The 270,616-nt window shown below is 60.3% G+C and overlaps 15 protein-coding genes across 36 annotated transcripts in view; 6 read left to right on the top strand and 9 right to left on the bottom strand.

Annotated features, from left to right (window-relative positions):
• The window catches only part of EEF1A2 (eukaryotic translation elongation factor 1 alpha 2), a 7,424-nt gene extending 6,282 nt beyond the window's left edge, over positions 1-1,142 (bottom strand). The window contains exon 1 of the mRNA XM_047069811.1: positions 999-1,142. Coding sequence (XP_046925767.1) covers positions 999-1,142 — 144 coding nt within the window. The remainder of the gene's footprint in view (positions 1-998) is intronic.
• A 19,140-nt stretch (positions 1,143-20,282) lies between these two features.
• On the top strand, positions 20,283-21,848 carry PPDPF (pancreatic progenitor cell differentiation and proliferation factor). The gene is made up of 5 exons (XM_047068192.1): positions 20,283-20,409; positions 20,828-20,909; positions 21,078-21,155; positions 21,254-21,350; positions 21,427-21,848. Exons 2-5 carry the CDS (start codon positions 20,855-20,857, stop codon positions 21,551-21,553), a joined length of 357 nt encoding a protein of 118 aa, XP_046924148.1. The 5' UTR covers positions 20,283-20,409; positions 20,828-20,854; the 3' UTR covers positions 21,554-21,848.
• On the bottom strand, positions 21,717-30,904 carry PTK6 (protein tyrosine kinase 6). Of its 3 annotated transcripts, none has more exons than XM_047068188.1 (8): positions 30,522-30,899; positions 28,949-29,070; positions 28,479-28,639; positions 27,854-28,007; positions 26,638-26,799; positions 25,353-25,534; positions 23,944-24,097; positions 21,717-23,709 (listed from the first exon to the last, which is right to left on the bottom strand). In XM_047068188.1, the coding sequence occupies exons 1-8, from the start codon at positions 30,749-30,751 to the stop codon at positions 23,522-23,524; spliced, it is 1,353 nt and encodes a 450-aa protein (XP_046924144.1). In that variant the 5' UTR covers positions 30,752-30,899; the 3' UTR covers positions 21,717-23,521. The 3 variants fall into 3 exon arrangements, with proteins under 3 accessions (XP_046924144.1, XP_046924146.1, XP_046924145.1); XM_047068189.1 differs by having other exon boundaries at positions 23,527-23,709; positions 25,228-25,534; positions 30,522-30,904; XM_047068190.1 differs by lacking the exon at positions 26,638-26,799 and having other exon boundaries at positions 30,522-30,901.
• Positions 30,905-32,499: 1,595 nt separating this feature from the next.
• SRMS (src-related kinase lacking C-terminal regulatory tyrosine and N-terminal myristylation sites) lies at positions 32,500-40,993 on the bottom strand. 3 transcript variants are annotated; one of them, XM_047068185.1, is made up of 8 exons: positions 40,409-40,993; positions 37,030-37,151; positions 36,398-36,561; positions 35,577-35,760; positions 35,311-35,469; positions 34,669-34,850; positions 34,422-34,578; positions 32,500-34,297 (listed from the first exon to the last, which is right to left on the bottom strand). In XM_047068185.1, the coding sequence occupies exons 1-8, from the start codon at positions 40,768-40,770 to the stop codon at positions 34,104-34,106; spliced, it is 1,524 nt and encodes a 507-aa protein (XP_046924141.1). In that variant the 5' UTR covers positions 40,771-40,993; the 3' UTR covers positions 32,500-34,103. The 3 variants fall into 3 exon arrangements, with proteins under 3 accessions (XP_046924141.1, XP_046924142.1, XP_046924143.1); XM_047068186.1 differs by having other exon boundaries at positions 34,227-34,297; positions 34,453-34,578; XM_047068187.1 differs by having other exon boundaries at positions 34,227-34,297; positions 34,453-34,555.
• A 4,057-nt stretch (positions 40,994-45,050) lies between these two features.
• Positions 45,051-47,570, top strand: FNDC11 (fibronectin type III domain containing 11). The gene is made up of 2 exons (XM_047068532.1): positions 45,051-45,152; positions 46,566-47,570. The coding sequence occupies exons 1-2, from the start codon at positions 45,051-45,053 to the stop codon at positions 47,568-47,570; spliced, it is 1,107 nt and encodes a 368-aa protein (XP_046924488.1).
• A 3,876-nt stretch (positions 47,571-51,446) lies between these two features.
• HELZ2 (helicase with zinc finger 2) lies at positions 51,447-65,789 on the bottom strand. The gene is given in 21 exon segments (XM_047068375.1): positions 51,447-52,116; positions 52,478-52,645; positions 52,761-52,917; positions 53,057-53,275; positions 53,480-53,614; positions 53,782-53,974; positions 54,080-54,196; positions 54,304-54,451; positions 54,533-54,694; positions 54,780-54,911; positions 55,000-55,106; positions 55,265-56,836; positions 56,838-59,052; positions 59,143-59,218; positions 59,510-60,293; positions 61,326-61,967; positions 62,058-62,578; positions 62,946-63,053; positions 63,130-63,313; positions 63,595-64,696; positions 65,728-65,789. Coding segments are annotated over 20 exon segments (8,784 nt in total). The 5' UTR covers positions 64,614-64,696; positions 65,728-65,789; the 3' UTR covers positions 51,447-51,991.
• Positions 65,790-79,726: 13,937 nt separating this feature from the next.
• Positions 79,727-103,363, bottom strand: GMEB2 (glucocorticoid modulatory element binding protein 2). 3 transcript variants are annotated; one of them, XM_047068496.1, is made up of 10 exons: positions 103,324-103,363; positions 97,164-97,350; positions 93,636-93,733; positions 93,012-93,142; positions 88,447-88,550; positions 85,945-86,102; positions 83,731-83,802; positions 83,348-83,485; positions 83,004-83,126; positions 79,727-82,391 (listed from the first exon to the last, which is right to left on the bottom strand). In XM_047068496.1, exons 2-10 carry the CDS (start codon positions 97,292-97,294, stop codon positions 81,733-81,735), a joined length of 1,614 nt encoding a protein of 537 aa, XP_046924452.1. In that variant the 5' UTR covers positions 97,295-97,350; positions 103,324-103,363; the 3' UTR covers positions 79,727-81,732. The 3 variants fall into 3 exon arrangements, with proteins under 3 accessions (XP_046924452.1, XP_046924455.1, XP_046924453.1); XM_047068499.1 differs by having other exon boundaries at positions 93,012-93,139; XM_047068497.1 differs by lacking the exon at positions 103,324-103,363 and having other exon boundaries at positions 97,164-97,470.
• A 10,005-nt stretch (positions 103,364-113,368) lies between these two features.
• Positions 113,369-125,403, bottom strand: STMN3 (stathmin 3). Its single transcript, XM_047068110.1, has 9 exons — positions 125,334-125,403; positions 122,576-122,674; positions 122,289-122,463; positions 121,604-121,706; positions 120,632-120,737; positions 116,458-116,553; positions 116,007-116,182; positions 114,517-114,708; positions 113,369-113,758 (listed from the first exon to the last, which is right to left on the bottom strand). The coding sequence occupies exons 1-9, from the start codon at positions 125,401-125,403 to the stop codon at positions 113,699-113,701; spliced, it is 1,077 nt and encodes a 358-aa protein (XP_046924066.1). The 3' UTR covers positions 113,369-113,698.
• Positions 124,873-159,538, top strand: RTEL1 (regulator of telomere elongation helicase 1). Of its 10 annotated transcripts, none has more exons than XM_047067850.1 (36): positions 124,873-125,232; positions 125,922-126,171; positions 127,076-127,268; positions 127,540-127,633; positions 128,210-128,291; positions 128,474-128,534; positions 132,214-132,289; positions 133,144-133,228; positions 133,778-133,843; positions 134,896-135,049; positions 142,631-142,669; positions 142,737-142,815; positions 143,413-143,510; positions 144,099-144,154; positions 147,243-147,317; positions 147,390-147,471; positions 149,469-149,601; positions 149,705-149,818; positions 149,905-149,945; positions 150,083-150,186; positions 150,363-150,440; positions 150,792-150,869; positions 151,301-151,447; positions 151,522-151,637; positions 151,775-151,898; positions 151,989-152,136; positions 152,346-152,503; positions 153,103-153,198; positions 154,464-154,665; positions 154,860-155,000; positions 155,562-155,678; positions 155,860-156,096; positions 156,182-156,343; positions 156,468-156,602; positions 158,491-158,694; positions 159,099-159,538. In XM_047067850.1, the coding sequence occupies exons 2-36, from the start codon at positions 126,070-126,072 to the stop codon at positions 159,380-159,382; spliced, it is 4,161 nt and encodes a 1,386-aa protein (XP_046923806.1). In that variant the 5' UTR covers positions 124,873-125,232; positions 125,922-126,069; the 3' UTR covers positions 159,383-159,538. The 10 variants fall into 10 exon arrangements, with proteins under 10 accessions (XP_046923806.1, XP_046923805.1, XP_046923804.1 ...); XM_047067849.1 differs by having other exon boundaries at positions 124,873-125,242; XM_047067848.1 differs by having other exon boundaries at positions 124,873-125,323.
• On the bottom strand, positions 144,005-148,660 carry LOC124503082 (uncharacterized). 3 transcript variants are annotated; one of them, XR_006960105.1, is made up of 5 exons: positions 146,629-147,353; positions 146,214-146,378; positions 145,842-146,079; positions 144,808-145,048; positions 144,005-144,480 (listed from the first exon to the last, which is right to left on the bottom strand). XR_006960105.1 is itself a non-coding variant. In XM_047067860.1 (5 exons), the coding sequence occupies exons 2-5, from the start codon at positions 146,667-146,669 to the stop codon at positions 144,902-144,904; spliced, it is 591 nt and encodes a 196-aa protein (XP_046923816.1). In that variant the 5' UTR covers positions 146,670-146,845; positions 147,902-148,660; the 3' UTR covers positions 144,589-144,901. The 3 variants fall into 3 exon arrangements, 2 of the variants coding, with proteins under 2 accessions (XP_046923816.1, XP_046923815.1); XM_047067860.1 differs by lacking the exon at positions 144,005-144,480 and adding an exon at positions 147,902-148,660 and having other exon boundaries at positions 144,589-145,048; positions 146,629-146,845; XM_047067859.1 differs by lacking the exons at positions 144,005-144,480; positions 146,629-147,353 and having other exon boundaries at positions 144,589-145,048; positions 146,214-146,611.
• Positions 159,479-167,101, bottom strand: ARFRP1 (ADP ribosylation factor related protein 1). Its single transcript, XM_047067861.1, has 8 exons — positions 167,045-167,101; positions 166,431-166,529; positions 166,121-166,208; positions 165,811-165,893; positions 162,496-162,577; positions 162,211-162,281; positions 161,556-161,656; positions 159,479-161,485 (listed from the first exon to the last, which is right to left on the bottom strand). The coding sequence occupies exons 2-8, from the start codon at positions 166,521-166,523 to the stop codon at positions 161,398-161,400; spliced, it is 606 nt and encodes a 201-aa protein (XP_046923817.1). The 5' UTR covers positions 166,524-166,529; positions 167,045-167,101; the 3' UTR covers positions 159,479-161,397.
• Positions 167,102-167,230: 129 nt separating this feature from the next.
• Positions 167,231-182,987, top strand: ZGPAT (zinc finger CCCH-type and G-patch domain containing). Of its 3 annotated transcripts, none has more exons than XM_047068484.1 (7): positions 167,231-167,296; positions 167,732-168,365; positions 180,399-180,532; positions 180,686-180,901; positions 181,750-181,869; positions 181,956-182,355; positions 182,569-182,987. In XM_047068484.1, exons 2-7 carry the CDS (start codon positions 167,776-167,778, stop codon positions 182,705-182,707), a joined length of 1,599 nt encoding a protein of 532 aa, XP_046924440.1. In that variant the 5' UTR covers positions 167,231-167,296; positions 167,732-167,775; the 3' UTR covers positions 182,708-182,987. The 3 variants fall into 3 exon arrangements, with proteins under 3 accessions (XP_046924440.1, XP_046924441.1, XP_046924439.1); XM_047068485.1 differs by lacking the exon at positions 167,231-167,296 and adding an exon at positions 167,327-167,405 and having other exon boundaries at positions 180,746-180,901; XM_047068483.1 differs by lacking the exon at positions 167,231-167,296 and adding an exon at positions 167,327-167,405.
• Positions 182,988-183,336: 349 nt separating this feature from the next.
• On the top strand, positions 183,337-186,128 carry LIME1 (Lck interacting transmembrane adaptor 1). 3 transcript variants are annotated; one of them, XM_047068487.1, is made up of 6 exons: positions 183,590-183,678; positions 184,569-184,687; positions 184,838-184,895; positions 184,966-185,053; positions 185,182-185,522; positions 185,605-186,128. In XM_047068487.1, the coding sequence occupies exons 2-6, from the start codon at positions 184,590-184,592 to the stop codon at positions 185,839-185,841; spliced, it is 822 nt and encodes a 273-aa protein (XP_046924443.1). In that variant the 5' UTR covers positions 183,590-183,678; positions 184,569-184,589; the 3' UTR covers positions 185,842-186,128. The 3 variants fall into 3 exon arrangements, with proteins under 3 accessions (XP_046924442.1, XP_046924443.1, XP_046924444.1); XM_047068488.1 differs by lacking the exon at positions 184,569-184,687 and adding an exon at positions 184,086-184,208 and having other exon boundaries at positions 183,600-183,678; XM_047068486.1 differs by lacking the exon at positions 184,838-184,895 and having other exon boundaries at positions 183,337-183,678.
• An 802-nt stretch (positions 186,129-186,930) lies between these two features.
• On the top strand, positions 186,931-190,826 carry SLC2A4RG (SLC2A4 regulator). The gene is given in 10 exon segments (XM_047069740.1): positions 186,931-187,037; positions 187,039-187,077; positions 187,401-187,561; positions 188,488-188,597; positions 189,028-189,206; positions 189,279-189,379; positions 189,475-189,739; positions 189,824-189,886; positions 189,888-189,916; positions 190,003-190,826. Coding segments are annotated over 10 exon segments (1,131 nt in total). The 5' UTR covers positions 186,931-186,965; the 3' UTR covers positions 190,115-190,826.
• A 1,839-nt stretch (positions 190,827-192,665) lies between these two features.
• On the bottom strand, positions 192,666-228,374 carry ZBTB46 (zinc finger and BTB domain containing 46). The gene is made up of 4 exons (XM_047069490.1): positions 227,432-228,374; positions 216,642-216,926; positions 197,239-197,414; positions 192,666-194,546 (listed from the first exon to the last, which is right to left on the bottom strand). The coding sequence occupies exons 1-4, from the start codon at positions 228,366-228,368 to the stop codon at positions 194,175-194,177; spliced, it is 1,770 nt and encodes a 589-aa protein (XP_046925446.1). The 5' UTR covers positions 228,369-228,374; the 3' UTR covers positions 192,666-194,174.
• Between the last annotated feature and the right edge of the window lie 42,242 nt (positions 228,375-270,616).

The following is a 270,616-nucleotide window of genomic DNA, read 5'->3' as shown; positions in this document are numbered from 1 at the left end:
GGGCTGATGTGAGGCTGCCCGGCCAGGAGGGCCGCCCTGCCAGGACCCAGATGGGACCCAGCTAGACCTGAATCAGACATCCTGCAAACACCCACGGCCTCCCCCCAGCGCCAAACCCGCAGGGAAGGAGGGAGTGACGCAGCGTTTGGGCCCAGGCGCGGAGGGAGGCGGCCCAGCACCCCCCCACACACACACACTCCGAGCGAGGTCACCCCAGGCCAGCAACTGACTCCTCCTGGGCCCTGGCCCCCACCCCTCTGTCATCCAGGAGAGGACCCTTACAGCCCCCCACACGGGGGCTTCTCCCAGAGCCCAGGGGTGGGGGCAGGGGTCGCAAAGAGCAGACCCCCACACTCCGTGACCACTTCCCACTCGGGGGTCTCTGCCACTTGAGAGAAAGCTCAGTCACCGGGGCCCCTCTCATCCTCACCAAGCAACCAGGACCCCCCCCCCCCCCGCAAAGAGTGCCGCCCTGGACAAGCAGCCCTCCCCAGCCCAGCCCAGCATGAGAAAGTGGAGCTGACGGGCCGGGGCCGGGTGCCCATCAGTGAGCTATTAATAGCCACCCTGAGTCGTGGCCCAGCCCCGGGACAAGTGAGGGCAGCAGTGCCTGCAGCCCCAGCACTCGGCCGTGGGGACACGGGAACCCGTTCCAGGTTCTCAAGTCCAGTGTGGCAGAGAGTTCCGGAGCCTGCTGTGGCGGGGGGCAGCAGAAATGCTGCGTCCAGGCCACCTCCCCTGCCCCAGGGGCAGAGCCAGCGGGCCACCCCTCCCCCGCCAACACCAAGCACATCCTCAGAGGGAGGCAACCCCCCCCCCTGCCACTCCACCTGGACTCTCTCAGATATTTGTCCCCCACGCGGCTTCCTTTAGGGCTCACGCCCTCGTGCCCTGGAGGAGATCAGCTGTGCCTGGAGTCAGGGACGCGCCAGCCCGGCCTCCAAGGCGGGAAGCTGTCCCCTCAGTGTGGCGAAAAAGACAGGGGCCCCCAGGCTCACCTCCGCCGCCTCCTTCTCAAACTTCTCGATGGTCCTCTTGTCGATGCCTCCGCACTTGTAGATGAGGTGGCCCGTCGTGGTGGACTTGCCGGAGTCCACGTGGCCTATGACCACGATGTTGATGTGGGTCTTCTCCTTGCCCATTCTGCCCGGGGTGGGGGGAGGGGCCGGACCGAGCTGGAGCGCTGTGGCTCAGGATGAGGGGGCTGTCGGGCAGTGATTCTGTGGGGTGGGGTGGGGGACAGGCCACAGAGAGCCTCAGACGGAGGCCAGCAGAGACACTGCCCTGCACAGGTTGCCAGCACACCCCCACCCCTGCCCACACACCTGGCCCCGAGGCAGGGGCCGCATTCCCACATTTAGTAGGGAGGGAAGACCACCCCCCAGCCTGGGCCTGGCCCTTTCGGGTCAGGTGGCAAGCCCCAGCAGTCCAATCTGCAGTAAATATCGGGGTGCTGTGCCCACAGGGCACCCCCATGAAGGAGGCTAACCCCCCCTGAAGGCGGGGGAGGAGCGCCAAGCTGGGCGAGCCCCATGACCAGCCAGGAGCCCGGTGATGAGTCACCCTGCCCCGCTCTCCTCTCCGGGGCTCTGTCCCTGATGCTTCTCGCCTCCCAGGAGTCCCAGGCCCACTGCTGTGCCCCACCCCCACCAGCGTAGCTGTCGCCTGGTGGAGAGACGGTCAGTGCTCCCCACTCCTCTCCTCCAGCAGAGAGGGAGCCATCTTCCCCTCATCCCTGCCAGGCAGGCTGGCACCAGGGGAGACAGGCTGGGCCAGAGCTCCGGCAAGGCGGTGGTGCCCAGACAGGGGGCCTAGAATAGCTTGGGCCCTCCCCGGACCCGGGCAGGGGGCAGACGGTAGGGCAAGGGAGTGGGGTGCCGGCTTTGAAAGAGGAGAGAAGAATCTGGCCCCGCAGCCAAGCTCAGCAAGAGCCAGACAGCGGTGCCTGCAGCCTGGTGGGGGCAGGGGGGCACCCCCTCCCCCTCTCCCTCTGGTCAGAACCCAGGTCACAGCCCCTGCCCCATCCTGGAGGTCAGTGAAGAAATCCGGGCAGCCCGGGAGGGGACAGGTGCCTGGGGGAGGGAAACAGTGCGCCCTAGGGTGCAGACACCAAGCGGACACCCCTAGGCCCACCCGGTGGGGGCAGGGTGGCGAGTGCCTCCGGGCTCTCACGGCCTCCCCCTCCGCGGGCATCTCCAGCAGCCCCCAGCGAGGACGACCCTGCCCCAACCCCGCAGGGCCCCAGCCGGTTCCAAGGTCGCGGCAGCAGGGCGATCGCCGCCGCCCAGAAGACCGCTCCCCCGCCGCCGCCACCGCATAAACAAGCGCCACCGCGGTGCCCCCACCCCAGCCCCTGTCGCCCGCGGGGACCGAACCCTGGTGCCGGTCCGGGCGCGTGGGATGGCTGGCCGAAGCCCGGGGCGAGCAGCGCAGCCTGGCCAGGCGCCTCCCTGGCCCCTCTCTGCCTCCAGGTCCGGTGCCCCGAGAGAGGGCCCTCTGCGGAAAGCTGGGGATGGAGCCGGAGACCCGGAGGCCGAGCGTCCTTACCCAGAGCCGAGATCTCAGCCAGAGGGACTAGCGGCGCCGGCGCGGCGGTTTTATCTCTCCGGGAGGGGGTCCACCTATTGACGGAGCGGGCGCAATGCACCGCGCCCCTGCAGTACGGCAATGCGGTACCGGCGGGGGAGGGGGGCGGGCGGGGCCGGGGCGGGGACGCGAGGGATGCGGGGATGCGGGGACGGCGGACGCGCGCGGGCGCGGCAGGGACGCGACAGAAAGATGCGGCGAGGGAGCGAGCGACAAAGGCGCGGACGCACCGGAGGGAGTGCAGGCAGGGAGGCGCGGAGAGAAGAGAGGGGGGCGGGGGGAGGGAGCCGGAGAGGAGGGAGGCGACGGGCGAGAAACCGCCAGAGATGGAGGGCAGATGAGGCAGAGCCGGAGTGGCCAGGCTCAGGCGCTCCTGGAGAGAGCGAGAGGGCACTGCAGATGCCGAGGGAGGTCTCAGGCCAGGGGTCAGCCCCAGGTAGCGGAAAACACAGGTGGGGCCAGGGTAGCAGCAGGTAAGGCCTCGGCCAGGAGGGGGCAGGGACTGAGGTCAGGGGACTGAGGTCAGGGACTGAGCCCTGGCCTGGCCCTCCACGTGGTTGGTGCCCGACGCACTAACAAGCCTCTGTTCTGCCTCCTCAGTGTGGCCTCTGCGGAATGGGTCCTTTCCCCGAGACCCTGGAATCTGCTTGCTTCCTGTGCCTGGGTGCCTGCCACGTGGCCTCACCCTGGCGTGCCCCCAGTCCGGCCCCGTGGGACAGACTGAAAATGGTGTGTCCAGGGTCCCCTCGGTCCGGCAGAGTGACCTGAGGCCTGAGGCGATCCACCTCCACCACCGTCCCTCCGAGGCTTCTGGAAAGGACTGTTTTCACCCTGGGCCTCTCTCCATGCAGGGAGCACCCAGGTCTGTTCCCAGAGCCCACTGGTGCCTCCTGGGCTGCCCTGGTGTGCACGACGGGCAGGAGCCCCCAGGGAAGCAGAGTCCCAGGCCACAGATGGGGGACCTCTGAGGGTCCTGGGCAGACCAGGGCAATGGCCAAAATGGGTTTTCAGGGGAGGGACGGGGAAGCGCTGTGTTGTGTGAAAACCAAGTCTACAGGCCTCTCCGCCGTTGGCACCTCTCCCCGTGGCCTCATCTGCCATCGTCCGGCCACCGCTCCTGTCTTATTCTTCTTAGTGACTGCAGGGTCTTCAGAAATGTGTGTTCAGTGGGTGAGAGCAGAGGCCTAGTGCCCAGCTCCTTGCACGGGGGCAGTGGCTGAGAGAGCCCTCAGAGATGGGACCCTCAGAGGTCAGGGGGGAAAGGGGCCCAGCACAGTGGGGGTGGGGGGGGGGCAAGCAGGTCTCCCCTGCTCAGGGAGAGGTCTCTGAGGGAGGGACAGGCTGTCCCATTGGGCTGTGAGGACAGGGGACCTGCCCCACAGGACCAAGGTCTGCACCCACAGACAGACGGACTCCTGGCCCTTTCAGGCAGGGAGGGGCTCACAGATGACTCCGGGCACCTCCAAGTGCTGCTGATACTATCACGCAGGAGCCAGGAATTAAAAATAAACTCCTGGCAAGAAACGGAGACCCACCCCACCCCGCCCCCCTGCCCAGCTGCCCTCTATATTTAATGCGTCCCTCCCGCCTGAAGGTTAGCAGGGGTCTGGGAGACATCGGGATTGGCTGAAGCTGGGATGGGCCAAACCAAGGCTGAGGGAGGCCCAGGTCCCTGGAGACGCCCACCCCCATTTCCCCAGAGGGACCCCCAGCGCCCAGGACCCCGGGCTGCCTGCAGACCGCTCCCCGTCAACAGGTCTGGACTGCGCACCTACTCTGGGCTTACCCACGGCCGTCAGCCTGGTGGGGACCGAATCACGTTTGACACCCCTGCCAGGGGCAGGCCGGTGGGATGCAGCATCCTCCCTGAAGGCCCTACACGCTGACCCCGAGGGGTCTCAGGTGGTTTCTCCAAGGTGCCTCTGTGTCCCCAGGAGGCGCCCCGTGCACCTGCAGCGGGGCAGCCTGCAGGGCCCTGGGAGGCTGGGTGAGGTGGCGACACTCAAGCTCTCTTGGACGGTGAGACTGCATAATAAGACACCGACAGTGCTGAACAAGCCCGTACGACTGCAGAGTCCCCAAACTAACTAACACCTCCTCACCATTGCACAGCATTTAATAACTACAGGTCACTGAACAGAACCAAACACCAAATACTAAATAACCCGTCTCCAGGCCTTGTGAGTTCATCAAGTGCTGGGTGGGCCTACCAGGCGGCGGGGCACCCACTGACCGAGAGTCAGCTGGGCACAGACAGACAAGCCACAGTGCCCAAGGTCACACAGCAAGGAGAGCGGAACCTGCCGGCAGCTTGGAAGGCCTGAGTCCGGCCAGTGTCACTCCTGGACAGAGGCCAACCGGTTCCCGCCTGCGCTCCTCCCCTCCTCCCAGGTCAGGCTTGCCACGCCTCCCCCTCCAACTCCCCCCAACCCCCCCCTCCCAAATCCGAGCCTCTAGTCACAACGGCCCCCAGAGCAGCCAAGGGGGTGGTTAGGGCGGGGGAGGGGGAGCAAAGAAGGGGCCACCGCCTCACGGCACACCTTCTGTCCCCTCCGGTGGCCCCCAGCTACCCCCAGCGGGGAGCTGTTTGGGGAGACACAGGCAGCCCCCACTTTGACGGGCTGAGGTTTCATGAGCCTGTGGAAAGAAGACCCAGCTAAAATTAACCGTTATCAAGCTGTCAGCCTGGAAATAAACCCTCCTCCTATTGGCTGCTGGTGATGTCACTGCTGGGTTAATAATAACCTGCGAATGCATAACTGACCAGCCGGGCATGTGCCTTCCTGCGGGGCCAAGGCCAGTGGTCACCCTGGGAGCTGCTGCCCGGGCAGTGACTTGGGGGCAGGATGGGGGGCAGGGCTGAGCACACCCTCCAGCCTTGGGGTGTCTCAGAATGACCTCAACTCCTGGCCTTGGGCCACAGGCTCCTGTCTGTCCCCAGGACTTCCGGTGTTCACCCTCACGTGCGGGGTCAGTCACATCTCATCTCCCAGCCTACCTGGGCAGCAGGACCCTGGACGGCCTTGGGGTCAAGGTCCTCCCTCCCCCAGCTCCCCAGGCTGGACAACCAGGGAACTGAGCTGCCCATGAGTCCGCACATTAGGTGGTGTCCACGGAGGAGGAACTGTCGGCTGCTGCACTCCCCTCGGAAAAGTGAGATCGTGGCCCCAAATCAGAGAAGTAGGGGCCAGAGGGGGCGGTGGGCGGGGCCTGGGGGCCGCGGCCTGGTGGCAGGGCCGGGGCGGGGCTGGGGGGGGGGTGGCGGGCCGGCCGCTTGCGCCCCAACTAGACCCCAAGGCTAGGCAGGGGCCCCACCGAACGTCCAGCCCTGGGCTCGGTCCCTGGGCCGAGTGGAACGGGGTGCAGGGCGTGACTTACTAGACAATCTAGGCCCCCAAACGGCCCACCTTAAGAAACCCAGCGTGCCTGGAGGGTGGGAGGCCCCGAAGAGGGGGACGCAGCCCCTCAGGGAAGGGAAGGTCAGCCGGGCCTGCCCTACCAGCCACCAGCACTTGGGGCCGCCGATCCCCCAGCAACACAGCGGGGCGCTGTTGCCATGGCGAAGGAGCAGAGCTCCACCCAGAGCCCGGGTTAGTGTCACCAGTGCTTGGGAGGGCAGCTTCCTGCCGCCACCAGAGCTCCACCCCTGCCCTGCCTAAGCCCAGCGCCAGCACCGGGGAAGGGGTCTGGCGAGCTTTGCCCTTTGCCCTCCGAGCCCCCCAGAGTCCAGGGCTCCGGCCCAGCCCCCCCCCCATGTGGTCCATGGCAGGCTGGGGGGCCACTGGAGAGCCCAGGGGCTGGGTCAGCCGCTCTGGCCAAGAAGGGGCAGCCCCTATGGTGGGGCCCGGAGACGGGGGGAGCCCCTGGGGAGGGTCTACAGGCCCACTGCCCACTCCTCAGGTGCTGCAGGGAGAGGCCTCAGTGCTCAGTTCAAGGAGGCGTGGGGATCCTGAGGCTCCTTAGCAACCCGGGCCCATGTTTTCACCTCGTAGGTAGAGCGAACCCTCGGCAGGCCAATTGGGAATAACCTGCCTCCGGAGCAGGAGGCCTCGTGGGTGTCTTAGGGTGACGGGCGCAGGAGGCTGTTGGCGGCATCCACCAATGGTGGAGGTCCAGAGCCTGCCCTGCCCCAGGGGAGACCCCCTCCCTGCTGGCAAGACTGAGGAAGCTGGTCCTTGGCTAGAGAAAAGGTTGGGGGGGGGTGCGGGGACTGTCCTTGGAAATGCTTAGAGAGAAGTGCACAAATGACAAAGGTACCTGGCCACCCAGATCAAGAAACACTCCCTCGTGCCCTCAGAGGTGACCACTGTCCTGACTTCTTAGACCGTGCATCATGTTGTCTACTCTCAGACTTCACATACACAGCCTACACGGTAGTTGTTTCTTCTCACTGCCGTACGGGGTTCCGCGTTCAGTGTCGCTCTACGATAAGGTTGCCGTGTGCCGCTGTGTGTGAACTTGTGCGAGGACGCCACGGGGCTGGGGTTCGGAGCCACAGGTGTGCACCGTCATCTGTTCACCGCCTCTTGGCTCGAAACTCCCGCTTCAAGACCTGCTCTGTGATGACGGACAGACTTACCCGAAGCATTTCTGCTTTACGGTGAGCAGATCATTCCATAGGGCAGGCACTGAAGGATAAATTCACCGCTGAGAGAAAATTAATTGATCGCTGGCTTTTTTCCTTGCTGGTATGAGGAAATTCTCCTATTTCTTTGCACATCTAGTAATTTTTGGCTGAATGCTGAACGTTCTGTGAAGACTCTGGATTCTGTTATCTTCCTCTGGAGACTGTGGGTTCTTATTTTAGTGGCCATTCAATCGCTGGGCCTGTAGGGGCTTGTTCTCATGCTTTTTGGTGTTGATTTGTGGAACACCCAACATAACTTCCCTCAGATGGATAAGATTCAACTTTCAGTCTTGGTCCCCCAGCCTTTCATGAGGCTCAGCTTTAACTTTTCTTAGATTGGTCCTAGAGTAGAATTACTGTAGGTGGTACTCTTCTCTCTCTTTTCATGTTTATTTATTTGGGAGAGAGAAAGACAGAGTGTGAGTGGGGGAGGGGCAGAGAGAGAGGGAGACACGGAATCCAAAGCAGGCTCCGGGCTCTGAGCTCTCAGCACAGAGCCCGACACGGGGCCCGAACCCACAAACCGTGAGATCATGACCTGAGCCAAAGTTGACTGAGCCACCCAGGCACCCCATCTCTCTCTCTTTTTTTTTTAATTTTATTTATTTAAGTACTCTCTACCCCCAACGTAGGGCCCAAACTCATGACCATGAGATCAAGAGTTGTGTGCTCCTCCGACTGAGCCAGCCTGGTGCCCCTGTAGTCTTATCTCTTAAAGAAACAAGTCAGAAGGTCTCTCCACCCCAGCCAGGTCCAGATACCAGTGGTGCCCAGCATGGGATGTCTGCTGACATTCTGGCTCTGATCTCAACTCACCCCCCCTCCCCAGGATTCATGCCCTGGAGTAACTTCTTCCCCCTGAGGGCAGAAAGAGCCTGTGGCTTGCATCCAGCCAACAGAACATGACAGAGGGGGTGAGCTATAACTCCCTTACTTGGCCTACGTTATTTAAGACCTTGTCTCGGCAGACAGACCGGAACGAGGGATTCTCCTCTTGGCCTTGAAGAAGAGAACTACCAAGATGCGAGAAGGCCTGTAAGGGGCCACAGGTCAAGGAACCCCTAAGACCTGTGAGTGGCCTCCAGCTGTCCAGCCAAAGAAAGCAGCCATGTGACCTTAGAAGAGGACCGCGAGCTTCGTAAGGAAACTGATGGCTTGGTGGCACCCGTCTGAAGCCCTGAGCAGAGGACCCAGTAAGCCGTGCCTGGACCCCTGACCCAGGGAGCTGGGTGTGCACAATAAACGCATGTTTTGTAAAGCCACTAACCTGCGATCATTTGTTATGCAGCAATAGATAACTAGTACACGAGGACACAGACCGTGGTGTCTGCTCTCCGTGACCCCCCAGGCTCCCCCAGCCAGAAGGCACAGACCTGAGCCGCTCCCCGCGCTTCAGCCGGCCTGCGCCCCAGCCTCAGCCTGAGCCCACTTGGGTGACCCTGCGAGTGTAGGTCCGCTGAACCCACCTCCCTCCACCCGCAGCCCTACTCCCTGGGCCCCCCACCGCCTGGGGCGGCTGCCGCAACGGGGTCTAGCTCCACGCTTCCTCGTGGACACAGGGCTGGCCTGCCACCTGCCACTTCACCGTGGCCGGAGGCAGTAGATTCCACACATGTACATTTTTTTATTCTGAAATCATTGCAAACTTAGAGAAATGTTGCAAGAGTAGGTGCCCCCAGCGCCGGGCGCCCTTCGCCGGCACCCTATTGTCAATGCCTGCCCATCGGCGTTCTCGTTCTCTGTGTGTGTCCATGCAATTCTGTGTGTGTGTCCATGCAATCCTCTCTGTGTGCGTCTATGCAACTCTCCGTGTGTGTGTCTACGCATATTCTTTTTTCCAAGCCACTTGCGAAAGGGCTGCGTAAATCATTGCCCTCAGCACTCGACTGCGTCCTTCCGACTGACACAACACTTCGGTCTACAAGCCCTGTTCCCATGGCGCCAGCCGCCCCGGCAGCTTTTCCCGGTCTGGGACCGAGCGCTGGCTTCCCAAGTCACATGTCCCGATCTCGTCTAATTGGAAATAGTTCCTCTGCCACTTGTGTCTTTTATGACACTGACGTTTTTTAAGAGTTGAGGCCAGTTGCTTTGAAGAGTTCCGTCTTCTGGAGCTTCTGATGTTTCTGCACGAATGAGTTCAAGTTTTATTTTCCTGGTGGGAATCCCCACCGAGCAACACGTATTCCCCTCAACGCATCCGAAGGGGAGGTGCCTCGTGCCTCACGTCGGTTAGTTCCCTGACGGGGACGTCACCCCCGACGACCCAGTGACGGTGGTGGCCGCTAGCTTTTCCTGTAGCAAAGTTTTATTTTCCCCTCGTAAGTATGAGCTAATTAATGAGGATGCACCTTGGATTCTGTAGATACCCTGTTCCTCATCGAAACCCTCTTTCAACCCAACACTCACTGATGATTCTTACCTGAATCCATTTTTACTATGGTGGCTGTACTTTTTGAATTATTTTTTGTTTTTATCTTTTTAAGCTGTCACACAGAAAAGGGACTCTCTGGGGAATACACAGTCGGATGAATGTTAACACACGCACAGATGACTGTAGCCACGTTGATCAGGACACAGACTGTCCCATCCCCCAAAACTCTCCTCCACGCTCTCGCTTTATGCTTAGATGGTCCTCTTGCCCCGGCGGCCGCTGAGCTGTTCTCCATTACTGTGGCGTCGTCTTGAGAGCATCGTGTGAACGGAAGCCTACACCATGTCCCTTTTGGGGCGGGTTTCTTTCCCTTAGCATAACACCTTGGAGGTTCATCCAGGTCGCTGTGTCGCAACCCTCTGTTCCTTTTTATCGATGGATAAAATTCCATATACAGCGAGAACACAGGTTATCTACCCGCTTCTCCCCTGAATCACATTTGAGTTGTCTCCAGTTCGGGCAGTCATGAATGCATCAACATTTGCACGCAAGTTTTTGTGTGAACACATTTGGGTTTCTCTCGGGCAAATGCCAGGAGTAGGGGCTGCTGGGTCGTGTGACAGGTGTGTGTTTAGCCTGTTAAGAAACTGCCAAACTAGGGGCGCCTGGGGGGCTCAGTCGGTTAAGTGTCCGACTTCGGCTCAGGTCGTGATCTCACGGTGTGTGGGTTCGAGCCCCATTACAGGATCTGAGCTGTCAGCCCAGAGCCCAGAGTCTGCTTCGGATTCAGTGTCTCCCTCTCTCTGCCCCTCCCCAGAGCTCATGCTCTGTCGCTCAGCAATAAATAAATGTTAAAAAAATGTTTTTAAATCTTTGTTAGATATTTGATTTGCAAATATTTCCTCCCCACCGGTGGCTTCTCTTTTTGTACTTGTATCCACAGCACAAAATTTTCCATTTTGATAAAGTCCATTCATCAATATTTTTCTTATACGGATCATGCTTTTCATGCTTTTGACATTGGCTAACCCCAGATCACAAAGATTTTCTCCCATACTTTCCTCCAAAGCCGTGAAGTTCTATGTGCCCCACCTGGAGACATTACCCATTTTTGAGTTAATTTTTATAGAAGGTGTGGGATTTAGGTCAAGTGTTACTTTTCTTGCATAAGGATGTACAGTTCTCCCAGTACCGCCTATTGAAAAAATTATACTTTCTCTGTCGAATTGCTTTCACATCTTCTCAAAACACCGTCGGGCATGTGTGTGGGAGGGCTGTTTCCGGACGCTCTTCTGTCACAGTGATTTATGTCCGTGTCTTTGCCAAGGCCATGCTGACCTGATTACTATAGTCTTATAGCAACTGTCAGACTCAGGCAGCGTGTGGAAAGCATGGTCTCTTCAACAAGTAGCGCTGTGATAACTGGATAAACACACACGAAAGAATGAATTTGGACCCCTACCTCGTGCCATATACAAAAATTAATTCAAAATGGATCAAAAGCCCGATAAAACTGTAAAACTGTTAGAAGAAAACACAGGTGTAAATCTTCATGACCTTGGATTTGGCAGTGGTTTCTAAGATGTGGCACCAAATACATGGGCAACAAAAGAAACAATAAGTAAACCGGACTTGAAAATGTTTAGCTTCTGTGCAAAAAAGGACACTATGAAGACGGTGAAAATGCAACCTACAGAATGGGAGAAAATATTTACAGATCATGTTGGGTAAGGGTCCAGTGTCCGGAATATATAAGGAACTCTTACAACTCAATTTAAAAATGGGTGGCAGGGGGAGGGGCACCTGGGTGGCTCAGTCGGTCAAGTGTCCCTCTTCAGCTCAGGTCACGATCTCGTGGTTGTTGAGTCCGAGCCCCGCATCGGGCTCCGTGCTGACAGCTCAGAGCCTCGAGCCTGCTTCGGATTCCGTGTCTCCCTCTCTCTCTGCCCCTCCCCTGCTCACATTCTGTCTCTCTCTCTCTCCCTCTGTCTCAAAAATAAATAAATAAACTTTAAAAAAATGGGCAAGGTATATGAATATACATTTATCCAAAGGAGATCTGCAGATGGTCGATGGGCACACGAAAAGATACTGAACATTATTAGGCACTGTGAACCTATATAACAGATCATCAAAATACATGAACCCGGGGGCGCCTGGGTGGCTCAGTCGGTTGAGCGGACGAACTTCGGCTCAGGTCATGATCTCGCGGTCCGTGAGTTCGAGCCCCGAGTCGGGCTCTGTGCTGACAGCTCAGAGCCTGGAGCCTGTTTCAGATTCTGTGTCTCCCCCTCTCTGACCCTCCCCCATTCATGCTCTGTCTCTCTCTGTCTCAAAAATAAATAAACGTTAAAAAAAAAAAAGATCTTGTACTTAAAAAAAAAAATACATGAACACAAACTGACATAACTGAAGGGAGAAACAGGCATTCCTACAACAATTGTTGGAGACTTCAGTACCCCACTGTCCATAACGAGCAAACAATCAGATGGAAGGTAAGGAAACAGGACTTAACATGATGAACCAAGCAGGTCTAAGACACACACACAGAGCACGCATCAGCAAGACAGTCTCCAGCAGCACGGTCTCCAGCGGAGAGCCGACGACAGGCCCCAGGCTGCATCTTGCTGGATTTTAAAAGATAGATCCACAAAATAGCTCCTTGAACCACAATAGGATGAAGTAGAAAATCTACAGGTTTGTAGAAACTAAACAACACACTCTGGAAGAAGAAACCACTAGGAAACTCCAAAGATACTCGGAGAGGAGAGAAAAGGAAAACATAAGGTATCAGAACACAAGAGACTCGCTAAAATACCGGAAGGAAGACATTTATGGCGATAAACACACGTGAAAACACAAGAAAGGTCTCGTGTCAACAATGTAACGTTCAGACTTAGGGAACTAGGAGGAGGAGAACAAGTTAAACCAGAGGAAATAAAGACGGGAGGGAGCCCCCGTCACAGCCAGACAGGAGATGCCGACGCCAAAGTCCCGGGGACAAAGGGCCGGGAGGTGGGCGCCGGGAGACAGGTCACGGGACGGGGGTCAGTGGGGACAGAGTCGCAGCTTCAGCGGATGAATCCACCGCGATGCAGGTGGCTCTGAGGCCGCACAACATTGGGAGTACATTTAACGCCACTGAACCGCACACTGAAAACGGCTGAGGTGGTAAATGTTGTTACGCGTATTTTACCACAATAGACGTTGTTTTGAGGAAAGAAAGTACTGATCCGTGCTGCAGTGTGGATGAACCTGGACAGCACTAGGCTGAGGGAAAGAAGCCAGACACTGATTGCACGGAGACAGACACAGATTGGTGGTTCCCGGGGCTGGGGGAGGGACTGCTTGGTGGGCACAAGGTTTCCTTTTGGGGAGATGAAAATGCTTTGGAACTAGACAGAGGTGATGGCTGCACAACATTGCGAATGTGCGAAAATGCGCGCTCTAAAACGGTGACGTCCATGTTCTGGGAACTTAGAACTTACCCTCCATGAAAGGATCTGGGTACCGCGATCGTTCCTTGTTCTTAGGCTTCAAACATGTTTCGGTTAGTGTAGCTTATTTGTCTTTTCACACCAATTCTAGGACCTGCTTGTCTGTTTTCACTGATCTCGCAGGGACTTGGCTTGCATTGCCCTAGGTCTGTGTATCAGTTTGGAGGAAGCTGGTCTTCGCTGTGTTGAGTCTCCGTTTACTAGGTCTGGCTTGACATCTTCCTTTGGCATTTCGCTTTGGGCACACACGTCTTGCTAGGTTTATACCTAAGTGCTTCACGGACAGAGGGTAACTATGAAAAATGGTATGTTTTGGGGGCGCCTGGATGGCTCAGTCGTTTGAGTGTCAGGCTCCTGATTTTGGCCCAGGTCATGATCCTAGGGTCATGGGATTGAGCCCCGCATCAGGCTCTGCCCTGAGAGCGTGGAGCCTGCTTGGGATTCTCTCTCCCTCTCTCTGCCCCTCCGCCACTCACACACACGCGCTCTCTCTCTCTCTCTCAAAATGGGTTAATAAACTTTAAAAAAATAAAAATAAAAAAATGTCTGCTTCCAGTTGTAAATTGCTAGTGTGTCACAATATGGCTGACCCCGCCTCGTGCCGGTCACGTTTGCTCTATCTGCTTGGCGTATTTTCCGTGACCACAGAGCATCATGTTGTCGGTGAGCAGGGATAGTTGTATCTCTCAGTCTCAACCCATAGGGTTTGTGTTTCTTTTCCTTGCCTTATCGTACCGGCCAAGACTCCCAGGAGGTGTGGAGGAGTTGTAGCGAGAGTGGACGTCCTTGCCTCATCCCAGTCCTGGACGGGGGGTGCAGACCTTCTCCAACGTGCACAATGCTGAACGTACTTGGCATGAGTTCTTCGCCAGTGCTCTGTATTGGATTGAAAACCTTTCTGATCCTCGTTTCCGAGCTGTCGTCACGGACGGATGCTGGGTCCCCAGCACACGGTATGAGTGCTCCCAGTTGCTGGTAACAGGTGCTTTCGAGCCTGAGTCCGATCATCCAACATCTGGGCCTCCCAGGCCTGTTTATTGTCTTCCACACCAGTTGAGATTTTCCTGGGGCTTTTATGCCAAGTAATTTTGGGTTTTGTCCTGAAACTCAGAATTCTTGATGAATGAACTCTTTTCAGTTTGTTGTGTGCCTTGAGCACTAAAACGGTTGTTTCTGACAGTTTTTTCCAGGTGTATAGTCGCATTCTGGGGAGAACGTTTGTTGACCTCCTCACTCCTTCACGCCCGAAATCTGTAATGTCTTTCATTACTCAATTCATCCTTTCATCAGCTGTATTTACTGAATGTCTACTACATGGCCGATTCTTTCTTAGCCGTTGGGCGCACGACGGACACAAACTCTCTTCCTGTAGATTTTGTTTAACCAACAAGTAAACAAATTGGGCTATTCCCAGCAGTGAAAAGCACTGTTAATAAAGATCATGTCTAACTTTCACCACTACGTGCTCAGTGCTGGTCTAAGCGTTTACATCTTACAGGTAGGAAAACGGGAACAGCGGTGGGGCTTGCGGCCCCCGAGGACATCGTCCGGCCACACAAAGTGCCCCCACATCGTTCACCAAATATCAGTCAGCTGTTTTATTTTCTTCTGCAAATGGTGACTCCATCTACAGAGGTGCCAGTGCGTGTGCTGGAGAAGCCTGCAGAAGCTGCTGCCTGGGGCACCAGGGGCTGGGGCTTGGCTGCTGTGCTCCCGGGGGGACCCTCATTCCCCAGGAGTAGGCTGAGCCCTGAGGGCCCCAGCCCTGGCCTCTGGCTTCAGCACAGGTCTCACCTCAGGGCAAACACCTGCGGCCAGGGTGACAATCCACACGCTCGCACAGCCACAGTGCCCGGCTGTGAGGGGCTGCTGTGAGCCTTGCCTCTCCCAGCCCGTCTCCACGGAACACCTGTTAGGACCGCACGGTCGTTACCCTGACCTCTCATCTCCCCAGAAGGGAGTGGAGGCTCCAGATGTCACGCGGCTGTGACACAGTTGGGACTCGAGCCCCAGTCCCAGCAACCCCTGGGGCCTGAGCCTTTCCCTGCCACCCTGCGGGAGCCTGTGGCCGCGAGAGGGACGGCCACTTGGTGTTCAGCAGAGATGTCCGCCCACCTTGTGCGACCAGCCCGAGGCAGCACGCACGTCTCTGCCCCACTGAGTGATTATTCTGTCACCGTTTCCCCAGTGGCTGGAAGCTCGGGTGTTTCCCGACACAGAACCCAGCCCTGTGCACCCTGAGCACGCGATCACCCTCCAGGCACATGGCCACACTCCCCGCAGAGCCAGCGGAAGGGAAGGGCTGACCTGTCCAAGCTCCGACCGCCCGGCCCGGATACTGAGCGGCTGGCTGGGTGGGGGTCCTGCTGCCAGCAGCAGGTGGAGGCAGATTCTACCCCAGGCCTCATGGCCCCAGAGCTGGGGACGCCCCCCCCCGCCATGTCGGAGCCACACCTGGGGGCCGGCCGGCAGGACAGCGGCCCTGACTCCTCCTCTCGGTGCCTCGGTGGACACCAGACAGGAGCATCGCCCACCTCAGGCCATGCCACGCAGTCCGCACACGGGCTGGGGATGCACCAGTGGCGATGGGTCCCCACTGTAACCAGGTTGTCCCACAAGCCCCCTTCTGGGTCCCTGACACTTAGTAAGTGGGGGGACTGGCAGAGCCTCCACCCTCCTGGCTCAGTAAATGTAGCTTTTCTGTTTACACTTTAAAGAAAAAAAAAAAACCGCCTCCTTTCAGATTTTCTGTTCTTGAAGATGCCGGTGAGGCTGGGGATGTGTCAGCTGGCCCAGCGGACAGCTGGAGGGTGGCCTGGGGAGACGGGAGACGCACTCCTCCAGGGAAGGCCTCGCTGCGCGGCTGGGGTGGTCAGCACACAGTCCCTGCTGACAGCTCCCGCAGGGCTGGCCTCGGTCACAGGCCACAGAGCTGCCTCGCCTCAGGACTCCTCCCCAGGCTGGTCTGAGTGGGGTGGGGGCCGATGCAGGTTACCCCTGACTGTCCCTTCTCACGCCAAGGACCCCCACTGGTCCCGCGGCCCCCCACCCAACATGCGCCCTGCCTCTCAGTCTCCATCTCACTTCTGTTCCCGAGAGCCTGGCCTATGACACTTCTACAAGGGGGGGGCCCCAGAGGGGAGGTGACCACAGCCAGGTGGCGGCCAAGTGCCCCGCCTGCCCGGGCCCCCAGACAGGGTCCCCGACCCTGAGGTAAGTGACTCTTGGGCATGGCTGGCTTTGCCCTCAGCCCTAGAGGGGGGCTCACAGGCTCTGCCTGGCATCCACACCCAGCACATGTCTGCACCCAGCCAGGGTGGGGCGTCATGTGGCCTGAGGAAGGGCCTGGCTGGCTGGAGCTAGAGGGTCAGTGTGAACGGAAGCAAATCTAGTCAAATTGAAGTGAAAAGCACCACGTCATAGAAAAGTCATAGAACCAGTGCTCACATGTGAAAGAGGGACAAAATGTCAAGAAGTCACAGCTCCAAGCCACAGAGGCCGGCCTGACCACTCCGGGTCTCTCCTGTGAGAGTCTGAAGCTTCTGTCCATGCGATGGAGGCAGCCGTGCCTGGGGTTGGAGGTTCTGCAGGAGGGGGGTCAGGACCCCAACTGCCTGGCCCCTCTACACTTCTCCCAGAACCCTCTGCCCCAGATGCCCGGGCCTAAGAAGGCCCGAGAAGCCCCCAAGAGGCACAGGCCTGGGTCCCTGGGGAGCAGCTGCGTCAGGGCCCTCACTGTTGTGAGCACAGCTGAAGGAGGAGCTTTGAGGCCTCAGGGCAGGACTGCCCAGCCTGCAGGGCCGTGCCTGGTGTGCCCACTTGGGGGGAGGCAGAAGGACGCCTCGCCCGCTGCTCCCCACCAGGAGGTAGGACATAGCTTCAACCTCCACGCACCTTGAGCCCAGTGTGCGAGGGGTTCTGGGTCCAGGGCCTGTGTACCTCCCTGCCCTGGGGGCTGTGACAGCACGTTCTCAAGCTCTGGGGACTGAGCCTGGGACTGAGCCCTGGGAGAGCAGGGGCTCCCACTCATCCAGCTCTGCACACACAGGCCTTGCACTGCCAGGCACACAGTAGGCTTCCAGTACTCTCTGGAAGAACAGACAGACGAGCCTCAGCCGGGAAAGCAACGTCAACACCGGCCTCCAGCACCAAGCCCCTCCCAGCAGAGGCTGGGCAGCCCTTCTGTCCCTGGGAGCCCCAAGCTGGCCCCATCCTTCCAGGTGGCCCCTAATCCCAGCTGTCTCCGCTCAGACCCCCCCCCCCCCCCACAGGATGGGTCTGCCCCAGGGATCCCAGCCTGTCCTCCTCCTGCTCACACTGGTGTCTCCCCACCCCCAGGACACTCTCTTTGACCCACCCAGGCCCCCCCGAGTAGCATCAGCCTTTGCCACCCCACCAACCCCAGCTGCGCCCCTTTTGAGTGACCACCATGCCCAGGATTCAGAGCAGACACCCCACTGCTTCAGAGACTGTGGCCTGACCTCCAAGCCCTGACCCCATTTTCTGGCCATAAGCGCTGTCCAAGGTCCTCAAGCCCTGAAACCACAGTCCTGTTGGAGGCGTGTGTGAGACATACCACAAGACAGTCACACACTCAGCCACAGACCACAGGTCTGTGGGTCTTACTAGAACGTTGCTCCCTCCTGGTCAGTACATTGACCAATCTGCCTTACGAGTGACCCTCGGTGGCCCCAGTGGGCCGGCCTGGCCCCTCCCCATCCCAGGGTCTACCAGCCTCCCTGCTCTTGCCCGGCAGCACTGAGAGCTGGGTCTCAGGGTGTCCCTGCCGGTCCCTGCCCCCATCTCCACCTTCCTCAGATCTCAGCTTAAACCTGACACCCCCTCTGCTGTCTTGCCTCACCGCATTGGGTCCCCCTGCACTCTGGACTGGCCTTTCCACTCCTGTCCGGCTCAGCCATTTGCTCATAGTAGATATTCAACAAACCCACGTACTGATACCAGAACGCTGCAAGGTCTGAGTCAGGCCCATCTCTGTGTTCTTGGGGGCATGAGAAACCCCTCCCCAGCATCCCTGCCTCGCTCTCTGTGTCTTTACTGTGCAGTGAGTGCAGGTGCTATTGGCCTCGGTTTCCCCCACAGCACCCAGCACAGAGCTGGCACCCAGCCACCCCAGCCGCCTTTGTGGACCACAAAACACCAAATCCAGTCATGCTCCAAGCCTCCTAGGAGCTGCCCCTAGCTTGGGAGGGGGGTCCGGTGCTTCTCAGGGGAGGAAGAGTCAGGCAAAGGCACAGGCACCCCGTGAGTTGAGGGGGGGGGTGCACACGGGCCTGGCCCATTCCAGGCCAGCATCAGGGGCTGGCACTGAAGCCCATGGCGGCACCCCAGCACAGACCCCAGACAGCCACTGACCCACTAACCTGACGGAGGGGCTCGAGGTGTGGTGAGTGTGAGGGTGAGGTAGAGGATGACAAATGTCCTTTAACAATTAAATGTGATTCGCACCAAGTCACACCTAGTTTATGATCCAGAATCAGCCTGACGCAGGGACAGGAAACTGGAGACAGTGGGAGTCGACGAGAGGGGAAGGTCGTCGGCTGTGAAGGCGGCTTGGGGTTGTGGTGAAATGAGAGCAAGCTGGCGGGGGCCAGGCCGTCTCCTCCATGCGTGTGGCCTGGTTGACGCCCTGCGTGAGAGCCCCCCGGAACTGCCAGCAGGGGACTCGCCCACGGGGAAGAGAGGGTGAAGGTGGAGAAGGAGTGGGCATTACCCAGACTGAGCTCCTCTTACAGTGCCCTGGGCCACACCGCTGCCCAAGCCAGGTCCTGGTCAGAATGTCCGAAGCCTCGACCCCCCACCCAGCCAGATAAAGGGTCACATCCAGGGGCTGCCAGGTCCCTCCCCTCCTGAGGCCTTGACTTCCTGTCTGCTGGGTGAGAAGTTGGACTGAGGTCCAGGAATCCTGGAGGGGTCCTTGCCGGGGTCTGAAGATGGGGAGGGCCTGGCAGAAGGCATTATGAGATTTCCCTGGCTTCTCCCTGATGCCCGCAGGGACTTCTCAAGACCCTCCCAACCATCAGGGAAGAGACACCCAGCCAGGGCCTAGAATGCAAAAAGCCAAGTTTGCCTCTCCCTGCAGAGGGAGGTTGGGGCTCGGGGGCCTTTGACAAGGAGCTGAGGGGCTGGGGGGAGGGCTGATTTCCACAACAGAAGAGGAAGTTGTCGTCCTGGTTGACCAACCGGGGTGTGGCAAGGCCCCAGACACTTCAGGGAACATTCTGTGGTTGCCCCAAACAGGGGGCCTCTGTTTCCCGCTGGGGGAGACATCCCCAGATGGCAGTTCTTTACCTCCCCTCATTCAAATGAGGCCCCCTCCCTGGCCCGCTGCCCTCCCACCCCCACCCTCCCCTGCAAGCTGTGCTCACAAGCAGGGGGATGCTGGCTGAAGCTGGAGGCCTGGGGTGTGGGTCCCAGAGCCACCAGAACTGGGAGAGGGACACCCTGGAAGGGCCTCGTCTGCCACAGCCCAGCTGGAGGGCTCCAGGCACCACCCCGAGCCCACGGAGGCAGAGAAGGGAGCCGCTGGGGACCCACATCTGGTTGGAGGGCTGGGCACGCAGAGCAGAGGCCCCAGTCTGTCCTGGGTGACAGTGGGACTGGCTCTGTCCCCAGTGGAGAAGGCTGAAGGAGAAAGGCACCGCAGGGGCTGGGCCTGCGTGGCCACGTCCAGCGCCCCCACCGCCTCTGAAGGGCTGGAGAGGTCGAGACAGGTTGGACCACCTGGGGTCCCGGGGCTTCAGGAAGGGTGGACAAGCCTTGCTCTGGGACAGGAGAGAGGGTCTCTTTAGGACAGGGGAGGTGGCCGGACAGGCACTGCTCCGGGACGGGGTAGGGAGGTCATTTAACCATCCCAATCCCAGGCCAGGCCGAGACGGGCTTCCCAGGTGGCCCCAGACCGGACCGATGCCGCAGGTCGGCACTTGCACCCTGGCCAGCCTGCGGGAGCCAGGCCACTAAGGGCGGGGTTCGGACGGACCCAGGGGCGGGGCCCAATGGGACTGGAGCGGCCCGGGGCCGGGCTCGGGGCGGGGCCTCGCAGAGGCGGCGGTCGGGAGTGGGGGTGTGTCTTGGACTAGCGGGGCGGGGCCAGTCTCGGGGCGGGGCCTCGCCTGGCCTCGCCCCCGTGACGCGAGCGCGGAGCCGCTATATAGGCGGGCGCGGCCGCGCGTGCGCACTCCGCGCGCGCTTCGGTCGTGGAGCGGCCTTAGGCGGTCTCGTCTGCAAATGGGCTCCGTGGCCTAGCGTCCCCGTCCCCGTCCCCGCCACCCGTGATCGCGCGCCGAGGCCCGCGAGGGGTCGCCGCCTAGGTGAGGACCCGGGCGGCGCGTGAGTGGGGTCGAGCGATCCGAAGGGGCGCCCCCGTGCGCCACGGCTGGCGGGACAGACAGACTGGCGGACGGAAGGCCGGACGGCCGGGGGCGCGGGCTGGGCTAGGGCCGGACGGGCCGGGCGGGCTGGGCAGGTGCCCGGAGCCCCGGGCCCGCGGCCCCGCGCACAGAGCGCCTTTGTTGCTCCCGCGCGGCCGGTTCGGGCCGGTTGGAGCCGCCCGCGCCCTGCGCGATGAAGGCGGCGGGGAGTTCCGGGCTCGGGCTCCGCCTCCGCTCGGGAAATAAACTCAGCGTGGCGGACTCCGGAGTCTGGGTGGGGGCGGGTACCCGAGTGGGGAACGCCCCTCCCGAGGGCCGGCGGGTGACCAGGGGGGCTCCCCGACCCCTGTGTGCGCAGGCTTCCACCGGCCATAGAAGCGACAGCATGGCAGCCATCCCCTCCAGCGGCTCGCTCGTGGCCACCCACGACTATTACCGGCGTAAGTCAGCCCCCTCGTCCTCTGCCCTACAGGTCCCGTCGGGGCGGGGGGTGGGCCGCTAGAAGCGCTGGCTCTGCCGCTGTGCTGCCAGCAAAGCCAGCGCTTGGCCTGGTGGACAGGGCAGGGGACTCGGTGCCCTGCAGAGCTGACCAGGCCTCTCTTCTCCAGGCCGCCTGGGTTCCACTTCCAGTAACAGCTCCTGCGGAAGTGCGGAGTATCCTGGGGAAGCCATCCCTCACCACCCCGGTGAGCGCAGGGCCACTCCCCTTCGGTGGGCGGCGCTATGTGGAGGGATCCCACCGGGAGTAGGCAGGGGCACCACCACCCTACTTTGCCTGTCTCAGGTCTCCCCAAGGCTGACCCAGGTCACTGGTGGGCAAGCTTCTTTTTCGGGAAGTCCACTCTCCCGTTCATGGCTACAGTGTTGGAGTCCCCAGAGCGGTGAGTCCACATTCCTGGGGGCCAGCACGGGAGGTGGGGGCAGGTGGAACCCCCCTGACCCCAAGCTCTCCCCCAGCTCGGAACCTCCCCGGGCGTCCAGCGGCTCCATCGCCTGCGACCTGGCTCTGGAAGCCATGAGGAAGCAGCCTGGTGGCCAGCCTGGTGGCCAGCCTGGCAAAGCCAACACCAGGCCCCAGTCCTGAGCAGCCTGTGCCAGGCTGCAGGAGGCGCTAGGCTCATCAGAGCCCGTCCCCTGCCCTCCCCCCCTTCCCCTCTCTCCTCCCCTCCCCTCTTCCCCTCCCTCCTCCCCTCCCCCCCCCCCATAGACTAGGCGGGCTGCGGCAGAAGCACTTGGGTTCTTTTATATCAAAATAACAAAACACCAAAAAGGAAGTCGAGAGAACCCCACTCTTTACTATCCAAGCCACACGCAAGCCTTCCCGACACCCTGTAACCGTGTGCCTTGCACCAAGTGGAAAATAAACCGAGCAGCCGGTAGCCCTGATGGTGTGTGTGACCATGTGCCCCCGGGGCCCGTGGTAGAAGCTGATGTTCTCAACCTCACTTCCTGGCAGAGGTGGAGAGTTGGCCCTGTTCCCTGGGCCTTCCTGGGTTCCCTCACTGGGGAGCCACCTCCTGGGTCTGGCCCAGGTTCACAGCGGCAAGCCACCGCAGAGAGTGTGGAGCCTTGGCACCTGAGGAGGGGTGGGGGGCCTGGAAGAGCAGGCAGTTCAGAGGTTGGACAAGAAGCTCCAGGGCAGCCACTGGGGTCCTGGGCCTCTGCCTGTGGGTTTAGGGGCCATCGGCTGGAGGGACCTGGTGCCCCTGGAAGGACCTTGGCAAGGGCCCCTGCCCTTGACACCCTGGAGGGCAGTGAGGGGCCGGTACCAGAGCTGTCCCAACTGGTGTGCAGCTCACGGGGCCGGACTATCTCCCGGAGCCTTCCTGTGAGGGTGTCGTCTCTTCTAGCCTGTTGCAGGACGCGCTCTGGGTAGGGTCCCCCAACTCTGGGGGCGGGGGCCCAAAATTAAGACTGAGTCGTAAGTGGTACGGGGGGCGTTCCCAAGGGACCTTCCCACCACTGGTGACCCGGCTCTGGACGAACTCCAGCCTTGGGAGGGTGTGGCTGTGTCATCCTCCGCCAGCCTCCACGGGCGGGCGTGATTGGTGGACTGTGTGTCCACACACCTTCAGTGGCCAGCAGAGATTGGCCCGGGTCTGTTGGGCAGGAGGGGGCAGCTTAGGGAGGGCGTGGATGGGGGCTTGGTATGAAGTTAGGGGCCCCACGGGCCACTGAGGGAGCCCAGCCTCCTCTTTGGCCACTCCGCCCCCACTCTGTGCTAGAAACGGTTCAGTCCGATCCAGGGCATCCCGTGTAGCTGATGGCCCTCAAGGGCCTCTGTCGTGTCTGCCCTCATCGTGTCAAGGCAGGCTGCAGGGTCGGTGCAGTCTTACCCAGGCCCCCTGTGCTCCCAAAGCCAGTAGTCCGTGCTGAGGCCTGTAGGGGAGGCCTTCATTCCCACCTCACACGGACCCAGGGTGGGGGCAGGTGCCCAGTCTCCTGGCTACAGCGTCCAGATGAGGCCCTCAGGACTCCTGGTGGCGGCTGCTGATGGCCACGGCCCTGGGTAGCAGACCGCAGTGCCCCACCAGCAAATAGCCCGTTTTCACAGAGTACTGAGAAGGCCATGTCGCCCCATATCAGGAGCTGCGCACAGGCCAGGTGACCCAGGGTGAGCCCGCCCAAAATCCAGGCCCCTCCCCATGCCCCACCTGGGGGAGCTGCGCCCTGGTCCTGACAGCTGATGGGCTTTGAGTCAGGACCAGGGACAGGTCCACTCCCTTTGGAAAGAAGAGTGGCCAGGCTCCTGGAGGGCTAGAGCTGGCTGTGGAGAGTCCCGGCACTTCCCAGGAGCTGGTGTCTTTGAAGGAGCAGACAGGAGGAATGGGCAGCCTCAGCCCCCCGACTTCAAGGGGACTGCTTCCCCCAGCCCCGGGGCAGGGTGGGCCCCTGGCTGGAGGATCTCCGTCCCCCAAGCGTTCAGCCCGGTCCTGCGAACTTGTCCACACCTTCGTCTGCCCGTACCCTTGATCTGAGGTCCAGGGCGGCACCCGGGCCCCCCTTCACAGGGCCTCGTGGCCTCAGAGGCAGCACCAGAGGGGTGTCCCTTTCAGAGCGGGTTCTCGTACCTGCTGACACTGGAGAGCTTCTCCCGCAGGGCTTTGAAGCAGGGTCTCTGCTCCGGGTCCCTGTTCCAGCACGACAGCATCAGCTTGTACGCAGCGGGTGGGCTCTCCGGGGGACAGGGCATTCGGTAGCCCGAGTCCACCCTCAGGAAGGCCTCGTGGTTGGACATGCCTGTGGCGGGCCGGTAGCAGGGGCTGCAGGGGCTGTCCCCTCACCACCGTCTTCCACCCTCCCGGGGAACCCTGGGCCGCTCTCCTGCCCTCTGCATCCCCTGCACCCTCCCGACGCCGTCTGGAGGCCGCCCCAGGGAGGCAGCCTGGCGCTCTGTGTGGCGCACGCCCCGAGTCCAGGTGGCGGCACCCTCCCACCCTGCCCACAGCTGGGGACGTTGTTGGGGGCCAGTACCTGCATAGGGCATCTGACCCCTGCTGAGAATCTCGTGGAGGAGAATCCCGAAGGACCAGACGTCCGACTTGATGGAGTAAAGCCCTCTTGACAGGGCCTCCGGAGCGGTCCACTTGTAGGGGATGTTGCGGCCGTGGGAAAGGTAGATGTCCTCCTGCGAGCGGAGACGTGCTGGGGCAGGCCACGGGGCAGCCTGCAGGCTCTGGCCCCGCAGCACGGACGCACGTGGGGACGCACGTGGGGAGCTAGGGTTCGCGGTGGGCCAGAGCAGACTGGGCACTGATGGACGGTTGCCACTAGAGGGAGGTGGTGCTGGCACTGGGAGACAGGCCCTGGGCCACCAGATTCAGGGGCTGGGGACGGGGGGTGCGCAGGAAGCACTGGGATACACGTGGCCCTCCCAGGTGGTATCCGTGTCCCAGAGGTCGGCCAGCGTGAGCACGAGCAGGGACAGTGCCTGCCACGCTGGAGCCTGCCGGTGTGTTCAAACCATGGGCTCATAGAGACAGCCCGGATGGGCTGGCCACCAAGCGAATGAGGGAAATGCCTTTCTAGAAGTACCCAGCCTACAGTCAAGGACTACAGCATCAGGATGTCAGCCCCTGAGTGGAGGGCCCTGGACTCTGGCCATCAGTGCCCCACCATGCCAGGGGAACTGAGGCAGAACCCACTCGCCCACTGACAGACCCCACCCTGAGTGGAAGGCCCTGCCGCAAGGGGGGTTTCTGGGAAGAGGGAGCCAGAGAGCCAGGCCCAGCACCGAAGGAGCCACAGGGGAGCACAGACTGAAGGGGTCAGGCAGTGGGAGCAAACAAATGAATTCTTGGCTCTCGGGAATTTGGAAACGTAGCTCCGAGGGGGCATGTGATGACCTTAAGGAGTCCCATTAATTGTCAGAAATGTGTCTGTGTCTGTTTCTGTCTGGAGTCTCAGTGTGCACGTGTCGACCTGGGTCTAACCGTGGAAGGAGGGGACACCGGATGGGGCTGGGGAGGGGGCTTGTTACACCGTTTTGTCCACGTTTGTCTTCAGAACCCTCCACGATAAAAGTGTCTTCTGTGGGGGGGACGTTTGCCCTAAGCTCACAAGCCACTCCCACCCTCTCCCCTCGCTGAGCGCTGAATGCAAGACACCATGAAAGAGTGAGCACGTGCCCCACCCGCCCAGGAGCGCCCCACCGGCCCCCGTGTGGCTTCTCTCTCCTCCGGGGGTCCCCCTGCCCCTCCAGCTCTCAGTCCCCGGAGAGGCCTGCCCACCCCATCAGGGCTGCGCCCTGGGCCTCACCTGGGAGCTGCCGCTACTGGACGCTGGACGCTACTCCGGCGTCCCGCCCCGTGGCTGCTCAGCCGGCCTCCCTTGAGCCCCAGCTCCATGCGCAGAGGGAGTCCTGCGTGCTCCCCGGGCCCTACCTTGATGAGCCTGGCTAGCCCAAAGTCCCCGACTTTGCAGATGTTGTTTTCCCCCACAAGGATGTTCCTGGCCGCCAGGTCCCGGTGGATGTAATTCTGCGATTCCAGGTAGCACATGCCCTCGGCTACCTGTGATGCGAGGTCCACCAGCTCCGAGACGGGCAGGGTTTTCTCGTCAGAGCCTGCAGAGGCCAGGGGAGGCCACGGTCAGAGGGGCAGGGGGCCATGTCCTCCCCTCCACCGGCCCTGTGTGCCGCTGGGACAGAGGGTGGCTGCCTGACTTGAACAGTGCACCTGTCATGGCCCTTCTGGAAGGCCAGATGCGGTCACGCGTGTGCCCTTTGCCCCACTCCCCGGTTCCCTTCCTGGGAATCCACACGGAAGTGTCGGTGCAGAGAAGCTCATCACAACGTTATTCACGTGACTAAAGACCTCAGAAAGCTTCAACGAGAGGGGACTCGCCAAACAGGCACAGCTCGTGGGTGCGGTAGCGTGCCGTCGGTGGGGCCGCCTTCTGGAGAAGGGCTCTTAGCAACGGCGCCCCAGCTAATGGGCAGTGGCCGCGTTCGCTTTGGGCGTTCGATGAGGTACAGATGACGAGGTCTGTGAGTCCGCGCGTGTTGAAGTGTGTGCGTGTCTGTGTGTGTCTGTAGCACATGAGGGTGTCTGTGCACATGCGTGTGCAAGTGTACGTGCACATTCGGACACCAGAAGAAGGTCAGCACCTTCTAGAAAGAAAAGCCGTAAGAACCAGGCCGGCGTGTCCCCCAGGCTAAGAGGTGGGCCGGCCACGCCTGGCATTTGAACACAATGGTCTCAGTTAATGGGGATGGAGGGCTGGTTGTCTAGTCTTATCTCACTTGACCTCCATAGATGAACGGATGGTGCATTTACCACAGGATATTTGAAATATCATTTCTTAAGCAGGCAAGGCTGTCAAGGAGCCCCCGGGCTGTCCTGTCCCTGGTACGGGCGCAATTTGGGTTTTCTCTTTCTTTTTTTATTAAAAATTTGTAAATGTTTATTCCTGAGAGAGACAGAGAGTTGAGCAGGGCAGGGGCAGAGAGAGAGAGGGAGACGCAGAATCCGAGCTGTCAGCACAAAGCCCGACGCGGGGCTCGAACCCACGAACCGCGAGATCGTGACCGGGGCCGAAGTCGGACGCTCAACCGACTGAGCCCACGTGGATTTCCTCTTTCTTTGTGCAAGTTGCCCACGCCCTCAAGCACACGTCACTTTTATCCCCAGGAAAGGAGCCCCGAGTGCGGCCCCGCGGCCAGCTCACCCCGCAGCAGCTCCAGCAGGGCTCCCCTTGGCATGAGCTCTGTGATGATGTACACGGGGTCCCCCACGGACACCACGGCATACAGCGGCAGAATGTGTTTGTGCCGAAGCTTCTTCATGGCCTGAATCTCCGCCTGGAAGGTGTGCTGGTGCGGGAGGTCATCTGCGGGGGCAGGCGGCCTCCGTGGGTGCGGCCCAGTCCCGGCCTCCTCCCGCCCGCCCGCTCGCGGCAGCGGCTCGGGACACGTGGGCGCCCTCCCCGGGGCGCCCCGGCACCGCCCCACAGCGTCCGCGTGAAGGCTGTGCCGAACCCACCACCCGCTGGCCACACACCGGGCTCCGCATTGGTGCCCTGTCCCCAGCCTGATGTGGAGTGGCTCACCCCCCGGGTGTGTCCCCACGTGCCCCGCCCCAATTCCTGAAGCGGGGGGTCCAAACCTCTAGTGGGTTCACAGGAGACTTTAGACGAACCCTTTCAGATGTCTAGTGGTCTATTTATTTTAATAGCTTTCCATGTACGTTATGAATTTAAAATTGCCTGGGTGCCCGGGGGGCTCAGTCGGTTAAGTGTCCAACTCTTGATTTTGGCTCAGGCCATGATCTTAGGGTTCATGAGTTCGAGCCCCGCATCGGGCTCAGTGCCGACAGCATGGAGCCTGCTTGGGATTCTCTCTCTCTCTCTCTCTCTCTCTCTCTCTCTCTGCGCCCCTCCCCACTCGTGCTTGCTGTCTATATCTCTATCAAAATAAATAAAACTAAACTTAAAAAGAAAAGAATTTAAAATTCCCTTTTAAAACAAATGCCTTTAAGGATGCCTGGGTGGCTCGGTCGGTTAAGCGACTGACTTCGGCTCAGGTCAGGATGTCCCGGTTCACGAGTTCGAGCCCCAAGTCGGGCTCTGTGCTGACAGCTCGGAGCCTGGAGCCTGCTTCCGATTCTGTGTCTCTCTCTGCCCCTCCCCTGCTCATGCACGCTCTCGCTCTCTCTCAAAAATTAATATACATAAAGATTTTTTTTTCATAAAATAAACGCATTTTCGGTAAAAACATGCTCATTGAAAGGAAGACGCCACGTGGACACTGTTGGAGACGACGCATGCGATGCACACACAGCCGCAGGTGGAGCGGGGGATGCCGGGGACGCTTGGCCACCCCGCCCGTCCCCAGGGAGCAAGGCCCGAAGTCCCTGCTGGGGCGCCTGGCCTGGGGCCCACTCACCTCGAGCAATCACCTTAATAGCCACTCGGACCTGGTCTTTCCAGAGCCCTTCAAAGACCTCCCCGAAGCAGCCGGACCCCAGCTTCCTGCAGAGTGTGAACTCCTCCCGTGGCATCTCCCAGTCGTCGCAGTGGGGCAGGGGCTGGGGCTCATGCTGGAGGGACAGGCAGGGTGCCGTGCCCATCACCCAGCCCACCCACTCTGACCCCAGGATGGGAGCCCCTGATCTATCCTCGGATTCAGGGCAACGCCCCAGAGCCCAGCACGCAGCCAGGCTTTCCCAGGAACTGCCCTGGTGACCCCAGCCATGTGCTGCAGACACCCTCACCTGCCCACTCTAGGCCAGTGACATCCACCTGAGTGCCAGTCCCACAGAGCTCTTGTCCCCAGGCTCCCACTGCCCCAGAGAGACTCGGGACTGGCAGGAGCACAGGCCTCTCCCTGGCCCAGGGGCAAGGGTGACCCAGCAAAGGAAGGCACGGCCCTGCCCCCACGCCCCGCTCTGGGGAACATGGCTGGAGACGGCCAGAGTCCCTGCGGCCAGGTGTCCCCGTGCCCCCTCCACCCACGTCAGGAGAGAGGGAGGCGGGCGACGAGTGGGGGCAGCAGGTGCAGGCGACCCTACCTTCCAGCAGGGCACAGTGAGCCGCAGGCCCTGGGACAGGCTCTGGGCTTTGTGGTGGTCCACGAGCTCGGACAGGCTGGGGAAGGACACGGCCTCGCTGAGGTGCAGCCGGCCAGCACGCCTCCAGATCCTGTAGTGTCGCACGGCCTGGCCGTCACGCACTGGGGTGCGGGGAGGGTGGGCTGAGGCCGGGACGCGCGTTGACACGCGCCCACCATCACAGTCCCCTCTCGAGAAGCGCTCGCGGGCCCCGCGTCCCGCCCCCGGCACGCCCAGCGGCGATGGGAGAAAACCCAGACCCAGGACCAATGGGACGAGCCGCCCTGGACGGCCGAGTGTCCGCCCGCCGGAGGGAGGTCCTGGCTGTGGCAGAGAGGCATAGGCCAGCGGGGCTGGGTTTGGGGGCAAGCGGCCCCAGGGTCAACTGCACGGGGGACACAGAGGGGGGAGAAGGGCCAGGGAGGCTGTACCTGAGAGAACATAGTCGGCGCCCGGCTTTTCGCTGACCCTGACCAGGAAGGCCCCGGCCGTGTTGCCCTCTGCCTGCAGCCTGTGCAGCGCTTCGGAGCGGGAGATGCGGCCAAAAAACCACCTGCAGGGCAGGTTGCGGGGGGGGGGGGGGCAGTCCTGAGCCCACACTGACCTTCGTCCCCTGCCCCTCTCTGCCCCCGCTTCCTCCCACCCTGCCCACGCTGAATCCCAGCCCCCAAATGGCCCGTCCGGACACCAAGGAAAGGCCTGCCCGGGGAGTCCCCTGTCTGTGGGCTCAGAGCCACTCCTGTCCCAGAGATGTGCCATCTTGTCCCGTGAGAGGGACCACGTTGTTCCGTGACCCTGGCCACAGACGCTCTGCTGTGGGACTGTGGGGCCTGGGGTCGGTGTCTGAGCGGCAAGGCTCTGCACGCGTGCCCTCACACACGCATACCACACTCACGCCTGCTCATACACACCGGTGCCCAGGCACGGGCGAGCCCCGGACTCTGGGCTGCAGAGTGGGGTCTGCAGAATTACCTAGGTGACTTCTGCTGCCGGCTGCTCGGCCCTCAGCTCCCCCTTTTCCTGCAGGGGTCCCTGGAACAGGAAGCCCCCGCGGGGAGCCCCGTGAGGGCCACGCCCCACCCTGAGCCTGGCCGAGGTAGCACCTCTGGAGTCTCTCTCGTTGGCTCGCCCCTGCAACCACCCTGCTTCCTTCCTGCTTTACAAATGCACTAGGTTCTCAGGACCTCGGGGCCTTAGCACCAATCACGCCCACCTCCGCACGATCCCCGTGGCCGGACCCTGCCTTCTGAAGCTGTGCGGTTTACGACCCTGTTGCTCGTCCCTCTTCAGCAGGAGGAAACCCCCACGCCCGTTCACCGTGCAACAGCACCGGCTCGCAGCAGCTCCTGGGGCCTCTCACGCTGGACCGTCCTGGCCCAGAGCTCGGGGGGCTGTGCGGACGCCCGCCCCAGGCTGCCCTTGTGGCCCAAGTTTCCTGGGCAGCCCCTTGGGACCAACCACCACCTCCGGGAGCCTCCCTGCCGGTGATGGGAAAGCCCGCGGCCCACGCCCAGACCCGGCATGTCGCAATTACCTTCCTGCTCCCTCTAACTAGGTCATGCATCTGGTTTGGGTTGTTTGGAGGGTGAGCGAAGCTTTGCTCCCCAAAAGGCTCAGTCCCTGCCTCGGATGCCTACGCAGACCACATCCCTGTCGGCTGGCCCGGAAGCTCACCGTGGACCCTTCTGTCCTGTTTGGGTCCTGGCACCTCCAAGTGACCGTGGGGGAGCCCAGGGAAGGGGCCGCCTGCCTCTGAGGCTCTGTATCCCCAGATGTGGCACAGAGAAAGCCTCGTCAGCTCTCCCGGGACCAGCGTGGTGGGGTCTGGCCCCGACTAGGGAAATGGAGTCCCATGTCCCCTATCCTCACCGGCCTCCCCAGATCCCAGCTGCAGCAGTGCAGAGCTCTGTCCTGAGGGCTGCCCTACCCTGAGCTCCCGAGGGGCCACAGGGCCCAGAGTGGGGGGGGCCTTGGGTGACCCACGAGGGCCATGGGGACACTCACGGTTCAGACTCCACCGTCTCCTTCTCGGCCAGGTAGCTGTGGGGCACGTAGCCCTCAGCCAGGGCCCTGCCCGCCTCGTCCAGCCGCACAGCCCAGCACCACTCCTCCCCCTTCCTGGCCACGTGGAGCAGGTCCCCGGCCCGGAAGCTCAGCTCTTTGTCCGTCCGGGCCTCGAAGTCCCACAGGCCCACGTACCGGGGGCCCGGGTGAGGCTGGTCCCGGGACACCATGGCGGGTCAGCCGCAGGACTGGCTTCCTGGCCTCAACACCTGTCACCGGGCTGGTGGCGGCACCACCTGTGGCTAGGAACGGCGGGTGGGGCCCGCCCTGCCAGGCCACCTCCACCCGGCCGAGAAGCCAGCCCACTTCCTGGTGCCGAGGCGGCTAAGCCAGGCGGGCCGCACCCGCAGCCCGGATGGGCCTCTGCCCTGGGCTCCACCTGTCCTCCTGCCCACTGAGGCCAAGTCAGTCTGGGTACTGCTCCCGCCCACCTGCCCTGGAAAGCGTGCCCACCACATGGTCGCGTGGCTGGACCTGAGCCCCCGCCCTCCCGGGTGGGGGGGACGAGTAACGGGTCAGACAGGGTCTCCCTGGGGTCCGGTTTAGCAACCGGGGCTCCGGTGTGAGTGGAACCTAGGTGGGAGTGAGCGAGAGGGGGGTTGGAGACCCGTGGGCACATCAGCGCTGCCCGACCCCCGGGGCCGCTGGGGCTGAGCTCTCCAGAGTCACCCCTGGAGCCCCGGTGGGTGTGGCCTTCCATCCCCTCCCTGAAGGCTGACCCCTGGGGGCCCACCACACACTCCCTTCCCCAGACGTCCGACCACCCAGGGGAGCTGCGCTGGCCTCCAAGACACAGGACAGGGTGGGCAGGCGCCGGAAAGAGGGAGAGGCACCGAGGCCTCGGGGTGGGGGCAGGCGGGGCCCAGCCCCCAAGGGGAGCCGGCAGCCAGGGCGCGGGGAGGGCTCCGGGTGCGCCGTCCATCCGTGGTCGGCCTGCCCCAGCCTGCCCCCTTGATGGGAGGTCCGGGAGGACAACGACCAGGGAAAACCAGATACTAAGCCTGATTTCTTGGCACTTCCCTCTTTCGGAAAGGGAAGGGTCAAGAACAGGAGTGTGGTCACTCAGTAAGGTCACAGTCCTACTGGCAGTGCAGGGTGGGGAGGGGGCCCGGCTGGGCGGGGCCTGCGAGGCATCTCCCGCGCCCAGGGCTCCAAGGCAGGCCCCCCCCCCAACCAGCCACGAGGCCTCCCTCATTGTGGGGCCATTTGCTCCAGTCGGCTCCTGGGCACGGACGTCCCGGTTCTGCCCGGGCCACACCTGGAAGCCCCTGAGCACCAAACCCGTCCAGCTTGTGGCTGATGACACACGCCAGGCACGCACCGGTGACCCCCACGCACACCTGCGTCTGGTCCAAGCCCAGCTGTTCCCTCCCTTCCTTCCCTCAGAGGCCACGGCCCGGCCCCACGCCACACTCACCTGCTCCTCCGTCTGTCGCGGGCAGGACCGGGGGGTGGGGGGTGGGGGAACCTGGGGCTGCCGCCAAGCCCACCCATTCCTCCCGCCCCCCCTCCCCCCCCCCCCCCCGTGAGGGCTGGCCCACTCCCAGCACCCAATGTAAGGAGCCCCCGTCCTCTCCCCGCTCAGCCCTGACTCACACCCGGGCCCTGCCGTGTCCTCCCTCCTCCCTCTGTGCGGCCCTCCCCTTGGTGACCTCAGGACCCTCCCCTCTGGGAAGCCCCCCACCATCCAGCCCTGCGCAGCCTCCTGCCAGCCCGAGGGCAGGGCCTGTCATCAGTGGTGATGTGGGAAACAAAGGCCAGCTGAGGGCTGAGCACAAGCTACACCCTCCCCCGCCTCGGGCCCCTCCCCCATGGGATGTGTGTGACTCTCTTCACGCTCTCCTGGCCCCCAGAACAAAGGAAAAGGGGCAAACAAACAGATAACTGGTAGAGATCACGGTCACGCAGGACACGAGTCTGTCAGTCTACAACCGTCTTAATGATTTACAAGGAAAAAAGCCATTTTATCAACAGCCAAACTCCCAGGAACCTACGGATTCAATTTCCTGAAGCCCTAACGTCACGTTCCCCTCCATAGGATAGAACATTTTATATAACCCATCACCCCCCACAACCCCAGTGCGGCTCTTGCTGCCCACAGGTCCTGTCCTCACGCTTTAATAAAACCACCTTTTGCACAAAAAAACATCTCAAGAGTTCTTTCTTAGCCGTCGGCTCCAAACCCCAACACTTCACGTCAAGCGGGGTGGGGCTAATTGGCCTCAGCAGGCGCACCCCTGCCTCGAACTGTGCACATGGGCGGTTCTCTCCAGGGGACGGTAAGCAGACTCAGCCGCCTCTGTCCTTCCGTCCCACAGGCCTTCGGGGCGCAGCTGTCATCATGGGGGGCACAGGAGTGGAGGGTAAAGACCCTGAGCGTAGATCTCCCCTGCCCGGCCCCCGGCCCTCCGTCTGTCCGTCTCTTAGTGACCAGAGCTGGGCAGGATGATTGAGAAGCAATGCTGTTCATCCCCCCTCCCCTCCCAGCACCCAGCTCCTCATTCAGTGACATCAACAGTGGCTTGAAATCAGCCGCTGGGGGAGCAGTCACACGCTGGAAACCGCCCGTTTCCTTTTCCCCAGAGACCTGGTTGTGACCCAGTTGCCTGAACACCGTGGCATCCAACCCCACCCCTGCCTGACCCTGCACGGGCAGGCCAGCACCCGGGACCCTGAGCCGCTGAGGCCCAGACTCTGCCTCCCTGACCTTTGCCCCGTCCCCAGAAAGAGCCAGCCAGCCGGACCTTCCCAAGGCCTGACCCAGTCCCTCCCTCTGCCCCTTCAATCCTGGCCCCAGGGAGATGGAAGGGGCTATCACACAGCTCCCGCGGCCGGCACAGAGTCCTGCCAGTGGCCCAGAAGTCATGCTTCCTCTGGGTCCCCGGTCTGGGCGCTAGGGTCCTGGGCCGGGGGCCTGGGCCTCATGGGGCCAGCTGTCTGTCTGCCACGATGAACCAGCTGGTGGGCCATGACAGCTCCGGGTCTGTTCCGGGGCTGGGGCTGCGGCCTGTGGGTGACGCGTGTCTGTGAGTGTGTCTGAGTCAGCTCGGTGTGCATTTATCGCGTGCCCGCTGCCTTCCTGTGTGTCCGGGGGTCTGTTCCTGGGCCGTGTGTGCCCAGCGCCTGGGGTCTGCCCGCCAGCCCGACATCGGCCACAGGGGGGCCCTGCAGAACCCTGGGAAGTCCGGCCTCTGGCTCTCGACCCGGGAGGGGGTGGAGGGCGTCCAGGGCGGCAGGCCCAGCGCATCCCCCCACCTGGACTTCTATGCCGAGTTCTTCCCTCGGCAGGGACACCGGGTCACGCAGGGCAAAGGCCATCATGCCCTCCTGTGTCAGCGGGTGTCTGCGTGTGTCAGCCGTCCACACGCACAGTGTGGGTCAGTGTGTGTGTCAGGGCCCTCGGCCCTCGGTCAGAGTCGGTTCCAGGCCGCCGGCACCCGTGTGTGTTGGCGGCCAGTGCTGTCCTGCGGGGACACGCGGGCGGGGAGGAGTGGCCCCAGCCCCTGCGTCCAGCGCCCCAGGTCACGTGAGGGCGGGGTGGAGGCGCCTGCGGGCTGCGTCCAGCATCTCCTGCAGCGCAGCGAAGGCGGGCCTCTCCTCGGGGCTGCTCCGCCAGCACTCCAGCATGAGCGCATAGACCTCGGCCGGGCAGGACGCCGGGCGCGGCAGCCGGTACCCCCAGGTGACCTGCTGCAGGGTCTCGTGGTTGCTCAGTCCTGGCGAGGGGCAACGAGAGGGCTGGGGGGGGGCTCTCTTCTGCTGAGGGCTCAGCGTGGGCGCCTCCCCCCAGCTCTCGGCCAGACCCTGCCCGGCCGGCATCAGGCCCCCCCTGCGGCCCACCTTCATAGGGACACTGGCCGTAGGTAAAGACCTCATAGAGCAGGACTCCGAAGGACCAGACGTCCGACTTCTGGGAGTAGACGCGGTAGTTGGCTGCCTCGGGCGCCGTCCATTTGACGGGGATCTTGGAGCCGCTGCTTGGGGAGTAGATGTCCTCCTGGGTGAGGGGACACCGGTGGTGGGCGGGGCAGAGCGGCCCCCTCGCCTCCCAGCCACGGCGGGGTCGGTGGTCTCAAGCTGAACTGACCTTGAGCAGCCGGGCCAGGCCAAAGTCGGCCACCTTGCACCCCAGGTCATCACCCACAAGCACGTTCCTGGCGGCCAGGTCGCGGTGCACGATGCGCCTCTCCTCCAGGTAGCTCATGCCCTCGGCCACGTGGCAGGCAAAACCCAGCAGGAGGGACGGGCCCAGGGCCCGTCCCTCGGGGCCTGTGGGACGGGGCGGGATGGGCCATCAGGGGGGGCGGGCGTCTTCACCGGTCACTTCCGCCTGTGCCTCAGCCTCCTCACCCTGAAGAGGGGCTGAGGGCAGGGCTACCCATCAAGGCTGCAGGGTCACTGTGCTGTGCAGGGACCGCTCAGTGAGGCAACCCACCCGGGCCCCCGGGAGAGACCAGACACAGAGGGGGGCCAAGGCAGGGAAGGCGCGCAGGGCTGGTGACACGGGCGGGCCCCACCCCTTGTGCACCCGCTCAGCCTGGAACCTCGACGCTCCGAGTGCCCCCACAAGGCACAGCACGGGCCCGGGGCCCGAACCCGCTGTGGGCCAGAGCCCTGACAGTCGAGCCTGGCACGCCGTGAAAGGCCCAAGCCGAGAAGGGGGCCGACGGTCGTGGCTGCGCAGGGAGACCTGGGTCACCCGCGGCCCCTGGTCGGGGGCGGAACTCACTGCCCAGGAAGGCCTGCAGATTGCCCTTGCGCATGAGCTCGGTGACGATGTACACGGGCTCGCCGGCAGAGCACACGGCATGCAGCCGGATGAGACGCTCGTGCCTCAGGCTCTTGAGAGTCTGGATCTCCTTGGCGAGGTCTGCCAGCTTCACGTAGGCTGCAGGAGAGGCACCGCTCCAGGCCCCGCCCGTGCCACCCTGCCGCTGCCCCGGGGCGAGAGGGGTCAGAGGGCGGGGCGGACAGGGGCGGGCAGGCCTCACCCACCTGACTTGATGACCTTGACTGCCACCGGTGTGGAGTCGAGCCACAGACCTTCCCACACCTCCCCGAAGTAGCCTTCACCCAGCTTCCTCCGCAAGGCAAACTCGGAGCGAGGCCGCTCCCACCCGTCCCGCAGGAGAGGCTGCTGAGGGGGTGGGGGGCACTCGGGGCCTCCGCCTGCTGCGCCCTGGACAGAGGGGACAGTTCCCCCTGGAGCGCCGGCCTCCAGCACCTGTGCCGCGGTGCTCGCCCTACGCCGGCCTGGTGGAGGCCTGGGGAGCCAGGTGCTGAGCTCCAGGAGTCTAGCCCCGGTGGCTCCGGGCTCTAAGTGGCCCCTTTGCCGGAGGTGGACGCCCACCCACGCGCACTCATTACTGTGCCTGGCCAGACTGTCATTAGAAACCAGAGCAACTGGATGGCTGCCTGGCCCCTGGCAGGACGGCTGGTGCGTGGTGGCCCGGGGGCCCCAGCTCTGGCACGGGTGTGCAGCCGGTCCCGGCGTCTCCTCCTACAGCTTCCTCCTGGGGCGCACAGCTGCTGTGGGCACCTGCCCCAGACGCCTCCCCACACTTGTCCCGGCCCTCACCTGCCCCCCACAGAACTGGGGATGGGGGGGGGGCGGGCACCAGAAGTCCTCGGAGATAGAGACGCAGTACCTGTGAGAGCAAACCCGACCCCAGGCAGGGCCCCCAGTGCTCCGGGCCGTGTCAGACCCCTGCAGCCGCGCTCGGAGACTGGCCTGGGCCTGCTGCCTGGCTCGCACCCCCCTCTGCCCCTCCCCACGTGTGCTGGGCAGGGGGCGGGGGCGGGACTGGCCCACCCACCTGGGGCACACAGGGCTGCAGCAGCGGGCTGTGGGTCAGCTTCCAGTTGGCCTTGTAGTAGGCGAGCAGCTCCTCCAGGCTGGGGAAGAGCCGGCCCTTCTGCAGGTAGAGGCCGTTAGCCGCCGTGCAGATGCGGTAGTGGCGAACGCTGGCCTGGGCCCGGACTGTGAGCGCACAGAGATGGAGGCCTCCTCCGGCTGCTGCCTGCCCCAGACCCTCCCGCCAGCCCAACCAGATGGCCACCACAACCTTCCACGGGCCGGGCTCGGAGCCCGCCTCAGGGGCCTCACGGAAAAGGAGGGAGCGTGGACAGCCGCAAGCCAGAGGCGCAGTAAGAGGGGCACTGGGGGCTCCTGGCCACAGGGCACAGAGCCCAGGGCACGTGGAGAGTCCGAGAATGAGCGGAAGAAGGGAGGGAGGGTGAGTGATGGCCGGGCGGCCGTGCAGGCCGGGCAGCTCAGAGGCACAGGAGGGAAGGTAACCAGCAGGTTGGTGAGCTGAGAGGTGACCAGCTGCAGGTGCCTTCGAGCTCGACGTGCGGCCAGCGAGGCCTGGGGAGCACCTGCCCCAAGGTCAGGGGCGTTCTGGCGCAGGCTCAGCCCGGGGACAGGCGCAAGCGGCCGCCACGTTACCTGACAGTGAGTAGTGGCCGCGGCTGCTCTCGCTGGGTCGGATGAGGAAGGCCCCAGGCCCGTTGGCCGGAGACAGGAGCATCTGCTGGGCCTGGGCACGGCTGATGCCGCTGAAGTACCAGCTGCGAAGGGCAGGTGGGTGGTCACCAGCAGGCCCAGACCTGAGTGACCCCTGTCCCCACACCGGTCAGAGGCCCCGATGCCCGGCTCCCACCGTCTTCCCAGGCACAAGGTGCACCCAGGGCCCAGTGCAGGGTCCCGGCCCAAGGTCTGCATCTGTCCCAGCCCTTGGTGCCCAGCCTCTGGAGCCGTCGGGGAGGGGACAGGGGGACCACTTGGGCCGGCCACCAGCAGGGACCTGAGTCGGGAGACACTGTCCACACTCCTCGGCCTCAGGTTCTCCACTAGCCCTGCTCGTAAAATGACCACCGGCCCGGGCCCCGGCCCAACCTGCCCGGGGGAGGGGGGCACCAGGAACCAGGGCCCCCGGGGAGCGGTCCCAGCCGGGCTGCAGGGGTGTATGGAGGACCACGAGCAGCCGGGCCAGGCAGAGCCCACCCGCCCAAGGGGAGGACGGCGCGGCTGACGGTAGCTTGGCCGGGAAGGCCCTGGAGGAGGCCGCTGAGCCAGGCTGGGCAGGCCTGCAGAGGCGGGAGGGGCTCAAAACACCTCTGCCTCTGAGGGGCCCCAGCCCCCGGCCCTCCACACGCTGAGATGCTCCGAGCACCGGGTGCCCAGATACCAGGAGCCTACGCACCCGAGTGTGGAGCGGGGCAGGGGGTGAGGGCTTGCCCGGGGCTCCCCCATCTGACACCCGTTTGGGCCGTAACCCACCTGGGCCACACCAGGTGCAGCTCCCTGCTCCACATCCTTGGAAGGAAAATGGAAAGGCACCAGGCCCCACCCCATTGCCTGTGTCTGCCTCCCAAGGCCCAGGTCGGGGAGCCCTATGCCTGAGTCAGGTTCCCACCCTGAAGGCTGCTGCTTCCCGGAGATTCTGGGGACCCCGTGGCAGGAGGCCTGCCTCCTGTAAGGGGGAGGCACAGCCACTAGGCGACTAGCCCTGTGAGCATGGCTCTCATCCCCTCTGACGGGGGGAAACTCAGGGTTCTGGGGGCTGGAGGGTGGGCTCTGACCCCCACCTGGGCGTGTGGGACTGGCAGTTATCCCAGGGGACCCCAGGCATGACTCGAAGTGAGTCGACACAAAGCGGGGGTGCCCTGAAAAGAGGGGACTGGGTGGTCAAACCTGTGCCATCCCAGGCAGGCGGATGCTGCCGGAGGCTGGGGTGAGGCCAGTGCCTGGCAGGAGGGAGACGGAGGGAGGCTGGCACTGGCACAGAGGCCTCTGGGCACCTGGGGAGCTATGGGGGGGGGGTAGCTAGGAACTACGCAGCCAGACCCCGCCTTCCGCAGCCCGCCAGCCAGGAGGGCATCAGAAGGGCTACAGAGGCCCCTCCCAGGACAGCAGGGCGGGGGGTGGGGGGGGAGAGGAGGGGCAGAAGTGTCCCCAGCCCCACAGCAAAGGCCGATCGATGGCAGGCCAAGACCCTGCACACGCCGAGCTTCAGGCACCTTCTCGGGAGTCTCTCCCCGGGGTGGGGCAGTGGCTGAGCCAAGATTGGAGGAGCCTCGTTCTCAGGTCAACCCTCAACCTTGAGAACGAGGCTCCTCCCCTGCCCAGCCAGTCTGGCCCTGAGGACAGACAGCCAGGTGTCTGGGGCTAATGACACCGTGAGTGTGGTCGGCCCTTTCATCCCAGGCCCAGGCAAACACTCATTACTGCTTCCTCCCGGCACCGCCCCCTCTGACGCTCCCAGCCCTGCCAGCCACCTCTAAGAGTGGCTCATGGGATCTGCCCTCCACACCTGGAGTGACTGTGGGCCCCCTCCCCATCAGGACGGCTGCTTGGTCCCTCCCATCACTCCCAGCAGGCTGGTCACTGGGTGGGAGTCCCCTCGGGAGGCGCCTTCCTAGGACTCAGGCTTTCCAGGCCACATGCAAAACCCCCAGGGGACTGGAGATGGCTTGAGTGAAGTTGAGACCCAGTGCTGGTCTGCAGAGGACATGTCTAGGGCTCAGTCCTAGCCTAGCCGGGCACAGGATAAGAAACCAGTGTCAGCCTGGGCAGGTCTGACAGGGCAGGGGTCTGGGCAGCTGGGCCTGGCTTTGCTGAGCCTGGTCACCGACCAGCTTCTGGCCTGTTCTCACCCAGCACATCACCTCCATGCATGCCGGGGCTGGGGGGGTGGCGTCTCTGCCGCCCCCGGAGGTCCTCCTAGCCAGTGCCGCATCTGTCTGGACGTCAGGCACTGCGACGGCCATGACATCCAGGCTGACCCACTGCATTAAGGGGAAAGACAGGTGGGGCCACAACCAGAGTTTGGATCGAATGGTTGAGGCCCGTGCACGATGTCTACGAAGACGGGGCCGGGTGGACCCACGGCTACCCTGTCGTTCAGACCCTAAGCCTGGGCTGAGAGGTCATCTCCCTCTCCAAGCCCTGCAGCGGAGCCTCCACTGTCTGTCTTCCTCCCTCCACGATTGCAGCCGGGCGTGCGACCCCGCCAGGTGTCCGTGCCGGCCAATCCCTGCCTGTGGAATGCCCCGGCCCTGGGGGCCTCGGGCATGCTGGAGGGGGGGGAGGGCGGGATGGGTGAGCCCCCCTCTCCACCCGTGTCCCCCTCTCAAAACAAGCTTCTTTGGGAGCAGTTCCAAAGGCCGGGGTCATGTCTGCCCCGCACCTCGCCCAGGGCAGCAAGGAGAGTTCTGGGTGAATGTGGACCGGTGAGGGGCAGGTGAATGCAGCCCTCCGACTCAGCATGGCACCCCCTCACCCCCTCACCCCCTCACTGCATCTGGAGGGCCCCTCTGGTCACTTACGTCCTGATCAGGAGCGCAGGGAGGACAGGCCGTGTCGTGTCTCACCTGGAACTACACTCAGGACCCTGGCCCCTGCCCTCCAAGCGATGGCCACTCGGCTTAATGTTGTGGAGACCCCCAGAGTGCTCGGCTCCCCAGGCTGAATCCCTGTGTGAGAGCAGGAGGGCCCGGCTGGCGGGACCGGGCCCCAGAGCGACCACCGTGCCGGGGGCCCGGCCAGTGGCGTGTGTACGCGCCGTGCGGCTTATTCGGCACCGGACCCGACCGCGCCTGCAGGAGCCACTACCCTCCTCCCTTTTGGCAGGACCAGGAGACAGTCACCGGTGTGTGTGCGCCGCCCCGTGTGCTCACTCACCGCCGCATGGCAAGGCCTCGTGGGTCCAGGCCTGGGAGGGAGGGCGTGAGGGACAGGAGGGAGGAAGGGTGGGTCGGGACATGTGCTCCCAGGACTCACTTGTGTCCTCACTCCTGACGCTGCAGAGCAGGCTGATACTCACGGTTGGTCCAAGAGCGTCTCCGGGGTGGCCTTGGCCAGGTGGGTGATGGGCACCAGCCCGGCCCTGGGCGGACCGGAGAGCCTGCGGGCAAGGATGTAGCCGCCCTCCTCCTTGAGGCCATAGAGCCGGTCCCCGCGGCTGACACTCAGCTCGTCGGCGCACCGCGCGGTGAAGTCGTACAGCGCCCTGAAGAGCTGCGCGGGCGCCGGGGAGCTGCGGGGCTCTGCGGCGGGGGGCTCTGGCTCCGCGCCGGCCTCAGGGTCGGGGAGCCCCAGGACGCCGTCGTCCGGCGCGCCCACCGGCCAGATCTTGTCCCAGAAGAAGGACAGGAAGGCCAGGCGCTTTCTGAGGAAGGGCTCCATGCTCCGGGGCGTCCCGGGCCAAAACCGGGGCCCTCAGCGGAGGGGCCGCGGCCGCAGGGGTCAGCGGGTGGCGCGGAGCGTGGGCCACAGGTCACTGCAGAGCCCTCCAACAAGGCGCCCGCCTCCCGGGCTGGGGTTGAGACCAGGGAGGGGCGCAGGGTGGCCACGCCACGGCTGCTCCCCAGCTGCTCGTGCCCAGGGGCTCACAGGCGCTCTCCCTGGCCCGGGCGGACGCGGCCCCAGGACCTGCCGGGGGGCGGGGCCTCTGGGGGCGGGGGCTCTGGGGGGCGGGGGCTCTGGGGGCGGGCCACGGGGCGGGGCCTAGGGGACGGGGCCTCGGGGCGGGGCCGCGGGTGCAGGTGGGACGACGGAGGTGGGGGCGCGCGCAAGAGGTCACGCTCAAGTGAACCACACGCCCGCCCTTGACCCGAGCCTTGCCCTCAGAGAAGGAGGCACCGCTGCGCAGCGCCTGGCCGTGACCCGGATTTGCTAGAAAACGGTCTGGTTCTTTACGTGTTGGCCAAATCTCTCAACACAAAACCCTGCGCAGGACAGGCTCACATGCTTGGCCAGGAACGTCTGCAGCCGTTCTGAGTCCGGCTGGGGACAGCCTGGGACCTCGCGCAAGGCGGGCAGGCTCCCTGCGCTCTGGTTTTCCCCTCATAAGGTGGGAGTTGGTGACCGCCAGGGCTCGGTGAGCACCAGAGTGGGTGCTGCACGGACGATGGGGCGATGTATCTTCTGGGCCCCTGGGGGTCGGGAGACCCCCCAACAGCCACCACCGGGAGGGGGAAGCTCTGATGTCTGACCCCCACCTCAGGGATGTGAACTGGCGGAGAGGCCGGGCGAGCCCTGCCTCTGTCTCTGGGCAGGGTGGGGAGACCAAACCCTGAGCGGCCTGGGGCAGGGTGGGGGAAGGGTGGGGGCAGGTGGGTCCGGGCCCAGGCCGCGCATGCTCCCCCCCACCCCCCAACCCCACGCTGGCCTCCCCCAGCTCATCCACGTTAGCGCTCGGAGCCCACACCCCTCTTGTGACAGCCGCAAACCCCCTCCCCAATCCTGCCCTGGAACCACGGCTGGATGTTCACGTGGCTGAGCAGAGCCAACAGACGGGTGTGACCGCTGGCCACTGAGAGGCCGCACAGCCACCTACCCGGGCCAGACCCGCGGCAGACACTCCTCTGTGGAGCCCACCCACTGAAGGGGCCTGGAGCTTCCACTCCACCAGCCGCTTGGCGACCCCGCCGCCACACCCACGACCTGCTCCTCCCATCCCTGGGCGAGTCTGCCTTTCGCACACGGGTCCCCTCAAGTCCTTTATGCCTGCGCCGCTCTCCTCCTGGGAAGCCATGCTTCCTGTCTTTGACCCACCTGGCGCAGGGAGGCCTCTTCGGGTCCTGGAAGGGTCCTGCTTGTGCTGACCGTGCTTGGGGTCAAGCGCTCAGGGCACTGGACACAGATTCCTTCTGGACACTCCCAGTCCCTCCGAGCCCCAGAGCCCCAGGCTCTCGGATCAGCACGTTCATTTGGTGGCCAGAGCAGGCAGGGAAGGTTCCTCCTCATCCTCTGGCCTGGCCCCAGGCCTGGTGCCCAAAGGAAAGAGCCCAGTGGGCTGCCCACCCTCTCCCCGCTACAAAGACCTCCAGGACATCCTACAGGTGAGGAAGCAAGGTTCGGTCCACCTCGTCAAGGTCAGAGCAGGGACATTTTCTAGCAGGAACCTGTGCTGGGCGGTGGGGACCCGGCTCACAAAGAATGCCTGCCCCACCTCCCGGTGACCAGGACGGGTCCTCCTCCTCGTCTGCCCCGCGCAGCGGGCTCTGCAGGGAGCACCCCGCGCCTGGCAACCCCTGCCCAGGCCCTCTCCCGTCCCCTCACCCCACAAACCCCCACACGGCCTGCCGCCCCGGCACCACACACACCCGGCATCAGGCAGCCGGCAGCGAGAGCCACCTGTGTCCGTGTTGTCGTTGGCGGCTCTCAGGGCTCCCTGCCCGCCCTCCGGCCTCCAGGTTCTGGGACCCGCCATTCCCTTTCTCACCTCACCCACCTGACACAGCAGCGTCCAGGCCCCCAGGACGGTCCCTGCCCTGACTCTGCCACTCACGCCCTCCGTCGGCCCTGACCGCAGAGACAGTGCTGGATGGGGCGGGGGGTGTAGAGGTGTGTGAAGGGGGGAGAGGACCCCCAACCCTGGACGGGGCCAGATGATGGCGTTCTAGCCCTGCTGTCAGGCTCACTAGCCGTATGGCCTTGGGTAAGGTGCTAGACCTCTCTGCCTCTGCGTCCCCGTCTCTAAGAGCATTGGGCTTGCAGGGGCCGAGTGAGGGTTCAGACCAGATCTGCCAGGATGAGGAGGGGGCCCCCTGGGTATCCGGGCCGAGGCTGGCAGCCCAGAGTACCACACCGCGGGTTCGGTTCATCTTCCGGAGGACACATAATGGGGGCCTGCAGTGGAGGTGAACCCTCCCCCCGTGATCTCACTACCACCGGGCTCCCCACCCTCGCGGCTCCTAGGACCAAGTGGCGGCACACAGCGCTGGGCAGACTGGTGCATCCATGCCAGGCACGGTCGCTCAGCGATGAAGGGAAATATGCCCAGCGAAGGAGCCAGTCCCCAAAAGCATCTAGCTCTCTTACACAGCATTCTGGAAAGGACACGGCTGCAGAAATGGAGATGACGTTAGTGGTTGCTGGGGAAAGGAGGGCTTGGGGTGGTGGCAGAAGGCCATGTGAGGGTCCCTGCGGGATGGACCAGTCCTGCTCTTGCCGGGTCACCGTCACTGTCCTGGGTGGCCCTTTGTGACAAGATGTTCTGAACGGGACAAGAGTATGTGGACTGTGTTATACTGCATGGGAATCTGCAACTCTCTCAAAACTGAGTTTAATTTTTCACTAGAACTTAAATCGAAATTTGAAAAGAAAAAGAAGAGGCTAATTTTTTAAAGTTAAACAGAAAAAAGGGGGTGGGACCAAGGAGATGGCAGAAGTCCCAGACATGCCCAGAACAGGGTGGGGGCAGGGGCGTCTCTGTCCCCTCTGCGGGGGCCGGGCATCTCCCTCCCCCGCCCCCCTTCCGGTGCCAGCCTCCCCCTCAACCTTCAGACAGCACCCCCCTTTCCAAATAATCCAAATAATCCTCAGACCCCTGAATAACAACACCAACAGCTAGCATTTACTGAAAGCCCAGAACAGAGAGAGGAGGGCAGAAACGCACCCACCGGCCCCCCTCCAGGTCTGACCTCCTGGGGGCGCCATACCCAGGCCTGGGCCTGAGGGTAAACTGATCGACGCCCAGCCAGGGGAACCTCCTCGCAAGAGTGGGGCCAGCCGTAGGGGAGGGGTGCAGTGGAGGGAGGCTCTGGACCCACCTCTGTCGTCCCCGGAGGACAGAGACCCGGGGAGCATCCCTCCCTCCCCCGCCTCCCTCCCTCCCCCGCCTCCCTCCCTCCCGCCTCTCCCAAAGGGGCACAACTAGTGTCTTGGGTATCTGAGACTGATTACTGCCTGAGGGAGGCCCCAGGCTTGCTGAGAGAGCCCAGAGGTCCTGAGTCCAGCTGGGGGCTACAGATGGGGTCACGGAGGGGGCTGAGAACCCCTCTGACAGGCTCCCTGGAACTGTGGAGACCCCGTTCGTCCAGACCCAGGTAGATGAGCAGCGCCAGCACCCCCGCACTGTCAGAGGTGGGAGAGGAAGCCTGCTGTCGCAGGAAAGGCTGCTCTGATCCCTGCGCTGTTCCCTGCGGTGACAGGTGTTCACTCCGAGGTCACTGCTGCTCCCCCCAGGTCCTCCCAGGGCTTCCTGGAGCAGGTCTCAGGCTGGGACACGAGCAGGAGCCCTCTTCCCCACTAGCACTCGCCCCCCTCCCCCCCCCCCGCGCCCCGGCTCTGGCAGCCCCACGTGAGCACTGTGTCCACAGGACTCTGGGACAGGGGCACTCGCAGAGGGACGGCCAGCCTCAGTTACTCCTCTCCGGGAACCCTACTTTAGGCTTGGCTTTTGGAATAGCCACTCGAGGTGGTTCCCAAGTCAGGGCGCAGGGCGCGTTGCCCCAGGTTCCTCGGGGAGGGAACGAAGCCCCCAGATAGTTCCTGGCACCTGAGACCAGGGTGGGGGGCGGGACCGGAGGCTGACACCAGTGGCTCCTGTCTGGGTGTTGCGACCAGAGAGCGCCCCGCCCCCGCCCCCGCCCCCCGGCGACGTCTCCCCGCACCCCTGGGCCCTGGGCTCCCGCTCCACCCTGGAGACGGGCGGGGCGTCACAAAGGCCCGCGGTCCCCATGGCAACCCGCGGGCCTCGGAGGTGCGCGCTGGGCGCACAGTCAGCCGCGTGGTTCTCTCCGCTCCGGGAGGCAGGGCAAGTGGGCGCGCCAAGAGGCTGGGCGCGGGCCGGGGAGGCGGGCAGGCTGCTGGGGGAGGCGACGGGGGAGGTGTCTGGGGCTTCTGGAAGGCCCGGGAGGGTGTAGGTCCGGGCGCCCGGCCCCGGGCGCAGAGCGGCCCCTTCCCCACAACTCACAAGCAGCCCCGCGGCGCTTTTCCGACTGACAGCCTGGGAGGCATCCCTGAACCGGTGGTCAGACCCAGGGGCCAACAGGACTCGGGCTGGGATTGCTAGAGGCACGCTTCACTGCATCCCAGTACCTTTATGGTGGTGCCCAGGGCCTGCTCTCGCCGAAGGTGGCCTCTGGGGAGGGAGGCAGACTTGGGTCCCGACCTCACTGTCACTTAGCGCGTGTGGCCTTGGGCAGGTCACTCAACCTGTGAGCTTTCTTCATAGTTCGTCCAACCCTCGGGACAACCTGAGGTCTCCCACGTGGTGCTGACCCAGCGGCTGTCTCACCGCCCTGGGGGTGGCCGGGACCCGGGACGCCAGCCAGATTGCTGGCACCTTCTCCAAAGAGCCCCAGCTTGCAGGGCCAGTCCTTGTGTCCCGGTCCTGGAAGGACAGCTGCACCGGCCCCTCCACGGCCCCCCAGAGCTGGGAACCCAGGCGGGAGTAGCACAGAAGGAGACTCAGGCTCTGGAGTTGACGGCTGGGGCCAAACTCCGAACTGAGAGCAAACTCCGCAGCGTGTCAGCTCAGGCGCCCCATCTGTGAGATGAGGTCAGGGGGCCTTGCCACTCGGAGGGGTTTCGTGTGCAGTGAGCTCGTGAAAGGTAGAGAGCGTGGACCCGGTGACCGGGAGCCGGCGCGATCATCCCTCCGAGCTGAGGCTGGGGCCACCCTGCCGCCCTCGCTGGCTCCAGCCACCGACCGGCCTTGTCTCCGGGTGAGCCCTGGCACTCCGCTCTGCACCTGCAGCCAGGCATGGAAGGTCTACGGGGCAGTGGTGTCCCCAAGGGGGAGTCTGGTGCAGCACACACAGGGTCACACCGAATCCTCTCGGCTGTCCCGAGGGCGCACCTTCACCCCACTCAGACGAGGAACTGAGACCTTGGCCAGGCCACGCAGCTGGTCAGTGGGCTGGGGTTTCTGCCCCAGAGCTCATTGTATCAGCTCCTCCCTGTGCCATCGCGCTTGACCGTCAGTGGAGTGCTGGCCCCTCGGTGTCCAACTTTATGCACGTCTGCAGCCTGCCGGCCTGGCCCTCCATCGGGCTCTTTGCAGAGGGCCGTGCTCTCCCCGCAAGCTCCCCCCCCCCCACCGGCCCAGGGGAGGACAGAGGGACCCGTAGGGAGGGCAGTGGGCCCGAAGTCACCCCCACACACAAAGCCTGCCCTGAGGGAGCCCCTGGGCGGGTGGCGGAGGCCAACTGACGTTCAGCTCACACCCCGCCCTCCGCCCCTGCTCCCAGACAATGAGCTTCCAGGTGACGGGCCTGGGCCTGAACAAGATGAAGCTGGACGGTCCCCCGTCCTTCCCGGACCAGGAGGAGGCGGAGGAGGCTGACGATCCGCAGCTGCTGGAACCGGAGGCCTGGAGGACCTACATGGAGCGCCGCACCGCCCTGCGCGGCTTCCTGACCTCCGACCTGAGCCCCCGCCTGCTCCGGCGCCACCACGCCCGCACGGAGCTGCTCAAGAAATGCTCCTACTACATCGAGATCCTCCCCAAGCACCTGGCCCTGGGCGACCAGAACCCGCTGCTGCTGCCCACCGCCACGTTCCAGCTCATCGACCCCTGGAAGTTCCAGCGCATGAAGAAGGTGGGCGCGGCCCAGACCAAGATCCAGCTCCTCCTGCTCACGGACCTGCTGGAGCAGCTGGACCGCGGCCGCGCCGAGCTGGGCGCTCTGCTGGGGTCACCCGACCCGCGGCCCTTCCTGGCGGGCTGGGGGCTGGTGGAGCGCAGGCTGGCGGACCTGGCGGCTGTCATGGACAGCTTCCTGGCCATGACGGTACCTGGGCGCCTGCACATGAAGCACCGCCTGGTGTCCGACGTCGGTGCCACCAAGATCCCGCACATCCGGCTCATGCTAAGCACCAAGATGCCCGTCATGTTCGACCGAAAGGAGTCGGTGGCCCACCAGGACTGGGTCAGCCTGCGGTGGTTTGCCACCATCCAGCCGGTGGCGCCGGAGCAGTTTGAGCTCCGCTTCAAGCTGCTGGACCCGCGGACACAGCAGGAGTGCACGCAGTGTGGCATCATCCCCGTGGCCGCCTGCACCTTCGACATCCACAACCTGATGCCCAACCGCTCCTACAAGTTCACCGTCAAGAGAGCCGACAGCTACACGCTGGTGTACGAGCCCTGGCGGGACAGCCTCACGCTGCAGACCAGGCCGGGGCCCCCCAAAGGGCCCACCCCCAGTCGGCCGGGCAAGCCAGGCCCGTCCCTGACCACGCTTTCCGAGAGATGATTTTCTAATATTTATCCACTAGTGAAGAGGAGTATAAACACACACACACACACACACACACACACACCATTAAAGAAGCAAACCTGCTTACGTTTTAGAGGCAGCGGCAGCCGTGTGAGTGCTTCTTCGGACTCCGGCCAGCCTCCCCTCCAGCCCCAGGCCCCTCAGGCTCCAGCCCCCTTTCCCGGGTCGGGCCCGGGCTGGACCTTCCAGGAGAGCTGACCCCTGGAGAAAGGAGCATCGCCCCGGCGACTGGCTACCCCCGCCAGTGAAGGAGAGCTTCTCCGGGGCTTTGCCGCGTGGGCCCAGCCGCTCCCACATCTCTCCTTCCCGCTCCGTCACAACAGCCCGGCTCTGCCCGTCCTTTCCTGTGTCCTTGGCCCGTCTCCAGGGGGTACAGTAATCTCGATGGGGGCAGCCATGCCCCATACTACTGCTCCCAGCTTCACTGGAGTTGGCACCAAGGCCAAGAGGACATTTTATTGTCTTTTATTTTATTGTAAAATATATGTGAAGTTTTATTTATTTTGAGAGCGGGGAGGCAGAGAGAGAGGGAAGGAGAATCCCAAGTAGGCTCCACACTGTCAGCACGGAGCCCAGTGTGGGGCTGGAAATCACGAACCGTGAGGTCGTTGCCTCGATGGGCTGTCCTCGCCCTCCGGTGTGGTCATGACCACCAGTGTGGCCAGCAGCTCGCTCCCTCCCGGTCACCGCTTGGGGCGGGCGAATGCGCCTGGCTCCTGCCGCAGCTTGGCTGGGTCTGGGGCCAGGGTGACCAGCGCCACGAGTCACGGCCGAGGGGGACTGTCGGGACGCTGACATCTCATGAGCTGCCCGCCCGCGTACCGTGGTGGTCACTAGGACAGTGGGCCCTCTGAGAACATGGGGCAGGGTGACCAGGAGGAGGGACTCTCTCCTCCACTGGCAGAGAAGTGCTTTGGACAGAGGCAGGTTTGGACAGAGCAGGCCCCCAACTGGGTCGGAAAGGCCCCAGGACCTGCCCCCCAGCCATAGGCCGTGCTCTCTGAGAGGGGGGGTGGGTCCTCCCAGGCGTCCGCAGTTGCTGACCCACCGCGTGCTGCTGCGGCATGGGTGTGCTGGCCCACATCATCCAGGGGCTCGAGTCAGACTGTCACACACTCTGTGACATCATGTGGCTATGGGGCGGACACTCCTGGACGTTCCTCAGGGTCTGGTCATCCCAAGGCTTCCGGGGGTGGGGGGCTGGAGAGTGTTCCGGGCAGAGCCAGGGTGCTCCTAGCAAATGGCGGGTGGTGAGGCAGGGCACAGGGTAGAGCGGACGGGGCAGGGATCAGAGATCAGGGTTTGTGTGGGGTCACACCGTCCCACCGAGGAGGAGGCGGGCTGGGGTGGGGGGTGCCTCCAGCCCTCACCAAGGAAGGCAGCTACACAGAGGGCGGCCGCACTCGGGTCCCCGCTCTGAGACGACCGCACCGCGCCGGCCTGGGTTTCCCGAGTCTGTGATTGAACGGCCGCACACAGGGCCAGGCGCTTTTTCTCAGCTCGGGCTCTCTGGGTTCGCTGCCTCGAACAAGATCGCCCCAACTCGAAACTGCGACTCTTCTTGGGACGAGGCTGACCCTCCACCAGCCACCAGGCTCGCGAGCGCTGTCTCTGGGCGCAGCTGCCCGTGCCCTCGGGTCGTCAACGCCCCCTCCTCTGTGAAGCCCTCCCCAACTCCAGGCTGAGATGAGAGGTTCTGACTTCCTGCCTCGGGGCCCCTGTCCGTCCTCCTTTCAACTGCTTTTCACCAGCCAGGAAAACTTCTCCGAGCCTGGAGGGCTGCTCTTCCAGGTCGGGCCGCGTGGCCCCTCTGCAGTCCCACAGTGAACACACGGGCTTTAGAGACTCCTCTTCTCTTTGATTCTCTGTGACTTCCAATCCCTGCCGAGACCCATGCTGGCATCTAGGGAGGCCAGGGCCCTGGCGTGCCTTCCTCCGCACAGCCGGTGCTGTGGCTCTGGGGGCTCGGCCACAAGCATGCCGAGTCCTGAGTAGCCCAAGTTGGCCTGGAGGGGGTGGGCGTTGGTCCAGGGTCAGAGCCTGGACCCTGCAGGACTCCAGCAGGACTGGCGGCCGCGGGGACTCTGGACTTGGACTGTGAAGCCAGCCCTGCTTGGGGTCAGAGTTCAGTGGGCAGGCCCTGCCCAAATTCCCCGGACACAGCTTGGGGCTATAGCCCACCCTCACCAAGTCAGCCGCCCCCCGCCCCAGCCTCCTCCGTTCTGGCACAGACGCCACCCCCCCCACCCCACCCCCACCCCCCACCCTCCCGGCAGGCCGAGAGCTGTGACGTGGCGACGCCAGCCTCTCCGAGCTCGCTTGTCCGGCATCTGGCTGTAATGGGCTCCTGACTCTTGACAGACTGGGTAGCCACCCTGTGACCCAAGAGGAGGGGCCACCCCTCCTAGCCCCCCAGTAAAACCTCAAACACCCAGAAGGGAGTACTTTCAGAGTGGTCTTTGTAATAAAATTATTATTCAATCATATAACACAGAGCCAAAGAAAAGATATAAAAATTGGAATGTAGACATTGGATTTGCAGAAAGCGCCGAATGCATAGACACATCCTCCCCCCGCCCCTCCCCCGCCAGCAGAGGGTTCAGTAAGGCCACAGAGAGGGCACACCCCTCCTAGAGTAAGCGGCTTGTTTGCAGCAAACCCTCAGGCCGTGGGGACCGTGGAAGTGGGGCGGGGGGTGCTGGGGTCTGGGGTGGCCTGAGGTGAGGGCTGATATTGAGGCGAGAGGTTTCCAGAAAAAGCAGGATATAAATACACCCTGAGAGGCAGGTGAAGGTCCTCAACCTTGCAAAGACAGACTCGCAGCACAGGTTGTCCTGAAGGCCCTGAACCAGGAGCAGGCTTGAGGTTGTAAAGGGGAGGGAAGCTCAGGGTGAAGGCACAAGGCTGCCCATCCAGGGGGCGCTCAGTCCCAGCCCCCACCCACACACCACAGGGGTGCCGCCCGGTATAGGCGGGGCTGTGCGGGCATCTGGTTCTGCTCTGCCCTTCCTCCTGAGAGGACACAGGGCTGTGGGCCCCAGTCAGGTAGGGCAGTGATGACAGAGAAAAGGCCCTCTCTTCCAGGGAGGCCTCCTTGCCCTAAGTTTGGGCGAAGGACCTTGTTCCAGTCATAAAGACACTGGATTTTGGTTTATTTAAAAATAGAAAATAGGGGCACCTGGCTGACTCGGTAGAACAGGCAACTCTTACTCTCAGGGTCATGAGTTCAAGCCCCACATTAGGCTCAGGGTCATGAGTTCAAGCCCCACATTAGGCATGGAGCTTACTTTAAAGAAAAAGAGAGAGAGAGAAAGAAGGAAAGGAAGGATGGAAGGAAGGAAGGAAGGAAGGAAGGAAGGAAGGGAAAGAAAGAAAGAAAGAAAGAAAGAAAGAAAGAAGAAAAAGAAGAAAGAATAAAGAAAAGAAAGAAAGAAAGGAAGGAAGAAAAAGAAAGAAAGAAAGAAAGAAAGAGAAAGAAAGGAAAGAAAGAAAAAAGAAAGAGAAAGAAAGAAGAAAGGAAAGAAAAGGAAGGAAGGAAGGAAGGAAGGAAGGAAGGAAGGAAGGAAAGAAAGGAAAGAAAGAAGAGGGGCGCCTGGGTGGCGCAGTCGGTTGAGCGTCCGACTTCAGCCAGGTCACGATCTCGCGGTCCGTGAGTTCGAGCCCCGCGTCGGGCTCTGGGCTGATGGCTCGGAGCCTGGAGCCTGTTTCCGGTTCTGTGTCTCCCTCTCTCTCTGCCCCTCCCCCGTTCATGCTCTGTCTCTCTCTGTCCCAAAAATAAATAAACGTTGAAAAAAAAAAATTAAAAAAAAAAGAAAGGAAAGAAAGAAGAAAGAAAGGAAAGAAAGAAAAAAAGAAAGAGAAAGAAAGAAGAAAGAAAGGAAGGAAGGAAGGAAGAAAAGAAAGAAGTGAGAAAGGGAAAAAAGGAAACGCTGAGCTCCACAGCCAGCGCCCAGTGTCTCAGGGATGGTGTTCAAAGACCAAAAAGTAGCCCCAGCAGGATTTCCTTCTGACCCCAAGCCTTCCTAGTAACGCCAGAAGGTCCAGAGGACCTCCCCGAGCCCCTGACCCCTGAGACGTCCCCTGTCACCAGATTTCCAGACGAAAGGCTCAGCAGGGAGAGAGGGATTCTTCCTCCCCAGTGCAGGCGCACAGCACATCGGTATGGTGGGGCCTGGCCTGCTCTCTGCCCTGGGGAGAGGCCAAGACTCCAGAAGGAGATTATTGCTCAGAAGTTGGCCTCAGAAACCCAGTCCGATAGGCGGGGTGGCCACAGTGCCCACCGAAGGCACACGGGATGCTCCTGAGTGGTGCCTGACTAGGGAGCCCTCAGAAGAGGGCACGGTCTTTTCCTCCAAGTCCTGGCAGCTTGAGAGCGGTGGGCAGGTGGAGAGGGCTCTTCAGGGAGACACGGCTGGCCTCTTCCGAACTCGCACCTGGTTGGCGGGCACAAGGCTCTGCTGGGCCTCGCAGAAGTCCAGGAATCTACGCCAGAGAGGGCAACAACGCAGGAGGCGGTGGTCTCCTGCAGGGGTGGGGAGAGGGGAGACGAGTCCATGGTAGACCCCGGTCCCGCCCCAGTCCTCCCCTCCCCCAGCCAAGCAGCCACCCCGCCCCAACCCAGGGAGGAGCCCCGCCCCCCACCTCACCCAAGAAGCCACGCCCCCAGGAGGAGCCCCGCCCCAGCCCTCCCCATCCCCAGCCAAGCAGCCACTCCCGCAGGGAGGAGCCCCCCCCCCCCCCCCCCCCCCGCAGCCCTCTCACCTCGGCCAAGCAGCCACGCCCCCAGGGAGGAGCCCCGCCCCCGCCCTCCCCACCCCCAGCCAAGCAGCCGCACCCCCAGGGGGGAGCCCCGCCCCAGCCCTCCGCCAGCCAAGCTGTCCCACCGATGAGGCAGAGCCCCTCTTGGGCCCGGGTGATGGCCACGTTCACTTGGTTGGGGTCCACAACAAAGCCCAGGAACTTCTTAAGCCAGCTCTTAGTCGGCCGCTGGTCCAGGTCACTTTCCTGGCACGTGCGGACCGTGCTCACCAGCACGTAGCGCCACTCGCTTCCTGCGCAGTTGGGCGGGCATGCTGAGGCCCCTGTCAGCTGCCGCTGACCATGCTGCTTGCATCCTCCCTCGTGACCCGCTGGCCCACGTGCCCCCTGCCCCAGAGCCACCCTCACCCTGGCTCTTGGAGATGGAGCACACAGTCACTCCAGCGACACCCTCCCGCAGGAGGCTCTTGCCGATCTCCGCAGCCTGAGCGTTGTAGGGAGTGAGAACTGCGATGTCCTTGGGGTCCACTGTCCTGCCCAGGGTCATCTGTTTGGCAATGCGGACCTGAGGGACCAAGAGGGTGTTGTCGAAGCTAACCCTGGGCACCGGAGCCTCACCTGTTCCCTCGGTTCCTCTGCCGCCTCCTCCTCCAGGAAGCCCTCCGTGAGCAAGGGGCAGCAGGAAAGGCCTCACCGACACTCACCACCTCTGTTACCTCCTCCAGGTTGGCCTTGGAGTTTTCATTCCCTTCATCTGTGGACACCAGTAGGCTCTGTTCACGGCCCTGCACGTGGCCAAAAATGACAGGGCAGCTCTCCTTGTCGATGTGGCCGAGGACGCTGGGTGGCCGCCTCAGGCCCGGCCAGGTCTTCAGCTTCCCATTGTAGAACTCCATGGACGGGAAGGTACAGATGCCCTCGTGCTGCAAGGCAGGGCATAAGCCAGAGCAGGTCTCCTGTCCACCTGTCCTGGGGCCGAGGGCCGGGGTCTCGGGGGGGGCCTGCTGTGGCCCCAGGACAAGGCCAGGGTGGACACAGGAGGTAGGGGTGTGGGCAGCAGCACCTGTGGCACCCCTGGCCTCGGGTCACACCTTGGGCGGGAGGGGCAGAGGCTGGGACGGGCTTACCATGCGGTACTGTATGTCCAACATGTAGGCCTCCGTGTGGTACCTCTCGAAGAGAGACCGGTCCAGCCCCAGATTTTGCAGCTGCTCGTTCTTGACCACAGGCCGCAGCTGCTTGTGGTCCCCGAGAAGAACCACCTGGAGGGACAGGCAGGTGTGGTCCTGACACCCCCCCAGACCCAGAGGTACCCGGCCCCGTGGCCGCTGCCGCTCGGCCCTGCCTGCGGTGCTGCCCTCTTAGGCGAAAGACCACGCCGGGGACGCCTGCCTGGGGCTCCCGGCTCCCCCCCGCCCACCCCACTCACCTTCTCAGCCTTCGAGAACTTCACCAGCGGGATGAGGGTCTCAGGCTCCGTGGCCATGCCGGCCTCATCGATAAGGATCTGCCGGACGTCGAGCTTCTTGAGGCTGGCCAGGGCCGCGCATGAGCACGTGCACAGGACGACTGTGTGCCGGTCCAGCTCGAACTTCCGCGCCTTCCCCAGGACATTCCTGTACCTGCGTGCGGTCACCGTGTGGCCATCCGGGGACACCGTTTCCCCCTCCCCCCTCCCTCTGCCACCTCCACGGCAGAGGACAGACCCCACGCCCCTAACCGCTTACCAGCTGAGATCCTCCCGGGAAAAGATCTCCCCTTTCTGCAGCCGGGCGTCAAGCGCCCTGATGTCTGGCGCATAGGGGTTGGAAGCCTGCCGGATCCTGTGGTGCAGGGTGATGCTCCTGGGGTGCGGGGGGGACATCCGTGAAGCCCCGCGTTAACCCCCGTCCGAGACAGGACGGTGGGGCCTTTTGCCTCCACCCACAGGCAGACGGTGGAGAGACCGCACCTGAGCGTCTGGTTGGGACTGCCCTCCCGAGGGCTCTTCTTGGGCAGACCCCTGCCGCCCACACCCGGCATCGGGAAGTCCGCAGCCTCCGCCTGCTCACTGTACACTCGAAGGGGCTTCAGCTCCGTTCTCCTGCTCAGGAGCAGTCCTGGGGGCAGCGGGGCATGAGGGACCGTCCCCCGGGGCCAGCACCCCCAGGCAGAGCCCCCACACCACCAGCCCAGCGCACCTGCCAGGACGTCCACCGACTTGTTAGAGGGGCCGCAGTACAAGATGCAGGGGCCCCCCGGCTGCTTCTCCTCCCTGGGGGGGGCACAGGCCCCCACCTGCTGCTCGTTTGACTTGTGAAACCAGAACACGATGTGGAAGCCCACCACCGTCTTCCCTGCGCCTGCGGGCAGAGGGCACCATGAACAGGGTCCCCCGGGCCCGCCCCGGGCGGCCGGAAGCAGCACCTCCACCAGCGTGAGCCCCACCTGGAGGGCCCTGGATCACAGTGAACTGCTTCTTCAGAGCCTCCCTGATGGCCCCATTCTGGCTGGGGTTCAGCGTGTGGCGGCCTCCGGGGAGGTCGAACGTCTGTTTCTCCAGGAGCCTGCCGTAGGTCCCTAAAGAAGGGCCAGGCCTCCCTGAGCAGGGGCCCAGGGCAGGGCTCAGGCACGACGAAGGGACATGGGGGAAGCCGGGGGGACCTACCCCGGCAGAGGGTCTGCTGGCAGTGCGGAGGGATGGGCTGGCCCAGGGCAATGCTGACGACCAGCGGGGACGCGTCCTTCAGCCCACACACGGCTTCTTCCTTGCGGCTGGGGGCAGGTGGCAACGAGGGTGGACGCCAGAACCTCCACGGGACTCCCCCTGGGGAGGGGCCGCAGCCCCAGCAGCTACGCCCTACCAGCCGAGGGAACCCAGAGTGTTCTCCACCCGCCCCACCCACCGGCCCCTCCCCGTGGAGGCCACTCACATGTCAGGAAGCTGCTTGGGCAGCACCTCGACGGTGAATGGGGTGCCAGGCCTCAGCACCTCTTCTGGAACCTTCTCCATGGCCATGTGCTGGACGGAGAAGCGCACCTGCTTGGGGATCTCCTGCCGGTCCGCCTGGCTCTCTCTCGGGTCCCGGTCTTCTGTCAGCCCGTGGGCCACCCACGTGTACGTGTCGGGGTCGATGCTCAGGAAGGGCCCGAGGCTGCTGGGCCTGGAGGACGGGTCGGCCGGGGGAGGCTGGCCGGGTCCGGCACCGGGCCCGGCCGGCAGCCCCTCGAGCCGGACGCACAGGTAGCAGTGCCTGAAGCTGAGGTCGGTACAGTGCTCGCCGAGGAAGGAGGTTTCCAGGCAGAAGGCGCCCCGCAGCCGCCCCTGCGCCGTGCGCTCCCAGGATATGCGCACGTGCTGCAGCGTGACGGAGTCATTCTCCGAGACCGCGCTGGTGGCCGCCTCCAGGGAGCAGAAGGGCCCCCACACGCGGCAGTGCTCGCCCACGTCCGAACACCGGTCCCGCCCCGCCTGGGGCATCTGGCCCGAGAAGCAGTCGCCTGGCCTCTCCACGTGCTCCAGGCAGAGGGTGAGGCCAGGGGCCACAGTCCACAGCTGCAGGGTCGGTGCCAGGAACCCGCGCTGCAGGGTGGCGCTGAGCTGCACCTGCAGCGTGTCCCCCGCGCCCAGCTCCCGGGCCACCTCCACAAAGTGGCCACAGTGGCTCCGCCGCACCCGCCCCAGCTCCCGCCGCTGGGGCTCCGCCGCACCTCGCTCCTGCACCAGGGCGGCCGCCTGGGGCCACCGCTGCTCCTCCACCAGCCGCAGCAGCCGTCGCCACAGGTCGGCGTCCACAGGCCGGGTGTGCGGGTCCAGCAGGGCGCCGGGCGGCGGGGAGCACGGCCTGCCCTCCTGCACCGAGTAGACGCGGCGCCGCCACGAAAGCCGCAGGCCCGGCCGCCTCGCCAGGCAGCAGGGGTGCTCGGCCAGCTGCAGGGCGCGGTAGAAGATAGGGCAGGGGTCGGGCAGGGTCTCGCGGTTGGCCGGGAAGAGCAGCTTGAAGCAGCGGGCGCCCGCCTCCACGTCCACCACGAAGCCCAGCTTGCTGCGCGACTGGGTCTTGAGCTGTACCGCCAGGTGCAGGCTCCGGGCCCGGCGCTGGTAGCTCTGGGCGCGCCCGTGCTGGTAGCTGAACTCGTGGCACAGCCCGCCGATGTCCCGGGCGGAGTAGGCGGAGCCGCCGTGGCCCAGCGCCAGCAGGATCAGCCGCTGCAGCACCACGTCCAGGTACCTGCGGATGGGGGAGGTGGCCCACGTGTAGCAGTCCACCCGCAGCGCGTAGTGGCCGGCCACCGGCCGTCCGCCCTCGCGGGAGCGGCCGAACGCGGAGCGGCCCAGGGCCTTGCGGAGGTCGAGGCCCACGGGCGCCAGAGGCGGGTGCACGTCGTCCGTGGTGACGAGGTCCGCCAGGCGGTCACCGTCGTGGGCGCGGGCTGCGAGCTGGACGTGCCTCCACAGGGAGGCCAGGAGGTAGAGCCGCGGCGGGGGGGGGGCCGCAGCCCCCCAGGTGGTGGCGGAGGTGCAGCGACAGGGGCACCAGCTGCCCGTGCTTCTCGCGCAGCGCCGCGAGCTGGCGGTCGCTGGGCGCGGGCTGCCAGCGCAGCGGCGTGACCGTCCGCGTGCGCTCGCTGCTCACCAGGAGCTCGGCCACCAGGCTGTTGAACTGGATCATGTACTCTTTGACCATGACGTGGGCCGCGCGGAAGCCCAGCGCGCAGTCCTCGGTCGGCTGCTCGTAGTGGGAGTCCGTCTGCAGGCGGTGCCGGCGCAGCACCCGGGACAAGTGGCACGCGGCCGCGACGCAGGCGTCCACGGAGTCCAGCTGGGCCGGCAGCTCCCGGCCCGCACCCGGGTGCCTCTTGATGGCGCGCTCGGCCTCCTCGTACGACAGCTGGCGGTCGGAGCGGATCACGGAGGGCGCGAAGCGCAGGCTTTCGAGCTGGTCGCTGCCCTTCTCGACGGTGAGGAAGAGGGAGATGGCCAAGCGGTCCTGGCCCGGCAGGAGGCTGAGCACATCCTGGCAGAGGCTGTCGGGCAGCATGGGCACCGGCTCCCGGTCGGGGGCGTAGAACGCGGTGCCCCGCCTGCGGGCCTCCACGTCCAGAGCCCCGTCCCTGGGGACAGAGCTGGCCACGTCAGCGATGTGCACGGCCACTTCGTACCTGGGGCCCAGATCTCGGACGCTGAGGGCGTCATCCAGGTAGCGGGCGCCCTGGGGGTCCACGGTGAAGGTCAGGAAGCCGCGGCAGTCCTCCCGGCGGCCGGGTGCCCGGTGCTTCTTCGAGGCCCTGCAGGTGGAGGCCGGCTCTGGCGAGGGCTCCCCCAGGCCGTGCTCCAGGTCCAGGACGCGGAGGCCCTGCTCCCAGGTGCTGGCCTCGGGCAGCACCTCCAGGACGATGCCCAGCGGGTAATAGAAACGCTGCCGCCACAGCACGATGCGCACGCGGAAGAGCCGGCTGCCCCGCGCCTCGGCGGTGAGCCGCTCGTGCCCCACGCGCTGCACGCGGCCCTGCAGGACGCGGTGGATGGGCACCCGCAGGGGGTCTTTCAGCTCGGCCACGAAGATCTTCGTCACGGAGCCGTCGATGGGGGTCATGATGCGGGGGTCCCACTCGTCCATGCGGCACACGAACACCAGCTCCCGGTGCTTCCTCTTCAGCACGCCCACCACGCGGCCCTGCAGCCTCCCCGAGGCGCCTCCGTCTCCGCCCAGGACCTCCACCAGCACCTCGTCCCCGCTGAAGGCCATCCCACAGCGCAAGCGGCCCCTGACCTGGATGGGGCCGGGGTCCACGCCGTCCAGCGGGACGGCCGTCGCCCGCTCAAAGGTCTCCTGCACGAAGGCACAGTGGCGGTACAGCTCGGGCTGCGAGCGGAGAAGCTTCCGCAGCTTGGCCCGCGGCAGGTTCGTGTACCCCCAGGCCTGGTGCGGGGACTCGGACCCGGCCACGGTGTCCAGAAGCCCATCTTCCCGGACGGTCACCATCACGTTCCGGCCTTCGTCCAGGAGCTCCCGCAGGATGGAGTCATCGGCGTTGAGCTCGCTGTCAGGCCAGAAGTCGGACTCGGAGTCCTCAGGGTCCTCGGGGTCCCTGCCTTCCGTGGCCATCAGCCCTGCTCCCGCATCCCCGGGGGCCACGTCGCCCCTCGCTGAGCTCTCTGCTGATGTCGTGCCCTCCACCTCCGCGTCCCCCGCTGCCGGGCGCCCCCCGGCCGCAGACCCCGACGCTGTATCCCCAGCCTCTGCCGCCTGTGTGGCCGTGTCTCCCGCCGCCGTGGTCCCGGGCAGGAAGGTACCGCCTTGGGCCACCGCCCCCGGCTCCACCTTTCCCATGGCTGTGCGCGCTGTAGCTGGGCCCTCGGCTGCCCCCTCCTGGGGGACGGTGCCCTGCGCCACACCTGCCAGCACTGGCTCTGCTCCGAGGGCCCAGTGCCGCCTGCGGACCACGGCCTGCTCGATGTGCCCCAGCGACAGGCCCTCGGGGCAGACGCTGTGATGCTTCACACACTCACAGATGAAGCTCTTCCACAACTTGCTGCAGGCCCCGAAGGAGCAGAGGGCCACGGCGTCACCCACAGCCACCAGCTGGGACTGGGCGCGGGTCATGACGGTGTTGAGCACGCGGGCGTCCGTGAAGAAGCCCAGGGCAGGGGCCTCGGGGCTCCGCAGGCTGTGCGGGCTGTGCACGGTGCTCAGCACCACCACCCGGAACTCGCGCCCTGCGGGGGGGTGCCGTCAGGCCGGGCCGGGCTCGAGGGGGGCCCCCGCCCTGCCCGCCCCGCCCCCAGCACCCAGCACCCAGCACCCACCTGGCAGGACCTCGAAGCTGCCCACGGACACCTGGCCCAAGTCCCTCTTCCTCAGCTCCTGCCTTAGCGCGCTCACCTGGAGACACACGGCCGGAGCAGCAGGCCCGGGTGAGCGCTCTGTGTGCAGTGAGGGTCCCCGGCAAGGGTGGGACACTGGCCCCCGCACCCTGGTGCCCTCGAGCCGCCCGGCCCTGGCACCAATCACATGGTGTCTGGAGGATAAGTCCACGGCCACCCTCGCAGAGGCTGAGAAGGCCCACCGGGGCGGGGGCACGCGGGTCCCCGAGACCACACAGGGACCCCCCCCTCCTCTGAGCTGCTCTGACGGGAGTGGGGAAGGGGGGCTGTCCCGGAGGCCGGGGCTTACCTGGGCGCCGTGGGACACCACACAGATGTGCCTCTGCTCCCGGCGGCCCCAGCAGTGGGGCCAGGAGGCATAGATCTCCTGCACCTTGGCGACGACCTGGGCAATCTCGGCTGTGTTGAGCCAGGACGTCCTTGACGCGTCACGCTCAGGGTTGCCCGCCACGTGGCAGAACGCGAGCGGGTAGTGCTGGGGGTGGCGAGGAACCTTGCCACTGGCGTGGATAGGGCTGCCCTTGGCCACGTAGAAGTGACGCGAGACGAAGCTGAGGATGGCCTCGGTGCTGCGGTAGTTCTGGTGGAAGATGATGCGGCTGCGCCGGGCCACCTCGTGCGCCTCCTGCTGGTAGTGCTGGAAGAGGCGGTACAGCAGCGTGTGCCCGGCCGCCTGGCCCGGGGCCACGCTGAAGAGCTTGGGCGCGACCTGCATGTGGTCGCCGGCCAGCACCACGCGGGTGCGGGCCGTGGCGTAGCGCAGCGGGGTGAGGGCCTCGCACTCCAGCATCTGGGCGGCCTCGTCGATGAGGATGTGCGAGAAGAAGCCGGCAGGCACCCTGAGCTCGCGGGCCTGGGAGGTGGTGGTGATGACGATGCGGTGCCTCTCCAGCTCCGCCCGCGTCGGGAGGCGGAAGGCCCGGCCGTCCTCCGTCAGGCAGCAGTACCGCAGCGTGGCCGCGTCCGTCTGGCTGGGCGGGCGGTCCGTGTACATCACCCGCAGCGGGGTGGCCTCAGGGTGGCCGCTGCTGACGTGGCCATGGAAATGCTCCTCGATGTAGATGTCGGCCGCACTGAGGGGAGAAGGGCCCACGGGGCCTCAGCCGCCGTCCGCTAAGACGCCTACAGTGAGCCCAGCCCAGCCCGGATGCCAGGAATTCAAGAGAGGCAGACAGACCTGTGTCCTGCCCCCACGGAGCGTAAACGTCAGTGGAGGGGACAGACAGAGAGACAGGGAAGGTCAGAGCCGCGCGAGGGGAGACGGCAACGGCACAGAGGGTCTAGGTGGTCGGGGAGGGCTTCCTGGGGGGGGGGGTGAAAGAGCTGGCCGTGCAGGGAGGCAGAGAAGGGAACAGCCGGGCCACTGGCCGAGGCAGCCCAGGGGCCCAGTTGGCTGTCAGTGGGTGGGCAGTAAGGTTGGGCGTGGCTGCAAGGGGCCCTGAGGCCAGCGCGTCCTGGGGACGCGTCACAGCCCTGGGGCATCTCAGAGACCCAGGGACCCCCAGGCCCACCCCGGGAGGAGTGGTGGGGGGAAGGGCTCTGCCCAAGCAGCAGGAAGTGTGGGGAGCTAAGAAAACCATACTGACCGCGGGAGACCATCACAGCTGAGACAAGAGTCTGTGTTTCTCTGAAAGACCACAGCAGAGCCCCCCTCTCCCCGGGGAAGTGCCAGAGGGGCCATGCCGGCCCCCCTACCCGCTGCTCTCTCTGGCTCGGGGCCTCTGTGGAGGCACCCGCTCCTCCCCCAAACAGCGGACCCTGACCCCTGGGGCACCCTGTGCTGGGCCTGAAGCACAAACGTCCCCTGTCCCTTTCGGCCCAGGACCAGTCAGCTATCAGGGAGAGTCCCAGGGATCAGAGTGACCCTGACGCGGCGCAAGGGCTGCACCGTGCTCCCCCCCGCCCCCAGCACGCGCCAAGCAGCCAGAGGAGGAAGTTCCGCCAGGCAATCCCGGCAGGTCTCCTCTGGAACCAGCTGCCCAGACCTCCAGGGAACCTGAGAACCCGGGCTCCCCTTCTCCTGCAGCGACGCCCCCACGGCGGTGCCCTCGCCCCAGCCCAGGAAGCAGGTGGCGGGCAGGTCCCAGGGGTGGCTCCGGGCTCACCTGTTGGTGTGCGTGCAGATGAGCACCTTGGTGTGCGGCTGCCGGATGACCTCCAGGGAGGCCGCGGCCAGCGTGTAGGTCTTGCCGGTGCCGAAAGGGCCGTAGAGCAGCAGCGGGGCGACGGGCCGCTCGCCGCTGGGGCTGCTGCCCGCAATGAACGCCACCGCCGACTTCTGCTTCTGGTTGCCGCGCAGCACGGGCAGGGCGGGCAGCGGGCGCGGCAGCTCACAGGCCGGCAGGTGGGGCACCACCAGGCGCTCCTCGGGCAGCGCGTCCACCGCCTGGTGCCAGAAGCGGAAGGTCAGCGGGTCGACCTGGAACTGCACCTCCAGGACGGGGCTGCTGTCGGGCCGCAGACCCAGGGCCGCGCAGCAGCGGGCCGGCAGCAGCAGCCACAGCGCCCTCTCCGAGCCGGCCTGGGCCTCCAGCCGCGCTTCGAACACCGTGTCGTCGGGGGCGGGCGCGGGGGCCACCAGGGCGGTGCGGACCGCCCGGCTCAGCAGAAAGCCCCGGTCTGTGTCCGGCGTCAGAGGGAAGGGCGTGGGCACCTCGGCGTAGAGGGCCCCCGGCGGCGGGAAGACCATGCCCCGGGCCGGCGTCTCCAGCACTGTCCTCAGGGGCACCGGGCCCCGGAAGTTCAGCCTGGAGGGCAGGACAGGGGTCAGCCGGCCGGGGCCGCGGCTCTGCGGCCGACGCCCCGGCGCCACCGCCCGCCCGCCGGCCCGCACTCACTCGGCCACCAGCTCTTGCCGAACGGCTTCCTCCTCGTAGAGAAACTGGTGCATCCTCTGCCGGTAGTTGGCGCAGGAGATGGGACCCGGGGCCAGGCCGCCGGGGCTGAAGTCGAGGGCCAGGTCAGGCACCTTGTACTTGGCCAGCAGGGCCACCTGCTCGGCGGTCCGCTCCACGCCAGGCACCACGTGGCGGCTGCCGCCGTGCCAGCGCTGCAGCTCCTCGGGGCGGCCGCGGGCCGGCTCCCCCCGGAGCCCCGGGCCCTGCGCCGGGCCCAGCTGCAGCACCAGCTTCCGCAGCAGCGCCGGCCTGCGGCCAAAGTCGAAGACCACCCACTGCTCGAAGGAGCCGAAGGAGGTGCTCTGCACGCGCACCTCCACCTGGAACCTGGCCGGCGAGGTCGCCGGCACGCGGAAGCGCTCGCCCCGTGCGTAGAGCCGGCCCGGCGGGAGGCAGGGCGCCACCAGCGAGAAGTCTGCTCCCAGCTCCTGCTTGAGCAGCGCCACGTGCAGCAGGGGCTCCTGGGGGAGGGACTCGATGGCAAGGTGGCCCCTGGACCCCACCCAGCGGTCAGAGACCAGAGTCCACCCTGCGGTGCTCCCAGAGGGGTGCTCGGCCCGTCCGAACCTCGGGGTTCCCCTCTGCAAGCGGGTCACCGAGCTGGCCCAGGCGGCACCCCCCCCCCCCACGGACGCCGAGCAAGGTAATGGTGCAGCACAGGATGCTCAGGCGCAGGTGGGAACCGGCCTGGTCCTCGTTCTCTGTGCCGGACACCCCACCAAAAACCCTCACGGGGCTCGGCCCAAGCGGCTGAGGCTCGTGTCCAGATCACAGACACGGGCGAGATCTCCGAGGCGGCAGCTCAGACCCCAAACCCCGGCCCCTCACCTCAGAGCAGACGTCGAACATCCAGCCATGCCGCGTTTTCTTCTCGTGGGCCCGATGCACCAAGGGCTGGCTGCAGGTGATGGACACGCCGTCCACGGTCCCGGCCAGCTGCACGGAGAAGCCCGGCTGTGGGCAGGTCGTTCTGGCCCCAGCGAGCCCCACCCGCTCACGAGGCCCCACCTACCACGAGGACCTCACTGCTGCTGTGCTGGTACTCGGCTAGCAGCCGCGCCTGGTAAGGCACCAGCCCCTCCTGCCACGCGGCCTGCTCCCGCAGCTCCACGTTCCGTGCCCGCCGGATCCACTCCTGCAGCTCCTGGTCTGAATGCGCCTTGGTGCAGATGTCCCCGTACTCACAGAGGCCGGATCTGGGAAAGGGGAGGTCAGCAAGCAGAGGGCGGGGGGGGGGGGGGTGAGCCCTGGCCGCCAGATCCCGGCCTGGAGGTGGGGGAGGGGCACCTGGGGGGCAGGGCTGGGGGAGGAACGGGGACCTCCTCCATCCCGTGCCCACGAGAAGAGGCCCGAATGGGCCCGCCTTCGCCACGCCTCAGAGGCCGGGGTGGGGGTCAGCCGGGAGGGAACACAGAGGGGACAGGAACCCCCTGGTTTCGGTCGAAGGCGGGTTCATCCCCTACCGCACGGTCCTTACTTCGGGCAGAGCTCAAACTCGGAGAGCCCGGCAGGCGGGCTGCGGTGTTTCCAGGGCACGGCCGGGTCCGAGGCCACCATCCACGCGTGCTCCAGGGATGAGCAGTGGTTCTCAAAGGCCTCCTGGGAGCAGCAGGTGACCAGGCAGGCGCGGCAGTACAGCTTGGCTCCGGGGGGCTGGTGGTGGGGAGCCGCGTGCTCCTCCCCGCCGGGGCCGGGGGTCGAGAGCAGGTCCCGCCTCTGGAGCCCGTCCAGCTGCTCTGCCTCCCACACGGCCATCTCCACGGCGCTGTGTGCGTACTGGCAGCGGGCCGCCCCGTGCCGGCAGGGCCGCCCGCGCCCCACGAACCTGCAGTAGGCCAGGGGCTGGCCGTACTGGGGCTGCGGCCGCACCTCCACCACCTGCTGCCTGCGGCGGCCCTCGGCGCTCGCGTGGGTCAGGAGCGACGGGCAGGCTCCGTGCTGGGGGCACCGCCCCTGGGGGTCCACGGGGCAGAGGCGTGGCGGGCAGCCTTGGAAGCAGTGGGCACAGAGCAGCTGGAAGCGGCCGCCGTACTCGGCACGGATGGCGTCGGCCGGGCTGCGCGGGTCGCCCTGGGCCCCGCTGCCCTGCACCTCGCACTTGAGCCACAGACGCCGGACGTCGTGCTCGCGCTCGAAGGTCCAGACCAGCGCCTCCTCCGGGCTCCGGGCAAACGTGCACTGGTGGCGGTGGCGCCGGCAGCCCAGCCCCGGGCTGTAGTAGCGGCACACTTCGTAGCGGGCAGGCCGCGGGAAGCTGGGCCGGCGGTCCACCTTGCGCCAGACGTGCTTCTTGGTGGCTCGCTTGAAGCGGGCCAGCAGGATCTCGTGGCGACAGCTGTGCTCTACCCGGCGCAGGAGGTAGGTGCTCTCGTTGAGCCGCTGAGTGCACTGGGAGCAGCCCAGACACAGGTCCAGTTGGGCGCACAGCCTGGCCAGGGACAGCTCCTTGGCGGCCGCCGAGCTGCTGGGTGGTGGGCCAGACCCCGGGGACGCCATCTCTGGCCTGGCTCTGTGGAGTGGCGTCCGAGGCTCACGGGTTCAGCCGGCGGTCTGGGGCTGTTTCGCTCATGAGGAGGAGTCTGGAATGGGAGCAGCAGGGAGCAAGGTCGGGTCCCGAGGCCAGGAGGTCCACATGGGCCCAGGTGGGGGCTCAGACACACTCTGCCTCTCCGTCAGGCAGGGGCAGAGGAAACAGAAGCAGGGAGAACCCCGTCCCCCAGATGGGAGGAGAGGGTTGGTAGGTCCAAGGAGCTGGGCCCCATTGACCTTGACCCAACCAAGACCCCTCCCCTTCTGAAAGGTCTCTGGGCCCTGCTCAAAAGGAGCCAGCTGGCCGGCGCGTGGGAGGGAGGTTGCCCCGGCGACAGGAGCCCTGCAGGCTGGCAGAGGCTCTGGAGGCCCCTGGAGGCTTGGGGCTCCCCGGCAGCCTCCCGCTAGGGCCCTTGTATTGAAACGCTCGCTCCTGGAGCACTGACTCATCCGAACACAGCACCTCCCTGTTCTGTGAGATGGTGCACCCTGCACCTGCCTACAAGGGGAGACTGGGCTCCTCCCCGTGGGGGCAGGGGCGGAGGCAGGCAGAACCTTTCAGAGGCCGGCCCTGCCAGACAGGACAGGACAGGACGGCACATTTTCCTCCCAGAGGAGACAGGGATGCCCAGGATCTAGAACTTTCACAGGAAACTTTGAGGACAACACAAAGACGTTTTAAAAGGAAACGATTGCAGCCCCGGCCTTGAGCGGGAGAACCCACCCCACTCCAAAGTGAGTCTTGAGTCCACCTCCAGAGGGACCAGGGTGAGAACCCAGAACCAGGTGGATATTCAGAAATAGGAGGACCTAAAGGGGTCCGGAGATCACGGCCCCTCCCCAGGCGGCCAGTGTCGCGGCTTCTCGGGGCTGGGGGCTCAGAGGTAGCTTCTGGGTCCCCCCACCACCTCACCACCCCAGCACCCCCTCGGGCGGGGTGCGGCCTCCCCTCCTCTCCCTCTCGCACGGGGATCCCACAAAAGCAGGAGCCTGGAGGGCACTGGGCAGTCGCCACCTGGCGGGGGAAACCCCAGGCCCGGCCCCCAGCCCCCCCCCCTCACCTTCCCGGCCCCCCGCTCACCCTCCGCGATCCTGTCTTCCCCGCAGCCCGGTGCACCGTCCCGCCCCGCCAAGCGATCACTTTCGATTCTGCCCCCAGGGTGACTCAAAGCGCTGACGCCCCATCGCGGAAATTACCTCACCGCCCCCCACCCCGCCCCCGGCACCGCCCTCAAGTGACAGCTCGTCTCCCCGCCCCCGGTGAGGCCCCGGAGCGGCTGCGACCCCCGCCTCGCCTCCCGGTGGCCGGAGCGCACAGACCCGCCCACCCGCGCTGCGCCTGGGCCTCCGGGAGGATGGGATCCTCCGAGGTTGGCAAGCCGTCCCCTGGGGCGGGGAGCGGGAGGGCGGGTGGAGAAAACCAGAAAACGAGAAATCAGAGCAAAGGGGGAAGGTGGTCCCAAGAACCCCGGGTGGGTGGCCGCTGACTGACCCCGGCAGCAGAGACCTGAGCCACAGCGCACCTGCAGGGAGAGGGCTGAGGGCTGGGGCAGTGACACTTTCCTAAAAGGCTCCGTCCAGTCTAGGTTAGAGGAGACCTGCCTTCTTACCTGGCGATGACTCTGGAGTTCTCTCCAGCCCCTTAAAATACTCAGGACATGTTTGGCCCATGCCAGCACCAGGACCGAGGGAGAACTTCCCCCTTCTAGACGCAGGAAGCATCAGGAGAATTTTGCAGCTTAATCGCATTTGACCCCCCAACTTTCCCTTGAGGGAAACAGGTCTCCCTTGAGGAAACAGGCACCATGGTCACTGGCTGAGGTTCAGCAGCTAGCAGCTAGCAAAGCACCCGATCCCCCCACCATTACCTGACGTGACCCCAAGGACCCTTGCTTCCTAGATTCATATCCCTGTAGAGTCTCCTTGAACAATGAAGAGAGCTAAACCATGGCAGCAGCGTGACGACTGAGGCCGCGTCACAGTACACGGTGCTTCCTCCCTGCTCTCAGGCCGACCGTGGGGGAAGCCAGCCTCCACGGTGTGGGGGCACTCAAGCAGCGGCCTGTGGAGAGTCCCATGCCAAGAAGGACGGAGGCCTCCCGCCCAACCCGGACCGGTAGTTGGGAACGTGTGTGAGTCACCCCGCGAGGAGACCCTCCAGGTGAGTGCAGCCTCGTGAGAGCCCCCACGCGTGAGCCACCAGCTAAGCCGCTTCCAGCCACGAGCTAACCGACGTTTAATGTTGTTTTAGGTCACAAAGTCTGGGGGTGATCCCTCACACAGCAATGGAGACCTGATACAGCAATATTGTTCCTCAGTGAAACCCACCTCTGTGGAGCCAAGGTCAGCTCCATAGAGCTGTGTTGGGAGCGGCCAGTCAGGAAGTCGGCCGGCTGCACCGTTAGCAATCACACCAGAAGACTTGAGATACACAAGCGTCAAGTCAGAGGACAAAATAGAGGAGATATTCCATAAGCAATGGCAACAAAAGGCCCAGGGATGAGCTTAACAAGAAACATGCAGGAAAACTGAAACGTTCCCAACAGACACCGTAGAAACTGGACCAGAATACCACATTCTTGGATGAGGGACTTGACATTGCATAAAGACATTAATCCTTCCTAAACTTATGTATGCATTTAATACCATCTCAGTAAACATACGAGGAAGAATCAGGGGTAGACGTGCTCGTTTTAACTCATTAAGGAAGGCATAACACAAACAAGCAAGAAGAGGAGGGAGAATTACGCCAAAGAAGGAGTCATAAAAACCGGAGAAGGGAAACAGTCCCAAACTCATGTTACAAGCCCACACTCGCCCTGGTACCAAAGCCGGATGGATACCACAATGAAAGAAAATTAAAGACCAATTGTCCTGATGAACATAGATGCAGACATTCTCGCCAAAATATTAGCAAACCAAACTCAACAGCACATTAAAAGGATCATCCACCATGACCAAGCGGGATTTATCCCTGGGACGCAAGATAGTTCAACATCAGCAAATCAACAAAAGTGATACATCACATTCACGGAAGGAAGGATAAAAATCGTATGGTCGTCTCAGTAGATGCTTCTCTGCATGTGACCCAACACTGCATCCTTTCATGATAAAAATGCTCAACAAACCGGGAATGGGAGGAATGTTCCTGGCATAATGAACACCATATGTGACAAGCCCACAGCTAACATCCTACTCAATGGTGAAAAGTTAAAAGCCTTTTTTCTAAGATCAGGACCAAGACGGGGATGCCTTCTGTCACCGTTTCTAGCCAACATAGCACTGGAAGTCCTAGGCGCAGCAATTAGAGAAGAAAGAGAGATAAAAGGCATCCGTATCAGAAAGGAAGAAGTAAAATCATATGTTTGCAGATGACATGATATTATATATAAAAAATCCCAAAGACTCCACTAAAAAAAACTGCTAGCACTAATAAATTAATGCAGTGAAGTTGCAGGATACAAAATCAACATACAGAAATCAGTTGTATGTCTGTACACTAACAACAAACTATCTGAACAAGAAATAAAGCAATCTCATTTACAATAGCATCAAATATAACCAAATATTTAGGAATACATTTCACGAAGGAGGTGAAAGGCCTGTACGCTGAAAACAGTAAGACATAGATAAAGAAATTGAAGAAGACACACACAAAAAATGGAAAGATATTCCATGCTCGTGGATTCGAAGAAATGATGTCCTGAAAATGTCCATACCACCCAAACCGATCTACAGATCCAATGCAATCCCAATCAAAATTTCAATGGCATTTTTCATAGAAATAGAAAAAAACTATCCTACAATTTATTTGGGACCACAGAAGACCCCAAATAGCCAAAGTAACCCTGGGAAAAAAGAGTAAAGCTGGAAGCATCACACTTCTTGATTTCAAGCTCTACATACAAAGCTATAGTAATCAAAACAGTATGGTACTGGCAGAAATAAGGCACACGGGCCAGAGAAACAGAACAGAGAGCCCACACGTAAACCCACACAGATACGGTCAACTAACTTTTTATAAGCGTTCCAAGAACACGCAATGGGGATAGGCGCAGTCTCTTCAATGGATGGTGCTGGGAAAACCAGGTGTCCACACGCAAAAGAATGACACTGGTGCCCTATCTTACACCACTCGCAAAAATTAACTCAAAGTGGATCAAAGACTTAAATGTAAGACCTAAAACCACAAAATTACTAGAAAAAGAAAACAGGGAGAGAGATCCTTGATATCTGTCTTGACAACGATTTCTTGGATATGACCCTGAAAGCACGGGCAGGGAGCACTAAGCAAACAAGTGGGGTCACATCAGACTAAAGAGCTTCTGTTCTGTGAAGGCGCTATCAGCACATTGAAAAGGCAACGTACAGAATGCAAAAAATATCCACAAACCATACATCCGATGAGCGGCTAATATCCAAAATTTGTAAGCAGCACATACAACTCAATAGCAAAAATAAAGAAATAATCAAATTTAAAAATGGGCAGAGGACCTGAATAGACATTTTTGCAAAGATGACATACGAATGAGCACCAGACACATGAAAAGATGCTCAGCATCACTCACCATCAGGGAAAACTCAGATCAAAAGCACCAGGAGACACCTCACACCTGTTGGGATGGCGAATACCAAAAAGACAAGAGATAACAGGTGTCGGTCAGTGAGCATGTGGAGAGAAGGGAACCCTGTGCACTGTTGGTGGGAATGTAAATCGGTGCAGCCACGATGGAAAACAGTATGGAGGTTCCTCAAAAAATTAAAAATAGAACTACCGTCTGATCCGGTGATTTCTGGGTATAAATCTGGAGGAAATGAAATCAGGGTCTCCGAGAGCCATGTGCACTCGCGTGCTCCCTGCAGCACTACTCACAATGGCCAAGACGCGGAAACAACCTCAGTGTCTGTAATCAGATAAATGGGTGGAGAAGACATTAATTTGAAACGAGTAAGAGGATACTAGCCCTACCAGATATGAAAACATGCTGTAAAGCCACTAGGAGTGTATTCCGGGAGTGCAAGCAGACAAGCGGCTCAAGGCAGCAGAACAGAGTCGAGAAAACGGCTGACTTGCGCACAGGGTTCCATACACGACGGAAGGCGGTGTGTCGGGTCCCCAGGAAAGGAGGTTCCCCTCCACCCAGGTTCTGTTAGAACTGCTGGATTTCTAACCATTCTGTTAGGACAACTGCTTAGCATCTTGAAACAAAAATAGGGCAGGGGGATTCTCTACCCAAGACCTTACACCAAAAATAAAACGGCAAATGGACCAAAGATTTAAACAGGAAAAACAAAAACAAAAACAAACAAAAAAAAAACAGCCATAAAGTCACTAGAAGAAGCCGAGGAAGAATGTGTTTATTTGTTAGTAGTCTTGTGGTGGGAAGGCCTTTCTCAGGAAAACCAACCCAAGCAGCCGGTGCTCCCATCTCCTCCCACGTGGTTCACTGACTTCTAGTTGATGGTTTGAAATCAGCCACGGAGGGGCGCCTGGGTGGCTCAGTAGGTTAAGCGTCTGACTTCAGCTCAGGTCACGATGTCACGGTCCGTGAGTTCGAGCCCCGCGTCGGGCTCTGGGCTGATGATGGCCCAGAGCCTGGAGCCTGCTTCCGATTCTGTGTCTCCCTCTCTCTCTGCCCCTCGCCCGTTCATGCTCTGCCTCTCTCTGTCTCAAAAATAAATAAACATTAAAAAAGAAAAAATTTTAAAGGAAATCGGCCATGGAAATCAGCAAATGCTTTTTTTTTCCTTCTCAGAGAACCAGTAGTTAACCATCTACCAGCACACCATTAACACATTCAACCACACACACACACACACACAAAAAGGAAAACAAGAGTCAAATTCCAAACACAAACTGACAAAGAATTATACTTCATATCACAGCTAAAAGCCCTAAATGTAACGAAACCTCCTTTTGAGGAAATGCAAGTTCCAACTATATAATATTTTCCACCTCTCCATCAGCAAGGTCCCCAGACATTGCACTGGTGGGGAGGGGGTGTCAGAACTGGAACCACAGTGGCAATCGGGCAGCACCGGGCCAGAAGCGCCGGGACACATCCGTCCAAAGGCTGACGGACGCACGTATGCAGAACCAAGTCTACACATGGCGTCTGTGGCAGCCTCCTGTCTGATCACAGTGGCCGAGGGCGCCCCGGTGCACGTCATCACCAGCATCCCGTCCCTTGTGCCACCAACTACTCTGACGCCATAAAAGAGGAGGCATCTCAAATGTCGTGAAATGCAGTTTCTTCCAAGATACTTTGTTAGAGAAGAAAATTGAGGTGTACCACAATGCACCTTGAGTTTTTTTTGTTTTTTTTAAATTTTTTTTTTCAACGTTTATTTATTTTTGGGACAGAGAGAGACAGAGCATGAACGGGGGAGGGGCAGAGAGAGAGGGAGACACAGAATTGAAACAGGCTCCAGGCTCTGAGCCATCAGCCCAGAGCCCGACGCGGGGCTCGAACTCACGGACTGCGAGATCGTGACCTGGCTGAAGTCGGACGCTTAACCGACTGCGCCACCCAGGCGCCCCGCACCTTGAGTTTTTAAGAAAAGAACTAAAAACTATACAAAGTTCAAAAGTCAGTTACAGAAATCAGAAGTAAACTGCATGGCCAGGAGAGGACGGAGACTTACGTTTTTCCTTTACTTTTTTGGACATTGGAGTTTGGATTCAGTGCGCATATTCCTTAAGCAAATACAAAGGCAGAGTGTGAAAGGCACCACATTGGGTACTGAATCGTGGGCTCTTGCGAAGTAACCATCCTGTCTGGTCACTCACATGCCGGGATGACAGCCTCTCCCCTTCTGGCCCTGCAGACCATCCAGATGTCGATGGTGCCAATTTCACCTCCAAAACCCAGACCCACACAGCCCCAGCCTCTTCCCCTGCACGTCAGGCAGGCCTGTCACGCTGCACTGGGCCCACACTTTCCCCTGCTCCTCCAAAAGCCTCCCGGGTTTAAGAAATGAGCACCCCATCCTCCCAGGTGCCCGGGCGCCCTGGACCCCTCCTCCCACTCCACCTCCAGCCATCAGCAAATGCTGCAGCTCCAAACCCAAGCCGCCCCAGAAAGCGTCGACGCCTACAGCAGCCTCCTGGCTCCCAGGTCCCTGCTACCATCATAGCATACCTTCCGACACTCTGCTCCGCTCCGCCAACCAGTAAATGCAGTGGGACGAGTTCGGAAACGGATGATGTTTGCAACATTGACAGTGACAACCTAAACAGATATTCATATCGTCTCCAAGTGTCTCCCCTGGGATGCCTTAGAGTTACAGTGGAGAGCCCTCTCCTGGCCTTGGGACCAGGCACAGCAGGCGCCGGGCGCCACACAGGAAGGGACACCGCCCCTTCCTGTGGTTCCAGCCCCAAACGCAAAACCTCACGCCAATCACAAGGAAACGTCGCAGACAAAATGCCTCCTCAGAAGCGTCCAGGCCGTGAGAGACCACGAAGAGCTGGCCGTTCGAAGAACCCATATCCGTACCTATGGAATTATGAGACAGTTAACAAAATGTGAATGTGGGCTGAGAACCAGCGATGTGTAAGTTTCCTGGTTTAATGATTGACAAAGTACGTGTTCTTAGGAAACAGGTGCTAAGGGGCGGGGGTAAAGGGCATGATGTCTGCAACTCGCCTGCAGACGGCTCAGAAATCACCGTGTATTTATGTAGTAAACCAAATGGGACAGGATGTCAGAAACTGGTGAATCTAGACGAAGAGTGTATACAAGTCCTTTGCACTATGTTTGCAACTTGAGTGTAAGTTTGTTTGAAATTATATCAAAGTAGGGGCGCCTGGGTGGCGCAGTCGGTTAAGCGTCCGACTTCAGCCAGGTCACGATCTCGCGGTCCATGAGTTCGAGCCCCGCATCGGGCTCTGGGCTGATGGCTCGGAGCCTGGAGCCTGTTTCCGATTCTGTGTCTCCCTCTCTCTCTGCCCCTCCCCCGTTCATGCTCTGTCTCTCTCTGTCCCAAAAATAAATAAACGTTGAAAAAAAATTTTTGAAATTAAACAAAGCCTCCACCCAACACCTCCCCCCGTTAAGCAGCCGTCCCTCATCCAGCATGTTTCCTGGTGGACGTAGCCTGGCCCTCGCCTCCTGTGGCCCTCCTCCATCACCAGAGCCGCTGGGAAAGCCCCCAGATAACCCTGCCGGCGTCACTTGGGAGTGAGGGGCTCGCAGGCCTCGGGGCCAGGCCTCAGTTCACCTGCCTGGTCCTCAGCTACCCCTAGCAGTCTCCGTTTAAGAGCCACCCAGAGAGAAATTTAATACCCAGGTACAGTCCCCCAAGGACCCTCCCAGGGACTCACCCAGGGGTCCCACCCAGAAGGTCACACCCTGGCCTGGGAGCAAGAAGGCGATTGAGTCTCCGAACTGGAGGGTCCCAGTTTACCCCGGGGGTGGGGAGGGGACAGCCTGGAGGGCCTCCTAGCACCATCCTTCCCTGGGGAGCCTTGGGACGAAGGCCTCTGGGGGCTGCATCCCACCAGACCCAAGGGCCGGTTGTCCCAGCTGCACTCCCCACCCCGACCTACAACGGCTCTGCACCACTGTCTGTGCACCCCCACCCCACACTCAGAACCCTTCCTGGAGCCCCCCAGGCCAGGCCTCGAGCCCCAGGAGAGCGAGCATTGTGGAGCTGATGAGATGGTCACTGTGAATATTTAGGACCATCTCACCAGGAAGATTGAGGACAATCCCCAAATCTCCCTTTTGTGCCCCCAGGAAAGCGGAGGCCTCGCTGGGGGTGGAGCCACCCTATCCTCTAAGGTGACACGCTGGGGGCAGGTGGAGGATGCGTCTGCACTCCCAACAAAGGGAGGAGCTGCCCCTGATGGGAACTGGTGCCCTGGAGGCTGCAGACCCAGCGCAGACCCCAAGCCTCCCACCTGCGCCTGACCTCTCCCCCCACCCCAGGGGCTGGAAGCCTGGTGTGCTCTGTCGGGTGGGCTGTACCCGCCTTGACCCCCAACCCACTGGGGGAAGAGAGGGAAGCTGAGGCTCCGTGCACCGGCCACAGCCGAGCAGGCTGCAGGATGGGAGCAAGGTCCTCGGAGGCCAGAGCCCCGGGTCTCCTCTGAGGAAACACAGACGTGGCCAGAGACTCGAGTTCACACTCCCGACCTCTGGGCGTCATTCCTCAGCATGCAGCCGGCCTGCCCTGTCGCCTCCCAGGCGAGGTCCAGTCCCCAGCTACCCCATTGCCTGCAGGACCTGGGGTGGTCACAGGGGCTGGTCGAGTAAAGAGAAAGTTCATGACGATGAACGCACACTGCGTGGCAGGCACCGGGCAGGCGGGGGCGACAGGGGAATCTCCCCTGCAATCCAGAACAGGCGGGATGCTGGCCACGTGGCTGTAAGTGTCCGGAGAGCCACATGGGTGCAGCCGGCAGGCATCCAGGACTGACCCGCACCCCGTCTTCTCAAAAGGGCACCGAAGCAGGGAAAGGGTGGCTTTCCAGCCACTGGTGCTGGGACGACAGAGCAGACAGGTGAGGAAGGAATGGACCCCAGCCCTACCTCACATCACACAAACTAAGAGCATGGGCCATCTAAATGTCAAGGCTAACGTGTGAGGCTTCTGTAAGAAAACAGAACAAATCATCACAGCCTTGGGGTAGGCAAATAATCCTTTCAAAGGACATGAGAAGCACTCACATAGAAGAGAAGGTTGATAAACTGAATTTCATAAATATCAAAAATTTCTGTTCTTCAAAAGATACCAATGAGAAAAATAAAAAGGCAAGCCATTGACTGAAAGAAGATATTCAAAATGCACGTATCAGATGAAAAGATGCGCATAGACTATTTTTTATCCTTAAAACTCAATATTTTTAAAGCACGGTTTTAAAAAAATGAACAAACTAGGGGCCCCTCGGTGGCTCAGATGGTCGAGCATCCAACTCTTGGCCTCGGCTCAGGTCATGATCCCACGGTTGTGGGATTGGAGCCCCATGTCAGGCTCTGCACTGACAGCCTGGAGCCTGCTTGGGATTCTCTCTCTCCCTCTCTCTACCCCTCCCCTGCTGGCTCACATTCTCCCTCCCTCCCTCCCTCACACGCACACGAACAGAATCTTTGAACGCACACGTCACATAGGAAGATAGACAAATGACTGCAAGCACGTTAAAAATGTACCCAACATCTCTGGTCACCAGGGAAATGCAAACCAAGTGAGATGCCACGCGGAACACAGGAGAATGGCTGAGTTTGAAAAGACTGGAAGCACATGGCACCGTCACACAGCACTCAGACGTCACCGGAGGGTAAAATGGAGCAGCCGCCTTGGAAGACAGTTCGCTGGGTTCTGATAAAGGGAAACAAACATCTACCTGTGAGCCAGCAATTCTCCCCGGCCTACTACCCAAGAGAAGAACAGCATCTCCGTTCTCATTCTTGGGGGGAGCTCCCCCTGCTGGTTGCATGGGGTGGTGTCAGTCCGTCCTCGAATTGTGCCCGTGGGTTCCTGGGGGCTTTATTCATTGCTGTCCCAAACTGTAAACAACGCGGGTGTTCTTGGTGAGACTACCAGATAAGCAAATTCTGGTGGGTGTGTGTTTTTTTAAGTTTATTTATTTATTTTGAGAGAGAAACATGGGAGGGGCAGAGAGAGAGGGACAGAGAATCCCAAGCAGGCATCCACACTGTCAGCACAGAGCCCGGCGTGGGGCTCGATCCCACGAACCGTGAGATCATGACCTGAGCCAAAGTCGGGCGCTTATGCGACTGAGCCCCCAGGCGCCTCCACAAATTCTGGTGTGTTTGTATAATGGGATGCTACTCAGGAAACCACAGCATGGCAAGCAAGCTCACAAGAGCACGAACGAAACCCAACTACGTTCTGCTGAGCGAAAGCCGTCAGGCCCAAAAGAATATGTATGTATGTATGTATGTGTGTATGCATGTATTTACCTTTTTTTTTTTTTTAAGGTTTTATTTATTTTTGAGAGAGAGAGAGAGCATGAGCAGTGGAGGGGCAGGGAGAGAGGGAGACACAGAACCGGAAGCAGGCTCCAGGCTCCGAGCTGTCAGCACAGAGCCCGACGCGGGGCTCAAACTCACGAACCGCGAGATCACGACCTGAGCCGAAGTCAGACGCTTAACCGACTGAGCCACCCAGGTGCTCCTCAAAAGAGTATTTAGTATATGCTTCCATGTAGATGACGTTCAAGAACAGAGAAATTATTACGACACCAGGGCAGTGGCACACAAATTCATCATACTCTCCTGGTGCAGGTACCCTAAGAAGAGAAAAGTTGCTCGAATCTGATCTGGAAATCCGTGGGTCCTGGCCGAGGCCACGGCAAAACTGTCTTACGGAATCCTGGTCTCTTGCAGAAGAGCCATTCCAACGGAAAGGAAACCATCGGATGACCCCTTCCCTAGGTCTTGGCCCCAAACAGAGAGTAGGGCCCGGTGTGGCCCCGATGGAGAGAAGCTGATGACGGCACAGTACGTCCCGGTTAACGTGGCTGCCTAACAAACACCCCAGAGCTCGCTGAAATCAAACGGCCATCCATCATGCTCGGGGGGTTTGCAGGCCAGTGATTAGAAGAGACCCGGGTCCACGGTGTCCAGAGCCTCAGCCAGAAGGGGCCTCGGAGCGATGCTCCCCACTCTGTGTCTGGGACCTGGGCTGCAACCGGCATTCCTGAGGGCTCTGTCTGTCTCTACGTGGCCACCTGCTCCAGGGCAGGCGTGTTCTGAGAGGATGGAGCAGGTGGAGGTACTGTTGCCTTTTCCCGGCCCAGCCGCATGCAGCATGTGTTCTGCCAGCGTCAGAAGTGAGCCGCTAAGGCCAGCCCACGGCGCGGGGAGGGAAGTCCGACTCCAGCTTTTGTAGGAGGAGTGTCACAGAATGTGTGGACACGTCCTAAAGCCACCACACAGAAGAGAGCCGAGTTGTCCACACAGTCGGAAAAGAGCGAGGAAGGAAAAGGCAGAGCCAACCCAGAAGAAAGCCCACAACAGCTCCTCACAAACACCCAGCCTCTAAGACAACCTGGTAAGAGACAGGATGCAAACGCATCAGTAATTACAATAAACATAAAGGACTACGTTCTATCAAAGGATTGAGAATCTGAGATTGGCGTTTGAAAGAAGGAAAGGAACACAGCCATTTGGTACTTATCAGAGATGCACCAAAACACAAAAACGCAGTATGGTCGAAAGTAAAAAAGGAGGGGCCCCGGGCGGCTCAGTCAGTTGACCATCCGACCTCAGCTCAGGTCACAATCTGGTGGTTCACGAGTTCGAGCCCCGCGTCGGGCTCCGTGCTGACAGCTCAGAGCCTGGAGCCTGCTTCGGATTCTGTGTCTCCCTCTCACCCTGCTCCTCCCCCTGTTCTCAAAAATAAAATAAAAACATAAAAAATAATAAAATAAAAAGGGAAAAAGATACTCCGGGCATCTACCAACAAAAAATAAATGCTGACATAGCAATATTGATTTCGGACAATCTAGAATTTAGGGCAAAGATTAAAAACACCGCCAACCTAGAAATAGGAAGGCACGCTGCTTAACGAGAGAGGGAATCATCCACAAAGAGTGTTCCTCAAGCTTTTTGACTCAGATCTGCAACCAGAGTTTCCAAAGTGCTGCTTTTACCACGCAGGCTGCAAGGCCTGTGGTCCCTGGTGGGGGGCCAGGGGGCCCGAACTGCAGGTGGAGCTCAGAGGGTCTCAGGGCAGTGGAAACGCCCAGCGAGACACTGCGATGGAGGGTGCCTTTATACGTCCGTCCAAGTGCACCGAAGCCACAACACGGAGAGCGACCCCACCGTGAACCATGGACTCAGGCAAGGACCTGTCAGTGCAGGTTCATTGGCTGGGTGGGGGCAGGGGGCGTGTACGAAATCTCTGCACTTTCACTCAATTTTGCTGTGAACCTAAAACCGCTCTGAAAATAAATATTAATAATAAATATTTTAAGTGTGTCAAACAAGTTCACCGTTTAAAAGCGGGATTGCCGGGGCGCCTGGGTGGCGCAGTCGGTTAAGCGTCCGACTTCAGCCAGGTCACGATCTCGCGGTCCGGGAGTTCAAGCCCCGCGTCGGGCTCTGGGCTGATGGCTCAGAGCCTGGAGCCTGTTTCCGATTCTGTGTCTCCCTCTCTCTCTGCCCCTCCCCCGTTCATGCTCTGTCTCTCTCTGTCCCCCAAAAAATAAATAAATAAACGTTGAAAAAAAAATTTTTTTTTTAAATAAAAAATAAAAAAATAAAAGCGGGATTGTAACTCACCTCTCTAAGAAGGGGACAAATCAAGCGGACAGAAAAATAAATAAAAGGACAGCAATGCTCCACAACACAATGAATGAAGTTGATCCAATAGATAAACACATTTGGCCAAGAGAAAATACACATTTTGTCCTCAAGCACACATGGCCATTTTCAAGAATGGATGGGTTCCAGAGCAGAGATCCAGAGAGTCGAGGGTTCAGGCCTCTGGTCCCCGTGGAGAGGCAAGATAGAGGTAGAGGGCCTGGGGAGCGAGGCTCGTCTGATTTAGGTCTCACTCAGGGCTGTAGCTTAGACAGGTAGAGCACGAGGCCAGTCAGAGGGTGGCCTTAGCAACCTGTGACAACACTGTGCCTGCCAGGCAGGGTGCCCCGCGAGCAGGGAAGAGGAGGGGCTCTCTGGAGGGAGAGCCCAGGGCCCGGCAGGCTCATTTCCAGCCCCTGGAGGAGTGCGGTGCCCCGCCTGACAGGAAGCCCGGGGAGGAGGCCTGGGGGACATTTGGGAGAGGATGGCCGCAGGAGAGCGGAGGCCCAGGTTCTCGAGCCACGGGGCAGGCCCTGGACGCAGGATGGGAGGCCCAGCCCAGCGGCCCTGCTCCCTGAAGGACACTTGGCACCTGGATATCCAACACTCATTTGGAGAGCGCCTACTGCCCACACATCACTCTTCCCGGTCCCCGAGTTCTTCTGCCGGCTACCCCTGATGTGTAACTCGGGGCTCGAGGCCCAGAAGACGCTTAGCAAATACACGTGGAGGCACGCGCGTGCCGGCGGCGCCCTCTCCGGTCCGGGTCGGAGGCGGCACTACCTTCCCAGTGGACCCTCAGCCAGCCCCCAGGAAGGGAGGAGGGGGCCCTCTGTCCGCCCCACTGGCTGTGCCAAGAGGCTGCACTCGTGCCCTCTGACCCTCTTCAATATGCTTGCAGGGATCACAGAACGGAGGGCGCCCCGCGACCCCGGGAGGGTACAAGCTGAGTCAGAAGGGCCAGCCTTGAGCCTGCAGTGGGAGCCGCCCTCAGCTCCACAGACCCCTGTCGCCCAAGTCCCACCCTCTCTGGCCGCGACCCCCCCCCCCCCAGGGCCCAGCTCCGGGTCCTGCTCCCTGGCAGCCCTCCCTCCTCCCCTCCTCCCGGGGCGCGGGGAGCCAGTGCACGTGCGTGGTGGGCCTCCCACACCCACACTGAGCCAGAGAAGCCAAGTGGGGCTCGTTCCGTGCGACCCCCCAGTACATGCGGGAACTCTGGAGGCAGAAACTGGGACCCCTAGGAAGGGCGGTGGAGGGCAAGAAACCAAGGACAGCAGACCCCACAGACAACTGCGGAGAACGCCTCGCTCCTGGGGAGCCCGCACGGGCCCTCCCTCTCCCAGCAAACCTCCCCAGCTGCCCGGCCGGAGCGCCCGACCAGGGCCAGGGAGCTCGGTCCACACCCCGGCCCTGCCACCCTCTCCTGGCTCCACCTTCCCCCACGTGAAAGCAGGGGTCAGGCGGGTCCACTTCAGCGTGGTGGCCCTGCACTCTCACCTCGGGAACCCCTCCCATGCAGGACCCTGAGGCTCGGGCAGGGGGGCTGCCGCTCGGGGCAGCGACGCCATGAGGTGAACCTGACCGCCTTTGGGCGTGTGGATGTGCGCCACTGTCCGCGGCCCACCCACCGCTCAAGGACATCATCACGCCCCTTGGCCTCCAGTAAACTGCACGGGGAGGGTGGGGCGACGGGGAAGGCCCCCAGACCACCCTCTCAAAAGCAGGTGGCAGGCCGTGTGCGCCGTCTGCAGTGGGTGGGCACACGCCTGCGCGAACTTGACCCGCATCGTAAGAGTCGGACACAAATTACGAAAAATGTTTTTACTTTAAATCAAAGTACCAAGCAGATACTTGCAAAACAACGTACAAAGTAGAACCCGGATGCTTCCCTGCCCCAGGCACCGACCCTGCCCCCCAGAAGCAGCCTGCGGTTCTGGCCCCAGGGGACTGGAAGGGGCGCTCGCACACTCCCGGGGTGGCACAGGTGCCAGGCAGGGGGAGGGGCTGCGGTCATTTCTGAAGCTCTGGTGTGAACTTCCCTCCAGTGCCCTGTGGTCTGAGAGCAGGGGTGGCAGCTTCAAAGGGGGCGGGTGCGCCCGACTTTGACAAAGGCTCCAAGAGCAAACCGTGGTCTTATCAGCCACATAGTTTCCTGTACGGTCTGAGCTGGTGCAGACGGGCAGGACTAGCTGGGCTGTGCCCACGCCCGCGGGGTCACACTGCCGAAGGCGTCAGGACTCAGTGGAGAGGAGTGTAGACACCAGCTGACCCATGACAACAACAAACTAGTTCGCAACAGAAAGAAAACGGAAAAAGACCACCCCAGTGGCTTGACTCGGGGGCCAAGACCCACCCGCTCAGGTAGTTCTGGGGCACCTGACAGATGGAAGGACGGACAAACAACCCAGTTCCCTTCAAAGCACAAAGTGGGGCAGTGGCTTGTCTCTGGAGTTCCCCCCTGCCTTCCCCTAGAGAAGGAAGGGTCTTCAGCAGGCAAAAGATCTGGAGGATTGGGGGGCGGGGGGGCACGGGAACCTGCCACTTGAAGGCTCGGGCCTGCCGTGGGGCCCTGATGGAGAGGGCGCCAGGCCTCCAGGGGACCCCTGCCTGGTCCTCCTCCTGGGTCTCAAACAGACCTGCTGACAGCCCATGGCGGCCGTGGCCGTGCCCCGTGGGCAGTCTGGGCCTCCCAAGTGCCCTCAGGCACCAGTGTCAGCCAGCAGGGGGCCAGGGGAGTCCCAGGGAGCCCAGGGGCCAAGCTGTCACAGTGGCCCCACCAGCGGACTGAGCACAGGGGTCGACACTAAGCCCCCAAAAATCTTCCTCCGCCCCTGACTTATTCTGTTTGCACCCTACCACCACCACCCCCCCCCCGGGGACCAAAGCCCCAGGGGCACAGCCACCGTCACACTCCCCTGGGGGGGGGGCCTGCTGGTGCTGACAGCTCACAGCAGGAACCACCAGCACAGTCGCCCGCGGGCCATCCCTATGGTCCTGTACAAAACACTCTGGAACCCAGAGCGAACTCGGGAAGCCTAGGCACTCAGCATTGTTTAGTTTGAAAATGCTATAAATTTGACTCTTGCAAGAAGCCTACTAAACAATTCACTTAAAAACACCCACAGTGCGTGTGCAACGGCCCCTGGTGCTGAGCACCTGCCGGGCAGAGGGAGGTGGGGGTACTGCCCCGTTCTCGCCCCAAGGCAGATGGCAAACTCAAGCTGTCAGGGCCCTGGGTCCACACTCCAGTCCCAGCCCCCCCACCCCGAGACCGGGGCCACGCGCAGACCCGCAGCAGCACCCACGCTGTCCCGGAGACAGGGGAACAGGGTGCCAGGCCACACTAAACCTACAGAAAACTGTGGGAAGAAACCAAATCCATAGGATCCATGGGTTTCCACACTTGGGGACGGTTCCCAAGACATGTGTTAGCGACACCCCCTCCCCCAGCCGGCTCCGGCCCACCCAGGGGCCCCTCGCACCCACAGAGTCCGCACCCCACTCCCCGGCTCTGCCTCCTCATCCTCTCTGTCCGGCTCCTCATCAGGCCTGACGTGTAAACAGTATCAACAAGCAACAGATGGAAACATGTATTTCCCAAGAAAGAAGGGGGAGGAGGCTCCGAGTGGAGGGCTGACCGCACAGGTCTGTTGTGTTCGATCCCTTTTTCTCGCCGTCTGTTTTGGTGTTTCCTCTCTTTGGTTCAGCCCAACGTGGCCCGCAGGGCGCCGGCACCGTGCTCCCGCCCGGCCGCGGCCGGAGGAGAGGCGGCCGGCCCTGTGCCCACGGCGGGCCTCGTCCTCCACCCACGTCTACTTGTGCTCTCGGCCTTCCGCCATGGCGGCCACCTCGATGGTGGCAGTGTGCTCCTCGGGGCCCGAGGCGGCCACGGCGCTCTCGACGGCCCCTGTGGGCACTGTCACGATGGTGCTGCCCCCGGGCGACACCTGAGCCACGTTCTGCAGGGTGGGGCCCAGGCCGGGCAGGGTGAGCAGCTGTAGGGGGCTCACCACCTTGACCACAGTGCTGCCGTCCTGCATGGCGGCCGTGCTCAGGACCGTGAGGCTGGACGCGTCCGGGTGGATCTCCACCGTGCTGGGGAAGGTGGCACCCGACGAGGCCAGCACCGTGTAGCCCCCGAGCAGCGGCGAGGCTGGCGAGCCGGCGGGAGCAGCCTGCGTGGGCCCCTTGCCCAGCGCAGGGGAGGGCAGGGCGGACACTACTTTGCCGAGCGGCACGCCGGTCAGCTGGGAGACTGGCACGCCGGGGCTGAGGGCGATCTGGGCAGACTGGGTGAGCACCTGCGAGGCGATGGCGGCCGGCCCGGACGTGGCCCTCGCGAGCCGCGGCCGCTTCGCGGGGGGCGGCAGGGAGACGGGCGTGAGTGTCATAAGCACGTTGCTGAGGTGCTGAGACTTGTGCTTGAGTTCCTTGGCTCGACGTCGGTGCTCATCACACTGCTGTTCCAGGGCTGCGGGAGGACAGGGACAGAGCGTCACCGTGGGGATGGGGGGGGGTGGCAAGCCTAACGGGGGGATGGGAGCATCACTGCAGGGACACGGCACGCAGAGCAGGGACAGGGAGGGAACAGAGTGTCAGACCACACACACCCTGACCGGGGGCCTGTGCTGACACCACAGTGATGCTCTGTCCCTACCCCGCCCCACCCCGCCTCCCACAGTGACATTCTCTGTGGGGCCTGCACTGACTGCCCCTCCGAGCTGCCGGACGAGGGGACAGACCTTCCCCATCCTAACCCTCCAAACTCTGTAATCTCTGCGCGAAAGGTCTTGTGACATGGCAGGATAAAAAGCAGGTCAACACCCACACATAAGCTCCCCAAGTGTAGACGCCGAGGGAGACCCGGAAAGACAGGCACAAATGTCAGAGGTGACTCTTAATCACCGCCCCCCTGCCTAGTTCTCCCCGTAAATAGCCGTGTGTTGAATTCCACACGCTCCGGCCCCGCGTCACGGCTTCCCTGCATGACAGCGCGAGGCTCTGCTGGTCTTTCCCGACTCCCCGGCTCTGCCTCAGGCTCTCGGCCTCTCCCACAGTCCCTATCTGGGGCCACCGGACGCACCTGCCAGGTCCCGGGCGTACTGCTCCCGGGAGCGGTCCATCTGGCACTTGTGGCTGGCCAGCACCTTCTTCACCAGGTCCAGCATGCCGAAGTTCTGCACGATGTTGTTGAGGAGGACGGCATCTTAAAGGGCAGGGCGAGCACACGCTGAGAATGGGGCCCGGCCTGACAGAGGAGTCCCAGGGACACACGGCGTCCCACACACGGCCCTCTTCCGCCACCAGACGCCCAACCACGGCGAAGCGGGGGCAGGCTGCATATCTGGCACCCTGAGGCCACCAAGCACTGCCCTCCCCCCACCCCCGCACAGAGTGGAAGATGCCAGGCAGACACAAGCCCCTCACCTCGGAGCTGCAGGGGAGGGTCCTGGACCCGCTGCTGCAGGCCCTTCATGGTCTCCATCAGCTCCTGGTGGAACTCATGGATGACCTCGTCCAGCAGACCAGCATCCTTGAGCCCTCGCCAGAAGGAAAATGTGTCATCTGTGGGGGGCGGATGGGCTCAGGAGAATGCACAGAGCAGCCCCTGCAGGCCTCTAACCCCAGGCAGGGGCAGAGAGCTGTGGATCAGGGGCCGAGGCCCTGCAGGCAGTGCTCTGCGCTCCACACCGGCACCTCCTCCGGGAGGCCCTCCGGCCCGCCTGCACCCCTTCCAGGGCTGCCCTGCATGCGCCGCCGCCCCCACACTGCCACCCACCAGGAGCCCGCCTGCCCGGCGGGACCCATACCTGCGATGGCCGTGGTCCAGTCACCGGGGTCCTCACAGGTCTCTATGGTGATGGTAGCGGGAGAGCCGTTCACTGCAACCCAGACGGAGCCACAGTGAGCCTTGCCTGACAACGAGAGGCCTCCCAACCCGCCACCGAAACGCCAGCTCTGAATCTCCCCCTCGCACCAATTTTCACAGAATCCGCAAACACGTGTACCTGCCTCTGTCAAACTTCTTAATCGCAGATGTCTCCAGACGCACACGACCAAGAAAGAGCTAAGGAAGCCTCCCCGACCCCATCGCCAGCTTCCGCGACTGCCCACATCCTGCTCTTCTGGCGGCATTTACGCCCTTGCCAGCACCCCCAAGGCCTCGACGCGGCCCTGCACCTCCCCGGGTCAGGAGACGTGGGACTTTGAGAGGGACCCGCGCCGCCCACACTGGCGCACCCTCTGGTTCGGTTCTGGGGCCCGCACAGCTGCGCACACAGCTGGCGCCTGGCCGCGTGGGGCTGCCTGTGACGGAGGCCCGGCTTCACACGGACCCGTGGCCTAAGGCCGAGGCTGCGTCAGCTCCCCAGCCTCATGCAGGCCTCCTCTACGACCAACAAACATGTCCCGCTAGGGAATATCACATGCTTGGGATAATTTGGGGCATAAATGGATCTTTTCCACGGTCTGGATGATACACAATCTTGGACTAATCACACCGCTGACTCGGGCTGAACAAACCACCACGTGGGTGAGTCACAAAGAGCAACAGACGGGCCTGTCCCAACCATCAAGTGATGACAGGGTTCAAAGAGCTAAATCTTAACTAAACCCGACGTTGCCTACCTGGGACACCGTGGCGCTGCCTGGAGCGCTCAGAGCCCGGTCCTTTCCTGGAGACGAGATCGCTCACCCTGGCTGACTTTCACGAGGCAGAGCGGACCGTCTGGACCCACAACCCCACCACCTCGTAGCAGCCCTATTCTCGTGAGAGCTACTGGCCCACCAGCAGCGGGGAGAGGGCTGGGCTGGGACTCGGGCCGTCCCCACGCTGCACTGTGCTATCCGAGAAGCCAGGCCGGGCCCAGCCTGGGGCTGTGCCCAGAAACAAGCTGAAGACCCGAGGCCCCACGCCATTGCAAACTGGAGCCACCGGAGCCTCTGGCCACCAGCACCGACGTGTTCCTGGAGCCGCCAGGAAGGACTCTGCAGTCTGGCCCGCCCGTCGGGAGTCAACAACAGCGTCACCGTTGCCCCGGCCTCTTCCACCGTCCTCCCAACATCCCTCAACGGGCCACCGTCTTGTCTAGCGACGAGGACGGCCCCTAGCCACACGGCGGCACACACAGCCCGACCCCGTAGAGAGACAAGGGAGGGACAAGGCAGGTGACCTCAACGGAAGGGCAACCCCAGGCAATTATCACCAGGCCACAGCACAGGGGACTAGGGACCTAATTCACTCTAACTTCGGCATTAAAAACAATTTCTTCCCAACAGCTAGAAGGCCTCCAGCGAATACTTAGTCCATCCACAGGGCACAGCTGCAGGCGTCAACGTGGAAGGTCACGAACACATCAGTCAAGACCCAAGTTGCAGGAAACACGCACGTGAGTGGAGTGCCAGAGGCTGCGGGCTGTGCAGCCCCGGGGGGTGAGGCGGGAGGCTGGGCCAGCCACGTGGGGGCACCCCTGAACCGGTCGGGGCTGGTGACGGGCACTGGACACCTGTGCTACCGTACTTCACAGGCTTTTCCACACGTGAGTTATCGTATTTTATAATGAAGATGACCGAACAAGAAAAAGTACCTGAAACTTCCTTGTCAATGAAAAGGGCAACTCAGCTAGCCTCTCTCAGGGAGGAAAGGGGCGGTGCTGACAGCGTGGGCCCGGAGGGACTAGCCGAGCTGGGGAGGGGAAGGCCAGGCCGCCCTGCCCGGGAGCGGGTGTGCAGAGGCCCACCTCCGTGGGACGGCCGGAGGGGGACTGGATCAAATCGCCGGCAAGAACCAAGCCTCTGAGGGGCACCTGGCTGGCCCAGTAGGTTGAGCGTCTGACTCTTGGTTCCGGCTGAGGTCACGATCTCGCAGTTCATGAGCCAGAGCCCCGCGTCAGGCTGCGTGGACAGCACAGAGCCTGCCTGGGGTTCCCTCTCCCTCCGTCTCTGCCCCCCCCCGCTCGTTCTTTCTCCAAAGTCAAACACAAAAAAGAGAAAGAACGGAACGAAGCCTCCGTGCCGGCGCGTACCGTCGGCCGTGGCAGGCGTGAGTGGAATGTACTCGGCGGACGTGGGGCTGCTCAGCGACACGCGGGCGCCCGAGAGGTCGATCTTGGTGCTGCGGCACGTGTTGGAGCAGACCTTGTCGTGCTGATAGAAGTCCAGCTCCCCGGAGTCCATGATCTTCCTGTGGCGAAGGAGACCAGAGACTGAGGACGCGGCCAGGGCTCCAGGTGTGCGGCTGGGCCCGGAGGGGACCCCACTGACGTCCCCTGACCCGGCTCAGGTGTCCCCAGGTCCTGGGGGCAGGTCCCAGGAGGGGCAGGTAAACTGGCCAACTGAGGACACGCCCCCACCAGGCGGGCGGTAGGCGCCACTGAGGCTCCAGACAGGCCTCTCCGACACCCTCCAGCCAAAATTCTGTCAGCCGGCGTGGGGACTGCCTGCCGCAGAAGCGGAAGGTCTGTGGGGACCGCCACCCTGCCGCCTGGTGCCCAGGAAGAGAGAGGAGGGCCCCGCAGGCAGGCATCCCGGAGATGCCCACTCAAGCAGGGTGGGGCTGGGCCCTCCAGGGGTGTTCCGCCGCCCACTGGCCCCGGGGCAGCACCCACGGCTACCAGAAGTGCTGACAGTGCACCCACAAGGTGACCGTGAGGCAGAAGAGATGCTCAGGAGCGGCCCGGCCCTGCGCACGCACAACAGGGCAGGGCGGCGCGAGCACCTCTGGCTTCTCGCTGCGCACTCAAGGCAGCTCCCTCCCCGGCCTCGGTTTTCTCAGGAGAGCACAGCATGTCCCCCACCTGCCAGGGACAGCCGTCCCAGGGAGGCCCTTACTACGGCCTCTCTGAAGGGCCTGGGTTTAAGTTTGGGGATGTCTCGACTCACCCACCTCAACCTGTGAGAGGGTGAGGTGCCTCCACGGGACCTCTGCACTGCTGGGCCTTTGACAGCGTGCCTGACCTCAAGGCTTGCAGATGACCCAGGGCGCACCTCCCCCCGGGGCCTCTTCCAAGGAAATACCCCGTGGCCTTCTCACAGCTGGGCCACCGAGATGCTTTCCAGAAAGCCAGGGGCTCGCTCAATGGACAGGGTGTAGAGAAGAGTCATGAGCGCTGAAGGAGGGGACCCGGGGCCAAAGCAAGGGTGCGAAGCGGCAGGCCCACTGGGTCTCTGGCCGCCCGGACGGTGGTTCCCGGGCAGACTGAACAGGGCGGCTGTCCAGGACTCAGCAGAGGCTACAGGCAGTCCCATGGCAGCAAACACAGCTGACACAGCTTCTCCCGAGAGTAAACACGTGAAGGCGAGCAGCCCCTTCAGCAGCAGAGTGACCCAGTCCAGCTATCCCAGACACTGTCCCAGACAGCAGCGGCCCCCAGACAGGAGGGGCTGTGTGGCGAGCACAGGTGGGGGTGGGAACAGCCAGCAGAGGTGGCCTTGGCCCCATCAGGCGGGGTGAGTTTGTTACCGCCCAAGCAGGAAATAGGAAACACGAATACTGGGGATCTACACTCTTGGGGGACAAACTTACAGCCTCGACTCTGTCCTCAGGGTTCTGAGAAGGGGCACCACCATTCCTGTTTCACGGTGACAGGCAGGGGACAGAAGTCCATTGGGGACGGGTCACACACACCCAGGGTGGCCGGCAGAGCGGGCACTGGCCTCGCAGCTGCCTGAGAACTGGCCCACACAAACGAGCAAAAGGCCCCTTGGGGGACTGAGGCACAAACTCCAATCCTCTCCTTTCTGGGACTCGATGTCACTGAAGGAGCGGAGAGCCAGCCCAAACCCTCCTCCAGATTCCTGATTAACCCTAAAGGGAAAAGGAGGTCTAGGAGCAAGGGAGACCTGACCAAGAGCACACCGCCATCGACAGGCAGGCACGGGTGCCAACCCAGCACAACCTCATCCAATGACGGGAAAGGTCAGGGAGCTACACGAAGACTGACACGTGGCCCCCGAACTCAGGTGTGGTCTAGACGGGATCCCTGGAGGCAGGCCGGCCAGGCCGGCAAGGGACGATCGGCCAGACGGACACGAACCACGGGTCAGAGACACAGGCCCCTGATCAAGCGTGCCCAGAGACACAGGAGTACCTCCTCTGTCATGGCAGCACACAGGGAGGTGGTGCGGGGACAGCAAACTGACACAACAAACCCGCAGGCCTGGAAGCCACGTGCAGGCAGGGATTGGGCCGGTGCTGTCCCTGGGCACCGCCGGGTCTCATCCTGTTTACAATGTGCCTCAGCTTAAAAAGCTCAAAAACCAGGGCACCCAGGTAGCTCAGTCGGTTAAGCATCCGACTCCTGATTTCAGCTCAGGTCATGATCTCAGGGTTTGTGAGTTCAAGCCCCGTGTCGGGCTCTGAGCTAACAGCACAGAGTCTGTTTCTCTCTTCCTCTCTCTCTCTCTCTCTTTCTCTCTCTCTCAAAATGAACAGACTTAAAAAAAAAAAAAAAAAGCTCAAAAACCAGCAAAAGAGCAACGGAAAGACAGCTGGCGGGTTTGCGCTCTGGCCCCACGCAGGCCCTCACCTGAGCATGATGCCGTTCATCCGGATGGCCCTCTTCCAGTCCTTCAGCGTGGACTTGCCAGCCAGGTGCACAAACTCCTTCGGGCTGATCACGTGCTCGTCATACTGTGGAGGGAAGTGCAGCGGAGCAGGGTCAGGACGACCTGGGGTGGCCCACCTCTCCGGCCCGACCCTTTGCCACAGCCCAGCCGGAACGGGCACAGGAGGACAGGGCTGTGGTGTGGCTCCCACTGGCTTGCTGGCTTGCTCTCCATCTGACGCTTAGGTTTCAACCGGCCGCGATCTCGATCCGGCGGGGAAAGAACAGTTCAGGGGCTGGGGCGGGGAGCTGGCCTCCGGCTGCCCCCAAGCCTGGGAAGAAGCTGGGGGCCTGGGCCCTCAAAGGAGAGCTCAGAAAGGCAGTCCCTTCCGGATGGGACTCAGCAAACCCACTTGTGCGTGATTTATTCCAGTGATAATGTATACACACGTGACACGAAAATGATACAAGACGGGGTGCAGGGGGAGGTGTGAACTGTTGCCCTCATCCCACCCCGGCCCACCCTCCTCCTGGAGCACATGTCCCTCACACTGGTGCACACACATCCACTTCAACGTCAGGGTTCTGGGGCCAGTGTCACCCAGGGTTGGAGCTCAGGTGGCCTGAGAAGCTAAAATATCTTATTCAATCTTGTTAAGCAAGCAATTCTTGGAACCAAAAAAATCAGAATAATATTGCATTTACTCAGGAAACAAGCAGGCAGGAGAGAGGGGGGTCACCGGGTGGTCGGCAGAGGTGGAAACGGAGGTGCCGCTGGGCCTCCGCTGCTGTCTGGGCTCAGGCCTGGCCGGGAGCAGCCTGCGCATCCTGCTGGGAGCACAGACACTGAGCATCTCCGGCAGACTCGGGGCAGACTGGGGTCACGGCCAGTGCAAGCCGCCTGGGGCCCCCTGCCGATGGGAGGGGTTCTCTGAACTTCCGGAGCATCTGCACACTTCCTTCCACCGAGTCCAGGAAGCCACTCGGCCCCTCACCCAGCCGGTCGGGGAGATGGGCCGCGAGCCCAGGCAGCAGAGTCAGAATACCTCTCGGCCGCTGCCCAAGCCGGCAGGAAGCCCACGCTGGGCTGGGCCGAGCCTCTGCCCGACACCTCCCACCCCCTGGACAAGACACCACCTCTGTCCCACCAGGCGTGATGCCCTCTCCCCCTTCCCCAGGCGTGACATCAGCTCTGCCCCCCCATCAGGCGTGATGCCCTCTCTCCCCTCCCCCCAGGCCTGACATCAGCTCTGCCCTCTCCCCACTGCCCCCTCCACCACCCCACACGATGCCATCTGGGCATCGCGGCCCACACGATGGCATCTGGGCATCTGGGTCTCTGGCCCACCCTGGCCTCACCCCACAGGTCCACCTCTCCCGGGTCTCGCCTTTCCTCCACTCTCGCCTCCACACGCTGCCTTTGCTCCTCTCCTGCCACCGTCTGGGCTGACCGGCACTTGCAGGCTTCCCGAGTTTTGTCCGCCAGTTGGCAGATCGCACGCCACTCTTCGGGTGGGTGCTGTGCCCACCTGCGCTGTCAGAGTCAGGAGCCCACTGGCCCCACCGCCAGGCAGCCATGTTTTCTCTGTTTTCAGTCTTCCTGCAACGTGTCGTCAGAGCAGGAGACACGCTTGTGCTCGGATCACCCACACGTCTCCACTTCCTTCGCTCGTCACACCCTCTCGCACCTAAGGACCCCTACGTGGAGTCGCTTTCCTTCTGCCTGAAGCACACTTCCCAGGACACCCTTCAGTGAAGCCTCGCTCGTGGCAAACGCAATCTCGGCGCAAACAGACGTTTCGTCCCCTCCAGTTTTTAAAGATGATTCCGCCGTGCGCAGCTCTTCTCCCTCACACAGGACGCAGTGCCACCGCCCTCCGGCCACTCTGGGGACTTCCAGGAGCTCAGCCGCCAGCGGACTCTTGCTCCTGAGTAACCGTCTGCTCTCGGCTCTTCCGGGGTCTTCTCTGTGTCTCAGTCTGCAGTTCCATTACGATGCTATCTGCGCTAAACAGGTTTTGGTTTCTAACTTATTTTGCTATTATTTTGAACTTACAGAGTAAACGGAAAACTAGCACGAAGAATGTGCGTCTGCCCCTCCCAGGTTCCCCAACCCCCCCCCCCCCACCTGACCTCTCTGCCCCTGCTTCTCGTCCACTCCTCCACACTGTCGGCGGGGGGAACTGTTGGCTCAGGTGCTTGTTCTGAGTTCTGCATCTATTTCCTAAGAAGAAAGGTTCTGCTAGGGAAGCACCACTCCCCAGATCAGGAAATTGCCATTAATATTTAGTATCTAACTGGGTGGCTTGGTTGGTTAAGCATCCGGCTCTCGTTTTGGCTCAGGTCATGATCTCACAGTTTGTGGGTTCAAGCCCCGAGTTGGACTCTGTGCTGACAGCTCGGAGACTGCTTGGGATTCTCTCTCTCTCCCTCTCTCCCTGCCCCTCCCCTATTCATGCGTGCACACTCTCTCTCTTTAAAAATAAACATTAAAAACCGTATACACACAAACACACACGTGTAATCCAACCAACAGGCAACACGCAGAGGTCACGAACTGTCCCAGTAACAGACTTTGTAGCAATTTATCCCAAGGCACCACCCTGCCCAGATGTCACACCACACCTGCTCCCTGAACAGCCTGCCTTCATCTTCCTGCCCTCGACATTTCTGAAGCACATACGTGAATTTTTTGTGGACTGTCTGTCCCTCATGTCTATTCATGAGTAGATCCAAGTTATGGATTTCTGGTGGGAATACCAGAGAATTACTGCCCATTCGATCAGGAGCCCTGTGACGGAGGTCCCCTCACTTGGTGAATGAGCCACCTGCCAGGCTTCCCGTGCAGAGTCGCTATTTTTCCTCTACAGTGAGCACCCAACTGATGGGGGCTATCCTGAGACTGGCAAACACCCTAACCGGCTCTCAGCAGCCAGTCTGGGCAGACAGTCTTGGGGCTGAGGCTCCATCCATTTCCACGTCTGTTAGCAGGCATCCCAACACGAGAGCTTCACTTCTATTTATTTGACATAAACACCATAAAATATACTGCAATAAATACAGACTTACGGACTCTTATCTTGAGTTATAATTCAGACTATCATTAATTATCTCGCTGTTAAATTGTCTCAGATGGAGCCCGGCCTTTGAGTTGGCATCCACAGCTGTTTGAAATTTGGTTGGTTTTTTGTATTCATTTAGTCTGGGATCTGTTAAATCTCTTGGACTGTGGACTGCGATCTTTCTTCTATTGTGAAAGCTCTCAGACCCTTCTTCTCGCCTTCCAGAATTCAACCGATGTATCAACTTTTCTTGAGACTCTATTCCTTCTTTATTTATCTGGATTGTATTCTGGATAACTTCCTTACTCCTACCTTCCAGTTCACGAATTATCTCTTCAACTGTGTCTAATCTGCTGCAAAAGCTACCCACTAAAGGTTCTATTTTGTTTCATTCCTAGTTTGTTTTTCTAAGTACGTTAATGCTTTTCTCATGTCCGAGCCTCTCTTCCATTTCTTGAGATAAATTAAACCTCATTTAATGTTCCATGTCTCAAAATTCCGACACCTGACGCGTCTGTGGGTCCCGGCCTGTCCATGGTCTCTGGGCATGCTTGCTTGGGTGCTTGTCTCCCTGCAAACTCAGTTTCACTTGTTTCAGCGAGCTGTTCCTCCCCGGAGACTTCGCTGAAATTACTCAAAACCTCCAATAAAGACAAGTTTTTCCAAATTCCAAAAGGGAGTTTTCATTTGCTTCTGTATGATTCCTGGGGGAACTGCCGGCCGCTTACAATTTTCAGACCGTACGGTCCCAATGTGAATGCTCCTCAAGAGGGTCCCTCTTTCCCTCAGTGCTAAGATGGGGGGCAGGAGGTCCCTGTCCCAGGGACAGAGGGGGGCCGGGGGCATGTTATTAGTGGTTTGCCCCAACACCAAGGAGAGAACCCCTGAAAAGTAACAGCATCCCAGGGGACAATCCCTGCCCCCCACCCACACAGCTGAGGGGAGCACCGGGCCCTACAGGGCGGAAGCGGTCAGTGTGAGGCCAAGGCTCTGCAGGCCGAAGCTGGAGTGACGCTCTGCCTCCCTCTACAGCCCCACCTTTACTCAGTGCCTCGGCTGGAGTATTCCATCCATTTGTGCCAGCTTAAGGAAGCATCTGGAAGACGCTTTAGCACACACCTCATTCAACCTGCCAATAAGACAGCTCCCCCCTCGGCGACTGTGGCGCCCCCAGCATGAGCACGGCCACTTCCCCAGCCTCTCCCCACGGCTGCGCTCCAGAAACAAGGAGTCAGTACCTCCTGGTGGTTTCCCCTATGACCGCAGCAACAGTCCTGTCTGTCCTTGAGGGCTTACGCCTGCTCCTCTGTTCTCCTGAGCATACGGGACCGCCGCCTTCTGCGCCACACACGGCACGGGTCACGCCCCCGCCCCTCCAACCCCAGCGGGGTCTTCCTGTTTGCTTCAAGGCTGCTGTGCCGCGAGGGCCTCCCTCCCCTGCAGCCTGGCACACGTGTCTGCGTCCTGGCTACGTCGGAGCCTCACCTGAACACACTTCACATTGATGCCCGGACACACAAACTTCCTCCAGATCAGGTTGGCCCTGCTGTCCCCGCAGGTAATGGGGTACACGATTTCAGCCTCCAGGCCCTCCTCCTCTTCAGCCACCTTCACTTCTCACAAGGTGCATCGACAGGGAAAGGGGAAAGACAAAATCAGTTACAACCTCTCCAAAGTACCTCCTGCAAAAGCACCACAGCCGCCACACAAACACCAGACGTTAAGGTCCGGGGGGGACTGCGACAGGCGCAGGCGGGCAGCGACGTCACTCATCAGTCCCTCCGGGGTTAGAGTTTCAGGCAAAGTCACAAAAAGCGACTTTGTGATAGTAACGTGAAGATAATCACGTTCGAGTGTGGTTCAACTGAAGAGCCACTTAAGGAAATGAAATCAAGCTTTACTGGGAATCGTTCTAGAGAAACTGATTCCGTTCTGAAGACTTCTGAGGCCTTTGGCTATTTGCTGCCGGTCACAACGCCAGGGGCCTCCGCCCCCCACGGCCGGGAGGACTCTCGGGCAGGAGGGCCCCTCACGACCAGAGGACCGTCGTCGGGCAAACCCTCTCCTGACCCGTCTGCGGGCACAGAGGCGGGAAGGCAGGCTCCCTACCTAACACGGCCTCCTTGAGCTGCGAGGATGCTGTGAACGCGGCCGCGGCAGCCGCCGCTGCATTTTCCGTCTCCATACTGTCTTCCGCCAGGTCGCCCCTAGGAGGGAGGGACACGTCAGCTGGCCCCAAAGACAGCGTGCCTGGCGCACCGTCTGCCGGCACGCCGCCCCTTCCCTGAGGCGCCGCAGGGTCTCAGCAGGGGCTGTGCCGGTCAGGGACCCTGCGGTGATGGTCACTGCGCTGCTGCCCCAAGCGGGCATTTCCCCGAGTGTCCCCGGGGCCACCGGCAGGGCACATCTGTGGAGGCAATAACACCTAAGTGGGAATTTTAAATCTCCTCTTCTTTCTTTAATAAAGCTGTTTATTTCTATTCTAATGACTTCACGAGGTTACAGAAACTGTCAAGAAACGCGGGAGAAAGAAAGAAAAAAGGATGGCCCACAACTGCCCTCACGTTCCACCACACAACTTGCGTGTAGATCAAACGCACGAGTAAGTGCAAACCACAGGAGCGTTAAACTCAGAAGAAAAGGAATTAAACAGCTTGAAAGCGGTAAAGGATTTTCTCAAATGCAAAACCCCAGGAATAAAAGGGAAGGTAAGTTTCCCTTTAAAAAATACAGATAAAAACTTTCTGTGGGGAGGAGGGGGGAAGCACCACGAACAATTTTTTTTTTTTTTTACAGAGAGAACCAGGGGAAAGGACGCAAGGACAGACAGCTTGTTTCCTGCTGTTGTCTAAGGAACCCTCAGATTGCCACGACGGCGTCCAAGGAAAGCAGGCCACGAGCTGCAGCAGAGACCCCGACCCGAGGGGTATGCGTGCAGCATACTCGAGCCGGGCCCGCCTGCACAGCAGGGCCCGGGAAGCCAGCCGGGGGCCTGCACGGGGCTCCCCTCCAGGGCGGTGCACACCCTCCTCCCCGGGGAGAGGTAGACTCGCACACACGGGCCCCGTCGGGAACGGCTCCCGGACGCCCGCGCCCTCCCCTGGCCGGGAACCCACGTGGCCGCTCTCACCCCCCCACGGTCTCAGTCACCGCTCCTGACTCAAATGCCCCCAGCCCTCCTTCCTCCCACAGGGTCGGACGGCCACCCCTGCGCTCTCCTCTCCCCGCCTCTCTGCACATGCACCTGCTCCCGGCCAGGCCCCCCGAGAGCAGCACGCCGACGCCAGGGCCCCCACTCCCCTTTTGGCCCACGGCGCCCAGTCAAAGCCACTCTGCGTCTCCGAGACCTCACTCCACCTCCCGCCGGGTCAGGACGAGAGCTGACGAGAGCAGACTCAGAGTCCGTGGTCTGGGGCCTATGAGGAGCGGCTCGTACGTGAAGCAGCACACGGACGGGACACCGGCGCTCCTACCAGGACGCGCCAATTCAGGGCAAGTGTCTTTCCAAGCCAGAGTTTGGAAGCAGGAAGGACAACATCCAAACAGGGAGCAGACCCCTCCACACAGGAGAACCGGGACCGTCCCCCAGAGAGAGCGAGGAAGGAGAGGGAGGCAGGGAAGCGCCAGCCCCGGAGAGCTCGGTGTGCCACACGCTGAGGGTTGGCCCACCGCAGACCACGTGCACATAGAGCAGGCCACCCACAGGGGCCACCCTGGGGAAACCCAGCCGTCCGGCCCCCACCACGACCAACTGTGCCCTGCTCTGTGCCCGCCCACCGCACACACCCCGCGGGCAGGAATCTTTAGTTGGCAAAGTCACTGGCGTTTGTCCTTCAAATTTCATTTGAAAAACGTCCACCTCACTTAGAGCAAATGTTCGTGGGAATGGCTGGCTATCTACAAAATGCTACTCGCTTCTTCCCGGCGTGGCCCACGTGCCCATTGCCAGGGCAGAGCGGCGGGTGGGTGGCAGGCCCAGCGGGCTTCCCTAAGCGAAGGGCACTCCCAAGCTCTCCCCCAAACACCCGGCCGGAAAAGAACTCAGCACCCACAAAGCAGTTAACTGGCCCTTCACCCCACCCTTTTCTAAACACACAGCAAGGGTGAATCTCGGCTTCCACGCAGTAGGGTAGAGAGTAAAATTTGCCACAGAAAAAGAAGAGAAATATCTTTAGGTCCCTTGAGATAAACCTGCCTCCGCTGGGGCGTGGGGTTTCCTCCCCCAGGGAGAAGCCACATGCGGCCCCTCCTTTCCTCCGTAAATGACCAACCATTTGGTCATCTGGGCACCTGGATGGGGGGGGGGGGGGACACGAAGCCAGGCTTGACCTGGACCAGAGCACCTCAGCGAGAATGGCTGTGGGTGAGGGCTCCTTACAGCATCCAGGGCGCCTGCCCCGGGGGAGGCAGCTCAGCCTTCCCCAAGTGAGTGTCCGCTCCTGACACAGGCCTGAATCCAAGGGAGGGGGCTCGGGCGCCGCCTCCTGCTGGGGAGGGCAGGTCACTGCAGGGCACGTGGACGAGAGGCGGTGGTGTCGCTGTCTGGAAACCTGCCCTCACCGCCTGCCCGCAGCTGGGACACAGACCACATAAACACTGACCAGAGTAAACGCGAGAACGTAGGCAGGAAATCCAACAGGAAGGCCCTGCGTTTCCAGACACAGTTATACACTCTGTCGGTGAAGCCCTGAGTATCTGGACGTGGAACCCAGCAACCCACCAAGAGCCGGCCCTCCCTCCATCCCATCTGCAGGAGGGTGGGTGACAAAGGCCGGGTCTGGTTTCAGCCCCAACGCTATGCAAGTGAGGCAGGAAGAGTCTTCAGGCCCGGTCCGTAAGGTGGCTGTGCAAAGGAACGGAGACACAAGCATCCTCTCTGCCAGCGATGGGAGTCGGCGCTGAGGTCAGGTCCTGGGTCCAGAACCTTCCTCTCAAAAGTTCTGTCGGGCAGGGAAAAGGCCACAGCTCACCCCTGCCGCAGCGTGGCGCCGACGTCAGTCTGAACGGGTCACACACAGCAGAGCGGACACCGACAGCAGGCCTGCCCCAGCCCGGGTCCCCCTGGCAGGAAGCGCAAGGGGGCCACCAGTCCCCCCCCCCCCGACCCCCGGGTGACCTGCTCCTGTATGTCAGCCCTTCCAGAGGGGGCAGGGGTGACAGAAGGCACACAGGCAGGAGCCACGAGGCAGCTCCCTCAAGTCAGACGTGAACTTCCTTGCCAATGGCTACTCTCTCTGCACGTCTACCATGAGAGAGGGGGAGGAAAAGACAGTTTTCGTGTGGTATGTCAAGAAACCCACTGGCTCTTCAGCTTCATTTTGCAAAAACAGTTCCCAGTTGCTCCCACTGTCCACCTTATCGAAAGCCAAATGACCACGCGTCTCCAGAAACGAGAACCACGTGACCGTGCTGACGCAGGAGGAAAAAGCAAAGGTAAAGCGCTGTCTCTGCCTCCCGGCTGATGTGAGGGCTCCATTTCTCCTCCAACTCTCTGCTCACACTGACACGTGAGTCCGGTTTGGAAAAAGTCAGTCCGGGAAACTCCGGACGCCCCCGCCCTCACGTGATGCCCCACGTGATGCCCCAGGCACCCACCAGGGCCCGAGCGGCCCTCAAAGGACAGAGGCCCTGTCTCACCCGTGAGGAGCCAGGTTGGTCGTCACCAGCACAGTCTTCACCTCCTCCACGCCGCTGCCATCCACCGCCGTGTCCGGCGTCGTCACCACCACCACCTCCTCCATGTGGACGCTCACATCCGGGGTTGCCATGGCTCAGCAGGAGAAGACGCCGGGACCGACACGGTCCTTCGCCAGGGTCCCGAGCCCTAGAGGAAACCACAAGGCAGGGCACGGGGTCTCAGGCGGTCTCTGTGTCTGCACAACGGAGCTCACAGCACCTCCAAGAGCCCCCCTTCGGTCCGGGCCCACTACTTTTGGACAGAAATGACAGCAGGAGGGCTCCTCCAGGGCAGACGGAACAGCACAGCTACAATCCCTGAGCAGAATGCAGGGAGCCGGCGCGCGTTGGCCCCAAAACCCCATGGTCACACAGCAGGGGACAGGGCAGGAGACCAGGACCCAAGTGGGGGGGACGTCCTGTGGACGGGAGTCCCCCCGGCCCCAATCCAGAGGCAGCCTGCATTCCAGAACTGCGCACAGTAAGTATCTGGAGACAAGTCCAATCTCCAGTCTGCAGAAATGGAAAGGAAACCCACACAAGACAGCAAAGGGAGAAGGGCCTTGCTTTTATTATTACTTCTGCTGCTACGGGCTCTGCCTTCAGGCCAGTCCCAGTCCCTGCTAAAACTGTGATGCGGGTAGCCCAGCAGCTCCTAAAGCGCTGAGGGCCTAGAGGCACACTGGTCCGAGGGCTGGGGGACCCCACTTCTCTCCTGCCCCCATGCCGACGCTTGCCCAAGGCAGACACTGTGCTGAGGTTTCACAGCACTGAGGACACACGAAAGCCACAGGTCTCTGGTCGGAGGAAGGGGACCCTGGGGTCAGAGTGTCGGGGAGGCTGTGCAGGGTAGGGAGGTGTGGAAAGAGTGCCTGTCTGCGAGGGGGCCTGACCCGAAGTGGCAAACCCAGGGTTTCGAGAACTGACTTACACGTCAGCTCCAAAGAGCACAGCACAGGCTCTGAAGACAGAGCTGATGTGAGGACGCTGCCCACAGAAGGAGCTCACAACCTGCAGCCTGAGCCTGACCGGGTCGCTTTCCTGCTGTTACAGAAATGTAACATTCTCTCTGAGCTAAACAAGACCCAGAGCCTCACAACACAAGACTCAGAGCGTCCAGAATACAATCCAAAATTTTCTGACATGAAAAGAAGCAGGAGGGGCGCCTGGCTGGCTCAGTCAGTTAAGCATCAGACTTCAGCTCAGGTCACGGTCTCACAGTTCGTGACTTCTAGCCCCGCGTCGAGCTCTGTGCTGACGGCTCGGAGCCTGGAGCCTGTCGAGCTCTGTGCTGACGGCTCGGAGCCTGGAGCCTGCTTCGGATTCTGTGTCTCCCTCTCTCTCTGCCCCCTGCTCGCTTGTGTTCTGTCTCTCTCTGTCTCTCAAAAATAAATAAATGTAAAAAAAAAAAAAAAAAGAAGCAGGAAAGTCTGGCCAATTCTCAAGAGAAAAAATAATCCAAAAAAGCCCAGTCTGAAATGAATCGTCAGAGCCTTTAAAGCAGCTGGTGCACCAGGCTTCAGGAATGAAGCCAGATATTCTGGAAACAAACAGAAAGATAGGAAGTCTCAGCACAGGAACAGGAGTTACAGCCAAATGGAGATCTGAGAATTAAAAACATAATAACAACAGAAATACAAAACTCACTGGATGGACCCACTGTCAGAATAGAGACAGGAGAAGACGGAGGCAGAACAGTGAAATGAACAGAGCTCAACAGAAACTACCCAAGCTGACCCACAGAAACAAGGTGGAAAAACACAAGGAGCAGAGCTCAGGGAACGTGGAAGAGTAGAAGACAGCTGGGCATCTGCAGCACGGAAGCCCCAGAAGGAAAGAAGAGAACAGCGTGAAGCTGGAAAAACGGTGTGAAGAAATAATACCCGACCGCTTCCCCAGTTCAGTGAAAGGTTAAACATGCGCGTTCAAGTAGCCCGGCAAATGTCCGACAGGACGAGCTCGAAGAAATCCGTGCCCGGATGGCAGTCAAACTGCTGAAAACCAAAGACAAAGTAAGAACGCTTGAAAAGCAGCCGGGCAAAAAAGGACGCACGACCTGTCGAGAGCAACCCAAGGGGCCACAGGGCGCTCCCGGAAAGCCACGGGCCAGCGGGCAGGGGCGCGTACACCGTGCTGGCAGAGAGCTGTCCGCCAGGGTTCTACCAGAGTGAAAGGATCCTCCAGAAATAAAGGCAAAACAGAGACGTTTTCAGATGAAGAAAACGTAAGAGAATTGGTCACGAGGAGACCTGCCCCAAAGGAGCCGGTAGTGGACGTTCTTCAGACAGAAAGGAAATTCTACAGAGAAATCCCGTAACTTCAAGAACGAGAAAAGAACAACGGAAACGGTGACTATCTGGGGAAATACACACTACACTACGTTCTTTACACGACAGCTTGAAAGCAAACACTCCGCGCCGTCTGGCGGGACTCGCGACGCACACGACAAGTAACACGCAGCACGCACGAGGGGATGGTGGGGTAGGGGGCTTCTCCGTCCCACCTGAAGCGGGGAAATGCTGCTCGAAGCACACTGTGAAAAACCGAGCCCTTCAAAAGGTGAACGGAGAAACAGATGGTTTGCTTTATGTTCCGAACGACAGAATATTACTCGGAGGCAAAAGTAAATGAGCTATGAAGACACACAAAGACACGCAGGACCTTCCTGCACACCGCTAAGCCAAAGAAGCCAGTCTGAGAGGGCCACACTGGGGAGACAGTGGAAAGATCAGCGGCTGCCAGAGGTGTGCAGGAGAGAGGGCTAAAGGTGACGCACGGGGGACTTGAGGGCAGTGAAAACACGCTGTATCGGTGGCTCGGTGGCTACATGACGTTATACATTTGCCAGAAACTCACAGCACGTACGACACCGAGGTGAACCTAACGTAAACCCTAGACCACGGCGGTCCTGATTCTGATGTGTCCGTGTAAGTTCACCCTTCGTCAAACACGCACGGCTCCAAGGGAGACGATGTGCTGTGCCACGGGGCAGGGTCTCCAGGGACGGGACCTGAAGGCTGTCTTCACAATGCCTTTTAGCCAGGAAAGCTGCCACAATGAATTCGTTGACACCAACAGACTTCCTGCCCATTTCTGAAATATAACTTCTGTGTTTTAGATTTCAGCTTTGAAACCAAATCTTTTACACAAACATGAATAAAAGTCTACTTTAAAACTGTACTCAAGGGGCGCCTGGGTGGCTCAGTCGGTGGAGCGCGTGCGACTCTCTATCTCAAGGTTTTGAGTTCGAGCTCCGCGGTGGGTGCAGAGATTACTTGAAAAAATAAAATCTTTGATTAATTAATCAATCAGTTAATTAAAACTGAACTTAAAATATCGATCTTTGGTGCTAATTTCTCAGGGTTTAGCTATCTTACCAAGCGAGGACCTCTATTTTCATTGGGAGAGCTCCACGGGGTCACAAAAGTCACACTTCAACCGAAACTGCAGAAAGGCAGGAATCCGATCTATACGTCGGCGTCCTCCCCCAAACCCCGTGTCCTCCCCCAAATTCCGAAACTTTGCAGAGGACTAAGCAGCATAAACGCACAAAACTGAATTCTTGCCTCTCCAGTGGCAACTGTATCAAGTTTCCAAAACAACACGCCCGGAAGTCACTCCACAGAATGTGGCTCAAGTCCTTGACGCGGGGAGGTAGACACTGAGCAGGCACTAGGGTGTCATCGAGCCCCCAGCACAGGAACCGCACCTCCCCAGAGGGTGAGCATGACCTTCGGAGCCCCTAGCACCGGGTGGACTTGGGACGGAAGCCCGGGTCTACTCCCAGGGCCTGGGTTCCTGAAGTGTCAATCAGACCCCAATTAATTGTGAGGTAAGATACGAGGAAACGTTTTTTTAAATAGCATTCTTGAGCATAAATATATGAAAACGACACAAAACTGTTAGTGTCTCATGAGGACATCAGGACATCAGATTCAGACCTGGCTTCCCGAGTCTTCTGCAAGATCACAAGTGTTTTCCTTTGATAAAAACACCACTAAGAACACAATTGAGGTCACACGTGGTGGCCCTCGGGCGCCATTAGCTGGATTCTCCCAGGGTTTCCAAACTTAATGAGTTGCCAACTTTGTCAAAGTTCACCGGGTTCACATAAAAAAAATCCAGATTTTCAGCTGCCTTGTTCCATGGAGGCGGTCCCTCTGGTCCTTCCTGCCTTTCTGAGAGCATCTGGGCCTCACCTGCCCTCCTCAGGGAGTCACAGACCACAGCTCCCCGGCGCCAACCGCAGCGTCCGCGTCCTACCCGGCCAGGCTGCGCCAGACACGCCAGCGTGCGGCCCCCTGCACACGTATTTGTCTTCCGGCTCTGAGAAGGCATCTCGGCGGCCCCCTTTCTCAGTTCAGGCATGAAATGGGTTGTGATTTTAAATCCTAGACTTGAATGTAGTTTTGTAGTGTTCTAAATTCATAGAAACTCTGCCGTGCTTGTACGCATGTATACAAATTCCTCCCCCCTCCAGGATGTCTTCCCCCAACTTTTTTTAAATGTTTGTTTTTTCGAGAGGGGGTTGCAGACAGAGAAGAGACAGAGAATCCCTAGCAGGCTCTGAGCTGTCAGTGTGGAGCCCAACTCAGGGCTCAAACTCACGAAGCGTGAGATCATGGCCTGAGCCGAAATCAAGAGTTGGACGCTTAACCAACTGAGCCACCCAGACGCCCTGCCTCCTCTTACCAAAAATTTTAAGATACCTCCTATGAAGAAACAATTCCGGGACAAGCAGTCTGCCTAGTTCATCTTGTTATGTTCCAGTTGGATTTAATCCATGGATCTCACCGTGAACAAGACCAACAGACGCTGTAGTAGGACGTCAGGCACTGTTGGTGGGAATGTAAATCGGTGCAGCTACTGAGGAAAACAGTACAGGGGTTCCTAAAAACCACCACCTGACCGGACAATCCACGTCTGGGTACAGAGCCAAAGGAAATGAAATCAATGCCCCAGGGAAATCTGCATTCCCATGTCCCCAGCAGCACGATTCACAGCGGCCGCGTCGTGGAAACAACCAAAGGGCCGCGGAGAGACGAGTGGGTAAAGAAAACGTGGTGTACGTAGGCGGAATGTAATCTAGTGACGGCACGCATGAACCTGGAGGCCAACACGCTGGGTGAGGGAAGCCAGGCACAGGACAAGCACTGCACGACCCCGCTTCCCTGAGAATCTACAGAAAACTCAGGGGAGCAGGGGCCGGGCGGAGGGAACGCACGCCAGCAGCAGTTCAGGCTGCGCACCAGCCAGTGCAGACATTACAGCACAGCGCGGTGCCCGCCGTCAACACGGACCACGTACTGGAAAATTCGCCAAGGAGGTACATCTTGGGTTAAACGTTCTCATCACGAAATAAGAGGGTGGGAGGGAACTCCGTGAGGCGAAGGACAGGATGGGGTAATGGTTTCCCCGGCGTATACTTATCTCCCAATTCATCAAGCTCTATTAATTATGCTTATCAATTAAGCTCTATTAATTTTCTGTACGTCAAAGCAAGACTGATGTAACCGACACTTGTATTTGAGGCCTTAGCGGAGAGAACCTGGACTCCGTGTAAAAGTCAACCAAGTGAATTGCAAACTTAATCAACTTTGTTAACAGGTCGTTACTGGCGCTGGTCCCCCACCTACACAGTATGGGCCCGCACGGGCACGGCCCACGGGGCGGGGCGGGGACCGAGTCCACACGGCTCCCAACCGACGCTGGCCGCGGAGGGGGCCCGCGTGGCCGCGGCGCCCACCGGGCGGGGAAGGGACCCGCGTGGCCGCGGCTCCCACCGGGCCGGGGGAAAGGGGGGCGTCCAGACAGCTCCCACAGGACGGGGACCGGAGGTGGGGGGGGGGCGTTTGTCGCGCCCAGCCCCAGGGCCATGCCCATCGCCCCCCAGCAGCCCGCCCGTCGCCTTCCGGCAAGATGGAGGCGGACGCCGCCGCCGACGCCGCCTGACGCGGGCCCGTGACGCCCGTGACGCCCGTGACGCCCGCCGCGCGCCGCCGCCCCTCCCCCGCTCCCCTCCCCCCGCCGTAACGTCCTGACGCTCCGCAGGGACCCCTGACTGGACGGCGGCGCGCGGCGGAGCGAGAGGCCTCGCCGCGGGGGGGCCGCGGGCGCTTACCTGGGCCGCGGCCGGGCCTGCGCGGGCGCCGGCGGACGGGCGGCGGCGGCGGCGTCAGGAGGGCGGCGGCGGTGGCGGCCGCGGGCTCCGCTCCTTGTTGGGGATTCGGCGGCGGCGGCGGCGGCGGCGGCGGCGGCGGCCCGGGCGCGCGCTTCCTAGTTGACGCAGGCGGCGGGGCCGCGCACGCAGGGCAGGGGCGGGCCCGGAGACTTATTTGGCGCTCGGCGGGAAGGCGTGCAGCACCGAGAAATAAGGCCCGGCGGAGCCGGCCGCGCGTGCGCCGGGTGGAGGGCGGAGGGTGGCAGAGGCGGGACGCGGGGCGTCTGGGGCGGCTGCGGCGGCCCCGGCGGCCCCTTCGCCGGGCCCCGCCCACCGGCGCACCTGCGGGGGTCCGCCCACACAGCTGTGGGCCCGGGTCTCCCGGGCGGAAAGATTCCGTAGGGAGACCTTTTGGAGGATGGGGGCGGGGGGGAAGGTGTACGAACGGTGGCAGGAACTGATGCAGGTCCGCTTGTTATCTCAAGCGTGTGAGAGGCTCCCTGTCCGGAGGCGGGCGCCAGAAGAGCAGCTTGCGTCTGTGTCCTCCCGCGTGTCTAGTCGGAATCCTGCAATTACCAGGTTTTCTTTCTCATAGTAACCCTTAAAAGGGGCTTTCAACATTCTTTCTGAGTCCGCGCTGCGCCATACAGTGTTCTGTTGACTGCCACCCCCCAGCCGCACTGTCCTGTATCCGCTGGACACGCCCTGATTTACATTTAAGTTAATTAAAATTCGGGGCCTCAGCTTTCACTGAGCCAAGAGACACACGCAGATGTAGGGTTAGGGAGCTCTGAGAATTGCTCGCGCTCACTCTAATTACTTTTAATTACAGGTAAGGCCCATGCATTTTCCAGAGCGTAAGAAGACAGTAAGCATTACTCAGTTTTTATGGGGTACCCTTGATTTGGGAGCCAGGTACAACCCTTGCTGTTTGAGAGGCGCAGGGGGAGGCCTCAGAGCGGTGGTTATCTAGCTCCATCTGCTCCGTCCAGAGCTGGGCAGTTGGCAGGCTTTCTGCCCTTGGCCGGAGGACGCCAGAGGAGTCTCTGCAGCGGTGCGGTATCCCGCGTGTTCCTTGGTCCGCCTGCGCTCCCTACCTGCACCGGGCAGTCGGGGTGCAGCACCCAGAGGGTGTCTTTGTCCGCCCACTCAGGGAACAGGGTGGACAGCATGAACTCTTCTGATGTGGGTGTGATTGATTTCTCATTGCGAGCAGCGGGCCAGAGAACCCCACCCCCTCATCCCTGCGTGCTCCCCCTGAGGGCACAGGGAAGGCAGGAAACAAACGCCTTGTTCAGAACCAAGCATGAACCCGTGATCAGTCTTCAGTAGGAAGATCACTGAAGACCATTTCCCAAATTGGAGGTTTTCAAACAGACTTCATTTCAGTGATGTTATGATTGGGAGAGTGGCAGTTTCATTCCGTCTTCAATAATTTAGAGTGTACTTAAACCAGTGATGGAAAAAAAAATTTTTTTTTAAAGATGATACTAGTGAGGGGCACCTGCGTGGCTCAACCGGTTGAGCGTCTGACTTCGGTTGAGGTCATGATCTCATGTGTGGTGAGTTCAACCCCCGCGTCGGGCTCTGTGCTGACAGCTCAGAGCCTGGAGCCTGCTTCGGATTCTGTCTCCCTCGCTCTCTGCCCCTCCCCCGCCCCTGCATGCGAGAGCGAACTCTCTCTCTCTCAAAAATAAGTAAACATTAAAAAAAATTTTTTTAAAGATTAAACTATTCAGTTTGTGCGAGTGCTGTTGTTTTATTATCTGGTAAATATGAGAATACACGCGCAATCTGTGTGTCTGTCATTTATCTGAGCTTCTTTGTCCTCACGTTCTTGAAGTAAATGCCAATAAAGTCAAAGGGAGAATGCTCAGAAGGGCGCTGGAGACGGACGGATGCCATGCTCCTGTGGCCCAGGAGAGAGCGTGCACGTGACAGTGTGCCTGTACCAGCTGCCTGGTGCTGTGGCCATCAGCCCGAGTCCGGGGGCACCCAGCATCCCTGGTCTCTGGTCTCTGCGTTCGGGCTGCTGCGTGACCTTCATCGTTCCTACCATAGGCCCTCAGGCTCGGCAGTGGGACCTGTGTTCACCTTTGTGTCTCCCAAAGAATGAACTTGCAGCTCTGGGCTCTGCTTGGCCGACAGGAGAGCAGAATAGAACAGCGTATACAGGGGGTTGGGGTGGTGATTTCTCCCCAGGAACACCCACGTGAGATTCCCAGCCCACCGCAGGCTCCCAAGGGGAGGGGAGATTTTGCTCTCGATTTATTACAGAGGAAGGCAAGTCACACTGTCTTGCAAGCCACTGACTTCAGACCTTCTGACGCTGCCTGGACCCCATGGAGGCCATGAGACTATGGGTGTCATCCAGGCCCAAGAATGCTATGGCCTCACCATGCCCCACCCCCTACTCAGGCTCTGCTTCCTTCGGCTCCTGACCAGACAGGACAGCAAGAGAAAGACAGGCTCCAGTTCTGCCGGCAATCAGCTGATCTTTCCCTCCAGCACTGCAAGGGCGCCTGGGGGAAGGTGGCTCCTGCACCGGGAGCCTCAGAAGCACACGTGGGGACGAGGCACACGCAAACTCAAGACCAGTGGGCTGACAGAAGAGTATGGAAGGTTCACATTGCCTCCAACTACAAGAAACTGCCCTGTATCACGCTTTGGTTTACTATTAAAGAACAGTCTATTAATAACACATTTTCCTTCAACCACGATCTGAGGCCAGATTTTTTTCATATGCTTCATTCTCACTAATTTTTTTCCCCTAAGAAAGTGTCACTTACTTGTTTGTTGTAGCTGTTTACACTTTTTATTAGTGCACAAATGTACATGGGGGACGGTGGAGAGAGAGAGGGAGAGAGAAAATCCCAAGCAGGCTCCATGGTGTCAGCACAGAGCCCAACTCGGGGCTTGATCTCGTGATTATGAGATTATGACCTGAGCTGAAATCAAGAGTCGGACACTTAACCAACTGAGCCACCCAGGAGCCCCTGGTTTTTTTTAAGCAAACATTGTTAGATATTTGTGCTACAATATCACTGTATGTTTTCACCAGGTCACTAAAATCAAATGTAATTTTTCAGGATCCAGTTAAGATCCTAGAGCCCTTGTCTTTTCTGTTGTTTTTCCACTTCGATTTTATTTTACATCTTTTGTGCTTTTATTTCACTTTTGTTTTACATTATTTTGTCATTTTCCATTATATCTTAGGGAACTTCTAAAATTAAGGGGTTTATTTTGCAATTAAAAATTTTTTTTAGGGCGCCTGGGTGGCGCAGTCGGTTGGGCGTCCGACTTCAGCCAGGTCACGATCTCGCGGTCCGTGAGTTCGAGCCCCGCGTCGGGCTCTGGGCTGATGGCTCGGAGCCTGGAGCCTGTTTCCGATTCTGTGTCTCCCTCTCTCTCTGCCCCTCCCCCGTTCATGCTCTGTCTCTCTCTGTCCCAAAAATAAATAAACGTTGAAAAAAAAAATTAAAAAAAAATTTTTTTTAATGTTTATTCGTTTTTGAGAGAGAGAGAGAGACAGAGCGTGAGTGTGGGAGGGTCAGAGAGAGAGGAAGACACAGAATCCGAAGCAGGCTCCAGGCTCCGAGCTGTCAGCACCGAGCCCTATGCAGGCTCGAACCCACGAGCTGTGAGATCATGACCTGAGCCAAAGTCGGATGTTTAACCGACTGAGCCCCCCACGCACCCCAATAGGGGTCTTTCTTTCCTTAAGTGAGATTATTACTTTCACTAATTTTTTTTTACTTGGGTAGAGTTGCAGCACAATACTGTTTCTCAAAATGTTATGTTAATATGTAACGGGTGGATCATTTCAGATGAATTGCTCTTTTTTTAATTTCTGAGTTTTAATTTCTAACATGGTAACTGTGAATCTGCACAATCTACATTAACAGAAAGTTTATGAAACCAAAAAGTTGGAAAGAATTTCCCAAAAGCCCGGTACAGCGGTGCAGCCACAGGACACAGAAGCACAGCTCCCAGAGGCTATAAGTGTGTCAGCTTCAACACTGCTAACCACGCACGTCCTGTCTGAAGGAAAGCAGTTTTGGTGGCTCGAGGTTTTTTTCTCTGTACTTTTGCAGTGAACATGTGACACGTATAACCAGAAAAAACATTGACGTGATACAATAATGCCTACCTGTTTTCCTCATAGTGGACATTATGAAGATCAGAAACTTTTTTTTTCTTTTGTTTTTTTTATTTTTTTTTTAATTTTTTTTCTCTCTTTTATTTTTTTTTAACGTTTTATTTATTTTTGAGACAGGGAGAGACAGAGCATGAACAGGGGAGGGTCAGAGAGAGGGAGACACAGAATCTGAAACAGGCTCCAGGCTCTGAGCTGTCAGCACAGAGCCCGACGCGGGGCTTGAACTCAGGGACTGCGAGATCGTGACCTGAGCCAAAGTCGGCCGCTTAACCGACTGAGCCACCCAGGCGCCCCCAGAAACGTTTTAAAATGCCCTGAAAAATCATAACTTACCCTGTGTGCATAGTCTTACTACCACGGAAGTTCTCCCAGGGCAGGAGCTAGGCTTTCAAGTCAACACCATTCTCTAGAGTGAGGCACACACACACAGTAAGCACTTGCTGAACTCATGCTGAATACACAAATAAATGCATGAATGTCTTTTTTTTTTAATGTTTTTTATTTATTTTTGAGACAGAGAGAGACAGAGCATGAGCAGGGGAGGGGCAGAGAAAGAGGGAGACACAGAATCCGAAGCAGGCTCCAGGCTCCGAGCTGTCAGCACAGAGCCCGACGCGGGGCTCAAACTCACGAACTGTGAGATCATGACCTGAGCCAAAGTCAGACGCTCAACTGACTGAGCCCCCCAGGCGCCCCTAAATGCACGAATGTCTTAAAGTTAATTATACTGGGGCACCTGGCGGGCTCAGTCAGTAGAGCACGTGACTCTTAATCTCAGGGTTGTGAGTCTAAGCCCTACGTTGGGTGTAGAAATACTTAAAAACAGGGGCACCTGGGTGGCGCAGTCGGTTAAGCGTCCGACTTCAGCCAGGTCACGATCTCGCGGTCCGTGAGTTCGAGCCCCGCGTCGGGCTCTGGGCTGATAGCTCAGAGCCTGGAGCCTGTTTCCGATTCTGTGTCTCCCTCTCTCTCTCTGCCCCTCCCCCGTTCATGCTCTGTCTCTCTCTGTCCCAAAAATAAATAAATGTTGAAAAAAAAATTTTTTTTAAAAAGAAATACTTAAAAACAGATAAACCCTTAAAAAAATAAAGCTATGAATTATATGTCTGCAACTTCTGGTTGCGGCTGAATTGTGTCCCTCCCCAAAATATGTTGACATCTCAACTCCTAGTAACTCAGAGTGTGACCTTACTTGGAAATAGCGTTGTTGCAGGCGTCGCTAGTTAAAACGAGGCCATATTGTATTAGGCTGGACCCTGAATCCAACGTCTCGTGTCCCATAGAGACACGCACAAAGGGGAGACGGCCATGTGGCCACAGAGACTGGCGTGACACGTGTACAAGCCAAGGGATGCCAAAGATTTTGAGTGTTCAGCAGAACACCAGCTCTGGTTCCCCATCCCAGGGGAGAGCAAAGCTCATCACAGCACCAGCCACTCGGGTAAAAGTCCAAACACTTCTGCCCCTGCATCCTGGCATCGGAGTTGCCAAGGAAACCATGAAGCAGCCGGGCGCTGAGAGCAGTTTACTCACGCGAGGAAGAGGAGGAGGCAGTGGGGTCTACTTGGGTGGCTGGTCCCCACGGCCCCACCCCTCCTGTGCCGCAGGGGGAAGGCCCCACCCCCTGAGAGCCGGGGGCCTGCCTGACGGTGCAGGCACAAGCAGGACTGAGCTCGCGGTGGGGAAGTGTGTCCCGCACAAGTTCTGTGGGCTTCTTATTTGTTGGAAAGAAGGTTCCAGGCCCAAAGCCCATTTTTTTTTCTTTTTTTGTAAATTTTTAAGTATTATTTCTGAGAGACAAAGAGAGACAGATGGTGAGTGGGGGAGGGGCAGAGAGGGAGACACAGAATCCGAAGCAGGCTCCAGGCTCTGAGCTGTCAGCACAGAGCCCGACGCGGGGCTCGAACTCACAAACCGTGAGAACATGACCTGAGCCGAGGTCCCACGCTTAGCTGACCAAGCTGCCCAGGCGCCCCTGAAGCCCATTCTTAAGTGGTGATGCTTGGGACTGAAAGGCTGCCTCTCCCAACAGCCAGAGCTAGGAGAGGCCAGGAGGATTCTCTAGCCCAGGTTTCAGAGGAAGCACGGCCTTGTGACCCCTTGATTTTCGGCTTCTGGCCTCAGAACTGTGAGCAAATACATTTCTGATGTTTTCAGCCCCAGTTTGTGGTACTTGTCACCGCAGACCTAGAAAACTAATATCAGTGTTGAAGAGCGAAACTTCTTCAGCGAAGAGAGAGACGGCCGTGGTCGGTGCTCGCTTCTTCCGCCCCCACCTGCACGCAGCCACAGCTGAGCTCACCCGAGGGGAAGCCTGCGAGAGGCTGCAGGGAGGCCCTGCCCGGGACAGACATCTCTCTGTGCCGCCATCTGGCCTGTTTTGCTAGACGCCGTATTTTGGGGCGGGGGCCCGCTGCAGCCCCCAGACACTGAGTGAACACCAGCTGTGTCCACAACACACGGGTTGCTCAAGACAGGACGCCTGAGGCGGGTATAAAAGATGCCCATAGATCCTTTGACACACTTCCTCTCCGCAGGTGGAGCCTGACTCCCCTCCAGTGCGGGCTCTTCTTGGTGATGTGCTGCTGCTTCTTCTTTTTTTTTTTTTATGTTTATTTTTGAGAGAGAGACAGAGAGAGTGTGGGCGAGCGGACAAGGGGTAGAGAGAGGGAGACACAGAATCCGAAGCAGGCTCCAGGCTCTGAGCTGTCAGCACAGAGCCGGAAGCGAGGCTCAAACTCATGAACCGTGAGATCACGACCTGAGCCAAAGTGGGACGCTCAACCGGCTGAGCCACCCAGGCGCCCCGGAGACGCGCTTCTGACAAAGGGCATGTGTGTGCTCCGCCCAGGATCGGTTCACGCGGCTCAGGCGGCTCGCCCCGAGGGGACCAGCCCTGGGAGAGTTCATGGGGAGAGGACCTGAGGCCGAATCTGCGTAAGCGGGCCAACTTGGGGATCCTCCAGCCCAGGTCCAGCCTGCAGGTGACCAGGGCCTTGGCCGATGTCCCAACCACGACCTCAGGAGAGACCCTGAGCCAGACGGCCCAGCTCCTGAGACCCTGATTTATGGACGCTGTGAGATGAGGGGTGTTGTTTTAAGCCACCGCGTGGGGTAACTTGTTCCGCAGCGGTAGATAACTAATACAGGACTGGCTCCCCAGAAGGGCTCCTGCCTCTCCTCTTCTTTGTTAGGGAAAGCGTGATCTGTCCGTGAAGGATTCCTCCGTGTTATGACTGTTGCAGATGCCATCTGCCCCTCGCTGCCGGATTAGGGCCTCCCCAAGAGTCGAGAAGCCCTGGTCTGTGGCCAGCCTGGTCCTCTGGGAACGCCAGGCTCCGTGGCGTGCATGTGTCTATGTAACCAGAATACAGCCGTGCAGAGCTTATGCCTCATGAAAATATTCTCAACACGCTCCCTTTCTCTCCCATTGTCCCCAGGCTTCTGATGGCTCTGTTTCTTGTGGAGCTGTGTGTCCAGAGTCTGCCTTTCCCACCTGTCCCTGGGCAGGGGAAGGTGAGGATATGGTTCCCACTGTGTCAGCCTGGGGAAGTCGCTAGGACTGCCTCGGGGGAGGGCCAGGAGTGTGGGGGAGAGGGGACGGGGTCTCCCTGGATCCCGGGGAGCACCTACTCAGGGCCTGGGCCTGAGGCCCACGTGTGGGCCTGAGCAGACGCTGCGTGGACAGCCACCAAACATGCCTCCTCCCTAGCAGAGGGGTCCCTGCCGGGCACCCCAAATGGCTACGTGGGTCCCATGGAACAGGCCGACGACCAGTTGAAGTCCAATGTCTTCTCGTTCTCCTTTTGCCGCTCAAGGAACCCGTTTGCTGCCTGTGAGCGATCAGCTGCGCAGTGGGGTCCACAGAGCCGTGGGGTACATCCCTGGGAGGCCAGGACCCACCCACACCTGAGTGAGACCCACAGGACGGTGCAGTGAGAAAGACAAGCCTCAGACCTCAGGCCCCCATGTGCCCCCCATCGCAGCAGCCGGAGGCCCCCGAGCCCAAGCTGCCAGGACAGTCCCCCTGCAGCCACAAGTCCTGCCCCCTCCCTCACACTGCCACTGTCACCTGGGGCTCCAGAGAGGAAAATGGACTGGTGGGTCATTTCCACACTCACTTCTTAAAGCCCCAAGGTCGTTAGAACTGTCGGTAAGTGTGATTCAAACAAGCTTGATAAGGGGCTTTAGTCGGAGTTCTACACTAAGCATTCAGGCGCTCACGAGGAGTGGCCCTGAAGCCCGTGTGGCCCCACAGATGCAGGATGCACAGGGCACAGTTCAACCGCTTCTTAAACACGCGAGTTTTTCTGTCTGTAGTCATTCATTTGATTTAATTTAAAGTTCACTTTCACTACGTGGAGGACGTCGGCACAGCCACACTAGGCTTCCAGCTATGCGAGAGCTGCCCCGGCTCACAGATCCAGCCTTCCCTTCTCTTTCTGCTTCCCCTTCCGAGTCCCACAAAAGCCACATGTGGGTTCCAATCCTAACTTGCCGCTCCCTCGGAGGCCGTGTGGGTGGGGATTAGGAGAGTGGGTGTGGGTCCCTACTTCCTCTAAGTCTATGGCAGGGAATCTGTGTCTACTGTGCGCTCTGGCTCGGCCCTGGGAGACCACCAGCAGTGCCCCCGTAGGTTTCTGTGGGACGGATACCGGGGCACTGGGCGCTGGACCCACCTGGTTTCTGAGGTGCCGGCTCTGGGTCCTGCAAGAACCTGCAGTCTGTCCCCTCATGCTGGCCAGCAAGAGGATGGTCAACAGGGACCCTGCCCTCGGTGCTCAGCTGTGGGATGGGACTGCTATGGAGAAGGGCAGGATGCCACGGTGACACAAAGACTGGACACCGCCCGTGTCCAGCAGATGAAGGCCTCACAGGCCAGCGCTGGGGGATCTGGAGGTTGCACCCCCGGCTGAGGGAGGGGAAGGAACCCGGTCCAGGAAGGTCTTGGCAGGAGAGGCCTAGGGCCACGTCTCCAACCTGCAGGCTGCCCAGAGGGGGCCGCTGGTCAAGAACGTCAAGGATGGAGAAGGGAGGAAGGCTGTTTGGGAACCCTGTCCCCCAGCATCTGAATCTGCAGGCAGCTGGGCCCCTACTCCCTTTGCTGTCTGTTCCCTGAGGGGCACTCGTGGCTGCCACTCACTCACGCCTAGCCACACCTGTCCGGAGGCAAGCCTGAAAGGCCCATGGCCAGGAGCATCATGGGAGCGTCTTTCTACCGGAATGAGGGCATGCGAAGGGGCCAAGACTCAAAAGAGCTCCGAGGACGGGGTTCCCCAAGGGTCTGTGAAGTCCAGGGGGAGAAGAGCAGTGATGATGGAGGAGGGCTTTCCCCACGTGGGTACTGGGCCAGAAGCTCTAGGAGGGCACTCCTGGGAGGAGGGGCCGGCAAGGGGTGCCCACAACCCTCTAGACCATGGCGGCTCGCTCCTGGGTCCCCGGTGGAGAATGCCCGCTTCCTGGGAGACTCGGGCCAGGCCATATCCCTCCCCACTCCCACTTCAGCCACAGGCAATGGCTGTGGCCTCCCAGGTCAGCCCAAATTGCCCCCTGAAGACCAGGTGGTCTCAGAGGACCCCTCTGCGACCACAGTAAAAGGCTGCCAACCGTACCCACCAATTCCAAAACATTCCACTGCACAGACGGCTTCCTCGGCTGGCCGCAGTGACAGAATGCCCTGCCCCGAGGTCCTTCTTTCTTCCTCCGTCCCCTCCCACGCGCTCAGGCCCTCTCCCACCGAAGACGGCACAGGTGGTGTGCCTTTGCCTATCGGCGGGGAGCTGGCTCAGAGGCTGTGCCCCAAGTGACAAGGTGCTCACGGGACAACCCAGCATAAGGACCCACATGTTCCTGCTACCACCACTGGATTTATTGAGGCTGCCACCACGTCTGCTAAGAGGGCCACCAAGAGGGGACCCAGCCACTGCCCGGCCTGGTGCCTGAACTGAGGGACTGTGTGCCATGTTCTGGTGGCTCCTTGAGGGAGAGCCTGTGGAGAGTGACAGGCCACAAGGACTGGACAGCTCAGAGCGGAAAGAGAAGCATGAGCTAGGAGTGCAGGGTGGGGAGGGGGCAGGAACCAAAGTTGCATCTAGACAAAGTGGGACAAGACGAAACCAGAACCCGCGTGTGTAGACGTCTCCTCTCAGGATCCAGGCGCCTCTGGGCCGCAGCCCCTTAGCCGGACATCTCCTCTCGCTGCTCCTTGTTCCTGCGCACTTCAGCTGCGTGCAGCTCCTGTGAGGACAGGTGGAGGTGGGCGGCGCCCCGCCCCTCCCCCACACCCAGTTTTCAGGGACCCTCCCAAGTGCGGGAGAAGCGACCAACGAGGGCACCTTAGCGACCAGGATTGAGGGTCAACAGAGAGCAGGAGGAGGTCCGCGTCATCCTCTGACAGTGTGGCCCGAGTGCGGGGACTGGCCCTCAATGCGACTGGGGTTGCGCCCAAACCACAGAGGGGGAGTTGGAACTCAGGTAACTTCCTTGGGATTGCGGACTCCACGGTGTCCCCTGGCACCAACCTGGTTCCACCCTGTGGTCTGAAGCAGAGGCCACTCCCGGGGGCTCCGGCCAGGGCAGGGCCTCGCCTCACTCTGGGCTGTCTCCTAGCTGGACGGGGAGCAGCCGGGGCGCGAGAGCGCTGGTGGTGCGGTGGGCGGGGGCCAACCGAAGGAAGGGGCTCGTGGGTGCTTCCCCGGCCCCTCCCCTCTTCTGGCTCAAACCCGGGATACGCGTCCTTCCGGGCACTTCCAAAACAATGACCACCCGTTTATTACCGCGGTTATTGGCCCTGTCCCACCGGGACTGGACAATTGGCCTCGGCTGTGGCACTGCGGGAGGCGCCCAACAAATGCAGGCGGAGCCCGCCTCTCGCGGCCCGGGACCCACCCCGCCCCGGCACCGCCCCCTGCGTGGAGCCCCGCCCCTTCCTGCTTTGGCACGCCCCCTCCCGGTCCCGGTCGCGTTCCCTGCTCAAGCCCCGCCCCGGCGCGCACCTTCTCGCGCAGCCGCTCGCGCAGCGCCGCCAGGTGCGCCTCGCGGATCTCCTTGCTGAGCTCCATCTTGTAGTTGAGCTTCTCCTCCGCCAGACGACTGAAGTTGTTGTTCTCCTCCAGCGCCTTGTGCAGCACCTCGCGCTCGTGCTCGCGCCGCTCGGCCAGCTGCTTTAGCACCTGCGCCTCCTGCGTCTGTGCGGACGGGCGGGGGCGCGCGCGTGGGCGGTGGCCGCCCGCTCCGCCCCGCCCCCAGCCTGCCCCCGCCCCCCCGCCCCCAGCCTGCCCCCCCCCCCCGCCCCCCTCCGGCGCGCGGTCTCGCCCCGCCCAGTGCCCTCATTGCCCTGCCCTGCTGCCCCGGGACGCGCGTCCTCCAGGAGCCCGGATCTACACTGTCCTGCCGTCGGCGAGGGTGTCCACCTGGTCCCGCTTTGCCGGGGACTTCCTGGGCTTTAGCATCGCAAGGTCCGCGTGCCCGCAGAACCCTCGGCCCCAGACACACCGGAAGCTGCTGACCCTTTCTGTGAGTTCTCAGCTCCCAGAGCTGCCCCTCCCACGAGGCTGAGTGCGCCCACGCAGTAAGAGAGGCTCTGTCCTGCTCGCTGCCGCCTCCAGAGCTCCTGATGCACTCAGGGAATGTTGGAGGAGCAGAGCAAGTTCCAAACTTAAGGGCTGTCACTGAGCCTTCACTGTCTCCTCTAAAAAGTAGGTGCGTGATACCCACCAGGTTCTGAATTCCCTGAGGTGCGGAGAGCTGTGCACGGGGACCCCAGGGCTGGGGAGAAGGGACTGGTTGGGGCAAGGAGCCCGGGACTCCTGGCTCTACACTGTCTGTCCTTATTTGGGGGAGGGGCTGCTTGGTGAGGGTCAGAGACCCAAGGATGATCACCCACACTTCCTTCCTTCTGGGCCCACCCACGTGCCAGTCACTACTAGCTAACCCTAGGAGGCCTGGGTCCCCAGGTTTCCCTGGGACATGCTACAAGGGATCCAGAGCCACTGCCCCTGCCCAAGGGGCAGCCCTCAGCACTGCACTCCTGAGGGTACCCCTGTTGTGTGTGTTTCAGTCTCCATGGGGCTGGTGTGAGGGGGAGGGGTGGGGAGGGAGGCTGGGGCCCCCTGAGCTCCCAGCAGGTCTGGGCTTGCAGCCCCCAACACATGGCAGCCCCTTTGTTCTCACTTCTCTGCCCTGGAGAAGGGTGCTAGTCTAGCCTCATGTCCCAGGACCCCTCCTGGCTGTGGCCAAGGACATCCCCTCCAACAGCATCTGCTTCCTATCTGTCTCCGGCTGGCTGCCATTGGGGATGCCTTATCCTCCCTGTCCCATTCTGATCTCCCCAGAGGCGATCCAGGGAACCATGAGACCCTCTCCCCCCCAAGCTAATAGCCAAGCAGCAGCTTGGGGTACCCTGTGCCTGGAGGGCTCCGTCTGTGCCCATCCAGGCCTCCTGGCCACCTTCCTCAGGACCTGGAGGCAGGGGTGGGCTCCTCACCTTCCTCCGTTCCTCAGCTGCCTCCAGCCGCTTCTGCAGCCCCTCCAGGGAGGTGTCCTTCCTCTTGGGGGGAGAGGAGAGCACTGGGCTCTCAGGGGACAGGTCAGAAGGGGACTTGAGGATGACCTCGAAGCTCTGGCCAGAGGCCCTCTTGTCCAGCTGCTTCACCTCCATGTCTGTAAGATCAGACGGGGACTTCAGGATGCTGAGGGGGCCTGTTCCCAGCACACATCCAAGTCAAGGGCTGGGGGAGGGAGCACGGCTGCTCACGTGGGACTCCCAGGCCTGAGCCCCCAGGACCACCGCCCCCATCAGAGCTTCCCTCTCCAGAAGCCAACTAGGGGAGCGTGTGGGGGAGGGGGGTTGGAGAGGCCACGGGGCCAGGGAACAAGGTAAGGAGGGGGCAGGCACTGGTCAAGCAGGACCTGTCAGTGGCCTGGGGCACACTCACCCCCATACTGGTAGATGGTGTTGGGGTGCGGCTGTGAGTAGAAACAGGAGCAGATGAGCGACAGCACTGACAACTCCTTCATCTTCTCCTTGTAGGCTGTGGGCATGAGGCCAGCATGAGAGGGCGCCACGACCTCACCTCCTGGTGGCCCCCTCGTCCTCTCCCGGCATTCTTCCCATGCTGTGTCTCTCGGGAAGTCTGTTTATCTCGCTCTCTTTTCTGTTCCCTCGCCTCTCTACGTCTCTCCTCTCCTCTTCCCTCCTCTCCCCACCCCTCCCAGAAGTTGACGGTCTTTCCCTGGCACCCCTCCCTGTGTCCTGCATTGTTCTCCCCGCTCCAGGCTCCTTGTGCTCCCCTCCCTCCTCTTCTCTCTCTTGGCATTTCTGTTTGTTTCTGTTCATCCTTCTGTCTCCCTCACACTCTGTCACTCTCTGTCTGTATCTTTCCACATCTCCATGACTCTGTCACTGTATTTTCCCAACTCACCCTCCCTGTACTTCCCCCTCTTTACTTCCTCCCCTTTCCCTCTCACAGATACTAACCACCACATCAGATGTGGTGCTTCTGCAGGCAGCACTTTCTTGGGCTGTCCACTTGGGTGAAGCCCTCAGAATTCCTCTTATGCGCCCCCCCCCCTCCCACTTACCCTGACAGCATTGGAGCCTCCCCCTCCCCCATCCCCCAAAACCTGGCTCTGAACAGGCCCAGGCTTTCTGTTCTTCTAGGGCCAGAGGGTAGGGAGCTGTCCGTTCAGCACCAACACCTGCCCTCTAGCTTTGCAGAGCAAGTACCCACGGCCAGTGTCCCCAGTGCCCAACTAGAAAAGGAGGCCATGAGCCCTGTCAGAAGACGGAGGAGCCCACTGTCAGAGTGGGAATGAATGAGCTATTTGTGGTCCATTTGTGACAAGCCAGACCCCAAAGTAGACACGTTGGTTAGGTGTCTCACTAGTGTTTAAGCATCTTCAGGTCCAAGACTGTCCCCCTGCTCAACCGAGATGATACTGGACCCAAGGGGTGAGGGTGACTTGTGCAAAGCCCCTCAAGTACAGTTCAGGTGGTCTGTGTTCTTTCCACAACTCCAGCATGTCACAAAGACCAGGAGGCTCAGAGACCCATGCCCCTGCCTCCCTAGCTAGAGAAGCTGGGACAGGTCTCCAGAGAGATGCTCCAGAGAGGGAACATGGCTTCTGTGAAGGAAAAGCTACCTACAGGGCTCTTCCCAGGGGCAGATACCAATTTGGACAAGTGCTGGGTGGACAAGAAAATTCCTGATCAAATTTCACATGAGACAATGTCTTTAAGTTGAGTTAATGTGAAATTGGGGAAAGTGCTGGTGTAGAAACAGGACACAGGACAGAAATCATCAGGCCCTTGTCTGAGGGAATATCTCACAGTGAGCAGGGTTTTCTCACAACCAGTGCAGAGAATGATGTTATTTGATCTAAATGTCCTGATGATCCAGACTCCTCTGGAGAGAGCCCGAGAGACCTTAAAGGGAGCACAATGAATCCTGGGCTGGCAGCAGGGAGAGCCTTTAAGGGGCTTGGAGGGGAGGCAGGGCAAAGACATATCTTGGTAAGTGGGCCAGACGAGGGCAGGCTTCCAAGGGAATTTCGGCCTGAGTTGCCAATTTTATTTTTTCACAAGCAGAATCTATGTGTGCATTTTTGTGCTGTGAAAAGTTAATTTTAAAAAGAAGGCAGAGGACACATCACAATACATGTGCTGGGGAGTTAGAGAGTGTGAGAGCAGGCAAAGCAGCCCTTCAGAAGCAGCAGACCAGGAGGCATTTGGGCATTTGGAAAGGCTGGGGAAGTCACCAGCCCTGTGCTCAGAGGCAAGGTCAGGACGGGAGCAAGAGGGTATCTGGGTCAAGGCTACATACTTGGGTCCTGGGAGAGGCCAGGAAGGAAAGGGCTCAGTCTAACCCTGCCACCACCAGCCTCCCTGGCAAGAGACAATGCTTCCCCTACCTCCCAGGGAGTCCTTCTACACCACATGTGAAACCTGCAAATGGGTCTACCATACAGGCCAGGAGCTTGGGGCCTCGCCGCTGCTCAAGCTCCTCTCTGCCTTGAGGCTGAGGTTTTCCTGGGAGAAGGAGCTGCACATTTATTACAGAGGAAGAACAAGTTCACAGACAAATGTCACCTCAGCATGAAGGGAGGCTGGCGGCAGTTCAGGGAGCAGGATGGGGAGGTTTGGCAGGCATGAGCACCGCATTGTTAGGATAGAGGGGAGAGGGATGGTAGGGCTAAGACTGAGTCAGAGCTCTCTGAGGTCACAGCTCAGCCCAGGGGACCAGTGCCAACTGGAAAGTGAGGGACTCTGTCCTACAGCTGTAAATAGGGGTGCAGCTCAGTGTCTGATGGTCATGGAGATTCCCTGGGCTGGTTTCTCCCAGGCTGATGGCCCAGGGGGAGCTTCCTTCCCTGAGTAGCCAAGTGGGAAGGGGCACCCCCCAGAAGGGGGCTTTGGGAGTGAGGCTTGCTGTGTGGTTTGGCTACAAGTTGGAGGGGACTGGACAGCAAGTGAGGAAATTGGCAAATTTGCAGAGAGTGAGCCAGGAAAAGCCCACACATGGGGCCGGAGAGCAGGGCTGGGCCCAGCGGCTCCGAACACAGGAGGTTACACCTGTGTCCTCAGAGCTGGAGGGCTTAAAGGCCATGTCTCATTGCAGAGGGAAGAGGTTGAGGGCCAGACCCATCTAGGCACCTCTCCATACACAGAGCTCAAGTCAGGAAACCCCTCTACAGCTTGGAGGCATGCCCTTTCTCCCCCTCACCAGGACCCTTCTCTTCCCCATCACTGACTTCAGGGAGTCATTAAAAAACAAATCTCTGCTGTGAACTGGATTGCTTTCATCTCTCTCCCCCTCTTCATTGTATTAAATGTTAAATATGCAAATATGCACATTGGCCTTTTGGATGCTTAGATCCCAGGTGAGCAAGAGTTAGAAGGCACCACCGCAGCCTACAGTGGCATGGTAACAATAATGACATCACTCATAAGGTGGGTGCATGACATCCATACTCCCAACTGACCCTCAAGACCAGCCAGGCCAGGTAGATACGCTTGTCAGGCTCATTTCTACTGAGGGGAAAAAAGAGACTCAGAAGGCAAGGGGCCCAGCCAGAGTCACACAGCATGCCAGGATGGGAGCCTGGTCATGAGTCCCAGCCTCTGACTGTACTTTTCTGCTTGGAGCCTCATGGTGGTGGTGATAGGTGGTGTCTAGTCAGAACTGGGAGGGCAGGGGGCCCACAGATGCCTACTCACCCCAGAAGGGTCCTGGAGGCTGCTAATTGCTTCTTCACAGATGAAACTCCTTGCCATCCAGGCTGCCCCTCTCACTAGCCAGAGTCATATGCAATGTGCTGGGAGCCCAGCATGGCAGGAATTGCCAGCAGAATTCACCTTTCTCTGAGCAGGAAACTCTGCAAAATGTGGCTGCAACAGTCACACTGCCCAACACAGACTGGGCACGCACCTCTCGTCAGGCAGCAGGCCGAGCACTGTTCCTGCAATATCTTGCTGTCTCTCAGAACAAGCCCAGGGGAGGTGCTGTCACTGCCATCCCCATCCACATGCAGCCCTGAGAGTTTAGGTAGCATGTGCAAGGCCTCCCAGCTCAACAGAGTTGCATAAGGAGACAGATATGAGCAGGAGTTTACAAAAGTGTGTGAAGAGCTGAGCATCTGGGAAGGACATCAGGAGATGGCCACCTGTCTGCTAAAGCTGTGTTCACTCTCTAGAGAATAAGGTTAGCTAGGGTGCCCATCTCCGAGATGGAGGGGAGGGAAGGGAGGGCCACCTGTCCCCAGGTGAGTCTCAACAATATAGCCCATCAGCAGGCACTCAGCTTTTCGGTCAACAGAGGAAGAGAAAGCTAAGGTCAATCTTGTAGTGACTATGAGATCATAGCAGACAATGACTCTAGTCACCAAGGCCAAATGAAGCCCACCAGCGAGCTGGGGAAGACAGGCCACTGAGGCCTGGGAGATCAGCTCCAATCAGAGAGGTCTCTTAACAGAGAAGCCGTAGCTGGGATTCACTTAAACTGATTTCGGTCACAATTACTGGTGCGCTCACATAGCCACTTCTGGGCCAAACTCCTATCAAACTTTGATGAAGATGAGCACAGGTAGGTACACGTGTGGGCTGTGCTCTACCTAGGGCAGCACCAATGGTGAAACAGGAAAGGCCCAGCCCCATGGGACTCTGGCCAGGGGACGTTCTCCAGCTGGCATGCAGCACATCCATGAGGCAGTGGCTGTGCTGGACAGAACGGATGGTGAAAAGGTAACCTGGGCACCCAGAAAAATCCTGGGGCTAAGCGTGGGTCAGCAGGGCCCCAACAAGGCACTGCTGGTATCGGGGCTGTGAGGTCAGTGTCGGGCCCACCTCTGAGAGCCATCGGTGGTGCCGCTTTGGCTATTTCCCTTCACCACCTAATCTACCTGCTTACCTGTCAGATGGCAGGAATGAGGCCTACTGAGGGCTTTTATTAAAGGGGGTTCTTACTAAAGGGGGTGCGTGAGAGAAAAGGCCGAGAGCATCGCCCACGAGTGGTTGCTCTTTGTCTCCCACTCAGGCACAGATCCTGAGCGAGGGCCTGAAGCCCCACCTCAGTGTAGGACTGGGGTAACACTCTGGCCATGAGAAGGACAGACTGCCCTCAGTTCCTGGAGGGGAAGGTCTCGTTCTGCCCAGAGCGGGTCCCAATATCTCTAAGGATGTCAACAAGAGAGAGCAGGGGGCGGACGAAGACCAGATGGACGGACCCAGTGCAGGAGGGGTGTGGTCAGTGACACACATGTTCCCCTCCTGGACAAGTGCAGAAGTCTCCTGGGGCCTGGAGCCCAGGAGGCCTAAGAGGCTGGACAAGACTGGGCACATGTGAGTGGGTGGAGCTCTGCTAAAGCTGTGTTCACTCTCTAGAGAATAAGGTTAGCTAGGGTGCCCATCTCCGGGATGGGGGGGAGGGAAGGGAGGGTTGGGAGTGTGGTTCCGGATGGAGTGGGGAACGGGGTGGAGGTTGGGGAGGGGGTGCTGCCCTGCTGTTCCTTCCACATGGAGTGCAAAGATGAAGCTGGTTTTGGGGCTCAGAGCATTCCTGGGGACAGCAAGTCCAACGTCCTCACATCCAGGGTCACCTGCAGCTCTCCTGCGTCCAGTAACTGCCCCGTGTCCACCTCTCCGCCAGAGCTCCCCTCCTGGAAGGCCCCGAGGGAGGAGGGTCGCAGCCTTGGTGGTGGGGGGGTGGGGGGAAGAGGGGGCGGGAGGGGGGGTCTGTGGATCCGCAGCTTGGGAGGCGGGGCGGTCGGGGAGGGAGGGGCAGACCCCTCCTTGCTGGAAGGGCTTGGAAACTGCAGCAGCCCCTCCCCCATGCAAACCCTGCTGCGCAAAGGGCGGTGGCTTTTTTCGACCAGAACGGGTGGCACCTTGTCGCAGAGAGCGGTCCCCAAGCCCGCAGCAGCGAGGGGAGGGGGCGGTGACGCTCGACGGGGGCGCGGCTCCCCGCTCGCTCCCCAGTCCTTCCGCAGCGTCCCTCCAGCCCCCAGGGCGCTCCTTTGGCGCAGGGAGGGCCCGGGCCCGCCAGCCCTGGGCTAGGGCTCCCGCAAAGAGTCCTACCCTCCCAGTCCCCAGCCTCGCGAAGGCAAGGTCCGACCAGGATCTGCGGGAGCCGGGCGCCTCGGGGGACGCTGTCCGCACCTCTCCAGCGCGTCCATCCAGGGGCACCGGCCCGCGTCAGGCCCGGGAGCCACTCTGCCACAGTCACGCCTGGCCTGACACGGCGGACACGGAAGGGGCAATGAGCCTCCGAACCTGACGTTCTCACCCTGGGTGCTCCCTTGGGCGCGGCCCCTGCCCAACGGCCCACGCTCGCCGCACCAGCGCCACAATCCTTGCCCTTGGGGCACCAGGTCGTCCCAACCCGTTGGCCTGAACTCTGGCTCATGGGGGTTCGGCCCGGCCGCGCCCCGCGCTCTGAGCGCGGGGTCTGAGATGTGGAAACAGGAGTCCGCCAACAGCCCCTGCTTTGGGCGAGGCCAGACAATGGCCTCAGCTCAGACCCGCCGCCGCCCCAGGAAGCCCGCGTGCCGGGCGCCTACCGGACAAGGTGCTGGCCATGGTGCTGGCGGCGGCGGAGGCTGCGGAGGCCGAGGAGGCGCGGGCGGCGGCTGGAGCTGCAGTCTGCAAATGCTGCAGTGCTGGGGAGGGGAGAGAGCGAGGGAGGACGGGAGGCGGGCGCAGAGAGGGAGGGAGGCAGCGAGGGAGAGAGAGAGAGAGGGACGGAGAGAGAGCGCGCTCGAGAGAGGGGGAGAGACAGAGAGAGAGAGAGAGTGCGCGCGCTTGAGCGCCTGGCTGGCTGTGGCAGGGGCAGCCGTCAGAGAGAGAGAGGAGTGAAGACAGGGGAGGATGGGAGGGGAGAGACCCGCCTGGGACGAAGGGTGGAGTATTGCAGCCAGATGCCCATCCTCCCACTGCTTACCTCTTGGACCCACTGCTGCCCAACTTGGCTTTGGCTTTGTGCAGGCTTGGGGGGATGGTGGAGACATTCCCCGTTCCCCAGGGTGGGCGTGGCAGGAGGGGACAGACCCCAACAGCCGGGGGGGGGGGATTGGAGAGCTCTTCACCTGAGCCTGGGAGGTGCCTTCTGTGTGCCCAGGGCTGTGCTGAGGGGAAAGTTTGTCATAGACAGTGGGGGTGGGGATTGGTCCGGAAGGCCTCCAAGGAGCATCCCAGAGGATGAGCTGATTCTGAGGCAGAAAAGAGGGCAAATGGGGATGGTGAGGCCTAGAACAAGGGCTTTGAAGGAAGACAGAGATGCGTTCCAACCCCAGCTCTGACACCCACTTGCTTGGTGACTGGGGCAAGTTTCTGACTTCCTGTGCCTCCATTTCTCAAGTGTAAGATAAAAAATAATGGCAGTCTCCAGATGATGGAGGAGAAGAGGGTACACCCTTGGTGAGTGCGTGGGGGTCATGCCTCCCCTCCTCCTCTGGGCTTAGGGTTCTGGTTGGTACCCCAAAGGGAGAGCCTGGCAGAGATGGTGGGTCCTTTCTTGAAGTGACCATTTCTCCTCCCTTTGGGGCTGGGAAGTCAGATAGATGGAGTGTCACTCCCATTTTAGGGACAGAGCCACCGAGGCCTGGAGACGTGCTTGCTCCACAAGCAGCTAAGTCCAGGAATAAAACTGTGGGAAACCTCAGGAGCCCGCACAGCGGTCAGGTAGGCACACACAGCTAAGTACAGGAATAAAACTGGGGAATCTCAGGAGCCTGCACAGGGGTGAGGTAGGCTCAGAAAGGGAACTGACAGGAACAAACCTAAGGGTCAGAGTCAGCCTGGAGCAGGCCCAGCAAGCATGTATACAAGACACACCTTGAGATACACACACAGCGAGTGTGTTAACATCTGTCTTGTGTTCCACATAGTGTCTGACCCACATGGGTATCTCACAAAGCCCGTAACAGCAGGCTCAACTCAAATTTGTTGACTTGATCAAGACCTCTGTGCCTGCTGGGCGGGGCTGGCTATGGTCATCCTTCAGCCTTGGTGTCCATTCCCTCTCATCTTTCGTGGCTAAGTTCAGTACACGGAATTTGTAGGTTATAATTTGTAGGAGGCCTGGCAGTCCCCATGTGTGGTTTGTGACCAGGCAGCTCATGCATCAACTCAGGGTCTCAGAGTCCTCAGCTCCATTCCTGCTCAGGGGGCTCGAGTCTCTGGGCCCTGCCCTACCTTCCTTGGACTTCTGGAAGCACCAACACCTCTGCTTTTAGAAGACAGGGGTGTGTGGACCTGAAGAGGAGGACTCCTGGCTCTGAGACTTGCTAGCTGCTGGCTTTGGGCGATCTGCTCACCACCTAGCATGTTCTTTGTGAAGTGTGGATAATAAAAGAACTTATCTCAGAGGCCATTAGGAAGACAAACATGTCAATGCCTGCGTGGATGGTAGTGAAATCTGTTTCGAGTGAGTACTCAGCAAGTGTGTGGCCAGGTCTCCTCATCTTCTCCAATCTCTAGCTGAGAGTCTAAGACAAACACTGCACACCCCCTCACAGGTGGGACAGGTGGGGGGGGTGGATGCCAGTGGTCCACGTGCTTCCCTAAGCACGATGTCTCACACATCTAGGCATTAAACAGAGCTCATGAGAAGCTCTGATGTCAGCGTTGCCAGCTGGCTGGTGCCTTTTGGGACAGGCTGGGGTCATCTACAAATACCTACAACCTACAGAGCTGTGCAGACCCCTTGGTCCCACTGCTGACTGCCAGCCGGTGCTAGGTGCTGGGGAGTCAGGGGGGTCCACCCTCACCAGTCGGGGGGGACATTGGCTAGAAACTCGGCTGAGGGTCTCCAGGCCCGAGCAGCCCTTGGGGAGAAAAGGGGAGGAGGGATCACAGCTAACCAATCCGAAGGTTTGTGCAATTGTCTGGACAATCCAGGTGGCTCAGCCCAGGGAGGAGTGATGGAATGCAGGCTCTGGTGGGGAAAGCATCGAGGGAGGAGACGGCTGGAACCCTAGATTTCTGCCTGCGGGCGATGGAGGTGCCGTTCCCCAGGCTCAGGGTCGACCGCGGGGGCAGGGTGGGGCCTGGAGCCGAGCGCGCGGACCCCTCCGCAGCGGAACGGTTTCCGCGGGGAGCGACGCGCAGCGGACCGGAATTAGAGACGGAAGTGCAGCGCGTTCAGTGACGATTGTGCGCCTCAGCCCGCCAAGTCCGAACCAGCTGACGGCGGAGGAGACGCGGTGTCGGTGCCTCGGTAAACTGGGGTAAATTCCTGGGGACCCCGGGTCGTGCAAGGCTCCCCGCGGACACACGTTGGGCCGTGAGTCGCACAGACCCTGGAACAGGTACTTTTACCCGAGCGGCGCCTCCCGAAACTGCAGCTCCCGGCAGGCCCCGCGCCACCTTGAGCCCGCGCGTCGGCCATTCTGCCGCGCGGCCTTCTGGGGCCGGTAGTTTTCCTGTTCTCGTGGCCTGCGCCCCGCGCCGCGCGGAGCCGGTTCCCGGGCGGTGGTTCCCCTGCGGGCCGGGCTCTGCAGGGAGGGCCGTCATTCGGTGTTTACATGAACTGTCCGTTAGCCCCAGTGTCCAGGCGAAACTGGGACTGGACGTTGAGGCCGGCCCAAGCCGGGGGTCTGGCCTCTCCAGCTCCGCTGGCACTAAGTGAATTACTGCAGGCGGAGCTTGTGGGACTGCACCCGGGCTCCAGCTCTCGTTGTTTCTGTGTATCTGGCCGACTCTCCCCGAGCAGGACCCAGCTGCGCGGGGCGGGAGAACGAGGCAGGGCTGACGTGTAGGTTCCTCATCTTCCCGAGCTCCTTATGATAGGACATCACAGGCTTGCCTTCGACCTTGCAGGGGGGGAGGGCCTGCCCGATCGATCGGTGAGGTGGCTTGGCACTCCAGAAAGGCCTGCTATAAGCAGTCTTGCCGTCTCTGCCATAGGGCTTCCTGCTGGGAGCAGGGTCACGTCCCAGCGCCGCTGGCTGGCATCACTTACCCGCAGTGGCGGAGATCCTGAGATGTTCGGAGGGGTTTTGTCTCACAGTCTGCATATCAGCCAGCCTCAGTGCCTTCCTGAGAACAGGCCAGTATGCCCAAGATAGCCCTGAATGGCGTGACAGTGGACTTCCCCTTCCAGCCGTACAAATGCCAGGAGGAGTACATGAGCAAGGTCCTGGAGTGTCTGCAGAAGGTACAGCTGCAGATGGGGGGCTTTGTGCCCTGGGAGTGGGTCCACCTTCCTGTTCACTCCTGCTGGGCCCTGCTGGGAATGAGGTCTCCCTCTGGATACAGGACTCAGTCATAAATGGGGCTGGGGTTCTAGGAAAGACGATAGGGAAGTAGGCGGAAAAAGACACTTTTCACTCCTAAGGTTGGTCGTGAGGTCATAGGCTTGGGAGCACCCTGAGGCCCACTTGAGGATCCGGGGGAGGTATTTCCACATGGAGGGATAGTCAGTGCCCAACTGTCATTTTGGAAGGTCTTCAAACCCCAGGGGTGTGCAGGAAAGTTGGGGGGGGGGTGCGGGCTGCTTCCTGCTGGCTTTCTTGGTAGGCTCTCTCACACCCTCCTGAAGCTCCCAGCCCCTGAGGGGCTCCTGACTGCTGTTCTGGACACGGACTCCTGCAGTGAGGAGCCTGGTGCCCAGTCCCGGGAGCGAGGGGCACAGCTTTGCTGATGTGCCTTTGTGTGTCTCCGGGTTTGCGGCTCGGGCTCCCGCCTGTGCATGCAGGTCTACATAGGTCGTCAGGTTCTGTTCAGACAGTGCGAATGTCTGCATGCAAAGTCGCAGAACAGTCTTCTGTCTTGAGACTTGGAACCTAATTAGTCACTTTACTACTTATGTTACGTGGAAAAATACTTTAGGTGATGTTCTGCAAGCTGTTTGTTAATGAGGGCTGAATTAACCCGGTAGCTTTTGGCTTTTGGTTTGAGAGTGGAAGCACTGTCCAGTTGTCCACTGTTCCCCAGGCCTTTCGCCACCTGCTGGGTGGGCTCTGCCTGGACAGAACTGCCCCAGACCAGTGTCAGGTGGGCGGTGTGGTCTGCACTGCCTCTCCCTGCTTCCCCGTGACCTTGTTCCTGACCCCGTTCAGAAAGTGAATGGCATCCTGGAGAGCCCCACAGGCACTGGGAAGACACTGTGCCTCCTCTGCACCACGCTGGCCTGGCGGGAGCACTTCCGTGACACCATCTCTGCCCGCAAGATCGCCGAGAGGGCGCAGGGGGGGCTTTTTGTCGATCACACCTCGTCCTGGGGAGCTGCCGCTTCCGATGGAGACAGCACAGGTGAGGCTCCTCTCGGCCCCTCTGGGGCTCTGTAGAGAAGAAACGCAGGGACGGAGTGGGCTGGTGAGGCTGCTCCGTTCTTTCCCAGCATCTGGCCGTGAGCCTCAGGTCGGAGCCACGTGTTCACACTAGAACGCCGCGGCTAGCCACATAGCTCATTCCCGGGGCTAGGTGCGCAGGGTCGAGTTGGCCACGTGCCCTTGGGTTAACAGCCTGTGAGAACATTGTCTGCCGGAACTGTGACTTGCCCTGCTTCCTTGTGTCTGGGCAGCCTGCTACTCGGACGTCCCAAAGATCATTTATGCCTCCAGGACCCACTCGCAGCTCACTCAGGTCATCAGCGAGCTTCGGAGCACCTCCTACCGGTAGGGCCAGGCGGCACTCACCCCTGCCTCGGAGTTACGGGGGGTTGGCCTTGGCCAGGTGGTTGATGGTGGCATTCTGCCTGGACCCTGCCCGGAGGGTACTGTCTGCTCCGCGTCCAGGGCTGTGTGCGGGCCAGGCTGACCCTGCTGCCCACTGCTTATGAGAAAGCGGCTGGGTTAGCGGCAGCCTGTGGTCCTGGAAAGCAGTGTGGTGTCAGCTGCGGGCGCGGGTCACCGTGGCAGGCGCGTGAAGGGGGCGGCCCTGCCTCTGTCGGAGCCCTGCACAGCTGCGGGGGTCCTGGCGTCCTGCCCCAGCCTCCTGGGTGGGGGAGCACAGAGGAGGTGGGGTCTCCTCCGTCTGCCCCGCTTCCCCTGCCTTGTCTCCTTGCTCACTCTGGGCGATGCAGCAGAGAGAGTGCCGCCCAAGCCTGGGGTCCGTTCTGGCCCCAGCCACTCCCTCTTGTGAGTGAGCTCTGTCTCCCGCTGTGCCCCCCGCAGTGCATGCTCTTGCTGCCGGATGGCGCTGGGGGCTGGTGCCCTCTGGTTCTTGGACCCCATGGCTCTCTCTTCTGCCAGGCCCAGGGTATGTGTGCTGGGTTCCCGGGAGCAGCTGTGTATCCACCCTGAGGTGAAGAAGCAGGAGAGTAACCACATGCAGGTGGGCTCCTGGGGTGGCTCTTTCCCTCGGCCGTGCCCCCGGGGGACAGCCCGGTGAAGAGCTGGTGGGGGCAGGGCTGGGACAGGACTCGCTCTCCACACATTGGGCAGGGTGCTCCCTGGCTGGCCCGGTGCGCTGTCCTTGACCATGTGCCCGCCGGGCCTGCTCCCTCTTTTTCCCAGATCCACTTGTGCCGGAAAAAGGTGGCCAGTCGTTCCTGTCACTTCTACAACAACGTGGAAGGTGAGAGGGGGTTCGTGGAAGCCACTCCTGCTGCTCGCTCAGCGTACAGCCAGGTGGGCTTGGAGCACGTGCAGCCTCTTAGGCCTCGTGGCCTGCTGGCTCTCCCCTTCGGGCTCCAGAGTGGCCGCGGGGGCTCAGCGAGGCGCAGTCGTCCGAGCACTGTCTCCTGGCCGCGGGCCTGCCCTGGGTCGTGTGCAGAACGGCTCATACGCCGGGGCAGGAGAGGCCTCCATCCCAGAGGGGCCTCCTGGCAAGGCTGGCCTTGCTGCGGTCTGGGAACTGGGATTTCAGGGCTTCACCATTCCCTGGTAGGGGCTCTCAGGGCCTAAACTGTTGGTGCAAACAACATGGTTTATGCTGAGCCGAGTCTGGAATTGGGGTGCTCTCCAGCCAGGGCTGCCTACGTGACCAGCCCCCAGCAAAAGCCCTGGGCGCTGGGCTTCTGGCGAGCCTCCCAGTAGACAGCATTTCACACGTCGTCTCGGCTCATTCTGGGGGAGTTAGCTCAGGGAGGGGGTTCTGGAAGCTTCTCCGTGGTCTCCCGAACTCCACCGGCTTTTCGTTCTGATTTCGGCATGTGTCCTTTGACCGTGGCTCCCCTGAGTCCTGGGAGTGCTCTGTCCTTTGGTGCTGTGTCGGGGAGTGGGCAGCCTCTCCCAGAGGTGGCTGAAGTGACTGGCACAGGGTCATGACAACAGCTGGCCCTAGTGTGGCTCGATGGGTGCATGTGCAGGTGCCCACGGCCTTGGTGCATACTGCTTCCTCTCCTCGGGCCCAGAGTGGAGGGCTGGCGCTGGTGCCCTTGACTCCAAATCTGTGAGATCTTTGCTTTTCCACGGTGGGGGTGCCCCTCACACCAGTCAAGGACTTCTGGAACCAAAAGCAATGGCAGAGGGGCTTCTTTGGGGTGTGGCCTTTACAGTTTCCTGTCTGCAGCTAGAGCTCTGTGGCTTGTGTGTGGGTGGGGGGTGGGGGGGTCCCTGTTTCTTGCCTCTGGGTTGGGACTCAGATGCTGGCACAGAGGCGACATGGGCCCGAGAGCAATCACAAGACAGTGGTGGTGCTTTGGAGCACCCAGCATGCCAGGGCAACGCTTGCTCCTGGGGGCGGGAGCCGGGGATCCCCCACCTCCCAGTAATTGCCATCCCTGGGCCCCGTTCCCGGAGCTCGCTCTGCGCCACCTTCTCGTTTGCTGTGTTGTTTGGTCTGGTGGCACCGAAGACCCTTGGAACAGCAGCGAGCACAAGCCTGGCCTACGGGAGACTCAGACGAGCGCAGCCGCTGGCCCCGTGGCCCGGTGTCGGCTCTGGCCCTGGTTCGGAGACTGCTGACCGACTTGTTTGTGTTAGGGCTGTGGGTGTTGGGGTCGCTCTGACGGCATCGTTTCCCCGTTACCTTATTTACCTTTTGCTCACAGCCCTCCACCTTCCGTCCTGCTTTTGCGTGGGCACCGCAGACAGGCTCGCGAGGCCTGATGGCGTCCTCTCTTTTACCCTGTTGTGGCCGCCCTGACTTCCCTCCCTATATTTCAGGCAAAGAGGGTGGCGTGCAGGTACCCTGTTCACGTGCCACAACCTTTGACAGCTCCTGATGGAACTGTCCCCGCCACCTTCCCACAGCTGTTTGTGGGTCAGCTCTCCACTCTCCAGCCCTCACCTGCACTTCTTCTCACCTGCACTGTCTACGCTCGTACCGTCGACACCCGCGCTGTCTTTGCCCACACCATCTCCCCCCTGCACCGTTCCCCCCTGCACCGTCCCTCCCCCGCACCGTCCCCACCTGCACCGTCCACACCTGCACTGTCCACACCTGCACTGTCTCCCCCTGCACCATCCACACCTGTACTCTCCTCCCCCCCCACCATCCCCACCTGCACTGTCTCCCCCTGCACCATCCCCCCCGCACCGTCCACACCTGCACTGTGTCCCCTTGCACCGTCCCCCCCACACTGTCCACACCTGCACCGTCCTCCCCCCACCATCCCCACCTGCACCGTCCACACCTGCACCGTCCTCCCCCCCAGCATCCCCACCTGCACCGTCTCGCCCTGCACCGTCCCCCCCTGCACCGCCCCCCTGCACCATCCAGACTTGCACCGTCTCCCCCTGCACCGTCCCCCCCTGCACCGTCCCCCCTGCACCATCCCCACCTGCAGTATCCCTTACCTTATCTGGTGGGTGCTGGAGCAGGGATGGGTCAGGAGTCCAGAGGTGGGTGGTGGGAGCTGAGGGGCACTTTCAGCCCAAAGCGGAGTCAGTGCTGGAGCTGGCATGTGCTGGTCCTCTGGGCTGCAGACCAATCCCCTCCGATCTCCCCGCCCCGCACGGCAGAGTGTGGGTGCCGTCCCATCTGCCCTGCTGGCTCCAGCCTCCATCGGTCTTCCCCTGATCCCCAGCCTCCGCGTTTTGCTCTGGTTCTGGCCGCACGCCCTGTCCGAGGTCCGTGCCTCAGCCTCCTCTGCCCTGCCGTGGGACGTGAGGGGGCATCGCCAGAAGCTGCCCAGCTCTGGGGAGAGTGAGCCGAGACTGCAGGAGGGGTCTGAGAGGAGGAGAGGCACGTGTAGGAGGAAGAGAGGTGCAGAGCCGGAGTGCTGCCTGGCCTGCATCTGGGGAAGCAGGCGAAGGGCCCTGCTGGCCGCCCGCAGCATCTGCGTGCCGGGGTCCGCGCTGGCTGGGACCCCTTCACAACCCACACCCCTGCCCCAGGAAGGTGTCCGGGCTCCGGGCTGGCCTGCCACAGAGCCTGTGGTTGGCTGCTCTGTGGCTATGGCGGTGCCAGCTTGCGGCTTCTCTCCCTGCTGTCCCTGGGGCCATTTCGGGGTCGGGTCACTCTGTTCCGGCTTCTGCAGTGGACTGGGCCTGGTACCTGCCACAGTGGGGCCGGGAGCCAGGAGCCCAGTTCCACAGGAGGCTGCCCTGGGGCCCTCGGGTGTTTTTTAGAGGAGAGCCCTGGTCCCGCCAGCCTGGGCGAGGGCTCCCGAGTGGCCGGGTTAAAGCAGCTCCCCAGAGGGTTCCTGGGGCCCTGGGAAGGTCCTGTGCCCCTTCTGGAGCACCTTTCTGCCCTGGGCCACCTGGCTGTCCAGCCAGCAGGGTGTGGTGCTTATGGGCTGCTATCCCGAGGGAGGGGCCCTGGGTCTGTCAGGTGGGTTCTGCCTCGGGGCGCCCCATCCTTCCTGTCTGCCCTGCCTCTGCTCTGTGCTCCCTGCACTGTTGACATTTGGGGGTGGGGGTGGGGAGAGAAAGCAACTTGGTGCCAGACTGAAGCCTACTAGCAAGACAGATGCTCCCAGGGCACGGCCTCGAGAGTGTCTGGGATGGTGGTGACGGGCTGTGGGACTGTGCACCCCCTCCAGCCCCGTAACCCCCAAGTTCCCAGGGATCCCCTCTCCCATTTATCAGTCTCAGGCCAGCAGCCACCTTCTGAGGTACAGGGCAGGGCTCCCTAAGGATCGCTTAAGGTCTGGGGTCCTTCCCAGGTGACCCTCAGGCTGACAGGGCAGGAGTTCTCTCTGGTGAGTCCCTGGCGGGGGGGTGCCCCCGTCTTGCCCTGAGGGAGAGTCTTGGGGTGGCCGTGGCCACTGCTCACTATGTGGGAGCCATGCTGTTCTGGGCGTCCCTCTGGGGTCTGCGGGGACTCAGCGGGCCTGAGGACACGTCTTTACTCCTGCCTCTTTCCGCAGAGAAGAGCCTGGAGCAGGAGCTGACTACCTCCATCCTGGACATTGAAGACCTGGTCAAAAGTGGGAACAAGCACAAGTAAGACCCTTCCCAGCCAGGCAGCAGCCACCGCGTCCTCCGGGCGGGTTCTGGCAGGACACCATGAGCCGTGGTCCTCGTTGCCTCGACTGGTCCTAAAGCTGACAGTTGCTCAGTGTGAGAAACGGAAGCGTCTCCGAGGAACACAGGCAGGGAAGCCGTCACCGCCGTGCTGACGGGCAGCTCTGGCCTCCTGGAGGACGCACTGTGGCTTCCAGCAGCCGGTGGGCAGCGCACCTGCCCTCCCCACTTGGCCCGTTCCCACAGAACATGCCTGCCTCTCTGCTGTGTGTATCAGCCTCTTACGGCTTCGGGGCTCCGAGTTGTGCTAAGATGGGGTTCAGCGTTTTCTTTCTGACTGCCTCAGCTCTGTACCCAGGAATAACATTGGGGTTTTTGTTTATGTAGACATTTATTTTTTTTTGCTTAAAATTTTTTTTTAACGCACGTTCACTTATTTTTGAGAGGGCGTAAGCAGGGGAGGGACAGAGGGCGAGAGACACAGAATCCAAAGCAGGCTCCAGGCTCTGAGCTGTCAGCACAGAGCCCGATGCGGGGCTTGAACCCACGAACCACAAGATCGTAACTTGAGCCAAAGTCGGACGCTTAACCGACTGAGCCACCCAGGCGCCCCTGTTTATGTGGAATTTTCAATCGGTGACCCAGTCGAAGTCCCTGGTCAAAGACTCAGGTGTGAGTTGTGGGCCCTCCCACCGTCCCCAGGCTCCGGCTCCTGTCTGGGCCCCGTGCAGCACGAGGGCTCCTTCCTCACGCCTGCCCCGCAGCAGGAGCCCCTCCAGGGACCTGGTCCCCCCTCTGTGGTGCTCACGGCGCCACCTCCCTGCTCCCCACAGGCTGTGCCCGTACTACCTGTCTCGGAACCTGAAGCAGCAGGCTGACATCATCTTCATGCCGTACAACTACTTGTTGGACGCCAAGGTGAGCCGTCTGCTCGCGTGGCTGCCGAGTGCTGACGTCAGCGGGTGTCCCTGGCTTCACAGGGGCCGGCGGGGCCTTTGCTCGTTCAGTTCCTGAGACTAGACCCTTCCTCAGGGCAGCAGGCGGGTGTGGCTGCAGTAGCCGCGGTGCTCGCGTCTGTCAAAACCCAACCACACACTTAAAACGGGCACTTTGTTTATGGAAACGTCAGCTGCAGTGTAGACGCAGAAGTTCTAGTCCTAGACCCCAGCCACGTCACCCTGTCCCACCCTGAGGGAACGCTAGGCCGAGCCCCGCTTTGCTCCTTCTCCGTTCCTCGGCTGTGTGGCGAGCGCGGTGTGGGGTCGCGTACCTGCTCCCTCGTGCCGTGCGTGTCGCCGGAAGGGCCACCTGAAGTCCAGCTCAGCGGTGGGTGGGTGGAATGGAGGGGATTGCCCGCGGCTCCGGCAGTGCGGTGGTGACGCTTGGGGAGGAGGGGGAGGGCCGGCCCACCCCTGCCTGCCTCGTGCTTCTTGGCTCCAGCCCTGCGTCCTTCCCCTCTTGGTGCAGAGCCGCCGGGCGCACAGCATTGACCTGAAGGGGACAGTTGTGATTTTCGACGAAGCTCACAATGTGGTGAGTAGCTGGGTGGCCGTTGGCCACACCTCTCCTTTGCCGCCTTCCTGCGGACCGCAGTGCAGACCTTTCCGAGCCCCAGGCGAGGCACACCGGCCGGCCCCGTGGCCCACTTCCACCTGGAATCCCCCCCACTACCCCCCTCCCGTCTGTTTTGTTCTCTTTGTCTCTCGGTGGACGCCTGGCCTGATGCTCCCCGTTGGTGGCCATAACCAGACTCGGCTCAAAGAGGCCACCTCCTGGCCCCTCTCTCTCACCTGCACCCTGCCTCACACGTTCCTGTGACCCCCACTCAGGGCCTGTGTTTCCAGGAATGGCTGGCCTTGGCCAGGGCACTGGAGGAAGGCCACTTGGGTGCTCTGGAGCCTTGCGTCCTGGGACAGTGGTGGCCACTCTCAAGCTTCCGCTTGGTTCCAGGCATTGTTATGGGGGACAATAGGTCCAGTGGGCCAGATAGAACTTTTGAGGAAAACCAGGAATCTGTATTTTTAAAAAAAATTTTTTTTAATGTTTACTTATTTCTGAGACAGAGCATGAGTTGGGGAGGGGCAGAGACAGAGGGAGACACAGAATCCGAAGCAGGCTCCAGGCTCCAAGCTGTTAGCACAGAGCCCGACATGGGGCTCGAACCCACGAACCGTGAGATCATGACCTGAGCCAAAGTCGGTCGTTCAACCGACTGAGCCACCCAGGTGCCCCTCTCTATTTTTTTTTTTTTAAGTTTATTTTGTTTTAGTAATCTCTACACCAAATTTGGGGCTTGAACTCACAATCCTCAGATCAGGAGTCGCATGCTCTTCTGACTAAGCAAGCCAGGTGCCCCCAGAAATCTATATTCTAATGGGAAATTTTCTGCTGACGAAGTTTCAGACACTCGTGTGGTTGGATGGCCATTTTTGGACCAGTTTGTGACCTGGCCTTAGAGACCGTGGAGGGGGGACTTTGGTGGGTGGGGGGGGGGCTCTGCTTCCTGTACCCTCATCCGCACCTTGGCTTCCTGGACCCCCGAGTCCCTGCCCCGTTTGGCTGTAGCGTGTATGCTGGTCTCTCAGGAAAAGATGTGTGAGGAGTCGGCATCCTTCGACCTGACCCCCCATGACGTGGCTTCTGGACTGGACGCCATAGACCAGGTCTTGGAGGAGCAGACCAAGGTGGCACAGCAGGGCGAGTTCCACTTGGACTTCAGTACGGACTCTGCCGCCTCAGGTGAGTTTGCAGGTGGGAGACGAGAGACGAGACAGGCTGCCCAGTGGTCTCTGGTCCCAGCGCCTTCTTCAGTCGTTTGGGGACAAGGTGAACTTCTTTTTTCTTCAACGTTTTACATTTGAGAGCGAGAGAGAGGGAGAGCAGGAGCAGGGGAGGGGCGGAGAGACAGAGATGAATCGGAAGCAGGCTCCAGGCTCCAAGCTGTCAGCACAGAGCCTGATGTGGGGCTTGAACCTGTGAGCAGTGAGATCCTGACCTGAGCCAAAGTCGGACGCTTAACTGACTGAGCCCCCAGGCGCCCCAAGATGAATTATGTTAGGAGGGTCTTGGGGCTTCATGGAGCAGGGAGTGGGTGCCCGCTGACCGTTCCATCATTCTCTGAAGACCTTTCCACAGTTTCCCAGCGGAAGACACTCCACTGTATAAAAATGAAAACTACACGTGTTAACTGTGAAGTACGTCATTTATCAAAGACCCGCTAGCGTTACTCGTATGTGGCTTACTCTCCTCACAGTCCGCTCCCGGTGTTTTCCAGGACACGAGGGTAATTGTGCTGGACGTGCACGTGTTTGGTGGCCGCGGTTAGTTTGCGTGGATCCGCTCCGCGGCCTCTGTCAGTGGCTGACAAGGTCACAGCAGGACCGCTCTGCCGTAGGCACCTCCCCTGTCTGGCTACTAGAGGTTTGGGACGTTTGCGCTCTGTACGGCGGCGTCTCCAGAGGCTTTGCTGTGTCCTGCCGTCGGCTCGGGGTGCCGGCGGGGGCAGCTGGAGCTTCCTCTTTGCGACCCGAGACTGAACAGTCTCCAGAGGGAGCAGAGGCCCCCCCTGCGGGCTCCATGCGCCCTTCTTGCCCGGGGCACCTGCGTCTGCCCTCTCGGTCAGGCCTCCGCTGGCTCGCCCACAGCCCCGCGCCGATGGACGGAGGGTTCGTAAGCGGCGCTTGTGTGGTTGGCACAGAAGTTCTCGAGTGTTTTGGTTTGGACCTTTATGTTCTTAACGCTTTACTGAATTCTGGGCGCCTGGGCGGTTCAGTCAGTGAGGTGTCTGACTCACGGTTCATGAGTTTGAGCCCCGCATCGGTCTCTGTGCTAACAGTGCACGGTCTGCTTGGGATTCTCTCTCTCCCTCTCTCTCGGCCCCTCTCTGACTCACGCGCACACTCTCTCCCAAAATAAGTAAATGAAAACTTAAACCTAAAAAAGTTAAAGTTAAGAAGAAACCTTACTGATTCGTCTTTCTGTGAATTATGTTTATCGATGATTACTGTATTAGACATGGAAACTAAACAAAGAGAGACTAAACGGGTCACAACGACGTATTTGTTCTTGTGAGTAACGAGCCATTACGCGTTACGTGAGACTCCAGGGCTGCCATAACAACGCGCCATAAGCCGGGCGACCTGGAACGACAGGACCCCCCTCTCCCCGCCCCCGCCCTGGGGCCCGAGTCTGAGGCCCACACGTCGGCTCCACACGTCGGCTCCTGAGGCGTCTGGGGCGTCTGTCCAGCCTCCAGCCTCCGTTGCGTCTTCACACGGGTTTCTCTCCCGTGTGTCTGTGTCCAAATGTCCCTCTTCTTGTAAGGACACCGGTCACGGAAGTAGGACCCACTGTCGTGCATAGTGACCTCATCTTAACTTGATCATATCTGCAAACACCCTGTTTCCAAATACGGTCACGCTCACAGAGACCACGGGTTAGGAATTGAACAGATCTTTTTATAGAACGTGGTTCAGTCCATGGCATGTTAACACAAATAATGTTTTGTTTCCCTTCCTTCCTTTCTTTTCTTTCTTTATCTCTCTCCGCTCCCCTCCCTCCTCCTCCCTTCCTTCCTTCCTTTCTTTTGAGAGAGAGAGAGAGAGAGAGAGAGAGAGAGAGAGACAGAGAGCACGAGCAGGGGAGGGGCAGAGAGAGAGGGAGACACAGAATCCGAAGCAGGCTCCGAGCTGTCAGCACAGAGCCCGAGGCGGGGCTCGAACCCAGGAACTCTGCGTGAGATCATGACCTGAGCCAAAATTGGACGCTTAACCGACTGAGCTACCCAGGTGCCCCAAGAACGTTTTTCTTAAAAAACGACTGTATTTTAAAAATCGAAAGAGTGGCATCTTATTATGGTTAAAAAGATCTGTTTGATAATCTGGCTTTGTCAAAGGTGGTTGGGCCGTAACTTTCTGCTTTTGCTCTGATGCGGTACCGCCCATCACGTGCTGCGTTCATTTCCCGCTGCTGCTGTAGGTAGTGCCGGCAACGCCGGGCAACACAGATGTATCGTCTTCCAGGTCTCCCGATTCCGTCCAGGCCGGTCCATCCGAGGGGAAAGGCAAACTGTGTGTCATGCTGAGGGGTGGTGTTGTCATGAAGACAGGTGCGGCCCTGCAGGCCCCCTGAGCTGGTCTCGGGCTCCAGGTCCCTGAGCCTCACAGGAGCTTGTCTGCCCCCATGGAGCCCTGCCCGTTTGTACCTGTTTCACATTTTCCCTTCATCAGAACTGCTCAATCAGAGCTGTGTTCGACGCCCGAATGCACGTGTGTTTGAGTGAACAGCTACGTGTTTCTCTGCGAGGACACCTAGAAGTGGATTTTCTGGATGGATGGTCTTATGTTTTTCTTAAACCTTGTTATCTTGAGACTTTTATTTTCAAGTCCTGTGTCCTCTCAGAACTCTCCAAAGCGCAGTGACTTTGTCATAGTGTCTCAGTGTCCGCCATGCGACGTGCCCCCTCAACACGTGGTTTCAGACTGCTCTGCGTCCGCGGAAGTGTCCTGGCCTGCCGTGCTCAGCTCTTGTTATGGGCTCCAGTTTTCTTCTTCGGGGACGCGTTCAGAGCCTCCTCTGCCTCAAGGTCTTTCCTGTGTCTTTCCTGACTTATAAAAAATTGCCCCCTTTCTCCTCCTGTTTCTCTGAAGTCGCCGTGGCAGGCGCCCACTTTGGTTTTCCTTCCGATTTAGTCTTCGTTTTTAAAATCATCTTTTGTTTTTCTCCTGTTTCTATTTGAGTTCTGTGGACGGATGATCTCTTTTTGTGCGTCCTTCCGGATACTCTGTATCTCAGCGTTTGTTTCCCAAGAACAAGGACACTCTCGTGTGGCCTTGCTCTGATCGGGAGACCAACATCGATAGTGCACTCTTGTCAAGAATTTGTCCAGCCGTCCTCACTGTAGCCTGAGACACAACCAGAGGAAATGTCGTGGTTTGGGAGCCACGCCGTGGCCGTGTCTCTGTGGCCTGAGAGCTGTGGTCTGGACAGATGTCCTCTTCTGTGGCCTAGATACCTGTGAAGAGAAAGGTTAGTTACGTTGGACGCCCTGCACTTGGGACGTGTGAGATGTGCCCTCGTGACTCCGTTCAGGACCGCCCACAAGTGCCGTGCCCTCGGGCTCGTATCACAGACGAGGCTCGGCACGTCTGTGTGTGCATTGTTGGTGACGCCAACTTTGATCACTCGGTAAGTGACGACTGCCGGATTTTCCTGCTATGAAGTTTCTGCTCTTCCATCTGTAATTTCTAAGTAACCTGTGGCGTCCGTTCGCGATTCGTCTCTAACGATTACCGTAATGTTTGCAAAATGACGTGTCTTCTTACCCCTGGATGCCGCTCATTTCTGAATTGGAATTTCCCCGTATGGAAGACTTTGCTCCTCTACACGGCAGGGCAGCGTCCTTCCCGTGCGTGCGGGGTCGCGGGCTCACGCACACGCTCCAGTCTGTCTGAAACCGCGCGTCTCATCCTCGCTTTCTCCCCGTCACGTCGGTCTTCCCATCCATTTTGTCTTGTTTTTATTTATTTGTTTAAGTAATTTCTACACCCAGTGTGGGGCTCAAACTCAGGACTCTGAGGTCTAGAGTCGCCAGCCGGGAGCCCCGATCCATCCTTTTTATGTATTTATTTACTTTTAATTATATTTTTTATTTTTTAAAATTTACATCCAAGTTAGCATCTAGTGCAACAGTGATTTCAGGAGTAGATTCCTTAGTGCCCCTGACCCATTTAGCCCATCCCCCCTCCCACACCCCCCCCAGTAACCCTCAGTTTGTTCTCCATATTTGTGAGTCTCTTCTGTTTTGTCCCCCTCCCTGTTTCTATATTATTTTTGTTTCCCTCCCTTATGTTCATCTGTTTTTTCTCTTAAAGTCCTCATGTGAGTGAAGTCATATGATTTTTGTCTTTCTCTGACTGACTGATTTCTCTTAGCATAATACCCTCCAGTTCCATCCATGTAGTTGTAAATGGCAAGATTTCATTCTTTTTGATCGCTGACTAATACTCCGTTGTATATATACATCACGTCTTCTTTATCCATTCATCCATCGATGGACATTCGGGCTCTTTCCACACTTTGGCTATTGTTGATAGTGCTGCTATAAACATGGGGGCTTTTTTTTTTTTAGAATTTTTTTTTTTAATGTTCATTTATTTTTGAGAGCGAGCGAGTTGGGGAGGGGCTGAGAAAGAGGGGGGACAGAGGAGCCACTGCAGTCTCCAAGCTGTCAGCACAGAGCCCAATGCGGGGCCCTAATTCACAAACCGTGAGATCATGACCTGAGCTGAAGGCAGACATTTAACCGACGGAGCCACCCAGGTGCCCCCCCCCATCCTTTTTTTGATAGTGGAAAAAGCTGGCTTCTGTTTTTCCCAATAGTTCACTTACTTGTTTTATCCTGGAATACCCAAACGGTTGTTTCTAAATAGCTCACGCATCTGTGATAACGGCAGGCCTCCTCGCCAGAGCCGAACGCTCTCGTACCCGTTCTGTCGTCGGCCCAAGTGTGCAGCCCGCATACTGTGCCCTGGTGCTCGGCTGTGCCTGCAGCTCCACTGTCGTTTCATCATCCTCTCCGCTTCCCTTGCTGTCCTTTAGATTTCACTTCTTACGCATTTTTCTCTCTCTGTTGATTTTATCACGCCTTTGCTATTTTTTGAGCATTTGAAATGTTAACGTGGGTCCAGAAGTCATCGTCTACTCGAGAAGTGTCTTGTCAGTCTCTGGTTTATTCTGTTTTGGGCTTTATTTCCCCCACGAAAGCAGCAGATACAAGCGTGTGTTGCTGCCTCCCTCTTCTCCCCTGCACGCAGGGCCGTGTGCTCCTTGGAGACGCGTGTTTGCACCTTACTGCTTTCGTTCCTAGCATGCCCTGCCAAGGCCTCCCCTTGCAGAGGCTCCCTCCTCCTCGGCTGCCTGAGTCCCCCCTGTGGATGTCCCATGTCCGTCTGTATGGCATCTAGGCTGTTCCCAACACCCCCGGTCACAAACGGCGCCGTGAGGGCAACATGGCACATGCACTTCAGGGTCAGCTCCAGGATCCGGGGCTGCTGTCGACAGGGAAGCATGCTGTTGGGCTGTCGAACCCTGGGCCCCTCATCACTGGTGGCAGGGGACCGTTTGCACTCCCACCGGCAGTGGGCAGAGGTCTGCGTCCCCACAGCCTTGGCCACAGAATGCGACGTTGGGCCTTTTCATCCTGCCGGTCTAATAGACCGGGCCGCGGTGTGCTGTTCGTTTGCTTTCCTTCCGGGAGTGAAATTGAAGGCTTTTTCAGTTGTTTCAGGAATGTGGATTTTGTTCTGGGAAGGGCTGTGCTGTGGGTGTGGAGTGGCTGATATCTTTAGTTTTCATGTGATGTCCTTGTTCTGTCCCGGAAAACCACGTGACACCAGCCACCCCCCCACCCCCCCCACCCCCCCCACCCCCAACCAGCTCTCATCTGTGAGTTTCTCAGACTTTCCTTGAGTTTGAAAAACCTTGGGGCGCCTGGGTGGCGCAGTCGGTTAAGCGTCCGACTTCAGCCAGGTCACGATCTCGCGGTCCGTGAGTTCGAGCCCCGCGTCGGGCTCTGGGCTGATGGCTCAGAGCCTGGAGCCTGTTTCCGATTCTGTGTCTCCCTCTCTCTCTGCCCCTCCCCCGTTCATGCTCTGTCTCTCTCTGTCCCAAAAATAAATAAACGTTGAAAAAAAAACATTAAAAAAAAAAAAAAAGAAAGAAAAACCTTGACAGTCGGGAGGAAGGTTGATAAGGCCTTTTGCAGCGTGTGCCCTAATCGGATGCGTCTGATGTTTCTCTCAGGGCTGTGCTGGGGCTCCCGGGCTTGGGAGAGTGCCCTTCTTGTCCCGTCCCGCCAGCTGTGTGTGACTTAGGACCCTCGGCCGGGACCGCCAGGCGAGCCCCTTTGTGTGCGGGGCCTCTTTGCAGCCACTGGTTTCTTCTCCTTTCCACCCCGTCCTCCCTGGAAGGAGGCCGCTCAGCACAGCCCACACCTGGGGCCCGTTCCCCTCGGTGTCCCTCTCTGGGACTGCACACAGGCCCGTGGTCTCAAGTGATGCCAGCTGGGGTGCCCGGTGGGCTTAGTCGGAAGAGCGTGTGATGCTTCATCTCGGGGTTGTGAGTTTGAGCCCCACATGGGGTGTAGAGATTTTTGTGAATAAATAAAACCTTAGAAAAAAAAGACGCCAACTAACAAGCACAAAAAAAGGTAAATTGGACATCATTGAAATTAAAAACTTAAAAAAGAATTTTTTTAAGCTTATTTTGAGAGAGAGAGATGGGGAGGCGCAGGGAGAGGGGGAGAGAGAGAATCCCAAGCAGGCCCCACCCACACTGTCAGTGCAGAGCCCGATGTGGGGCTCGAACTCATGAAGCCATGGGGTCATGACCTGAGCCGAAATCGAGAGTCAGGTGCTTAACTGAGCCCCCCCCAGATGCCCCTGGTGATACTGTTTTTATAGGAAAAGCAGAATAGATGCTTGTTTTTTTGTTTTCCTTTATTTTCCCAATTTTCATATTTGGGAGTTTATTCTCGACTGCTTATTGGTCCCTTGTCCCCCTCAGGAGAGTAGGGGTTTTTTGTTTGTTGAAAAAAAATTTTTTTAATGTTTATTTATTCTTCGAGAGAGAGAATGAGCAGGGGAGGGGCAGAGAGAGGGAGACAGAATCCAGAGCAGGGTTCAGGCTCCGAGCTGTCAGCGCAGAGCCGGACGCGGGGCCTGAACTCCTGAACTGCAAGATCGTGACCTGAGCCGAAGTCGGACGCTCAACCGGCTGAGCCCCCCAGGCGCCCCTCAGGACAGTAGTTTTAATGTCATCAGTGGGTACTTGTGTTTCAACACGGTCTGCTCTAAGCCTCATCCTCCCTGAACTCAGGGTCCCATCTTTGGCCGTTAGCGTGGCCCCGCCAGGCCTTGAGGGAGACTGGGATGTTCCTCACCTGTCCACGCTTTTCCTGTCCCTCATCTGGCTCCAGCCAAGTCTCCACGCAGTCCTGGTTTCCTCTCGCGGGAGATCTGATCTCGCAAGAGCCACGATGCGGGCGCTGGGACACTTTGTAGCTGGGTCGTTGTCCTGGGCCTCCAGCGAGCATCCGAGTATGTGTGTGCTCCCGTGTCCCTAGAGGTGAGACACCGCCAGCTCACACCGCTGCTTCTGGCCCGCGTTTGGGCTGCAAGGGTTCAGAGCCTGTTGGACTGGTCTGTGCGAACCTCCAGACCGCCACGACTTGGGGAAACTGGCAGGAATCCGGCCCGAATCCTGTCTCCAGGATGCGGTGCGTGGCGGTGGAAAGTGACTGTGCCTTTGCTGCTCTCCCAGGGCTGCGCATGGAGTTGGAAGACCTCGCCAAGCTCAAGGGTGAGTGCTGCCCTCCCCCGCTGCAGCGTGGCCGGGCGGGCTGCACCTGACGACCCCTTGCCCACAGTGATCCTGCTTCGCCTGGAGGGGGCCATCGATGCCGTTGAGCTGCCGGGGGACCAGAGTGGTGTCACCAAGCCAGGGAGGTAAAGGACAGACAGTGGGTGTGCCCGGCTCTCCTTACAGTGCCCAGCTGCCCTGGCCCCGGCCTCTCCCACTCTGGCCCAGCCCTTGGGCGACAGCGCAGCCACCCTTCAGAGTGAGGAGCTTCTGTGCGCATCTTCCCGCCAGCCTCCTCTTCCGGCCGCCCGTAGGCCCGGATGGCTGGCCGGGGTGCGCAGGACTGTGGTCTCAGCAGCCCAGGGCACCTGGCTTTATTTCCTAAAGGCAGGTGAGGGATCGTGGCCTGGGGCCGGTTGTAGCTTTCCTCAGGGCACAATTGACAGCTGTGCTGGGATCCAGCCTCAGGTTCTCGAGGTGTGGAATGTTCTAGAATGTGCTGGAGCACTGCTGCCTGCCTTCTTCCTGAGCCCATCTGTCACACTGCTCAGAGCCTTGTGGGACTCCCACTTGCTTCCCAGCTGCTCCAGGCCCTTCGGCCTTCACGGCCCAGACGGCAGGGCTTACCTGCCTCCCCGAGCTGCCCTGTGGGGCCTTGCCTTTTCCTTCACACTCGGGGCTCTGAAGTTTGGCCTCCTCTCAGGGGGCGGCCTGGGCCCTGCCTGAGCCTCTGTCCTCTGCAGCTACATCTTTGAGCTGTTTGCCGAAGCCCAGATAACCTTTCAGACCAAAGGCTGCATCCTCGACTCCCTGGACCAGATCGTCCAGCACCTGGCAGGACGTGAGTCCCCATTGGGCCCCGCGGCCACCTTGGCCCCCACACTGGCCTTGACTCAGGGCTGTAGCCTGCTGCACCCCCAGGCAGGAACGTTGCCCCCAGATCCCCCTTTCTGCCTGGGGTGTTGAAGCCTCGCTGCCGCTCAGCGGGCACGTGTTTTGTAAAGCACGTTCCCTGGTCAGCCCCGGAGGGGAAGAGTGGTGAGGCACCTGCTAGGCGACTGAGCCACGGGTCCCGCCAGCCTCTCCCCTGAGCCCCCCGCATCCTGTGTCCACCCAGAGGCTGTACCGTGGGCCCACTTCTGCTGGGTGGGGCCTTGTTCTCATCTCAGACGGTCGCTTTGCTGTGCTCCTGGGCCCTGGGGTGGCCCAGCAGCCTCAGCCGTACTTGAGCACAGAGCCTGTTCTCATCCCGCCGACCCCCCGGAGACGTTCTGGCAGCAGTGTGGGAACTACCCCCCCCCCCCCCGCAAGGGCGCGCCCCACACCAACACTGGGTTGAGGCCGAGCTTGCTCGTGGCTCCTGAGGGCGGAGGGTCCAGGGCCTCCCCTGGCAGAGGTGCGGGATGGCCAGCGTCTGCTGCTCCCACAGGTACGGGGCCGTTCACCAACACGGCGGGGCTGCAGAAGCTCTCAGACATCATCCAGGTAGGGTGGGCTTATGGCGAAGGTACGGCGTCTCCTGTCCTGATGGGGGTCGAGGGGTGCCTCCTTCTCCCAGGTTTGGGGCAAGGCCAAGGCGCCCACGCCACGTGCTTCGAATCAACATCTGAAGCGTGTCTCCTCTTACCTGGAGGTGCTCTGCGAGGCCTTAGGGGAGCGGGCCGTGCTTGGCTGCTCTGGGCAGTCAGGTCCAGGGTGGGTTCCCCGGGGGCCAGGGGGCGTGGGGGCCTGGCGGGGTCCCCTGGGTTTCAGGCAGGCTTCGTGGCCACACCGTCCGCTCTCACCTTTTCTCAAGTAATTTCTCGAAGCAGCTTTTCAGAGGTAAGTCAAAGCATGAGTCCATCACAGAGTGAGAGGCCATCGACTCTGTCTACCCAGCCCCGTTGTCTGGCCACTGGGCCAGCCCACCCAGAGAGGCATTCAGATACTAGGGGTGAGTGCGTTTGGGCAACGCCTGTGAGCCCAGGTGGGGCCCATGGGGCTGGCGTTCAGAGTCGGCAGGCACGGCCAGCATGTTCTCTGGGCCAGGCTGGCCTCACTCTGGCCTCTGGGATCCACTTTGGGGTGAGGGCAGCCCCTCCTGGCGCACGCAAACCCCACCTTTCCCTAGCCAGGCCACCAGTGGGGACATCACACACCTCAGGGCCTGTGGACACGGCCGCCTCCTGCCCCCCAGGGTGCTGTCGTGTGTCCAGCTAGCTGTCTTTGGGTCTGGCTGAGCCACTTCTCAGCTCAAGTGGACAAGCCAGGGTCTGTTTCCCTCAGTCGAGTGGCTGCCGGGCCAGCTGTCGAGGACCGTCCCTTTCTGAGGAAAAGGACCCTATGACGAGGGCCTCGCTGGCCCTTTCTTAAGAGGACTCTTGGTGCTAGTGGTCCTTGCTGAAACAAGACACAGGAGGCTCTGTGCTCTGTGGTGCTTCTTCACACCTGCATGGCCAGGCTGGGAGGTCCGGCTGGGGTTGGGGGAGGCCAGGAATGGGAGGTCCGGCTGGGGTTGGGGGAGGCCAGGCTGGGAGGTCCGACTGGGGTTGGGGGAGGCCAGGCTGGGAGGTCCGACTGGGGTTGGGGGAGGCCAGGAATGGGAGGTCCGACTGGGGTGGGGGGAGGCCAGGTGGGGAGGTCTGGCTGGGGTGGGGGGAGGCCAGGAATGGGAGGTCCGGCTGGGGTTGGGGGAGGCCAGGCTGGGAGGTCCGACTGGGGTTGGGGGAGGCCAGGCTGGGAGGTCCGACTGGGGTTGGGGGAGGCCAGGAATGGGAGGTCCAACTGGGGTTGGGGGAGGCCAGGCTGGGAGGTCCGACTGGGGTTGGGGGGAGGCCAGGCTGGGAGGCCCGACTGGGGTGGGGGGAGGCCAGGCGGGGGAGGTCCGACTGGGGTTGGGGGAGGCCAGGAGGGGGAGGTCCGACTGGGGTTGGGGGAGGCCAGGAATGGGAGGTCCGACTGGGGTTGGGGGAGGCCAGGCGGTGGAGGTCTGCCTGGGGTTGGGGGAGGCCAGGCTGGGAGGTCCGACTGGGGTTGGGGGAGGCCAGGCTGGGAGGTCTGCCTGGGGTTGGGGGAGGCCAGGAGGGGGAGGTCCAACTGGGATGGGGGGGAGGGAGGAGGAGCTAGGAGTGGGTGATCCTGCAGCCCAGGAAAAGGCAGGTATACGTCCCCCAGAGCCACTGTGATCCGGTACCTGGGGCTCCGTCTCCTTGAGTGTGAAGTGTGGGTAGGTGTTGTCCTGGCGTGCCATGCCCTGCCTTGCTGTCCTCCCGGCACTTCTCTGAGGCGCTCCAGACCACTGCTGCCTGGGGCCATGGCCTCTTGTGACTGTTGGGTCTCCGGGTACCCTGGCCCCTGTCTGAGACTCCTGCCAGGCGGGCCCTCTCCTCTGAGCTGCTCCCTGCGTGTACTCCCCACTGATCTCAGGGTCCCTGCAGATGAGCGGGCGCTGGGCTAGGGCTGCTGTCCCCTCCACAGGTGCCCTGAGCTCAAACCCGGTCCCACGCAGCCCCCTCCCCTCCCCAGATTCTCCCCCGCAGACTCACTGGAACCCAAGCACCCCTACCCCATTGGTTTGGAATTTCTTTTGGCAGCCGCTCTCAGTGGGCCTGGCAGATGGCTCCGTGTCCCTGCCTGCCCGGTGCTGCCTGTAGGCCAGGTTCTCTCTCTGGTGTGTCCCTTCCAGCTGGAGGAAGTGTGACCGGGCTCTTGCTCCTCCCAGACCGGACTCCTGTGGGAAGGGGGTGTGCTGGGCTGGCCCCGGGGCTGCAGGGGGTCAGTGGGCTGGCCAGACAGGTAGCCCATGTCACAGGCCGCACTGAGAGCACCCCCAGGCGGGCTGTAGAGCCTTGTACCTCGCGAAACTCAGATCCCCTCAAGGTAGGGTGAGAAAGGGGGTCTGCAGCCCACACAGACAGAGGCAGCCTCGGGAGGGATGGGGCAGGTGCAGCCTGCCCTGGGGCGGCGTGAGACCTGCTCACCTGCAAAGCCGTGGACAGGAAGCCGCTGGGCCCCAGGGCATCCTGGGGCACTCTTGGTGTTTCTGTCGGCCTCCTGGTACTGTCTTACTAAGTTTTCCTTCTAATTGTAAAAGTCGTTCGGTTTTCTGAGCAGTCCCGCCACGTGGTTTGTTAACTTCCAGCGTCGTGCGCCTTCTTCCCCAAAGTTACCTCTCGACTCTTTTTCTCCATTTGTTGCCTTGGCCAAGAGTACGGTTCTCTTTATTTTAGTTAGGGGTCGCTTTTGTCTTTTTACTTCTGGGGGTGAACTGAGTCCCTTGCTCTGGCTCCCTGACCACCCCAGGCCTGCTCCCTGTGAGAGCACATGGATTAGCTACCACAGAGGGGGCCCTGCGGGATGGCTGTGTCTCCAGTGCTGTGGGGTCCTTCAGGAGAGGGGACAGGCAAGTGCGACTCCTGCCCCTCGGCCTGGAGTCCCACAGCAGGGATGCCATGAGCTCAAAGGCAGGGTAGGGGATGACAATGCCCTGAGCATCCGTCCCGTGTGTGGGGGCGACTCAGGAGTGGTGGCCCCTGCTGTACGCTGTGTGACCAGCGTGTCTCTGCTGACTTTGTCCCCTACGTCTGCTTTTCAGATTGTGTTCAGTGCAGACCCTGCGGAGGGCGTGTCTAGTTCCGTGATGGGGCCTGGGGTCTCTCAATCCTACAAGGTAGGGGCTGCCTCGGGGACGGGGGGGACCCTGGGGCTGGGTCTCGGGATGCTGTCCCCTCTGTCCCTCCAGGTGCACATCCACCCTGATGCCGGTCACCAGAGGACAGCTCGGCGATCAGACGCCTGGAATGCCACAGCGGCCAGAAAGCAAGGTATGGTGCCTGGGGGGCGGGGCCGCGCTCCCCTGTTCCAGCTCCGCACAGCGCCCCCGGCCCCCCCGCCCTGGGCGCAGCCTGCCCCGCGTGACCCCACAGCTCAACCAGACAGAGCTGGCGGAGACAGAAGGGCCTCAGAGCTGGCCGACGGCACAGGGCCTACCCAGAGTCACCTGAAGGGCTTCCGTGGAGCGAGGGCACAGCCAGGTCCCCCACCCCACGGGGAGGGGAGACCCGGGCACATTCACGTCAGCACAGGTGTGCTGCTTTAATGCCGTCCCACCGAGCGGACACGTGCGGGGCCAGCTCAGGCCGAGGCCACTCTCCAGACCCCGGGGTCATGTGTGATGGCCACTTCGGTCCCTCTGGTGCTGCCTCTGTTACCCTGACCCCACGTCCCACTCTCCAGGTTTGTTACTGGTCTTACCTGCTTCCACGTGTCCTGGAGACGGGGCCACTTGTGACTCTTGAGGATGGGGTCTGTGTCAGGCATCCCGTGGCTCTTGGTGTGAGGCTAGGCTGGCCTGTCCTGGCCAAGGTGTGTGTCCCTGTGGTGTGGTGTGGTCCACACTGGTGGTGGCCAGTGTCCCGGCAATCCCAGGCAGAGTTCAGCACCCCATGCAGCCTGGCCTTTGGAGTGGGCTTTGCCAGACACGTCTGGGGCAGTGGGTCCCAAGGTCAGGTCACTGTCCTGTCCCGGTCACCCCTCAGCATGGCCGGTGGTCTGTGTTCCGGGCCCAGCCCCCAGCCCTGCCGGCACACCCCCTTCCATGCCGCCGTCAGCCATCCCACGGAGCCGAGCAGGAAGAGCGGGGCTGGGCCCATGGGCAAGGCTGGCGCCAAGCAGGAGGGTCACAGGGTGCCCTCGGCGGGTCACCTGGCCTCTCAGAGCAGGAAGTAGCTTCCATGAAAGGCAGGGAGACCAGCGCAACCCTCGCGTGATGTGAGGTCACAGGAAGCAGTTTGCGCCAGCACTGGGGCCTGCCCCCCCTCCCCGCCCTGGGGGAGCACTCACACGCGGGCAGGGTATGCAGGTATCCATGGCCAGCGGGGCGGGGTGTCCCCTGTGTCCTGTGTACTTCGGAGCTCATGTGAATTCTCAGAAATAGCCGCCCCGAGTTGGGCGTTTGTGGGAAGCTGGTTCATTGCTGACCTTCCCGAGAAGCAAGGATGTGCGTGAGCAAGGGGAGGGCCGGCCCTGCTGGGAGAGGCCAGAGCACCCAGCCCCCGCTCTCCCCCCCCCCCCCATCTCGGGCCAGATTCCCACCTGAAGGTGGAAAAACCTTCTCTGGCCCCAGGAGGGGACTGGTTCTTTTCTGGAAACAGCCCTGCTGACCCTTGACCTGGTGTGGGCTTTGGAGTGCTATTTAAAGTCATTCTGCTTGTGCTGGTTTAATTTCCTAAGCTTCCGGACCCAGCTGGGGGCCAGTAGGAGGCAGGCACTTTTAGGAACGGCCGCTTCTGGACACCACTGTCTTGTTGCCGGTGACTTCAGCGCTGGCGCTGCCTGCGTGGGGGGGGGGACGGTCCCCTCCGGGAAAGCGCTGGCCCCGCCCTCCAGGGAAGCGCCGACCCCGCCCCTCCAGGGAAGCACTGACCCCGCCTCCGGGAAGCACGGCCCCTCCCTCCTCCTCCTCGAGCAGAGCTTGGGCTCTGCTTCCTTTTCCAGGTGTGCCCTTCAGCCAGGGGCACGTGATGGCAGCCTGCCTGCCTGCTCTCGGTGCCCTGAGCCACACGTCCGTGTCTGCAAGTCTAGGTTGGGTTGGCTGGCCTTTCTGGAGGTGACCCCCAGTATGCTCCCCTTGCGGGTCTGCTCTGGGTCCGCCCATGCTCCCAGGACGCCTGAAGGAAGAAAGAGGGGCCCTGGCCCAGACCCTCAGCTCAGGGCTCAGGCAGGTCCGCGTGTTCAGACATGTACGTGTGGGCTGCGGGGCCCAGCGGCGGCCTGTGGCAGGCCTCCTGTGTCCCACCCAGCCTCACACTCCCCCTCGCAGGGAAGGTGCTGAGCTACTGGTGCTTCAGCCCCGGCCACAGCATGCGCGAGCTGGTCCGCCAGGGCGTCCGCACCCTCATCCTCACCAGCGGCACACTGGCCCCCGTGTCCTCCTTCGCCCTGGAGCTGCAGATGTAAGGCTGCCCTGTGCCCTGTGGGGGCGGGGGTCCCAGGGCCAGCCGCGGGCCGCCAGGTGCTGGGGTTCAGGAGCTCACGGGGGCCACCCTGCTGCCCCAGCCCTTTCCCAGTCTGCCTGGAGAACCCACACGTCATCGACAAGCACCAGATCTGGGTGGGGATCGTCACCAAAGGCCCCGATGGAGCCCAGCTGAGCTCTGCCTTTGACAAACGGTAGGGGGCCTGGTGGGTAAGGAGGTGGGCGGGCAGTGTGCCACCTGCTGGAACCCTCGCGATGGTGGGCCTTTGGCTTTGTGCAGGTTTTCTGATGCATGCCTGTCCTCCCTCGGCAAGGCGCTAGGTGAGTGCCCGTGGGAAGCTTTGGCCTCCATCCTGAGGTCCCACCCCACTCCCTAGTGTCTGGGGTCCCTGCCCTGCCTGCTGTCCCCAGGGGGTATCGGTGGCAGCCTCTCTGAGCACCTACTCCCGCTGACACAGCCACGGTGGCGCTTGTAGGCAACATCGCCCGCGTGGTCCCGCATGGGCTCCTGGTCTTTTTCCCTTCCTACCCCGTCATGGAGAAAAGCCTGGAGTTCTGGCGGGTACGTCCCTCCTCTGTGTGTCCTGGGGGTGGGAGGGGAGCCCCAGACGGCCAAGGCTCTGGCAGGGCCGGAGCACGAACATTTGTGTGAGAAGGCAGAGGTGACTGCAATGTGGCCCTCCGCCTGCCAGATGTGACGGGTGTGATGGGCACCCCCTTCCCTGTCTCTCCTCACAGGCCCGTGACTTTGCCAGGAAGCTGGAGTCCCTGAAGCCTCTATTTGTGGAGCCGAGGAGCAAAGGTGGCTTCTCAGAGGTCTGAGCTCTCGGGCTCCACTGCCCATCATGGCTGCCCCAGGCTGGCCACTGGCCCTGACGGGTCACCTCTTAGGAAGTTTGGGCACGGGGATGATGGCCCCAGACCCTCGAGTCTGAGGGGCCGTCATCGAAGCAAGCCTCCCCTGCCCCCTTACCCCCAGCCCTGGGGTCCCTGTGCTTTCTGGGAAACGTTGAACAGGTTCTGGGTCAGCCTGGGAACCTGTGCCATGAGGAAGCTTCTAGAACTCTGCTCGCCCACCTCCGAGCCGGGACAGCCCTTCATCTCAGGGGATGAGACCTGGGGTCTCGCTTCCGTGGATGGAAGGAGCTGACCGGTGTCTCCTCCCAGGCGGTGGATGCTTATTACGCTCGAGTCGCCTCCCCCGGGTCCAGCGGGGCTACTTTCCTGGCTGTGTGCCGGGGGAAGGTGAGGCTGCTGAGGGTCTGTGCCCCACACCCGCCGGCCTGTCTTCCCCCGGCTGGTGCTCGTGTCGGAGGCAGCTCACGGTTCGTGACCTGGGGGCTGTGACACGGTGGGATGGGCCGGTCCGACCGCCTCCCTGGTGCCCCGTGTCCAGCAAGCAGGAGTGAGGAGGGTGCAGCCCTGGCATCCCAGGCTGGACAGCCCTTCGGCGGGCATCGGGTCTAGGCACTGAGAGTGAGCGCCCCTCACCGGCTGCGGGTGGGGAGGGTGGAGGAGCTTCCGGGAGTGTGAGACCCCGGGAGCCGTGAACCCCAGGTAGGGCCTGGCCCAGGGTGGGAGGCTTCTCCCCACCCGTACGTGCGTGGCTGTGAGGACCTGGCATGGGCAGACCCTTGGGGAAGGCAGACCGGGGAAAAGAGTACTCACGCCCCCAGGCCAGCGAGGGGCTAGACTTCGCGGACACGAACGGCCGCGGTGTGATCGTCACGGGCCTGCCGTACCCCCCACGCATGGACCCCCGGGTGGTCCTCAAGATGCAGTTCCTGGACGAGTTGAAGGGCCGCAGCGGGCCTGGAGGTCAGGTGAGAGGCCACAGGCCTGGGTGGGAGTGGGGAGGAGGGTCTAGAGCCCCCATGACTGAGCCCCCCGCCAACAGCTCCTCTCCGGGCACGAGTGGTACCGGCAGCAGGCGTCCAGGGCTGTGAACCAGGCCATCGGGCGGGTGATCCGGCATCGCCACGACTACGGGGCCATCTTCCTCTGTGACCACAGGTGCGGCTCTTCTCCACGCAGCCTCGAGGGTGGCCAGCTGGGCTCTGGTCCTTCCCTCAGCGAGCGTGAGCCTGGGCGGTGGGCCGTGGGCCATGGGGTGGGCGGGGCTCCCCGTCTGACAGCCGACGCCCCGCCAGGTTCACTCACGCGGACGCCAGAGCCCAGCTGCCCTCCTGGGTGCGCCCCCACGTCAAGGTGTATGACAACTTCGGCCACGTCATCCGGGACGTGGCCCAGTTCTTCCGTGTCGCCCAGAAAAATGTGAGTTCCTAATGCCCAGCTGGCTGCGTCCTCACGCCCTACCCAGGGGATGGGTCTGTGCGCGACCCCAACCTCTCTGTGACTGTCCAGATGCCGGTGCCGGCCCCCCTACTCGCTGCCCCAAGTCTGGGTGAGGGAGAAGGTGCTGTCATGGTGGCCGTGTCGCCCGGCCCCCTCTCCACCAGGAAAGCCAAGAGTCTGGATGTGCACGTCCCCAGCCTGAGGCGGAGACCCGCGGGTGCGTTTGCCTGAGGGACACGGCTGGGCAGGGGCCCTGCGGGCTGGGGGCCTGGGGTGCTTCCCGCTGGCTACCGGTGCGCTCGGTCCAGTGACCAGAGTGCCTGGCTGAGCCTGAGTGTTGCTGGGACGGACCTGACTTGTTGCCCCCCCCCCCCCATCACCCCCTTCCTCCCACGGGCTTTGCTGCTGATATCTGTGCTCCCACAGGGTCGCCGACCAGGGACGCCGAGAGCAGCCTGTGTGTGGAGTACGGGCGGGAGCTGGCCCTCGCTCAGCAGAGGCCTGTGGGGTTGCTGGCAGCCCTGGAACACAGCGAGCATCTGGCTGGGGGGCCTGGGGACAAGGCCTCCCCTGGGGAGGAGAAGGTGCGGGAGGCCCCAGAGACAGACCCGTGGCCCCCCCCCCCCCCACTCCCAAGCCTGGGGCACATCTACTCTCCCTCCTGTAAACCCCCTGGTCAGGCGGGTGGTTGAGTTTCGGCACACCCCTGGCACGCCCCCCCGCCCCCGCCCCCGGTCCTCGGCTGGTGCTGCCCCACACGCCCCTGCTGGTTCTCTGGGGGTTGGCACGAGCAGTCAGAGTCCAGCTCCTGCTGCCCCAGAGGTCAGCCCTTTCTGGGAGCCTGAGCTGGGGGTGGGGATGGGCAGGGGGGACACAGCTCCTCACCTGGAGCCTTTGCGCTGGAGCCCTTAGCTCTGGCCGGACCTGGAGCCCCCGTGCCCTGCTTGCCGCAGAGTCCCTTCCCCTCCCAGTCCTGCTCCCTGGGGCCTGGGGTGAGCCCGGCTGCGACAGCGGGCGGCCCCTCCCCCCATCCCTTCCGTACCCTTCCCATCTGGGCCACGGGGGAGGCTGGTGGGGCGGACCCGGGAGAGGGCTCTTCTCTCCCACGGTGGGCCCTGGCAGTGTCGCAAGGGGCCTGGGGGCTCTGAGGGCGTGGCCAGGACCGCAGCGTGTCCCCCCCCAGGCGGCGCATGTCTCCACCCTGTCCCTCCCACGTGAGAAGAGGCCTGCACAGCAGCGGAAAGGAGGCAGAAGGAAAATCAGGCTGGTGGGCAGCCGGGTACGTGAAGCGTCCCACGTACGGGGTCTGGTGGGAGCCCCAGGACGCACGGTGCCGACCGGGGAGTGTGAGGTGTGGCTGGGCCTGGCCTCCCTGCTGCCTTCCCAGGGGTGCAGCCTGGCCCCATGCCCTTGGCTCTCCAAGGCCTGCCCCCCCCCCACCTTTGTTCAGCTGCAGTGTTTAAAGGAGGGTCTTTTAAGCCTCATCTCTTAGTAGGTGAGCCTATTCTGACAGCTCTGAGGGCCTCCTCTCACCCTCCTCTCGGGCTTGGGCCCCCTCCCGCCTCCCTCCTGCCTCCCAGCATCTTTGCAGGGCCTGGCGTGCATGGGCTCCAGGTCTCTTTTGCATTTTAACTTCTCATCTTGACAACCTTTCAGACCCCGCAGAGCTCCCAGCAACGGCATGGGGTCCTGCGGCCCTGCCCGGGGCCCACGGGGTCCCTCCCACCGGGGGTGGCTCCTCCACACTTTGGAGTCCTGCAAACTTGTGGTCAGCTTTGGGCCTTTCGTTCCCTTTTGTCTTTCCTGGAGACCACTTTGTGGGTGGTATGACAGGTCCAGCTGGACAGACGTCGGGCCCTCGCCCTTTGGGCGGGTTTGGTGTGGGGCTGGCAGCCAGCTCAGCTCCCCCTGAGCTGAGCCCTTGGCTCAAGTGTGGGTGCTGACGTGCCCGAGTGTGGGGAGGGTCTGCCTTCCCAGCCTCAGATGAAGGATTTAAGGGCAGTTGAGTCCCTCTGAACCAGGAAAGCTCTGGAAAGCCCCATGCACCACTTGCCTTTGTCCATCTCCCTGGGCGTCTGGGAACTGCTGCTGTCAGGAAGTGGGTGGAGTGGGCGGAGACTGGGGAGCCTGGACCCCTCCTGTCTGGTTTCCGTGTTCTCTTGCTGAGAGCCCCGGCAGCGTCCGGGCCTGAGCTGTGCAGCACGAGTGAGGCACAGTGATGTCTTAGGTCCCCCATCTGGTCAGAAGTGCCCTCTGGCTGTGATCTGACCATCCTTCGGGCTGGGGTTGTCTGCTGCTGCGTGGGCGCAGGGAACTTGGCTGAGGAGTAGGAGCCCCCGACCCAGGGGAAGCAAAACTACACTTGGCCTCTGCTGCTCTCCAAGGGGCATGGTTGTCTTTGTGGATTCCCTCCTGGGGCCAGGCCAGCCGTGCCCTGGAGCCGGGGTGTCCCTCCCAGTGCCTGTGCTCCACGGCAGCAGCCCAGCGTCCCTGGGACAGGGGAGGGTGGGTCCTGACTGATGGGGCCCCTGGCCCTGTGTCCAGCAGGAGGGGCCGGCGGCCAGTACACAGGCGGGCAGGGCCAAGCTGTTCATGGTGGCCGTGAAGCAGGCGCTGAGCCAGGCCAGCTTCGACACGTTCACCAGGGCCCTGCAGGACTACAAGGGCTCTGACGACTTTGAGGCTCTGGTGGCCTGTCTCGGCCCACTCTTTGCTGAGGATCCCAAGAAGCACGGCCTGCTGCAAGGTGCCCTGGCCCGCGGTGGTCCCCCGACCCGGGGGCAGTGCGGCAGCCGTGGCGGGGAGGGGGGCTTGTGGGCGGGCACCAGGGTCCGTGGTTGTCCCTGCTCCCTAGAAAAGGTTCCGGTGCACGGCCCCCGACCCCAGAGCCCTCCACCCAGCTCAGCACGCGGGGGCCGCATGGTGGAACCGTTCCAACAGGCTTCTACCAGTTCGTGCGGCCACACCACAAGCAGCAGTTTGAGGAGGTCTGCCTGCAGTGGACAGGCCATGGCTGCGGCTACCGGCCTGAGCACAGCCTTCCTCGGAGGCGGGGCGCTCCGTCAGCCCAGGCCCCCAGGGGTGAGCGGGCGGTACCCCGGGTCCGGGGGGCGGGGTGGTGGGCAATGCTAGCTTGGCCCAGCCTCCCTGCTCGTGGGTGGGACTGTTCACCCATGGAGGCCCGCTGATGGTGAGGTGTGTGTCCCCCAGAGCATGCATGGCCCGGGCTGGGACCCTGTCCCCACCTGTGTCTGCCAGGAGTGGGCCCTGCACGTCAGAGCCTGGGAGCCTGTGTCCCCGGTTGCAAACAGTTCACCCCCGAGCAGGGACTTCCCCAAGGATAGGTATCAGGGAGGGGGGTGGGGAGCGAGCTGGCTTAGGAAGACCCCTTGGCCCCAAGGAGGGGACTTTCCGGCAAAAGAGTCACCCCTCTCCTTTCTGGGCTTGGTGCCCACTGGGGTGTCTCTGCTGGTCCCTTGGCAGCAGTTGGTTGTGGTGGGGGCTCAAGCCTGGGTCGTGCTGTGGTCAGAGGAGGGTGGCGGGTGTCAGTCTCCCCTTGGACAGACCTGCCTCCTCCCCAGGGAGCACTCCAGACCCTTGGGAACCAGCTGGGTGGTTCGTTGTGTGTCCCCGTTTCTTCAGGAAGGAGGGAGTGTGACCCAAAGCTGACCCTGTCCCAGGGTGCAGCCGGGCAACTGGACCCTGGACAGCACCTGAATCAAGGCAGGCCTCACCTGGTCTCCGGACCAGCCCCGGCAGGTACCAGTCCCCAGAGAGGCTTCGAAGCAGAGCACAAGAGCCCTGGCGTCCTCCCCGGGGGGCGCGGGTGCCGTTTTGGCTCTGCGACCCCAGAGCGAGGGAGCAGGCTGGTGTGAAGGGTGCCAGGGGAGCTCCCTCGGGCCCCAGATCCCCGCCATGATCCTGTCCACCTCCCCACCAGGAGAGCCCAGCAGCTGTCCAAAAGGGGGTGGATCTGGAGCCCCCAGGGCGGAGAAGCAAGGCCCGCCTGTGGGGAGCGCCTACTTGGCCGATGTCCGAGAGGCCCTGGGGTCCGTAGGCTGCAGCCAGCTCCTCGCAGCGCTCACCGCCTACAGACGGGACGGTGACTTCGAGAAGGTGGTGGCCGTGGCGGCCGCACTCACTACCTCAAGGCCCGAGGACTTGCACCTGCTGGAGAGCAAGTGGCCGCGGAGGGGGCGGGGCTGGGGGTGCGCCGGGCCGGGCCGGGCGCTGCGGGCGGGGCCTGACCGCTCTCCCCACAGGGTTTGGCGCGTTCCTGAGACCTCGCCACCAGCAGCGCTTCCGGCAGGTGTGCGCCGACCTGAGGGGCCCGGCCGCCCCGACCGCGGGCCCTGAGCCGCCGGGTCCCCAGGACGGGACCCCCACCGTGCCTCCCGACCTCGCCCACGGTGATTCCAGGCCAGGTAGCGGCGGCGGGGGGGAGCAGGGGGGAGACCACCTGGTGCCCCTGGAGCCCCACGCAGCCCTGCAAGGGGGGGCCGCAGATCAGCCCGAACCACCCTTTCAGACTCGCGCCTGTGTCTCCAGGTCCCCCAGGACAGGACAAACCCGGGAGGACCCAGAGCAAGATCTTGGCCTTCCTTAGACCGAGGCAGGCCGGGGATGCGGGGGCTCCCAGCCAGCCCCCCAGCGCCCCCCGCAGGCACGCGCCCTCCGAGTCCGGTAGGTCTCCTGGGAGGGGCCGCAGGGAGTGTGGGCAGTGGGGGCGGCGCAGCCGCCGCGGCGCTCACAGCGGCCCCCTCGGAGCAGGCTCGGCGTGCCCCGGCTGCGGGGCGGAGGACACGGTCCCTTTCCAGTGCCCTTCCTGCAACTTCCACCGCTGCCGGGCCTGCTGGCGACGGCTCCTCCAGGTTGGCGGCGGGACCCTGCGGACCCGCCCGCTGCGCGTCCGCCACCTGGGGGGCCGGGAGCTGGGGGGCGCGGGGGGCGGCGCCTGTGCAGCACTGCCCTATCTCCGCAGGCCTCTAGGACTTGCCCGGCCTGCCACGCCCCTGCCAGGAAGCAGAGCATCACACAGGTCTTCTGGCCAGAGCCCCAGTGAGGCTGGAGACTCTCGGGCAGGCGGACGCCGCCTCTGTCCCAGCTGGGACGCAGCTGGGGCACTTGTCCCTTCACGGGGTGCGGGCCACGGGCCAGGCCAGTGCCCGTGGGGATGCCCCTGAAATGGCAGCAGGATCGGCGCCTGCCTATGAGAAGCCCCGAAGTACCCTTAGGGTCTGGGGAGGGTCTGCTAAAAGGTACCTCTTCAGAACTTTCCTTGGCTGCTTGTTTGTGGGTGGAGCTTCAGGCGCTTGGCTGCTGCGGCCTGAGCCCAGGACTGGAAGGTGGGGGAAACGCTCTGCTCCCTCCTCTCCGGGACCTGTGTGTGCGCGCGCGCGCAGTGGACCTGCTTTTAATCAGGTGACAGGTTCTCTAATAAAGTTGCGGATACCGTATCCAGACGCTGTTTGTAGGGTCTGGACTTGGCAATGGGGTTTGAGGGTGCTGGGAAGGAAGACGTGGGCATCTGAGTAGGGTCGTCCCACCCTGTCCGGGAAAGGGCACGCTGAGCGCTTTGTCCCAACTGGGCTCAGCCTCCGTCCTCACAGGTGGACCGGCAGATGGCTGAGACCAGAGAAGAGAGGAGCCAGGCATCCCCAGCCTGCACCCCGGCTGCCAGCCCTGCTCCCGGGTAGAGAGCTGCCCCTGGTGCTGGGGAGGCCCTCGCAGGACCGCCCCCTGGACTAAGGCCCGGCGGAGGCTGGCGCCAGGCGGGGGGCGGGGTGAGGGGGCTCCCTGGGGAGGGAGGGGCCGTGGGGCGGTGACGTCGCCGAAAGTCGGGTCGCAGCGCGGCCCCGTGGAGGTCGTGAGCCCTCCCCCCGGGGCGTGGCGAGGCCGGGCCATATAGGCCGGCGCTGGCCGCCGACGGGCGAGCTTGTCCCGGGGTGGCGACAGGTAGGGTAGGACGCGTCGTCCCCGTGTCCTCGCTCGTGGGCCTCCCGGAGGCCGAGACGCCGCTCCGGTGACTATCATGTGGGCACTGGAGAGGCGGGGACCGCCGCCCTTGACCCGGCCTTGGGCGCTGCCCACCCTACTGTTGGCTCTGGCGGCACAGGGGGCGGCGGCGACGGCGACGGCGGGCGCGCTCACCTACCCGTGGCGGGACGCGGAGACCCGGGAGTGGCTGGTGTGCGGCCAGTGCCCCCCGGGCACCTTCGTGCAGCGGCCGTGCCGTCGGGATGCCCCCACGACGTGCGGCGCCTGCCCTCCGCGCCACTACACGCAGTTCTGGAACTACCTGGAGCGCTGCCGCTACTGCAACGTCATCTGCGGGGAACGCGAGGAGGAGGCGCGGCCCTGCGACGCCACCCACAACCGCGCCTGCCGCTGCCGCCCCGGCTTCTTCGCCCACGCGGGCTTCTGCCTGGAGCACGCGCCTTGCCCGCCCGGCGCGGGCGTGACTGTCCCCGGTGCGCGGCCGGGCTGGCGGGCGGCGGCCTGGGACTTCAGCCACCGGTGAGGACGGCACCCTTGGCTCCCCCTGACCCCTTCCTCCCCATCTCGTCCCCAGGCACCCCCAGCCAGAACACGCAATGCCAGCCGTGCCCCCCGGGCACCTTCTCGGCCAGCAGCTCGAGCTCGGAACAGTGCCAGCCCCACCGCAACTGCACGGCCCTGGGCCTCGTCCTCAACGTGCCCGGCTCCGCCTCCCACGACGCCCTGTGCACTAGCTGCGCCGGCTTCCCACTCGGCACCCCGGAGCCAGGGGGGCCAGGTGAGCAGGGGAGGGGGCGCGCGAGTCAGAGGAGGTCAGCCTGTGTCCGTTGTCCCCAGGCCAGAGTCCAGCCCTGAGGTATGCAGCGTTTATCCAGCCTCTGGGAGGGTCCTCCAGAAACTTACCTGGGGAGTCCCCTGCGGTGGTGGCGTGGCACCAGTGCCTCCGCAGGCCACGCCAGCCACCCACCCACCCCCCTTGGGAAACGGACTCCCAGGGAGTTTAAACCGCATCTCCCTTCCCGCCCCTGCACGCTCTCTGACCTCTTCTTCCGCCTCTGCACTGGACCTGTTAGTGGGCAGGGATTTCTCCCTTGTCGGGTGTCCCTCCCCTCCACACCCAGAGCACATGGAGGCCTCTACCACTGGGTCCTTAACCGCCCCCCCCCCCCCCCACCGCTGCAGGAGCCGAGGAGTGTGAGCGCGCTGTCATTGACTTCGTGGCTTTCCAGGACTGGTCCTTCAAGAAGCTCCTGCGGCTGTGGCAGGCGCTCAGGGGCCCAGAAGCACAAGGCCTAGTGCCACCCAGGGAGGGTCGCAACGGCCTGCAGCCTAAGCTGAGGCAGCAGCTCCTGGAGCTCCGTGAGGCGCAGGCTGGGGCGCTGGCTGTGCGGCTGCTGCGGGCCCTGCGCGAAGCCCGGCTGCCTGGGCTGGAGCGCAGTGTCCGCACACGCTTCTGGGCACGCTGAGCACCCCGCCCCCTATTTATTCTGTTCCCAAGCTGGGGCTCCCACATGGGCATCACACCGAAAGTGACTTACTAAAGTAAGCTCAACCGACCGGGGTCCCATTACAGTAACAAAGTTTATTTTTTATAAAGCCGTTATAAAACGGATTGTATGAAACTTTGTGCCATGTCTACCGGGTGCTGGCGGGCACGTCTGGTGGGGAAACAAACACCCGCACGGGCTTTCTAGCGTCTCATGCTTCCTCTGGCTGCTGGTCACCCCAAGTGGGATAGACCCTCGGTGGGAAGGACTGTCAGAGAGGGCCAGCGGGTGGCAGGTGCATCCCTTCTGGCTGTGGGCACAGTGGAGATCCCTGAGGCTCGTCCCATGACCCCAAGTCATGCTTTGTGCGTAGGACAGCTGGGGGGGGGGGGGAGTGTCGTGAGGGTCCTACCCAGTCTAGGGACTCTTGCTGTGGAATAGGACCCAGCTTGGACTGGCCAACACTAACCTGGGCTGCCAAGAGACCCTTCCCCCTCACCCTGCCCCTCCACTTGAGCTCCACCCAGTCACTGCAGGCAGGGAATTTCCCCGGAGGGGACCAGCCAAGGACCTCCCCTAGGCCGGGTGCATCCCATGTGCTTTCTGGGAAACACGGCTTTTCCCCACAGGAAGGCTCAGATGAGGGCTGGAGTGCTCCAGAACAACCTGGCCGACTCCCAGCCCTTCCCGTGAGCCCTGGAGCCTGATCCCCATGATGGGTCCCAAGGGGGGGGGGGACCCCACAGCCTATGACTCCCCATGAGTCACCTCACCTGCATTCCCACCCCCAGCCCTGACTCAGCCTTTCTCAGTAGGCCCTCCAAGGCTGCCACCTCAGAGGGAGGGTAGTGTAGCAGGGTCAGGGTTCTGGCTCTGGCACTCCCACGGAAGCAGGAAGGTGGTGCCCAGACAGGCCCTGGGTCTAGCCTGGGAGCGCTTCGTGCTGTGGCCACTGTGCCCAGACAGTTGGGAGCCCACCACCCAGTCCTGGGGTTCTGGAGGGACGACAGACAGCAGCGACTCAGACTGCCATTTTCTGGCATACTCCACCCAGTGCTGGCCAATCAGCCTCCTTCCCAGGGCTAGGCCCACTGGGTCTTGCCAGCTCCCACAGGGGCCATGCGGTGAGGGTCCCAAGGACCAGCCTCACCCGGAGGGACGGTTTCCAGGCACAGACCCGGAAATGGGTTTTTAGCCCGTCCCCAGACCTGACGGGGACCCCACCCCTCACCTCCAACTGGGAATCAAGGCCCATCCCACAACTGGCCTGGGCTCCACAGGAACCTAGCTGGCCTTTGGAACACCCATGCTGGTGTGCCCCCCACAGTGGCGACTGGCTGTCCTGCACCAGCGGCAGACACGCTCAGAGGGAACACCCACTCCCTCCCTGACTGGACCGGAGGCCAGCGGAAGAGGACACGGGGCCTCCCAGGCAGATCTCCCCCACCCTGTTCTGAGGCATCAGAACCCAGGGTCCCGCTGGCCTCCAGCAAAGTGGACCAGGTCTCCCTCCTCCCTCAAGATGACACCAGCCCCCAACCCATCTCCAGGCCCAGAGGGGACGGAGACTGAGGACAGACACACTTGCCCCACCAGCTTCCTCCACGGGTGAACGGCACAGAGCAGCTCTGGAGCATCTCGTTTCCAGACAGGTGCCCCTCCGCCCCCTGGGCCAGGCAGGCCACACTGCTGGGGTGGCGGCTCCAAAGGGCCAGGCGGCCCGCCAACACCAGCAGGCTTGGCAGGGGTCTTGTGGGGGTCCCCTGGTGGCACCCAGCCTGGCCCTGCCGCCCCGATTCCCCCTCAGCAGAAGCCTCTGCATGCCCACACTTTTACGGACACAGGGAAACGTTTGTCTTAAAGAAAAAACAAAGCAACTGAAAAAACCAAGAGCAAAGCAAACCCGACCCCCAGGCCTGGCGGCTCAGAGCTGGCAGGAGCGCTCCTCGGGCACTCAGGGGTGAGCTGTGGGCACCAGCAGGCACCAGCCATGCCTACGTGATGTCCCTCTGCCGCGGCGGCCGGTGCACGTTCCGCACGACGCACTTCACCATCCACTCGATGCCCTCGCGCACCCCTTTGCTGTGGAGACAGTAAGCATGAGGTGGGGCCAGCCCGGCCTCCAGCCCACGGCAGGGAGAGCCCCACTCACCCAGTGAGGGCCGAGCAGGCCTGGGTCAGGCAGTCGCGCCTGCCAATCTTGGAGGTGCAATCACTGAACGCAGTCTTGATGTCGGGGATCGAGAGGCAAGTCTGGGGGAAGGCGAGGCTGTGAGGGGCAAGGTCGCAGGCGCTGCAGATGTCCTGCTCCTGGGGCAGGACGTGGTCTTGGTGGGGAGGGGCTGGGCTCAGGGCTTCTCTGCCCAGGAGAGGCCCTGCAGCGAACAGTCTCAGGAGGAGGAGCAGGTGGCACGGAAGGGCTGTAGGAAAGGGACCGCAGGCGGAAGGAAGCCTGACCCTAGAGCGCCTCTGCTGCAGAATCAGGACACTGCCCTGCAAAGCCCTCTCCGCACAGACTGCCACTGAGCATCCACTGGCCAGCTGAGGCGATCCCAAGGGCAGCACACAGGCCAAGATCGGAGCCGACTCACCCTGGGACGCCTCTGCGTTTCATGTCCACCCACGCCAGTGGCAGAGGAATACTGCCCGCCCCCCTGCCTGTGCAGAGAAGGTGCCCCGCACGAGAGGCCCAGGTGCACCTAGAGCACACCTGGCCTGGGAGGTCCAGGACAGGCACCCTGTCCCAGCTGTCAGTGGGACGTGCTTCTGCTGGGGACTGCCCTGTGGGCATGCTGTAGGGAGCTCACCTCAACGTCCTGCTTGTTGGCCAGCACCAGGATGGGGACACCGTCCAGTGCCTCACTCGTGACCATCTTCTCTGGAGTGGGCAGAAAGGGGGCAGTGAGCACCCTTGATCTGCCTGTGGCTGCCGAGGCCCACCCACCCCTCCACACCCCATGCGCGCTCTCTCTTGGCCACAGCCCTGCCTGACCTGGCGTGGGCCCCATCTCCCACCAGGGTCAGCTCCAGGCACCTGGGGTGGGCAGACTGGACCTGACCACTTCCCCAGCCCCGAGCCGGGCTGTACCCACCGAATGCTCGCTTGGACTCGGACAGCCTCTCCTCGTCTGTGGAGTCGATGACATAGATGACACCGTGGCACTCCGCGTAGTACTGGGGAGGGGCAGAAAGGGGGTGCTGGGCCACAGGCACTTGGCCACCCCAGGGCCAGCCGCCAACTGGAAGGCCCTTGCGAGGCGCCTTTGGGGGGCAGAAGGTAGGGCAGAGTGAGGCGGCCCTGGAGGCCTTTGGGAACAGCTTGCTGACCTCGGGCAACACTGTCATTTCCCAGGTACCGTGCCCCCAAACCCCACTTCGGCATCTGCTCCTGAAAGCCGCCCACGATCGTCGGTCTGATGGTGGCTGGTGGGGAGGGGGCGGGGGAAGGATAGGGTGTCCCCACGCAGCCCTGGAAGTGGAGGGAGGATGCTAGCCAGATCACAGGCCAGTGTGGACAGCAAGCCGATGGCCATACTGCTCGGGAGCCACGGAACAGCCACCGAAGGGAGGGAGGGGCGGCGCCGAGGACCAGACCGGCAGCACTGAGCTCTGCAGGCCGGACTGGGGCAGGAGGCAGTTAGCCCAGGCACGCACACAGCAGCGGCATCAGAGCCCAGGCCTGGGGAAGTGTCACGTGGCAAAGGGAATCTCGACAGATGGACAAAACGGGGCGCGTGGGGGCGGGCCCTTGGAGCGCGGGGCACGGGTGATGCAGCCACACGTCTGGTAAGCCCGCGTTCTACCTAATCGAAAAATACAACCCGGAAGCATCCCCGTCTGGCAAGCAGACAGCAGCATCTCTGCCACTTTGCCCCCAGCTGTCACGAGAGCCCGGAGGCCGGGGACACCCACACGTTACACGCAACAGGACGCCAGGTGCCAGTTCGCGGTCCGCGAGCTGACGACCCCACAGATGCGCAGGCCTGACGGCTCCGGGGAATTCTCGGGGTGTAACGAGGGCAAGCTGAAAGCGACCGCCCCAGCACGAGACAGGCTTCAGCATCCACACTCGCTACAGGAAGCCCGACACGCGTGGCCGTCTGGATCCCGCAGCCCGCAAATCACACAGAAGCAGGGACTTCTGTAGCATACGTGCTGGGTGGCGTGAGGGCTGCAGGCCCGATCTTGCTGCTGAGAGCTGGGAGTTGGCGGGCCCTGCGACAGAGGTCTCCGTAGCAGGAAGGGGTACCGCACGGGGTTCACGGCAAGCCCGGGGAATCCCCTCACAGCCCTCGGGGCGTACGACCTGGCCTGGCAGACGGGCGTAAGGTGATGGCCGATGGCACCGGGAGCAATGGAGCTGGGCACTGGGGGCTGAGCAGGGGTAGGACTGGGGGCACAGTGGGCTGCCTCCGCCCCACGGCACCCTGATGGCAGTGTCACCCATGACCGCACGACGGAGAGCTTTCGGGTGTGGCCTGGAGGGAGGGAAGCTAGAAGGGCCCCTGTGGCAGGCACGGGCAGTCCGCCAGTCTTGTTTGCGTGCAGCCCGAGGCTGGTACGTGGACAGACCCAGGGACCAAACGATGGCCACCCCAATACAGTGCCAAGGTGTCAGACTGTGCAGGGGACCAGGCCCCAGGACAAGTGTCTAGGAAGGGGCGGGGGTGGCAGGAGCTCTACTTCCCATCCATCCTGGTGACCCACAGGGGACCCTGCTGCCCATCCTCACAGCTCTGGGCCCTACAGGGTTGGGGATGTGGTCACCACCAAGGCTCCCCGTTCCCTAGGGCCCAGCCAGAGACCTGCTAAGTCACAAACCCCGGTTGTCTCCTGGGCATGTTGGACAACTCGCGTTCAGGAGCCAGCAGAGACCCCACGCTGGCGGGGATAACGGGCACTATCAGCGGGAGGCAGGGCACCCGCTCCACAGGGAGGCCGGAAAGCTCATGAAGAACCTAGTAGGGTCAGCCACCAGGGGCGCAGACTCTTGTGACGAGCCACACCATCAGCACGAGCAGTGGCTGGAGTGGGGGACGCTGCCAGCCGCAGAGCCTCCTCTCTCTCTCTCTTCCCGCCTGGCAGAGCTACGCCCACCTCAGGGCATGAGTGCTAAGCGGTGCACGGTGGGCCGTGGCCCAGGAGCCCAGGGGCAGGCAGCGCACCCAGCGGATGAGCCCGCGGGTTCCTGCGGCGCCCACTTTAACCCACCAAGAGCCACCTTACCAAGTCATAGCTGCCCAAGGCAGCCCATGTGGTGACCCACGAGGCCGTATGAGTCCCAGTCGGCTTGGCCTGATGTGGGAGGGCTGTGAGGAAGGAACGCTCCTGCCGGGCTCCCTGCTGGCCCGGCCACCTGAGCTGGCCCTTCCCCTCCCCAGACCCGCATTAGCCCAGCTCCCATCTCAGGTGCTGGCCCTCAACACACATCCCGTGCCCCAACATCTGTCTCAGCGTCTGCTCCTGAGACCCCGGCCTGCGACACAGCGTCAGGAATATGGGTCTTGGTTCAGAAGAGCAGGCCCCGGCTTCACTCTGCTTCAGTGACCTTAAATAGCAAGAGAACCTGTTGGTGACCTTCCGGCCACGGGAGGGAAGTCGGAACAGAGGAGACACTTTAGAGGAAAGCCAGGAAAAGGTGACCGGGGTACCAGAATCTAGACGCTAGTTCTAAAGACACGGATGACTAACGAGAGTGCAGATGAGCGTGTCCGTGCCCCTGGAACTGGGGCAGGCACATCTGTGCCCCGCGCATCGGCTGCACCAAATCCACTGTACCAATCCACCAGGAGGGGGCCGCCTGAGGGAGAGGCTAGGTCTGTCCTGCTCGCTGCTGGACCCCAGTGCCTGGTACAGGGCGAGCTGAAGACAGACCTCAGGGCTGGGGTGTGCGGGAAAAGCAGCACGGCACCGGGGCCCTGGAAACACCCCAAAACCTCATCAAGAAAAAAGGCAGCTGTTAAAGGCCTCTGAAAACATCCTCCCCTAATGGGGAAGAGGCCACCACAGAGGCCAGGTCCCAAGCTACAACTGAGGGAAAGGGCCCGAGCAGAGGGACTCAGCCCCAGCGGTGAAGTGGAGTGTCCTGCTGTCATCGTACCTCCCCCACACCTGTTTCCTGGCCAGCTTTCGTCTTGTCCTGTGGTAGCAGCAACATCCCCAAGTCAAAGGGAATCAAGTACATCCTTGCTCTTGGGGGAAGGACTCGGGAGCTGGGATAGGATGGCGGGGGGGGGGGGGGAGGAAGCCCGGGGAACAAAGCGGGTGACAAAGCTACCAACAACAAAGAAAAAAGGGGAGTCTGAGGCCTTACGAGGAAAGGAAGCGGCCAAGGGGTGTCACCGGGGGAGAAACGGCCTGAGAGCAGGCAGTGCGTGGCCAAGGACCCTACACAGCGTTTATCTTACCTTGTCCCACAGAGACTGCAGCTCTTCCTGGCCCCCCAAGTCCCAGAACATGAGGCGAGCCTTTCCCACGTCCACAGTGCCGACTGGGGAGAAAAGAAGACGGATGAAGCTGCGTGTCCTGGGTCCCTGACGTGCCGCCTGCCAGCTCCAGGAGAGGAACGAGCCACTCTGGTGCTCCCCCACCATCTGCCCAGTGCGAACTGGGATAAAAGCCTCACGTGGCCCTGCTCATCTGCCGGCTGGCCTGCGGACATCACAGCATCCTCAGGGGTCTGTCCCACAAACCCACAGCCCTGAGGGACCCCCTTACTGTTCAGACCCACGGTGGTAGTGATTTTGGATAGGCTCATCCCCTTGTAGTTCTTGTTAAACCGGGTTTTTGACTGCTCCAAGAACGTCTGACGAGAGAGACAGACAGACAGCAGGTAAGGACTGGGATCCTTTCCAGTCTATTTCCCAAACATCCCTTCTTGGGCCTTTTCCTTGAGAACAAAGCAGAACAGAACAGTGTTTTTGCTTCTAAAGCAGCTGGAGAGGACTCTGGGCAGTAAACACGCAGCTCCAGGTACACCACCACAAGGACCACGGAGGGGGGTGGTGACAGAGGGACGGGCACACACCGTCTTGCCGGCATTGTCCAGGCCCAGGATCAGGATGCAGTACTCGTCCTTCTGGAACATGTACTTGTACAGGCCCGACAGCAGCGTGTACATCCTGCCCTGGGCACCCGGAGAGACGCGTCACACGGGGCGAGCGGCGGCCGGGCCCGACCCCTCCCCTTCCGTGTACGGCCGCCGCACTCGCCAAGTCCGGCGCCCCCTCCCGTGGCGGCCCCCCTCCCCCTCCCCGGCCCTCGGCCCTCAGAAGACAGGTCCGGTCCCGGTCTGCGTCCCGGCGGTGACGTCAGGCTCCCCCGAGCCCCAGGACGCCCCGCCCCCGGTCTGGGCCACCTCGGAGGCGGCGCGCTGCCGGGCAGCCAGCAGGTGCGGGCCCGCCCTCCAGAAGTGGCGGCCGCGCGGGGATGGCGGGGCGGCGGCGGCCCCCGAGAGGCCGCACGGCCGGCAGGTGGCGCGGAACGACCGCAGGGGGGGAGGCCGCCCGGGCCCCACGCCCCCGGCCTCCGCCGCGCAGCTCCGACACCGGGTCTCGGGCTCGCGAGCCGGCCGACACGCCGACCGCGAGTCCCCGCCGCGCCCTCGGGCCCGGGCGGGCGGCAACCAGCCCCGCGGCCTACCTCGCGCCCGTCCGGGCCGCGGAACCGCCGCGCGCCTGACCCCGCAGACCCGCGCTGACCCCGCGCTGACCTCGCGCGGCGCCCGACGGGAGGCAGGCCGGCGGCTCGGGGAGGGCGGAGCCGTCCCGGCGGCCCCCGCGCGCCTCATCCCGGCGGTCTCCGCGCCAGGCACTTCCGGCGGCGGCGGCGGCTTTCGGGAGGAAGTGCCGGTGGGCTGCGAGGGCGGAAGCGGTGCGCTGGCCGCTCTAGCCGGTGAGGCCCGCGGGGTCTCTATGGCTGCGGCCGGGAAGCCCGCGCGGAGGCGGAGGGGCCCCGCCCGGGCGAGGGGGCGCGATCTGGGGCGACAGGGCCGGGGCCCGAGGTGACAGGGCGAGCGGAGGCGGGCTGGGGCCGGGGAGGCCGGGGGTTGGGGGGGGGGCGGGGGAGAGGGGTGACCTGGGGGGCGGGGCCGGGGAGCGCCGGGCGCGGAGGGAGGGGAGCCGAGGCCGCGGGGCCAGCGGCTTTTCCACTCGGAGCTGATGGCCTTGCCGGCCCTTTTTCTCGTCCCCCAAACGGGAGGGAGAATAGCAGGCTGCGGTGAGGGCTGCGGAGTGCAGCTGTCGGCGCAGGGCGCGGCGTCGGCCCCGCAGGGGTAGCCCGGCAATAAGGGCGGCAGGTCCGGGACCCCTCGGCTTGTGTTCCTTGCAGCTCTGAGGCCCCGAGGACGCGCCCCTGCCTTCGTTCCGTCCAGGATGGACGAGGAGAGCCTGCAGACCGCCCTGCGGACCTATGACGCCCAGCTGCAGCAGGTGGAGCTGGCTCTGGGAGCCGGCCTGGATCCCTCGGAGCTGGCCGACCTGCGCCAGCTGCAGGGGGACCTGAAGGAGCTGATCGAGCTCACCGAGGCCAGCCTGGTGTCCGTCAGGAAGAGCAAGCTGCTGGCCACGTTGGACGGAGAGCACCCAGCCCGGGGCGATGCCGAGTACCTGGCTTTCCAGGAGGCCGTTGCTGAGGGGGCGCAGGGGTCTGTAGCCCCCGGGGCAGAGCTGGAGACGGCTCCTGAAGGGGAGGCCAGGCCGGAACCCAGCAGGCCTGGGCAGGAGGAGGAAGAGGGAGAGGGAGAGGACGAGGAGGAGGAGGAGTGGAGTGGGAGGAAGGTGAACGCCCCCTACTACAGCTCCTGGGGCACCCTGGAGTACCACAACGCCATGATTGTGGGCGCAGAGGAGGCGGACGACGGCTCGGCGGGCGTGCGGGTCCTTTACCTCTACCCCACTCACAAGTCTCTCAAGCCCTGCCCGTTCTTCTTGGAGGGCAAGTGCCGCTTCCAGGAGAACTGCAGGTAAAGCCTTTGCATCTGGGGGCCCACGGAGTGGGGGAGGAGGGGCAGGCTCAGGGTCACAGTGGGTCCTCTGCCCGCAGGGTGCCGACAGAGAGAGGGCTTTGGGGGCCGGTGGATCCTCACAGCCGTGTCCTTGTTTACGTGCCCCCTGGATTTCCGTGGGCAGATGGGGAAGTGTGGCAGGGCTTACCTTGCAAAGAACGGCCCCCCACCCGCCGCTGGTTGTGTTCAGAGCGAAGCCCGCTGCAGCACAGGTCCCCGCCAGCGCCCCGGCTCCGCCACCCAGCCTCCTGGGTAGCTGGCGTTTGCCAGTCTGCTTCAGCGCTTTTCCCCGTGCTGTGTGGCTTTATCTGGCTTGTCTCAAAGCGGATTCTAGAAGTTACTGGTTTTTTCACCTATGAACGCTTAAGGACGTACCCCAGCAAGATTGTCAGTCACGTTTTGTTTACGTTGAAGTTTCCGTGGCTGTCGGAACGACGTCTTCTGTTTCTTAAGTGTGTAACTTTGCCTTTGCTCCTTTTTACTTTGTCTTTGGAAGGAACATCTGCTGAAATCTTTGGCAGGTAATTTTCTTTTTTAGTCAGTAGCGCGGAGACACCGTTCCTAGGTCTTCGGTTGGCGTCTTTCCTTGTAGGCTGCCGCTGGGCCCATAGCGTTATCTGGCACATTTTTCCTTGCTTCTTTTTTTCTCTAAGTTTTACTGAAGCGTAGCTTATGTACAGGAGGGCGCGTCCACCGTAGGTGTGCCCGATGAGCGTGCGTGGAGTGGACGCACCCACGTGCTGGGGAGCAAGTGGGTCAAGGAGCAGAGCAGTGAGCCCTCTGACCTCTCTGCCGTTAGTCCCTCTGGGGCACCTCCACGCCCCTGGCGACGCATCCGGGCGCTGCTTCCTCTGGGCCAGGCCCTGGTCCCAGACTTCCGCGTGCGTGAACTCATCCGTACAGCAGCCCTGCGAGGTGGGCCCTGCAGTGGCCGAGGTTGCCGGGCTCGGGGAGGTGGCGCGGGAGCCTGCGCCGGGGGACAGGCCAGCTCTGAGATGGCCCCTAGGTGCCGTACCTTCCCAAGCTGCTGCTGCATTAGCTTTAGGCCTAACGCGTCCCGCAACAGCGCTCGCCTCCACCCAGGAGCAATCAGCTATTTTCTCGCGTTTCCTTTGCGTTTTTAAAAGTGATATAAAATGGGTAGAGTTGAAGCACCCTTTGGCTCCCCACTCTGTTACTGCCCCCTCCCCACCCCAGGGGGCTGTCATCCTCACAACTCCATTGTGTTTCTGGTGTGTGTGCTTCACAGATGCGAGCGTATATGCGAAGGCTGCATGTTTGTGCTGTTTTTTTTCTTTTAACGTTTAATACACGCGTGTTTAACGTTTATTTTGGGAAGAGAGAAGGAGACACAGAACCCGAAGCAGGGTCCAGGCTCTGCACTGACAGCACAGAGCCCGTCGAGGGGCTCAAACCCACGAACCGTGAGCTTATGACCTGAGCCGAAGTCAGAGGCTTAACACACTGAGCCCCCCAGGCACCCCATATTTGTGCTGTTTTTAAAACAAGTGTATCACGCGGTGTGGTTCATTTTGTAATTGGCTTTGTTCACTAGGCACGTTTGTGAGGGGCATCTATATTGGTGTTTACAGAGCTGTCTGGTAACTGCTATTTTTTCTTGTGAAATGCTACATTTTATTTATTCTGTTTTCTTCGGGGTGTTTTCCAGTTTTTATTTATACAAACAACTGGCTGTGAACATCTCAGTGTCTTCTCTGTTCCTGCTGAGAATTTCCCCAGGACGTGACATCGCCGGGGTGCAGAGTACATGCAGTTTCTGGTCCCAGGTGTCCCAGTCCTTTTCTTTAGTCTTCTCTGTAACCACCAGTGGGAACATTATCCGACTTGCAGATTCCTGCCCGCTGAAGGCTGGGAAAACGGTATCATGATTGGATTTGTATTTCCTAGATGCTAGTGAGGTAGAGTAGCTTTCGATATGTTTGTTGTAACTTAGTCTCTATGTTTCGATCTCCTCTGTAAAACGGAAAGGAGAACTGGTTTTCACAGTGGTTCGGAGAATGAAAGACGTCAATGTGTGCAAAGAGTGTAAGATAGCACGTCACACGTTGTAAGTTCAGAGTGGGTATAAACTTTCATCTTGCCGCAAAATAAAATCAGACGTGGGAAGTAAATTCATAGCCTGGGGATTGCTGTAGCCCCCTGGCCATCACCACTCAGTGAGAACTGCCGCCACCCCCGAGGCCCCTCCGTGCACCTCAAACCAGACATGGCCTGCTCTCAACTACAAAAATCACCACTCTTCCAGACTTTTATTACAATCACCTCTCTGTGTTCCTTAGGGCTCATCACTCAAGTGTAGCTGTTTTGTAAGTGCCCTAGTGTAGTCTCGCTCACTAAGCTGCCGTGTCTGAATCTGGCTGTCCACACCTTTCTGCCTGCCTTTCCTGGCCTCACAGTGTATTGAGGGAGTGGGCCCTTTGCCCCGTCGCTGAACACCCCTGGTGGGGTCCAGCACGTCCCTCTGCGAGCGGGCAGCTGCAGCCGGGGACCATACGCAGGCTCACGCCCTTTGGCAAGACAGCGTGTACGGTTCTTTCAGTAGGAGCTACTTGCTGCCTCATGTGGTGACATTCGCAGTGATCGATCCCTTGGTGATAAGTGCCTAATCCACTGATGTGGTGGGGATTGCAAAGTAGACATCTTTCAGTCCATTTGCATTTATTACCTTTAAAGAGGCTTTCCGTCATCTGTGGTTTGGCTACCCAGTGTTAACAGTTCACATAGGAAATGCAGGACAAATGCTGGATTTTCCTGTTTGATTTCTTTCTTTCTTTCTTTCTTTCTTTCTTTCTTTCTCTCTTCTTTTTCTTTCTTTTTGTCTTTCTTTTTTCTTTCTTTTTCTTTCTTTCTTTCTTTCTTTCTTTCTTTCTTTCTTTCTTTCTTTCTTTCTTTCTATAGTGTATTTGAAACCAAGTTAATAACATAATAGTGTATTAATGGTTTCAGGAGTAGAATTTAGTGATTCATCATTTACTTACAACACCCAGTGCTCACCCCAACAAGTGTCCTCTTTTTTTTTAATTTTTCTTAATGTTTATTTTTGAGAGAAAGAGAGACAGAGCACAAGCAGGGGAAGGGCAGAGAGAGAGGGAGACACAGAATCTGAAGCAGGTTCCAGGCTGCGAGCTGTCAGCACAGAGCCCAGCAAGAGGCTTTAACCCACAAACCGTGAGATCATGACCTGAGCCGAAGTCGGACGCTTAACTGATTGAACCACCCAGGCATCTCCAACAAGTGTCCTTCCTCCTTAATGCCCATCATCCCCTTTAGCCCATCACCCCCCCACCTCCCAGCCAGCAACCCTCAGTTTGTTCTCTGTATTTAAGAGTCTCTTATGGCTTGCTTCCTGCTGTTTTTATCTTATTTTTCCTTCCCTTCCCTATGTTTATGTGTTGTGTGTCTTAAATTTCACCTGTAAGTGAAATTGTATGATATTGGTCTTCTCTGATTTATATTGCTTAGCACAATATGTTGTAGTTCCATCCACGTTGTTGCAAGTGGCAAGATTTCATTCTTTTTCATCGCTGAGTAATGTTCCATTGGGTATATATACGTATACCACATTGTCTTTATCCGTTCACCAGTCTGTGGACATTTGGGCTCTTTCCCTACTTTGGCTATTGTCAATAGTGCTGCTATAAACATTGGGGTGCATGTGCCCCTTCGAATCAGCATCCTGTATCCTTTGGATAAATTCCTAGTAGTGTAATTGCTGGGTCATAGGGTAGTTCTGTTTAGTTTTTTGAGGACCCTCCATCCTGTTTTCCAGAGTGGCTGCACGAGCTTGCATTGCCACCGACAATGCAAAAGAGATCCTCTCTCTCTCTGCATCCTCACCAACATCTGTTGTTGCCTGAGTTGTTAACGTTAGTCATTCTGACAGGGGTGAGGTGGTATCTCATTGTGGTTTTGATGTATATTTCCCTGGTCATGAATGACGTTGAGCATCTTTTCGTGTGTCTGTTGGCCACCTGAATGTCTTCTTTGGAGAAGTGTCTGTTCATGTCTTTGCCCATTTCTCCAATGGATTATTTGTTTTCTGGGTGTTGGGTTTGATGAGTTCTTTATGGATTTTGGATACCAGCCCTTTATCTGATATGTCGTTTGCAAATATCTTCTCCCATTCTGTCAGTTGCCATTTAGTTTTGCTGATTGTTTCCTTCCCTGTGCAGAAGCTTTTTATCTTGATGAGGTCCCAGTAGTTCATTTTTGCTTTTGTTTCCCTTGCCTCCGGAGACGTGTTGAGTAAGAAGTTGCTGCGGCCGAAGTCAAAGAGGTTTTTTTCCTGCTTTCTCCTCGAGGATTTTGATGGCTTTCTGTCTTACTTTGGGTCTTTCATCCATTTTGAGTTTATTTTTGTGTCTGGTGTAAGAAAGTGGTCCAGGTTCATTCTTCATGTCACTGTCCAGTTTTCCCAGCACCAGTTGCTGAAGAGACTGTCTTTATTCCATTGGATATTCTTTCCTGCTTTGCCAAAGATTAGTTGGCCATATGTTTGTGGGTCCATTTCTGGGTTCTCTATTCTGTTCCTGTTTTCTTTACATAGTTTCCAAGATAACGAGTTGGTTTTCTTTCATGATGAGAAAGTAATAAATTAGGTTTAAAAAAAAATATTTCCAGGGGCGTCTGGGCGGCTCAGTTGGTTGAGCATCTGACTTGGTTTCAGCTCAGGTCATGATCTCACAGTTTTGTGGGTTCAAGCCCCACATCAGGTTCTACACTGGCAGCCCAGAGCCTGCTTGGGATTCTCTGTCTCCTTTCTCTCTGCCCCTGCCCCACTTGCACTGTCTCTGTCTCTCTCAAAATAAATAAACTTAAAAAGATGCTTTTAAAATATTTCCAGTGTCTTTATGGACTCATGGATTTCAATATATTTGACAAATTTCAATCTCTTGAGATTCTGATCCTTACTGAGATTCAAGCTGTCCCATCTGGAATCAATGACGTCTCCAAGAAGCCCTGGCTTTGTTTTTTTCTTTTCCTTTTCTCTTCTTTTCTTTTCTTTCTTTCTTTCTTTCTTTTTTTTTTTTTTTTTGAGAGAGAGAGAGAGAGAGAGAGAGGGCGCAAGTGATCGAGGGGCAGAGAGAGAAGTGGGGCTCACCCGGGGCTCATGTTTTACACGAAGCAGGGCTTGTGTTCACCCAAAGTGGGGCTCGAGCTCACCCGACATGGGGCTGAAACTCATGAACCATGAGATCATGACCTGAGCTGAAGTCGGATGCTTAACCGACTGAGCCACCCCGGTGCCCAGCCCTGGTTTCCTTTAATGGGAGATGGTTTTGCAAGACAGTGCAAGCACTGGGATACTCGTTGTTACTGGGCAGTCATTGTCCTGGGTCTTTTCAGTACACAGAGCTAAGAAGTCTAGGTGGACGTGTGCGTCTGCGTGTATAAGCGTGTGTGTGCACACGCCATGCACCTATTTTTTAAGGACAGAATACCTTGTGAATTCATACTCCTCTTTCCAATTCAGATCAGGACTGTGGCATTTTTACTTGATCTTTTCTGGACCACATCTTTATTTCCTTCTCTGGTTCTCAAGGGCATGGCGGACCCTAGATGTCCCATCCGGACTTCTTGGTTTCCTCTTACACACGTGACACTGAGAGTCACAACAGCCTCTCTTTGGTAGGATGACTGACGACTACCTCGTGTGGTCCTACTGCGTCCGACCACACGGTGTCCCGTGCCATCATCTTCCTCTTACACTCAGCCGTAGTTCTAGAAAGAATTGCGTGTTTCATGCTCACCAGCGTCCCACATGTTGGTGTCTTTCTAGTCAGTTTGGTTGTCTGAGGCTCATTTTCTATTAGATTCCTCAGGATGGGCTCACGGGAATAACATTCCCAGAGATCTGGCACGCTGATAAATTTTTGTTTGTGTCTTTTAGTCTTTTTTTTTTTTTAATGTTTTTATTTATTTTTGAAGGAGACAGAGACAGAGCATGAGCTGGGGAGGAGCAGAGAGAGAGGGAGACATAGAACCTGAAGCAGGCTCCTGGCTCTGAGCTGTCAGCACAGACCTGACCTGGGGCTCGAACTCACAAAACTGTGAGATCATGACCTGAGCCGAAGTCAGACGCTTAACCGACTGAGCCACCCAAGCGCCTCTAAGGCTTCACTCGCATCCAGCACAGAGCCCGACACAGGGCTTGAACTTGACCTTGAGATCAAGTCCCTGAGCTGAGATCAAAAGTCAAATGCTTAACCTACTGAGCCACCCAGGCACCCCCGTATCAATTTTAAAATCAGCTTGTCTGTTTCTGCATAAAAGACCATTGGGATTTTCATAGGGATGTATGGAAACCGCGGATCAGTTTGGGGACTGTTGCCATCCTGACAGTTTTAAGTCTTCTGACCATGAACATGGGATGTCTTTCTATTTATTTAAGTGTTCTTTTATTTCAACAGTGTTGTATAGTTTTCAGGTTTTGGTCAAATTTATTTCAAAGTACTTTGTTCATTTTGATGACATTATAAATGAAACACTTCCATTTTTTTTTTAAGTAAAAAAAATTTTTTTAAGTTTTACTTATTTAAGTAACCTCTACACCCAACGTGGGGCTAAAACTCATGACCCCGAGATCCAGAGTCACATGCTCTTCTGATTGAGCCCAGCAGGTACCGCTATTAATTTCATTTTTATTATTTTTGTGTGTGTGTGAAAGAGCACTCACGAGTTGGGGAGGAGCAGAGAGAGAGCGAGAGAGAGAGAGAGAGAGAGAGAGAGAGAGAGAGAGAATCTTAAGCAGGCTCCACACTCAGCACAGAACCCAGTGCAGGGCTTGATCTCATGACTGTGAGATCAGGACCTGAACCAAAATTGAGAGTCGGCTGCTTAACCAACTAAGCTACCCAGGCGCCCCAGATTTCGTTTTTAGATTGCTCATTGCTAGTATATTAAAATACAACTGATTTTTGTATGTTTATCTTGTATCCTGTGATATTGCTGAATTCGTTTATTAGCCCTAATAGGACTTTCTATGGATTACTTAGGATTTTCCTCTTTAATTTAAAGTTTTGTTTTTTTTTTAAGTTTATATATTTGTTTTTGAGAGGGAGGGAGGGAGGGGCAGAGAGGAGGGAGAAAGAGAGTCCCAAGCAGACTCCACACCATCAGCACACAGCCCAGCTCAGGGCTTGAACTCACAAATTGTGACATCATGACCTGAGCTGAAATCAAGAGTCAGATGCTTAACCAACTGAGCCACGCAGGCTCATCCCCTATTTAGGGTTTTCTATACAGATATTCCCCCACTTTTCAAAAGTTCATGTTACACCACTTTTTATGAAAAATCTACATTAGTAACTTTCAACATATTGTCATCGTTGGACCCAAAATAAGTCTCTTACAGATAGCATAGAATTTGATGATTCTTTTTACCCATTTTTCCAGTTTTGCCTTTGAATTAGAGTTTACCTCACTTACATTTAAAGTGGTTAGGGGCGCCTGGGTGGCTCAGTCGGTTAAGCGTCCGACTTCAGCTCAGGTCACGATCTCGCGGTTCGTGAGTTCGAGCCCCGCGTCGGGCTCTGGGCTGATGGCTCAGAGCCTGGAGCCTGCTTCCGATTCTGTGTCTCCCTCTCTCTCTGACCCTCCCCCGTTCATGCTCTGTCTCTCTCTGTCCCAAACATAAATAAACGTTAAAAAAAAAAAATTAAAAAAAAAAATAAAGTGGTTACTGATGGGTGGCTGGGTAGCTCTGTTGGTTGAACAGTTGACTCTGGATTTCGGTTCAGGTCATGATCTCGTGTGGTTCGTGGGTTCGAGCCCCGCATCGGGCTCTGTGTTGACAGCTCAGAGCTTGGAGCCTGCTTCAGATTCTGTGTCTCCCTCTCTCTCTGCCCCATCCCCACTCATGCTCTGTCTCTCTCTCGCCTTCAAAAATAAATAAAAACATTAAAAAATTTTAAAAAATATAAATAAATAAGCATTTAAAAAATTACAAAAAATTATTTTAGAAATTAAAAATAAGTAAAGTGGTTACTGATGGGGAAAGACATCTCGGTCATTTTGTTCTTTGTTTTCTTCTCTTTTTGTTTTTAGAGATTTTATTTTTAACCAATCTCTACACCCAACGTGGGGCTCAAACTCCCAACCCTGAGATGAAGAGTCACACATCCCTCTGGTTGAGTCAGCCCGTCACCTCCTTCTGTGTGTGCTGTAGGCCTTCTTTCTGCGTTTGCTTCTCACTGCCTCCGTTACTGTTTTCCTCAGCAACACCGGCTTGTACGTTTACCCACGTAGTGGCCTGTGTCAGCGTTCGCATGGCTTGAGTTACCGTCTCGTGTCCTTTTGCTTTGGTCTGAAGGACCCACACGGGCACCCCTTGTGGGGCAGGTCTGTTAGCAGCAGACTCCCTCAGCTTTTGTTTATATGGGAATGTCTTAATTTCTCTTTTGAAGGATAGTTTTGCCAGAGATAGAATTTTGGTTGACAGGTGGTTGCTTTTTCTTTCAGGACTTTAAATCTGTCATCCCGCTGCCTCTTGGCCTCCATTGCTTCTGATGAGAAATTGGCAGTTAGCCTGCCTAAAGATCCCTTGTACATGAGGAGTGCCTTCTCTTTTGCTGTTTTCAGGACTTTTTCTTTGCCTTTGGGTTTAAGGAACCATAGCTCTAACGGGGTTTTAGTAATGTGGTGAGATGTGAGGGAGGGAAGCAGTCCGCGGTCCTCCAACCAGATCCCGGTGCCTCTGGATCGTGACCCTCACCCCCCACCCCCGTCAGGTGGGGCAGGGTGGCCAGACTGGGCTGGATTTGGGCGTTTCCCTGACCTCCTGTGCAGTTAGGCTCTGGTTCGCCAGTCTCCCCTGAGGACGGGCCTTGTTAGGAAGAGCCAGTGCTCTGAGGTTTTCAGAATATGCCCCCTTCCCCTCCCTCTGCTGGGGCACAAGACGAGTTTTCTCCAGTCTTCACCCGAGTAAAAGCCACAAACTCTGGAGGCTTCAACTCAGACTTGTCCACCCACACCCAGCCACAGTGAAGGTTGTCTTTCTACTTCCGGGTCCTGCCGTGGTGACTGCTGGCGGGTCACTGGTCTGCTGAGTGGCGATTCTCCACATTCACCTTTTGGCCTCCAGTTTGGCATAGCAGTTTGCTGCGTGACCTCACCTCTCTTGCGGATCTAAGAAGAGTTCTTGAATTTTGGTTTGTTCGGCCTTTCACCTTTGGTTGGAGCAAAGGGGCAACTCCCCAGCTCCTGACGTGCAGACCGGAAGCCAGGGGTGTCTGGTCCGATGAGGGTTTCATTTCGGCTGTTGACTTCCCAGCTCTGCAGATTCTCCTTCCTCCCTTTTACACACTTTGCGTTTACGTTTCAAGAATCAGTTTCCTGAATCACCTTCATACGTTTCTAGTTAGTTCTTGGAACATACGCTATCTGTGTTGAGGTCTTTGCCGCATTCAGCACTTAGGCCCACTCGGGTTCTCTTAAACCTGCTTTTATTCCTAACTGTGGGTCACACCTTGCTGTTTGTTTGCGTGTCTCGCAAGTTTTATTGAAAACTGTTCGTTTCAGGTAATACGTTGTAGCAACTCTGGACTCTGAATCGTCTTCCTCAGTATTTTGTTTCATTTTAGTATGTTTTCTGGGCCCGCGTTACAGAGTCTGCCCCTCGTAGGGTGCAGCCTCTGATACCGCTACTCAGATCTCTTAATATGTGTTTCCTTTTTAGCCTGGCTCTTTGGGAGTCACTGCTGTGTCTGCACAGCTTAGTGGCCAGCCAGTGATTTGGGCAGAAGTTATTCTCCAACACTCTTGCCAAGGAGGCTTCTCCCCATCAGTCAGTCAACTTATGTGGGCTGGGGCGGGGGGCACATCCATAGTTCAGCCAGCCCCCAGTCTCTCTCTGTTTCCACTTAGCCGTGGCGTCTCTTGGAGCCCCCGATACGCGCACATCGTTTCCGAGAGAACTGGGGATGCTCGCGGGTGGAGCCCTTCTGTGGTTCTTTCGTGTTCAGGGTCTCTACACCCCTGGTAAATACCTCCCTGTGACACACCAGTGCCCGCTCCACCCGGGCTCCCAGCACGAGCCATCGGTGTTCTCTACTGGTGTTCCTTCCGGGCCCTGGGTCTCTGCCCCTGTCGCGCTTCCGCCCCAGTGGCAAGCAAGAGGCAGCCCCCATGGCGAAGGCACAGGCGCTCCCTGCTCCCTTTCCGCCCCAAAGTTGGGCATTTCCTCAACTATGACGACTTACCGTGTGTCATCCGTTTCGTTTCATTTCCAGAGCTCTGAAGCTGTGAGTTTTGACAATGTCGCTGAGGTTTAGCCTTGTTTTTCTATACTTGGCCACGGCTGGAACCAGAACCTTCCTTATAGTTCTACATGCTTGTTTTCAGGTTCAAGTGTTAGGTATTCTGGAATGTATTCCTGTGAATGTTGTGATGTAGGAGATTGAGTTGGGTTTTTTATGTGGGAAGCCAATTTCTAATCTTTTCCTTATGAAACCAGCCATCCCTCCTTCGATGCCTTGTGTGTGGCTCTTTGCCCGTCACACAGAAAGCTGTGTGCACGGTGCTCTTTTCCATTCCATCCATCAGCTTGACCATTCTTCTCTTAGTTTTAAATTCACATTTGTGGATATGCCAGTCACTACTCCCTGGGGTTAGAAATTTAGGTTATTTCCAGGGCACCTGGGTGGCTCAGTCAGTCGAACATCTGACTCTTGATTTTGCCCCGGGTCATGATCTCAGGGTCGTGGGCTCCGTGTTGGACCTGCTTAGGATTCTCTCCCTCTGCCCCTCTCCCCTGCTGGCATGCTCTCTATCTCTAAAATAAAAACTTAAAAAAAAAAAATGTAGGTTATTTCCAAGTCTTTTGTATTTGGTTAACATCTTTTGGGGCACATCGTTGCATACTTTCATTATTATTTTTCTAGAATCATTTCCTAGAACCACTTTCCCAGGCTAAGGAGTGTACCGAATTTTCAGGCTTCTGTTATCACCGGAGAGTCCTGCGGAAAAGTGTAATTGGTGGTATCCGTGGGTGTGTGTGTGTGCGTGTGTGTTGAAGTGGGTATTTAGTTGGATTCAGTGGGGTTTGTTAACACACTGCGTCCTTCTCAGTTGAGGAAGGGTGTTCAAGCGGAGTCACTTCTGCAGTACGTTTGGGGCCCGGCCTTGCAACTGCACTCGGTCATTGGCAGTGTCCTGAGGGCCTGAGGACGGTCCAGGACGAGAAGGAGCTGCCTGGAATCCCGCAGGGAGGTGTCTGCGGCCATCTTTGCCCACCCCTTCCTTGCCGTTCCCTCTGTCACTGCCGATTCCTGCCCGGAAGGACTGCCACGTGTCACCGAGTAAATGCCAGTCCTTGATTGCTTTTGTAGGGTTACAACTGTTTCCTCTTTGAAATGCCGGCACAGTAGAGTGGATGTGTGGTTGTCTTTCATGCCTTTATTTGGCAGAGTTGAAGCTTGTAGTCCTTTGTCCCCACGGTTCTTCCTCTCTCCTCCTCCTCCTCCTCTCTTCCCCTCCCCTCCCTCTCTCGGTTTTGGTTTTAATCTCACTGGTTCGCTGATAACTAAAGGTCAGGACATCACTGTTGCAAGTGGGTTCTCCTACGGGGTTTGGGAAGGACTCCGTCCTGTGAGCTCACACGCACAAACACACCTGCCTTGATCATCTGCTCGTGCCGGGGGCCTCCTGTCTGGTGGGGTTCACACCGCTGTCTGCCCGCCACGTAGTTACTGTAGCCCAGAGAGCTGGAGCGTAGCGGAGACATCTTGTCCTCAGAGCGGCCAGGCCCACACCGAGACCGAGAGTGTGCGTGCGTGTGTACACGCACATAACGTGTCTGTACTTACGTGCAGGGGTACGTGTGTGCGCGCCTGTGTGTGTGCTACGTGTGTCTGTTTGTCCCCCGTCTCTCCCGCCCTTCAGGCTGCGGCCCGGACCGTGGACGTGGCCCTGGGTTCACTCGCCCCTGCTGTGCCCTGTCTGAGCCCCTGCCCCCTGTGGTTCCCTTGGCAGGTTCTCCCATGGGCAGGTGGTCTCTGTCGATGAGCTGCGCCCCTTCCAGGACCCGGACCTGAGCTCTCTACAGACTGGCTCTGCGTGTCTGGCCAAGCAGCAGGATGGCCTTTGGTACCCAGCCCGGATAACTGGTGAGGCTGCCCTTCCGGGAAGGCCCCGTCCGTGCTTCACGTGTGATAATTCCTGTAGGGACCACTCCTTTGGTTGGGCGTCAGGACCCTGTTCCGTGCCCAGAGGAGCAAGACCACCTTTGACCTCGGCCCCACCTTCCTTCCGACTTCCAGGGTGGTTCCTACCACCTGTTGAGGCCACTGATCTGGCCTGTCTTCGTCCCCTGCCTCCAGATGTGGATAGCGGCTACTACACAGTCAAGTTTGACTCACTGCTGCTGAAGGAGGCCGTGGTGGAGGGGGACAGCATCCTGCCCCCACTGCGCACAGATCCCACAGGGTCCTCGGACTCAGACAGCGGCGATGCGGACGACCCCAGCTATGCCAGAGGTACGGCGGCCGTCCCCGAAGCCAGGAAGGTGGGGCATGGGGAGGCAGTGGCGGCAGCAGCCCGAGAGGCTTCCGGCTGGCGGGCACCGTGAGCATCTCGCCAGGGGGCTGGAGAGTATGACCGCAGTGAGGCGGGCTGTGTTCAGGGGGCTGCGTGCAGTCGTGCTGCGGAGGCATGGAGACCCACCCTGGGAGGTGGGGGGAAATGTGACCACGTGCGGGGTCTTGTCTTCGAGGAGCACACGTGACCACTACAGGTCCACACTCTGCAAACCAAAGCTGTGGCTGCCGGGCACGTGGGGCGTGGGGGTGCGGGAGGAGTGGCTCCTTCCACTAGGGTCCCCACACGGGCCGGGTGTCCGCGTGTCCAGGCAGCCGGCGGGCAGGAGAGTTTCAGAAGGGCACCCGGCGGGGCCATCCCGCCCTCCCCAGGGGTCAGCCAGGGTGTAGGGGGGAGGCGTTCCAGCGGGATCTGTTCTGTGAGTTGGTGGGTTCGGAAAGCCCGTGTCCACGGTAGCGGAGGGGAGGACTGAGCCGTGAAGTAGGCGATGACTTTTTACGAGGGGACGAGGGGAGCTCCCTGCTCCAGAAGGTGGGTCAGGGGAGGGCCCGTGTGCCGAGGAGCTGCCATGTGACCTGTGGGGGGAGGGCTGGAGCAGATGGGGCCGGAGTCTGCCGTGCCTCCTGCCTCAGATTCACGGGCCAACGACAGGTCTGGGCGGCCAGCCGAGAGCCCGAGGTGCAGGGGATCACGGCCCCGACCCAGAGCTGAGCTCGGGGGCTGACGCCGGCTGCAGCCCAGGTGCTCCGTGGGCAGTGGGGCCCAGCCGTCGCCCTGTTTCCCGCAGTGGTGGAACCCAGTGCTGCCGACCACGGGACCTGCAGCTCTGCCTTCGCCGGCTGGGAGGTGCACACACGGGGCATTGGCTCCAGACTCCTTGCCAAGATGGGCTACGAGTTTGGCAAGGGTGAGTATGTGCTGCACTGGGGCGGCGGGTGTCACAGCGCAGTTCAGGGGTCCCGCAGCAGTAGCGCTAGCCCTGTGTGCCCCCAGGTTTGGGCCGACATGCAGAGGGCCGGGTAGAGCCCATCCATGCCGTGGTGCTGCCTCGGGGGAAGTCGCTGGACCAGTGCGCAGAGATTCTGCACAAGAGGACGAAGGGCAGCAAGGCTGGCATCCAGAGGCCCCCGAAATGCCCGCGGAGAGGGGGTGGACGCCCTCCCCCTCGTAGCGTGTTTGACTTTCTGAACGAGAAGCTACAGAGCCGGGCCCCTGCGACCCTGGAGGCGGGGGTGGCCTCCCCAGGGAGGAGGGGCAGTAAGGAAACGTACCACGCCAGCAAGAGTGCCAAGCGGGCCCTGAGCCTGCGGCTCTTCCAGACTGAGAAGAAGATCGAGCAAGCCCAGCGGGACATCCGGGGCATCCAGAAGGCCCTTGCCCGAAACACCGGCCGGTACGTGGGGGCCAGAGTCAGGGCAGAGGGCCGCCCCAGGGTGGAGATGCCTTCGGCCCACGGCTCACACGCAGGAGCCTGCTCTGACCCGAGGGTGGTGGCTGTCTGAGGAGGGTCTGGATGACGGGAGGAGGACGGGCAGTGGCCACGGTGCTGTGGGGGCTCGGTGGCCGTGGCCCAGCAGCCCATCCTGAATGGCAGGCTCCTCTCTAGGCACAGTGTGACGGCAGCCCAGCTGCAGGAGAGGCTGGCGGGAGCCCAGCGGGAGCTGGGGCAGCTCCAGGCCCAGGAGGCAGGCCTGCAGCTCGAGCAGAGGAAAGCAGACACCCACAAGAAGATGACGGAGTTCTAGAAACCCCGGGCACACACAGCGGACAGAGCTCAGGGACCCCAGCTCCTGGCTGCCTTCTGGAAGACCAGCCGTCACCCAACAGCCGGATGCCGCTGGGAGAGGGGCCGGCCTGCTGCCAGGCCAGCCCCCACAGTCCGCCTTCTCGCTGGCCCAGGATGCTGCTGAATGGAGACGGCCCTGCAGGGCTCACTTCCGGACACTTGCCTGCCCGCTGGGCCCACCTGCCAGTGTCTTCGGGAGTCTCTTTAGCAAGGACATTAAAGTGTTGTGTTGTGGTGTCTTTCGGGCTTGTGAGGTTTTTGGGGATAAAGGGATCTCTGCACAGGGCCGTGGGTCCGGGCTAGGGGGTCCTGAGTGAGGCTGTTGCCCCCTGTCCAGAGGCAGAGGGCCCAGAGGGCTGGCATTCTCTCCGTTCTCTGGGATGGGGTTCTGCCAGCTGGTCTGAGGGGCGTCAGAGTGCCCCCCCGTTGCCTGACACCCACTAATGTGTGGGGCTTGAGGCCATAGCATCCAGGAGAAGGTTGCGGCTGGTGAGGGGCCCTTGGGAGGCACCGCTAATGAAGCAGAAGGCTCTGCCGGGTGGGTTGGAAGTCTGAGAGGCGGCGTTCAGCCCAGGGCTTGGTGGCCACGAGACCGCCCAGTTCCCGTGCTGTGCCTGTCACCTCACCAGCGCAGGCCCACCTCCTCGTGGGTGGAGACCACGTGAGTTAGGCTGCCGGGGCAGGTGCTGGCTTGCTGCACACACCCACCAAGTAGCGTCTAGATCCCACACGGGGGCTACGGCAGGAGCGGCGGCGGCAGAGGGTTGAGCGGCTGCGTGTCGAGATGTGGGGAGATGTGGGGAGATGCGCTGGCAGGAAGTGGGGTGGGGAGCTCCGCTGAGGTCTGCACAAGGGCACCTCTGAAGGTGCCCAAGCCACTGGGCCTGCTCCAGCCGGGGCCGAGGAGGAGCTACCGTGCGCAGGGCCTTGGTAAGTGTTCCCGGCCTCTAGCCCGACCGGGACCCCAGACCCCTCGGTGGCCTCCTGGGGGCAGCTGAGGGCTGGGGTCTGGGAGGACTAGGCCCTACCAGATTGGGGCACTGGGGCCAGGTTAGCCAGCCTGGACCCTCTTGCGAGGTGAGCCCACTCCCTGGGTCTGGGCAGACTGGTCCCCATCTCCAGAGACCCCCCCCACCCCCTGTCTCTGTGCTACGAAGGGTTGTGCTGACTGCGGGATAGACCTGCACCCCAGCAGCTCTAGGATCCCAGGAAGCAGACAGATCCGATGACCGGGACGGTCGGAAGGGAGAGAGAGGGCCAAGGGAGAAATGGGGTGGGGGTGGTCAGGGGCCAAAGCAACTTCCCCCTGCCTGCTGACCCCTCCCCTGCCTTTCCAGCCTTTCAGGGGGCCAAGCTCTGCGGTAGATGGCTAGGGGGGCATCACCTGCGTCTGTGGCCGGTGCCTTGGAGGGCCAAAGGCGTGACCTCAGGGCCTCCCCGGGTCCCAGGCTTAGACGACGGTGAGCAGAGCAGGCCCTTGGCTTGGTCGCAGCTCCCCTGCCCCTCCTCACTGGCCATGTTCAGCTACCACTTGGGTCATCCACACCGACTTAGGTACTCGTGAGGCCGAGCAGAGCACACCTCCTCGCATGTCACCAGGGCCCCCCAGCCAGAGTTAGGAAGGTGGCTGCTGGGGCTTCGTCCTCCATGCTTCTGCAGGAAGGAGGGGCTGTGGAGTCTTGGGGTTTCCTGTGTGCTGAGTCAGAGCACCCAAGGGGGAGGGGACTGCCCAGCAGCTTGAGGTGCAAAAGTAGGTAGGGCTCCCAGGTATGTGCCCGGTCCGTCAGTCAGCCCCCAGCATCCCTGTCTTCTTGCCCCAGGCCTAGCTGTGGCTTCACAGGATGGGGCCACAGGTGCCCTCGGCCCCTCCTGTCCTCTGGGTCCTAGGGTGCCTTGCCTTGTTCCTCTGGCTGTGGACACTGTGCACAGCCTGCCACAGGTATGTTCATCCCTGGCCCGGGCTTGGTGTGGGGTAGGGCTCCAGGCGGGTCTGGCTCTGCACGAGCCTCCCTACTAGACCCTGGGCCAGAGGCTGGCACCTCAGTCCCCCGTCTCTGCCTCCCTGGCCTGATGAGCCCCTTGCCCCTAGGAAGCGGGTGCAGAGGTCGCGGGCCGGGCCCCAGGGCTGTGTGATGCCAGTGGAAGTGGTGAGTGCCGGGTTGTCCCCGGGGCCAGGGTGGGGCCAACACAGGACCCACCGGCCTTCCTTGTCCCCAGTCACTGCTGAGACAACACCGCCTCTGCTCCCTCAGCAAGTCGGACACCAGACTGCATGAGCTGCACCGGGGCCCAAAAAGCTGCAGGGGTGAGCCAAGCCGGGAGAGGCGGACAGGGCTGCGGGGGGGGGGGTGGGGCTTGCATCCTTAGGCTGCTCCCAGGCTACCCAAACAGCTCCCCATCCCCAAGTGACCTCAGTCTTGACCCCAACCCTAGCCCCTCGACCTGCCAGCGTGGATATCCTGCACCCGCGATGGCTGGAAGTGCCCAGAGGCACCAGCAGACCTCTGACAGCCTTCTCACACCGAGAACTGCCCCGGGCGACGCCTGCTGCCACCTTGCCCTCCATCTGCCCCGAGGCCACCTATTCCAATGTGGGGCTGGCTGCCCGCCCTGTGTTGTGGGCAGGGGCACGGCTGACCAGCAGCCATGCCAGGCCCGGGCCTGAGGCCGGACCCGGGGTGGCTGAGTATGCCTGTATCCAGAAGCTCGAGGGAACAGATCAAGGCCCCCAAAGCCTCAGGCAGTGGAAGGCCGAGGTGACCCCAGCTGTTCAGGTAAAGTAGAGTGGACGGGGTAGGGTGGGTGGGGAGTGCTTGGTGATGTTGACCCTTCCCTGAGTGGGCTTCCTCTCTCCAGGTGGACATCCTGTACTCCAGGGTTAAGAAGCCTAAAAAGAGGGACCTAGGACCTGCCACAGATCAGCTGGACCCCAAGGGCAGAGGAGAAATTCCGGCTCTGGGAAGTGACCAGGCCTACGAGACCCTCCCACTCAGGGGCCTAGGCATGGATGATGGCCTCCCAGACAATGTGTACGAGACTATCCAGGAGATGGGGGCCCCTGAGCACCCGGAGCCCTCTGGCTGTAGCTATTAGCATAAGAAAAGAGGACAGAGGCAGGGCATGGGGGCTCCCTGCTTCCCCAGTTTCACCCCAGAGAGGGGCATCCAACCCCCATCTGCCTTGAACAACCAAGTATAGACGGTCCTCCTTCCAAAGTAGTGCCCAACGCCTATTCCCTGCCCCCCCCCCACAGCTGGCAGCGCAAAGTCCAGATCCCAAGGCTTCTAGCCTGTGAGGTCCCTGGGGGTCCTGGCCCCCATGGCCTCTTGGCCTTTCGCAAGATCTTAATAAATACCCAGCACAGGAAGGATGAATACAGCCGTTCCTCGCAGTCTGCTCTTCTTGAAGACCCGGGAAGGTTGTCGGGGATTGTCTAGAAGGACCCTCCTGCCTGGGGTGCCTGGGCACTGTCACCTGAAGCTGTGCTTGGCTGGTCAGTTTCAGAAGACGGTGTGGTGAAGGGAGGCAAACCCCAGGAGTGGCGGTCCCCAAGCTCATTTGGTCTCAGCGGGGGTTGCAGCCGGCCCTCAAGCTGGCCGCCCCAGGGTGGGACTTGGACCCTGAACACTAGAGAGGGCCTCGCCACGCAGCCCCTGGTGTTACATAAGGTGTGGGGGTAGGTGGGCAGTCGTGCGTTAAAGAATAACCTGGTCCCGGGAAGCCCGCCAAGGAGACGCGGCCCCTTCCCCGGATCTGGCAACTCCGCGCGCGGGCACACCCGCGAGTAAGCCGGCCCTCCCCGGCGGCGGGGTCCCGCTGGCACCGGGAGCTCCGCAGGGGCGAGGGGCCGGCGGGGGTCTCGAGGTGCCGCGCGAGCCGGGCCCTTTCCCCAGGCCGCGCGGGAGCGGCCGGCTCGGGGGCCGGGCCTCGGAGCACAAGCCAATGGGAGCGCGGCTGGCCCCGGCCGCCGGCCGCCTCGGAATGTTGATACAGCGCGAGAGCCAATGGGCGTGCGCCGGGGGCGGGGCCGCGGGGCGGGGCGCGCGAGCCGCGCGAAGGGGGCGTGGCCGGCCGGCAGCCTCCCGGCCGCGCGGCGCGGGCGGCGGCCGATTGAGGGCGGGGGTCGGCGGCCCGGCCAGCCCGGCCCGGCCCGGCCCGGGGCCGTGTCCTGAGCGTCCGCCCTCGCCGCTGCAGCCTCGGCACCCGGCCGGCCGGCCATGGAGGCCGAGCGCTCTCCGGTGCCCGTTCCGGGTTGCGGGCGCCCCCCGCCCCGTGCCGCCGGCCGGGACCCCCGCGGCCTCGCCCATGTCGGTGCCCGCGCCGCCGCAGGTACCGGGCGCCGGAGGGCGGGGCGCCGACAAAACTCCCTCGCTGCAAAGATGGCGTCGGGGCCGCACAAACTTTGGGCCCCCGGGGGCGGGGCGGCGGGGGCGGACGCGTAGGTCCTCGCGTGTCCGCGGGCCTGGCAGTGCGGGGCTGCCCGGGAGCTCTTCCCGCCGCGCCGGGCCGGGGGCGGGGCCGGGGGCGGGGCCGCGCTGTTCCCACCGGCCGCGGCCGGTTTGGGGGGCGGGTGCGGAGCGGATCCGGGGTGGGGGCTGGGAAACACCGCCCCGCGCGAGCCACCGCCCCCGCTGAGCCTGCCCCTTCCGCAGGGCCCTGCCGTGGGCGGCGGCTTTGCGGGCTTGGAGTTCGCGCTGCCTCAGGAGCCAGAGCCGCGGGCGGCGGACCTGGGGGTCCCGGGGACGTGGGCGGGGGCGGGAGGAGCGGCGGGGCCCCCGACGCCGTCGGCGCACATCCCGGTGCCAGCGCAGAGGTGAGCCAGGGTCCCGCGCGCCAGGCCGAGGTGGGCGTGCGCACACGTGCGCTGGCGTGTGCAGGGGTGGTGGGTGGGGCGCGGGCACGTGCCTTTTTGAACCCCCCCTCCCCCCTGCGGTGGGGCTCTTGGTGGAGGACAGGTCTGGGCCCAGATCTGCACTTTGTGTCCCCCTCCCTAGCTCTCCAGCCCTGGAGGAGTTGAGCACAAGTTAGCAATATACAGCGCTCCTTGTGCCCCCCAAGCTCTGGGGCCAGAGCGCAGGGCTGGGAGGGGGCCCCTGTCAATCTGTGCAGTAGAGGCTGCCAGGCTGGCGTGAGGCTGACGGTGCAGGAATCCCAGGGCTTCTGACTGCCGGCTCCTACCCTGCCTGAAACCCTCCTGGGTGCCCCACACCCGGGGCTGGCTTCTCAGGTAGAGGCGGGCTCTGGCCTGGCCTGTTGGGGCCTGGGGACTCTCTGCTTGCGCTTGGAGCCCAGTCTGCCCTAGCTGCTGCCGACTGCCGGCTGCTCCCTCCCCTCCAGGCCTGGCATGGGCCCGCAGCTGCTGTTGCACAACGCTGGTTAATGTGTGATTTGGGGGAGGAGGGCTGGGTTTGGCCTGGCCTGGTTGAGGGGAGGCGGCGCTCAGACCCCTGTCCAGCTCCAGGCCCTGAAGAAGTCACTGTGGAACAAAGCCCAGGCTGCAGAGAACTCAGACTTTGGGGAGACCCCAGCCCAGGCCATGTTCCCAGAGGTTCCTGGAGATCTGGGGCTCTGTAACCTGAGCTGGGGGGTGGAGATGGGCCTCCGGCCCAGTGCCCGGAGGGAGGGAGCGGGCGCCTGATCGCGCGCTTGTGCACGCACACGTGTGCGTGCACGCACGCGTGCGCAGGGCCAGGAGAGATGCCTGAAGTATTTGCTGGATGCCACCCGCGTCTCTTCCAGAGACCCCCCAGGAAAATCCCGGCTGGACGAGGTCATGGCTGCGGCAGCCCTCACCAGTCTGTCCACCAGCACCCTCCTTCTGGGGGCCCCAGCTGCAGCCTGTAGCCCAGGTGAGACTTGGACACCCGGCCTGGGTAGGGAGGCAGGACCACTGTCTTTCCAGGACGCCGTAGTTGCCTCCCCCTTGGGGCGAGCAGTTGCCCTTTGCCTGGAAGACCACTTTGTGAATAGATCTCTCCAGGCCTGAAATAGACCTCAGGATCCCCAGTGCCTCTCACTGAGGCCAAAGCCAGTGTCACAGGTGGGCGGGCCTCTCTGATCCGTTTCCACCTGGCGGGCTGGGCATCCCCGCACAGGATGTCTCTGCTTATCCTTCCCTGTGCTGCGCCAGCTTCTCCTGGCCACCGCCTTCCCACCAAGCTCACCAGTGAACAGGCGAACAGGTGGAGGCCCAGAGTTAAGGGCCCTGCGGCGGCGGGTTCTGTGGAGCAGGCTGAGCCCGCTAAAAGCCCTAACACGGGTGCTGGTGTGTCCCCACAGAGCCTGGCTTGGAGCCCTGGAAGGAGGCCCTGGTGCGGCCACTGGGCAGCTGCAGCAGCAGCGGAGACTGGGGCTGGGACCTGGCCAGTGACCGGTCCTCTCCGTCTATCCCTTCACCCCCACTGCCCTCCGAGGCAGCCCATTTCCTATTTGGGGAACCTGCCCCAAAGAAGAGAAAGGTGAGCCTGAGGCAGCCCTCAGGGCAGGGTGGACGTGGTGGCCACGCCTGACCACCAGCCCCTGTCGCCCAGAGCTCCGTGCGGGTCCTGTTCCAGTGTCTGTGGAAGCGGTGTGGGAAAGTGCTGAGCACGGCCTCCGGGATGCAGAGACACATCCGCCTGGTGCACCTGGGGTGCGATGGGGCTGGCCGGTGGGGGCGGGGCAGCCCCCAGTAGCAAAGTGCTTCAGCTTCCCACCCCCCCCACCCCCCGGCCGTGTCCCCAGCAGGCGGCAGGCAGAGCCTGAGCAGAGCGACGGGGAGGAGGACTTCTACTACACAGAGTTGGACGTTGGCATGGATGTGCTGACAGACGGGCTGTCCAGCCTGTCTCCAGCGTCCCCCGCGGCCTCCGTGCCCCCCGCCTCCCCCCGCCTGGAGCTGCCAGAGCCTCGGACCCTGTCCAGCCTGCTGCACCCGCTGGCCCTGCCCCCAGTTCCGGTGCTGAGCCCCGTGGCACCCCGCGAGGCGCGCCGAGGTGACGACGCCTACCAGGTGGGTGAGGCCACAGGCAGCAGCTCGGGGTGAGCCTCGGGGTGCTCGGGACGGGGGAGAGGACACGCCTGTGTCTCCTCTCAGGGCTGCCTGGCCCCCACCCGCCCGGAGCCACAGCCGACCACCGTCAGGACCTGTGTGCCGACCCCCGCCCTCCAGACTCGGCGCCGGCCCAAGGTGCGTGCGTGTGGAGGGGCCAGGGCAGGCCTTGGGCGGAGGCTCCCAGCCCCGCATCAGCCCCCGTCTCCTCTGCGTCCCCCCAGGAAGCCCCGAGGTGATGCCAAGAAGTGCCGGAAGGTGTATGGCATGGATCACAGGCACCTGTGGTGCACAGCCTGCCGCTGGAAGAAGGCGTGCCAGCGCTTCCTGGACTGAGCCCCCCACCCCGCCCCCCCGCCCCCATGCCAGCGCTCCCTGGACTGAGCCCCCCGTCCCGCCCCCTGCCCCCCACCCCCATGCCAGCGCTCCCTGGACTGAGCCCCCCCATGGCCCCTGCAACCCCCCACCTCTCTGTGCCCGCGCTCCCTGGGCTGAGGCCCTCCCCGCCCCCACCCCCACCCGCACTTCCTGGACTGAGCCCCCCACCCACCCCCGTGCCCCACACCGTGCTGCTGCCTGCTCTCCAGGACTTTTTAAAGGAAAAAATAAGCTACCCCCCGACTCCCCAGCCTGGGGCTTCTCCCAGCTGCAGGGTCTACTTTTTAACAGTGGGGGAAGTTGGTGACCCTGGACCCCCAGAGGTTGGGGGGGAGGGGTTCTTGCCACTCAAAGTGCCTCTGAAGAAACCAGCCTTTTGCACTAAAGCCAACCTCACGGCCGTCCCCCTGGCCCGGGGTCCCTGGGGGTGGCTGCCCTCCCTGCCCGTCAGCCCGTGGACTTGTCAGGGCGCTGAGGCCGAACTTCAGGGCCGTGTGGGGGGGCCAGTCTGTGATGCGCCCTGAGGGGGGGGGCCTCCTGCCTGCACTTAACCTGATGGTTCCAGGGCCCGGGGGCTGACCTTTGTCTCCTGTTTGTGAAGCTCAGGTGTCTCGAGTCTGGGCCATACCAGGCGAGGAGAAAAATTAAAGATTTGGGGTTTTTCCAGAAACTGTGTCTGCCTCCTGGGGGAAGGATGCGGAACCGGGACCCTGCCACAGGCAGGGGTGGGGGGCCAGCCGTAGACCACCAAGGGCTGGGGGGCAGGGGCAGTCACTCTGGCCACCTCCACCCAGGCTGAGGCCAGAGGAGGGGACACCGTGAAACACTCATGAGGCGTCTGCTTGAGCAGCAATTTCCCAGTTTATTGAAAGTGGAAGCTTTGCAAGAATGTCTACGCTAACCCCGTCACAGAAAGGAACCCACAGGCGGGCCCGGAGCTCGCCGAGGCGGACAAGAATCGCAAGACCGCTAGAGAGGGTGCGCTGTCCGCCTGCCCTGTGGCCGCAGACGGTAGCAGCGGGACCCGTTACCAAAGTCTCTTCCCCCCCGAGTATGAAACACGTCTCCGATACAAACACAGGTTTATGATTAATATAGAGTTGATAGAATATAGATCATCCCCAAGGGGGAAAAAAAACCACAACAGTTTTTCAAACACTGCCCTTTTTTGTCTGTTTTGTTTTTGTTGACAGGTTGGAAGCATGTTGAAAAAATAAATATTTAAGAAAAGCACACACAGCACCCTCACTACAAGTAGTTCTGAAAGGGCCACGTACAAAACACAATATAGAAGCTAAAAAAAAACAACCGTGAAGTATGGCTTTCTTAAGCGTCGCACACGTCACAGGATGAGCGAAAATAAGATTATCTTTCATAATATTGCAAAAAGTTCCAGTTTTTGCATTTTCTCGGAGTTTTCTTTTTTAAAAAGGAAGATGTGCAAAGTTGGAAGCAGCAGCTGTGTCTCTCGAGTCGAGGTCCCTACTGAGTCCCGGCAGCGTTCTGACTGCTCCCCACGACCCAGAGTCCAAATGTACAACCTGGTCAGGATCCAGAGCTTGATACAAAAGTCATACGGGTTCCCTGCCCACCCCCACCCCAAAGAACTCCCCGCTCAACGGACTGCATTTTCCACTTTGGTGTTGCAAACACCAAAATACACACAAGACACAAACAGAAAAGTACAAAACGTGAAATGTAATCTACACATTTTTTCCTCTTCATAAAAAAATATTTATTAGTTTAAACATCGATTTAAAAAAAAATCAGTCACGTAAAAAAACCCTTCATTACACGTCTCTTCCCTCCACGCCTCCTGAGAGGTGACGGGTTCATCCCCGACGGCGGACAACCGCGTAGAGCTGAGGTTGCCACGCAGCAAACGCCTGGGGAGCTCGGGCAGAGCGGGGCCCTCGGTCGTCCGGTACAGTATTGGTTTTAGGGAAGAAGATGCCCCGTGGCACTGACAGCGAGCCCCCCCCAAAAGGCCAGCGAGGGCGGTCCAGAGCAGGGAGCGAGCGGGTCAGAAAGAGCGAGGTGTCCTGAGTGCGGAGGCACAGGTGGCCCGGGGTGTGGGCAGGACGGCCCGAGCGGGAAGGGGGGGTGGGGGCCGGTAAGAAACCCAGAGACGCTGTTGGTAGCAAAGGTCTGGTTCCCAAATACATTTGTAAGAAAATCAGTCTGTGTAGAAAAGGGGTCATAAAGTCGGGGAGGTACGCGGTTGGTTCTGAGGGCTCCGTGAGGGCTGCAGCCCGGGCCGCGGCGGTGAGAGGCAGGAAGGGAAGTGTGTCCCAGAGCCCCTGCGCTGGCCTTGCCCACCGTGGGCGGACGGGCAAGCAGGGCAGCCAGAGGGGGCTCGGTCACCGCGCGGTCACCACGCGGGACAGGAGTGCAGGAGGCCGGATGACAGCTCTGTGCAGGCCCTCTGACTGATGGATACTCGGCTGACTGTACTTAAGACAAACGCAGAAGTTGTGACCCCCCCTCCCCCCGCAGGGCTTCCGGCCAGCCCTGGTCCCCAGCACCCCCGACGGCAGCCTGGGCCCAACGTGCTCCCGGCCACCGTCGGAACCGAAGTTAGGGTCTTGTGGTATTTTCCTTTTCCACCTAGAAAGAACATATGCGACACAACGAAAAACCTGGTAAAAGCTCAGAGTCTGTGGAAAAGAGAAAATAAAACCACCGTCTGCAACGGGGGCTCCAGCTGAGCGCCCGGGGGAGTCTTTGCGTGGCCTGAGTCTTGCCCAAGCCCGAGCCACGTGGGTGCGAGACGGAATGTCTTAGTGGTGCAGTGTCGTCAGGAACAGCTTTAACGAGGGAGGAGACAGACCAGTGTGCGTCCTGCGGCCCGGGGGGGGCTCCTCACAGCCGGGCCTGGCTTCCCACCCGGAAAATTAATAAAGAGGCGGGAGCCCATCTAAAGAGACGACGAGAGGACGAGAAAGACAACTCTGTTTCGTCAGGTGAGAAAAGAATGCCAAACCAAGTACTTTTACGTAACTACCTCAGGACGGCTCTGACTACTTGAAAAGTTTGGTTACCCACGCGGGGACGTGCGAGCAGCACACGGCAGCCAGGAACACCGCCTCCAGTGTTAGCAGCAACAAGGCAAGGGCACTCAGGAGGGTCAGGAGGACTGGCCCAGGCAGGGAGGACGGCGGAGCCCAGGGGATGAGGCCGCCCCCGGGCTCCCCAAGGAAGTGCACGCAGAACAAAGAGCCCAGGCCCCCCAAAAGGACCCAAGTGGCCAGGCGCGGGGAGCGCTGAGCCCTGCACCAGAGGAGCGTGGCACGTCGGTGGCCCATCGGTCCCCACCTGGCTGCCTCTGCCGGAAGATAGCACCTGGGGGTCCCCGGCCCCAGTGGGGGGCTTCTGCAGCTGTTTTATGTTAAGCACCAAAGCCCAGAGGCGGGAGGGCCACGGGCTCTCTGTACACCCGACCCGGGCTCCGCCGGCGGCCGCAACAGCGGCCAGAGACTGCGGCGGTGGCCGCAGGCAGTGACCGGGCTGCTGAGAAGAGGGGAGCAGAGCAGGGGGCAGGGGGAGACTCCACGCTGGACATCGGGCGTGTGCAAAACCTCCCTCAACGTCTCCTGGGCCTGTGGCCTCGGGGACCACGCTCACAACCGGGACCAGTGCTGACCTCGACCTGGCCATCGGGCTACGGTGTATCCCGAGGCCAGACTGGCCACACGGGCTCCCTCGACGCCCTATCTACATGTACCTGCTGGGGATCCTCTATTTGTCCCCACAGACATGTCGGACTGTGTGCTCTCCTGGGCTCAACCCCACCCCGTGTCCCCCAACATGCTGTTCGGTTCCAGAGCCCTTACTTCCTGGGGTCATGCCTGCCTGTGAGCCTCAGGGTGGTGTGTGTGTGTGTGTCTGGGGGGCGGGAACAGACTAATGGGGGAGGAAGGGGGTCAGCATGGCCTGGCCGCAGGCAGGACACACACACACACACACACACACACACGCGCACAGGAGAGGGTGGTGCCGCGCCACCCCGGCCCGGCGCCTAGGAGATCCAGAAGTCCTTGTCCGGTGCCCCTGGGGGGCTGCCAGGACCCCGCGGAGAGTCCTCGTCCCCCTTCTCGGCCGCCAGCAGCGCGTCCTCGTGGGCCAGGCCCACCTCGTCCTCGTCCTCACACAGCTCCTCCTCGCCCTCCCCCCGCGGGTCGTCGGGATCTTCCAGGTAGGGCCCGTCGCCAGGGAACAGCTCGGGGGAGCCCTCAGTGCCACCGCCGTCCAGGGGACCGGCCACACCGCGGCCTGCGCAGTCGGCACAGACACCGTGGCGCCGGGAGCCGTGCTTGATGCCCACGCTGGCGGCTGACATGAACACCCGACTGCACAACTTGCACACGTACTTCTTGTCCTTGCTGTGGACCTGTGGAGGGACGGGCGGTCAGTGCGGGGGGTGGGGCAGGGGCAGGGGAGATGGGCGGTCAGTGCGGGAGGGCGGAGAATGCAATTTTAATTCTTCATATTTTTCTGAATTCTCCGGTGTTCTAGAGCAATCGAGTAAATACTGTTACTGCAATAAATACACCACCAGTGGCATGACGGTGGAAGAGGGTTTGCCAAGCTGTGTCCTTCCTTCGCACTTGGAGCGCCCCCTGACTGATGGGTCACTGTCCTGGGGGCTGCACCCTCTGAAGGGACCCCTTCACGAGTCCCGGGCTAAGGGCCCCTCCACCCCCCAACTCAGTGGCACCACAGACTGACATGAACAGGCCACCTTCCCCGTCAAACCCGTCCACAAATCCCAACCATGAAGACCACTGTGTCCCCAGGCACGGGCAAAGCTGGGCCCACACGTTCTGATTCTAGAAATGGAGCATGAAACGACTTGGTCCCCAGGGCCCTCCTGCACCTTCTCTGTTGTGTCTTAAACCCAGGCTTCCTCAACACTCTCACAACAGAAACTGTGTTCTGAGAGCAGGCTGGGCAGTGCCCACTGAGGCCCCTCAAAACCTGGGGCTCCCACGCGGGGAACTGAGGGCTGTGCCAGGACACCCAGGAGCGACAAAGGCGTCTCAGGGAGCCACTCGGCCAGCACCAGATGGCCCGGCACCTGTCCTAACAAACAAACGGAAGCAAGGGAAAGAGAGAGGATGCGGGCACCATGGCAACCCGTGGCTCCCGGCTGGTGGCAAGCAGCTCCTGAGACCTCACCGTCCAGACCACCCCTGGCCAGCCTGCCGCCGGCCCCTCTGTCTGCTGAGCGGGCACCGGCGTCTGCACAGAAGGGCCGCTGCGGGACAAGGTGGCATAGGGCGCCCCTACTGCCACCTGCTGTCAGCAGGGGTTCAGCCTCCTTGGGGTCGGGGGCCCCCGGCAAATTAAAGGGGAAGATACAGATTCTCTTCTCAGAAAAAAGCAAGCCCAAAACATTGGTAGGTACGTTTTCAGGGATTTATGGCCCTCCCTGAAGCCCAAACACAAACCCAGGACGGAAACCTGGCCCATCCAAGGTAGCAGCCACACTGAGCCTCAAATGGGATTGATGCTTCCTAAAGCAATGACATGGTTTTGCTAAAGAAAAGACGGAGCAACCTGGTAGCGACAACCCTCCAGCACTTCCGCGTGACGAGACACTACTCATCTCTTGACCAGGAGCAGCGTGGGCAGCCCTAAGTTGCTGTACACGGTCTGCTAACATGACCCCTGTGCTCTCAGGGTGGACCCTGGGAGATGAGCGAAACGAGACACAGGGAAGTTCCGGGGCCCGTGCCGTCCAGCCAGCCTGCGGCTGCTGGCCCCGCAGACCTGCCCCCGGGTCCAGGACTGCCACTTTCCCGCTCTGCTCGACCCCATCTAGGGAGACACTGCAGGATGGGGTCATGGGCGACCCTCAGTCAGATGGGCCGGGTGCATCCACTCTCAGGACTGTCTCCCCTCCCGCTTTGCCGCCTGACCTCACGGGAGCTTCTCCAGGGTGTCCTCACCCCCTAATAAGTGCCCCCCACTGGGCTGGGAAGGATGCCCCTTGAAGGGGGCCAAATGGAGGATCCAAGGAGAGTAAATCTGGACGTGACCCCAAAGTGAGCCAGAGCCCCCCACTCACCCCACGGATGGACGTGCACAGCAAAAGACCCCGCTCATCCGTATGGCTCACCCCGCCAGCAGCCAGGCCTGAGACTCTCACCTTGCCACCTGCTGCCCTTGTGCTAGGGCACACCCAGGTCACCCTCACCACTGCCAACACAGTCCCCCCACACCTCCTGGGGGGGGGTCTGCTCCTGATGTCATCAGATCAGCATGCCGTAGGGCTCCAGCCAAGTCTGTGCACCTCGCAGGTGACTCTCAACACCTCCGAGACTCCCAAACTCGTGACGTCGCCCCAGCGCCCTCTCCCCGCGCCCCCATGGCACACGCTGGGGGCTCTGGGCACCTGACAACCCAGGGTGGCCTGGATCTACAGTCTCACGATCTAATGGCTGCAAGCTCCAGGTGGCCCCACCCTCAGCCCTGAACTCCACCGTGTCCGAGGAAGACTGGACACTGCGGGGAACCTTGTGGTCCACCCGCCCCCACGGTTCATCACCCACAAGAGTCCCTTGCCCTGTGTCTTTTGGCGAATCTGCCTCCCTGTTTCAAGATGACCTTCTCCTCTATCACTTCCTGCCAAGCAAATCCATCCATTTGGCATCTGCTCCCTGGCAACTGCCAGCTAAGGGTGCGCACAAGACAGGTAACCAAACGTCTTACAAGGCCACGGGGGGAGCAGAGGCTGGGTCTCACCACCACTCGGAGCCCAGGCACAGAGGAAGGGACCTCACGGTGGGACCCACGGGGCCAGGGGAGGTCCTGGCAGGGGGAGGAAGCACTTGCCAAGGCCAGGCTGAGGGCTGGGGCTGGGGGTGATGTGGCCCCTGCCCTCAGCACCCCGACCCTGGGTGGGGTTCAAGGTGGTGCCCCCATCACTTGGGCACCCCACATCACCTTCCCGCACACCTCAGCCCCCCACAGTGTGCCCTGGCCAAACCCTTGCGGAACCAGGACCCCGCCCAGAACCCGGCCCCGCCCCCCCCCAGATCCCGCCCCGGACCCCGCCCAGGACCCGCGCGCGCACTCACCAGCGTGTGCCGCTTCATGTGCTCACGCCGGGTGAACTTCTTGCCGCAGATCTCGCAGGGGTAGGGCCGCTCGCCCGTGTGGGAGCGCATGTGCCGCTTGAGGATGCACTGGTGCATGGCCGAGAAGCTGCAGTACGGGCACTTGAACTTCTTCCTGATCACCGTGAACTCGTTGACTGAAAGACAGCAGACCAGCCGGTCAGCGTGCAGCCCACCGGCCCCAGCAAGGCCCCGGCCCCTGCAGACTGCCCCCAAGCACGCCCGGCGCCCGGCCCCTGCCAAGGGCTCTTCCAGGAGGTCTGGTGTCAGAGGTGCTGGGAGGGCCGGGGCCAAAGGTCAGAGGCCACTGCTTCCGCTCTTTTAAGAAAGAGACCTTCTCAGACACAGCCAGTATCTTACCCATCAGCATCCGGTACCCCGTGGTGTCCACATGCAGAATCGTAACAAAGACACAGGTATAAAGACAGGAAGCCAGAGGACGGCCCCCAGCCCGCAGTGCTGCTCACGGCCACAGGCGGACGGTGCCCAGCAGGCAGTCGGGCAGAGCCGCCCTGTCCAAACATCTGCAGGCCGGTGGCATTGCATTTTGTGCCCGGAGGAAAGGAGCCTGCCTGAGCGGCTAGTGGACAGAACCCAGGGAGATGCCTGGGCCAGCCCCAAATGTGCCACAGCGGCCGGGGGGGGGGGGTGCTCCTCCCGCCCACCCTTATTTCCACACTTCAGAGAGTGACGCCATGGGCCCCACAGGGGTCACCCCTGTGGCCAGCTTGAGCACATGGCTGGGGCCACACTCCACGCCAGGATGTGGCCACACCCTCAGAATCATCTCGTTCCACATTCCAGGTGGCCTCTTGGTCAAGAGGGTCAAGGGGGTTGGGGTCCCTGGTCCCACAGTGGGGTCCTCGGTGTGCAGGGCTCCACTGGGCACTGGGCAGCTTATCCTGAGTGGTGCCCTTGGCGACGGGGACCCACAGACATCACAGTGACCCCGTCTGGAACACACGTTAACCTAAAGACGTCCTGAAGACAGATCTCACTGGGATTGCTGGGAGCAGCTAGATCTTGGGATCTCATTTCCTGCTGTGACAGGTGGACACCTGTCTGGATGCAGCTTCCTGGGCCCTCGCACCGCCTTACACTCTGGAGGGCACTTGCCCGACTGCGCACCAGCACCAGCACCCAGAAGACAGGCCAGGGTAACAACGGTCAAGACCAAAGGTGGGCTGCTGGAATGAACCCCAGCAGGGGTGTGGACCCCGTCAGCCGGCAGTCTTCCTCCACATCCTCAGACCCCTGCCAAATGGCCAGGTGTGGCAGGTGCTGACCCCACTCACAGCTGCCCCCGGAGGTGCCCAGGAGGCAGAGAAGAAGACCAGCACCCCAGAGTAACGTAGCCCAAGACAGCGGGACCCAGGAAAGCTAAGGCGACTCAGACCCCGGGCCCCTCCTGCGGGAGGGGACCAGCCAGCCTGCCGGAAGCGTGGGCCACCCACCAGGCCGCCCAGAGGCAGGGACCCTCGCTGCCATCTCCGTGAGCCCTGCCCCGTGGCCCCAACTCCATCTGCTGTTCACACCTCAGCCCCGGGCGTGTCGCCATGGAAATGACGCTGGCTGAGCTGTGCAGGGCAGAAACCGCGGACTCACCGGCCCCTGGACTGGCCTGCTTCGAGCTGGGCCTCACTCCCACACCTCTGTTCCTAGGATATGACCACTTGGGTGTGGGGGAACGCTGCTTCTGTCTCTGCTCTTTTTTTTTTTTTTTTTAATTTTTTTTTTTCAACGTTTATTTATTTTTGGGACAGAGAGAGACAGAGCATGAACGGGGGAGGGGCAGAGAGAGAGGGAGACACAGAATCGGAAGCAGGCTCCAGGCTCTGAGCCATCAGCCCAGAGCCCGACGCGGGGCTCGAACTCACGGACCGCGAGATCGTGACCTGGCTGAAGTCGGACGCTTAACCGACTGCGCCACCCAGGCGCCCCTCTTTTTTTTTTTTTTAAACATTTATCCATTTTTGAGAGTGAGAGAGACAGAGCATGAGCAGGGGAGGGGCAGAGAGAGAGGGAGACACAGAATCCCAAGCAGCTGCAGGCTCCGAGCTGTCAGCACAGAGCCTGACGCGGGGCTTGAACTCATGGACTGCGAGATCATGACCTGAGCTGAAGTTGGATGCTTAACCGACTGAGACACTCAGGCGCCCCTGCTCTTTCTTTTAAAGTTGGCTCTATGCCCAATGTGGGGCTTGAACTCACGACCCCAAGATCAAGAGTTGGGTGCTCAGCCGACTGCACCAAGCAGGGGCCGCAAAGTAGCCTCTGCTCTTTTTTAAGCGTTACTCTCAAGAACCCTTAAAAGGCATCTAAAGAATCAAGTGACCCGGGTTTCTGTATTTTCCAGTGAGACCATCCACCCACCACGTGCCTGAGAGCTGAGGACCCCGGGGCTTCTCGACACCCCTCGGAGAGCCAATCCCTACAGGGACACACTCCCAGGAAGACTTTACCCCCACTCAGGCCATCACGGCCCCCACACTAAGCCACGTGGACTTCATCACAGCTCACGGCCAATGCCACCGCAGAGCCTTGCTGCCGGCTCGCCTCACGGTTTCTGTGCCCGTGGAAAGGGTGCCAAGCCCCCACCGTGCCTCTCAGAAATCTCAATCCTGTCCAAAGAAGTAAAGCATTTTCCTACACTTAGGAACTTTTAACGTGCATTTGCTTGCGCACACGCACACGTGTGGGGGGGGGAGGCGGGAGCTGGGGACAGAAGGGAAGGTGCAGCCGGGGGAAGGGGTGACGCCAGAATGCTGCAGAGAACATGACAGCCAGCGGGAGACGGAAAAACCACCAGTAACCCATCCCACAAGGTGGCCTCAGCTGACACCTGTCTTTGGAGTCCCTTTTCTACGCATAAACATATTGTTTAAATCACAGAACTGGAATCGTCACGTACCGTCGTATAGAACTGCTTCAGACAGAAGCTGCGTACCGGCCCGGGTCAGCCCCAACTCACGGTGACCACCTTTCCATGCTATGCTTTCTAGTGGCAGTTTCACACACACTTGTTTGTCCGTGTGACTGATCCCATGAGGCCCCCGCGAGAGGTCCGCGCATCCGAACACCTGCCGAGTATGTGCTCTGAGGAGGAGCACGGGGACCAGCTCCCCCAGCCCCGGCCCCGGCCCCGCGACCAGGAGCCCCGAGGCCAAGCGGGCGTGACGGCGGTCACCACAACCGCTGGGCGAGCGGCCACGGGCTGGGGAAGAGAGCTGCAGGCGGGTTTCTGGGCTGGTGAGAGGGCAGCCTGCGGGCCCAGCGGCTTCTTCGGCCGAGAGGAGCCGCCCTTCCTAAGGGAGGGCCCGGAGGAAGGGGGCTGCCAGGTGCCGCTGGGGCTCTGGTCCCCAGGGCGGGGGGCTCCGGCACCCCCACGGCAGGACCCGGGACATGGGGACGCACACGGGGAGCTCTGAGCTGTGGGGGACGTCTGTCTGGCCGTGCCAGTCGCACCTGCAGTCACTTATCTGCCTCTGCTGGCCCGGCCGCCCCGTCAGTCAGCGGACTCTGGGAAGGAAAGGGAGACGAAGTGAACTTTTACGTTATTTTATTTAAAACCACCTTTTTTTTGAGAACGTGTTTAGTCATAGCTTCTATAAACACGACAGTTAAAATGCTGAATTACATATTCCAGCCTTCTGTATTTAACAACTCAGACGAACATGTGAAAAAAATTTCTCTGTGCGGAAGTGCATTTTTCCCTAGAAAAACAATTTAGCTCACACAGGCACAGGAGTGAGTAAGGCTCCCCTTCAGGGCCCCTCCCCGGGAACGCAGCCCCCGTGCGGCTACGGGACGCTTGAAACATCCTCTGAAGTCACCCTGTCCCAGCACGTTTTGGTGTTTTCTTAGTTTCCTGTCTCGGCCAGAACACAACACCACAAACTGGGCAGCTTTTTTTAATTTATTTATTTATTTATTTTTTATTAAAAAAATTTTTTTTTCAACGTTTATTTATTTTTGGGACAGAGAGAGACAGAGCATGAACGGGGGAGGGGCAGAGAGAGAGGGAGACACAGAATCGGAAACAGGCTCCAGGCTCCGAGCCATCAGCCCAGAGCCCGACGCGGGGCTCGAACTCCCGGACCGCGAGATCGTGACCTGGCTGAAGTCGGACGCCCAACCGACTGCGCCACCCAGGCGCCCCCAAACTGGGCAGCTTTAAAGCAACAGAAATCTACCGTCGCCCGGCGTGGAAGTCAGAGTCCGAGGTCCAGGCGGGGCAGGGCCGCTGCCTGTGGGGGCTCCAGGCGGTCCAGGCGTCCTGGGCCTGAGGTCACGTCCTCCCCTTCTCTGTCTCCCTCACGTGGCTCCTTCTCTGTGGGTCTCCTCCATGTCTCTTCTAAGGACACTTGTCACTGGACTTAGCTCCAACGTGGATATTCCAAGATGACCTCATTTAATTACCTCTGCAAAACCCTTTTTCCCAAACAGGGTCACACTCAGAGGTTCCGGGTTTTAGGACGTGGACACAGCTTATGCGTGGGCGGGGGCACCATTCAAGCCACTCATTTAGTGGCCAGCACCGTAAGCAGGGAGGGAAATGTTCACTGGCCGTCGTGACCGAAATAACTTACTCTTGGAAAGAACCTAACACCTCTAGGACCTGTGATTTACAGTCTGCGTATCTTAGAAAAACTCTCAGCGTCACACAGCGTCCTTCTCATAGACACTAATAAAGCCCTAAGAGGCCAATGATGAAAGACCAACTGAAATAGACGAAACAGCACAGATACCATTAAATTGGAACAGACGCTCTGCCCATCTGTCCCCAAAACTGAACCCCCTGGCCTGGGACCAAGCATGCCAGCAAGATCGCAAAGCTTCAGTGGTCAAGGAGCAGGGCTTCAGAAGCTGGCACCAGCTTGACCAGAATAAATTCGGCGACATTCGACTATGATTTTACAGAAGTGTATCTACGAGGACACTGGTCAGCAAGCACCGCTGCCCCCCTGCCCCCCGTCCTGGACCTCCCCGGCTCCGTGCGGGGCCGCAGGAGAATCGGATCTGTCACAAGGATCCACCATTCAAGCGAACGTTCCACGACTATTTCGTGGTATCATCAGAGACTCCAAGGAACCGCCAGTATGACGAATGGAGTTGGCAGGTTGCAGACAGGTGCACAGGGCAAGTTTCTCCAGAAGAGCACGCGAGTCTACCCATATCGCCGTCTGGATTTTCAGCCTACCTCTGATGACAGTTTCCGAGAGACTCCACTTCATGTGAACCCCACTTTGCGTTCCTGTTTACAAATTTATTGGGCTATCGATTATTTTGTGTTAGAATAGAGTGAAGCTATGCTATGTCCAAATTATCTTTGGAAGCTTCCTAACCTTACATGAAACGCTCGTACCTGAACTGTACGGCTCAGTGAATCTTTACCGATGTTCGCACCCACGTGACCACCATGCACGTCAGGACTCTGCACGTCCGCAGCACCCTGAAGGTGCCCCTGGTCCCCCCTAGTCAATGTCCCCCCATAGGCAATGACCGTTCTGCCCTCCATCACCATACGTTTGCTTCAGGGTGGGATCGCACACTCAGGCCCGGCGTCATTCCCGTAACATAGTCTGCAACGGTCACCACATCGCTGCCTGGAGCAGGGCTCTGTTCTTGTTTGTTGCTGCGTAGTATTCCATGGTATGACCACATGACCACGCACCCATCTTAACAGCTGAAGGATATCCGACCTGACGGACAGTGGTGCTCAGACGGCTCCCATACATGCCTCCCGCTGAACAGGGCTCTCACTTCCGTTGGACATAAACCTAAGACAGGAATGCCTGGGCCACAGGGTACTTGGACGTTCCATCTTGGTAGATACCAAGAGGTGTTTCACGTGGCTGTGCCAATTTATGTTCCCTCCAGCCACACATGAGTATCCCAGCCGCCGCATCTTCCCAGAGACCAGGCATCGCCGATCTGTCGGTCTCTGCGCTCCTGCCCCTGGTGGCCCAGGCGCCACACATCTCCCATCCACTGGAGACACTGAGCCCACCGGTGAAGTGCTTGTTCAAGTCTTCTCATGGATTTGCTAAGTTGCCTCTTTCTTAGATTTTTAAAGTTTCATGTATTCTGAATGGGACTCTTTTGTCAGATATATTTATGGCAAACATTTCCTCTACTCTGTGACTGGCCTTTTACTCCCTTTAAGATACTGTTAGTGGACAAGTTAATAAACTTAATGAAGTCCATTTTTTCAGACTTTATTATTAGTGATCGTTGTGAACTGCTTAAGAAATTACCACCATGATCAGAAGCTATTCTCTCCTAGGGCTTCTTCTAGGAAACCTGTTACTTTTCATAATCGGGCTTATGATCCATCCCAAATTAACTCTTGTGCTTGGCCTGAGGCAGAAATCAGGATCCATTTTCCTCCTCGACATCCGGTCCCGAGAACCACGCACGACATCCGATTCACTGAGAACCACGCACGACATCTGATCACTGAGAACCCCGTACGACATCCGGTCCACTGAGAGCCACGCACGATGTGCTCGCTTTGGCGGCACACATACTGAGAGCCACGCACGACATCCGGTCCCCTGAGAACCACAGACTGGAAAGAACGGCGGAGGCGCCCCCACCCATGTCAGGGTCTGAGCCAGACTCCGCTCCGCGGTCGGCTTGTCCGTGGATCGCTGCAGCTCTGTGATCCTCGCGTCCACGAGCTCTCCCTCCGCAAGAGGCAGCCTCCACTGTGTCACACTCCTTCTCTCCTGGACTCTGGTGCGTGCACATCTGGGGTCCCGGGGTAGCCCCTCTGGGGTTGGCCGATTCCAGGAGATAATAAATAGCTTTCCTCCAACTAAGCCTTCCACGTGCGAGCCAACTCTCCCACTGCCTCACCCAGCACCACACAACCAGCCCCCGCGAGCCACTAAAGTCAGTCAAACTGGCCATCCTGAGCCTGCCGGCTCTCTCCCACATTTGGTCCCATTGGTCCCGAGGAGGCCACAGTCAGGGCTCCTTCCCCGGCTGACCTGGTACATCCGGGTCTGATAGAGTGTTTTCTAAGGAATTTGAGCGTCCCCCCCCCAACTTGTCAAATGTGTTGGCATAAAACTGTTCACAGTATTTTATTATTGTCTAATATCCATAGGATCTTAGTGGTGATCTTTTAAATTTTTTTTTCAACGTTTATTTATTTTTGGGACAGAGAGAGACAGAGACACAGAATCGGAAGCAGGCTCCAGGCTCTGAGCCATCAGCCCAGAGCCTGACGCGGGGCTCGAACTCACGGACCGCGAGATCGTGACCTGGCTGAAGTCGGACGCTTAACCGACTGCGCCACCCAGGCGCCCCGGTGGTGATCTTTTCAACACCTTTTATTTACAATTAGCACTGCCTTCTATTTGTGCTGATCACTTTTGATAGGAGTTCATTAGCTTTATTGATCTTTTCAACACACCGATGTTCCGTTTTGTTCACTTTCCTACTGAATGTCGGATTTCTAGTTCATTGGGTTTAATTTGCTATTCTTTTTCTCATTTCTTGACCCCAAATTAGCCTAAGTGCAGCTACAGGCATGAGGTCCCCTCATGCATCGTGTCAGTCCTGATGGCTTCTATTTTCATTATCACCTGGTGGAAGATAGTTTATAATTTCCATTGTGACCTATTCTTGGACTTGGGGATTATTTAGAAGTATGTTGTTTGATTTCCAAACATTTAGGGGATATTCCAGTACCTTTTTGCTGTTATTTATTTATTTGTTAATTTAATTTCACTGAGGTCAGAGAACACGCTACGATTCCAGTCCTTTAGTTCCGAGACCTGCACTATAGCCACACTTACCCTTCAACTCTGTTCATGCCTCAGGTGCACTGGGAGGAGTCTGCACCTGTTGCGTGTGAATTCAGACTGGTTACTTGTGCTGTTACAAGTGGCACATCCACTGTGTTACAAGTCCGGCACCCCGGACTGGGATGGGAGACACCTAACCCGGCAGCAAGTTGAATCCAGCGATAGACCAGATGGATTTACTACAGAAATTCACGGTTCGTGTAACATCTGAAAGCTGTTCAGATCTCTGTCCTCCCTCACATTTGTCTGCTGTCCTGTCAATCACTGAGAAGACGTGCCAAAAATCCCTGACTCTAACGTGGACTCGTCTTACTCCTCTGACGGCATTCAACTTTTACTTCCTATATTTTTTATTTTGAGAGGGAGAGAGACAGGGACAGAGACAGAGAGACAGAGAGAGAGAGAGCGGTAGGGAGGGCAGAGGGGGCGAGAGAGAGAATCCCAAGCAGGCTCCACCTCAGGGCAAAGCCCGACGTGGGGCTCGATCTCATGACCCTGAGATCATGACCTGAGCCGAAATCAAGAGTCAACCGCCCAACAGACTGAGCCACCCAGGCACCCCTACTTCCTATACTTTAATACTAAATACGCGCACTTAGGGTTGTCACATTTCCCACAGAATTGGCTCTTCCATCATTCTGTAATGTCTCTTGAGTAAGATTTCTTCAGTTTACTTTGACATCAAGATTAAAGATTTCCTTTAGGGGTTTCCTTGGTTTATCTTATTTATCGCTTTGCTTTAATGCTTTTTGTGTTCTTATCTATGACTTATGTCACCTACGAACGGTAAACTTTTTTAAAGCAGATTTTTTCATCTTGTTATTGGAGTCTTTAGTCTATGGGTCATGACAGGCACAGCGGGGTGAAATCTATCTTAGTTTGTGTGGTTATTTGTGTGGTTTTTCTGTCCTTTATGTGTCTTGTTCCTCTATGCCTCCTTGCCTGCCTTATTTCAAATGAATCAAGTTTTATTCCACTTTTTTCTCTTCATCAGCCTTTAACTGTACTTTACCACTTTTGCCATTATTTACATGACTTCAAGAAGAATCCAAGAACCACTCAAGCTCATGTATCCCGGACCCTTTGTGCTGTTAATGTCATGCATTAGACTCCAATTCCTCTTTAAAACCCTGGAAGAAACTATAAATGTTGTTTTAAACAACCGAGATGCGTTTGCAGCACTCACGTGGTCAATTCTGTGGGTCGCCTGCCAAGGGCCACCCTCCAGCCAGCGTGGGGTCAGCCGGCAGTGAACTCTCGGGTCGGTTTGTTTGTTTGGACAACAACGTCTTCACGCAGCCCCGATCGGTGAAGGGCGTCTCTGTGGGCACATCAGAGGGCAGGCTCCCCGCGGTACTGGTAGGTGTCGCTGTGCCAAAGAGTCGACATCAGTTGTTGCTCCCCTGAAAAGGGAGACTTTTCTTCACCGGCTGCTTTTTTTTTTTTAATTTTTTTCTTAACATTTATTTATTATTGAGAGACAGAGAGACACTGAGCATGAGCAGGGAAAGGGCAGAGAGAGGGGGAGACACAGAATCCAAAGCAGGCTCCAGGCTCTGAGCTGTCAGCACAGAGCCCAATGCGGGGCTCGAACTCACAAGCTGCGAGATCATGACCTGAGCTGAAGTCGGACGCTCAAACGACCGAGCCACCCAGGCGCCCCATCCGGCTGCTTTAAGATGTTTCTTTTTGTTGCTGGTTTCCAGGAGTTTGACCATAATGTGCCCAGATGTTGTTTCCTGTTGCTTTATTCTGGAATTCATTCTGCTCCGGGGTTCCTGAGCTTCTGAAATCTGTAGGTTGACGTCTTTCATCAGCTTTGGGGAAACTGAACTTCTGTCCCACTTCCTCCTATCTCCTTCTGGAATTCTAGTTACTCATGCATTCAGCATTTTCTTTTTTTTTTTTTTAATTTTTTTTTTCAATGTTTATTTATTTTTGACAGAGAGAGACAGAGCATGAACGGGGGAGGGGCAGAGAGAGAGGGAGACACAGAATGGGAAACAGGCTCCAGGCTCTGAGCCATCAGCCCAGAGCCTGACGCGGGGCTCGAACTCACGGACCGCGAGATCGTGACCTGGCTGAAGTCGGACGCTTAACCGACTGCGCCACCCAGGCGCCCCGCATTCAGCATTTTCACTGTGTTTCCTGTGCCTCTTTGCTTTTATTCCATTCTTGGGTTTTTTCCCCATGAGCTTCCTAGTTCACTAATCCTACCTTACGCTGTATGCAGACTGCTATTAAACTATGTAGTGAATACCGAATTTCAGATATTATACTTTCATTTCCAGAATGTTCCTTGAATATGTCAGTAGTGGGTCTTCATGTCCCTGCCAGGTGAATGTGGTGTGTGCCCGCCTTCCCTGGAGGGATTCGGTCATGTGGCTCTGTCACTTAGCACGTGCTGTCACCTCTTCCTAGACACCAGGCATGGCTGATGAGACAGCGGGGACGCTACCCGTGGGGTCACTCTTTTAAAGACAGTTAAGGTTTTATTGCATGTTGTTATGACTTCTGTTGAGCAGATAGATTCGGGACAATCACCCTCCCCTGTGGAGCTTTGCCTTAGGTCTTGTTGGGGCGAAATTTGGTCTCATTTGGTTTTGGTCTTACTCTGAGGGAGTGACTCTCACGTTCAAAGTGTGGCCCCTCCAGGGTCTCTGCTGAAAGCCCAGGGTGTCTCCTTGCCTCCCTCCCTGGGCCTGAACTGCCCTACCCCCCCCCCCCCGCCGTGTCCCAGAGCCACACAACCATGGAGATCTCTGCTCTGTGCATGGCTCACGAGTTTAAAGGGCTCGTGTGCAGAACTGGGGGCTCCTCCTCTGTGGGTTCTTGCTTTTTGAGATTTGCTCCTCCAGTCCCAGCCACTCTGGGTGCCCCGAAGGACACCCTCCATGTTCTTGCATAGCAAGCACACTGCTGCTCTGTGCTTGGCCTGCTTCCTGTCCCCCCGTTTGGGAAATCCACCAGCAAAACCTCAAGGTGAAAACATAGCTCGTCCTGTGTGCTCTTCCTCTCTCTAGGAGCACAGCCCCATATGCGCCACCTGAGCTGGCCAGTCTCCAGGGTGTGTGTGTGTGTGTGTGTGTGTGTGTGTGTGTGTGTGTTTGCCGGATTTTCAAATGGTTTTTGCCTGGAGAGTAAGCCCAATACAAGCCAGTCATGGCCAAAACTACAAGATCAGAGAGTTTTCCTTAAAATAAAGCAATGCCTTTTCCCCAGCGCTGGAGTTATATACACAAGTGCAAAACCAGCAATAATCAAGACCAGATTATATATTGTGTCTGGATTTTGGGGTCTTTTTGATTTTTCAGGTAAACTCTATACCCAACGTGGGACTCGAACTCACAACCCCAAGATCAAGTGTCACCCGCTCAGCGACTCGGCCAGCTAGGCGCCCCTGGATGATATATTTTAAATGCAATCTAAATTAGTAATTTAATATCCCCAAGTGAGTAGAAGACTTCAATTCTGTACACGCACGCACACGTGCGCCCCTGCGACATGGGACTGACAGCCACGTCTGTGGCATCTCTCATTCCCAGCACGTGAACACGGCAAATACACCAAGAGGCCCGAAGCGAATACAGATGTGGAGCAGGTTATGTGGCAGTAAATATACCTAAACAAGAGGCAACTTTTTATTACTGAAATTCTGTGCTCAAGAGACATTGATGTTACATATTGGTAAGTTTTTAAAAAACTCTTTGAGATCAATCCACGAGCCACAATGTTTCAATGAGAAATTCAACAAAATACGAGCAATGGATATCTAAATGCACCTGCTGAAAATGCCACATTAGATGGCTGTACAGTTTTAAGGGAAATAATGGTAAATATAAGAACCCAATCAGACAGCTATCTATTCTAAAGATGTTTCTTGCGCCTCTTATCCCTGGACCATCGACCACAAACCCATTTCTTTCTTTTTACAAACCTATTTCTCTTAGGCACCATCCAAGAGGATCGTACCTGTCTGAAATGTTTAAAAATTTTTAAGTCATCTCCACACCCAGCGTGGGGCTCGAACTCACAGTCCCGACATCAAGACTTGTGTGCTCCACCGACCGAGCCAGCCGGGGGCCACGACCGTTTTAAAATTTTAACCACAGCCTTTCAGCACAACAGCACAGACAGACAGTCCCCAGTGCAGATGTCCACACTCCGTCCACCCCGGGGAAAAGTCCTCAAGTGAGCACATGAGAGGAAAAGCAGCCACCGGACCCCTGTGTCCCCACCTGGTGAACTCAGAACCCAGACGTCCACACAGGCTCTTTCTGCCAGTGTCCGCGTTTAGGCCAGGCCAGCCACGGCGCTGGGTCGGGGCCGGGGCCGGGCCCGGGAGGGCGGGGGCCGCCCGGCAGAGCGACGGGGAAGCACCTCCCTCTCAGAAGCCACGCCACTTCTGCCTCCGCTTACCCCACAGCCCGCACTGGGGCCGCCCGCTTCCTTCCTAGGAAAGCACCCGCTGCCCTGCCGGCCAGAGTGAGCCTCCGGGTCCCGGGCAGCCCGCCACATCCCCAGCCACCCGCTCCGTGCCAGTGAGCAGAGGTGGAACCCAACACGTCCAACAGAGGCGGACAAGCAAACGCAAGGCGTCCTTCCTGAAAGGAAGCGGTTTCGGTAATTCTCCTCCACACCTGGAGAGAGACGTCGTGAGACATACACATCAAGAGCATCGTGCGGAGGCCCTGTCCTCGGGTTTCTCCAGACGGCAACGGGGTCAGAGCTTTCAGGTTCCTCGCTGCAGGGACGGTGGCATACTTCTCTGCCCCCGCAGACGGCCAACCCTACAACATCCGGGTGAACCCCAGCCCCGTGGCCCAGAGGAGCCCCGCCCACCTGCCCACCAGCAGGGCACTGGAAGGCCTTCCGCACCTGGCTGCCGTGTAGTAACAGCTTTGTTCTCATTTATTTTTTATTTATTTCGAGAGAAATAGCCAGTGGGGGAGGGGCAGAGAGGGAGGGGGAGAGGGAGGGGGGAGGGGGGGAGAGGGAGAGGGAGGGGGGAGGGGGGGAGAGGGAGAGAGAGAGAGAGAGAGAGAGAGAGAGGGAAAATCCCACGCAGGCTGCAGGCTGTCACAGCAGAGCCCGAAGCAGGGCTCGAACCCACGAACCAGGAGATGATGATCTGGGCCAAAATCAAGAGTCGGACGCTCGACCGACTGAGCCACCCAGGCACCCCAAGAAGCGACAGCTTCAAAGGCTCACACGGATGCCTCGTGCAGCCTCCACAGCTGTCCCCGTCCTGTGTGGTTCTGCCGTCACCCAGTGGCCACCAAACCCGAATGCCAGGCCTGGCTGAGGCAGAGGCGGGCGGGAGCGTCTGCTCCAGAGCAAAGGTGAGGCCTGGTGAGGCCTCTCCAGCCTCGAGGCTGTCAGCAGAGCCCTCTGTTTCCACGGGCGCCTCCCTCACGGCTTCTTTGCTGACCTCACGGTCAGGCTGTCGGAGCTCTGGGCGCCCGTCAGGTTGCGGGGTGGGGGGGGAGTGCTGGCCATACGGCATGCTGGAAGAAGGCCCCAGACATCCTGGGGGGCCCCTGGCCCCCACAGACCCTCCCAAGGGCCAGCGGGGGCCAGCTCCAGGGCAGGCCTCCCGCGGAGCCCAGGGCTCCAGCTAACAAGGGCCATCGATCCAGAACAAGACGCAGACAAGTTACAGGCGGTCGGGACGTGACGATGCCACCTCTTATCAGGTCCCTGCCATGGTCCCTGCCCTGTCCCCATGAGGACAAGCTGTCCCACACCTGGGAAGGGAGGCTACAACTGATTCTCGGTGAACACTCAGGGAAGATCCATGCACAGAACACGATCTATCTCCCACCAAAACCGTCCTGTTGGAAAAGACCGCACAGGAAACCAATTGATTTCAGAATCCAAAATATGCGAGTAAGCTCTTCTTAAAGACTTATTTTCCTTCAGGGAGACAAGCAACCCTGCCAGACCTTTCTTTTATAAACAACCCCTCGGACCCAAGGAACAGGAAGGAGAGCTCACTCTCCGTGACGTTCCTGAGGACCCAGGGTCCATGACGGTCACAAACGCGCGGCCACCAGCACAGCCACTCTTAACCCGCAGCTGACGAATCAAATGTCTTCGCATCGGGGGAAATTCCTTAGAGAAATCTCTTGACTTAAATATAAAAACGTACGTTCAGGGGCACCGGGGTGGCTCAGTCGGTTAACCATCCCAACTCTTGATTTCAGCTTGGGTCATGATCTCACGGTTCCTGAGTTCAAGCCCCACGTCCTGTTTGGGATTCTGTCTCCTTCTCTCTCTGCCCCTCCCCCGCCTGCTCTCTGTATCTTTCTCAAATTAAATAGAAATCAACTTTAAAAAATGCACTTTTATTTAAATTTACTTAAGTACATGTCTACGTTACACGCACATGGAAAACGAGAAGTACAGCAGAGGGAACACAGTTGCTGGCACCTGCCGACAGACGGCAGGCGCCCTGCGGGGAGCGGGCGCAGAGGCGTGCGATCAGGGTGCCGAAAACAACGCAACAGCGTGTCAACCGTGCCTCGGTAAAACGTACGGACACACATACGTGACCGACTTAACCTTATGTCAGGCTGTGAGAGCGTAACGGTAACTACCGCCAAAGCCCGTAACTTTGTCAACCTAAAGTGAGGTTCCTCTCACCGGGCCGAGCTGAGCACCAGAGACGTCTATCTGGTACAGCAGCTTCTGCTACGGACGCTCATCGTGAGCCTGGTACGACCACAGACATGCCGGGGACGCACCCGAGCCTGCTGGACGGCGGCTGATCCGGGACGCTCGGGACGTGGCGGCCGCTCTCACGTCTTACCTGGGCTTGGGGGGTGGTGCTGTCCTGGGCTGGGTCTGGCCATTCACCAGAGCAGGCATCCCGGGCTCTGAGTGGAGGGTGGAGGGGCCAGAGGGAGGGGCCTCTGCTCTGCGATGAGCATCCCCCCAAGAGTGACTGGGGCTGGTGCCAGGCCCTGGGAACACAGGAAACGAGTCTCACCCACGTGAATGGACACCTGCTGGTGGCTTGTTTTGGAGAGTTCCGGGAGCGCGGTCCTTGATCCTGATGCCGCGAGCAGAGCACTGCTATGCACGAAGCCTGGGTCTCGCCGGGGGCCGGTGTTTGGGTATTTTTATCAGCTCACCACCCCCAAACAGCCGGGGTCTCCGCGTGCGACTTGTCTGCGTTCCGGGTCTCTCTCCCAGAAGCAAAATGATTACAACAGAGGGTTCTAGCACAGAAAGTGAGGACACGTGGTGCAAACACAAGCACACGCGCACCTGTGGCCTTGAGAAACGATCTTCTGCGAAGTACTTCAAGGTGTGTCGAGCAGGGTGTTTCTCTAGAAGTGCGGTGACATCACCCAGTGCCTCTTTGCAAGAAGTCGCTTACAATTCCAGGGTCAATCCAGAATCAAGAAAAGGTCCTCGATTCATTTTTTTACGCATGATAGGAAATAATCTTTAACCACAGTCAGAACAGAAAACGGTTCCGCTGTTCCCCACAAAGTGCTCCTGGACGTCGGGGCCGGCCTGGGTCAGGCAGGGACGGGCACAGCCCGGCGGCTCCGGGGCCCACGCAGAAGCCCCCGCCCGCGGCCACGCCACGTTCTTTTGAGGCTTCCCTCCCCGTGAAGAGCTGGAGGGAACGCGGCACGCGTTGCGCCCAGACACGACAGCGCCCGCCCGTAAGCACCGGGGGAAACCCTCAGCTCGTCCCTCACACGTGGTATCTACCGACTGAACACCAACAACAGCAGGGCCTTCTCAGCTGCTGGGGGGACGTGGCGGCTTTACGAGGCGCCCACCCTCCTGGACCGCGGCGGGCCGCTCCAGCAGCTCGGTCCCGTGGCAGTTTTCAAGGCCCAGGAAGGCGACGCCCGCGTCAAGGTCCCTGTCAGACCAGCGCACGCTCACAAACCCCGCGGGGCCGAGTCTGGGGCCACGGCCCATGCTTCTCAGTCTCTACTCAGCGAAGCAGGACCGTGAGCAGGTGCGGTGCTGGCCTACCCCTGGAACTCGGGAAGAGCAGAAGAACCAAGTTACGCCAAATCAACACGAGCAGGTCCTTTAATCAGTTGGACCGTTGATCTAGAAATGAAACTGTCCGAAAACCCTAACAGCCAAGCCAATGCGATTAGACCCGTTCAACCTCCCCTAGAAGGTTCCGGACCGCCCAGGGGGAACCGTGAATGCTGGCTGCTGGTTACCACTGGTGCCCTGCCTGCACGTGTGGCAGGCCCCTTGATTTACGCACCTGCAACTGTTTCCCTTTCTTTCGCCGAACCGCCACGGCCGGGCCTTGTGCCCTAGCACGTCCCGACCCCGGAAGGCCCGGCGAGCAGGGGCAGGACCCCACCCCGCACAGCCGCTCGAGCCTCGCACCACACCGTCCTCTCGCTTCTCCGGCTACGAGCCCACGTCCGCTGGGACGTGGACCCATTTGGGGCGCCCCAGAAATCATGTAGCAACATGTGCATCGTCAACAACCCGCCCAGGGAGGCTGGAGCTACCGCGGCCTGGCCTCCTGGCACTGCCCGCCTCTCACGCCAGACCAGGCTCTGGGGACGCCTCACGCCGCAGCCCCGGCCCCTGCCCTTCTGAGCCACCCGAGGAGGAAACAGAGGCCCCTGCGCCCGCCTGAGCTGAGGGGTGGCCCCTGGGCTGGTGGAGCCCGGGCGTTTCACCCCAGAGCTTTGCTATCAGCACGCCTCCTCGGAGGTGCCGTCGAAGGCTCGGGCACACGCACCGCTTGCCCACCGGGCTGGAGACGTCAGCTGCCGGCTGGTGCCTGGGGCTCCGGGAACACGTCTCCAGGCTGGGCCGGCCCTGGGGCGTGAGGAGGGAGGCGCGGGGCCAAGTCGCCGGAGCCAGGCCCCGCTAGGCCGCGTTCCGCCGAACAGAACACTCGCTCCCGCCCATGAGGACGCATCTAGAAAGCAGCAGTGGTCGTGGAGGGTGACCGGCATAGGGTTCTGAGCCTGACCCCTGGCCACGGGCGCCCGGAGAGACCGTGCCAGTCAACCGGGCACCGCCGAGCAGACAGCACAGAGGAGTCGCTTTGGCCCCTTCTCGGGGCGGGAAACGTGTAGCAGTGGCCCAGGCCACGCGCCAACACTGACACGCTCGCGGGGACAAACACCTGGAGAGCGGGTGCTGGACAGGGTGCCACAAGCCCTCCTAACCCCGGACGGCAGCTCGGCCTCCGTCCGTCCGATTCCTCGAAGCCACCTGCCAGGGACAGGGCGGTGGGGGGCGGGGCAGGGGCCGGCGGCCAACCGCGACGTTCTGGGAAACAGGGTTTTTACCTGGGTATTTTCATTCCTCGATGCCACAAATACCCGGTCGCAGACTTTACTTGGGATGTCAGAAAACAACGTTTTAAAATAACCCATGTTTGCACCCTGTTCTCTGGCCCCTCTGCCTCTGGTAGGTTCGTACGAGAAAAATGGGGAATTTAGAATAGGAAAAGCAAGATTAAAACATAACAGAAATAACAGAACAGCAAAACCCACTGAGAGACTTCGCCTGGAACTTGTCACAGACGTACTAAAAATAAACGGTAGAGGGTCCCACTGCCGGGCTCTCCGCTCCCTCCAACGTGTGACGCCTCTGACAGTCACACGCGCGCCCAGCATCGCGACGCGTTAACACAGTGTGCGGTGACCACCCGGGACGAGGCAGGTCTGAGGAGAAACGTCCACCCGCGAGATGGGAGGGCTGCCGCGGGAGGGTCCGGGCCCACACGGGACCCCCAGGAGCAGGGGGCCAGCCCCCCCCGGCACGAGGCCCACCGCCTGGCCCAGGGTGGCTCCCGGCACAGATGCACCAAAGGCCTTTTGGACAAGGCCACGCTGGAGGCAAAGCCTGGCAGACAGGGTGACCGTGAAAAGCACCGACGACCGTCCCTTGTTCCAAAGTCACCCTCGGCGGCACCGGTCGGGCTGCCCACGGTCTGTGACGCACGGTGCGCACGCGTGCGTGAGGAGCGTGTGAGGGGTACAGAACGAGCGTGCCCCCACCTCCCCACACAGCCACCCATTCCCCGGAGCATCCCCCTGCTCTCCTTCCACGAGATCCACAAAACCTGTCCCGCCGCCCCCCAGCCAGGCGCCCCCAGCACCCGTCAAGTGTCCTGGGATCGTCCGGCCCCGGAGCCTCTGCCCGCAGCACAAGGTCTGACGCGAGACGGGGCAGGACCGACGTGTGGGAGCACGTCAGCCACTCTCCGCTCACACATCTGAGGGTCCACAGACACTACTGCGTTTTAAAGGCACAACGACCGTGTGACGCGGTTCTCAGCTGGGGAAACGAGCCTCAACATGCCTGTCGGAGCGTGCCGAAAGCCAGGCGGCCCGTCAGCGAGGTACTCGGCTTTGGGTCTGACTTCACAGCCAAGTCCCGTGAACCGACCGTGGCATCCAGGCTGCTCAGAATATGGCAACGGCTCCTTAAGTCAGGGAAATAAAGTGAACAGAAACGTCGTTCCCACTTTCAGTCTTTATTAGCCATAGCGATTTTTATCACTCCAACACAAAATCTTAGGAAATTTCAGCGCTCACGAAAACAGAGTTGTAAAAATACTGTTTTTTTACATTGAACATGAAAACAGGTTGCCCTTCCCAAACCCCGAACACAGACGATGGACCTACTGCCTGCGGTGGCGCTCGGGAGACCGCTGCGTCCACACGGGCCGTCTCTCGTGCCCCGCACGCTCGCACCGCAGGGCCCTGCACCCCTGCTACACTCAGCGCCTCCCGCTGTGGGGGGAGCCCCCCCGGGCCTTGTCCCCTCCGGCGCCCACGGGGGGCACTAACCACACACTGTGCGCTAATCCCAGGACGGCCAGAGACAGTGTGGCTGCCTCCTCCAGGGCACTGGGTGGCCGCCACGGTCCCCGAGCGCCCCCAGAACGGATCTTCGGAGCGTGTGTGGCTCGCTCTCGGGCTGGCACCCAGAGCGTGTGTGGCTCGTGGCCGGTTACACGTAAAAGCCAAATGCCCTCGAGTCTGGTTGGGAGAAGGACGTCCCGGGGGCCCACGGCTCTGCTGCCCCTTTAGCTGCTTCTCAGGCTGGTCTGTCATTTGCTTCGGGACAACTGGAGTTCGGCCGGAGACATTTACGGAGTGGGCACCCTAGGCCTTTAAACGCTCACGTGTGACCACGTGTGACCAGCATCATCTAGCGGAGACAAAGCAAGGATATGCGCACATCTCTCCCCTGCGGACGACAGGCACGCCGAGGTGGGACCAGGGCCAGCAGAGGGAGCCCGAGTCTGTCCCGTCGCACGAAGGCCCCCTGCGGGTCCCACCTCGCAGACCGCGGGCTCGGGGCGCCCAGGGCACACTTGTAAGCCTGATGTGGGTTTTGGCTCAGATGCCAGCAGCTCAGTGATTTCGGCCTGAAGCCTTCGAGCAAGTACTTACTGTTGCCCTGACAACCGCCCATCAACCACCTTCTCCACCACGTGACGCCAGGCCAGAGCGGTCACCCCACCCCCACCCCGCGCGGTGCGCACCCCTCCCGCACCACCTCTGCGCTCGGCCACGCACTTACGGGACAGAGAGTGGGTGCCCTTGGGCAGGTACTCCAGCAGCAGGGAGCTGTCGTCCCCGAGCACGTCCGCCTTGAGGGACAGCAGGCTGTTCTTACTCATGAGTGCCGCCCGCAGGTTGGCCACCGCGGCGGCCTGCTGCAGTGCCTCGTCCTTCTCGGGGGTGAGGGGCGGGCCCAGGTAGCTGGCCTCTCCTCCCAGGAGACCCTCGTCCACGTGGCCGTACAGCTCAGCCCTCTCCCCGCGGCTGTCAGAGCTGCTGGCTTCGGCGACAGTCAGGTCCGCGCCTGGGGGAGCAAACACACAGAGGACACGCAGGTCATTTAAGACTCTCCAATCGGAAACAGGCACGTTTAGGAGAAGCCAGGGTGGCGGGCTGTCTGAGCACCCAGCTGCTTTTGCCAAGCCCACCCCCGTCCTGCTGGCGGAGGCCCCTCGCCTGCCCCGGGACGGCGGCGAGGCCGCGGCCTCGGGCGGGAGCTCCACTCAGCACGGTGGGGGACACGGGACAGGGGCTGTCACGTTCCTGCAGCGTTTTCACCTCTCAGAGAAGAGGCGACACGGAGCAGGGGTCCAGGACCGAAGAGCCACGAGCACAGGCTCTCGGAAAACCTCCAGGGTCTCGGCTTTGGCGATGGGCTCCGGGATACGACACCACGGGTGCCAGCAACAGACGGACACACCGGGCTCTGGCAAAACTAACACCTCCGACGTCTCAGAGGAGGCTACGGAGAAGCGAGATGGGGCTCCGTCGGAGCAGCAAGCCGCACTCGATCTCGGGGTCCTGAGTTCAAGCCCCACGGCGGGTGTGGAGTCCGCTTAGAGGTTTAAAAAGGGGGTGCACCTGGGGGCTGAGTCGGCCGAGTGTCTGACTCGATTCCAGCTCAGATCATCATCTCGAGGTCCCGTGTCGGGCTCTGCGCTGGCTGCTCGGAGCTGCTTGACACTCTCCGTCCCCCATGTCCCCCACCCCCACAATAAACTTTAAATTTTCTTTTGAAAAAAGGAAAGGAAGAAAGACGACAAGCCGTGAGAACGTTTGCAGATCACAGATCCGACTCGAGATCCTGTTCGGAAGAGTTACCGACGCTTCCAACTCAATAAGGAGACAACCCGATTCTAAAGTGGGCAAAGGACCTGAGTAGGTACTCCTCCAAAGAAGACCCAGAAATGACCGGTGAGCAGCATCCGACACCCTCAGTCCTCAGGGAAACGCACCCGAGCCACACCGTGAGGCCACTGCACCCCAAGTGTCAGACGGTGACGAGGGCTGAGAAGGACGTGCGGGAACCGGAGCCTTCTCCCCTGCGATCGTCCCATGGCGCGGCCGCTGGGGGAGAGCCTGACGCCCCTTGGAGGAGCCGGTGCCCGGAGCAGTGGGGACCCACGTGCACACTCACAGTGACATGGGTCACAACAGTCAGAAAGAGGAAACGGCCCGCATCCAGCAGCGGCTGACGGACGGACGAGACGGCCCATCCTCACGGGGGACTACTGCCCAGCCGCGGAAAGGCACGAGGCACTGACACACGCTGTCCCGCTCGCAGACCCGGAAAGCCAAGGCGGTGCGTGCAGGCCGATGACCCTTCTGAGCCCCGGTGAGTTCCACCAGGAACCTCAAGGACAGATGTTCAAGCAGCCCTCTGCGCCCCTCACAGGGCCCACCCTGTGCATCCCGGGCCTGGCAAGGACGCCCCCACCCCGGGCCACGGCTCGTCTGTGCAGGGAGGTTCTGGAATAAACGCCACGTCCAGGAGGCTGGAGCGTGAGACGGAGGCCGCCTGAACCTTGGACTCAGGCTACGTTGTTTAGAAAAAGCTGGCGAGCACACCAAGCGTCCAACCTCAGTCTGGAAAGCGGGCTGAGTTCCCAAGATTCACTTGTAAGTTAGTAACGTAGGGTCTTCCCTCATCTGGGACCGTCACACGCTTGTGTGCACACACGCTCACTCACACCCCCCCGAATGCACAGACAGACGCAGTCGCTCATACGCACGCGTGTGGGTGGCACACAAGCTGTGCTGCCTCTGGACAGAACACTGACAACAGCTCTGTTTCCAGGAAGACCCTGCCCCCAGGACACGGCGTCAACGTGACACGTGGCTCCCGGCAGACACGTCACACGTGTGTGGCAGAGAGAAGTGACCACACGCCAGCTGCATGAGCGACAGAAAGGCACGCAGGGTAACTTCCTGATGCCAATCTCTTTTATTATTTTTTCTAATGTTTATTCATTTTTGAGACAGAGCTTGAGCAGGGGAGGGGCACAGAGAGAGGGAGACGCAGAATCCGAAGCAGGATCCAGGCTCCGAGCCGTCAGCACAGAGCCCGACACGGGGCTCGAACCCACAAACTGCAGGATCATGACCTGAGCTGAAATTAGACGCTTAACCAAGTCACCCAGGCGCCGCTGAGTTTTTTTTTTTTTTTTTAAGTTTATTTGAGAGAGAGAGAGAGAGAGAGTGTGCGCGCGCACATGTGTGAGTGGGGGGAGGGGCAGAGAGAGCCTATCTGTGCAGAGCCTGACTCGGGCTGGATCTCACGACTGTGAGATCATGACCTGAGCCAAAATCAAGAGTCCAGTGCTTAACTGAGCCACCCAGGCGCCCCAACAAGGTGAATCTTTTTGATAAAAAGTGATAGTTTTCATCATCTTGAGTTTTGGGGCAACTTAAAAAAAATTTTTTTTTATTATGTTTATTTTGAGACAGAGTATGAGTGGGGGAGGGGCAGAGTGAGGGAGACACAGAATCCGAAACAGGCTCCAGGCTCCAAGCTGCCAGCACAGAGCCCGATGCGGGGCCCGAACCCACGGACCGCGAGATCATGACCTGAGCCGAAGTCGGATGCTCAGCTGACTGAGCCACCCAGGCACCCCACTGACCTCTTTTTAATAAATGGAGCAAACAGGATTAAAAATACCAACATTTAATTGTAAGGGCTACATGTTACATGTAAAGGTTTTATTCTAGAGGGAAATACAGTGTTTTTTTTCTCTTCTACAAATGATACATCTTAATACTTGAAAACTTAGATCACAATCTTTAGCTAAAAGCAGAAAAGAGATTATGATGAAAATAAGCAGAATGTTTAAATGATCAAACTAGATTAGGCAGTGTTAGTTGCAAAGTGGGGTATGAGCAGATTCGGAAGAGGAAAGAGTGGGTTCCAGCCACGCGAGGCCTAGAGTCTGGGGGGACACGGCTGTCGTGGAGGCAGGAGGGTCGGGAGGGTGAGGGGCGCTGACCTCACAACCAGGGTGTCTTGTGGGGCACGGTCTGGTCGAGAGCCAGCACCCGGTTTCGAACGTCTCCCCAAACCTCCACTCTTCACAATTCCCAAAAATGCTCACAAGGTGCGTTTGACAGTGTAGGTACAGATGTCACAGCCCTGTCTCGCCCACCAAACGGGCACCCAGTGTGTGCCCTGTGCCAACACCACCAGTGGGATGGACAGCCAGCACCGCCAGGGCACTGTCCCCCCCCCCCCCAGCAGCTGGTCACAGCCCAAATCACACCCGAATAGGGCACAATCCAGTTCAGAAAGATTAAGTGTGCACTTCATCTAGAATTCACCTCCTCGCTCTGTCAGCAGGGTAATTCAGTGCGTAAAAGACCAGCTTCTGGCCAACAGTATCGGAACGAGGCACCTACATACGAAAATCAATCCGAACCACAGACCGGAGCGTCACAACGAAATCTGTCAAACTTCCAGGAAAAGCACACAGGGCTCAGCAGAGATGTCTGCGATAGGACCCAAGGAGTATGCGCCGTAAAAGAAAAGAGTTCGCAATTCGGGCTTCATCAAAATGTGAAACGCGTGCTCCTCCAAAACAACGTTAAATGAAAACACGAAACAAAGACGGGGAACGTCTGCAGAGCACACGCCTGGTGAGGGCCTTGCGCCCAGAACACAGCAAGGACGCTCAGCTGCGATGGGAAGGCCCTCAAGACTCGAGCAGACACTCGGGCAAAGCAGACAGAGCGTCGGGAGCAGGTCCAAGCGGGGCTCCCCGCAGCCAAAGCCTCAGACCTGACGGCACAAGCCAGCCTGGTGGGACCCTCGCAACGAAAGCCACGCGAGTGACTGACAAACAGGGAGACAAGAGCAACCACGTGGCCCACGAGGGAGCCGCCAAGGGGAGGGAGGAGAAGCCACGCCACTCGCTCCAGAACGCTGCAAGTTTACCAAGGAACGACCTCCAGCCTCGAGGATGATGCACGGCAGAGAGCACCTCGCACGAGGCCAGCGAGAGCCTCAAGTGCCAGCCCCCGGAGCTCACCCGCGAGGAACCAACGCCCGTCCGCACGGGGGCCTCCCAGCGCGCCCCCGGAGCCTCCTCGTCGCACCCGAGACCGCCCAGATGACCCAACGTCCACCAGCAGGACGGGGGCGGCAGCCGGGGAACAGAACACCAATTCTAGTTCTGGAAATACAAGATGACCCCTGACACCCATGGCAACGGCAAAAACCTCACAGGCAAGCGGAAATCCCAGACGCGCGGGCAGATTGCCGGCTGCCAAAGATCGGGGAGGGCAGCACCCCGGGGTCCTTGGTGGCGGCTGTGGCGGGGGAGGTCTGCGGGTCCTGTCCGTGTCCGGGTGGGGGGGGGGGTGAGTGGAAAGGGCAGGAGGGCCCTTCCCGGCAGTGAAAGTGTTCTCTATCCAGATGGCAGAGGTGTCCGAGGTTGTCAAAACTCATCCAACTCACCGCCTAGGGCACTTACAATTAAAAAGACAACACGTGGGGCGCCTGGGGGCTCAGTCAGGTAAGCACGGGCTCTTGGTTTCAGCAGGTCACCATCTCACGGTTTGTGAGTTCAAGACCCACGTCGGGCTCTGCGTGGACGGCACAGAGCCTGCTTGGGATTCTCTCTCCCTCCCTCTCTCTCTGCCCCTCCCCTACTCATGCTCTCTCGCGCTCTCTCTCAAAATAAATAAATAAACTGAAAAAAAGAAAAAAAGACAACACGCCAAGCTATGGAGAATGTGGGGGGTGCGGACGCTCAGGAAAAAGTCTGGCAACTTCTTATAAAGCTCAAGTCACCTGTCCTCTGAGACCCAGCCACTGCACTCCGAGGTATTTGCTCGAGAGAAATGAAAACATACGTCCACAAAACAGGCTTTTGCCGAAAGTGTTTGCGGGAGTCTTACTCACAACAGCAAAACCTGGCTACTGCCCAGGTGCCAGGTGACAAGAGGCTGGGACACGAGGCACAGCCGTGCAGGTGTGAGTGGGGAGCACGTACTCCGTGATGTGGCTCGTGGGACAACGAGGTTTCGTCCAGACAAAGCGCTGGACAGGCTAGGTCGACCCACGGCAGAAAAAGGCAGGTTAGGGGCCGCGGGGCTGGGGCGGGGACCGATGGCCGGAGGCGGAGGGGACACTCTGCTCCGAGGGGGCTCAGGCGCACGCATTTGTCTAGACTGGTCAAGGGGTGCGGCGGGCCTGGTGTGTGCAGGGCGTGGGAGTGTGCACACGGACCGAACCCCGATGAAAAACTTGCTGTGCTCTGGAATGAAATATACTGATCTGCCAGGTAGTTTGAAAGGCACCAAAAAATAAGATGTGTTTTTGGACGATTAGGTGAATAAACATACAATAAAGCAAACGTAGCAAAACGTTAAGTGAAGAATCTGGCTGGTAGACGTGCTCATTTTCTTTTTTTTTTTTTTTTACCTTTTCTCTAAGAATAAACGTTTCCCCCATAAAATGTTAAAGAGAGAAACAAGAAAATGTTCAACCCGAAACTGTTCACTCGAAATCTGTGCAGTTTACTGCATGCATATCATGCTTCGAGGAACAGAAAAAAAGAATGGCAATCTTCACCACAAAACCTTGCTAATTACACGTATGCGCCATGGGGTAGGCTGATCGCGGTCCTTAGACGTCCAGGTCCCCATCTCCAGGGCCTGTGAGTGGGCGACCTCATGCGGCACGAAGGATGGAGTTAGGGGCCCTGAGGCGGACGACTGTCCCAGATTATCCGGGTGGGTCCGTGTCAACACGAGGGTCCTTCTAAGGGGAAGAGGGCGGCGGGGGGGCCGGACTCAAGGAAGACAGGGCCTCTAGAAGCTGGAGAAGGCCAGGAAATGTCCTCCCCTGGAGACTCTAGAAGGAACGCAGGAGCCCTGCCACCCCACCCCCGACTTCTGAGAGCTGGAAGATAGTGAGGCCACGGGGCACATAACTTCTCGCGGCAGCTGTAGGAAACCCCCGCACCCCCGAGAAGCACCTCCAGAATACAGCAGGAGAAGTACGTCCAGAAGCGCTGGAAGGTGTGGCAGCAGTGACTGTCACAGCCCAAACCAGAGGCAGCCGGAGCCGTCCACATCGGCACGGGAGTGGGCAGTGCGCGTTCGTGCGGTGGAAACACCCTCAAGTTCAAATCGAGACAGGATCCAGTGAGACGGCTACACGTCTGCGAACCGACCACAGAGCAGCGGAGGCTCCCTGCGGATGGGACAGGCACGAGAGCCTGAGCTCCGGTAAGCTGCTGGGGGCGGCCCCCTGCGCTCGGAGAGGGGACAGGCTCCTTTCCGCACAACCCTAGAGCACAACGAGGTGCTCACGGGCCGTGCAAAAACACATTCCCCGGCTGCCTAGCAAAATGGCAATCACGCCAACTCAGGCACATTCCGCTGAGATCCCCTTCCCTCGTGGGCCGCACTTCGGGGATCCTGAGTGCGAGCCTTTGCTGGGCTCCCTGTGTCGCCCGAGCCTGGAGTGCTGCCCGACTCCTGGGGCTTCCAGAAGCACCTTCTCCTCTGGCTCCAGCCTGCCACGGCCTCACGACGTGGTCTGCCTTGACCTGCAGCAGCCCAGGACGCGCTACGGCTCGTCCGCCCGGTGGCTCCAGGTGGGACGTCCTCCCAGCTCCCTCAGGCACCAGGCTGAGCCTGACGCCCGTGAGAGCCCTTCAAGGACTCATCCTTCACGAATGCGATATTCTAGAAAATCCAGACGCAAAGGGAGCACCTGCATTTGAGCTACACCAGCAGCTCAGCGGAGCCGAGTTCATAAGGGTCTTGAATCAGGACAGTGATTCAAAATCATGGCCTTGGGCGTGGATGAGCCAAAGGTCACAGGACACGACCCCCAGGCTCCTCCACCCGCGGGGCCCCTTCCCAGAAGACCGCACCGCGCAGGCAGCCGGCTCCTGCCACCGTTCGGCCCGCTCTGAGTCGCCAGCATTTCCCGCCACCTCCTGGCACGGCCGCCAGGGTTCACGCTCTCGCCCAACACCGCAACCACGAGGGCGCCACCTGCCACCAGCCAGACAGCAAAGGGCCAGCGGGCACCGGCTCCACACAGTCCTGCTCCTGTCGGAAGGGGAAACTTCGGGCGGCAGCTACAATGGGCTGCACCTCTTGAGGAAGGGGTGAAGGGCAGGGGTGACAGGGCCTCGGGAACGGGCCCACCCGTCCGGGAGCCAAAGTCCCAGAGACGTGCTGCCGCTTTGCATTCAGGCTCTTCTACCCAAAAGTCACAAACACCACACTGAGCCGGATGCTGGACTGTCGGCAGCGGAAAGGGCACCTGTCGCGGAAGTGGACAGACTGACCGGAGGATCAGGGCGCCCGGCACTCGGTTCACCCTTCACGCCTGCAGGTGCGTCACGACCCGACACGCAGGGAAACTCAGACAAACTCGAAAGGTTCACCGCTTCTCGAACAAGACCCCCCTGCACCCTCATGTACTTGAGGACGGGCAGTGGGGGATGTCTCCCCTCCCATCTGGTGCCCCCACTTCAGCCCCGATGACGACCTCGGCCTGACAGGTGGTGCACCTGCCCCCTCCCTGCCCAGGAAACGCTACAAGGGCGTGAGGGGTCGGCTGGGAGCCTACAGAGACCACCTTCACCCACCCAAACGTGTTCTTCAAGATCCCACTATGTCAAGATCCAACTTTACAGAAGTTCAGGCAGAAACATTTACTTTACAAAACAGACCCATTTTATCCTGGCTCCAGAACTCTCTTTTTTGGCGGAACTTTTTAGGCCGTGTGTGGGACATTAGGACGAGCGCCTGGGCCCTTCCCGTTCCCGCTTGTGAACCAGCAGCTACAGATCGCCTCCTGGGGGTCTGTGGCCACCGTGGGGTCACACGCAAGGGGGGAGGCCGGGACCCGAGGAGGACGCGGCCGAGTACGTGCAACCTACCTGCGCGTGTGGACGCCACTTCCCCCGAGCTGCCACACAAGTGACCGTACGAGCGAATTCCAACGACACCTCGGAGGCCACTAGGTTCACATGCTCTTGGCCCTTTTGGAAAAAATCACTCTCCAACGCCAAGAGGCCTCGGAATCGCCAAAGCCAAGCCGGGGACACAGGCGGGCCTGGCGGCAAAGCCGAGCATCCGAGCACCTGCACTGAGCCTCTGAGGGATGTGCGAAAACCACCTGACAGTTCTTCTGGAACAGGGCCTTTGCTCCTGCAAGTAGGAGAATTTAAAGGCATTCTTCCCTAAGAGGTAAGGAATCTTTAGTGGAAACAAACCGGCCCCCACTGGGGATCCCAATTTAAGCTTCCAAGCCCAGCCCCAGGGCCAGGATGGAGGGATAAACCACCACCACCAAGGGCAGAAACCACCCTATGCGAGCCTCCAACCCCACATCCCTGCCTCAGCAGCTCAGAATAATCTAACAGAAGCTGTTCACAGTTGCCTTGGAAACCCAGGGGATTTAAGACATTAACAAAAGTACACGGTCGAAGTCACTTGTTGGAATCTAAAAACACCTTCTGCTTGACTACTGCGTTCAAGGCCCCAAACCTACAGGCCTGAGGAGAGCACATTCCTTACTGCGCTGATGGGCCCTCAACCTCAAGGCCCCTCCGGCGTCACAGCCTGCTGGGCGGCCCTCGACACCCAGGACTGGACTCGCCAGGACGGGACTGCGGCACCGACCGGCCCAGAAGGCTCGACACAAAGCAGCTGTCCTTAGGTCATGTGCCACAGACTGCTTCTCAGATTTCGGTCAGAGCCGGTGAGAGGTTAGGAACAGTTTGGAGCACACGGAGTGTCCTCTCCCCACAGACAGCCAGCAGGGAGACGGCTCTTCGAGCAGCTCAGACACTTAACCTTCTTCTCCAGTGAACCTTCAGCAGTTCTGGGGTGCTGCCCATCAGGGACCTTTACAACGTCCAGACACACTTCTGCTGTCGCCAGACTAGGGGTGGGTGGCTACTGGCATCTAGTGGACGGAGGTCAGAGCTGCTGCTGCCCTAGGGCGCCCGGGACACCCCCGCGGCAGTGAGCCATCCAGCCCGAGGTCGAAAGGCTGTGTTTCGACCAACGTGAAGTGAGCATTCAGGGGTCTGGCCCTGTGCTTTGGGCTGGGAACACACAGTGACAGAGAGTGACAACGAACACAGGTGACAGCGTGTCTCGGGGAGGCTCCGTTCAACGGGTACAGAGTCTCGGTCTGGTAGATAAATGGTAATGATGGTTGCCATAACAGTGTGAACGTATTTAATCCCAATAAATTATAGACTCAGAAATGGTTAAAACAGTAGAGGTTACGGCACGTATATCTCACCACGATAATAAAAGCTAACGCATGGAGAGCTGAGCGTGGGAGCCAGAATGTCCAGGGGCCCGCCGGCCCTGCCTGGGAAGCTTCCTTCCTGCCCCCAAGCACAGGATGCTTGGCAACTGTGACACTTTTCAGGGCTATGACCCTAGCTTGCTGCCTTCACGCCTGTCCGTTCTCGTGTTGCGGGTGATTTGTGACCTTCCCAGAGGGGCCTCCCCTGGACGAGAACTTGCTAAGAAGCTTCTATCCTGCTCTGGACCAACTCTGTTCCCACGAAGACCCTTCCTCAGCCTCTGGACCCCAGTGCACCCGGGGCTGGGCTGGGGGTGGAGGGAGCCTGCCCCCCAGTCCGCCACTTGGAAGGGCGCTTACGCGTAACAGCAGCCGTTACGCGCCCAGGACCAGGATGGTGTCTGGTGTTTCAACAAACACTTAACGTATCATCCACTGTCTGCGAGACAGACACGAAACTACCATCCAGGGTGCGAGGACCAGCTTCCGCAAAGCTGAGCTGAGAGCCACCTTGAACCTGACGCACAGGGTCTGACGCGTGCTCAGCGCCCCCTCCCTGCGTAGCACAGCAACGCCCAGTGGCTGCGAGAAAAAACACGTATTCCTTTGAACCACTGGACCCGCACTTACTGGAAACAAGGAAACATCCCTCCTTGCGAGGGGGGCTTTTCAGGCGGAAGTCTTCAAGTCCCCCCAGCTGAAGACAAGCTTTTTACCAGGGATAAAACAGGCGCGTGTGACGGCCTGTCCAACACTCACAACAGTGACCAAGACCCCGGTGTGGGGACAGAAAACGCAGAGCTGAGGCCACGGGACTGTGAGGGTCTGAGGTGTGGGGTGGGGTCCCAACCCACCTTCACGTCACCTCACCTGATGCACTTTTGCACCGCTTAGCATTTTCACGTTTCAACCTTTTAAAATTAAGTTCTCCTAAGCAGTGTTGACGAAACACCCCCCGGATAAAGGAACACAGACCCTCAAACTGCCCCCGCACCAGACGTCACCCACTTTTCCAGTTACTGACCCCTCGGCAACAGAGAAGCCCTACATCATCAAGTGGCCTCTGTGCACCAGGGACACGGGGGCACCCAGAGTCACACTCCCTGCACTCACATAATTTGCTGCAAAAGGAGGCGGCCCGTGGGAGGCCCCGGTGTGAGGCTGGCCCACACTGGTTCCCCTGCAGCACAAGCAGCGCGTCTGGGCCGCAGGCGTCTGAGCCCCGCCCACGAAAACAAAAGGCTTACTTGAGTCGCGGCCGCCGAATGGCCACCCGGACGTCGGAAGGAAAGGGGCCACCGGGGAGCCGGCCCGGCTATCGCCCTCCGCCTGCTGTGTGATGTGCCGGACCGTCTCTTTGTTTTTCCGGTTCTTCCTGCGACCCGTGGGCTGCCAGCCGTCCCCGCCAGCCTGCTCCGAGAAAGAGTTCTGTATCACCGCGTCCCTGGAGGAAGGGAGCTCACTCCCTCCGTAATGAGACGGGGAGATCTGCTCTTCCTTGACGCGCAGAGACCCGTAGCCCACGTCCCCGGGCCACAGCGGCTGCGAAGAAATGTCGTCGGGGCCGTCAGCCTTGGGCTCCTGGTCCTCCTTCCCGTAGCTGCTGCCCCCTTCGTGGCAGCTGGCGATGGCCGAGTCTCCGGAAGAATTGGCGGGGCTGGTGCGCCGGGCCAGCCACGGGGAGATGCTCCTTCCCGCCATCACGGCCGAGATGAGGGCGTCCGTGCTGCTGCCAGGAGGGGCACTGATCTCGAACTCGGAGAGCTCGTCCGAGGCGTCGGGCTTGATGCTGATGTCCAGCGCGGCCTTGATGAAGTCGTGGCAGGCCTGCACGATGTCCGTCATCTGCAGGAAGCTGGCGGCGGACATCACCTCGATGACGTTCCTGCTGGTGAGGGCCAGGTGGGCAGAGTACATGAAGTCGATGATGGCCTTGAAGCCCTGCGCCGTGACGATGTCCAGGTGCGTGACCGTGGCCTGCTCGGACGTCTTCTGCACCTGGCAGTACAGCGTCTTAAAGTAGCGGCTGCTGCCGAGCAGGACGTTCTTGTGCGCCTTGAAGACCTTGCCCTCCACCACGACGCACACATCGCACAGGACGCCGTGCTGCCGCTGCTCGTTCAGTTCCCGCAGCAGGTGCCGGTAGTGGGACGCAATCTCCATGTCTTCCTTTCGGTTGTTCATCTGGAAGCCTTGCTGTTGCTCCTCTACGGACTCTGTGGGGGCAAGAACGGGACAGTTACCCAGGTGGCCGGCAGAAACACGCCCGCGGAAGTCAGGCAGAGTGCCGCGCCGCTGTGCGCGGGCGGAAGAGACGGCAGTTGTCTGGCCGAGCGGCCACCGGGCGGGATGCACCCGAGCAGGGCTCTGGGTTCCAGGCTGACCACAACGGACACGTAGTCCTGAACGGAACCCACGTGCACTGGCTGCCTCTCGCAACAGACAGCAAACGGTCCACAAAGAAGGCAAACGCCCGTCGGCGGCCGAAGCGAGGTTCCCACCCAAACGTGAAATGCCGGTGACATAACCCAAGGGAGATTCACCCTCACCCTCGAGGACGTATCTTTAAAGACGAAACAAGGCCTCCTACACAAGCGACGCCCACACAGCAGAAGGGCCTGGAGCAGACATTGCAGCCTCCAAAACTCCAGCTCAAACCAGCTCGAGGGAGGAGGCCTGCAGGGCCCAGAGGCGCCAGCGGCTCCCGCCGGAAAGCCCTCTGGTCGGCGCCCTCCTGGTACGTCTGCCATGTTCTCCTTTCCTCTGCTGCCGGCATCACCTTCCCAGGACGGCCAGAACCCCGTGCCCCAGGCCAGGGGCTGTGAGAGAACCAGATTCTCATGCAGCCTGGAGGCCCTCGAAGGCCCCGGGCGAGGAAGTCTCCAGGCGTCTCCCCGCTTCTGCTCATGGCTGGCAGTCCTCGGCCAGAGAAGAATCACCAGTTTCTGCTCTCACGTTCACCCACCTTCTCCCTGGAAGCCTGTGTCCCAGTGTCCCCTTCTTACAAGGACACCAGTAATATTGGACACCCTACTTCGTCATCTTAACTAATTATATCCAAATTAGGTCATGGTCTGAGACACATTCGCCCCATAACACTCCCTGAGAAAGACAAGGTAGTTAGAGACTGATCTTCCCACTTAAATACTCCATTTTCCAGCTGGTTAGTCAAGCAGGAACTCTCACCAAAGATGCCAACGTGTGTTTAATGGGAGAGAACTAAGCTGGCCAAGTGTAGGGTCACTGGCCTCTTTCCCGTGAGGGCTGCTTCCCCAGGACTCAGCTGGGTCCACCTCCAACGCTTCTTTATTGACTCAGAGCTGTCACCACACACCCACCTTCCTTTGGTCATTACAATACGTATCCAAACACCACCTGAAGTCATCTCTAAAATCCATTACCCCAATACCAAAACCAGATAGAGCCATTACAGAAAAAAGAGACCTACTGGCCAATATCCCCGATGGACAGATGCAAAAATCCCCAACAAAATCCTACCAAACCGAATCCAACAGTGCATTAAAAAAAAATCATTCACCACGATCATGTGGGACTCATTCCTGGGCCGCAGCGTGGTTCAATAGTCACAAATCAATCAATGTGATGCATCACATCAATAAGAGAAAGGGTAAGAACCATACGATCATTTCGACAGCTACATAGGACACATTTGACAAAGTACAACATGTACTCATGATAAAAACTCTCAACGAGTAGGTTTAGAGGGAACAGACGTCAACATGATAAAGGCCGGATATGAAAAATCCACAGCCAACATCATATTGGATGGGGGAAGACTGAGTGCTTCTCCCTTAAGGTCAGGAGCAAGGCAAGGATGCCCACTCTCACTCCTGTTATTCAACACAGTCCTGGAAGCCCTAGCCTCAGCAATCAGACAAGAAAAAGAAACAAAAGGCATCCAAATTGGTAAGGAAGAAGTGACATTTTCACTATTTACAGATGACATGATACCACATACAGAAAGCCCTAAAGACCCCACCAAAAAACTACTAAAACAAACAAATTTAATAAGGTCGCAGGATCCAAAGTCAATGTACAGAAAACCGTTGCATTTCTAAGCACCAATAATGAAGCAGAAGAAAGAGACATTTAAAAAGCAATCCTGGGCACCTGGGTGGTTCAGTTGGTAAAGTGTCCAACTCTTGATTTCAGCTCAGGCCATAGCCTCATCGTTCATGGGATCGAGCCCCATGTCGGGCTCTGCGCTGACAGCACGGAGCCTGCTTGGGATTCTCTCTCTCCCTCCCTCTCTCTCTCTGCCTTCCCTCTGCTCACACGCTCTCTCTCTCAAAATAAATAAATAAACTTTAAAAAATCCTATTTGTAATTGCACCAAAAATAATATGATACCCAGGAATAAACTTAACCAAGGAGATGAAAGGCCTGTACTCCAAAAACTACAAAACGTTGCTGAACGAAACTGAAGAGGGCACAAAGAAATGGAGAGACGGTCCATGCTCGTGGTTGGAAGAACACTGCTAAGATGTCTGTTCGACCCAAAGCAGTCTGCAGATTTCATGCACTCCCTATCAAAATACCACCAGCACTCTTCACAGACCTGGAACAAACAATCCAAAATTTGTACAGAACCAAAGACCCCCAAAAGCCAAAGCAATCTTGAAAAAGAAAAGCAAAGCTGGAGGTATCATAATTCCAGACATCAAGCTAAATTACAAAGCTGCAGTCATCAAAGCAGTACGTAGACACGTAGATCAACAGAACAGAATAGAAAACCCAGAAATTAACCCGCAACTACAGGGTCAGCTAATCTTCAACAAAGGAACAAAGAATATCCAGTGGAATAAAGACAGTCTCTTCAGCAAGTGGTGCCGGGAACACTGGACAGCGACACGCAGAAGAATGAACCCGGACCACTTTCTTACACCAGACACAAAAATAAACTCAAAATGGATGAAAGACCTAAATGGGAGACACGAGAGTATAAAAATCCTGGAAGAGAGCACAGGTGGTAATGTCTCTGACATCGGCCACAGCATCAATACCTAAATACCTCAATATCTAAAAAGAAAATACCCCGATTTAAAAACGGGCAGAAGACACGAATAGACACTTCTCCAAAGAAGACATCCAGATGGCCAACCGATGCATGAAAAAATGCTCAACATCACTCATCATCAGGGAAATACAAATCAAAACCATGATGAGACATCACCTCACACCTGTCAGAATGGCTAAAACCAACAACACAAGAAACAGCAGATGTTGGGGATGGTGTGGAGAAAAAGGAACCCTCGTGCGCTGTTGGTGGAAATGCAGACTGGTGCAGCCAGTGGAAGACAGTGTGGAGTTTCTTCAAAAGACTAAAAATAGAAATACCATCTGATCCAGGAGTCGCACTACTGGGTATTTACCCAAAGAATACGAAAACACTAATTTGAAAGGATACCCCCCCCCCGATGTTTATAGCAGCATTACTTACAACAGCTCAACTATGGAAAGAGCCCAAGTGTCCATCAGGTGATGAACGGATAAGGAGGATGTGGCATTTACACATATGATAGAATATTACTCAGCCACAAAAATAATGAAACTTGGCCATTTGCAAAGTATAATGCTGGCAAAATAAGTCAGAGGATGGCCCACACCATGATTTCACTTGTATGTGGAACGTAAGAAACAAAACTGATGCACACCAAGAACGAGACTCAACGCTAGAGAAGAAACTGATGGTCGCCAGAGAGGACGTGGGTGGGAGGATGGGGGAACAGGTGGTGGGTATGAAGGAGGGCACCTGACACGATGAACACAGGGCGACGCATGGGATTGCGGGATCACGCTATCGTACACCTGAAACTAGGATTACACCGTGTCCTCACTGCGCTGGACTTCAATTTTGCTAATGGTTAAAAACTGCATCCGCCAAGAGAGTGGATCTTAACATTTTCATCACAAAATACGGGTTGTACCTATACGTGCTGAGAGATGTTCCCCCGGAATAAACAGATGGGGAGTAGAGAGAAACACACAATTGTACCACAAGCCGAGAATACAAGGCCTCCCAGCGGTTAAACGCAGTAGGTCTATGTCACAAAGAATAAGAATCAGAAATATTTCATGAAGATGTCACGTTGCAAAGGGCTACGAATGGCAACGTTTACTGAAATTAACGAGAGGGCTTGCACAAAACACCGCTCGTTCTGGAGGCTCAGCGGCCATTTTCCGTTCGTGAGTCCAGATGCGCGCGCGCCATTCAGCGTCGGCAGGCTCGGACCGGAGCGCTGGCTCCGGCGGCACTGGCTGTGTGGCCTGGGGAAGTTGTTCGACCTCTCTGTGCTTCAAATTCTTCATCCGTAGAATGAAAACAACAACCGTACTCGCCCTTTGGTTATTACGATCACGTGAGTTACTGTCTACGAACTCTTACAGGAAGGTCCACGCCACCGAGCACCACGCTGGCTGCCATTCTATCGTTATTAGAGAAAGTAACTGGCGAAGCACAAAATTTGCCAGCTGGGATGCATCTAGGAAGGGAGGGAGAGGAGCGGGAGGGGAATGTAACATGGGGTTCGTTTTACTTTCTAAAAAACAAAAGTAAAGGTCTGTATTCTTGCTGATTTTGACTCACAGACTCATGAACATATATTCTAACTCATCTGGCATACTTTTTAAAATTTGTATTTTTAATTCTGTTTGCTTTCTCAGAAGTGCAAGGATAACCTTTAATATTTACCTAAAAACCATCATTGCTTTCATGGAAATGTTGAAATTGACACTCTAAATTTTATCCTCCTTTATGTTTTAGTGGCCGTAAGATTAAATTAAAAAAGTAAATGCCCCGTTTCACATTCCCTGGCCGGGAAGACCGGCAGGAAGAGCGTCTCCCTCAGATGGCCGGGTCCTAGGGGCCCCCGACACCCGGTCCCTCTCCTTGGCCGGCCGCGCACAGCTCGGGGCAGCGCCGGGGGTGCGAGCCCTGCCCCAACGGGCACAGCACCAAAGGCAAAAGTGAACATGCTGCTCGCACCTTCCGTGGGGTCTGTGGTCCCAGCAGCCGACCCTGTCCCCGACGAGGCCTGGCCACCTGTGGTCCCAGCGGCCGACCCTGTCCCCGACGAGGCCTGGCCACCAAAAAGAAGAAACACGAAGAATGTCCAGAATGGGCCGCAGGGAGGGCTCCCGCGGTCACAAACAACACCACGGGCGCTCTGTCTGGAGCACCTCAGAGCCACCTGAGGTGGGCCCTAAGCCAGGGTGCTGCCCCCCCCGACCGCAGACTGTCTGAGGTGGGACGGCAAGAGGCTATGGGAATAGACATTCCGCCCAGGTGTGACTTTACCCCTCACGCCGGGCTTTACAGGCGCAGATACACAGACGTGGAGGGACAGAGGGTCGGAAATGTGCCTCAAGTCAAGGGAAACCATCACGCAAACAAAAGGCATCGGTTTAACGCCTGAAGTCCAAAGTGGTACCCGGTTCCCGGCTGTGAAGGGAGCATTGACAGCTCAGGTGACCAGGTCAGGTGACCAGGTGGCCGGTGGCCGGTCAGGAAGCTGCTTCACCCCCTGGTTTCCTGGATGAACAACAAGTCTCTTTACTCGCCAGCAAAACGGGCTCTGTAAGAATTAGGAAAAGCAACGAAAGCAACAGAAAACTCCATGTCACTGAGGCAACGACCACCACACAGGGTCTGTACTGCTAAGATAATTTCAACTTGCACAGAAAACTGTGGAATAAATTTTTACTCCATTAGGGGAGCTTAAATATCAGCTATGTACTTCACAGACAGTACGATGCAGCAGAAAAACCGGACCATTTTCATCAGGGAAAAATGTACACTAAAAAGAAATGGAATCTAAAATACCTGAAAATGCTATGAAACGAAACGAAACGAAATATCACGGGTACATGAAATACTACGAAAATATCAAGGCTACATGGGGCGTACCCAGGCTCGGAGAAGCTTCAGGAAAACAGCTGAATTTTCCTTACAAAATGGATAACCTCTCAGCATCGGTAAGGTGCCCAAGGGGTTCCGCCCGCCGGACGACAGCAGGGGGTGGCTGTCCCCTGCTCTGAGCGGCTGCGACCCTAAAAGTGGAAGCATCCTGGGCGACACGGCCAGTCAGGTCTATGGCGTCCGGACGGGACACAGCCTCGAGGTGAGAGCACGTGTCCACAGGGCTTCTCCTCGAGGACACGGACGGCGGCACCCCTGCCCGCTCAGCCCGAGTACACCACCTGCTGGAGACAGACCTGGCCACAGACACACACCTGTGGACAGGTAACCCGACCGTCCCCTCGGAACCACCTGTGCCCCCGCACGGAGCCCACAGCGCCCTCAGGAAGTCTGGGGGCTGCGTGGGACCGTGTGAGGAAGGGGCCCTTTCAAAGAGGAGACTGCAGCCCGTCAGGGTTCCCATCTCATTGTGAGGCAGGGGTCTGAGGGCCGGGGGAGACCGCAGGGCTGGCATCCGGGACGCCACAAAGGAGCTCCAGGCACCCCTCAAAGTTACACCCTCCCCCTGCCTGTTCTCCAAACTTCCATTCTCGTTTCCCCTGGGCCCCCCACTACCTATTGACAGCCTCCTGATCTGCAGACACTCGCTTCTCACGGAATCACTCACGAAACCTAACGCTTTGGCACCCAAATAACTTGAATCCCCGTTCCAGACCGGGCTTCAAAGGTCATGTCACCTGCAGCGCTGGGGGCTCGATGGGGCCTCGGGAGCCCCTGTCGTGGATAACCAGGGACACAGCGAGACTTCACCACGTCACCGGCGAGACTCCTACCAAAGGGAGGGTCCTTTCTGGGCAGGCAACGTGCACAATGACACTCAGGTGCCACCTGCAATCCCGCAGCCTCTGGGGAAGGTGGAGGGCGTCCCCAAGAGGCAAGAACTGAAGCTCGAAGACGCGAAGGTCCTGGCCAACGGAGGTGCCTGCGTGTGGCACCGAGCCCTGCACTCCCGCGCACCCCGTGCCCTGTGCTGGCTCCAATGACTCTGCTCGGCACGGGGACCTCGGGGCAGGGATGCGGCTCCAACGGCTCCAGCACAAAGTAAACCACGCTCCAAGTCGAGCACCGGAACTGCCTCCCACCCATGGGAGCGTGTCCTGTCGGTCCACGATTCTGGCATCGAGGATGCTGAGGGCAGGGCAGCTCCCTCACCGGTCCCCAACTTGAAGGTACAGAGCACCCCAATCCCCGGTCACCCTGGGAGTTACAGAGTATGTTCCAGTGTCTGAAGATAAGGGCGTCTCAACCAGAAAGCCATCCTTACAAGTTACCAGCAGAAGCCAGCCTGTTGAAGACACACGTCTGTCATTCATTCACCTGTCACACGACTACTGGTGCTTCACGGATAACGTCCAAATGCATCAGCGTGTCTCAAAATGCACAAGAACCACGATTTCTGAAGGCCACTGTGAATGCCACCCTTCACTGGGGGCATAGTGTGTTCAAGGTCCAGGGACCGGGGTGGGACCACTTCTTCCCTCAACTGTAAGGAGCTCCACCGGGAAGACCACAGGCTCCCATGAAAACGTGAAACAGTCAGTCTGCGCAGGGGCCCGGGGCCCCCCTGGCCAGCCCGATCCTCCCCCGGGGCCGGTCCCTGAGCCCCACTCACGAAAGACCGTATCGAATGAGGAACTCGCGTGAGACGTGAGCGTCCATCACAAACACACGGGCAAACCTGTTTCACGACAGATGCCACCTCACCTTCCTACCTCGCGCCTGTGACTTGTGCGCACCTGCTAAGCTCGATGTAACCTTTTCCTTAGGGGCCCCTGGGTAGGTCCGTCGGTTAAGTGTCCAACGCTTGATCTCAGCTCAGGTCTTGATCTCAGGGTGGTGAGTTCAAGCCCTGCGTCAGGCTGCACACGGGGCGTGAAGCCTGCTTAAAAAAAAAAAAGGGAATCTAACAGACGAACCTTGTTTTAAAGCAGGAGGAAAACACCGTCAGTGCTAGAACTGGACCACTGTGGTCCTACGGGCCACGTGCTGCCCACGGAAACTCCCCGCAGGAGAGAGGGTGCCGCGCAGACATCAGCGCCCACTTGGTGGCCCTAAAAACCCCATTTGTAGTTACTTTTGTGATATTTTAAGTGGGCCATATTCTGAACAGACACATCACAAAACTGGCTCACCTGCACCCCGCTCACCCGTCCAAACAGCAACCACCGCAGCGGGGCCACAGCGATGTCGGCGAGGGTGCTGGAAGCTAAGAGGACGCATCCTCCTTGGGAAACGCTCACCAGTGTTGTCACAAGCTGAACGAACACCCGGTGACCCAACCACTCCAATGCAGCAAGAACACGGGTCCACACGAGGGCTGGTACACAGACAGTCTTAACAGTCAAAACCCGGAAACAACCCAAGCGCGCGTTACAGGCAAACCAGTAAGTCAGTAAGTGTCGTCCCAACACGGGGATGCACCTGGCAGGAAGGTCTCCGCGCACGTCCAGCCCAAACGTCACTTTCCTGGACACGCATGGATCTCACGGTAGTCGTGCTGAGTGAAAAAAAGCCACACAGAGCAGCATGCGTGAACCTGATCTAGAACGTGCAGACTGATCCACGGGGCGAGGCAGGGCAGTGGCTGCAGCCGGCGAAGGGGCGGAGTCCTGAGGGCTCAGGGACCTTGCGCTGAGGGATGCGTCCTCCACGACGGTGTCCCTGGCACCCAGGTACGTGCAGACCCACAGAGAGACACTTTAAATGAGGGCAGTTTGCTGTGTGCAAGTTATGCCTCCGCAAAGTCCATTAGAAATCTGCTTTCGTGAACCACAAACCTGAGCTTTCTCACCACGTGTGGTGGGGTGGGTTTTGTCCCCCCAGATTTGTTCGTTGCAACCCTAACCCCACGGGCTCAGAACGTGGCCTTACTCGGGGACAGGTGGTTGCAGAGTAGCTGGTTCACACGAGGTCACCAGGTGGCCCCAGTCCAATGGGACCGATGGTGTCTGTGCAGGACGGAGACACAGGGACAGATGGGCCCCCGAGGAGGCCGTGGGGGAGACTGCGGGGCTCAGCCGGAGGGAGACTCGCGCAGACACCATGCCCCCCGCCGAGGAACACCACTGGTCAGCCGGCAGGGAAATGCTCCTCTGCGGAAGTCTGTGCGGCCCTGAAATTCAGCTCTGTCCTCCCCACGCAGATGTTATTTCCCACCCTGTGAAGTGCTTAGATGGTTTGCTATGTTCTGAACAACTCGAGGTGAAGACACCCACGATGGGAAATCACTTTACAGATCAGACTCTTACACGTCGAATGGTCCTTGGTGGCCGGCGACACGGGAAGTGGTATTACCCGAATTTTCTCTGGTGAGAACCCACAGGCAGCGGGAGTTGCTGGAGAACTTCACAGTTTCCACGCTGCAGCCGACAGCGTCTAAACATGCAACATGCAAAGCCGCCCACCCCCCCCCCCCCCCGGCTGCGGGTCTGCGGGCACAGCCCCCACTTCCGGCCCCTCCTCTGCCGCTTTCTGTTCCCTCTTGTCCCTGCGGCCTCCATACCTGCCTTGGTGTCACTTCCCTCTCGGGCACACCCCCACCCTGGTCCCCCGCCCGTGCTCAGGTGCCCCCTTTCCACTGAAGACCGTCTGAGCAAATTTCTAACCATGGGAGCAGAATTCAGGCTCTCACTGCACCACCAATGTGATGGAGCCAACCCAGGTCTGAGGACACCACTCCCTACACAGAGACCCCACCCCCCCCCAGCACCACCACCAAGACCAGAGTCACAGCAAGGATGATTCTAGATCAGCTCGAAGGTGCTGTGCGGGTACGGGGAGGGGCTGGGCAGGGGCAGCTCCCCAGAGTGGGCACAAACCAGTCACGGGCAGCGGGGAAGGGAGCAGCGCACATTCAGAGGGTCGCAGTGGCCTCTGAAGAAGCCCCCCGTGAGAGTCCGGGGCTTTCAGCGGCCTCTCCCTCTCTGACCTGGCCTGAGCCTCAAGGAGCTGACAGCACCCACCTCTCTGGGTGGGCAGGTCTGTGCAGCTACAGGAGCTAAGGTGATGTGGAGGGAGAGGGCACCCCAGCAGGGCCCTGACCCGACCACTGAGCCACCTGCCTGGCCACTCCAGCCCAGCACCCGGGGAGCCGCAGGCCCACCCGACATCATGTGGGCAGAAGAACCCAGTCGGCCACGGAACCTCGAGAGACACCGAGCCTCTGTGTCTCCGGACGGTTCAAAGCGCATGCGAGACCCACAACAGAGGTGGTGAGGGCACCACCCTTTGGAGTCCGAGGGAGAGCCCGGGCAGTGCCAGCGACAGGCCGGGAGCCAGCTGACAGCCAAGTGCCCAGCTGCGGAGGGTTCGGCCTCAGGGCCGGGGCAGCAGTCACCAAGACAGGGACCCAGAGACCAGCACTCCAAGGGGAGGGGAGATTCAGCCGGAGCCCCGGACCTCCTAACTCAGGTTCTGGTGCACAGGAGCGGGCCCTGGGGGTGGGGGGGGACGGAAAAGGCCCGAGCAGGGTCAGGGGTCTCGAGAGAGACCTCCGAAAAAGGCCGGTGCGAGAGCAGGCAGGGCCCGTGCCGGCCGAATCCACCTGAGGGCTGAGCAAGTGCAGCAGCTGCGACTGACTTCCAGTTTCTCTGCTTCCGCAGCTGGGAAGCTGGCCTGGGGGAATTTGTTTTGTGGGCTGGGGGAGAGAAAGGGGAAGAGGTCAGCTCTTTGCGCGCCTCCTCCCAGACACCTCCTGCTAGACCGGGGTCCTATTCTGGATGCCTCTCCTTTAAACCACACTTGGTCTTAAGGGCAGCTAAGCTCCTTCGGGTAACGCACGAGGCACTGGGCAGTACGGACGTGCTGTTTCAACGGGCCTTGTCTACAAAGGCAAATTCTGCATGGAACAGCGGAGGGGTGGCAAACCCCTCCAGCTGCCAGACGCTGCCTCCCCCTCCAGGAAGCTCCCAGGAGCTCCTCCCCAGTCAGGGCACGAGCCTCTGAGCACAGGAACACATCTCTGAGCACACTCTCGGGTCAACATGACTACGGTGCCTTTTTCACATTAAACCTGTAGTACTGAAATCTTACGTGTTAAACTCGAGAAGTGTTTTTCTTTTTTTTTTTTTTTTTTAATTTTTTTTTTTTTCAACGTTTATTTATTTTTGGGACAGAGAGAGACAGAGCATGAACGGGGGAGGGGCAGAGAGAGAGGGAGACACAGAATCGGAAACAGGCTCCAGGCTCCGAGCCATCAGCCCAGAGCCCGACGCGGGGCTCGAACTCACAGACTGCGAGATCGTGACCTGGCTGAAGTCGGACGCTTAACCGACTGCGCCACCCAGGCGCCCCGAGAAGTGTTTTTCAAACGTCCCCTGTGAAGCGCTAGTAGAAGTAGGAGACAGCAAATCCCTGATCCGGGGGAGTGGACGGCAAGGCCGCAGCCGACCAGCCACACACTCCATGACATCCCAGCTCCAAGCCATCAGTGCCCAGGTGACATGGCTCCAGACGTGACAGCACTCGTGTGACGGGGGTGGACGCAGCCACTCGCTGTTGTGGGTGAGTCGTGTCCCAGAAACAGCCATGTTGAAGCCCCAACCCCAGCACCTGTGAATGTGACCTTATTTGGAACTAGGGTCTTTGCAGATTTCACCAAGATGAGGTCATAACCCGATGGTATTGGTGTCATTATAAAAAAGGGAAATCTAGACACAAACACAGAGAGAGACCATCTGAAGGCAGAGACAGAGCCATGGGGTCACAGCCCATGCAGGGCCTGGAGCCCTGAGAACCACAGGGCAGGGAGGACCCTCCCACAGAGCCTCAGAGGGAGGGAGCACAGCCCTGGGACACCTGACTGCAACTCTGGCCCCACTTTCCTGTTGTTTTAAGCCCCCAGTTTGTGGTACTTTGTTATGAAAGTCCTAGGAATAGCCACACGTCAACTTAATTTGTTTTAAGAGGGAGAGAGAGAAACAGCACGAGCAGGGGAGGGGCAGAGAGAGGGAGAGAGAGAGAATCCCGCACTGTCAGCACAGAGCCCGAGAGGGGATCCACCCCACAAACCCGAGATCGTGACCTGGGCCGAAATCAAGGGTCGGCCACTCAACCGACTGAGCCACCCAGACGCCCCTGGACTTTTTTTCTTAAAAAGAAAGCCGAACAGCTTCACGAGGCAGAAAAACTATTTCTGTGAACTTTAAGCCTGAGACGCGCTGTGACTTGAAATGCTAACCGAGCACTTGCACTCCCTGCATCAAGACAGGAACAGACTCCAAATACGAAATGAAATAAAGGCAACACCTTGCTCTTCGGCACCAGGATGAAACCCTTTGTGCCGCTGTATTCAACTTTTCATTTTGAGACACTTTGCAACTTACGGGAAAGTTGTAAGAATAATTCAGACAATGCCCACCTACCCCTGAACCAGATACACCAGTTTTAAACTTTTTGCAACGTTTGTTCACGTCAAGTACTAGCCCACGTGTTCACACAGCCACGTTCCTATTAACCGCCGTAGACGAGCCACCTCTGGTCCGCGGAAGGCGCTGCCGGCAGGGTACCCGGCGGCTCCGGCACTGAAGCGCCCAGTTCTTAATTTCAGCTCAGATCGCGATCTCACAGTTCGTGGGTTCGAGCCCCGAGTCAGGCTCTGAGCTGAAAGCCTGGAGCCTGCTGGGGATTTTCTCTCCCTCGCTCTCTGCCCCTCCCCCACCATGCACTTTCTCTCTCTCAAAATAAATAAACAGGCTTTAAAAAAAGGTGCCGCATGCGAAGCTGGGCCAGCTGGGCCAGGACCACCCTGAGCAGGGCACAAGCATCGATCATCGCCACGTCTCCGTCACCTTTTGAGACTAGCAGCAGACAGCACAGGCCTTTCCCAGGTAAACACTCGTTACGTGCTGAATACGCGACGGACTGAAGGACGCACAGGCAGCTGCTGACTGAAGGGTCATCGCCACAGCAGGAAGCAGGCCAGGTGGGCAGCTGCAGCCAGGACCGCTCGGCCCCCAGCGATGGCTCAGCTTCCCTAACTCACAGGGACATCAACAACACAGCCAGTCCCGGAGCCGTTAACAGAGAGATCACCCTGGTCCCTGGCAGCCCCATCAGTGGCCAGCCGAGCCCGCCTGGGGGCACAGGCCAGGCTGCAGGGGCCCAAGGCAGCGGCATGTGATGAAGGCAGGAGGTCAAGGCGGGGCCGCCCTGGCCAGCAGTGGGCACCAGCATGGGGGCCACCTGGACCCACCAGGAGTCCGAGGCCGTGGGGCAGAAGCCCTGTGGGAGGGGCAGGGTCTGGGCTGGGACTGGGGGGAGGAGGGGAGGTTTCAGGCACCCTGTGCCCCCTCTCTACACGTAAGGGAGATGGCCTCTCCCAGGGAAAGCCCCTCTGTCAAGTGCTGGGCTGGGACCGGCCCCGAGGCACGGTAAGAAATGAAACTCCCGATTCACAAGGAAAGACCTGGGTCTCAAGGGGAACTTACCAGGGGCCACTCAGGGCTCTGGGGCACGTGGCAGAGACACGAGGGGTCTCCAGGTCTGCCCTGCCGGCAGTGACCACAGCTGCAGGAAGCAGGCACGGAAGGTGCTGTCTCTCTGGGCAGCCAGTGGGCGGGCGGGGTCCTGCCCTTACAGCACGGGGTCAGGGGTGCCAGGTACCCCTGTATGACAAAGCCCTCGGGAATGAGGCCACACAGGCCAGCCATCATCTACCTTCGTCACCAAGCCCGCCCCGCATACCTATCCCCAGTCCCGCTACGGAGGGTCCCGAGGCGGGTGACAACTTGAGGACGGTCTTGGCTGGGGTGCTAGGTGAGCCCCACAGCCAGCCTCAAAGTGAACCCCGTGACTTAATGCTAAAACTGTAAAGGTGTCTGGGCAAAGCCTAGAAGAAACCTGGTGAAACATACTAGACTCTGAGAAAAGATTTCAAAGAAAAAATCGGCATGAATGAAGCTGAAAAGATGAACACGAATTCACAAAAACCCAATGATGGTGGTCACGTGCAACCAGAGAACCGCAGGCCACGGGTCCTTCCGGAACACAGCCTGCAGCACACGGTGAGACAAAACACACGTCTTTGGCCAGTAATTCTACTTTTGGGAAATTCTACCCCAAGGAAATGACCCCAAATGCTAACTTGCTCAAAGATGTTGCTAGTGCTACTTATAACACCACGATGTAAGAAACTACTCAAATGCCCAAGCAGCCAAGGAAACCATGACGTTAAATCTGAACGAGGTCCAACTCAGAGGAACAATGAAAGGTTGTTCATGTTGGTGCTCAGGAGTTTACAACAAATAAACTGACGGAAAGAAGTGACAGCTGGGACCACGGACCCTAAGACGTCTGCTCAGATCCCCGCCTCCCCCCCATGGCAAGATGCTCATTTATAAAACTCAAAGACCAAACACTTGCATGGGGCAGGATGAAACCGTTCGAAATTAACGTCGCAGAGGAGGAACGCAGCATAAATATGAGAGAAACCTATGTTTCCCTTTCTTCCCTCCCACCTGGACTGGGAGAGCCGCCGTGGAGCCCAGGCGGGACTTTCACAGGTCCTTCCCCCAGGACCGAGGACGGTCTGCCTCCTTGGCCCCCAGAACCGGGCCAATGTGAGCCACGGCTCCTCTAGGACCTTCCAAGCACCATGGGGCAGGGTCCCCCCCGGAGGAGAACACACACTTCTCCCTCCTGCCGCGCCCCCCCCCGCCCCCCCCCCCCGACCGCCTGGCGTGGAGTGGCTGCCAAAGCCCTGGGACCCCAAGCCTGACTTCGAAGGAACAAAAGGAAACCCTCCTTGGGCCATTAGCCCTCTGGCCGCACAGCTGTCACCTTCCCTGCTAGTATTTCCCTCTGTGCTCACACAGAGAGGATGGCGTGTGCCACCACCTCGCCGGCTCCCTTACACGTGGTGACATCTTTCACTGACTGACAGTCTGGGACAGAGGGCAGCAGCTAAGTGACGTCTGTCACCACGATCTTGAGCAGGATGACACGAGTGGCAGGACACACACGCTGGCCTGCAAGCACGAGGGATGAGCCGTCCGCCGTCCCCAGGCCCCATCAGACCCCAAGCCTGCTGGTGTCAGAGGAGAGAGGCCACAGGACCCAAGCTGTGGCCTTTGCGTCTTCACAGCACTCGGGAAGCAGCATGTGAACAGCGACGGATGAACCCACCCCCTGTGCTCCCCCCGCTCCGCCAAAATCCGCACGTTTTCTTCACGAGACCGGAGTTCGAGAACCAAGCCCACGTGGCTCAGCCACACACTGACTTCACCCACGCCCGTGGCTCTGGCGGGCCAGCTCTTCCTCTTCGGACCCAGTGTCGGCTGTGGGCAAAAACCATTTATCTGGGAAGAAAACTAAGGCAAAAACAGGGCGGGCTCCAAACAAGCTGAGAAGCACGCGTTAAAACATTCAAAAGGAAAGGCCTGCAAACGGCAAACTGAGGCCTGGAGTCAACCCGCTGACGGAGAACTTTCTCACTAACAGGAAAATTCCAAACTCGGAGCCCCAAAAGCACACGTGTTTTTAAAAGCAGACACCAGGGGCGCCTGGATGGCTCAGTCGGTTAAGCGGCCGACTTCGGCTCAGGTCATGATCTCGCGGTCCGTGAGTTCGAGCCCCGCGTCAGGCTCTGTGCTGACAGCTCAGAGCCTGGAGCCTGTTTTCAGATTCTGTGTCTCCCTCTCTCTGACCCTCCCCCGTTCATGCTCTGTGTCTCTCTCTCTCAAAAATAAATAAACGTTAAAAATTTTTAAAAAATAAAATAAAATAAAAAATAAAAGCAGACACCAGGGGTGCCTCAGTGGCTCAGTGGGTTAAGCATCCCAACTTCAGCTCAGGTCATGATCTCATGGTTTGTGGGTTCGAGCCCTGCCTCGGGCTCTGTGCTGACAGCTCAGAGCCTGGAGCCTGCTTCGGATTCTGTGTCTCCCTCTCTCTCTGCCCCTCCCCTGCTCGCACTCTGTCTCTGTCTCTGTCTCTCTCTCTCTCTCTCTCTCTCTCTCAAAAATAAATAAATATTTAAAATGTTTTAATTAAAAAAAAAAAAAGCAGTCACCAAAACGTAAAAACTACTGGGCTTTAAGATATGATGAGTTGAGCCCTCTGATGTGGACATCATTCCTGTAGACGCTCCGCACGATGCACATGGCCCCTTGCGCCTGATCCCAGACCCTCCCGGGGGCCAGTGGGGGGCTCCTTAAGGTCACAGGTGCAAGCAGCTACAGCAACAGCTCCGATCTTCAACCAACAAACGGTATAAGATAAACGTGAATGAGGTCCCCGAGGCGCCACCGCAAGTGCCATCGAAGCCACCGACAGCGAAGACACAACAGCCCGAGGGGAACCCGGATCCAGGCCGGCACGGCCACCCCACAGCACAGCCCTTACAGGGAAACAGGGTCCGCAGAGCACCCTAACCCCACCCAGCCCGCGGCCCAGAGCAAGACACTGAGGGACACCAGCGAAATGGGAACCAGTGCGGCTGCGTGACAAGGACGTTTTCGCCAGTTCTGTGCGTGTTCGAAAATGCCCTGGGTCAGTAAGAATCAGGCGGTGGGGCCCACACAGCTTGTAGTTTAGGGAGAATGAGTGATCCCGCGATGCAGACGCAGACAGACTCTAAGGTGCTATGGGACCCGCAGGCCGCGGCTCTGGGGCTGCACAGGGACAGGCCCTCTTCTCCGGGTCGTCACTCACAGGGGACCACGAGCGAGCGTGAACAGAAGTGACAGCAGCAACCACCCCCCAGCGGCCTGCCTGGCGAGCGGAGCTCCTGGCTCATTAAACGACCTCCGAACCTCCTGGCGAGCGCGGGGTCAGTGTTCGAGGGACCACGTCTTTGTGAGTGTGGACCGTACCCCACTAAACCACAACGGCCTCGTCCACGTCCCCGCAACACTCCTGCTCTCACAGCCACTACACGCTTAGCGTCGCAGACCCCGCCACTTCAGGGCACGACGATGCCCTCAGCTCCACGTTTTCTTTAGCACAAGATGGAGTTTTCTCCATTTCAAAGACTGCGTTTCAACAGCTGCTCCTTTGCTTTCCCGTGTATCTTACGGGAAGCGCTAAACCCGTCCTGAAACGGTGCCCCACCAGCCTCACTCACTGCCTGGCTATGACCTGGTGGGGCAGCTGGGCACACGTGCGTCCACCGGGGCACACACAGGGCACACGTGCACCCATCAGGGCACACACAGGGCAGACGTGCTTCCACAGGGCACACGTGCATCCACCGGGGCACACACAGGGCACACGTGCATCCGCAGAGCACACACAGGGCACACGTGCGTCCGCAGGGCACACACAGGGCACACGTGCACGCATCGAGGCACACACAGGGCAGACGTGCTTCCACAGGGCACACACAGAGCACACGTGCGTCCACCGGGGCACACATAGGGCACAGGTACATCCACAGGGCACACACAGGGCAGACGTGTGTCCGCAGGGCACACACAGGGCACACGTGCATCCACCGGGGCACACACAGGGCACACGTGCATCCGCAGGGCACACACAGGCCACACATGCGTCCATCGGGGCACACACAGGCCACACGTGTGTCCATCGGGGCACACACAGGGCACACGTGCTTCCGCAGGGCACACACAGGCCACACATGCGTCCATCGGGGCACACACAGGGCACACGTGCATCCGTTGGGGCACACACAGGGCACACGTGCATCCATTGGGGCACACACAGGGCACACGTACATCCATTGGGGCACACACAGGGCACACGTGCTTCCGCAGGGCACATGCAGGGCACACATGCATCCATTGGGGCACACATAGGGCACACATGCTTCTGCAGGACACACACAGGGCACACGTGCTTCCGCAGGGCATACGCAGGGCACACGTGTGTCCGCAGGGCACATGTGCGTCCACCGGGGCACACGCAGGGCACACGTGCGTCCACCGGGGCACACGCAGGGCACACGTGCGTCCACCGGGGCACACGCAGGGCACACGTGCGTCCACCGGGGCACACGCAGGGCACACGTGCGTCCACCGGGGCACACGCAGGGCACACGTGCGTCCACCGGGGCACACGCAGGGCACACGTGCGTCCACCGGGGCACACGCAGGGCACACGTGCGTCCACCGGGGCACACGCAGGGCACACGTGCGTCCACCGGGGCACACGCAGGGCACACGTGCGTCCACCGGGGCACACGCAGGGCACACGTGCGTCCACCGGGGCACACGCAGGGCACACGTGCGTCCACCGGGGCACACGCAGGGCACACGTGCGTCCACCGGGGCACACGCAGGGCACACGTGCGTCCACCGGGGCACACGCAGGGCACACGTGCGTCCACCGGGGCACACGCAGGCCACACGTGCGTCCACCGGGGCACACGCAGGGCACACGTGCGTCCACCGGGGCACACGCAGGGCACACGTGCGTCCACCGGGGCACACGCAGGGCACACGTGCATCCGTAGGGCACACACAGGGCACACACAGGGCACACGTGCTTCCGCAGGGCACACACAGGCCACACATGCGTCCATCGGGGCACACACAGGGCACATGTGCATCCATTGGGGCACACACAGGGCACACGTGCGTCCACCGGGGCACACACAGGGCACACGTGCATCCAGCACTTTCTCTGCAGCAGCAGCAGAGTACCCCCCACCCCCAGCCCCACTGAGTACCCTTCACTCTGCCCTATTCACCACCACCCAGAAGAACCTGGTCCCGGTAGCCTCCCCGGGCACCTGTCCGGGGAAGGGGTCACCATCTGTGTCTCAGAGGCCCATCTGTCTGTCTTTGTCACCTCCCCTTCAGGACATGCACTTCAGCAAAGCAAGGGCCTTGCTGGCAGCTGAGAGCCCTGCATGTGGCAGGTATGGGGCTGGGCCTGCTGCACAGGCCACCTCTGCTGTGCCATCCGGGGACCAGCGGCTGGAGAGGTGATGCCTGGCGACCGGAGAACCTTCACTAACGCAGGATTGAGAAGCACACGTGCAAACGTGCAAATACAAGCTACGGTAAATCACGTCCCACACGTTCAGGCCTAACCCCCCCCCCACCCCCTGCCCAGTCCTGTGAATGTGACCTTGTTTGGAAACAGGGTCTTCGCAGATTAATCAAGTTAAGGTGAGGTCATCATAGCAGACGTTGATTCAATGTAACTGATGCCCTCTTAAGAATAAGGAAATCCCAGGGTGCCTGGGTGGCTCAGTCAGTTAAGTATGACTTTGGCTCGTGGTTCACGGGTTAAGCCCCATGTCGGGCTCTGTGCTGACAGCTCAGAGCCTGGAGCCTGCTTCGGATTCTGTGTCTCCCTCTCTCTGCCCCTCCCCCCTCTCAGAAATAAATAAAACATTAAAAAAAACATTAAAAATTGTTTTAAAAGAATAAGGAAATTCAGGAGCAGCTGGCAGGCTCAGTTGGAGGGGCATGTGACTCTTGGTCTCGGGGTCATGAGTTCAAGCCCCAAGTTGGGTATACAGATTACTTAAAAAAAAAAATTTTAAGGGGCTCAGCTAGTTAAGCATCCGACTTCGGCTCAAGTCATGAGTTTGTGAGTTTGATCCCTACGTGGGGCTCGGTGCTGACAGCACAGAACCTGCTTGGGACCCTCCGTTCCCCTCTCTTTCTGCCCCTCCCCAGCTTGTTCTCTCTCTGTGTCTCAAAAATAAATAAACATTACAACATTTTAACAAAAAATAAATAAAACAAAGTAAGAAGGAAATCTAGACACAAAGGGGAGGAGACCATGAGAACACACAGAAGAGATTGGCATGATGCATCCAGAGGCCAAGGAGCACCCAGGATTGCCAACAGATGGGTCCTCCCCTGCAGCCTTTGCAGACAGTGTGGCCCTGCGCACATTCTGATTTGGGGCTCCTGGTCTCCAGAACCATGAGAGAATGAATTTCCATTGTGTAGAAACCAGGTCTGTGGTGTTTTGTCACGACAGTCCCGGAAACTCATACAACAGCAACCTAACTTAGAGTACTGCTCCCAGTGAGATGATCACAAAGGCCGTCTGAGATGGGGCGTGAGTGGTTCCGCACCTCCTGTGTGTCCCATGCGCCAGCACCCACCCCATCCAAGTCAGTGGTGTGCACCAGAGCTGGGAGATGCATCCTTTTGAAGCTGTCTGAGGGGCTCCAAGGTGAGAATCACGATACAGTCCGCCCCTTCCCCAGGAAAGCCACGCGGCAAAGGTGCCGGCGTTCAGAACCCAGAACCCAGGCAGGGGTGGCCGTTCAACAGCTCAGTGGCCCTTGCCCCTGCCGCTGGGTGGAAGCACCGGACCTTTCCCGTGGGCTGTGGGCGGAGACAAGGGGAGAGCGCAGCACGCGCCCTTCTGAGTGATGAGTGTGGTGTGTGGGCTGCTCTGGAGGCACAGAGCGGAAGGCAGCTGTGCAGAGAAGGGTGGACCCCCAGGCGTGGCCCGCACACCACAGCAACACCAAGGGCAGCTCCAGAACAGCTCCTGGGCAAATCTGTGTCTGCACTGAGAGTCACGTGCTCGCTTTAGTGGGCACCCAAAAAGGGTAACCGACATCAAACGCACGATTTCGTGGATATTCTTGCTTAAAACAAGACAAAGATCGGCTTAAGTAAAAAGCAAGAGGATTGTGAATGATCTTGAGCAGGTGTGGGCAGTGCACCGGGAGGCTGCCGTGCTGGTGCTCCGTCCGCTCTCCCTGCGCAAGGACGGCATGCCTACTGGTCCCAGGAGAGAAGACAGCAAGACACATCTGGCCTCTGACCGAGCCCCCGACCTCTGTGCTGGACACAGTGAAGGCGTGCTTCTCAGTGCTGACCCCTTCCCAACCTGCTCCTCGGGCCCCGAGTGCACACACACACCTTGGAAATACTCGTGGCTCTCTCCATCGGGAGAACTCTGTAGTACTGCGGGCAACCTTGCCAGCCGCCCTCTGCCCCATCAGCAAGGCCAGCTGGGTCTCCGCCCTGCCGAAGACAGCAAAGCAGCACCAGCAGTCCGGAAGCCAGAGCAGAGGAGATGCCAACAGGTTCAGAAGACCACCTATCCACTCCTCAAATGTTCACTACATTGCCCAACCAAGTTCAGCGGGCAAGTGTCAAACCAACTTTTCTCTCTCTCTTTTTCTTAAGCGTATTTACTCATTTAAGTAGCCTCTACACCCAACATGGGGCTCGAACTCACGACCCCAAGATGAAGAGTTGAATGCTCCTCCAACTTTAATTCAAAGGGGCGCCCAAAGACAGTGTCACGTTTTCACTCCTTGTTCTGGTCTCATTCTGCCAACACAAGAAAAGAAAATGAGAAAGCCGAGCCTACTCAGTATTAAAAATCACTTTGTTCGGCCTCCCAGTGGGCCACACAGATGTGTGGTTACTGCCCCACTGCACAGTGTCTGCTAAGGAGCTCTGAAAAGTTCTTCAAACTACTCTGAGGTTGGAGGAAAAAAAGCCTTCACACAAAACGAAACAAAAACAACGAAACGATACAGAAACGTGTTTCTGTATCGCCACAGGCGATGGAAAACCACCACGTCCCCGTGGAAAGGCCTGTAAACTTCCACTTCCAAAGTTGCCCACGTACGACCAAGAGCAAAAACGGAAAGGTAGTCTGTGACAAGCCGAGCGGAATTACCGAACTGCACGGGGCGACATGACTCAGAAACGCCCCCCTGGCTTCAGGCGAGGGCCTTGTCCAGTGCCCACCCGTGCGCCCTTCCACGTCCTGACTCCTTCGGGCTCTCTTGACAAATAATCACAGCACAGGCACCTCTGCGTCGTTACGGAAAACACCCTGCGGCCGGCCCCAAGCGCTCAGCAACTGCGAGTCCAGTCTGCAAGGACTCACATCCCCAACTCTCTCTCATCTCAGAAGGTCGCACAGGAAAAGTGCCACCTCTAACGACTCAGAAGCGGACGGAGGAAGCAGGACGGAGAGGCACCCAAACGGGGAGCACGAAGAGCTCGCACCAGCCGCCACCGCAGGGCCCGGAGGGCAGGGCGCCTGGGAGGGAAGGGGCACCCGGCTGAGTCCCCCGAGTCCCGATGCGCTGCAAATATCCGGCCGTCTGCCGGAGGCTGCGCGGGAAGCGGCCCGCATACCAAGGAGCTCTCTGGCAGCAGGAGGAGAACGCACAAGGCCTCCACCTGGGAGCCCTGGGACTCCGGCCACCGACCCCGGGCTCAGGCCCGCCCAGACCCGCAGCCTCCAGGGTCCAGGGCCCAGACCCAAACGCGCCATCTGGGAAACACCGGGCGGCGCCGACCTCCCTGCACACACGTGGAGAAGCACGAGGGCAGGGAGCCAGAGACACTCGACCCCAGGGCCTGAGGCGGCACCTGCCGGGCCCCAGCGCCCCACCCCCTCCCGGGGCAACGAGGGCATGCGGGGTGGGTCTATGCATCAGACCCACCGGGAAGGGAAGCGTCTGACCCGACAAGGTGTGGGCAGGCTCCTCGTGGGGCACGGGGCCACCACCAGGCCTGCAGCCGGTCTGCCGCTTGAGGAGGGCCTGTGTGCCCGTGAACCTGTGGGTGACCCTGGGCCAGCTGCTGCCTTCCGTACCAGCGTGTTCTCTGTCTCTAAATGAAACTAGTCATTTCTGCTTCTCTCAAAATTTCCTAAGCTGACTTAAAGCTTCTGAAATAAAAGGATAATGGCACTCAGAAGCTTTACTACTTTAGGGGCACCTGGGTGGCTCAGTCGGTTAAGCATCTGACTTCAGCTTACGTCACAGCTTGTGAGTTCGAGCCCCGCATCAGGCTCGGAGCCTGGTTCAGACTGTGTCTCCCTCTATCTCTGTCCCTCCCCTCCTCATGCTCTGTTACTGTCTCTCTCCAAAATAAGTAAACATTAAAAAAAAAAAAAAAAAAGAAGTTTTACTACTTTAAATGGGATAGGATGAGAAAAGAAACGTTTTTAAGATTCAAACAGGGCCAGGGGCACTTGGGTGGCTCAGTACGTCCAGCATCAGACTCCCGGTTTCAGCTCAGGTCACGATCTCACAGATTCATGGGTTCAAGCCCCGAGTCAGGCTGTGTGCTGACAGGTCGGAGCCTGGAGCCTGCTTGGGATTTTCTGTCTCCCTCTCTCTCTGCCCCTCCCACTCCCAATCTCTCTCTCTCTCTCCCTCTCTCTCTCTCTCTCTCTCAAAATAAATAAGTAAACATTAAAAAAAAGAAGAAACTTTGGGAGTGTCTCTCTAATGTGACTCAAAAGCACACCTATCAACACACAAAGTTCAAAACTGCGTGAACATTATTTCTCACTTTTCTAGTCTAAAATACCTACCTTAGCGAGTTTTAAGTCCAAATAATGATGTTTTAAAGTACTCAGTAATTTTTAAATCTGAATATGACTTAAATAGCATTATTGATAAGAAATTTAACAGAAAACTTTGCATAAATCATACTAGGATCAAATTTAACTGGCCTGGTTTCTCTTTACCCTTTAACACAAAAACTTTCCAGTTTGTTAGGAAAGGTTATCTCTGTTTTCCATGACTTTTTCATCTACAAATAACATCCCAGGCCACATTCTGCCATCACTAGCAAACCAGAACACAAAGCCTGGGTCTGCACATGTAAGACGCAAAGTGTTCAGGCCGGAATGGCAGAAAAGAGGGAACCCTTCCCCAACCTCATGGCGTGAGGCCCAGCCACACAGGCCACGCACAGCCAGAGCTGGGGGCCGAAGGCATCAGAACCACAGTCAGGATGACACAGTATTTCAAACGCTTAAATCAGCCTTGTGGCCTCAACAGAGATTTTTAATCATCCCCTCATTCTTAGCAGCCAGCCCACTAAAGGAAACTGGTAGCAATGTTTTATCAGGGGAGGGGACAGATACACAGGGGAATTCTGGGCAATGTGCCATCACTCAACAGACTTTAAGGTAAATTACGTTAGGTCAGAGGAAATAAAAAGTGTATGCATTTTTTTAATGTTTATTTATTTTTGAGAGAGAGAGAGAGAGAGAGAGAGAGAATGAGAATCAATGGGGGGAGGGGCAGAGAGAGAAAGGGAGACACAAAATCCGAAGCAGGCTCAAGGCTCTGAGCTGTCAGCACAGACCCCGACCCGGGGCTCAAACCCACGAACGGTGAGATCATGACCTGAGCTGAAGTCAGACGCTTAACTGACTGAGCCCCCCAGGTGCCCCAAAAGCCTATATTTTTATGAGAACATGGGTCAGGAAGGAATGCCAACTCCCAGAATGGACTGCCGTGGCAGGTGCTGTGCTGCAAGGTGTGAGGAGGACAGGAGGGACGGAGGCTTCTAGAACCTTCCCCTCACCTTAACACAGCAGCCAAGAAGGCACCTGGGCACATGACGTGTCAGCAAAGGAAGGAATTAGCTCAGGTGACCGGGCGCTCTTCTAAGCACCGTGCACTAAGTGGGTCTCCTCAGCTCGTACAGGCTGGTCTAAGACCTCTGGTAGAGAACAAAGCAGGAGGGCCACACAGCTGTCCCAGAAACACATACCACAGGGACAGTGTGGCCCAATTTCTTTTAATTTGAAAAGCCCCACATACGGATAACGTTGGAAAGTTCACTCTCTTAAAACTTAATTTCGTGTAACATGTTTGTAAATAACACACCCTCTGACAGCGAAAGGGCGTCGGGCCTAAGCATTTCCTCTAAACCAGGAGTGATCTTGCCCTTTCCAGGGTCTGCGTTGCCCTTTCTGTGCTCATGTGTGACGGAGGAGCACGGGTGTCACCGGGGCGAGGGAATCACCGGGCCCTGGATAACTGAGTGGGGACACAGAGCGTCAAAGAGGGTGGTGCCCCTCTAGGCGGCAGTCACCTGAGCCCCAGAAGGTGGACATCACCGGGGTCTGGGCACAGGAACGAGGCATTTTCAGAGAGAAAACAGGCAAACCTGAGCAGAAATGGTCTCATCAAAACGAAACTCTTATATCCAAGATGATGTCAACGAGAGGCTTAATAAAATGCCTTCCCTAAGGCTGGTCTCCAGGAAAGGCCCAAAGTGAGGACCTTCCACTATCTTCTAAAGAAAACTCACAATAACCACCCCCGTCCCTCCTTCAGCAGAGAATATGAAGATGACAACTAACTCTATAGGGGACGCAGGGCTTAGATCTCAGTAACTTCTGCCTCAGCATGCCTATCATTCACTTAATTCTTTCTGGAATAACAAGGCACCCCATAGTTTTCAGTGCAAAATATCTAAAACTACCATAAAATAAACCAAATGAAAGGACTCCAGTATGATAAAATACTACTGTTTACTTCATTATTCATGTGAAAAACCCTCCTCTAAATTTCTTTCTGAGGAACGAGCTATTTTCCATTCCTGCAGAGTGGAAATATTGCCTTGTACAGGCAGCGAGCGGGCCAGCCACACAGTGAATCCACAAGTCTGTTACCCACACGGAAAGTTAGCTTTGATAATAAATCCAACAGGAAAGATTCTACAACTGACCCGATTAAGCTGCACGCGAGCATTCCGCGCACAGGTGTCCTCGCCCAGCAGTTTGCAAAACGCGTTGCCTAATTAGCATTTCTTTAAACAATGCTGATAACAATCTTGCCACCGTAATCCTCCACAAATGCGTAGCTGAGATTGTAGCACGGAAAGCGCGAGGAAATTCGCTGTGAATCTCAGTCAAACTTTCTTTTGTTTATATTTCTCGGTGTCAGAAAATATCTGTTCTTTACCCCCTTTGGCTTGTACCCAGGCTCCTCGGTCCAGCCCTATTGTGCGTGGTCCGTTACACCTACAAATAATAAATTTGTTACCGGGGCCAGGGGAACCCCAACTAGCCACAGCCCTCCTCCTGGCGCAGAAAATTCCCCATTTGCCATCGGATTGAGTTGTCAGACAGTGACTCGTGCTACCCTGTGAAACTGACATGTCTATTTACGGAGAAACAAAGACACCGCTCGCGGCGGACCCGGCTCCCTCCGCGCGCCCCGTCCGCTCCGCGCGCCCCTGGCCGCTCCGCGCGCCCCGTCTCCTCCGCGCTCCTCCGGCCACCCGGCCCCGAGGCCCCTGCGCCCTGGTTCATCCAGCAATTAAAATGGAGACGAGGCCGGTGGCCGGCGTCAGGGGGAGACAATGACCCCAAAGGCCTGGTGGGGCGCGGGGACCCGCCTGCGCCCACCTCCCGCAGTTCCGACTCTTGGCAAACTCGGCGCGGGCGGGTCCGGGTGCGGCTCGGCGGCGCGGGCGGGGGGCGCGCGGGACGGCGCGGGCGGGGGGCGCCAGGACGCCCCTGGGCTGCCTCCTGGGGCCGGGCGTTGACGCAGCAGAAATTACCAGCTGGAAAATTCCCCTTTTGGAGGTGACGGGGGAGGGATCGCGGCGGCAGCGGCAGGAGGCGCGGAGGGCGAGGGGCGCCGGGCAGCCCCGCCGCCGCCGCCGCCGCCGCTGCCGCCGCCGCCGCCGCCGCCGCCTCCGCGCGCAGCCCCGCGGGGACCCCGCACCGCCCCCGCCCGCCCCGCCCCGAGCCGCCAGAGCTTCAGGATCGGCGGGGGCCGGGCTGGGTCGCCGCCGCCGCCCCCGAAGCCGCAGCCGGGGCGCGCCGATCGCCGCCAGGAGGGCGCCCCCGCGGGGCGGGGCGCAGTGGGGCGCGGGGCAGCAGGCGGCGGGGGCGCGCCCCGGCTCGGAGCTGCCCGGCCTCGGAGCGGCCCTGGCCGGGCCCGGCCGCGATGCGCCGGCCCGGCCGCGCGGACAATGAGCCGGCGCCGCTTACCTGTGACCCCATGGGGCGCGGGCGAGGGCGGGCGCCGCGGCCGCCGGACCGGCGCCGGTGATCGCCGCCGCCGCCAGGCGAGCGCTGCGTCCGGGCGGGTCCGAGCTGCGCGCTCGCCTCGGCTGCTCCGTCCGTCTGTCCGTCCGTCCGTCCGTCAGGCCGGCGCGCGCCCCCGCGCCCGCTCCAACCCCGCGGCCCCCGCCGCCCGCGCGCGCGCCCCGCCTGCGGACCCTGACCCCGCCCCCCGGCGCGCGCCCGGCCGCTGCTGATTGGCCCGAGCGGCGCCCGGGCCGCGGCCACCGCCCCGGGCCCCGCCCCCGCCGGCCCGGCCGCCGGCCCCGCCCCTCGCTGGGCCCCGGGCTCGGCGCCGCGGGGCGGGAGGGGGCCGCGGCGGGGGTCGGCTCCTCCGGGCCCCCCCCCGCCCGCCCCGTGGGCGGCCGGACAGCGGAAGTGCGGGCTGGAGCTCGCTGGGCATTGTGGGAAGCCCCCTCCCCTGGGTTGGCGGGGGGCGGGGGCGGCGCGGCGTGGGGGTCTCGGAGCGCCGGTGCGGGTGCCCGCGGGGGACCGAGCGGCGGGCCGAGCACCGCGGCGGGAGATGGGGCTCGGGGACTAGGGCCCCCCCCCCGCCCCTTCCTCCCCGGCGCGGCCCACGCGCCTCTTCCTCGGGGGCGCGCGGGTCCCCGGGCCACAGGCTGTCCCCACGACCCGATGCGCAGTCCCGCCGCGCGCGTCTCGCAAACTTCGCGACTTCCCCGCCTGCTCAGGAGGCGGTGCGGACCTCGCGCGGTGCGGAGAGAAAGCGCTGTCGCGGCGGCGCTGGGGCGCGCGGCTGGAGAGGGCCTGTGGCCGCGCGCTCGCGCCGTCGGGGGACCTCGGCGCCCCCGGGGAGAGGGGCACCTCGGGGCGCGGGCCACGCGACGGCCCCCGCCCCCGGGGGCTTGGGTTCGGCCAACTTAGGAGCGCCGGCGGCTGGGCGCGCGGGGTCCTTCCCGCCGCGTCGTGCGTCCCGCGCGGGTGCGGCCCCCGGGGAAGGGGCGAAGGAGCGGGAAACAAGCCGCCTGGGGCGCCGGCCCCCTCACCCCCTTCCACGACCTGGAGTCGTGCTGCCCGGGATGGGCCCTGCGCCTCCCTTCTCGCCCCCGCTGTCGTCGAGCCGAGCCCTCGGGCGGGCTGAATGGGAAGCGTGGCCCCACATTCCTGGCTGGCCTGTGCGGGGGCAAAGGCCACCTCGCTTCCTCCCGCGGGCGCGGCGGTGGGAAGGGAGGTGAGCCTGTGGCTAGCCAGCCGCGCAGAGGAGTGGAGCACGACGCGGCCATCCAATGGCGAGGCTCCGCGGGCCGTCTGCGCCCTGCCTCCCTGCGGGGCCGGGGCCGAGCGCCGCGGAATTCCTCGGGAGGTGGGAGGCGGCGGGCCATTATGGATGCTTTCTCAGGATGTGTAAGGAGGCATTCACTGGGCTGCAGCGGGAGGGCAGGCGGCGGGGGAAATTCTCCTTGAGTGCACAAGGGCGAGCCGCGGTCTGGCAGCCAGCGATGAAAGGCCCGGACACTCCCTCACTCCTAGCCGGCGCCTGGAAATGGCTGTGCAGACACCCTCGCCGCACTCCCTTCCCGCTGCCTGGTCTGGCGCTGCCGGCCCGCGAGCCCCCTCCCGAGCCTTTCTGTGGAGGACCCTCGCAGTCACATCCTCCTGGTCTGGAACAGCAGGCCCCAGTTTCCTCAGCCAGGAAGTGAAGGGTGGACACAGTGGCCCTGGGAAGACGCGGGTGCCTCTAGGCCTCCGGGAGAGTCCAGCGGGTCACCTGCCTCCTCCCTTCGAGAGGACAGGGGGCGCTCTCGGCAGGAGGCTCCCCACCTGCCTGCCTAGAGCACCCCCGTGTAGCCCACGGTGGAAAGGGGGCCAAACGGATTAGGACCAGACCCCTGGTGCCTGCCCTCCTCTCGGAGAGCCCAGTCTCTCCCGAGAGGTCTCAGTCCCCTAAGACGCTCCGCAAAGAGAACAGCCTTGCGGAGTTGTCACATCCGCTGTGGGTGCGGGAATGAGAGCTGCAAAGCCTACCTCAGTCAGAGCACACAGTGGTGCTCAGTCGTTGCTCAGCAGGCCTGCCCCCAAGAACTGAGCCCTTGTCTCACCAGGACCAGAGCCCATCACAGCCCAGGGCTTCTGCTCCCGACAGAAAGGCTTGCTGAGTTCTGGAATAAGCCCCTCTCTCTCCACCACTCCCCTACCCTGCCTCAAGGTTACCTGTCTCCTGCATTCCAGCGATGGGACTGAAAGTCCCATCTTTTCTGCTCCAAGAACTAACAGAAGGGCAAGCGGCCTGAAGAGGAAGCCGATAACACCAAAAAGGCAGAAGTGAGAACAGTCCCAGCGATGCTTGATCAAGCCATACCTGAAGCCTGACTACCTCCAGATGGGTATTGTTCCGTGAACTAATAACCCCTTTATATTTACACACACACAAAGAAACCAACGGCCAACAGCAACAGCTGTGGCCTCTCAGCAGAGCCAGGAGAAAAAGGGGATCACATAGCTAGACTCCTTGGAGCCACATCGGTGCATCTGCTTCGATGGGGAGATACTAGCTGCATGGCCCCAGGAACCCCACATTCATCAGTGCCCAGTGTTGGCTAAGCTGCTGCCAGCATTGGAATCACAGTGGGCAGATGCCAGGCTGGGTTGCAAAGCCTCCTCTCTTCCTTGGATCCCCCGGACATCCGTGCAGATGACGTGCCCTGCCCCTCACTGCTGAGGCGTGGCACTGACTCTAGGCAGTACCTGCTACCTGACGATCAGCTGGCCTCTCACTGTCTGCGAACAGATGGCCTTTCTGAGGGCAGCTTCACCGTGGAAGCAGCTCTGAGAACAGGTGAGGACCGAGGGTATGACCTCAGCAGCACTGCGGGGTCAGTGTCTCGCAGACGGGTGTCTGAGAGGGTGCAGGGGATACGGTGCCTGAGAACACTGGTGAGCTGAATGTGGCCCCTGCCCTGGCTAAGCTGGTAGACGAGACAGGTTAAGAAATGGCCGGTCGAGGGCCACCTGGGTGGCTCAGTCAGTTAATCATCCAACTCAGTTTCTGCTCAGATCACCATCTCACGGTTCGTGGGTTCCAGCCCCGCATCGGGCTCTGTGGTGACAGCTCAGAGCCTGCTTGGGATTCTGTCTCCCTCTCTCTCTCTCTCTGTCCCCACCTTCAATAAACAAACAAACAAACAGACAGACTTGAAAGAAAGAAAGAAAGAAAGAAAGAAAGAGAGAGAGAAAGAAAGAAAAAAGAAAGAAAGAAAGAAAGAAAAAGAAAAAGAAAGAAAGGGAGAAAGAAAGAGAGAAGCGGATGGTTGAGGCTCTGCACTCCCTGGTCATTGCAAGCTGGTCATTCTGGAAATTCACCCCTAGCCACATGTGTGAGCTTGTCAGCAGCCTGCCCAAGAGACGTGTCAAGGCTTGTGACGGTCTGGGGGCCTGGAAAGAATGAGCAGCGGCAGGCCAGGGTAGGGGGCCTGAGGGCCAAAGCGCTAGAAGGCAGTCGGGCCCACAGATGTGCTTGGTGACGGCAGTCCCCCCAAAACATGCTGGCCCCGCCCTCGCACCTTTGAAGGACAGACTCGGCTCGGCGGGGTCCCCATGAGGTCCTGGCGCTGCCCCCTGCACCAGGTGTTCGCCAGCCCCCGCCCTGTCCTCCACCCCCACGGTGAGGCTTCAGGAGGGCAGAGCAGCTGGCAGGGGTCCAGCCTCATGCCGGGCGCTCTGATGCCACCACGGGAGCAGGGCCCTGCCGCCCACGGGCTTGCTCCCGTGCGGCACAGCCCAGGGGGAGCCGTGGGGAAGACGGGAGGAGCAGCAGACATCCCCCGCACCTTCCTTCCGGAGCCCCCGTGTTCCCCCCTTGCCAGGCCCTCACCGCCACACCGCCTTCCCCCAGGCAGCGTCCCCACCCCCGTGCTCCCCCAGCTGGGTTTTCTGAGCTGACTTCAGTCGGAGAACTTGTCCGTTTATTCTCCGACCGGTGGTGTTGCTCTGCCATCCCCATGGCAACAGCCCTGGGAGTCCTGCCCCCTCCCGGGGAGCTGCCCGGAACCTGCCCCTGCCCTCTCCCAGCCCCTGCTGGAAGCAGAGAAGGAGGCAGAGGGGCCGAGGGCAGGGCGGGCCTGAGGATGCTGGGGCTGCCCCGCGGGACCCGCCCCTGCACGTCACCCCGGGTGGACCGGCCCCGGCCGAGGCGAGGCGGCTCCAGGCTGCAGCACGGCCCCGCCCCGCCCACGTCTGTGGCCAGCTGGCCCTGCTCTCCCGCTGGGCCTCCCCGAGACCACCCTCCGGAGTCGCTCGGGGCCAGGGGCTACCTGCCAACCCCGCGGCTGCCCCACCCCAGCTGTCCTCCGGGCCGGCGCCCCTGCCAAGCCCCAACCGCCCGTCCAGCTGCCACCGCCAACTGCCGCCCCGTCTCCGTTCCAAGCGCTCACCCCCAGCCGTCCCTCCGAAGTGCCGCTGACAACCGCCAGCACCCTTCCTTCCTGAGCCGCTGCTCCCACCAGCACCCTCAGGCCCCAGCACAGGGGCTGTGCCCCCAGACCTGCCCTCCGGGACGGAGGCTGGGCCACACCTGCTGTGTGCCCCGGGAGGAGCTGGTGTCAGAGAACAGAGGCAGAAAGCTGGAGACGTGTCTGGGGGCCAAGGGCCTGGCAGGCAGAGGGGAAAGGGCGGGAAGAGAATGGAACAGAAGTGGTGGGGGGGGGGGGACAGAGCACAGCTACCATCTAGTGCCAGCTGCACGGCCGGGCCAGCACAGGGGTGGGACGGCAGCTGGGGCGTGGCCTGGGCAGCCCCAGGGGACGGTGGGGAGTGCTGGGGCCTGTCCTCAGGGGGTCGGGGACGGCTCGGCCTGACCACCGACTTTGCCCTGGCCTGGCCACGGTCAGAGGGCATTTTGCCTCCCTCTCCCCCCAGGTCTGTCTCTGGGGGCCACCAGCCTTCCACAGACCCAGGTGGGCCCGGTTCTGGGGTCTCAGCTGTCCAAAGCCCGCCTGAGCTCAGAGGGGTAGCACTGGGCTCCCTCCCGTGTTACCACCCCAGCGCCCTCCACCCGCCCAGGTCCCTTTATCATCTGACCCCCGGCCACCTCTGCGGGTCCAGTCCTTCGTCTTTCTGTCCCTCCTCTTCCTTTTACCTCCTGTCCCCTATTCATCCTGGGGTCCCCGTGGTGGCATCCTGTCCTCCGGGGATGCTTCCCTGATCCCCACCCCACCTGGGGTTTCCACAGCCCTTGCTCCCCGGGGGCCACGGCAAGCTGCGTCCGTGAACTGGTCCCTGCCCGGCGGAGCCGGGAGGCAGCGCTACCCGCTGCGGGTGCGGGCTTGGGGCTGAAATTCCATCTCAGGCGGGCTCTGGAAACCCAGCCTCGGGGAACCAGCCAGTCAGCTCTGGAGCAGGGCAAGGGGGCCAGGCGCCTCAGTCTCCACCGGAGGAACGCAGCTGCTCCCTAGGGCCACAGCCACCGAGGCTCACGTTGCAAAGGCTGGCGATGGCTGCAGATAGTCACGGCAGGTGAAAGGGACACCTGGCCCTCCCCGGTGTCCCATCCAGGAGCGGCGAGGCCAGGACATGGTGGGGGAGGCACTGGGGAGCCATGTCAGCCGCAGCCCGGCCGGGTTCTGTCCTGGCCGGAAAGGAGGAGACGAGGGCCCCCTTCCCGAGCGCCTACTCTGTGCCCCGTGGGGGCGGCGAGGGAGTCTTCGCCCAGGGTCACCTGGCCCTCCTGGGCTAGCAGCCGGGAGGAGGAGGAAACAGAGGCGGCCGAGGGTCCCCCCCCCCCAGGCCTGCCGGACGAAGGGCTCTACCCTCCGGGGACAAGTACGTGCCTCTCCACTCCCGCTGGAGGAGTGTCTTCTGGAGTCCGCGTGCTGGCCGTGGAGAGGCCCCAACGCTGAGCAGTGGCAGCCCCCGGCCTCAACGCCCCCCTCCCTCATTCACTTGTCGGGCAACGTTCGTGGAGCGCACGGAGCCTCCCGCACGCCAGCGGTGTTCTGTCTGGAGAGCGAGACGGAACTCCTTGGTTGTGGGAGGAAGCCAGGTGATAACGCTCAGTCAAGAGGTCGGCAAGAGCGGGGCGCCTGGGCGGCTCGGTTGGTTAACTCTTGACCTCGGCGCAGGTCGCCACCTCGTCGTTCGTGAGTTTGAGCCCCACATCGGGCTCGGTGCCGACGGCGTGCGGCCTGCTTCGGATTCTCTCTCTCTCCACCCCCCCCAAAAACAAATAAAAGAAAACTTCTGAGAGAGAGAGAGAGAGAGATCAGTGAGAGCGTGTCTGGTGACACTGGGGACCTGGGAGGAGGGCATCTGGGAGAAATGGCTGACGCCCGGGCTGGGGTGGGAACCGCAGGCTGAGCGTGCGTGCAGCAGGTCTTGCCAGACACAAGTGCTCAGGAACCAACAGAGGGACGTGGGGGTGGCAAGGAAGACAGCCAGAGCCAGGTCCCACCAAGCGGCAAGTCAACCCAGTGCGGGGCTAGCACACGAAGCGAGAAGCCGGGACCCTGGAGCGCAAACACCCGGCGGTGAAGAGCTACGTGTGGGAGACGGATCTTCCTGGACCCCGAGGGGTCGTGTGGGTTTCCCCTCCGGGAGGTGGGCGAACCCACACACACGCCGCGAGTGTAGACTGGGCCCGGAGAACCCCTTCTGAACGAGAGGACGGGGAAAGGGACACTTGACTGTGGAGAGCCCTGGCAGGCAGTGCCTTCACCAGGCGACAGGCGAACACCGTCAGGGGTGTCGTGGGACGGCGGGCACCCCGGGCACGGCGTGATGAGAAGGGCGCTCGCCTCTGTCGCATTCCTCCCCAGAACTCATAACGTGGTGTAATCATGAGGAAATGCCTCGGATGAGCCCAGATTCAAGGGCGTTCCACAAAACACCCGGCCGGTGCTCCTCAGGCCTGTCCGGGCCACGCAGACCAGGGGCGGCGTGAGGCAGCGTCACCGCCCAGAGTGGGGAGACGTGACAACTCTTCGTGTGCGGTATCCTGGGTGGGGTCCTGGGACAGAGGACACACACGGGGAAAACGGTAAACCCTGGGGAGAGTTTGGACTGCAGTTGAGAGAAAGGCACCAATGTGGCTCCTGGTGTTGACCGGCATGCCACGAGGTGTGGGGGCGGGAGGTGTGAGGGGCGGGAGGTGTGAGGGGCAGGAGGTTGAGGCACCAAGATGTGTGAGGCTCCACAAGGTCTGAGGGATGGGAGCTGTGAAGTACCAGGAGGTGTGAGGCGCCACAAGGTGTGAGGCACAATGAGGTGTGAGGGGCGGGAGGTGTAAGGCGCCATGAGGTGTGAAAAACCCTGAGCTGTGAGGGGCGTGAGATGTGAGGGGCGGGAGGTGTGAGGGGCGGGAGGTGTGAGGCGCTGCGAGGTGTGAGGCGCCGCGAGGTGAGGTTCCACGGGGTGTGAGGTGCGAGAGGTGTGAGGCGCCACGACGTCTGAGGGGCAGGAGGTTGAGGTGCCATGAGGTGTGAAGTGTGAGAGGTGTGAGGTGCCACGAGGTGTGAGGGGCGGGAGGTTTGAGGCGCCAGGAGGTGTGAGTCGCCGCAGTGTGTGAGGGGCGGGAGGTGTGAGTCGCCACGAAGTGTGAGTCGCCACGAGGTGTGAGTCGCCACGAGGTGTGAGGGGCGGGAGGTTGAGGCGCCGCGAGGTGTGAGGGGCGGGAGGTGTGTGGCGCCACGAGGTGTGAGGGGCGGGAAGTGTGAGGGGCGGGAGGTGTGAGGGGTGGGAGGTGTGAGGCGCCCCGAGGTGTGAGGCGCCACGAGGTGTGAGGGGCGGGAGGTGTGAGGCGCCACGAGGTGTGAGGCGTCATGAGGTGTGAGGGGCGGGAGGTTGAGGCGCCGCGAGGTGTGAGGGGCGGGAGGTGTGAGGCGCCACGAGGTGTGAGGCGCCGCGAGGTGTGAGGGGCGGGAGGTTGAAGCGCCACGAGGTGTGAGGCGCCCCGAGGTGTGCGGCGCCGCGAGGTGTGAGGGGCGGGAGGTTGAGGTGCCATGAGGTGTGAAGTGTGAGAGGTGTGAGGTGCCACGAGGTGTGAGGGGCGGGAGGTTGAGGCGCCACGAGGTGTGAGGCGCCCCGAGGTGTGAGGCGCCGCGAGGTGTGAGGGGCGGGAGGTTGAGGTGCCATGAGGTGTGAAGTGTGAGAGGTGTGAGGTGCCACGAGGTGTGAGTCGCCACGAGGTGTGAGGGGCGGGAGGTGTGAGGTGCCGCGAGGTGTGACGGGCTGGAGGTGTGAGGCGCCACGAGGTGTGAGGGGTGGGAGGTGTGAGGGGCTGGAGGTGTGAGGCGCCACGATGTGTGAGGGCTGGGAGGTGTGAGTCGCCACAGGGTGGGAGGTGTGAGGCGCCACGAGGTGTGAGGCGCCACAAGGTGTGAGGCGCCGCAAGGTGTGAGGGGCCAGAGGTTTGAGGGGCGGGAGGTGTGAGGCGCCACGAGGTGTGAGGGGCGGGAGGTGCGAGTTTCCACAAGGTGTGAGGGATGGGAGGTGTGAGGCGCCACGAGGTGTGAGTCGCCACGAGGTGTGAGGCGCGGGAGGTTGAGGCGCCGCGAGGTGTGAGGGGCGGGAGGTTGAGGCGCCGCGAGGTGTGAGGGACGGGAGGTTGAGGCGCCATGAGGTGTGATGAACCCTGAGGTGTGAGGGGCAGGAGGATGAGGTGCTGCGAGGTGTGAGGCGCCACAAGGCGTGAGGGGCAGCTGGTATGAGACGCCATGAGGTGTGAGGGACGGGATGTGTGAGGGGCGGGAGGTGTGAGGGGCAGGAGGTTGAGGCACCAAGATGTGTGAGGCTCCACAAGGTCTGAGGGATGGGAGCTGTGAAGTACCAGGAGGTGTGAGGCGCCACAAGGTGTGAGGCACAATGAGGTGTGAGGGGCGGGAGGTGTAAGGCGCCATGAGGTGTGAAAAACCCTGAGCTGTGAGGGGCGTGAGATGTGAGGGGCGGGAGGTGTGAGGGGCGGGAGGTGTGAGGCGCTGCGAGGTGTGAGGCGCCGCGAGGTGAGGTTCCACGGGGTGTGAGGTGCGAGAGGTGTGAGGCGCCACGACGTCTGAGGGGCAGGAGGTTGAGGTGCCATGAGGTGTGAAGTGTGAGAGGTGTGAGGTGAAGTGTGAGAGGTGTGAGGGGCGGGAGGTTTGAGGCGCCACGAAGTGTGAGTCGCCACGAGGTGTGAGTCGCCACGAGGTGTGAGGGGCGGGAGGTTGAGGCGCCGCGAGGTGTGAGGGGCCACGAGGTGTGAGGGGCGGGAGGTGTGTGGCGCCGCGAGGTGTGAGGGGCGGGAGGTTGAGGCGCCGCGAGGTGTGAGGCGCCGCGAGGTGTGAGGGGCGGGAGGTTGAGGCGCCGCGAGGTGTGAGGCGCCACGAGGTGTGAGGGGCGTGAGGTGTGTGGCGCCGCGAGGTGTGAGGGGCGGGAGGTTGAGGCGCCGCGAGGTGTGAGGCGCCGCGAGGTGTGAGGGGCGGGAGGTTGAGGCGCCGCGAGGTGTGAGGCGCCACGAGGTGTGAGGGGCGGGAGGTGTGTGGCGCCGCGAGGTGTGAGGGGCGGGAGGTTGAGGCGCCGCGAGGTGTGAGGCGCCGCGAGGTGTGAGGGGCGGCAGGTGTGAAGCGCCGCGAGATATGAGGGGCGGGAGGTGTGAGGCGCCATGAGGTGTGAGGGGCGGGAGGTTGACACGCCGCGAGGTGTGAGGCGCCACGAGGTGTGAGGGGCGGGAGGTGTGAGGTGCCGCGAGGTGTGAGGGGCGGGAGGTTGAGGCGCCGCGAGGTGTGAGGGGCGGGAGGTTGAGGCGCCGCGAGGTGTGAAGGGCGGGAGGTGTGAGGCGCCATGAGGTGTGAGGGGCGGGAGGTTGAGGCGCCGCGAGGTGTGAGGGGCGGCAGGTGTGAAGCACCGCGAGATGTGAGGGGCGGGAGGTGTGAGGCGCCGCGAGGTGTGAGGGGCGGGAGGTTGAGGCGCCGCGAGGTGTGAGGCGCCGCGAGGTGTGAGGGGCGGGAGGTTGAGGCGCCGCGAGGTGTGAGGCGCCACGAGGTGTGAGGGGCGGGAGGTGTGTGGCGCCGCGAGGTGTGAGGGGCGGGAGGTTGAGGCGCCGCGAGGTGTGAGGCGCCGCGAGGTGTGAGGGGCGGCAGGTGTGAAGCGCCGCGAGATATGAGGGGCGGGAGGTGTGAGGCGCCATGAGGTGTGAGGGGCGGGAGGTTGACACGCCGCGAGGTGTGAGGCGCCACGAGGTGTGAGGGGCGGGAGGTTGAGGCGCCGCGAGGTGTGAGGGGCGGGAGGTGTGAGGTGCCGCGAGGTGTGAGGGGCGGGAGGTTGAGGCGCCGCGAGGTGTGAGGCGCCACGAGGTGTGGGGGGCGGGAGGTGTGAGGCGCCGCGAGGTGTGAGGGGCGGGAGGTTGAGGCGCCGCGAGGTGTGAAGGGCGGGAGGTGTGAGGCGCCATGAGGTGTGAGGGGCGGGAGGTTGAGGCGCCGCGAGGTGTGAGGGGCGGCAGGTGTGAAGCACCGCGAGATGTGAGGGGCGGGAGGTGTGAGGCGCCGTGAGGTGTGAGGGGCGGGAGGTTGACGCGCCGCGAGGTGTGAGGCGCCGCGAGGTGTGAGGGGCGGGAGGTTGAGGCGCCGCGAGGTGTGAGGGGCGGGAGGTGTGAGGCACCGCGAGGTGTGAGGTGTCACAAGGTGTGAGGGGCGGGAGGTGTGAGGCGCCATGACGTGTGAGGGGCGGGAGGTGCGAGTTTCCACAAGGTGTGAGGGATGGGTGGTGTGAGGAGCCATGAGTTGCGAGGTGCCATGGGTGTGAGGGGCGGGAGGTTGAGGCGCTTCGAGGTGTGAGGGGAGGGAGGTGTGAGGGGCGGGAGGTTGAGGCGCCAAGATGTGTGAGGCGCCACAAGGTGTGGGGGGGAGGGAAGTGTGAGGTGCCACGAGATGTGAGTCACCACGAGGTGTGAGGCGCAATGAGGTGTGAGGCACCACGAGGTGTAAGGGGCAGCTGGTATGAGACGCCATGAGGTGTGAGGGACGGGATGTGAGAGGGGCGGGAGGTGTGAGGAGCCGCGAGGTGTGAGGGGCGGGAGGTGTGAGGCGCCGCGAGGTGTGAGGGGCGGGAGGTTGAGGCGCCGCGAGGTGTGAGGGGCGGGAGGTTGAGGCGCCGCGAGGTGTGAGGGGCGGGAGGTTGAGGCGCCGCGAGGTGTGAGGGGCGGGAGGTTGAGGCGCCGCGAGGTGTGAGGGGCGGGAGGTTGAGGCGCCGCGAGGTGTGAGGGGCGGGAGGTTGAGGCGCCGCGAGGTGTGAGGGGCGGGAGGTTGAGGCGCCGCGAGGTGTGAGGGGTGGGAGGTGTGAGGGGCGGGAGGTGTGAGGCGCCGCGAGGTTTGAGGGGCGGGAGGTTGAGGCGCCGCGAGGTGTGAGGCGCCACGAGGTGTGAGGCGCCACGAGGTGTGAGGGGCGGGAGGTGTGAGGTGCCACGAGGTGAGGGGCGGGAGGTGTGAGGTGCCGCGAGGTGTGAGGGGCGGGAGGTTGAGGCGCCGCGAGGTGTGAGGCGCCACAAGGTGTGAGGGGCGGGAGGTGTGAGGCGCCGCGAGATGTGAGGGGCGGGAGGTTGAGGCGCCGCGAGGTGTGAGGCGCCGCAAGGTGTGGGGGCGGCAGGTGTGAAGCGCCGCGAGATATGAGGGGCGGGAGGTGTGAGGCGCCGTGAGGTGTGAGGGGCGGGAGGTTGAGGCGCCGCGAGGTGTGAGGGGCAGGAGGTTGAGGCGCCGCGAGGTGTGAGGGGCGGGAGGTGTGAGGCACCGCGAGGTGTGAGGTGTCACAAGGTGTGAGGGGCGGGAGGTGTGAGGCGCCATGATGTGTGAGGGGCGGGAGGTGCGAGTTTCCACAAGGTGTGAGGGATGGCTGGTGTGAGGAGCCATGAGTTGCGAGGTGCCATGGGTGTGAGGGGCGGGAGGTTGAGGCGCTTCGAGGTGTGAGGGGCGGGAGGTGTGAGGGGCGGGAGGTTGAGGCGCCAAGATGTGTGAGGCGCCACAAGGTGTGGGGGGAGGGAAGTGTGAGGTGCCACGAGATGTGAGTCACCACGAGGTGTGAGGCGCAATGAGGTGTGAGGCACCACGAGGTGTAAGGGGCAGCTGGTATGAGACGCCATGAGGTGTGAGGGACGGGATGTGAGAGGGGCGGGAGGTGTGAGGAGCCGCGAGGTGTGAGGGGCGGGAGGTGTGAGGTGCCGCGAGGTGTGAGGGGCGGGAGGTTGAGGCGCCGCGAGGTGTGAGGGGCGGGAGGTTGAGGCGCCGCGAGGTGTGAGGGGCGGGAGGTTGAGGCGCCGCGAGGTGTGAGGGGCGGGAGGTTGAGGCGCCGCGAGGTGTGAGGGGCGGGAGGTTGAGGCGCCGCGAGGTGTGAGGGGCGGGAGGTTGAGGCGCCGCGAGGTGTGAGGGGTGGGAGGTGTGAGGGGCGGGAGGTGTGAGGCGCCGCGAGGTTTGAGGGGCGGGAGGTTGAGGCGCCGCGAGGTGTGAGGCGCCACGAGGTGTGAGGCGCCACGAGGTGTGAGGGGCGGGAGGTGTGAGGTGCCACGAGGTGAGGGGCGGGAGGTGTGAGGTGCCGCGAGGTGTGAGGGGCGGGAGGTTGAGGCGCCGCGAGGTGTGAGGCGCCACAAGGTGTGAGGGGCGGGAGGTGTGAGGCGCCGCGAGGTGTGAGGGGCGGGAGGTTGAGGCGCCGCGAGGTGTGAGGCGCCGCAAGGTGTGGGGGCGGCAGGTGTGAAGCGCCGCGAGATATGAGGGGCGGGAGGTGTGAGGCGCCGTGAGGTGTGAGGGGCGGGAGGTTGAGGCGCCGCGAGGTGTGAGGGGCAGGAGGTTGAGGCGCCGCGAGGTGTGAGGGGCGGGAGGTGTGAGGCACCGCGAGGTGTGAGGTGTCACAAGGTGTGAGGGGCGGGAGGTGTGAGGCGCCATGACGTGTGAGGGGCGGGAGGTGCGAGTTTCCACAAGGTGTGAGGGATGGCTGGTGTGAGGAGCCATGAGTTGCGAGGTGCCATGGGTGTGAGGGGCGGGAGCTTGAGGCACCGCGAGGTGTGAGGGGCGGGAGGTGGGAGGGCCGGGAGGCGTGAGGGGCGGGAGGTTGAGGCGCCGCGAGGTGTGAGGCGCCGCGAGGTGTGAGGGGCGGGAGGTGTGAGTCGCCGCGAGGCGTGAGGGGCGGGAGGTGTGAGGCGCCGCGAGGCGTGAGGGGCGGGAGGTTGAGGCGCCGCGAGGCGTGAGGGGCGGGAGGTTGAGGCGCCGCGAGGCGTGAGGGGCGGGAGGTTGAGGCGCCGCGAGGTGTGAGGGGCGGGAGGTGTGAGGCACACAAGGTGTGAGGGGCGGGAGGTGGGAGGGCCGGGAGGCTGTCCAGGAGCTCTCTGCCCCTCACTACTTTGCAAGTTTTCTGTACATCTAAAACTATTCCAAAAGAAAAACATTGTTTTTATTTTTTAAAATATTGTTTTTGAGACAGAGAGAGAGACAGAGCATGACCGGGGGAGGGGCAGAGAGAGAGGAAGACACAGAATCCGAAGCGGGCTCCAGGCTCCAAGCCATCAGCACAGAGCCAGACACGGGGCTCGAACCCACGAACCGTGAGATCACGACCTACGCGGAAGTGGGACGGTCAACCCACTGAGCCCCCGAGGCGCCCTAGAAAGCTTGTTTTTAAAAAGCAAAAGCTTCGGGGCGCCTGGGTGGCGCAGTCGGTTGGGCGTCCGACTTCAGCCAGGTCACGATCTCGCGGTCCGTGAGTTCGAGCCCCGCGTCGGGCTCTGGGCTGATGGCTCGGAGCCTGGAGCCTGTTTCCGGTTCTGTGTCTCCCTCTCTCTCTGCCCCTCCCCCGTTCATGCTCTGTCTCTCTCTGTCCCCAAAAAAATAAATAAACGTTGAAAAAGAATTTTTTTTAAAAAGCAAAAGCTTCAAAAGCCGTCAATCAATCAAACAAAACCTCCTCCTTCAGGCCCCGGGACCAGACGCCGCACAGTGGGTCCGGGGCTGTCGCGGCCCAGATGCTCGGCCTCAGTGCAGGGACTCGGGGACACTCCTGGCTCTGCTCTCCCTCCCCCGCAGACCGAGAAGCTCGCGCCTGCGCCTCGGAAACCGCGGACTCTCACAAAGCACTTGCCCCGACACTGTGCCGAGGACCTTGACTCGCCAGGCCGCGTCCCTGCGGTGCCCCCCGCCCCGGTGCTGAGTCTTTGCTCAAGAGAACGCGACGCAGCGTACGCTGCGTGCAACCCGACGCTTGGGTCACCTCCGTCACCCCCTTCGGTTCTCGTCCACACCACGGCCCTCTTCTCCGCTGTCCTGCCTGTAAAAGTCTTGGCCGTCTTGGTGCCACGGGCGCCAAGCCAGTCTGTACGTGTGTCGCCCCCAGGTGCGGTGGTCCCGGCGACACTGGCTGGGTCACCCCTGACCATCCAGTGCTATTTCTTGTGGACAATTGCCAGAGCCTTCGTCTTTGCTCACGTGTGTGTCTTCCCGCGTGTGTCCACGTGCGTCTAGGCGTGTGTCCGTGTGCCTGGTGGTGGGGGGATCTGCGTGTGCTCGTTCAGAAGCAGCCATTTGTGTGGAGAGTGTGCGAGAGCGTGAGTGTGGGCTCTGTGTGCTTTTGCGCTTTTCTCTCTCCCAGCGGAACAAACCCACGCGTGTGCGCCGGGCCCAGTTCTGGACACGGAGCGGGAGATGGTCCCGCCCAAGCCTCAGGAATGAGGGCAAGACGTGTCTGTGGGTGCGGGGTGGGCGGACACGGCTGTGGGGGTGGACAGAGGCGGGCAGCAGGTGATCTTCAGTGAGCCGAGTCCAGAGGGTGCCCCTGAGGGGGAGAAGCCATCAAAGGCCTGCCTGGGGCCCGGCAGGATGAGCTGGGCTCCAACAACCCCAGGCTGGGGCTTCTAGGTTTTTCCACAAGCTACAGGGTGCCATTGGAGACTTTTGAACAGGAGACAGACTTGATCTAATAATGACTCAGAGAGATTTTTAGGATGCAGAGCTGACGTCGCCTGGATGGAGCAGGTGTAGAAGCTCCCCCTCCACTTGGCAGCAGGGGGTGGGGGCAGGAAGCCAGAGGGGGCACGGATGTGGGAGCCACCCAGTTGCCGCTGGCCCAGGGGCTGCAGGTTCCACGTGGGGGAGGGGAGCCCTCGAAGGGAGCGGAGCTGGCTCGGTTCCTGTGATAAAGGGGAAATCCCTTCCTGGCAGCCACCGGGGCACACAGCCCCCACCCCTGCACGGCTGGGGTCAGGAGAGGTCATGTGGCGGTGGGGTGACCTCAGCGCACTCCTCCCTCTTGCTCGCGGGGGGTCTCGGGTGTCACCTGGGCAGGCACCAGGGCAGAGCCCCCTTCCTCAGGATGCCCGGGGCCCTGGGTGACTCCCGCGAGCCTTGCCCGGAGGACAGAGAGCCGAGGGGGAGCGTGGGGACACCGGGATCTGTTCCCTGGGCCCCAGGGTTCCCACTGGGATGTGGCAAGGTGACCTCCAGTCCTGCTCGGGTGGGACCAGCCCCCAGCGGACACTCCAGCATGACGCCAACCCCCACTGGTGAGGCCCCCTCCCGCAGAAGTGCCACACGGGTCAGCCTCCCGTGTCCCCTCCGGGTCAGCCCGGCCTGAAAGGAGAAGGGAACGCTTGAAACGGAATGCGCCCTCCTCTCCCCATCTCTGTGGCTCAGGCATCCTTCACCCCTGCCGGCCCCCCTCCCTCGCCACTCGCCACCCAGCTGTACCTGCAGCTGGTCTCACGACCCGGGGGTCCCGTGCCCACACGCCCTGCTTTGGACGAGAGGTTGCT

The sequence above is a fragment of the Lynx rufus genome, unplaced genomic scaffold, assembly GCF_022079265.1.
Source record: "Lynx rufus isolate CCGP_SWC_20201006 ecotype Redwood Valley unplaced genomic scaffold, mLynRuf1.p SCAF_8, whole genome shotgun sequence".
In the NCBI taxonomy this organism is placed as follows: domain Eukaryota; kingdom Metazoa; phylum Chordata; class Mammalia; order Carnivora; family Felidae; genus Lynx; species Lynx rufus.
This window is presented reverse-complemented; position numbering and strand designations above follow the sequence as displayed.

Bases quoted from the DNA above. Each gene is read 5' to 3' on its own strand.
- LIME1 (XM_047068486.1), top strand. From the start codon at position 183,543: ATGTGGGGAGATGCGCTGGCAGGAAGTGGGGTGGGGAGCTCCGCTGAG. The intron at 183,679-184,568 runs GTAAGTGTTCCC...TTCTTGCCCCAG, and splicing joins CTACCGTGCGCAGGGCCTTG to GCCTAGCTGTGGCTTCACAG. The intron at 184,688-184,965 runs GTATGTTCATCC...CCTTGTCCCCAG, and splicing joins CTGTGCACAGCCTGCCACAG to TCACTGCTGAGACAACACCG.
- ZBTB46 (XM_047069490.1), bottom strand. From the start codon at position 228,368: ATGAACAACCGAAAGGAAGACATGGAGATTGCGTCCCACTACCGGCAC. The intron at 197,415-216,641 runs GTAAGTGCGTGG...GCTGTCTTTCAG, and splicing joins GGGCACCCACTCTCTGTCCC to TCAACGAGTTCACGGTGATC. The intron at 194,547-197,238 runs GTGAGTGCGCGC...GTCCCTCCACAG, and splicing joins ACATGAAGCGGCACACGCTG to GTCCACAGCAAGGACAAGAA.
- GMEB2 (XM_047068496.1), bottom strand. From the start codon at position 97,294: ATGGCAACCCCGGATGTGAGCGTCCACATGGAGGAGGTGGTGGTGGTG. The intron at 93,734-97,163 runs GTGAGACAGGGC...CCTCCCTCCTAG, and splicing joins ACCAACCTGGCTCCTCACGG to GGGCGACCTGGCGGAAGACA. The intron at 88,551-93,011 runs GTGAGGCTCCGA...TTCCCTCCACAG, and splicing joins TCAATGTGAAGTGTGTTCAG to TATGACGAGCACGTGATCAG.
- LOC124503082 (XM_047067859.1), bottom strand. From the start codon at position 146,452: ATGGGCTACCTGTCTGGCCAGCCCACTGACCCCCTGCAGCCCCGGGGC. The intron at 146,080-146,213 runs GTAGGGGTGCTT...GCTCATCTGCAG, and splicing joins AGAAATTCCAAACCAATGGG to GGACCCTGAGATCAGTGGGG. The intron at 145,049-145,841 runs GTACCGGATCAC...GTCTTGTTTCAG, and splicing joins TCAAGGAGACGGAGCCCCAG to CAAGGACCACTAGCACCAAG.
- PPDPF (XM_047068192.1), top strand. From the start codon at position 20,855: ATGGCAGCCATCCCCTCCAGCGGCTCGCTCGTGGCCACCCACGACTAT. The intron at 20,910-21,077 runs GTAAGTCAGCCC...TCTCTTCTCCAG, and splicing joins CACCCACGACTATTACCGGC to GCCGCCTGGGTTCCACTTCC. The intron at 21,156-21,253 runs GTGAGCGCAGGG...TGCCTGTCTCAG, and splicing joins AGCCATCCCTCACCACCCCG to GTCTCCCCAAGGCTGACCCA.
- FNDC11 (XM_047068532.1), top strand. From the start codon at position 45,051: ATGGCAACCCGCGGGCCTCGGAGGTGCGCGCTGGGCGCACAGTCAGCC. The intron at 45,153-46,565 runs GCGCGGGCCGGG...CCCTGCTCCCAG, and splicing joins TGGGCGCGCCAAGAGGCTGG to ACAATGAGCTTCCAGGTGAC.
- RTEL1 (XM_047067850.1), top strand. From the start codon at position 126,070: ATGCCCAAGATAGCCCTGAATGGCGTGACAGTGGACTTCCCCTTCCAG. The intron at 150,187-150,362 runs GTACGTCCCTCC...CTCTCCTCACAG, and splicing joins AAAGCCTGGAGTTCTGGCGG to GCCCGTGACTTTGCCAGGAA. The intron at 156,603-158,490 runs GTAGGTCTCCTG...TCTCGTCCCCAG, and splicing joins GCACGCGCCCTCCGAGTCCG to GCACCCCCAGCCAGAACACG.
- ARFRP1 (XM_047067861.1), bottom strand. From the start codon at position 166,523: ATGTACACGCTGCTGTCGGGCCTGTACAAGTACATGTTCCAGAAGGAC. The intron at 166,209-166,430 runs GTGTGTGCCCGT...CTCTCTCGTCAG, and splicing joins TGGACAATGCCGGCAAGACG to ACGTTCTTGGAGCAGTCAAA. The intron at 161,486-161,555 runs GTGAGTGGGGCT...CTGTCTCCACAG, and splicing joins GCCTGCTCGGCCCTCACTGG to CAAAGGGGTGCGCGAGGGCA.
- SRMS (XM_047068185.1), bottom strand. From the start codon at position 40,770: ATGGAGCCCTTCCTCAGAAAGCGCCTGGCCTTCCTGTCCTTCTTCTGG. The intron at 37,152-40,408 runs GTGAGTATCAGC...TGCCCTTCGCAG, and splicing joins GAGACGCTCTTGGACCAACC to CTGGTACTTCAGCGGCATCA. The intron at 34,579-34,668 runs GTCAGTTCAGCT...CCCCTCACCCAG, and splicing joins GCCTGGCCCGGCTGCTCAAG to GAGGACATCTACTCCCCAAG.
- STMN3 (XM_047068110.1), bottom strand. From the start codon at position 125,403: ATGGCCGACGCGCGGGCTCAAGGTGGCGCGGGGCCTGCCGGGAGCTGC. The intron at 121,707-122,288 runs GTTCGGAGGCTC...CCCACCACCAAG, and splicing joins ACCCAGGGTGAGAACGTCAG to GCTGCGACCCTCCTCCCTCG. The intron at 120,738-121,603 runs GTGAGGACGTTG...CGTTCTGTCCAG, and splicing joins AGCTGCAGGTGACCCTGGAT to CACAGCCACTGCCTCATGGA.
- ZGPAT (XM_047068484.1), top strand. From the start codon at position 167,776: ATGGACGAGGAGAGCCTGCAGACCGCCCTGCGGACCTATGACGCCCAG. The intron at 168,366-180,398 runs GTAAAGCCTTTG...TTCCCTTGGCAG, and splicing joins CGCTTCCAGGAGAACTGCAG to GTTCTCCCATGGGCAGGTGG. The intron at 180,902-181,749 runs GTACGGCGGCCG...TGTTTCCCGCAG, and splicing joins CGACCCCAGCTATGCCAGAG to TGGTGGAACCCAGTGCTGCC.
- PTK6 (XM_047068188.1), bottom strand. From the start codon at position 30,751: ATGGTGTCCCGGGACCAGCCTCACCCGGGCCCCCGGTACGTGGGCCTG. The intron at 28,640-28,948 runs GTACAGCCTCCC...CCCGCACCCCAG, and splicing joins CGCCGACTATGTTCTCTCAG to TGCGTGACGGCCAGGCCGTG. The intron at 25,535-26,637 runs GTGAGCTGGCCG...TGGCCTCTGCAG, and splicing joins CCTGCTGGAGCTGCTGCGGG to GCTCTGACGAGAAAACCCTG.